General features: G+C 37.8%; 2 protein-coding genes and 1 non-coding gene across 10 annotated transcripts; all 3 read left to right on the plus strand.

Moving 5' to 3' along the window:
- Positions 1-18,339: 18,339 nt before the first annotated feature.
- Positions 18,340-119,638, plus strand: LRCH2 (leucine rich repeats and calponin homology domain containing 2). Of its 4 annotated transcripts, XM_081567854.1 has the most exons (22): positions 18,345-18,771; positions 50,514-50,658; positions 54,296-54,422; positions 59,051-59,156; positions 59,239-59,375; positions 72,751-72,884; positions 78,893-78,980; positions 79,311-79,422; positions 79,866-79,963; positions 80,060-80,118; positions 81,898-82,005; positions 85,697-85,774; positions 87,542-87,607; positions 93,490-93,538; positions 93,617-93,733; positions 102,812-102,856; positions 104,882-104,932; positions 107,172-107,229; positions 107,994-108,106; positions 108,279-108,416; positions 108,569-108,646; positions 116,904-119,638. In XM_081567854.1, the coding sequence occupies exons 1-22, from the start codon at positions 18,348-18,350 to the stop codon at positions 117,021-117,023; spliced, it is 2,451 nt and encodes an 816-aa protein (XP_081423980.1). In that variant the 5' UTR covers positions 18,345-18,347; the 3' UTR covers positions 117,024-119,638. The 4 variants fall into 4 exon arrangements, with proteins under 4 accessions (XP_081423982.1, XP_081423980.1, XP_081423981.1 ...); XM_081567856.1 differs by lacking the exon at positions 85,697-85,774 and having other exon boundaries at positions 18,340-18,771; XM_081567855.1 differs by lacking the exon at positions 104,882-104,932.
- Positions 105,261-105,389, plus strand: LOC145537302 (small nucleolar RNA SNORA35). Its single transcript, XR_014076325.1, has one exon. It is a non-coding gene; the product is annotated as a small nucleolar RNA SNORA35 (small nucleolar RNA).
- Positions 119,639-130,501: 10,863 nt separating the features above from the next.
- IL13RA2 (interleukin 13 receptor subunit alpha 2) lies at positions 130,502-230,015 on the plus strand. 5 transcript variants are annotated; one of them, XM_081567865.1, is made up of 12 exons: positions 130,502-131,801; positions 133,918-133,993; positions 160,567-160,618; positions 213,806-213,932; positions 216,548-216,699; positions 217,737-217,890; positions 218,475-218,595; positions 221,978-222,162; positions 223,570-223,712; positions 224,847-224,991; positions 229,023-229,138; positions 229,870-230,015. In XM_081567865.1, the coding sequence occupies exons 4-12, from the start codon at positions 213,839-213,841 to the stop codon at positions 229,918-229,920; spliced, it is 1,161 nt and encodes a 386-aa protein (XP_081423991.1). In that variant the 5' UTR covers positions 130,502-131,801; positions 133,918-133,993; positions 160,567-160,618; positions 213,806-213,838; the 3' UTR covers positions 229,921-230,015. The 5 variants fall into 5 exon arrangements, with proteins under 5 accessions (XP_081423991.1, XP_081423992.1, XP_081423993.1 ...); XM_081567866.1 differs by having other exon boundaries at positions 131,275-131,336; XM_081567867.1 differs by lacking the exons at positions 130,502-131,801; positions 133,918-133,993 and adding an exon at positions 157,843-157,900.
- The last annotated feature ends 58,343 nt before the right edge of the window (positions 230,016-288,358 follow it).

Genomic DNA, 288,358 nt, shown 5'->3' on the forward strand with positions numbered 1-288,358 from the left:
AAAAGGGAGTGACTACTAATGGGTACAGGTATCTTTTCTTCTTTATTTAAACTTTTTATTTTGTACTGGGGCATAGCCAATTAACAAACGATGCTGTGATAGTTTCAGGTGAACACTGAAGGGACTCATACATTAAATGACATTTTTATTAATCTTTCTGGTTTGGGTGAAATCAGAATCACAATTACAGAAATAGAGAGAATGTAGAAATTATCACCAAGTATTGAGGCAACCGGCAATCTCATGCAAAGGAGGTGAAAAGTCAGGGTCACTGGTATCCAGCCACAGCTGTAAATTATGATAGAGTAGGGAGATAAAGTGGTGCTCTAGAGCCAAGAGCAGGCATCATGATAACAATGACAGCCCTATTTGTGGACCGTCACTATGTTCCAGGCATTATACTCATCATGTAGCTATCACTTTTAATACTAACCACAACTGTGGGGTAAGTATGTGCCAGAGTCCCCATTTTGTGGATTCATTGTTCAGTCAACAAATATTAACTAAGTAATAAAGATGTCCCAGCTTCTAGGGATAGCATAGTGAACCAGACTTTTGTCCTCATGGAGCTTATGATCTTGTGGTGATGAACCACTTCCCAAGTCTTAGAAAGGTCGTATACCTAGCTTAAGATCAGTTAGTGTGGATCCACAACCACATATTTACTTTCTACTTTATATTATGATGGGTGTGAAGTAGCACTCAGAAAGCAGGCGGTAGTCACAGGAAACTGTGTAAGAGATCAAAGCTAGCTGGATCCTACATAAGCGGGTAAGTTCCCAGAACACTGGTGCTGAAAGACAGAGCAAGAGACTATTCTGTGTACTAAGGAATGCGTTTCTTGTATACTGAATATTTGTTCATATTATTTCTTGTATTAGAACCCTTCAATGGTTCCACATTGCCTTTGGGGTAAAAGCAAAACTTTTATGATAATCTATGTGGCCCAGAGAGTGTGAACACTGTATGTACCATTTCAGTCATTTTGTATCTTGTGGTACTTCTGCTCTGAAGCACAAGTCACTTAGTCGTGTCTGACTCTTTGCGACCCCAGGGACTATACAGTCCATGGAATTCTCCAGGCCAGAATACTGGAGTGGGTAGCTTTTCCCTTCTCCGGGGGATCTTCCAAACCCAGGGATCGAACCCAGGTCTCCCGCATGGCAGGCGGATTCTTTACCAACTGAGCCACAAGGGAAGCCCTGCTCTAGCCATTCTGAATTGCCTTCATTTTCTTGATTGAGCATGCGCTTACCTCCAGCCCTTTGCACAAGTTCTTCCCTCCCTTGCCTTGCTGCTGCTGCTGCTAAGTCACCTCAGTCGTGTCCGACTCTCTATGCGACCCCATAGACGGCAGCCCAGCAGGCTCCCCCGTCCCTGGGATTCTCCAGGCAAGAACACTGTAACTCCTGCTAATGGCTGAATTCTCAGCTTAGATAGTATTTCCTCCAGAAAGCTTTCCCTGACTCCCAAGTTCAGTTAGGTGCCCTTTTTCTATGTCCCCTTAGTACCTTACATTTCCTCCACCACACCACTTATTATTCTATAACTGTGCGTGCGTGCTCAGTTGCTTCAGTTGTGTCTGACTCTTTGTGACCCCATGGACTGTAGCCCACCAGGTTTCTCTGTCCATGGAATTTTCCAGGCAAGAATACTGGAACATATTGCCATTTTCTCCTCCAGGGGATCTTCCCTACCCAGGGATCAAACCCATGTCTCCTGCATCTCTGGCACTGGGAGGCAGGTTCTTTACCACTGAGTCACTCTATAACTGTACTTTTACCCTTTACTCAGGACACTATAAATTCCACAAAGACAGGAATGCTACTGCCTGTTGCCCATTGTATGTCTATAACATAGCACAATGTTTAGCACATAGCAGTTGCTTATAAATGAATGCTAAATGAAGGAAAGATCAAAGAGACCAGGAATATCAGCTTTGGAGGCCCTGAAATAATTTTAATGATTCAAAGCATTTTGTATAAATTTATCAAACATGTAAACTAGAAGAGACTCAAGAAGTCAGTTTGCTCAACTTCCTACTCAATGTAAGAATTCCTACTATACTGTCCCTTAAAGAGAACTCTCTATCCTCTATATAATGAACACTTCCAGGGGTAAAAGTTCAGTGTTTTGCAAGACAGTTGCTACTTCTATTGATGGTTATGCCTAATTTCTTTAAAAATATCTTCCTTATATTTGAACTTTCCTGCTACAGTCTTCATCCATATTTTAAGTTCTACCTTCTTAAACAACACAAAACTATGCTTTTCCTTTCTTGAGCAATTCAGATTTAATCTTTTCTTTTTCCATATAAGAACCCTTACAGACAGTTGAAAGCCATTATGGTGTACTTTGTAAATCATTAGTTGTCAAGCTTTAATATGCAAAATAATTGTTTAGAGAGCATGTTAAGAATCTAGATCACCTAGTCCATTTCCCAGAGACGCTGATTGGGCAGGTCTGGGATGGATCTTAGGAATATGAAAATTTAACAAGCATCCCAGATAATTTTGATGCAGATAAACTACTCATCAAGAAACACTGCCCAGGAAAATAAAGTTAAAATTTTTCACAATAAATGATATTTGTAACACTTGATCTTCGAACTCCCTGGATATTTGTTTATTCTCTTTAAGTGTAGCTCTCATGCTGGAACCAAATATCCAGTTGTATTTTGATGAACAAAAAGTGAAGTGAAGACAGTATCTCCTTTAACCTGATTCATGTACTTCTATTGAGATTGTACACAATTGTGTCACCAATTTTCAGTAGAGGTGTCACAGTATTGACTGTGTTTCTGTTGTTAACTAAAACCTGATAGAGCAGGAATGAATTACAGGGAATGGATTACCCAAAGTCACAGAAAAAAGGAAAGAGGGAATGGGATGAGATGACAGTAGATGAAAGTATATCTTGAAGAGGGTAGCAATGTATAGTATTTCCACTAAAGGGGGCACACAGACTCCTCAAAGACTGAAGTTTCTTTCTACCACTGCCCATGAGATTTCCTACTGCCAGCCATGTATATGAGCTGGTGCTCACTATTACCTACTGATTCTCTCTCTGAAGTCAGCAGATATGCAATCTGTTTAACTCCTTATTAGAAAGCTAGTAGACCTACTTAACCTACAATAAGAATCAGCATCCTATAATCAGTCCTGCCACATCAGAAGAAGTTGGACCTTGGCACACATCTTTGGAAATATTTTTGATCTCTAATAGACTACTGAGGGTACCTTGGCATATTTGTGGAAGATGATCTAAAACTCTAAAAATAGCTATGAGCACAATTCTCCCACATGTATACTATTTGAATAGATCTGGCAAGATGCTTTTAACCTCATAAAAGTGTCATAGACTGTTACAAATTGGCTTTACATGCTTCGATACACCCCATGTACAGATTAGCACTTTCTGTTATGACACCCAGGCTCTGTGCCCTCTACTCCAAACAGCAGGAAAAATTTATGAGCCAGAAAACCTTTCTTAGATTTGGCCTTAAGGCAGTAAGCAGTGGAATTTAGTTGCTCACAAGCCTGGAGTCTGAGGCTCCCAGAAATTGCCAGGGACAGGGGCAATCACACTGAGGAAAATTGGTTGTTAGTGCTTATGGAGAATCCCAGGGACGGAGGAGCCTGGTGGGCTGCCGTCTATGGGGTCGCACAGAGTCGGACATGACTGACGCGACTTAGCAGCAGCAGCAGCCTTATAAGTCTAACAAGGGAACCAGGCTTTCAAATGACAAAGCTTTGGCAAATGGCAACTTTGTGCTAAATACAAGAATAGAGAGTTGATCCCAACTATGACGTGGAGAGAGGCAAGCTTTGAACATGAGTCTGAGAAAAAAAATCATTCTATTGTGGATGTTAGGATTAAATGCCTTTGATTCTCATATACATATATGTGTGCCTCAAAAGGGGTTGGGAGCAAAATATAAGGTGTTTATGCTAAGACTTATTTTGCATTTTTCTGTTCTGGAACAAATATTTTTGAGTTATTACTATGTTCCAGAACACAAATATGAATTTGACACAGTCCCTGCCTTTTAGGAGTTCACATCTGAGAGAAAGGAAACAAGATCAAAAGTGATAATGTGTAATAACTAATATGATAGAGATACACACAGAGTGTTTCGAGAATGCAGTGAACTGGAGGGAAGTCAACTGATGAGAAGGTGAAGAAAGGCTTTTTGGAAAAGTGATGCCTAAACTGAATCCTGAAGGATGAGTAGGAGTTACTCAGAGGAAAGAGTTTGGGGAGGTCATTTACGTCAAGAGGAACAGTATGGTGTGTGGCAGGAAATATAAATGATTTAGTATGGCTAGATCAGAGCATAAAGTAAAAAGCATCTGAATGGTGAGGTGAGACTGGAGAAATAGGCAGGAACGAAAACATGAAAGGCCCTATATGCCATACTAAAGGCACTGGACCTTCTTTTATAGGAAATAAGGAAAGTAGCAAGTGACTATTTTTGATAAGTCACTCTGGCAGCAATGTGGAAATAGGAAGGACCAGAGGAAAAACATCTATTTCTGCTTTGTTGACTATGCCAAAGCCTTTGACTGTGTGGATCACAATAACTGTGGAAAATTCTGAAGGAGATGGGAATACCAGACCACCTGACCTGCCTCTTGAGAAACCTGTATGCAGGTCAGGAAGCAACAGTTAGAACTGGACATGGAACAACAAACTGGTTCCAAATAGGAAAAGAGGTACGTCAAGGCTATATATTGTCACCCTGCTTATTTAACTTATATGCAGAGTACATCATGAGAAATGCTGGGCTGGATGAAGCACAAGCTGGAATCAAGATTGCCGGGAGAAATATCAATAACCTCAGATATGCAGGTGGCACCACTCTTATGGCAGAAAGTGAAGAAGAACTAAAGGGCCTCTTGATGAAAGTGAAAGACAAGAATGAAAAAGTTGGCTTAAAGCTCAACATTCAGAAAACGAAGATCATGGCATCCAGTCCCATCACATCATGGCAAATAGATGGGAAAACAGTGGAAACAGTTGCAGACTTTATTTTTGGGGGCTCCGAAACCACTACAGATGGTGACTGCAGCCATGAAATCAAAAGACGCTTGCTCCTTGGAAGAAAAGTTATGACCAACCTAGACAGCATATTAAAAAGCAGAGACATTACATTGCCAACAAAGGTCTGTTTAGTTAAAGCTGTGGTTTTTCAAGCAGTCTTGTATGGATGTGAGATTTGGACTATAAAGAAAGCTGAGCGCCAAAGAATTGATGCTTTTGAAGTATGGTGTTGGAGAAGACTCTTGAGAGTCCCTTGGACATCAAGGAGAGCCAACCAGTCCATCCCAAAGGAGATCAGTCCCGAATGTTCATTGGAAGGACTGATGCTGAAGCTGAAACTCCAATACTTTGGCCACCTGATGGGAAGAGCTGACTCATTTGAAAAGACCCTGATGCTGGGAAAGATTGAAGGTGGGAGGTGAAGGGGATGACAGAGGATGAGATGGTTGGATGGCATCACCGACTCAATGGACATGAGTTTGGGTAAACTCCGGGAGTTGGTGGTGGACAGGGAAGCCTGGCGTGCTGCAGTCCATGGGGTTGCAAAGAGTTGGACACGACTGAGCAACTGAACTGAACTGAGAGGCAAGACCAGAAGCAGGGACACTAGTTAGGAAGCTGGTGTAATAGTCCAAGAAAGAGATGACTAGGGTCTATTGAGGATGGCAGGAAGGGGATGGATTTGAGTTTGAGACTATTTAATAAGAATTTTGCTGTTGTTGCTATTTTGTTTTGATCCAAGACTGAGTTTGACCTTGAGGTCAAAAGGGTTAATGTGGTGGCAATAGAAAAAGAGTAATGGGATGGTGTGATGCAGCATCAAAAAAGATTATTTCAGAGAAGATATTTGTTGAAAATTTCTTCTGAAAGTGTTATTTTCAAAAAATGTTCTGTTCAGCTTTCGAGGTAACCATTTACTGGAGATTGTTGCTTAGTCTGTTGAGGGTTAATAACTCACGTGTTTTAGCCTGCTCTAGGCTAAATTGTACAGTGGGAATAAAGAAAGTTAGGGTTAGTTTGAGGGAGACAGGCTCTGCCAGCTGTCTCTTTTTCCTCTCTCTCAAGGCACAAATATCCTGTAGGCAATCTCACACACACACAAAAAAAGGAGCTTTCTGTGCCAGAAATGTTTATTTTGCAAAGGAAGAGTCCAGAAGACCATATGGAATGCAATTGATAATGATATCAGTTCAGAATGTACAAGAACAGTAAGAAGTAACTAGAATAAAAAGGTAAATTGTTAGTGATTTACAATGAATCACAAAGAATTAAGTTTAAAATATTAACTTTTTTTAAGATAAAGTTTGATATATATATTGGAAAATGAATCTTGTGTAAGAAAAAAATCAGAATAAACAGTGTATCAGATTATGAAATAAGGTTATAATAGAACATAATTATACAAAGCACATCAATGCAAATGAACTCAGAATTCTTAATACTGAATAAATTAATCAGGAAGTATTAGATGATATATTATGCTTGGATAAGAAGAGAAAAGATCCCAGGCTTAGATTATATAAATGTGACTATGTAATTACTCTTGAATATAGATGTGAAAGGAGATGTAAATGTTAAATTAACATTAAATATCAATTAAATGTCAAGGAAACAAGGAATAGAACTAGGGGATAAATGTCTAATCCATCTCCAAATCCTGTTGAGTCTTCCTATAAAACCTCTCTTAAATTTGTCTCCTAAACATTTCTCTAACACCACTACCTTAGTCTAACATCACAATTAATTTCACCACTCCAGTTTCCTTCTGCTTAAACTCGTCGAGCATAATGATGCCAGATACTCTGAGAAATTTATCTAATGAATCCAATCTAATCACCTCTTTCTGACTTCAAGACCAACCATAATCCAGTTCCATCTTACTTATGTAAGCTTATTTTCCATTCTCCCCAATATGCCCCCTTTGCTCTGGTCAGGCCATGTTGAATACTGTTCCTAAAACACCACATGCCTATTTCTGTGTTTGTCCTTTCCTGAGGTGTCATATCCCTTCTGCTCTGTCTAGGCCATCACTCTTCAAGATTCAGATCAAGTTCCTCCATAAAGATTTCCTTAACTCTATTCTCTGATTTCCTAGTACCATTATAAATGGACTCACATACTTTATCATTTAATTATTATTTAATTATTTATTACATGCAAGTCTTCCTTCTACAACTACATTGCGAACTCATCAGGGGATATAATTGATGATTGCCTCAATTATCTCAATTAGAGCTAAACCATTTTTATTCCAATATTTTGGGCCATTTTGATACAGTAGATATTTGGACTCTAAGGACATATTCATTTCCTAATTATATACAAACACTTAATTCAGAATTACATTTCATTATTTTTGTCAAGAAAGCATATTAAGAGTAAACTCACGTTGTTGTATGGCATAAACCAATACAGCACTGTAAAGCAATTATCTTCCAATTAAAAATAAAAATTAAAAAAAGAATAAACTCAACTCATCCAATTTAATTCTTTGGTCAATTTATATTAAATGCTATTAAAACATTTAAATATTTTTTGTATTAACTTTAATTTTATTGAAATTTTAACCTTTAAAAAATCTTTTCCATGTTCATTTTGCAATGAATAATTTCTCAATTTTAACATTTTTCTAGAGGTATAATTGACATCAAATAAATTGCACATATGGAAAGTGTAAATTTGATAATTTTTGGCATATATACACACCCATGCAACCATTACCATGATTAAGATGTGAATATTCCTATTACCCCCAAGAATTTTTTGATGCTCCTTTTAATGCTCCTTTGTGATTTCTCCCATGCTCCCAACCTCTATATGCCTCCAGAAAACCACTAGTCTGCTTTCTGTCCATAGACATTAGTTAGCATTTTTTGAGTTTTATGTAAAGGGAATCATACATTATGTACTCTTTTTTTTCTGGCTTTTTTCATTCAGCATATTTATTTTGAAATTCATTCACATTGTTATATTGTATCAATAGTTCATTTCTGTCTATTACTGAAAGGTATTCCATTGTATGGAAATAATCCAATTTGTTTGTCCATTCTTCTATTAATATACATTTAAGTTGTCTTCAGTTTTTGACTACTTGACTAACAGTTTTTGACTATTCCAGACAAATACTCTGTTAACGTTCATGTGTAAATCTTTGTATGTATGTGAGCTTTCATTTCTCTTGAGTAAATACCTGGGAGTGGACCACCTGAACCACAGGGTGGATGTTTGTTAAACATTTTAAAAAACTGCCATACTGTTTTCAAAGTGGTTTTACCCTTCTACATTTCCAACAGCAGAGTATGAGGGTTCCAGTTTCTCCACCTCCTTGTTAACATTTGGTATGGTTAATGTTTTTAATATTAGTAATTCTAATAGAGGTATAGTAGTATTTCATAGCTTTATTTTTCATTCAGTAATGAGTAATGATGTTGAGCACCTTTTCATGTGCTTGTTTGCCATCCAGATATTTTCTGTGGTGAAGTGTTCAAATCTTTGGCTCATTTTTTTATTGGGTTGTTTGTTTTCTTAATATTACTTATGATTCTCATTACTCTGGAGAGTTATGTACATAGTGTAATTACGAGTCTTTATCTTATGTATGGTTTGAAAATATTTTCTCTCATTCTGTGTGTTTTTTTTTATTCTTTGAACATTGTCTTTCAAAGAACAGAGGTTTATAATGTTGATGAAGTCCAATTTATCAATCGTTTCTTTTATGGATTGTGCTATTGGTGTTATATTTGAGAAGTCTTTGTCTAAATCAAGGCCGGAAATATTTTCTCCTTTGTTTTAACTTTTAGATTTTGCATAAGTCTATGATGGATTACTGGTAAATTTTTAGATGTGATGTGAAGTATGGATCTAACTATGTCTTTTTTGCAAAAGAATTGTGCTAGCAGTATTTGCTGAAACTGTCTTTTTCCTACTGACTTGTCTTTACACCTTTGTCAAAAGTCATTTGCCCATAAACAAGAGATTATTTTTGGGCTTTCTATTCTGTGCAATTGATTTATTTATCTATACTTATATCAGTACAACACTATCTTAGTGTAGCTTTGTAGTAAGTCTTGCATTTTCATAGTCTTAGCCTTCCAACTTTGTTTTCTTTTTCCAAACTGTTTCCACTATTCTAGATTTTTTGCACTTTCATATGAATTTTAAAATTAGCTTGTCAGCTTCTTCTAAAAAAGGCCTGCTGAGACTTTGGAGAGAACTGGCATCATAGCAATATTGTCTTTTAATCCATGAAGATGATGTAGCTCTCTATTTATTTATTTATGTCTTATTTAATTTCCTTTAGCCATAATCTGTAGTATTCAGTGTGCAGGTCTTTCACATCTTTGTCAGAGTTTCTGTCCTTTACCTTTGCCAAACTCACTTATTTGTTCTTTTAGCCTTATTATAGATTTCATGTATTTTCTGAATAGATGATCATATTATCTGTGAATAAAGACTCCTTTCCAATCTGGATGCCTGCCTCCTTCCCTTCCTTCTTTCTTTTCCCACTTCCCTTCCATCCTCTTACCCTTCCTTTCCTCTCTTCTCTACCTTCTTCATTTCTTTCTCTATTGCTTTCTTACTCCATCTGGAAACTTTAGTACAATATTCATGAATTGGACACCCTTGAACACCCTTGTCTTGTTCCTGATCTTAGAGAGAAAGCATTCAGTCTTTCACAGTCACAGCTCAGTGGTCAACAATCTGCCTGCCAATGCAGGAGAAATAAGAGAGGCAGGTCGATCTCTGGGTTGGGAAGATCCCTTGGAGAAGGGAATGGCAACCCACTCCAGTATTCTTGCCTGGAGAATCGCATGGACTGCAAAGCACGGCAGGCTACAGTCCAGGGGGTTGCAAAGAGTCTGACACAACTGAGCACACCTTCACGCACATTCCCACCATTAGATTTATTGTTAGCTGTAGGTTTTTCATAGATCCCCTTTTTTCCAGCTGAAGAAGTTTCTGGAAACTCACTCAAAACAATAAGATTGGGCATTTGCAGGCTTTACTTCTTTTGTGTCTCATACCAGTATTACTGTTTTTGTTGACTGATATTCAGTATTTTGAAAGTCATCATTCTATATACATTGTCCAAATTTTTGATGGTTTCAGGTGAGAGGCTAAGTTTTTTTGCCCTTAAAGCAGAAGAACTAACATTTTTTTTTCTGTGTCATATATAATATAGTAAAGATATTTAAAAACTGAACATTCCCAATATTGGCAAAGATATTCTTACTTAGAAAATTCCCTGGTGGTCTAATGGTTAGGACTCTGTACTTTCACTACTGAGGACACGAGTTCAGTCCTCAGTCTGGGAACTAAGATCCCACAAGCCATGTGGTGCAGCCAAAAAATTTTTTTTTCTTGCTTATATTGCTATTGACAATGTAAATTGGTACAAGCCTCTTGGAAATAACTTGGCAATGTTTATTCAGAGGATTAAAGTACTTCTACTCTATGATTGAATAACTGAATTCTTAGACTCTAACATAAAGGAATAATAAGAAAAATTCTTTATTAATAATAATATTAATAGAAAGCTTATATATAATAAAGGAATATTGGTAAGAACCTAGATATCCCATAGCAGATGTACATATCCAGTGGTATGTGGTTATATAATATAGAGTACTATACAATATATAGTATATAGTTATAATATCTGTAAAGAATGTGTAATAATAAAAGTACTTAAATAATTTCATAAAATAAGTAAGTTTTATAAATATTTATAAATAAAATAAAGGTTTGTGCTAATAGGAAAGCCTGGAATCAAATACGTAAAAAGCTTATCACTAAATGTATCCCTTTGGCTGTCTTTATGAATTAGGATTATGAGTATTTTCATAATGAGAGAAAAACCTTTAAAAAGGCTGTTATAATAATTTGGTTTGTGGTATTTTGAAAAAGAATCCAGTCAATGCAAGCCCATATAGAAAAGTAAATTGGCCATCATCAAAAAGTCTACAAATAGTAAATGCTGGAGAGGGTGTTGAGAAAAGGGAAACTTTCTACACTGTTTGGTGGGAATGTAAATAGGTGTAGCCACTATAGAAAACAGTATGGAGGTTTCCTAAAAAACTAAAATAGAGTTAGTTACCATATGATCTAGTAATCCAATTCCTGGGCAAAACTATAATTCAAAAAGATACATGTACCCCAATGTTCATAGCAGCACTGTTTACTATAGCCAAGACATGGAAGCAATGTAAATATCCATTGACAGATGAATGAGCAAAGAAGAAGTGGTGTGTGTGTGTGTGTGTGTGTGTGTGTGTGTGTGTGTGTATGCATGTGTGTGTGTATAATGGAATCTTAGTCTTTTAAAAGTATGAAATAATGCCATGTGCAGCAACATGGATGGACCTAGAGATTATCATACTAAGTGAAGTAAGTTGGAGAAAGACAAATATCATATGATATCACTTGTATATGGAAGCTAAAAAAAATGATGCAAACAAACTTATTTTAAAAACAGAAATAGATTCACAGAAAAAAACTTTATGGTTACCAAAGGGGAGAGGTGGGGGGAGGGATAAATTAGGAGTTTTGAATTAACATATACACACTAATATATATAAAATAATTAAACAACATGGACCTACTGTATAGCACAAGGAACTATATTCAATATCTTGTAATAACCCATAGTGGATAAGAATCTGACAGAGGAGCCTAATGGGCTATAGTCCATGTGGTTGCAAAGAGTTGGACACGACTGAAGCGACTTAGCATGTGTGTGTGTATAAATATATATATATCTCAGTCACTTTGTTGTACAGTTGAAACAAATTATATTTCAATTAAAAAAAAGAAAGGTTGATTTGAAACTTGATGAAAGTTGTTAATGAATAAACTTAATGATTTTATATAAGTTAACCAGGCAGCACTTAGCAACTGTTTTATGGAGATAGTTTGGAAGGAGTTAAACAGCTAAGAATTTTTGGACTGAGAAAAGATACAAGACAAATATCAACAGATTACTGCCAGAAGTTACAGTGGTTAAGAGCCTCAGTTTAGCAGTCAGGTATGTTTCTATTCAAATTTTGCTGTGCCACTTCTCAACTGAGACCTTGAACTAGTTACTTAATTTCTCTGGAGTGTAGTTTCCTCACATGTAAAATGGGGATAATAATAATGTCCAATGCACAAGACTCTTGTGCAATTAAGAGAGATAATTTACCTTTCACTGCTAGATATTATTAGTCTATGGAATATTTTAATGATAACATAATGATAATGATACTAGCTAAAGTTCTTATCATATGCTAGACACATATTAAGTAATTCTAATCCTCATAATATTCCTATAAGGTAGGTAGTATTATCATTCCTGTTTTTCAGATGAAAATGGAGGCATGAAGAAACTAAGGTTCTTGTCCAAGGCTACACAATTATTAAGTGGTAGAAGGGTAGAAGCAGAAAAGTCAATTAGGAGGCAACTGTAGTAGTCCAGAGAAAATAGTGACTTGAGTTAAGGTTGTGAAAGTGGAGATGATGCTAGTAGTCAAACAGTACGGTGCATTTATATCTTTGCTTTTGCCAGCTTATCAAAAGTCTATTGTCTATGACCAGTAGGAGAAATCACAACCCGCTAAGGAAATTTTAAAGTCCTCTGAAACTTTAAGTATGTGCCCTGGAAAAAAGAGAATGTATTCTAAGTAGAGGTATTTAAGATGAAGATTTTATTAAGGAGTGTTTAAGAAATACAAAATGGAAGAAGAGGATGAAGTCATCAAGGATAACCTAACACTTTACTAATTAGTACCTTAGAATTATCTACTCCATTATTTAATGACTATGGCTAGTTGTTTTAAAAAAGAGATTTTAAAACCACAAAAGAGTGGCAAAGTATGTTAGTTTCCTACATTAATACACCTATTAGAGCCTGGAAGTGTGAAACATGAGGTCATCAGAACCAATATATTTTCTCCTACTTTGTAGAATCATACCATAAATGTAGACAAAGTACTTAAGCAGAAGTAAGTATCTTCTTAAGGGTCAGCATTGCCAACCTGAACTTATAAGTGAAGGCTGAAATTTCTGACTGCCACACCAAAACAAAACACATCTAAAATATTCTGCAGTATTTCATAACACACTCTCTTATTGAGGGAACAGAGCTTTGACCCTTCTTTCTGACAACCCACCAATAGGCTAACTGGGGTCACGATCATGATCATGGTTCAGAAGAAATAGTCTTGTTGCCACATAGAGAGAAGCACTGGATTTTAGGGTCATGTGTGACCCAGTTATCACTTGAGAGCTTCAGGTTAACAGATTCAGCCTTTTAAAGAAATTGCATCATAAATTAAAAAAAAAAACTTATAATTTAGGCATACTGCCACCAGGCCTGGAGTCACTTCAGTCACAGTCCCACAGAGATTTATTTCATATGTTTATTTGATTTAGAGAAAGAAACAAAACCCCATAAACCTCTAACAGACACACTTTGCCATATATAGTGATGAAGTTTTGAAGCAAAATTTAAGGTAAACAAATATAATTAGACTTTGGTAGATGCCCAACTTGATTCTTCATTTCATTCAAACCTTCATTTTATACACAGATTTTGGTCCAATATTTCTATTTCATTCTGTTTAAGGAAATACAGAATCTAAACCTTTTTGGGATTTATCTTTTCTCCTGGGGTTTTAACCTATCTTGGTACTGTAATTCTTTTAATGTTTTTGTTGTTCAGCCGCTAAGTTGTGTCCGACTCTTTGTGACCCCATTGACTGTAGCCTCCTCTGTCTCTGGGGTTCTCCAGGCAAGAATATTGGGGTGAGTTGCCCTTTCCTTCTCCAGGGTATCTTCCTGAACTAGTGGTCAAACCCAAGTCTTCTGCATTGGCAGGTGGATTCTTTACCATCTGAACCACCTGGGAAGCCCAATTCCTTTAATGGGCTTTACTGAAATGTCATTAACATCTTTTATTTTTTCCCTTACACATGTATAGCCTGCTTAGAGGTATCATGACAGTTGCCTACGTCTTCCTTTTAGGAATTTAGATTTTGCTTGAAAAGGCCCTATTTCATTGTTTTCTCTCACATACTGCCAGCAGAGGAAGATAATTATACAAGATTTCCCAAAAGGCATATGGCTTGTTTCCATGTTTACCTATAAAGAGAAGACTTTCGAATGTAATACCAAAGAAGACTAAAAAATCTTTCTCAACTTTATATTTTCTAATTGGACATAACGGTCTGAATAATTTAATGTGATATTTTATTTACTTTCTTTTGGCCAAGCTAAACTAAGCAAAAATTAAGCAATCTGTATTTTATACACTAGTAAGAAACTCTTCAGGATTTTTTAATAGACCTTTGTTGCTTCAGTTCAGTTCATTCGCTCAGTCATGTCCGACTCTGCGACCCCATGGACTGTGGCATGCCAGGCTTCCCTGTCCATCACCAACTCCCAGAACTTACTCAAAATCATGTCCATCAAGTCGGTGATGCCATCCAACCATCTCATCCTCTGTCATTCCCTTCTCCTCCTGCCTTCAATCTTTCCCAGCATCAGGGTCTTTTCCAATAAGTCAGTTCTTCATTACCTCCACCATAGTTTGGCCTCAGGTCAAATAACAGGGAGGGAACACAGTCCCACCCATCAACAGAAAATTAGATTAAAGATTTACTGAGCACTGCCCCGCCCATCAAAACAAGACCCAGTTTCCCCCACAGTCAGTCTCTCCCATCAGGAAGCTTCCAGAAGCCTCTTATCCTTATTCATCAGAGGGCAGACAGAACGAAAACCCACAATCACAGAAAACTAACCAAACTGATTACATGGACCACAGCCTTGTCTAACTCAATGAATGAGCCATGCCATGTATGGCCACCCAAGACAGACAGGTCATGGTGGAGAGTTCTGACAAAACGTGGTCCACTGGAGAAGGGAATGGAAAACCACTTCAGTATTCTTGCCTTGAGAACCCCTGTGTTGTTTACATAAAGCAAAAACATTTAAGATATATTTTAAAGGAGGATTTGGAACAGATACTTAAATGGATTTCATGATATCAGTTTAACATACTAGGAACACAGAAGTCAAAAACCTGGGATTGCATTAGAGACAGTAAGCAAGAATTGGAATCAAGTTACTGGATCATATAGTGAAAACACAAAAGTTAGGAGAGGCAGAAACCTGGGGTAAATCAGTAAGGATGTAACTTCAAGAGCAACACAGAGGAAAAAGGTCTATTAATGCTGGTAGCACAGTCGTACAGAGGAATTTAAGAACTGCTGTGCTGATAATTCATCATTCACTTTGCTCAGTGTTCTACTGGCAAAGTAAACATAGAAAAGAGATAACAACCGTTATAATATATGTACTTCGTGTAAATATCTCATGTAATCCTCACTACAGTCTTCTGAGATAGCTAATAATGTTATGATCCTTAGTTTATAGACAAGAAATCTGAGACTTTGACAGCTTAAATGACTTGTCTATTTTGCATCTTATAAGCATCATAGCAGGGATTCTAACCAAGATAGAATATAATAGTGCTTATTGACATCACCATTAAAGGTTAGTTATATAATAGTCTCTTTTAACTAATAGTAATTTCTCCAAATCCCTTTTGAGTTAAGAAATATTAACTTTGGGATTAATGAATTTGTGAGGATTGGTTAAAGCGGTGCAAAGGGGGAATTACCTGGTGGTCCAGTAGTTTGGACTCAGTGCTTTCACTGCCAGGGAACCTGGGTTTGATCCCTGATGGGGGAACTAAGATCCCATCTAGAAAGCTGCGTGGCTAGGCCTAAGAAACAAACAAAAAGATGTCAGGGAAAGGAGTATCAGGGATGTCGTATATAGTGTTTTATAGATTATGCTAAAATAAGTTAATGTATACTCACTCCTCTGAAGGTTCCATGCTAGAACAGGGATTTTGGAAGGGACTGAAGATCAGGTTACCAGAGAGATGAAGGCCAAGTAAATTTCTCCTTCTCTCATTTCTCTAATTATTTTAGGTGTACTTCTTAGGGCTTTCTCTAGTTTAGGACTTATGCTGAGAGTGGAGTGAGCAGAACTTCACATCACATTCCAGCAGCAGCTGTAGAATAGTTCAGTATGATGTAAATTATTATTTTCAGGGTTTCTAATATGTCTTTTTAAAAATTTTTTTTAAAATCTTAACTGGAGTAGGTTGCCATACCCTCCTCCAGGCGATCTTCCCAACCCAGGGATAGAACCCAGGTCTCCGGCATTGCAGGCAGATTCTTTACTGCTGAGACACCAGGGAAGCCCCTCTGATATGTCTTGATGATACTCAACATTTCACTGTTTCTTCTCCCCTGAGTTTAGTATTTAGCCGATGTTAAATACTAATGTTTTCAGGAAACAAACTGCAGAGACTCCCTTGGCTTTTTCCTGCATCTTGATCAGAATTTTAACAAAAATTCATATTATAGTTCTGTCTAGTTCATCCCCAAGTTCATTGCCTTGTTCTAGATCCCTGAGATAAAACATCTCACTTTTGATTTATTTATAGGCTTGTAAAAACATCCTGTAGTCTATCCCAATAATCTTGATCTCTAATAGAAGAACTTGGAGCTTTGGACTCTGCCTCTTCTTTTCTATATTATTTATAAATGTTGAGTAACTATCAATTTGCTTGGTTCTCTTGAATATAAATCACATTTGTAGTTGGCCAGTGCTTTATTCAATAGACTGCATATTTTGTTCAAAACTCTGTCAAAGAGCTTCAGAATGTGTTATTTTGACTGATTTTCATGTAAATCTAGCCTACCTTGTAGGCTTCTTGTTTTTTCTACTTAGACTATCTTTTAAATTCTTTGAAAGATAACTTTTCTTCTTAAATTTGGTTGTACAAGGCCTTCTTCTCTCAACAGGTATTCTGAGGATATACTTTTCCTGGAGTCCAATACATTGTTTTAAATAATCACTAATTTTTTTATTGCCTAGTTATTAAATGTTCCTTTCCTAATCTTATCTCTATCTAATGAATTTAGTTTCCCTTTCCACCCTTCTTGATTCTGGGAATTCTCAATTAATACCTAATTTGATTTGCGATGTAAGAAAGATGAGATATAAGGTAGAACGTTCTTGTTTGACATCAGTGAGTTTAAATAATTTGATTTCACTTCCTAATTTGTTGTGGAGGTCTGATTCTCAGTACTGTTCCTTCTGTGGGTCATACATCTGGCAAATGTAATTTCTTGCACCATAGTTATCTTAGTTAACCTATATGGCCACAAAGCAATTTAGACAAGTTGTAATTCTTTCCTGTATTTTTTTTCCCCAAAGTAGTGATTTTTGTGGAGATTTCTCCAAGAAAATGAGACTGTTGATAGATTGCTTAAACTGAAGTGGATGTAAAAGAGATGCACAAGATATTCAAATATTAATGATAACTGAATATGACCAACTATTCTGACAGTTTTCTTGTGTAACTTTTCTATGAGTGAAAAAGATTTGAATTACTCTGAGTGGGAGTGGAGGGATGACAGTAACCTGAATGGTTGGCTTCAGGTTCCAAGAATGAACTCCTAAAATCCAAAATTGATTAGCTTCCTATCCACAGCGTTAAATCTTCAGAATTCTACCTAAAACTAAAACTAAAGCCTGCATATCAAAAATAAACTTTAAGGCTGTTTGATGATCAGAGTTTTCCATCAGCCATACTGACATGATGAGAAGAAACTCGAGATATTTTGGAGACCTTGGCAGCACTTCAAAGAGTTATAGAACAGAATGTAGAGAACTTTTCCAAGTTTTGGAAGGCAGCAGTTTGGCTGAGACCCACATACACTGAAACGAGAGGCTTCCTTGAAAACATTTAAAAAGGCTTTTCTTATTTTGGAATTCTAAATTATGGCAAAATTCATGTAGGCTTAAAACACAATTCTGCACCCATATTCCTCCCCAAAGTTTCTCTCCGTGTTAACACTGCTAAAGGATTCCTGAGGCATTTGCGGTAAGCGTTTCAATCAGGTAGCTGATAGTCCTAAATGCCGCTTCAAAATATTCTGAAACGAATCCCTTTCATCTCTAATATATTTACTTTTGTTTTGCAGATCTCAAACGGTGAAGCAACTTAGAGATCTGGGGTCATATCCCTGACGACCTAGAGTTAAGCTGGTGTCGCTTAGCAAGATTTTGGTACCCAAAGCAGCGGAACCGGGATTTAGCATCCTTCCTCTGATAGCACATTTCTTAAAGCAAGCATTCTGAACGTTTGAACAGCGTCTCTTCCACACCCAACACCTCCTCCCAGCCCGCCCCCTGGTTCCTTCCCACCCTCTACCTCGCACCCCCCACCTCCCGCCCCCAGCCTGCGCATGCGTCCTAAGAACCCCCTACACTCGCGGCACAGGCTCCGAGTATTGTCGGGGGCTATTCTCTCTCCCAGGAACATGGCGGCGAGTCAGGGAGGTGGTGGTAACAGCGGGGGCGGCGGTTGTGGTGGAGGTGGAAGTAGCGGTGGCGGTGGTGGGGCCGGAGGGGGAGGTGGCGGAGCCGGAGTGGGAGGCGGCGGCGGCGGCGGGACCCTGGTGGTGCCCATCCCGGTACCGACTCTTTTCGGTCAGCCGTTCCCCAACGGGCCGCAGTGGCACCCGGGGAGCCTGCAGCCTCAACACACCGTGAGGAGCCTGGACCGGGCCCTGGAGGAGGCGGGCAACTCCGGCATCCTGAGCCTCAGCGGTAGGAAACTCCGAGACTTCCCGGGCAGCGGCTACGACCTGACGGATACCACCCAAGCAGGTGACACGACGGGGAGGGGGAGGGGCAGCTGGGCGAGGAGGCGGTGGGGGCGGTGGGTTTCTGGGTGGCTGCGTGGCTGCGTTGTTGGACTCTGCTGGTCTGGGCGGGTGCGCGGGGGCGGCGAGATTGAGTCGGAGCAGCCAGTTCTGAATGTGAGGGGCAGAGCAGGGAAGTGGCGGGGGCGGGGTAGGGGGAGTGAGGGGGTGGGGGGACGAGGGGGCGGGGGTGGGGGGGAATGCTGACTGTAGGGTCTGTGGAAACCGGGTGGGATGTGAGGAGTGAAAGAGCATTATTGTTAAAGCGAGTTTCCCCACTAAAGGGGTGGGGAGGGAGGCATTGACACCTTCCTGAATGCACTTCTTCCAACTCTTCGTGGATGTTCCGGTCTTTCCTGGAGGAAAAAAAGACAATACATAAGACCATAAGCTATACATTTTCTTTAAAGCCATGCGTGCCTGTTAGAATGGTATATCCCATTTCCTAGTGCAGCAGCAGTATTGCCACGGTTTTTTTCTGTGTTCTTATTTTGTGTGTGTTTTAATCATCCTAGAATACTCTTGCCTTCTTGTCACGTATGCCTTTAAATACTGAGATTTGTCATTTTCCTGGTGTTGAGGTAGTGGTGATTAAATTAGTATTTGCTGCAATGGCAAATTAAATCATCAATCACTTATGTGTCTGCTTTACTAAGGGAAAGAATCCTTGTTTTGAGTTGTGATGGAGTCTTAATTTTCATTATAGATGTAACCAAAAATTGTAAGGGCATTTTTGAGAATCAAAATTAACTGCATTCTTTTTGGAGTTGTGGGTTAATGGCTTATCACGTTGGATGAGAAATTGGCTATTGTAATGTTCTTCATATACTCTCTGGTACTCTTTGTTGTGGATGGCATTTTTTGTTATGAACAGTCTCCCCTCTGCCTTATAAGCCAATGCTGATTATTTTAGGTGTGTTGTGATTTGATGAAGGACTTTTCACTTTTCATAATCTTCAAATTTGTTATTTGTGTGTCTGTTTTCATCTGCTTTGCTGAAAGAAATCGTGGACAAAATGATCTTAATAAATTTAGTGATTTTGAAGCAAGTAAGTAAGTAAGTAAATTCACTCATAATGGGAGGTAATAAAAGACCTCTTATTTTCAGAATAACACTATTTCATTGTATTGTGTTTCTAGATATTAAATCAAGATGTGTGTTTGGATTAGGGTGGGGAGGAAGAGAACCTAAAATTGAAGCCTTCTATCCAGTTATTCTCTTAGGAGTTATCCTAAGAACCATCAATGATTTTGTATGTTGAAAAGCATATTTGAGTATTTACTCTTTCACTCTGAACAGATTTCCTAAACAGTATGTTCACATATTCATGATATATTGGCAGGACATTTTACTACTTGGTATGTTCTTCAAAGGCTTCAAGCAAAATGGTTTCAGACTGCATCATTATAGGGATTTGTTGTTTTGTTTGTTGTTAGCTATAAAAGATTTATCTATCTATAGTGCAAAGTTGAAGCATCCTAGGTTGGCATTCTGGCCTTTCACTGTCTGGCTCCAGTTTATTCTTGCAACCTTAAATCCTCAAATGCTCCTACATAGAACCCTCTGTTCCAACTAGGTCAGCTCCCAGTTCCTCAAACATAGTTTATGAATTTCTGCCTCATCTTTGTAGAAGATCCATATTCATGAGATTTCCTTGTCTCCACCTATTTAATTTTGTTCAAGCCCCAGCTTTTCCAAGATGCTGTCTCCAGCTCCCTTAGTCCAGGGCAGTCTTGTTTCTTTGAGTTCCATGGTACTTAATGTCTTTACCACTTACTTGCTAGTGCTGGCTTTATTTTCTTTTTTATGTTTTGCTTTCCCTGGGAAGATGGAAAGCTGCTTAAGGGCAGGGAATAAGTAATACACTTCTTTAGTTTTCTCATTATATACTGCTTATATTGTACTTAATAATATTTTTCATAAATATGAGTATCATCTTATGTGATTATAACCATTGGCTTTTAAGGCTTCAGTTTGTTTTCTGAGGCAAGTTTTAACACAAACCAGAACAATATTTGTTCTTGGTAAAAATTCATTCATCATAAACTTTATCAGTGTCTACAGTAATAGAGAACTTTTTGAGATAATTCCACCTTATTTTATTTTTTTAAAAAAATTGAGTGTTCCTTGTGGGAAAACTTGAGAATTTAAATTAGAAATCTGTGGATGATTCATTTGCCATTCATTTTTGACCAAATTCAACCACAACTAGTTAGGGGCAATAATCTTGTATGTAAAGAGACTAGTATCCATGATATATAAATGGAATTGAAGAAAAATAGAGCATGTTTGAGATTATACATGCATACCTGTATATATACAAGTGTATAAATATATATATGCAATATAGTCTCTGCTCAATGAAAACAGTTCTGTTTGTTATTGTTATACTTAAAATGACTCTCAGTGGAATAATGTTTCAGTACCAATGGTTTATTGAGTTGGGAAGAGACTGGAAGAAGGGAAAATAGGTAGGAAGCTATTTGTTAATCTAGGTGTGAGGTGGTGAGAATCTAGGTTAAAGCAAAATTGGATTAGAAGGGGAAATTGATAAATTTAAAGGAAGGGAGATGGCTCTTCACATTGTTTGCTGTTCCTTACCATGTACATAAAAGATGAAATAGACCTGTGGTTTTCCACCTTGCCTGCATTTTAAGATAGCAAGGGAGGTTTTTTTTTTTTTTTAATCTATGCCCAGGCCCTACCCCAGACCAATTAAATCAGAGTCTCAGGGGCAAAGAGAGGGGTGTGTGTGTGTGTGTGTGTGTGTGTGTGTGTGTGTGTGTGTAAGAGTCTCAGGGGCAAAGAGAGGGTGTGTGTGTGTGAGAGGGTGTGTGTGTGTGTGTGTGTGTGTGTGTGTGTGTGTGTGTGTAAGTATTCCCAGGGGCAAAGAGAGGGTGTGTGTGTGTGTGTGTGTGTGTGTGTGTGTGTGTGTGTGTGTGTGTGTGTAAGTATTCCCAGGTGATTCTTCTGTGTAGTCAGGGGCAAAGAGAGGGTGTGTGTGTGTGTGTGTGTGTGTGTGTGTGTGTGTGTGTGTGTGTGTGTGTGTGTGTGTGTGTGTGTGTGTGTGTGTGTGTGTGTGTGTGTGTGTGTGTGTGTGTGTGTGTGTGTGTGTAAGTATTCCCAGGTGTTTCTTCTGTGTAGTCAGGGTTGGGAAACTCTAGAATTTTTTAGAATGAGAATATTGATTAAAGTTTGGTGAGTAACCTAAAGTTAATTGTCAAGAAAGTCAAAACCAAAGCTAGGAAGGAGCTAAATGTTCAAGTTCTAGTACAGAGATCAGAACCAAATGTTCACGTTATAGTTCAGTACTCTTTTTGATAGACTTGTGTGAAGCAGACTCATTTTTTTCCTCATATTATGTCTGTAGTGACTAGGAACTTACCAGGAAACTATAGTTTCACCAGTTCCCTTGAATAACTATTTAACATTGTTGGATAAATTTGTGTTAAAATACTGACTCTAAAATATGTAGCAGCAAAATCTTATTTTCTCTATTAATAGTTTTCCTGTGAGGGAATGTGGATTATAGGTAGCTGATGGCAGAGTTTAACTTTGGTATCTTTTTTATTTCTCTTTGCATTTCTGGTGTCTGTTCTTCTTCACCTGTCCCCTCCCTCCTGCTGCCCTCCTTATTTCTTTTCCCCTCTTCAGCCTCACTCCCCTTTCTTTGCTGGGATGGAGCTCAACTGCTAATAACTAATTATGGCAGCCTTTCCAGGCGATTAACATTTAAAAGGGAGAGTTTGCCAATTTACTTGATTCTCCATTTGGTGGTTTGAATTGATATGCCTTCCAGATACTTCTTAATTAAAATCCTCACCCATATAAAAACATGAAATCAGGGATCAGAAAGTTTCAGGAAAGTAGCTAAATCTGGTTGTAATGTCTTATCTTTGCTGGTCTGTGGGTAGACTTGGCGAGACAAAGGGAAATTGCCTAGAACTTTTTAGTCTATCTGGATACTCTGATACTTGTTGACTTAAAAATGATAATGGATAATAGCAATGCTAACAAATTTGGAAACTTTTCATATTTGACTGTCACCAGTACTGCAAATAAGTCTCAGTCTATTTGCAGCTGCCCCCTCTGCTTCTTCATACTTCTTTATGTCCATAAACAATAGGTCTGTGAAACAGATTTAGGAATTCTTCACATACATCAGATTGTGCTGTGTCCTGGTGAATCACATGTTTTCCTGTAAACCTGGAGTCAACCCTAGTATTTCCTACATGTGCTGGTTCACCTCTTCAACTGTGGAGCATGGTGCATTGTATCTGCTTGTAAAATGAAGCCAGTTAAACTTTGCAGCCTCTGATTTTGTTACATAGGTGAAGGCCATCTTAGTGCATTCAGTGGAATAAGCTTGTGATTTTGTGGCCAGAGTCAAATATCTGCCTTGCTTTATGTAATAAATATCTTGCTGAAAAATTGAATATGAAGGACATTTTTGTTGGTTGACTCATATTTTAATTGGTTCAGAATTGAATTTGAGTTGCTAAACCTAGCAGTGTTTTATTCAGTGATGAATTCTTCTAGAACATAAATAGTTGCCCCTTAATTTCTTTCTTTTGCAAGTTCACATTTTAAAATGTTAAAAAAAAACCCAAAACCCATGGTAAATAAAAAACACAAATTAAAAAAAACAAAATGTTATCTTAAATCAGAGTGTATGTTTGTCATTAAAATCATACCATTTATACAGCTCCTTGTAAATTCTAAGCACTTTCATATATATTACCCTTTTGTATCCTAATAATAACCCTGTGGGCTTTGCAGAGTGCATAGTAATTACCCTTTGTTGTTGAGAGAGGTTAAGTGATTTGCCCAAAGTTAAATGGCTAGTATATGGCAGAGTGTGGGTCAGAGGCTAGATTTTCCAAATCTAACACTATTCCAGTGTTATTTCTATTACAACACTTTCTCTTCTTATAACAAAGCTATTAATAAACACTGCTAATAAATAGGTGATTTAATCTGAAAGATGAATGCTTATTTAGCTTCATAGATTATATAGTTTCTGTTTATGGTGCAGTGTGTTTTGTTTTGTGCATGGTATTTGCATAGCTTGTCTTCAGGGTATTGGTTTTACAATAGGTACATTAAGCAAGCTTTTATTAAACTCTAACTCTGGAAACATGATCCTCTAAAGGTTTATAAAATAGGTGCACGTGTACAGTAATATATGTAATTATTAGAAAAGAGAGTAGCAATATTAAAAATATATATTTTAATAAACTATACAAATAAGTTATATGGAACTGTGGCATAAGGCTTAATTTTATTGGGAGTTAAGTTAGTTTAAGAGAATTTCCTATAAAGTTAACTCTTGCTGAATCTTGAGTTAAATGATCACTATGGGATCAGCTTCAGTTCAGTTCAGTTGCTAACTCGTGTCCAACTGTTTGCGACCCCATGCATGCCCGGTTTGTTAGGATTAAGCGGAAAGGGACAATTGCAGACTTTCAGGGGAGAAATTAACACCCATATGGAGTTGAGAATGGCATTGCATATTAAGGGCAGAAAGTTTACTCTGTATTTTCTCAAACACACTTGGAGGCTGAGAGGAGGGAATTGGTGGAAAGTTCAGTGTTAAAATACAAGACCGGAAGGGAGGATCTTCATGGACTGGGTGGAGAGTCGTTAGCAATGGAAGGGAGGGGTTACCTAGTTCCCTGACTTTTGCTAAGGTGGACGGGAATGTAGATCCCTGGGGACAATAGTGTCTTAAATTTTAATGTTAATCGATGCAGTGTCATCTGGGAAAACAAGTTTACAAGCATAGGAATAGGTACTCAATAGAGCAAAATGCTTGAAGGAGTCATTATGGAGAATAAGCCACAGTTTAGAATTAGGACTGTGTGATAAGCAGCTAGATTAGTTGCATTTGCAAAATATGAGCTTACCATGTTTTCTGAAAAAAAATTACCATATATACTGCATGACATTGAAAGAACAGAAGTGGTTGATTGGAATATTTTAGAATTGGGATTATAGAGACACTGGCTTAAAGTTTAAAATTTAATATTTTGGTTTAGATTGTTTGTAACATAAACTCTGAAGTATTTATTTATCATCAAAAGCATAAAGATATACAAGATCCAGAACCTCATTGAAAGCATGAGAAGTGATGTTCAGGACACTTTTCACAAATAAAAGTAATTGAATACTTAGAGCATATTGATTTCCTGGGAGGTGGTATTTAAGTTCCAAGGCATACAGTCACACTTGCAAAAGGGTATATCATTCTCCTAGCCCATCCCAACAGTACACTCTAAGGGATACTTAAACTGTATGGTGCCCACCCCCATTGTACAGAGATTGTTCATCATCATCAACAATTTAGAAGGGGAAACCTTTTACTTTTCTCTATACTTTGTGTATATTTAGGTAGTTCTTGAAGCACTGTAATATTCTTAAAATCAGTTCTCTGAAAAGTTTCAGAAAGTTTTCTCTGCTTCCCTTTTTTCCCCCCATTTCCCTTTTATAGAAAAAAAAATACCTTATACTCCAGGGAACCATTTAATGTAATAAAATAAAACTGTACAAGTGAGTTTTATAACAATAATTTAAGTTTGTGTTTAGTTTCATTTTAAACTAGTGTATTCAGTCTGCTAAAGGTCTAACTTTTAATCTTTACATTTCTACTGTTTCAAATAAATTATAAATTGATAACATTCCACTTATAGAGTACCAGTCAGTAGACTGTAATGGATAGTTAAACAATAGATATTGCCTAATATATATTTTGATAAAATTTTTTTTCAGTTTTTTTTTCCAAATAGGAAAGTAAGGTCTTACCTATTTGTGGACATTGTTTATCTGTGTACTGTTATAATTTGAGGCATGGATTGGTGTTTAAATTAATTATGCTTCTTTCGGTGAAATTTTATGCTTAATATTAGGGATTTAAGGGGACAAGACAGAAATAAAATGACTGTGCATAAACTTTTATTTGAACTGTATGGAGACTAACCAATTCTAGAACATTTGTGAATTTGGATTTGATTCAAAAATGACTTCGTTAAATGATTATGTCCCTAAAAGACTCCAGAATGTGCAGCATAGAAATTTTCCCCTCTTAAAAAAAAATCCAATATATAAATCCTAGTGCTTTAGCTAATTGGTTGGAGATGCCTGTGTCAATGGGAAATCAATTACTTTTAAAGATATTTATAAATTAAAAATAGTAAAACATAGATAACTATCTCCTTAATCTACCTTGATGAGTATGTAAGAATACATTTGTCATATCTATTTTATATAAATGGACATAATGGTAAAGTTGCTGCCAACTTAGGGAATTTATGATTTAAAGTGGTGCTATAAATTAAGTATTCATGTGTCTATTATATAGGCTAGATCACGGTTTTAAGAAATGGGGAATTTGCCTCCAGGAGATATTTGGTAATGTTGGGGCTTCCCTGGTAGCTCAGACGGTAAAGCGTCTGCCTGCAATGAGGGAGATCTGGGTTCGATCCCTGGGTTGAGAAGATCCCCTGGAGAAGGAAATGGCAGCCCACTCCAGTACTCTTGCCTGGAAAATTCTGTGGATGGAGGAGCCTGGTAGGCTACAGTCTATGGGATCACAGAGTCAGACACGACTAAGCAACTTTACTGGTTTTTGGAAACAGTTTTGATTGTCATAACTTGGGGATGCTACTGACATCTAGTGGGTAGAAGCCAGGGATGCTGCTAAGCATCCTAAAAGGAACAGGACTGCACACACAACAAAGACTTCCAGGTCCAAAATGTCAATGGTGCCAAGACTGAGCACTGCTTGGCTAGAGTAAGATGAATGTCATAAGCAAAAACAAAGCAGTGTGCAAATTTGAAGAGGGAGTGGTGACATTGATTATAGGATAGGCTTTAAAGGGGAAAGGGTCAGATTTTATACTTAATCATAAAAAGAGGATACTACATGAATATTCACATCCCAGAGTCTCTTGAAACTCAAAATGTCAAAAAAAATCAGCTTTTGTATTGACCCTAGGCCCCCTGGTCTCGCAGACTAGAAACTTGGGAATTATTCTTGATTCTTCACCTTCCCTCACCCTCTATATATGGTTGGGACTTAAGGGCTCTTGATCATAACTCTTTGAATAGCTTTTAATTCTGTTTCATTCCTGTCTAATCTCAGTGTCAGTTGTTGTTGCTGTTCATGTCCTCCTCTCCTCACCTTTAACTGACCCTATCAGCAGTTTTTCCCAAATGATTTCTCTGCTTCACTTTCGGTTTGCTTCAAGTCCAATTAGTTCTTCATACTGTAGCCTGAGCACTCTTTCTCATATGCAAAGCTGCTTGTCACTTGTTGCTACTAAGACAGCTTCCAGCCAGTAAGCTAGCTCCTTAATAATACATTGCTTAGTTCTTGTTTTGAACTTTTAAAAAATGTAATACATAACTCTGCTTTATCTAACTGGTAATTTTAATATTATATTACTTACTATTGAGTTGCGAAGATACAAATTTTTGTATGAAACTGTAGTTCATTCTTTTTGATGGCTGAATTATCTTTCATTGTGCAACTATAGCATACTTTATCCACCTTCTCACTGGTGGCCATAATATTGTTAGCATATTTTTACTCTTGTGAACAGTACTACTATAAGCATTATTATTCATGTCTCCTGTTGTACATACGCAAGAATTGCTTGTGTATATACTTGTGAATGAAATAGCTGGGTTATATAATAATATTTGTTGTTGTTCATTCGCCAAGTCATGTCTGACTCTTTTTGACCCCATGGACTGCAGCATGCCAGGCTTCCCTGTCCTTCACCATTTCCTGGAATTTGCTCAAACTCCTGTCCATTCAGTTGTTGATGCCATCCAACCATCTCATCCTCTGTTGTCCCCTTCTCCTCCTGGCTTCAATCTTGCCCAGCATCAGGATCTTTTCCAATGAATCAGCCTAACTCATGAGGTGGCCAAAGTATTAGAGCTTCAGCTTCAGCATCAGTCCTTCCAATGAATATTCAGGGTTGATTTTCTTTAGGATTGACTGGTTTAATCTTCTTGCAGTTGAAGGGACTCTCAAGAGTCTTCCCTAGCACTGCAGTTTGAAAGCGTCAATTCTTCAGCACTCAGCCTTATTTATGGTCCAACTCTCACATCCATACACGACTACTGGAAAAACCATAGCTATGACTATACAGACCTTTGTTGGCAAGATGATATCTCTGCTTCTTAAAAACACTGGCTAGGTTTGACATAGCTATTCTTCCAAGGAGCAAGCATCTTTTAATTTCGCAGTCACCGTCCGCATTGATTTTGTAGCCCAAGAAATGAAATCTGACAGTTTCCACATTTCCCCCATCTATTTGCCATGAAGTGATGGGACCGGATGCCATGATCTTAGTTTTTTGAATGTTGAGTTTTAAGCCAGCTTTTTCCCTTCCTCTTTCACCTTCATCAAAAGGCTCTTAAGCTCCTCTTCACTTTCTGCCATTAAAGTGGTATCATCTGCATATCTGAGGTTGCTGATGTTACTCTTGGTAGTTTTGATTCCAGCTTGTGCTTCATCCAGCCCAGCATTTCTCATGATGTACTCTGCATATAAGTTAAATAAGCAGGGTGACAATATATAGCCTTAACATACTCCTTTCCCAATTTTGTTCCATGTCCAGTTCTAACTATTGCTTCTTGACCTGCATACCTACCTCAGGAGGCAGGTAAGGTGCTTGGTATTCCCATCTCTTTAAGAATATTCCACAATTTGTTGTGATCCACACAGTCAAGGGCTTTAGCATAGTGAATGAAGCAGAAGTAGATGTTTTTTTTTTTTTAAATTTTAATTGGAGGCTAATTACTTTACAATATTGTGGTGGTTTTTGCCATACATTCACATGAATCAGCCATGGGTGTACATGTGTTCCCCATCCTGACCCTCTCTCCCACCTCCCTCCCCATCCCATCCCTCAGGGTCATCCCAGTGCACCAGCCCTGAGCACCCTGCCTCATGCATCGAACCTGGACTGGCGATCTATTTCACATATGATAATATACATGTTTCAATGCTATTCTCTCAAATCATCCCACCCTCGCCTTCTCCCACAGAGTCCAACAGTCTGTTCTTTACATCTGTTTCTGTTTTGCTGTCTCTCATATAGGGTCATCGTTACCATCTTTCTAAATTCCATATATATGCCCTAATATACTATATTGGTGTTTTTCTTTCTCACTTCGCTCTCTATAATAGGCTCCAGTTTCATCCACCTCATTAGAGCTGATTCAAATGCATTCTTTTTAATGGCTGAGTAATATTCCATTGTGTATATGTACCACCACTTTCTTATCCATTCGTCTGCTGATAGACATCTAGGTTGCTTCCATGTCCTGGCTGTTGTAAACGGTGCTGTGATGAACAATGGGGTACACGTTTCTTTTTCAATTCTGGTTTCCTTGGTGTGTACACCCAGCAGTGGGATTGCTGGGTCATATGGCAGTTCTATTTCCAGTTTTTTGAGGAATCTCCACACTGTTCTCCATAGTGGCTGTACTAGTTTTCATTCCCACCAACAGTGTAATAGGGTTCCCTTTTCTCCACACCCTCTCCAGCATTTATTGCTTGTAGACTTGAATAGCAGCCATTCTGACCAGCGTGAGATGCTACTTCATTGTGGTTTTGATTTGCATTTCTCTGATAATGAGTGATGTTGAGCATTTTTTCATGTGTTTGTTAGCCATCTGTATGTCTGCTTTGGAGAAATGTCTGGTTAGTTTTTTGGCCCATTTTTTGATTGGGTCGCTTATTTTTCTGGAATTGAGCTGCAGGACTTGCTTGTATATTTTGGAGATTGATTCTTTGTCAGTAGCTTCATTTGCTATTATTTTCCCCCATTCTGAAGGCTGTCTTTTCGCCTTGCTTATAGTTTTCTTTGTTGTGCAAGAGCTTTTAAGTTTAATTAGCTCCCATTTGTTTTTAAGGCATTCTTTACTTTTTCTATGATCAGCGTATATTGGCAATTTGATATCTGGTTCCTCTGCCTTTCTAAGTCCAGCTTGTACATCTGGACATTCTTCAGTCACGTACTGCTGAAGCCTAGCTTGAAGGGTTTTTAGCATAATCTTGCTGGCATGTTAAATGAGTGCAATTGTACAGTAATTTGTACATTCTTTGGCATTGTCCTTCTTTGGGATTGAAATGAAAACTGATGTTTTGCAGTCTTGTGGCCACTGCTGAGTTTTCCAAATTTGCTGGCATAATGAATGCAGCAATCTAACAGCATCATATTTTAAGATTTGAAATAGCTCAGTGGAATTCCATCACCTTCACTAGCTTTGTTCGTTGTTCAGTTCAGTCCAGTTGCTCAGTTGTGTCCGACTCTTTGGGACTCCATGGACTGCAGCACGCCAGACTTCCCTGTCTATCACCAACTCCCAGAGTTTTCTCAAACTCATGTCCATTGAGTCAGTGATGCCATCTGACCATCTCATACTCTGTTGTCCCCTTCTCCTCCTACTTCAGTCTTTCCCAGCATTAGGGTCTTTTCCAATGAGTCATTTCTTCGCATCAGTTGGCCAAAGTATTGGAACTTCAGCTTCAGCATCAGTCCTTTGTAATGAATTGAATTACATCACTTTTGTTATAATGCTTCTCAAGACCCACTTGACTTTACATTCCAGGATATCTGGCTGTAGGTGACTGACCACATTATCGTGGTTAACTGAGTCATTAAGACCTTTTTTGTACAGTTCTGTGTATTCTTGCCACCTTTTCTTAATTTCTTCTACTTCTATTCCATCATTGCTGTTTTATTCCTTTATTGTGCCTATCCTTGTATGAAATGTTCCCTTGGTAACTCCAGTTTTCTTAAAGAGATCTCTAGTTTTTCCTATTCTCTGGAACTCTGCATTTAGTTGGATATATCTTTCCCTTTCTTCTTTGCCTTTCACTTCTCTTCCTTTCTCAGCTATTTGTAAGGCCTCCTCAGACAACCACTTTGCCTTTTTGCATTTCTTTTTCTTGGGGATGGTTTTGGTCATCACCTCCTGTGAAATGCTATGACCCTCCATCCATGATTCTTTAGGCACTCTGTGTACCAGATCTAGTCCCTTGAATCTATTTGTCACCTCCACTCTATAACCATAAGGGATTTGATTTAGGTCATAATGAGTGACTTAGTGGTTTTCCCTACATTCTTCAATTTGAGCCTGAATTTTCCAATAAGGAGCTGATAATCTGAGTGACAGTCAGCTCCAGGTCTTGTTTTGGCTCCCTGTATATGTCTTCTCTGTCTTCACCTGCAAAGAATATAATTGGTTGATTTTGATACTGACCATCTGGTGATGTCCCTGTGTAGAGTTGTCTCTTGTATTGTTGGAAGAGGGTGTTTGCTATGACCAGTGTGTTCTCTTGGCAAAACTCTGTTATCCTTTGCCCTGCTTCATTCTGAACTCCAAGGCCAAACTTGCCTCTTATTCCAGGTATCTCTTGACTTCCTGCTTTTGCATTCCAGTCCCCTATGATGAAAAGGGCATCTTTTTTTTGTATTAGTTCTAGAAGGTCTTGTAGGTCTTCATAGAACCATTTAACTTCAGCTTCTTCGGCATTAGTGGTTGGGGCATAGACTTGGATTACTGTGATATTGAATGGTTTGGCTTGGAAACGAACAGAGATCATTCTGTCGTTTTTGAGACTGCATCCAAGTACTGCATTTCGGACCCTTTTGTTGACTATGAGGGCTACGCCATTTCTTCTAAGGTATTGTTTCACACAGTAGTAGATATAATGGTCATCTGAGTTAAATTTGCCCATTCCAGTGCATTTTAGTTCACTGATTGCTAAAATGTCGATGTTCACTTTTGCGACTTCCGTTTTGACCACTTCCGATTTACCTTGATTCATGGACCTAACATTCTAGGTTCCTATGCAGTATTGTTCTTTCTAGTATTGTTCTGAAAGGAAAACATCGGATTTTACTTCCATCACCAGTCACATCCACAACTGGGTGGGTGTTGTTTTTGCTTTGACTCCATCTCTTCATTCTTTCTGGAGTTATTTCTCCACTCTTCTCCAGTGACATATTGGGCACCTACCGACCTGGGGAGATCATCTTTCAGTGTCATATCTTTTTGCCTTTTCGTACTGTTCATGGCAAGAATACTGAAGTGATTTGCCATTCCTTTCTCCAGTGGACCACATTTTGTCAGAACTCTCCACCATGACCCATCCGTCTTGAGTGGCCCTACACGGCATGGCTCATAGTTTCATTGAGTTAGACAAGGCTGTGGTCCATGTGATCAGTGTGGTTAGTTTCTGTGATTGTGGTTTTCAGTCTGTCTGAATCCCAGGGACGGGGGAGCCTGGTGGGCTGCCGTCTATGGGGTTGCACAGAGTCGGACACGACTGAAGCGACTTAGCAGCAGCAGCAGCCCTCTGATGAATAAGGATGAGAGACTTATGGAAGCTTCCTGATGGGAGAGACTGACTGTGGGGGAAACTGGATCTTGTTCTGATGGGGGGGGCCATGCTCAGTAAATGTTTAACCTGATTTTCTGTTGATGGGTGGGGCTGTGTTACCTCCCTGTTGTTTGGCCTGAGGCCAAACTCTTGACCCATGCCTCCACCGGAGACTCCTGGACACTCACAAGCAAGTCTGACTCAGTCTCTTGTGGGGACACTGCTCCATTCTCCTGGCTCCTAGTGCACACAGGTTTGGTTTGTGTCCTCCAAGAATCTGTTTCCCCAGTCCTGTGGAAGTTCTGTGATCAAATTCTACTGGCCTCCAAACTCAAATTCCGTGAGGGTTCTCAGTCCCTTTGCCAGATCCCCAGTTTGGTAAATCTGTTGTCAGTCCTAGAACTTTCTTAACAGTGCAAGAATTTCTTTGATGTAATTGTTCTGCAGTTTGTTGGTCATCTACCTGGCGGCTCTATGGTGAAGCTAATGGTGACCTCCTCCAAGAGGGCTTATGCCACACGCTGCATGATCCAAGTCTGCTGCAGTCAGAGCCCCTGTCCCCATGGCAGGCCACTGCTAACCGGCCTCTGCAGGAGACACTCAAACACTCAAAGGCAGGTCTGGCTCAGTCTCTGTGGGGTCCCTGGGTCCCAGTGTGCACAAGGTTTTTTTTGAGCCCTCCGAGCGTCTCTGGAGGGTATGGGGTTTGATTCTAAACACTATTTTGCCCCTCATACCATCTTTTGGGGGCTTCTCCTTTGCCTTTGGACATGAGGTATCTTTTTGGCAGAATCCAACATTCTCCTGTCAATGGTTGTTCAGCATCAAGTTGCAGTTTTGGAGTTCTCACAGGAGAACATGAGTGCACGTCCTTCTACTCTTTGATTGATTCCTGTGCTCATTTACACATCTGAAGGTTGTCAGGAGGCCAGCAGATTCTACACACTAGGGGGACCAGCAGCTTTTAGACACATTCCCTAAGCTTGGATCACACACTTGTCATCAGTTACTTAAGTCAGACTGGTTCCTTCTCACCCTGCAGATCTTGGCGGCCACCACTCGGGATTCTGGCTGTGACAGCTCTACCAACCCAGCTGGGGTTTGGAGTGGGTAGCCTATCCTTTCTCCAGGGGATCTTCCTGACCCAGCAATAGAACTGGGGTCTCCTGCATTTCAGACAGATTCTTTACCAGCTGAGCTACTAGGGAAGCCTCTGTAATATCTTTGAGAACCTTTAAAATGATGGGCAAATCATAATGTCTTATTCTTTACTCTTCTTTTGATTAACAGTGAGGTTGAATGTATTTTCACATACATCTTGGTCACTGATAATTTTTATTTTTGAATCGATTATGTCCTTGGCCCAGGCTTTATGTATGAACTGTTAGTATCATTTTGCTTAATTTTTTTTTTTTTTTTAATTTTGCTGCACCGGGTCTTACTTGCAGCACTCTGAATCTTCCAATTTTCGTTGGCGGCATGGGGGATCTTTAATTGCAGCATATGAACTGTTAGTTTCAGCATGCGAGATTTTTGTTGTGGCTTGTGAACTCGCAGTTGGTGCATGTGGGATCTAGTTTCCTCACTGGGTATTGAACACAGGCCCCTGCATTGGGAGCACAGAGTCTTAGCCACTGGACCACCAGAGAAGTCCCTCATTTTGCTCTTTGATAGACTGTAGTTTTCTTTATGTAAAACTTATATAGCTAAATCTAGAAATCTTTTCATTTGTGAATTATTTCTTCATTTGATGCTTTGAAAGAACTTCCCCAATTCTAGAATTGAGTGACTGTTCACTAAAATGTTTTTCTAGTTTCTTATGATTCATTTTTATGTTTATCTTTTTCTTCCATCTGAAACTTATTTTAGTAAAAGTTATGTGATGAGGCTATAACATTTGTCTTTTGAAAATAAAAATTTTTCGAGAACCACTTAATAAATAATACAACATGAGTTCAAAATGCCAAATTTATAGTATAATAAATTTTATAGGGGCTGAAGTAGAGTGCCATTTTCAAACATCACTTTGATGTTTGAATGTCATTATACTGCATTATTTTTTTGTGAAATTGAAACAATATGTAGAATTTTCTGCAGACAGCTGTGCATAGAGCTTCCCCTTCCCCCCTTAAAAAATAAAGTCTTGTCTTTCCACGTGGCTTAGTAGTTGTATGACTCAAAGTCCTTTTCTCACCGAGCATGCATGTAATCTGTCCTCTGGTTAGCAGCTGTGGTTTCTCCTTGCAGCATCTGTTTTTGTTTGCACCAAAGTGTCTGTGCTCAAAAGGAGTCTTCCATTATTGGTTGCTGCAGGTCACTGAGGTCTGCTTGTTATTGTTTCTCATAACTGTTGGCTTTAAAGCATTTTTATTCACTTTTTTGAATATTTATGTCACTTTTTTCTCTGCACTGTACTTATGGTTAATACTTTAACTCATCATGAAGTAGCTTAGAAATTCTTGAGCTATGCATCTTATTCAATAAGGCTTCAGTGCTATAGACTGATTTTTCATTATCTTGTTCTGAACAACAGCACAATACCCTTTTAGGGAATACTGCATCAAGAAATCACCTGTCTTTGCTGAGGTCATCTGTTGAAAGCAGATGCCAGAGCCATGGGGTTGTCATTTCCCATCAGGTTCCAACATCAGGGTCTAATACTTCAAAGATATTCTCCATTCTTTTATCGACAGACAGCTGTGGTGCCTCCTGTTTTCTTGTTGCTTTTGTTTCTGCTCCTGACACTTCTTTTAGATGAGAAAATAGATAAGGAAGCATTAGTATTTTAGAGCATATTAATCAGATTTTAATTGGCGTCAATTACTGAAAAGCACAGAAAATTTAATTTTTTCATTTTCATGTTGGGAAATAAGTATTTAAGTTAGTTGATTTTATGCACTTTCCTAAAGACATATAATTCTAGCATATATTTTTCATGTAAATAAGAACTGAATATAATAGTCAGTTTTCAGCATTTTATTTTGTACCTTTATGAACATTATGCATCATTGGGTGCAAACTGATAATTTTCCTTTTGTTTCTTTTGCTTATTTCCTCTAGGGATTTAAGAATGTTTACTCATTTCCAATAGCTCTGAGGTAGTGAGGAGCAGTAATTAAGTGATTTGGGCAATCTTTTATAGGTAGTCATGAGTAGAATTAGAATATAGTTCAGATACAGTCTAGTGCTCATCTACTAAATGACAGTTATACCTCATTTTTCAGTCTATAGGACTTCTGTAAACTGTGAGATAAACCCCAAGGATGATGAAGTATTGGTCCCATCACAACATGTTTGTACAAATCACAATTTTAGTCAAACTAAGTGGGGGTAATTTTTTTTTTTTTTTTGCATAGCTCCTTTCACCAAAGTGTTATAATCTGAACTGATAATATTTGGTGCTAGGAGGGAGCAATAATTAGAATTTCTTAGAGGTGGTATCGGATTGGCTTTTAACCTACTCTAACATGTAGTACCTGATTCATGGTCCTTATGGAATTTTGAATGAGTGATACAGGTTATGATTCAAGTTAGGATGCTGCCTGGGAAATAATGAGACTTGGAAGGTGAGAATGAGGATTTGCCTGCCTCTGTCTCAGACTCTTAAGTGCAGAACTACAGAGAATTTGGTGCTTATGATATTTATTTTACCTTGTATATTTTCTGTGGTGAGGCTGCAACTTCTAATCTCTGGTCAATAAGGAATGTACATGGTAGAGTTGGGAAATAATATTCCATGGGTCTCATGTTTCTACACATCTTGCCAGTGAAGCACTAACAGCCCTTTGTTCAGGACCATCTTTTGGAAGAATGAGATAATTTCTGTCTCCAGAGCAAAGGACAGTTGTGCTTATTATCAAGAAAAATAATGTTTCTTTTTGAACACAGTGCAGGCATATATACTGTCTATTATAAAAGATTTGAGTTCCCTTAGTTCGGAGTTCCTCGTCTGTAATGTGGTGTATTGTATGTGCAGGTATCCATCTATACCCATGTATGTTGCCCCAGTGATATTTGGGGAGCAAGAGGAACTGCTACAGATATGCTGGTCATGCCACTTGCTGTGCTGTGAGTAATTAAGTCCTTTGACTCACACAGGGATTTCATGCCTTCTGCCAGCACCCATTAAAGTGTGTTAGGCTGGCTTGTTGGCTGACAAGTCGGTTGAAATTTCAGATCCTTTAGAGTTCTTGACAAGTACTCAACAGAATGGTTTTGCCTATAAGATGTTACAAACCTTTTGAAGAAACTTGTTTAATTTTCTTTAATCCTTGTTAATTGAGTTGGTTATAATATTGAAAAATTAATAAGGGTCCTGTCTTTTAAGGAGCCAAGAAAGCTGTGTGTTGGCTCAGACTAAGCAGTTCCGAAATGCTAAATTGGGAACAGCTGAAAGTTTATAATGTGCATTATTTTCTTAACTAAATATTGGGGCTTGAAGTAAGATTTTTGTTCTGCTTCCTATTGCATGAAGAAACCTAGGATATGAATGTAGTTAGAGATTTAGAATTTCTTTGACTCTACTTTGGGGTTCCAATGGAACAGAATATTTGAAATCTGGGACAGGAAGTCACAATGCATAATGTGTTGGAGGAATGGACGAGCACACATAGAACATGGACTTTGAAGTCACATCTGAGTTGGGAACCTCTGTGCTGTCAATTATTACTAGTTGTTTTTTAACATTAGACATGCCATTCAATATGTCTTTGATTCATGTGTATAATGAGGGGTAGTGGCTACCTCATAAGGTTGTTTTGAAGATTAGAAATAATTGTGCGAAGCCTATAGCTTTCAGATCTAGCATATATGGAAGATGCGTGTTTGTGTTCATGCACGCAAGTGTGTGTATGAGGTATTTGCTTTAGTTCCACTTAGGTTATTGTTGATGTGAATTTACAATTCTGATTTCAAATTATTTCTCTATTTAACTGTCATATTTCTTTAAGCAGAAAATTCTCCATCTCTGTTAATTATGAGCCTGTGTTCTAACAACACCCATCATTTGTTAGACATTTTTCCATAGGTGAAAATGTGACAGTTTTTCAAAGATGATCTAGGATTTTTTTTAAATAAGAGGAACTATAGCAGTCTGTACTATTAAATATCACCCAGAGAAGAGTCATGTATCTTAGTTCATTTTAACAATTTGTGACAAAAGTCATACAGCCTTTTGTACAGTGAATAAGACAAAACTGAAATTAGTATAGTATAATAGTATACTTTCTGAAAATAATTTTCTATACCTCGGCAGAAATAATAGCCAATGGGCCAAGAATTGTATTTGGTGACAGATGGAACCATCTGTGGCTCTTGTGGCTGCAGCTTGGGAGGCAGCAAACAGATTTCCATTCCATCTGACTCCTTTTCTCCCTTCTCTAGCTTTTTTGACCTCTGAAACTTGAGTGATACAGAACATAATTTAGATCAGATTATTTAAAATGATCTATTAACGTCTCTAACAGGCTCCCAGCAGTTTTACAAGGAGCAGTTTGAAGGAAGGCAGGAAACAGTACACAGCAGTCTGTCTACTGTTGAGTTATTGCCAATACTGCTTGATATGATTTATAATAAAAACTAAGATGAAACCTAGTTCACTGGTGATACAGGTTTTTATCCTCAAGGATACTTATTAATTGAGTTATCACCTTACTACTTAAGAAAAAAAATGTACAACTCTTTAATAATATTTTTGCAGGCATTTTCTCATTAATTCTGATAAACTATTTTTGAGAAATGTGTTTGTTTCCTGTGGCTGCTGTAACAAATGACCCATAAACTTGGTGATTTGAAACAACAGATATTTACTCTCTTATAGTTCTTGAGACCAGAAGTCCAAAATAAGTCTTGAAGCTAAAATCAAGGTTTCAGCAAGGCTATAAACCCTCTGGAGACTCTCAGAGAGAATCCACTCCTCACCTCTTCCAGCGTCTGGTAACTGCTGGCATAACGTGACCTCATCACTCCAGTGTCTGCCTCCATCTTCACATGGCCTTTTCCTCAATGTGTCTCTCGTTTCCCTCTGTTGTCCTCCTATAAAGATATGTGCGATGGCATTTAGCACCCACCTGGATGATGCAGGATAATCTCCACTGCAAGACAATTGTATCTGCCAAAAAGTTTTACCATATAAGCTAACATTGACAGGTTCCAGGAACTAGGACCTGATATCTTTGAGGGCCACCATTCAGCTCACTACAGGAAGATAAAGAGCAGAATTTAATTTCTTTTCTTGTGTGTATGTGGGAAAGGTGAAACATTTTTACAATTGTCTTTTCCCAAGTCTTACTTGTCCCCTAAGAAGGTAGACTTTAAAGCTGTTGTGAAATGAATCTCACCATCAGGAAGGAATTAAAAGTTTGTTTTCCATCTTTAGATGGAACCATATTAAATAAAATACCAATTTTGCATGTATTTCTTGAGTATAATATGTTCTTTCTTTATATTATTCTAGTTGCCTTAGTGCATGTGTTCATTAAATGATTTTTAATGTTATAAAATCTTATTTAATTGTACATCACAAGATAAAAAAATTAAATCAGAGGTTAAATTTTATCCATTATATCTATGCAAATTTTAATTTTTACTTTTTTGAAGGAAAATACGAGATGCTGTTAGTGTGAGATAGATCAAGAAATTAAAATATAGATTGTTTTGTGTTATTGCCTACCTTTGCCTCTATGGTTGTATTTTTCTTTTGGCACTGTTATTCTGTTTACCCCATTCTTAGAAAAGATGTTTATACAGATTTAAAATATTGGAAAAGCCTAAATCAACTATACTCCAATTAACAAGTAAACAAATAAACAATGAAACGAGCCCCCTAAAATAAAACAAAACGAAAAAGAAAAAAATATCTGAAAAAGCCTAGAACAAGATTTTCTTAGAGGCTTTATAATGGCTTGAGTTTTAATTTTGACTTTATTATGCTTTTTTGCTTTACTCAATTATACTAGAAAAATAATTGTAATTTTAAGTGATGTTTACTGAATAAATGTATTAGCTCATTCAGAAAATAGTTTATGAATGAAAATTTATTTAAATTCCCTAAGGGAACTCATAATATTACTTTGTAATTTAACTGAGTCTTGTTTTTGGAGGGGAAGGAAGATAAAGCATTACACAATAATAAATATATAAATTATTAAAATAATACTTTGATATTATTTGAATTATTAAAACCATTGGTTATTAATACTGATATTTTTTCTTTTTCTCCAATTGCTTCTTTGAATGTTCTCTTTTTTATGGTTCTTGTATTTTCTCTTGACTATTTCTTTTTAGTTTCCTCTGCTTGCTCTTTTTTTTTTCTCTGCTCAACTTATAAACATTGGTCTTCTGGGTGACCCAGTATTGAATTTCTTTTTGACTTAGTACTCTGATTTTAGGTAATGTCTTCCATTTCTATGATTTTATACTACTAACCATATTCCCACAACTTTCAATTTTATGTATCCATCCCAGACCTCATGTATGAGATCCAGAATGATCTGATTAACTGGCCATTTGACAATCCCTTATTGGATATCTTTCAGATATTGCAGTTTGTACAAATGTAAAATTGAACCCTTGATTCTATCCTGTGCTTCAAAAAGCAAAACAAAGCCGTATAGCAAAAATAAGAATAAAAATCCTGTTCCACCTCTCACTTTTCTGTTAAGTAGCATCATTTAGTTGCCTAAGCCAGAATTCTGGATTCCATTCTTTTTTTTTTTTAATTATTTATTTTTTAATTGAAGAATAATTGCTTTACAAAATGTTGTTGTTTTCTGTTAAACTCAACATGAATCAGCCATAGGTAAACATATGTCCCCTCCCTCTTGAACCTCCCTCCCATCTCCTTCCCCTTCCCACCCCTCTAGGTTAATACAGAGCCCCTGTTTGAGTTTCCTGAGACATATAGCAAATTCCCATTGGCTATCTATTTTACATATGGTAATGTAAGTACTCTCTCCATACATCTCATCCTCTCCTCCCCTCTGCCCGTGTCCATAAGTCTGTTCTCTATGTCTGTTTCTCTATTGCTGCCCTGCAAATAAATTCTTCAGTACCATCTTTCTAGATTCTGTATATATGCGTTAGTATACAATATTTATCTTTCGCTTTCTGACTTATTTCACTCTGTATAACAGATCTACCTATTTTGAAAAATACTCCTTTATATTGTGGTGAATGCATATCATGAGATCTATCCTTTTAAGATAGATGGGTTCATCTACCTCATTAGAACTGACTCAAACGCGTTCCTTTTTATGGCTGAGTAATATTCCATTGTGTAAATGTACCACAACTTCTTTATCCATGTATCTGTCAATGGACATCTAGGTTGCTTCCATGTTCTAGCTATTGTAAATATTGTAAATAGTGCTGCAGTGAACATTGGGGTACATGTGTCTTTTTCAATTTTGATTTCCTCAGGGTATATGCCTAGGAGTGAGATTGCTGGGTCATATGGTGGTTTTATTCTTAGTTTTTTAAGGAATCTCCATACCATTTTCCATAGTGGTTCTATCAATTTGCATTCCTGCCAACAGTGCAAGAGGGTTCCCTTTTCTCCACACCTTCTCCAGCATTTATTGTTTGTAGACTTTTTGATGATGGCCATTCTGACCCGTGTGAGGTGATACTTCGTAGTTTTGATTTGCATTTCTCTAATGATGAGAGATACTGAGCATCTTTTCATGTGTTTGTTAGCCATCTGTATGTCTTCTTTGGAGAAATGTCTGTTTAGGTCTTTTTCCCACTTTTTGATTGGGTTGTTTGTTTTTCTGGTATTGAGTTGTATGAGCTGCTTGTATATTTTGGAAATTAATTGTCAGTTGTTTCATTTGCTGTTATTTTCTCCCATTCTGAGCATTGTCTTTTCATCTGGCTTATAGTTTCCTTTGCTGTGCAAAAGCTTTTAAGTTTAATCAGATTCTACTTGTTTACTTTTGTTTTTATTTACATTCTCTAGGAGGTGGGTCATAGAGGATCTTGCTTTGATTTATGTCATCAAGTGTTCTGCCTATGTTTTCCTCTAAGAATTTTATAGTTTCTGGTCTTACATTTAGGTCTTTAATCCATTTTGAGTTTATCTTTGTGTATGGTGTTAGTGTTCTAATTTCGTTTTTTGCATGTAGCTGTCCAATTTTCCCAGCACCACTTAATGAAGAGGCTAACTTTGCCCCATTGTATATTCTTGCCTCCTCTGTCAAAAGTAAGGTACCCATAGGTTTGTGGGTTTATTTCTGGGCTTTCTATCTTGTTCCATTGATCTATATTTCTGTTTTTGTGCTAGTACCTTACTGTCTTGATGACTGTAGCTTTGTAGTATAGTCTGACATCAGGAAGGTTGATTCCTCCAACTCCATTCTTCTTTTTCAAGACTGCTTTGGCTATTCGGGGTCTTTTGTGTTTCCATATGAATTGTGAAATTTTTTGTTCTGGTTCTTGGTAATTTGATAGGGATCTCATTGAATCTGTAGATTGCATTTGGTAGTTATAGTCATTTTCACAATGTTAATTCTTCCTACCCAGGAACATGGAATATCTCTCCATCTGTTTATGTCATTTTTGATTTCTTTCATTAGTGTTTTATAATTTTTTGTATGCAGTTCTTTTGTCTCCTTAGGTAGGTTTATTCCTAGATATTTTATTACTTTTGTTGCAGTGGTGAATGGGATTGATTCCTTAATTTCTCTTTCTGATTTTTCATTGTTAGTATATAGAAATACAAGTGATTTCTGTGTATTGATTTTGTATCCTGTGACTTTGCTAAATTCACTGATTAGTTCTAGTAATTTTCTGATAGTTTCTGTAGGGTTTTCTATGTATAGTATCATGTCATCTGCGAACAGTGAGAACTTTACTTCTTCTTTTCTGATCTGGATCCCTTTTATTTCTTTTTCTTCTTTGATTGTTGTAGCTAGGGCATCCAAAATTATGTTGAATAATAGTGGTGAGAGTGGACACCCTTGTCTTGTTCCTGATCTTAGGGGGAATGCTTTCTGCTTTGCACCATTAAGAATAATGTTTCCTTTGGGCTTATCATATATGGCCTTTACTCTGTTGAGGTAGGTTCCTTCTGTGCCCATTTTTTTAAGAGTTTTAGTCATAAGTGGGTACTGAATTTTGTCAAAGGCTTTTTCTGCATCTATTGAGATTATCATATGGTTTTTATCTTTCAATTTGTTAATTTGGTGTATCACATTGATTGATTTGTATATATCGAAGAATCCTTGCAACTCTGGGATAAACCCAACTTGATCATGGTGTATGAGCTTTTTAATGTGTTGTTGAATTCTGTTTGCTAGAATTTTGTTGAGGATTTTTGCATCTATGTTCATTGGTGATATTGGCCTGCAGATTTCTCTTTTTGTGTTGTCCTTGTCTGGTTTTGGAATCAGGGTGATGGTGGCTTTGTAGAATGAGTTTAGAAGTGTTCCTTCCTCTGCAGTTTTTTGAAAGAGTTTTAGAAGGATAGGCATTAGCTTTTCTCTAAATGTTTGATAGAACTCACCTGTGAAGCCATTTAGTCCTGGGCTTTTGTTCTTTTGGGAGATTTTTGATCAAAGTTTCGATTTCAGTGCTTGTAATTGGGTTGTTCATAATTCCTATTTCTTGCTGGTTCAGTCTAGGAAGATTGAGCTTTTCTACAAATCTGTCTATTTCTTCCAGGTTATCCATTTTGTTGCCACATAGTTGTTCATGGTAGTCTCTTACAATCCTTTGTATTTCTGCATTGTCTGTTGTAACCTCTCCTTTTTTATTTCTAATTTTGCTGATTTGATTTTTCTCTCTTTTTTTCTTGATGAGTCTGGCTAAAGGTTTGTCAATTTTGTTTATCTTCTCAAAGAACCAGCTTTTAGTTTTATTAATCTTCACTAATTAATAATTAGTAAATCTTTACTAATTAATAATCTTTACTAATTTTTCCTTTATTTCTTTTTCATTTATTTCTGCTCAGATATTTATGATTTCTTTCCTTCTGCTAATCTTGGGGTTTTTTGGTTCTTCTTTTTCCAGTTGTTTTAGGTATAAAGTTAGGTTGTCTATTCGATGTTTTTCTTGTTTCTTGAGGTAGGGTTGTATTGCTATAAACTCCCCTCGTAGAACTGTTTTTGCTGCATACCATAGGTTTTGAGCTGTCATGTTTTCATTGTCATTTGTTTCCAGAATATTTTTGATTTCCCTTTTGATTTCCTCAGTAACCTGTTCATTATTTAGAAATGTATTATTTAGTCTCCATGCGTTTGTGTTTTACAGTTTTTTTTTCTGGTAATTGATATCTAGTCTCATAGCATTGTGGTTGGAAAAGATGCTTGATACAATTTCAGTTTTCTTAAATTTACTGAGGTTTGATTTGTGACCCAAGATGTAGTCTATCCTGGAGAATGTTCCAGGTGCACTTGAGAAGAAGGTGTATTCTTCTGCATTTGGATGGAATGTCCTGAAGATGTCAGTGAAATCCATCTCATCTAATGTATCATTTAAGATGTGTTTCCTTATTAATTTTCTGTTTTGGTGAACTGTCCATTGGTAAGTGGGGTGTTCAAAGTCTCCTACTATTATTGTGTTACTGTCAATTTCTCCTTTTATGTCTGTTAGTGTTTGTCTTATGTAGTGAGCTACTCTTATGTTGGGTGCATAGATATTCACAATTGTTATGTCTTCCTCTTGGATTGATCCCTTGATCATTATGTAGCGTCCTTCCTTATCTTTTGTAGTATTCTTTATTTTGAGATCTACTTTTTCTGATATGAGGATTACTACTCCAGCTTTCTTTTGCTTTCCATTTGCATGGAATATATTTTTCCATCCTCTCACTTTCAGTCTATATGTGTCTTTAGGTCTGAAGTGGGTTTCTTGTAGACAGCATGTATATGAGTCTTGTTTTTGTATCCATGCAACCAATCTGTGTCTTTTGGTTGGAGCATTTAATCCATTTACATTTAATTATTGATATATATCTTCCTATTGCCATTTTTTTTAAATTGTTATGGGTTTGTTTTTGTAGATCTTCTCTTGTGTTTCCTGACTATATAAGTCCCTTTATCATTTGTTATAAAGTTGATTTGGTGGTACTGAATTCTCTTAACTTTTGCTTATCTGAAAAGCTTTTAATTTCTCCATCAGTTTTGCATGAGATCCTTGCTGACTAGAGTAATCTTCGTTGTAGAATTTTCCCTTTCAGTACTTTAACTATATCCTGCCATTCCCTTCTGGGCTGTAGAGTTTCTGCAGAAAGATCAGTATAACCTGTTCAAAAATTTTGTCATACCCTTTCTATTTCTCTTTTTTTTCTGGGACCCCTGTAATTCAAATGTTGGCGTGTTTAATATTGTCCCAGTGGTCTCTGAGTCTTATCTTCAGTTCTTTTCTTTCTTTTTACTTTATTCTGCTCTTTAGCAGTTATTTCCACCATTTTATCTTACAGCTCACTGATCTGTTCTTCTGCTTCAGATATTCTATTGATTCCTGCTAGAGTTTTTTTAATTTCAATAATTGTGTTCTTTTTCTCAGTACGTTTACTCTTTAATTCTTCTAGGTCTTTGTTAATTGATTCTTGCATTTTCTTCATTCTATTTTCTAGGATTTTGATCATCTTTACTATCATTATTCTGAATTCTTTTTCAGATAGTTTGCCTATTTCCTCTTCATTTATTTGGACTTCTGTGTTTCTAGTTTGTTCCTTCATTTGTGCAGCATTTCTCTGCCTTTTCATTATTTTTTTAAAAACTTACTGTGTTTGAGGTCTCCTTTTCCCAGCCTTCAAGGTTAAATTCTTTCTTCCTTTTGGTTCCTGCCTGTCTAAGGTTTGTTCAGTGGTTTGTGTAGGCTTCGTGTAGCATGAGATTTGTGCTGAGTTTATTATTTTTTTTTTGATGGGCAGGGCTGAGTGAGGTGGTAATCCTGGCTGCTGCTGATTGGGTTTGTATTTTTATCTTGTTTGTTGTTTGGATGAGTAGTAGCACAGGGTGCTACTGGTAGTTGGGTGATATTGGGTCTTGTATTCAACTGGTTTCCTTTGTGGGAGTTCTCACTATTTGATATTCCCTTGGGTTAGGAGTTCTCTGGTAGTCTAGGGTCTTGGAATCAGTTCTACCACTCTGAAGGCTCAGGACTTGATCTCTGGCGAGGAACAGAGATTCCACAGGTGGTTTGTTATGGCATTAAGTGAGATTAAAACAGATACCCCAAAATGAGAAACGCAAGATGATCCCCAGACAAATGTCAGTTACAAAATCATGAAAATAATAATCAAAATAGTGGAATATGCACATATACATATACACACATAAGCAAAATCAAAATAGTCCAACAAAAATAAGGTATAATAGATTGACCCAGTGAACAATGGAAACCAAAAGTGATATCCACCAGTTAAGAACAAAATTAACTGAAACACAAACTAGAAAACAAAGCTAAAGCAAGGTGCCAACTGGGGAATAAAGCAATGAAAACAAAACTAACAAATATGGTGAGAAAAAAGAAAGGAAATAAAGGAAAGAAAGAGTAGATATGCAAATTAAATTAGATAAAGAAAATTTATTTTATTAAAAATTAACTGCAAGGGGGAGAGGAACAGTAGAAAAAGCAAACAAAGGAATAAATGTAGAAAAAATAATAGGTTTAAGAAATTTAAAAATTAAAATTAAAAAAAAGAGAGAGAAAAAAAGAAAACTCCACAGAACTGCAAAAGGCCAACATAGAGGTAGAGGTTTATAACAGGAATAAAAAGTGTGATTGAAAAAAAAAACTCAAAAACTTAATTATATTTCATAGTGCTAATAAAATCAACAACTACAATAGAGGGAAAAAAAGGAAAGAAAAAAAAACCCAAAGAAACTACAGAACAAGTCAAAATATAAGAAGAATAAATGTTTTTCTTGAGTCACTGCTGTCAGAGTCCTTTCCTTCTCTGGGAGTCACAGTCCACCTCGCCTCCCTATAATGCCCTCCAGCACTGTGCTGGTCTCTGGATCTGCAATGGGGGCAGCTCAGACTGTAATCTGGTCCTACTCCTGTGCGTTCTTGCCTCCAATGTCCACAGCTATCAGAACTAGTGCATTTTCTCTTGTGGGAACTCGCAATGTCCTTTTATGTATTCCATAGACACAGGCTGCCTAGTTGATCATGTGGATTTAATCTGTAGCTTGTACCACTGGTGGGAAGGTTTTGGGTCTTCTTCCTTAGCCACACTGCCTCTGGGTTTCAATTGTGGTTTTATTTCTACCTGTGTATGTGGGTCGTTCACTGGGGTTTGCTCCTGAGGCTGCCCTGAAGACTTTGTGTCTGCGCCATTGAGGGTTAAGCATGAAGGTGGCACAGCTTCTTGGGTTGCAGGGACCCTGGCCGTGCCAAGTGTACAGGGACACAGACTGCCTCAGCCACAGGATTTATGGCCCTATCAGAGTCTTTTTTTTTTTCAAGCCTCTGGTAGTTGGTGATCAGAAGGCCTCTTTGGCTAGTCTTTCTCCATAGCTCCACCTGTTCAGGCACTTAGAGGGCTCCCTTGTCTGGGGTCCTTCTCTGTTGTTTGGTGCATCAGGTGCTTGATGGGCCAGCCTGTCTGTTGTTCAGTTACTGATGCTGGCCTGTGGGGAGAGAGAGGCTGTGGTGATGGCTCCACCCCCTATGCATGACTCAGCAGTATTGCCTTGCTTCCATGGCTGTCTGGCTTTCCTCCACAGGCATTTCCCACCACAGTCTCCTCCTTCAGGTCCCCTTGGTCCGTCTCTCTGCAGTCAACAGCAGCCCTCACCCTGGGATTTCTCTACAATCCCTATGCTCCAGCTCCCGGCTGCTGCGCCTTCTAGGGGGCCTGCATCCCTTTCCGGAGTACGTATGGCTGCAGCAAGGACTGTCTGATTCTCATTCCATTTAGGCTACCACAGATAGCTGCTTCACTCTCAGCCTTAAATGTTTCTCCTGTGACCCAGACAATTGCCTTGATGTGGGAATTGGACCCCTGTTTCATTTCCCCCACCCACTGAGGGCAGGTCCAGTCCTACTAACACTCTTGTTTTTCCCCCTAGTTCCTTCATCCTACTGAGCTTTGCTTGGTTCTATATATTCTTTTCTGGTGGTCAGGTACTCCTGTTAGCTCTCAGCTGGTGTTTTGCAAGCACTTCTATCCTACTTCTCTGCCATCTTGTTCTCCCCCTAGTCTTCTCTGGGTTCCTTTCTTGATTACTGTCTCTTATTTATCCCACATAGACAATTACTTGCCCAATTCCTGTAAGTACTAATATCAAAATATATTTCAAATTCTATTTTTTATCTTTATTCTTGCCATCTCCATGCAAGCTACCGTCATCTAATTCTAGGGCCACTGTATTATTTGAGTACTTACTAAATATTACACAGAATAACAAACTGGGCAGAATTGTTTTTAGGATTTCAAATTAACTGTAAGCGGTAATTTTCAACTCCTAGAGTTCTGAAGTTACAAGGATAAGAGGTAAAAGTCAAATGTAAAAGAAATATTCTAAACTAAAAAAAAAGAAGTCTTAATTTTTCCCCCTCAATAGAACTGCATGATGCCTGGGTATCTAGAGGAGGTGAGCCAGTAAATTGAAAACTTCTATTTCAGATTCAGATTTTGATTTCTAATAATTCTGTCTATCCTTTTATTTAGTTATTCAGAGTCTTTTGGTGAGAAGAAAAAGAATCCAAATTAACTTTTATATTATATAATCATAACTAATGTTTTCTTTAGCCAGTTACAAAATTTTGCATTAGGTGAATGAGTGTGTGCATGTATACATACATACATAAAAACATACATGTATATTAATTTTCTGAATAGCAAATTATTATACTGCTAAATAAATAGGTCTCATCCCTCAGAGTGAGGAATTTTAGTGTTGGTAGGAAGCTGTTCTTATGTGGGCAGACCAGATGCTAAATGAGGTACAGTGGCCTAAGATACACCATAGATGTTCTTCTTTTAACTTTTTATTTTATATTGGAGTATAGCCAGTTAACAATGTTATGATAGTTTCAGGTGGACAGTAAAGAGACTCAGCTGTACATATACATGTATCCATTCTTCCCCAAACTCCTCTCCTATCCAGGCTGCTACGTAACATTGAGCAAAGTTCTCTGTGCTATACAGTAGGTCCTTGTTGGTTAACCATTTAAAATATAGGAGAGTGTACATGTTGATTCCAAACTCCCTAACTGCATAGATGTTCTTCTTGATAAAGGTAAATGATAGTCTTATGTTTTTAACCAAATAAGTATAATGAAGTAGTGTTAGCAAAGTAAGTATGTGTGCATGCGTGCTAAGTTGCTTCAGTCATGTCTGACTCTTTGTGACCCTATGGACTGTAGCCCTCCAGGCTCCTCTGTCCATGGGATTCTCCAGGCAAGAACACTGCAGTGGGTTGCCATTTCCTTCTCCAGGGAATCTTTCCCACCCGGGGATCAAACTTGCATCTCTTAAGTCTCCTGCATTGCAGATGGGTTCTTTACCACTAGCAGCACCTGGGAAGCCCTTAGCAAAGTATATTCCTATGATAAGATAGCTGATTTGATAATTGTTTGGGCAGAAGTTCTCAACAAGGGTGGGAGGGTTTATATTCCATGGGACGTTTTTTGACTACCATGACTAGAGGGTGTTAACTGGCATCTAGTAGATAGATGTTAGGGATGTTGCTTAATATCCTACAATGCCCATGATAGCCCCATACAACAAATTGCTGTATAACGCAAAAAGTCAATAATACTTTGGTTGAGTTTTTTCCAACCTGCCACATGATATCCTAAGTATTTTTCAAAATTTCATTTAACAAAGTGTCAGTAGATGTATAACAGTTATAATAATTCCGTTTTTGTGTGTGTGCGTGTGAAAACTTAAGTGAATAGAATTATTTGTTTGTACTTGGGATAGTTTAGGAGAGGAAGGAATCAAGTGTAAATGCCAAGTTTCTGGCTTGAGCAGCTCATGAGGAGAATGTTGGTGACATTATCTAAAGTGAGAGAAACAGATATGTGGAAGAAGATCTTCAGTTAAGATTTTGCATTTGCAGAATTTGAGGTACCTGAGAGATACGAAGAGGAAGTCCTAAAGATTAGCACATAAGTGTTCAAACATGTATTTAATTTGAAATTGTCAGTATATGAATAGTAACCCTAGTTTTGGATTAAATCATCTAATAGAGTATGTCTTAATGAAAGAGTACCTTATATCAGAGTCCTTAGGAATAAAAACATTCACAGAGTGGGTAGAGGAGAATCTAGCAAGAGACTTAGTAGCAAGCCAGGGAGATAATAGGAAATGATCCAGAAGTGTAGTTTTCCAGGCCAAGAGAAGAGAAATATTTCCAAATCGATGAGTGGTGGTTGATATGGAGGCTGTTGGTGACCTTGGTGGATGTAAAAATGAATAGAAGGCAGATTATACTGGGTTGAAAAGCCCATGTTAAGTATGAAATAAAGTTATGCTGTAGATTTATTTAAGTTTTGCTGTAAAGGAGGATGAGGTGGATGGAGGGGGATGTGGGATCAGGGAAGGTTTTATTCATGTTTCTAAATATCAGAGAGAACTCTTCATTGGTATTTTTTTTTTTTTATTTTTTATATGTGTTAATATATGCCATTTGTTTTTTTTTTTTTTAATAAATTTATTTATTTTAGTTGGGGGCTAATTACTTTACAATATTGTAATAGTTTTTGCCATACATTGACATGAATCAGCCATGGGTTTACATGTGGTCCCCTTCATGGACCCCCCACCCACCTCCCTCCCCATCCCATCCCTCTGGGTCATCCCATTGCCCCAGCCCTGAGCCCTTGTCTCATGCATCGAACATGGAATGGTGTTCTGTTTCACATATGATAATATACATGTTTCAATGCTATTCTCCCAGAACATCCCACCCTCACCTTCTCCCTCAGAGTCCATAAAATTGTTCTATGCATCTGTGTCTCTTATTCTGTCTCGCATATAGGGTTATTGTTACCATCTTTCAAATTCCATATATATGCATTAGTATACTGTATTGGTGTTTTTCTTTCTGGCTTACTTCACTCATATAATGGGCTCCAGTTTCATCCATCTCAATAGAACGGTATTTTAAAAGATAATGTTTAAAGATATTGAAGTATATCAAGTGCAGTTTGTTAATGAACAGACTTTCTATGAGTATATTTCTATGTATTTTTTGCCTTCAAGATGAAGGCAAAAGGTCAAGGTCAGTATTTTGAATAGTTGGTTGGATTCTCAGTGATTTAGCAAGTATGTTAATAGTTCTGTTAATTACCACAAATGTAGATGTATGTTTGACATGCAGACATTACTTTTATTTTTCAGATCTTTCAAGAAATCGTTTTACAGAAATTCCTTCTGAGGTCTGGTTATTTGCACCTCTTGAAACATTAAATTTATATCATAATTGCATCAAAACCATTCCTGAAGCCATTAAAAACCTGCAGATGTTAACATACCTTAACATTAGGTAAGGAAACAATTTTGGGGGGAATAAATTTTGTTGTTTTAATACAGTTCTAATTCTTTTTAGTTGCAAAGGAATGTAATTGGTTTGGCTATGTAACCTATGTCTCAACAGTATTTCATTTGTATTTTCTATTTGTCCACATTACTTTATAGGCTTTTGGTCTTGTTCTTGAGAGCAGTGCTTCTCAAACTTCAATGCCCACAGGAACCAGATGCAGATTCTGATTTCATAGGCCAGCATTTCTAACAACTCTCTGGTAATGCCCATGCCTGCTGGTCCTTAGGTCGCTTTGAGTACCAAGGCTTTAGACCAGAAATATTTTGCTGAAATCATAGCACCACAACACAGGTTTATTTATCAGCATCCCCAATTAAAGTGGAACATTATAAAGAAACAGTTCTTGAGTTATATTTTTCACTCTTGTGACTTCTTGTTGTTACCTCAAGGATGGATAGATTGGATTGGGATTATTGGAAGGTTAGGAAGTGGATAATAGTTGATGTTGATAATAAGTTCTTACTGTGTGCCAAGCAGTGTTAGAAATACTTTACCCATATTGCCTCATCTCATCTTCACAACATTTTCAGATATGTGGTTATTATCCCTGCACTGCAGATGAGGAAACTGAAAGCACAGAGGTTAACTGTTTGCTCAAAATTACACATACTGCAACTGGTAGAGCCAAGATTCTAATCAAAGCAGCAGTATGGCTGTAGAACTCTCAATCTTAGCTTTATGCTGTTTTTATAATAGACTGAACATTGAATAAGTATAGGAAAAAAATTGACTTACTGAATGAATGACAGTGAAGGGAAACTGGTATATTGTGACTTAATTTTAGAATCTTATTTTTATGTTTTGAATTATATGGGAAAACTTCTTCCTTAATGAAGTTACTTGTCTAAATTCTCAAATAGGGAAGTAGTAAAGATAATTAATATACATAAATGATAATGTTCCTTTCTCTGTGATATTTATTATGTATATCTCCTTCAGTGGTGTCACCTGGCAGTACATATTACTTTAACTGAAACCATTTTAACCTTAAAATGTGTGGAGAAATTTCCTTCCATAGATATTGGTCATTTGGGTTTCTCCTTTCTCTAACTGGGTACATAATCTCCTTGGCCTGGCTTGGGAAAGGTTTGAGGAAAGTGAGGTATTTTTAAATTTTTTGTCTTTATTATAATTTTATTTTGTTCTTTTATGGAAAAAGCAATTTGTCAAAAATTGAATTGCATTTATATATTAACATTTATGGTACGTCTTAGAATAGTTTTACTAAAACTTTTTGTGATTCTTTCCCATTTTGATCTCTAAAAGTTGACTTGTAATTTTTGTTTACAGACACAAAAAGTTTTAAATGCACTGTATTAAAATAACACTTGTTCTAATGACTGGCTTCCTTTGGCTATCTCTAAAGCATGTGGCAAAAGTGAAGATTTATGACTATTAACTCTGTATAAAATAGAGAGCTGACTGCTAACTCAATAAACCTGCTTCTTAAGGGAAGAAAAGAAACCAGTTTTTAAACTTTCTTGGTATGAGGGAGGTTAGATTCAGTTTGTATGTGCCATTCTTTTTCCTATTTTTTTTTATTTTGATGAAAAGATTTTGAGAAACTTGTAAAATAATGTTTAGCTTATTCTTTCTTCCTGTATACTATGCTTCTTTTTAGTAGAATCCTCAGGAAAACCCTGTGTGCTCCAGACAGACCACTTTCCGAAGGATTGTACTTGATCCTTAAAGTGCAAGAGTTGTGACAAACACCTAGCATATTTGACATCCCAACAGTCTGGCTAGAATTTCTGGTCTTGGGGCATTAGCCCTTTTTATTAAAGTCTGTGCCATATGATTAAACCAGTCTAGTGTTTCTGGACATCCTCTGCAGGCATAAAATGGTGCAAAAGGGCTTGAAGTCCCTCTCTTGGGGTAACACTGGAGTTCTATGTTATACAAAATGTTATGTACAAGCCTATAAATATCACTTTGAAAAGCTGGGGAAATAATAGCAAATTGCTAATGAATGCTTGATATACTATCAAATGTAGTGGTACTATGTAAATGTAGTGGTACACTTTATATATATTTTGGTAGTAGGATTGTCTTAGTCCATTCATGGCACTATAACAGAATACCATAGACTGGGTGGTTATAAACAACAGAAATTTATTTTTCATAGTTTTGAGGGCTGGAAAGTTCAAGATCAAAGTGCCAACTGATTCAGTGTCTGGTGAAGACCAGTTTCCTGATTTATATAGATGACTGTCTTCTAGCTGAGTCCTTACATGGAGTAAAGAGCAAGGGAGCTCTCTGGGGTCTCTTTTTAAGGCCACTAATTACCTCCCAAAAGCCCCACCTCCATGTACCATCACACTGGGGATTAGGCTTCAACATTATAGTTTAGAGTGGGAAGAACACAAACATTTAGTCTACAGCAGGGATAGTTCGGGTTGGTCTACATTGGCATGCAAATTTGGCCAAAATTAGTTTGAGGGTAAGAGACCCAAAGCCAAATTGACTGAATTTGAATCCTGGTTCTCTCACTTACCAGCTCTGTGACTTTGAGCAGTTTACTAATCTCTTTTAGACTTTTTTTTTTCATCTGTAAAATGGGCATTATGGTAGTATCTATCTTCCTAAAGTAGATTGTTGTGAGGATTAGTCAAGTTAATTCATGTGAGGTACTGTGAACATGGCCTGCTACGTAGTAACAAATGTTAGATGTCCTTATATTTAAATATATCTGCAGAGACCACTCCAGTACTCTTGCCTGGGAAGCTCCATGGACGGAGGAGCCTGGTAGGCTGCAGCCCATGGGGTCGCAAAGAATCGCACACGACTTCACTTTCACTTTCACTTTTCACTTTCATGCGCTGGAGAAGGAAATGGCAAGCCACTCCAGTATTCTTGCCTGGAGAATCCCAGGGATAGAGGAGCCTGGTGGGCTGCCGTCTATGGGGTCGCACAGAGTCGGACACGACTGATGTGACTTAGCAGCAGCAGCAGCAGCAGAGACAGGAATGTTGTATCAACTATGAGCTGAAACAAGGTGCTAGTAGACTGTTCTACCATAAACCTGCAACAAAAGAGAATGGGTTAAGGTTACTACATATTTTTAAAGGTATAATTCTATTCAATCTTTCGTAAATTTGAACACAGTGCATGCAAATTTATCCTTGGAGCCTTCCCCTAGTTAGAGGTGTAGAGGTATTGAATATAGTGAAATTATACCAGAGAGCAAGGTTCTGAGAGTTCTTTAGCTCGGAAGAATTCTGAGAAGACTTCTGAGTTAGAATTTTCTCTAGCTCAGAAAAATTCTGAGTTTTAAGAGCTGGTGATGTGTAGGACAATATTACAGGTCACAGCGCAGGCTTGTGCCTGGGCAAGTGACTTAACCAAATTTAACCTTTAATTTTATTTGTATAATGCAGATAATACCACCTGTCTTGTGAGGTTAATATGAGGATTTAATGAGACAGTGCATGTAAAGATATTAGCCTGTTACAAAGTAAGCATTAATTAAATAATAATTGTTATCTGGTGAAAAATTCTTACTTTTGAAGTGATTTGTTCTTTTTCAACATACTTCATTTCAGACTTATTTCTCATAATGAGACTTTCTTATTCTTTTCAGTCGAAATCTTTTATCAACATTGCCAAAATACCTATTCGATCTTCCCCTTAAAGTTTTGGTCCTCAGTAATAATAAACTCGTATCCATTCCAGAAGAAATCGGGAAGTTAAAAGATTTAATGGAATTGGTGAGTAAAATAGTTGTATTGATTGTATATAATGTGCATAACACATATCTTTATATTTCAGGAGATTAATTCCTTTATGGAATTTGACTCTAATTAAAAGAAGAAAGCTTGGTATATGCCTAAGTTCTCTTTAATGATGTTTTGAGATATCCTTGCTTATATCTGATTTTAGCTCACAACTACAATAAAAACCTTGGTTGTTCCTTAGTCCTAGTGAGATCAGAAGACTTGCTTACAAATTTTAAAAAATATTTTCAAACAAATAAGCAATTGTCTATCCTTTTTGTGGACAGTAAAGTTCTTAGATCAGGAAAAGGTAAGGTTATTTTTTTAAGGTTTTACAGGACTTCAGTGAAGGCTTCAGAGAGAGGAGATAAGAGAGTACAATGCCTACATGCAGCAGAATTAATAAAATGACCTATATCCTCATGTAATTTTTCAACACTTTTGGAATGAAGATAAATGGAAGGAGGCCTTTATATATAATTGATTGTAGAAATATAGGAATAATTTAAAGTAATTACTTTGAACATATCATTTTAGGTATTACAGGACAATGAACTCAGAGAAACATAGTCAAATCTTCAAAACAGTGAGCTATTTTCACATCTTTCTGTTACTTCTACCTTACACAATATACCATGCTGTTTATTTTTTATTTTCTATTTTATCTTGAGTAATGCTTTTCCAATACATAGATTTTTTTCAAGTGTTCATAAATACGATTTTTTATGTGTGGAGGGTGAAAAGTTTTCTTGAGGAATTTATGTACTAGTTTATAATGGGAAATTAATGTACAAATAGAATGTAATGAACAGAAATTTCAGGAATGCCTTTTGTAAAATTCATAAGCATATGCAGTTGTAATGCAAGGAAACTTTCTTGAGTTTAGTCTTGTTATGTTGTAGAACTACAGAATTTTAATATTATAAGAAATCTTGTAAGTAATCAGATAAAATGACTTCCTAACGCAGGAATCCCTGACACATCTAGTTGTATATTTTCAATGATGGACAAATCTTTGTGTTTGTGTATCTGAGGCAGCCCTAATTCTCTTTTGAAAAATTTTGTTAACTTTCTTATTTTGAACTAAGATACATGCTCCATCACTTTTATCCATTGGTCTTGAGACTATCATGTGAAGAAGTATAGATAATGATAACTTTTCCTCCCTTCAGATATTTATAATTTGTTGTGTGTGTGCTCTCCCATTTTGCCAAACTCTAAGACCTGTTTTTCTGTGGCTTAAATATTTTTATTACCTTTATTCTTTTTTATAGTTTCTATATTTCTATTCTTTATTGCCTTTTATTTTTAGCTATTTCTATCCTGAAAACGCTCTGTTTTATTAAAGTGTCTTTTAATGTAACACTCAGAAATGAACAGAAGATGCCAGATGTGATCTAACAAATTCATAATACAAGGGATTCATTACTTTCTTTGACGTGCACACTGTTAACGTTTTTAAAGATTTTATGTACGTTCTCCTTTAAGATTCTGTGACTCTGGGACTTCCCTGATGGTCCAGTGGTTAAGAATTCACCTTGCAATGCAAGGGATGCAGGTTCCATCCTTGATTAGGGAACTAAGATCCCACATGCCATCGAGCAACTAAGCTCATTTGCCACTAGAGAGCTGGAGCGCTGCAAGGGAAGATCCTGCATGATGCAACAAAGATCCTATATCTGCAAATAAGACTGGATGCAGCCAAATAAATAAATATTTTTTAAAAAAGGTTCTATGGCTCTGTAATTTCTTTTTTCTTTCTTTTTCATTCAGTTTTTGACCCTATGTTTTAAATTATATTACATGAGATAGTTTTTGGATAAATGAAATTTCAAAAATATTTAGGATTTTGAGATTTAGTGTAGTATTTTTATTTAAACATAATATTAAAACATATTAATCAATATTTTACTAGCACTGTAAAATTAGTGCACTTCTAACTTTCAAAATCAGTAACAGTGGATAGGTTGGATTAGCATTGCTAATTGATAATTTTATTTTTTATTTTTTTAATTGATAATTTACATCACAGAATTAATTTGTGGATATTACCTGTCATTGGAATGTTTTCCCAGGACAGTATATCCTAGGAATGTCATAGCCAGCTATAGTGAAGTCTGCTATTAGATCTAGGAAATACTCTCAGGCCTTCAAATCCCAGCTGAGTATTTGGTAGAGTACCCATTGGTGAGTAGTTCAGTATCCTGTGCTGGGTTTGTTTCTTCTGTGAAGTGGCAGCTGCCTGTCAAATTTTTATCAATTTTTTGTATGGACATCTTCAGTATTAGGCACGTTTGGGAGGGAGCCATAGTATCTGCTTTAATGGATGTTTTTCCGAAGTTTTTTTTATCCATCACTTGGACTATCCTCAAAGACAATAGCTAAGGTGATCTTTTGTCAAAACATAAGTTAGATTGTATCATACCTCTGTTTAAAAGTTTCTGGTACCTGGCCACATTTCTGAGTAAAAGCCAAAACTTTTCCCTCCATCCTAGTCTTTCCCCTTGCCCATTTTTCTCTAGCTACACTGGATTCATTGCTGTTCTTCGTACATGTTACATACGCTTTGCTTAAGAGCCTTTACATTTATTGTTCCTTCTGTCTGGAATATTCCTTTCTTATGTATTGGCATGGCTCATACTCTCACTTCTGATAGTGGTTCTCAAATATTAACTACTTCATGAAACAATCTAAATTCCTATCCTTCCCCAATATTATTAGCACTACCATTTTCCTTTATCCTGCTCTGTTTTTTGCCTCCATAGCACTTCTAGTATATTGTGTAATCTACTCCCTTTGCTATAATGCAGTATCCATAAAGAGCTATGAGGGTAGGAATTTCTGTTTGTTTTATTCACTGATACGTCCCCAGCACCTAGAACAGTGCCTAGCAAATAGTTCGTATTTGATAAGTAGTTGTTGAATGAAGATGGCATGTAGATACATTTGAAAGAGGCATGTAGATACATTTTTAAATCTATAGGTTAGATGATTAGATATCATTTAATATTCTTTAGTGGAGAAGGCAATGGCAGCCCGCTCCAGTACTCTTGCCTGGAAAATCTCATGGACGGAGGAGCCTGGTAGGCTGCAGTCCATGGGGTCACGAAGAGTCGGACATGACTGAGAGACTTCACTTTCACTTTTCACTTTCATGCGTTGGAGAAGGAAATGGCAACCCACTCCATTGTTCTTGCCTGGAGAATCCCAGGGATGGGGGAGCCGGGTGGGCTGCCATCTATGGGGTCGCACAGAGTCGGACACGACTGAAGCGACTTAACAGCAGCAGCAGCAGCAGCAATATTCTTCAGGGGCTTACCCGATGACTCAGTGGTAAAGAATCCACTTGCCAATGAAGGAGATGAGGGTTTGATCTCTGGGTTGGAAAGATCCCCTGAAGAAGGGAATGGCTAGCCATTCCAGTATTCTTGTCTGGGAAATCCCATGGACAGGAGAACCTGGCAGGCTACAGTCCATGGGGTCGTAAAAAAGTCAGACACGACTCAGTGACTAAAGAACAACAATATTCTTCTTCTGAATTTACCCTCCTGCCTTTTTTACTTTTGATAAAACAATACATGTATGTGCCACACCTTTCCTTCCAAGCTAAATGTCATTTCCAGTCAAAGTTGGAAATTGGGGGCAGTTGCAATAGAATATGAATTTCACTTGCAGTGTGTCTAGAATGACTTCTGCCTGAGATCTTGCAGATTCTTCTTCCCTTTCTGTTGATGTGATAATAAGAAAGGGGGAGAGGACTGCACAGTTTAATAACTTAAGCTGTTCCTTCCTTCTATTATTATGGAAACGTGGTATTGTTTACCTTTAAATTGAGGTTTGTATTTTAACGTAACCATGAGGCAGTTCTGACCAGATCTCTTAGAATGTCTTAGGGTTATGATGTGAGCCACCAAATTTTGAGCCTGTAATCCCTCATAGAAACAGGTTTTGTTAAATTGATTCTGACCATGGTCTTTGATTCTCCAGCTCACATTTGTAAATCCTTGACTTTCTCACCTCCTGCCCAACCAGGTATCTCAAAACGACTACTTTTTGTGCTTAGTCGCTCAGTCATGTCTGACTCTTTGAGACCTCATGGACTGTAGCCCACCAGCCTCCTCTGTCCATGGGGATTCTCCAGGCAAGAATACTGGAGTGGGTTGCCATGCGTTCCTCCAGGGGGTCTTCCCAACCCAGGGATCAAACCCAGATCTCCCGCATTGCAGGCAGATTCTTTACCATCTGAATCACCAGGGAAGCCCAAACAACTACTATAATTGACAAATTATCCCAGTGATTGATAGTTCTCTTTCATTTTACCTATGAATCAAAACACCTTCTGGTTTTAGTTGGTAAGTGTGGTCTTCAGCTGAGATTTTCAAAATGCTGACTTATGTATTACTAAGTTATAACCTCACACTTTTACACAGAAAAATTTATGTTAATTGTGCTGGATTGATTTCAAGATGTAATACAAATATAAATCTGCCTGATAATCCATATTTAGAGAAATGACATTGGAGATGACTTGCTAGCTATTAGCCATGTGCTTTAATTAAAAAGTAGAAATGTATCTCTATTTCTCCATTAGTTTGTTATAATTTTTTTTCTTTTTTCCTTAGGATATTAGCTGCAATGAGATTCAGGTTCTTCCTCAACAAATGGGAAAATTACAATCACTTAGAGAGCTAAATATAAGAAGAAATAATCTTCATGTGTTACCAGATGGTAAGATGCTCACTGTTCTTACCCACATGAATAAGAGAATAACTATACAGAATTTAATTAAATTATTTTTGTTTCTGAACAGAATTAGGAGATCTTCCCTTAGTCAAGCTGGATTTCTCTTGTAACAAAGTGACCGAAATTCCAGTTTGTTACAGGAAGCTGCATCATTTGCAAGTAATAATTTTGGATAACAATCCTTTGCAAGTACCACCAGCACAGGTTTGTAATTTAAAATGATGATACTTGCTTCTTTTATTTTTATTCAAAATTATATGTTTCTGGTAAATACAAAAGCATCAGAGTTAGGAGTCAGTTTGTTTTTGAGGTATTACTGTCAAAAGTGTTTTTTCTGGGAAGTGGCTTTTTCACTTTTGTAGGAAGTTTAGCTTCATTTCTAGAGAATAGGATTGGGATAACCCAGATACCACCTTTCTGCTTGTGAACGGATAATTCTGCTTGTTTGTGTTATTTTAAAAGGATAGACTAAGGATTCTCTCTACCTCTGTCCTACTCAGGTTTATATTTACTTGAGATTAGTTGTGTGATGGATTGGAATACATTTTTAGCACCAATAGGTGGGAAAATGGCTGTCTGAGGAGGCCTTACAAATAGCTGTGAAAAGAAGAGAAGCAAAAAGCAAAGGAGAAAAGGAAAGATATACCCATTTGAATGCAGAGTTCCAAAGAATAGCAAGGAGAGATAAGAAAGCCTTTCTCAGCGATCAGTGCAAAGAAACAGAGGAAAACAATAGAATGGGAAAGACTAGAGATCTCTTCAAGAAAATTAGAGATACCAAGGGAGTATTTCATGCAAAGATGGGCTCGATAAAGGACAGAAATGCTATGGACCTGACAGGAGCAGAAGATATTAAGAAGAGGTGGCAAGAATACACAGAAGAACTGTACAAAAAAGATCTTCATGACCCAGATAATCACGATGGTGTGACCACTCACCTAGAGCCAGACATCCTGGAATGTGAAGTTAAGTGGGCCTTAGGAAGCATCACTATGAACAAAGCTAGTGGAGGTGATGGAATTCCAGCTGAGCTATTTCAAATCCTAAAAGATGATGCTGTGAAAGTGCTATACTCAATATCAAATTTGGAAAACTCAGCAGTGGCCACAGGACTGGAATAGGTCAGTTTTCATTCCAATCCCAAAGAAAGACAATGCCAAAGAATGCTCAAATTACCACACAATTGCACTCATCTCACACATTAGTAAAGTGATGCTCAAAGTTCTCCAAGCCAGGCTTCAGCAATATGTGAAGCGTGAACTTCCAGATTTTGAAGCTGGTTTTAGAAAAGGCAGAGGAACCAGAGATCAAATTGCCAACATCCGCTGGATCATTGAAAAAGCAAGAGAGTTCCAGAAAAACATCTATTTCTTCTTTATTGACTATGCCAAAGCCTTTGACTGTGTGGATCACAATAAACTGTGGAAAATTCTGAAAGAGATGTGAATACGAGACCATCTGACCTGTCTCTTGAGAAACCTGTATGCAGGTCAGGAAGCAACAGTTAGAACTGGACATGGAACAACAGACTGGTTCCAAATAGGAAAAGGAGTACGTCAAGGCTGTATATTGTCACCCTGCTTATTTAACTTATATGCAGAGTACATATGAGAAACGCTGGGCTGGAGGAAGCACAAGCTGGAATCAAGATTGCTGGGAGAAATATCAATAACCTCAGATATGCAGATGACACCACCCTTATGGCAGAAAGCAAAGAAGCACTAAAGAGCCTCTTGATGAAAGTGAAAGAGGAGAGTGAAAAAGTTGGCTTAAACCTCAACATTCAGAAAACTAAGATCATGGCATCTAGTCCCGTCACTTCATGGCAAATAGATGAGGAAGCAGTGGAAACAGTGAGAGGCTTTTATTTTTTTGGGCTCCAAAATCACTGCTGATGGTGATTGCAGCCATGAAATTAAAAGACGGTTACTCCTGGGAAGGAAAGTTATGACCAACCTAGACAGCATATTAAAAAGCAGAGACATTACTTTGCTGACAGAGGTCCGTCTAGTCAAGGCTCTGGTTTTTTCTGTGGTCATGTATGGATGTGAGAGTTGGACTATAAAGAAACCTGAGCACTGAAGAATTGATGCTTTTGAACTGTGGTGTTGGAGAAGACTCTTGAGAGTCCCTTGGACAGCAAGGAGATCCAACCAGTCCATCCTAAAGGAGATCAGTCCTGGGTGTTCATTGGAAGGTCTGATGTTGAAGCTGAAACTCCAATACTTTGGCCACCTGATGCAAAGAGCTGACTCATTTGAAATGACCCTGATCCTGGGAAAGATTGGGGGCAGGAGGAGAAGGGGATGACAGAGGATGAGATGGTTGGATGGCATCACCGACTCAATGGACATGAGTTTGGGTGGACTCCGGGAGTTGGTGATGGACAGGGAGGCCTGGCGTGCTGCAGCTCATGGGGTCGCAAAGAGTCGGACACGACTGAGTTACTGAACTGAACTGAACTGAGGTGGAATCATAACAGAAAGAAAGATTCAAGTTGAAAAGTATTAATCCTACTTTTTTGTTTAGTCGCTCAGTCATGTCTGACTCTTTGCAACCCCATGGTCTGTAGCATGCCAGGCTTCCCTGTCCCTTACTGTCTCCCAGAGTTTGCTTACTCATGTCCACTGAGTCGGTGATGCCATCCAACCATCTCATTTTTTGGTGCCCCCTTCTCCTCCTGCCTTCAATCTTTCCCAGCCTCAGAGTCTTTTCCAATGGGTTGGCTCTTCGCATCAGGTGGCCAGAGTTTTGGAGCTTCAGCTTCAACATCAGTCCTTCTGGTGAATATTTAGGGATGATTTCCTTTGGGACTGACTGGTTTGACTTTTAGTTTGAGAATTAAATTCATGTGGAATCCACTAAAATGATAGTAAAGGAGTACTGCTGCTGCTGCTGCTAAGTCGCTTCTGTTGTGTCTGACTCTGTGCGACCCCATAGACGGCAGCCCACCAGGCTCCGCCATCCCTGGGATTCTCCAGGCAAGAACACTGGAGTGGGTTGCCATTGCCTTCTCTGAGTAAAGGAGTACACTAAACTATAAACCCATGAAGACAAAGATTGAGAGAAAAGAGGACAGCAGGGGAGAGATGGCAACAGAATTTTGGAAAATAGGTGAAACAGTGGTAACTAGGATCTCCACTTACACTGCACAAGAGTATATGATTGAGGAGGCACATGGTAGTGAAATGCCAGCCTGGACTCTATTTCCAAGCTATGTACCCTGGCACTGGTCTTGTATACATCCAGAAGAGTTGCCTTTTTTTCTCTTTTCCTACAAAGGTGCATTCCACTCATTGCAAACGAGTGACTTTTTTGTCAATTCAAATACTAAAAGCTGGCTGGAGTCCTGGTAGTAGCTACCATAGCAGGATGGGGAAACCCGAAACCTATGTCTGATATGGGAGAAGACAACAAGAAGCGAGTTGATTTTACTGTGTTAAATCTGGGAATGGCTCAAGTGTTTCTTTGGTGATTATTGAATGAAACATGTAACTAAATACAGGGATGAAAGACTGAAAACAGGAAGGTTTGTAGAATACCTAAGACTCTGCTATTGAATAGAACTTTCTAAATAATGGAAATGTTGTATCATCTGTGATGTCCAATACTATCGTTGTTCATTTGTTCAGTCATGTTGGACTCTTTGTGACCCCATGGACTGCAGCATGCCAGCCTTCACTGTCTTTCACTATCTCCCAGAGCTTGCTCAAACTCATGTCCATTGAGTCCGTAATGCCATCCAAACATCTCATCCTCTGTTGTCCACTTCTTCTCCTGCCTTCAGTCTTTCCAAGCATCAGGGTCTTTTCCAATGAGTTCACTCTTCACATCAGGTAGCCATGTATAGGAGCTTCAGCTGCAGCATCAGTCCTTCCAATGAATATTCAGGGTTGATTTCATTTAGGATTGATTGGTTTGATCTCCTTGCTGTGCAAGGGACTCTCAAGAGTCTTCTCCAAACCACAGTTGAAAAGCATCAATTCTTTGGCGCTCAGCCTTCTTTATGCAGTGAACTTCCAGTTGTTCAAGCTGGATTTAGAAAAGGTAGAGGAACCAGAGATCAAATTGCCAACATCCATTGGATCATCGAACAAGCAAGAGAGTTCCAGAAAAACATCCACTTCTGCTTTATTGACTATGCCAAAGGCTTTGACTATGTGGATCAAAACAAACTGTGGAAAATTCTTAAAGAGTTGGGAATACCAGACCACCTTATCTGCCTCCTGAGAAATCTGTATGCAGGTCAGGAAGCAACAGTTAGAACTGGACATGGAACAACAGACTGATTCCAGATCGGGAAAGGAGTATGTCAAGGCTATATATTGTCACCCTGCTTATTTAACTTATATGCAGAGTACATATGGGCTGGATGAAGCACAAGCTGGAATCAAGATTGCTGGGAGAAATATCAATAACCTCAGATATGCAGATATGCAGATGACACGAACCTTACAGCAGAAAGTGAAGACCTAAAGGGCCTCTTGATGAAAGTGAAAGAGGAGAGTGAAAAAGTTGGCTTAAAGCTCAACATTCAGAAAACTAAGATCATGGCATCTGGTCCCATCACTTCATGGCAAATAGATGGGGAAACAGTGACAGACTTTATTTTCTTGGGCTCCAAAATCACTGCAGATGGTGACTGCAGCCATGAAATGAAAAGACGCTTGCTTGTTGGAAGAAAAGTTATGACCAACCTAGACAGCATATTGAAAAGCAGAGACATTACTTTGTCAACAAAGGTCCATCTAGTCAAGGCTATGTTTTTTCCAGTAGTCATGTATGGATGTGAGAATTGGACTGTGAAGAAAGCTGAGCGCCGAAGAATTGATGCTTTTGAACTATGGTGTTGTAGAATACTCTTGGGAATCCCTTGGACTGCAAGGCGATCCAACTAGTTCATCCTAAAGGAGATCAGTGCTGAATATTCATTGGAAGGACTGATGTTGAAGCTGAAACTCCAATACTTTGGCCACCTGATGCGAAGAACTGACTTACTTGAAAAGACTGTGATGCTGGGAAAGATTGAAGGCAGGAGGAGAAGGAGCCGACAGAGGATGACATAGTTAGATGGCATCATCGACTCAATGGACATGAGTTTGAGCAAGCTCTAGGAGTTGGTGATGGACAGGGAAGCCTGGCGTGCTGCAATCCATGGGGTCACAAAAAGTTGGACTTGACTGACTGAACTGACCTGAACCGAACTTCTTTACAGTCCAACTCTCACATTTACACATGATTACTAGAAAAACCGTAGCTTTGACTAGATGGACCTTTGTCAGTAAAGTAATGTGTCTCCTTTTCAATATGCTGTCTAGGTTTGTCATAGCTTTTTTTCCAAGGAGCAAGTGTCTTTTAATTTCATGGCTGCAGTCACCATCTGCAGTGATTTTGGAGCCCATGAAATTAAAGTCTGTCACTGTTTCCATTGTTTCCCCATCTATGTGCCGTGAAGTGATGGGACCGGATGCCATAATTTTAGTCTTTTGCATGTTGAGTTTGAAGCCAGCTTTTTCACTCTCCTCTTTCACTTTCATCAAGAGGCTCTTCAGTTCCTTTTCGCTTTCTGCCATAATGGTGGTGTCTTCTGCGTATTTGAGGCTATTGATATTTCTCCTAGCAATCTTGATTCCAGCTTGTGCTTCATCCAGCCTGGCATTTTGCATGATGCACTCTATATATAAATGGAATATGCAGGGTGACAATATACAGCCTTGATGTACTCCTTTCTCTATTTGGAACCAGTTTGCTGTTTCATGTCCGTTTCTAACTGTTGCTTTTTGACCTGCATAGAAGTTTGTCAGGAGGCAGGTCAGGTGATCTGGTATTCCCATCTCTTTAAGAATGTTCCACAGTTTGCACAAAAAAGGAAAACTACAGGCCAATATCACTGATGAACATAGATGCAAAAATCCTTAATAAAATTCTAGCAAACAGAATCCAACATCATATTAAAAAGATCATACATCATGACCAAGTGGGCTTTATCCAAGGAATGCAAGGTTTTTTTAATATCCGCAAATCAATCAATGTAATACACCACATTAACAAATTGAAAGAAAAAAACCATATGGTTATCTCAATAGATGCAGAAAAAGCCTTTGACAAAATTCAGCATCCATTTATGATAAAACCCTCCAGAAAGCAGGAATAGAAGGAACATATCTCAACATAATAAAAGCTATATATGACAAACCCACAGCAAACATTATCCTCAATGGTGAAAAATTGAAAGCATTTTCCCTAAAGTCAGGAACAAGGCAAGGATGCCCACTTTCACCACTACTATTCAACATAGTTTTGGAAGTTTTGGCCATAGCAATCAGAGCTGAAAAAGAAATAAAAGGAATACAGATAGGAAAAGAAGAAGTAAAACTCTCACTGTTTGCAGATGACATGATCCTCTACATAGAAAACCCTAAAGACTCTACTAGAAAATTACTAGAGTTAATCAATGAATATAGTAAAGTTGCAGGATATAAAATTAACACACAGAAATCCCTTGCATTCCTATACTCCAATAATGAGAAAACAGAAAGAGAAATTAAGGAAACAATACCATTCACCATTGCAACAAAAAGAATAAAATACTTAGGAATATATCTACCTAAAGAAACAAAAGACATATATAGAAAACTATAAAACACTGATGAAAGAAATCAAAGAGGACACAAACAGATGGAGAAATATACCGTGTTCATGGATTGGAAGAATTAATATAGTGAAAATGAGTATACTACCCAAAGCAATCTATAGAGTCAATGCAATCCCTATCAAGCTACCAATGGTATTTTTCACAGAACTAGAACAAATCATCTCACAATTTGTATGGAAATATAAGAAACCTTGAATAGCCAAAGCAATCTTGAGGAAGAAGAATGGAACTGGAGGAATCAACCTGCCTGACTTCAGGCTCTACTACAAAGCCACAGTCATCAAGACAGTATGGTACTGGCACAAAGATAGAAATATAGATCAATGGAACAAAATAGAAAGCCCAGAGATAAACCCACGCACCTATGGACACCTTATCTTCGACAAAGGAGGCAAGAATATACAATGGAGAAAAGACAATCTCTTTAACAAGTGGTGCTGGGAAAACTGGTCAACCACTTGTAAAAGAATGAAACTAGAACACTTCCTAACACCATACACAAAAATAAACTCAAAATGGATTAAAGATCTAAACGTAAGACCAGAAACTATAAAACTCCTAGAGGAAAACATAGGCAAAACACTCTCCGACATAAATCACAGCAGGATCCTCCATGACCCACCTCCCAGAATATTGGAAATAAAAGCAAAAATAAACAAATGGGACCTAATTAAAATTAAAAGCTTTTGCACAACAAAGGAAACTATAAGCCAGGTGAAAAGACAGCCTTCAGAATGGGAGAAAATAATAGCAAACGAAGCAACAGACAAACAATTAATCTCAAAAATATACAAGCAACTTCTGCAGCTGAATTCCAGAAAAATAAACGACCCAATCAAAAAATGGGCCAAAGAACTAAACAGACATTTCTCCAAAGAAGACATACAGATGGCTAACAAACACATGAAAAGATGCTCAACATCACTCATTATTAGAGAAATGCAAATCAAAACCACAATGAGGTATCATTTCACACCAGTCAGAATGGCTGCTATCCAAAAGTCTACAAGCAATAAATGCTGGAGAGGGTGTGGAGAAAAGGGAACCCTCTTACACTGTTGGTGGGAATGCAAACTAGTACAGCCACTATGGAGAACAGTGTGGAGATTCCTTAAAAAACTGGGAATAGAACTGCCATATGACCCAGCAATCCCACTGCTGGGCATATACACCGAGGAAACCAGAATTGAAAGAGACACATGTACCCCAATGTTCATCGCAGCACTGTTTACAATAGCCAGGACACGGAAGGAACCTAGATGTCCATCAGCAGACGAATGGATAAGGAAGCTGTGGTACATATACACAATGGAATATTACTCAGCCATTAAAAAAAATATATTTGAATCAGTTCTATTGAGATGGATGAAACTGGAGCCTATTATACAGAGTGAAGTAAGCCAGAAAGAAAAACAACAATACAGTATACTAATGCATATATATGGAATTTGAAAGATGGTAACGATAACCCTGTATGCGAGACAGAATAAGAGACACAGATGCATAGAACAATTTTATGGACTCTGAGGGAGAAGGTGAGGGTGGGACGTTCTGGGAGAATAGCATTGAAACATGTATATTATCATATGTGAAACAGAACACCATTCCATGTTCGATGCATGAGTCAAGGGCTCAGGGCCGGGGCAATGGGATGACCCAGAGGGATGGGATGGGGAGGGAGGTGGGTGGGGGGTCCATGAAGGGGACCACATGTAAACCCATGGCTGATTCATGTCAATGTATGGCAAAAACTATTACAATATTTTAAAGTAATTAGCCCCCAACTAAAATAAATAAATTTATTAAAAAAAAAAAAGAATGTTCCACAGTTTGTTGTGATCCACACAGTCAAAGGCTTTAGCATAGTCAGTGAAGCAGAAGTAGATGTTTTTCTGGAATTCTCTTGCTTTTTCTATGATCCAGCGGATGTTGGCAATTTGATATCTGGTTCCTCTGCCTTTTCTAAACGCTGCTTTGAACATCTGGAAGTTCTTGGTTCATGTACTGTTGAAGCCTGGCTTGGAGAGTTTTGAGCATTACTTTGCTAGCATGTGAAATGAGTGCAATTGTGCCATAGTTTGAACATTCTTTGGCATTGACTTTCTTTGGGATGAGAATGAAAACTGACCTTTTCCAGTCCCGTGGCCACTGCTGAGTTTTCCAAATTTGCTGGCATATTGAGTGCAGCACTTTCACAGCATCATCTTTTAAGATTTGAAATGGCTTAGTTGGAATCCCATCACCTTCTCTAGCTTTGTTTGTAGTGATACTTCCTAAGGCCCACTTGACTTTGCACAGCAGGATGTCTGGCTGTAGGTGAGTGATCACACCATCGTGGTTATCTGGGCCATTAAGATCTTTTTTTGTATAGTTCTGTGTATTCTTGCCACCTTTTCTTAATATCTTCTCCTTCTGTTAGGTCCTTAACATTTCTGTCCTTTATTGTGCCCATCTTTGCATGAAATGTTCCCTTGGTATCTCTAATTTTCTTGAAGAGAGCTCTAGTCTTTCCCATTCTATTGTTTTCCTCTATTGCTATTGAGTACTTGATATATGGCTAGTGTGACTAAGGAACAAAGTTTTCTATTCAATTTTATTTTGATTAATTGAAATTTCAACTGTTTTACATGACTGGTTGTTAATATATTCAACAATGCAGGTCTAAGTTTGCACTGATTTTTGCCTAAGTCTGCAGCTACATGACTTCCCCTCCCTTGCCTTAGCAGAACCCTAGGCTTTACCCTGAGGAGTAGGTGGATTCTCTCAGAGTCTCTTCCTCAACTCATCAGCGAAATGAGAATCTTTCCTTCCCTCAGCATAAGCCCAGAGTTTACTCTTTAGAGCAGCACTGTCTATTAGAACTTTCTGTAATGATGGAAATGTTCTATATTTGTACTGTCCTATATGGTAGCCACAAGTGGGTATTGAGCATTTGAAAGTATATAGTGTGACTGAAGAATTGCATTTTTAGTTTTATTTAGATTAAATAACCACACGTGCCTAGTGACTGCTATATTGGAAAGTGCAGCTGTAGAGAGATTCAACCAGAGTTAGGGGCTGCAGGTACAGCTATGGGCACGAATGAGATTCCATACTGACAACAGTGAATGCATACATACTGAATGTTGGCATTGTCAGTAGACTCCTCTTGCTTGGCTCCCAGAATGCTTGCAGCCTCTCTTATGTGACTTAGGATGGATGATTTCTCTCTTGGTTGACTGACTGAACTAGGAGAAAAGACCTGTAGTTATACTGATCATTGGCAGTCCCCTGAAGCACTGTACAGTCACGATCTGTTCTCTAGACATGGGCTGACCATTGATAAACTTCTCCTTCTTGCATAGAGCTTCCATTTGACTTCTTATCATTTTTCTTTTGAAAATGAACAGACAGCCATAGATCACTAGACATTGTAGAAATAATTTCTAACATGGAAGACAGAGACTGAAAGGCTTCCATGAAGACAAAATGGGTCACATTCATAGTGGTGGTAATCAGAATGACTTCTCAGCAGCAGCATGGGGAACCAGAAGATGTTAGAATGATGCCTTTAGTGACTGAAGGAATATTCCCAAATTTGTAAGGTCAAACTATCAGTCAATTGTAAGATAAAAAAAAAAAAAACAGTTTCAAACATGCAAGATCTCAGAAATTTTAGCTGTTGTGCACATTTTACTAGAAAGTCAGTAGAGGGTGTACTATATCAAAATGAAGGAGCAAATTAAGAAGAATTCTTCATGTCTAAGATAGACTGGTATGCATGGAGCTGGAGTCTAGCAACCAATCAATTTGGTGGGGGAAGGGTTGTCTCCCAAAAGAAAATAGAAAAAGAATAAAGAAGTTGATAGCTGACTTGATGTATTTGTCAGTATGGAGAGACATTTTACAGTTCTGTCAGAGTCAGGAATGAATTAGTAATAGGCATACAGGAAATTATCAGTTCAGTTCAGTTGCTCAGTCGTGTCTGACTCTTTGCGACCCCATGGGCTGCAGCACACCAGGCTTTCTTGTCCATCACCAACTCCCGGAGCTTACTCAAAGTCATGTGCATTTAGTCGGTGATGCCATCCAGCCATTTCATCCTCTGTCGTCCCCTTCTCCTCCCTTCTTCAATCTTTCTCAGCATCAGGGTCTTTTCCAATGAGTCAGTTCTTCACATCAGAAAATTATACAAAGGCGATCAATGGGGCAAGTAGTCACTTTAGGAAAAACAAAAACTTACAAGAGAAGGGAAGTGAATCTAACTAACCTCAGTGGTTCAACTGTGACTACTTTCTTGATCATATTGTTGTAAATACTAGATTTTGATTTAATGAAAAATTGTGACATAGATGTAATAATAGCAAAGATTTATATGGCACTTACCATGCTCCAAGCACTGTATTGAAAATGCTTTACATGCATTCACTCATTTCTTATAGCAACTCTATAAAATAGGTACTGTCATTATACTTCATTTTATATAAGAGAAAACAGAGCTGTAGCTGTTTCCTGTCTTTTCCAAGGTCACATGACTAGCATGTGGTAGAGCCTGATTTCAAACCAAGTCAATCTTAACTCCAGAGTTCATGTTCCAACCGCTATGTTATGCTTCTAAAGAGTGAGGAAGTATGTTTATATGAGTTGATAGGGATTGGTGATGGGAGAATGGTGGTTTGATGATATGTGATAGTGGTGGTGATCTCATGCAGATGGCAGTGAGAGTGGCTTGAAGCAAGATCTTAGTTCCCTGTCTAGGAATTGAACCTGTGCCTAGAGGCTAGAAGCAAAATTTCCCTGGCTCTTGCCCCTGTTTGAAAGTAAGAATGTTTCAAGGAGACAAAAACTGGAAAAACAGGTACATAGTTTATTATTAGAGACACAGCACTTCCCTGGTGGCTCAGACGATAAAGAATCTGCCTGCAATGCAGGAGACCCAGGATCGATTCCTGGGTTGGGAAGATCCCCTGGAGAAGGGTATGGCAACCCACTCCAGTATTCTTGCCTGGACAAGCCCACGGACAGATGAGCCCGGTGGGGTACAGTCCATGGGGTCGCAAAGAGTTGGACACAACTCAGCGACTAACATATACAAGTCGGAGAGCATATAGAGAAACAGTTTGTTTAAGACAGAAGCAAGGCAGAGATACATACCTGGAGAGAAAGTGTATGTGGCTGACCCCGAGCACTCCTCCCACCCCACCCCCCCGCCCACCAATGAGGAGGAGCACACCAGCCCTAAATCACTCATATAGGGCACTTTTTCCGAGCCTCCTCTGGCCAGTCATCTTGCTTTTGCCTGGCTCTGAATCCCTATTTCGTTTAACTCAGGGTCCTCCCCTGTGCATCTCTTAGCCAAGTTGGATTCCAAAGGCAAGGGCTTCTAGGAAGAAGAGCATATTATGGTCTGGTGCCCCCTCCCTTCTCTGACCTACTGAGGAACCTTTCTGCACATGTGTAGTCAGAGAGGCCTCTTTGACCTTAAGAATGAGAAATATGTGGTCCCTTTATCTTTTATCCAAGTTCAAGCAGGACTCAGTTCCTCCTTGTTCCTGCCATTATCTTTATCTTGAAGTATCTGTCCACAGGGGACAGATTTCAGGTGCCCAGCCTGGGGCTCATCTATCTGGTACGTCAGTGGTAGCGATAACACAAGAAATCTTGAGTCCCCATCTTCCTTAGTAAGACCTCTATAAATCTATAATTGAAAGATAAAAAATACCACTAGAACCATGTTATTTATAAATATGAAGGTAAAAAGCAAAAACCAACTGAAAGAGTTAAATGTGGGGACTGGGTCTTAGAAATTAAAAGGAGTGGAACAGGGGATTAATTTTTTGTTAACTGTTTTATAATTCTCTTTGATTTTAAAACTGTATATGAATTATGATATAAATTAAATTTACAAAAGAGTAATTTATCACCATTTAATTTGGAAATAGATAATTTTTACAAATTTGGATAGATAATAGGATACATTTTAATTGGTAATATATTTATATTCTAAAGCACAAACGGTTTACATTTTCCTTTTAAATGAAATTTTTCAGTGGTCAGGTCAGATCTGGTATCTATTAGATTTATCTAAGAACCGTTTTTCCTTTCTACTTGAAATGATAATTACGTTTTAATGTGCTCTTTCTATTGTTTTCTTTATTGATTGTTTTTGTGTGTTGCTAGGTTATGTGCATCCATAAAACAACATTTTCTATTCTAAATTTTGAGAAATACTTATTTGATAACATTTATGGTGACTGCAGTTATCCTTTGTAAAGCCAACTTATTGTTTCCCTACTGCTCACTGTCTATCTTTTTTATATAAAATACTTTCTTTCACACAGTATCTTCCCCCTCATTATTCTTTTTCTTTATTGCCAATGAAAATAACTTTCCTGAATATTATATTAGTTGAATTGACCATTTAAAATTTTGTTTTGTTTTATTTTAAGTGGCTTACCATCATACCTTTCAACAAATTTATCCTGTATTTGCATTCTTTTGATTAACTTTCTTCCAGTGTTTAGACTTAGTGGTTCTGATGAGGTTACCTTAAAAAATTACATGGGTTATTTTTTTCCCTCTGTTCTTACCACTACAATGAATATATTTCTTTTCTTTTTTTCTAGTGAAGGCAACTTTTATGAATTATAAATTCTATATTGTTTAGTGGTTTGTACATTGTGTTTTTAACAAAATAGTTCAGGGAAATACATAAAAATTAACTTAGTTTTTTCTAATAAGAACAGAGACCACAGTAGTTTTAGTTATTGTCAGTGCTGTCAGATTTTTTTCACCTAGTGTCAGAATTACAAAGTATTTAAATATGTAAAGTATCTATCATGATTGTTATAACTCAGAGTAATTTGAAGTTATTAAAATTTATTACTAATCTGGTAAATGACTTTATACTTGGAACTATAATCTTACTCTATTATTTATTGACAGATATGTTTAAAAGGTAAAGTACACATATTTAAATACTTAAATATCCAAGCGTGTTGCAGAATGGATAAGAAACCAGATTCTCTGGATCTTCCATCATTGAGTAAAAGAATCCCCTCCCAACCTCTCACAGACAGGTAATGTAATATTCTGATTTCATGACAATGATGTCTTCTCTCTATATATAGATGATATTTGTTTATCTTGAGTGAACTGAATATACTTAGGATGATTGGTCCAGTGTTAAAATCAATAATTAGCTGAAGTGAAATATCACCATCATAGAGTGAACCTCTGATAGTAGAATAAATTTGGAGTTTTCTCAAAAAATTTATTATTAAAGCTTTTAGTAGTAAAATGTAAAGTAAAATGTACTTCTGACATTCTAGTACAGAAGAACTAATTTCTCAGCACTTGACATCTGTTAATGTTCTCCTGTGATCACTGTGGTGTACATTTGTAATAAGTAGAATTTGACTTGGATCTGAGGTTAGTGGAAGAGTCAGACATTTGTGGTTACCTTTCACCTCCATTTTCTTGATGCATTTCTATATGGATATTGTTTGATTCATTCCTATATGGATCAGAGATAATTTATCATTGATATTCTGTTTGATATTGGTATTTTTTCCTCAAAAGGTTTTGAAATGTTAGGTTTGATATTTTGTTTTTAATTCATCCTTTTGAGACATAGATTGGTCTGAAAGATTTTATGAAAACACAACTCCATCCAATAGTATGGAAAATAATTTGGAGTGGGATGAGACTATACAAAGGGAGACTGTCCCTGACTAAAATATTTAAAGATTTGTTATTGTATTTGTGGCATAGTTTAGACTACATGGAATACCAGCATAGTAAGTATTATTGTTAACAGTGCAAGTTCTTGAATCCAAAATAGGATTTTTCTTAAATATTTTTGTTGCCTTAGAATGATTAAGTATCTGAGCCTTAAATTTAGTTGCCAAAGATTAGTTTGCTTAATATTACAAATGATAGTAGACCAAACAATTCTACAAAAATTAGAATTAATTCATATACTAATCTCTATTAGTATGGTTTTATATTTATTTCAAAATTACTTTAGTAATGACATTCATTATATTAGTCATTTATTTATTTAAGTTGAGTGCCTACCAGTAGATTCAAGGTTTGTTGAATTACATATTGGCCTTGGCCCTCATGGAGTTCACATTCTAGTGGAGGAGTTGGTTGGTAAATAAAACAAGAACACAGACACACACATATAATTTCAAATTGTGGTGTGTGCTTTGAAGGGAAGAAACATGTTTCAGGAGTGTGGTTGGGGAGTGTCTCTTTGGGAAGGTGAGGTTTTAAGTCAAGACCTGAAAGGAGAGAAGCTAGCTGTGGAAAGAGTGAGGGAAAGAGCATTTCAGGCAGAAATAATGGCATGTGCAAAGGTCTTAATTTAGGAAGAAACTTGGTATGTTAAAAAAACGGAGAGGAGGCCAGCATTGTGGTACAAGTTGCCTTTGGAAAGATAGTCAGGGCTGAAGTTATATGGGGGCTTTGGAGGCTGTGGTAAGAAGTTTGAATTTTATTTAAAGTACAGTGGGAAGTCATTGGACAATTATCAGTTCAATTCAGTCGCTGAGTCGTGTCCGACTCTTTGCGACCCCATGAACTGCAGCACTTCAGGCCTTCCTGTCCATCACCAACTCCCAGAGTCCAACCAAACCCATGTCCGTCGAGTCAATTATGCCATCCAGCCATCTCAACCTCTGTTGTCTCCTTCTCCTCCTGCCCTGAATCTTTCCCAGCATCAGGGTCTTTTCAAATGAGTCATCTCTTCACATCAGGTGGCCAAAGTATTGGAGTTTCAGCTTCAACATCAGTCCTTCCAATGAACACCCAGGACTGATCTCCTTTAGGATGGACTGGTTGGATCTCCTTGCTGTCCAAGGGACTCTCAAGAGTCTTCTCCAACACCACAGTTCAAAAGCATCAATTCTTCGGTGCTCAGGTTTCTTTATAGTCCAACTCGCACATCCATACATAACCACTAGGAAAACCAGAGCCTTGACTATACAGACCTTTGTTGGCAAAGTAGTGTCTCTGCTTTTTAATATGCTGTCTAGGTTGGTCATAACTTTCCTTCCAAGGAGTAAGCATCTTTTAATTTCATGGCTGCAATCACCATCTGCAGTGATTTTGGAGCCCAGAAAAATAAACTCAGCCACTGTTTCCACTGTTTCCCCATCTATCTGCCATGAAGTGATGAGACCGGATGCCATCATCTTAGTTTTCTGAGTGTTGAGCTTTAAGCCAACTTTTTCACTCTCCTCTTTCAGTTTCATCAAGAGGCTCTTTAGGTCTTCTTCACTTTCTGCCATAAGGGTGGTGTCATCTGCATATCTGAGGTTATTGGTATTTCTCCTGGCAATCTTGATTCCAGCTTGTGCTTCATCCAACCCGGTGTTTCTCATGATGTACTCTGCATATAAATTAAATAAGCAGGGTGACAATATACAACCTTGATGTACTCCTTTTCCTATTTGGAACCAGTCTGTTGTTCCATGTCCAGTTCTAACTGTTGCTTCCTGACCTGTATACAGGTTTCTCAAGAGGCAGGTCAGGTGGTCTGGTAAGCCCATCTCTTTAAGAATTTTCCACAGTTTATTGTGATCCACACAGTCAAAGGCTTTGGCGTAGTCAATAAAGTAGAAATAGATGTTTTTCTGGAACTCTCATGCTTTTTCGATGATCCATTGGATGTTGCCAATTTGATCTCTGGTTCCTCTGCTTTTTCTAAATCCAGCTTTGAACATCTGGAAGTTCTTGGTTCATGTACTTTTGAAGCTTGGCTTGGAGAATTTTGAGCATTACCTTGCCAGCATGTGAGATGCTTGCAATTGTGCCATAGTTTGAACATTCTTTGGCATTGCCTTTCTTTGTGATTGGAATGAAAACTGACCTTTTCCAGTCCTGTGGCCACTGCTGAGTTTTCCAAATTTGCTGGCATATTGAGTGCAGCACTTTCACAGCATCATGTTTTAGGATTTGACATGGCTTAGCTGGAATCCCATCACCTTCACTATCTTTGTTTGTAGTGATGCTTCCTAAGGCCCACTTGACTTTGCACAGCAGCATGTCTGGCTGTAGGTGAGTGATCACACCATCATGGTTATCTGGTTCATTAAGATCTTTTTTGTATAGTTCTTTTGTGTATTCTTGCCACCTTTTCTTAATATCTTCTGCTTCTGTTAGGTCCTTAACATTTGTGTCCTTTATTGTGTCCATCTTTGCATGAAATGTTCCCTTGTTATCTCTAATTTTCTTGAAGAGATCTGTATTCTTTCCCATTCTATTGTTTTCCTCTATTTCTTTGCATCGATCACTGAGGAAGGTTTTCTTACCTCTCCTTGCTATTTGTTGGAACTTTGCATTCAGATGTGTATATCTTTCCTTTTCTCCTTTGCCTTTAGCTTTTCTTCTTTTCTCAGCTATTTGTAAGGCTTCCTCAGACAACCATTTTGCCTTTTTTCATTTTTTTTTTCTTGGGGATGGTCTTGATCATTGCCTCCTGTGCTGTGTCTTGAACCTCCATCCACAGTTCTTCTGGCACTCGATCAGATCTAATCCCTTGAATCTATTTGTCACTTCCACTGTATAATCGTAAGGGATTTGATTTAGATCACACCTGAATGGTCTAGTGGTTTTCCTTACTTTCTTCAATTTCAGTCTGAATTTGCCAATAAAGAGTTCATGATCTGAGCCACAGTCAGCTCCTGGTCTTGTTTTTGCTGACTGTATAAAGCTTCTATATAATTGAAATTTCAATATATAATTACATGTTAAAAACTAGTGAGTTATTTCACTTTATTTTAAATCTTTGAAATCTAGTGTGTATTTTACATTTATAGCATGTCTCATTTTGGACTCGTTACATTTCAAATGCTCAGTTGCCAAGGATGACTGTTCGCTACTGTATTGGACAGGGCAGGTCAGTAGAGTTTATTTGTGGCTCTTGGATGTGCTTGTCTCTCACACAGAGCTGGTATTGAATTACTTAGAAAGTTCTCGTATGTACTTTCTATTTTCTCACTCATGTTCTTGGCTATATGGTTCTTACTACTTAGAATACCTTTCCTTGATATTTTGTAAACTCTTTATTCTATATAGGCATTGCAGTAGTTATACTTATCTTCAGCTTTTGAAGTCAGACATAATATCCTCGTGAAGCTCTTCTCCAGCTCTTAATAACTGTATGTCCTTGTGTCGTATTATCTCTGGTTTTTAGCTTTCTTGTATGTGAAAAGGAAAATAAACATAGGGATGATGTTGGGATTGAATGAAATAATGCATATAGAGTATTTATCACAATGTCTTATTAATTCCTCAACAAATAGTTTGTTATTATCATTGTCATCTGTTTCAAACATACCAATGTATGTTAGTATAGTATAGTATATGGATGTATCATTGGGCGGTGGAGTCAGATAGATTTCAGTTCTAATCATGGTTTAACGTCTTAATTCCTCCTTGGCCTGTGTAAGTTATTTAATCTCTCTGAGCCTGTTTCTTTATTTAAAATGTTAACAATACATACTTCATAAGCTTTTTGTGAGAATTAAATGTGTGCTTGGCAACTAGTTCAGTAAATGATACTCAGTAAATGTCATAATATTTCCCCTTGGAAAGTTAACTTTTATTAGCTTTATTTCTTCATTTGTAAGAAGAAATAATAAGGCATAAATTGTACAATTTCATTATAAATAAAATATGAGTTGCACCTGGTATAGTATCTAACACAATGTAGACACTCGGCAAATGCTAGCAATTGTTGTCTTTCATCCTTCAAAGTTAATCTCAAATGCTGCTTTCTTAGGTGAGGCCTTTCCTCACCTTCCCAAGGAGAATTAATCTCTATTTTCTCACAGCGATTTGTATTTAACTTTGTTGTTGTTGTTTATTTGGTAAGTTGTGTCTGACTCTTTTGCGACCCCATGGACTGTAGCCTGCCAGGCTCCTCTGACTGTGATTTCCCAGGCAAGAATACTGGAGTGGGTTACCATTCCCTTCTCTAGGGGATCTTCCCGACCCAGAGATCAAACCCTCGTCTCCTGCTTGGCAGGTGGATTCTTTACCACTGAACCATCTGGGAAGCCCCATTTACCTTTGTCGTATCCTTCAGAACAGATAAGCATACTCCCTCTCTGGGCTGAGAATGCTTTGAAAGCAAACATATTAAAATTCATCTCGTCTCAGGTGTTCAGCATAGTGCCTGAACCCTTGGTAATTGCTTCCCTAAGTTTGTTGATATACTCCTGAAAAGTATAAAATCAGTATTTGGGGAAGAAATGTAGCATATCAGGGACTTCAGTGTTGGATAATCTTGGGATAAAACTTAGACTGCCATTTGCAAGTTGTATGTCATTGGGTCATTTTTTCAACCCTTCCTGGCCTCAGTTTCCTTTTCTGTAAAATGAGAAAGCACCAATAACCTGCTAGAGTTTTCACAAGGAATGTGAAGTATTATCTTTAAAATACTTAAAAAAAAAACTTAGCCCAATTCTTGGCATATAATCAGTGGTCAATGTAGAGTATATGGTAAATTTGCAAATTAAAGTGAAAACTATTTTGCAGCCTGGGTGGCATACTGTATGTAATTCAGAAATTTGCAAAGACAGCTCTTTCCTCACACCAAAACAATTGCTTATTCAATGCTTTACAGGCATTTTTTGGCCTTTTTTCTTTTAATTACTTAATGGTCTTTATTTATGAAGCTAAATATATTTTTAGAGATAATGAAGAAGAAATGGTTGTATTAAGGTTAAAAAACATTTCAGCATTATATGGTGAAATTTGACAAACTCATAAAAATAGGTCTTTATCAAGATGATTTTCTAGCAGAACTATCTGCTTTTCTGAATCTCTCAGGAGAAATGATAGGCTATTGTTAAGGCTATTGTTAACCTATTTTACAACAGAGCATGTGAAAATATTACATGAGGGACATGAATAAAGTGTTTTATATGATCTGATATTTTTCTCCTCATGTTTTTTAAGAATCTTACATATCAAAAATATATATTCTATATTATCTAATGAAATTTTAGGTCAATTATGTATTATCTATTTAAGAAGAAAACCCTAACTGCCCTTAGAATTTGTATTTCCACAGTATGGAAGATTTTTATCCAAATAAAAATCATGGTCCTGACTCTGGAATCGGAAGTGATAATGGAGAGAAACGATTGTCTACAACAGAAGTGAGTCTTTTCTATTACTGAACTATTTTATTTTAAAATTTTATTAGAAAAACAAAAAAATTTTCCTAGAGCTTTGAAGTAGAAAGGCACTTGCACACATTTCATTTATTTTGCTTAAAAATGTGATCAGCATTGCATTTTATGACCTCAAGTTAAAAAAAAAGACACGCACAGTTTTAAAAGCAAAACAGTAAACCTCATATTAATTTTTGGTTTTAAAACTGGATATTTAAATCAGGTGTTCTGTACTTCATATATGGAATTAAAGCAACTTAATCCTTATCATATGTTTAAAATGCCTCATTTTTACTTTTTACTTATTGCATTCAGCCATCAGATGATGACACAGTCAGCCTTCATTCTCAAGTCTCAGAATCAAATAGAGAGCAGACATCAAGAAATGACAGTCACTCAGTGGGAAGTAAACCTGATTCTCAGAAAGGTAATTCATAAGGTGTCTGCTGTTTTTATGTCATGTATATAGCCCTTTTTAAAAATGAATATTTTTTTTAAAGTGGGCTTTAAAAATAATAGTGTGTGCATGCTTGCTAAGTTGCTTCAGTCGTGTCCGACTCTGTGCAACCCATGGACCATAGCCTGTAAAGCTCCTCTCTCTATGGGATTCTCCAGATAAGAGTACTGGAGTGGGTTGCCATGCCCTCCTCCAGGGGACCTTCCTGACCCAGGGATCGAACCAACATCTCTTGCATCTCCTGCATTGGCAGGTGGGTTCTTTACCACTAGCGCCACCTGGGAAGCCCCCAAATTATAGTATCTTTGGTCAACTCTTTTATTGAGAAAAATACACTTTTTTTCTAAGCACTGCAGTGTCAGAGCACACTGTTTACTATTCATATTTTCTAATAAGTATTAATCTATACTCAGATCAGGAGGTGTATGATTTTACTGACGCCAACACAGATGATGTAGTAGTTCCTGAACAAGGAGATGCACATATTGGATCATTTGTTGCTTTCCTTAAGGTAAAGAAAACTTTGAACAAGTATCAATAACACGTTCTCCTTAATCTCACAAAAGTGAACCATACAATTTAAAATGATAACTTTCTTTTATATAAGGGAAAAGAAAAAGGTCCTGAAAAATCTCAGAAAAATGAAGAATTGGGAGATGAAAAAAGGTAAACACACATAAATTTCCAAATTGAAGTACTGCTTATTAAATACTTGAAATATCATTAGATATTTCTGCTTGAATGAATAAATTCTTTGTTCGTTTACCTGTTAAGTTCAGATAGGTAATTTGTGAATATTTCATCTGTCTGCTTTCCTCAATGAAGCTGAAAATTATAGTAAACATATAAGTTGAATGCAGTATATACACTGTTTTTCTCCATAAGTGTAATTATAATGTCCCCTATCATTATTATTGAAGAAAATTATACTTTCCCATACATTGCCTTATTTGAGCTATTTAGCTATTCTTTAAAACCGATGGTATTGGTATAATTTGACCAATTAGGAAACCGAGACCTGGAGTTTCAAATGTCTCAGACTGAGATGTTCTGACTCTTGGTTTAATAAACTACATTTCATGAGACTGGTTATGGTAATTTTAAGGGTATTTACTTCTCTATTTTATTAATTAAAATAATTTACTTTGGATCTTTTCTGTATCCTTTATCTTATGAAACGATAGAAATTGACCTAACACATTTTTTCAGAAAGGAAAGAGTATTTGTTGAATACCTACCATCTATCAGGATCTGTGCTGCGTGCTTTCCTATGTTTCTTACTTAATCTTCACTAAATCCTACAGGGTGGATATTGTCCACATTTTTACAGATAAGGAAGGTGAAGCTGGGAGACTATTAAGTTTCTTGTCTAAAACCACTTAGCTAGTGTCCACTAGAACCTCAGGTGTGAGTCTAGCTCTCTGATCCCCAAGTTTTTCTCTTTTCTCTATATTGTGCTTCCCTCCAATGACCTCATTGGTAACTTTTTAATAGTCATTAATTAATCATCTCTGGTGCCCTATAAGGAGATACAGTGCTTTGTTTTACTCTCTGTTTCATTTTTCTCTTACTTTCTCATGTTATCGCATGAGGACAGTTGTCTTACCTTGAGAGACTCCAGTAGCATGCAAGATATGGTAAAGATACAGAGTCTTAGGTTTGATACCATTGTTTATTTATTTACTTACTTGCCTGTTTACCGTGCCATGCAGCATGCATGATCTAGTTTCTTTCCCCACCAGGGATTGAATCTGTGTCCTCTTCAGTGAAAATGCAGAGTTTTAACCACTGGACTGCCAGGGAAGTCCCTGACACCATTTTTTTAAAATGAAATGCCTTTGGGATAAAATTACTAGAGTTTAGAGAACAATTTTAAAATTTCTTTGTTCTTTTTAAATGACAAAAAATATACATATATGTTAATGAATTTTTTTTGCAAATCTGCCAATCTTATCTGAATCTATTTTGCATTTCCACTACTTAAACATTTTACACAGAGATTTTAAAAATCACAATAAATGAACTGATAAAAGCAGAGTGATTTGATAAAATGAAAAATTTTCATAACATTTTCTATTTATTTCTAAAGATAGGCCAAATAGAGCTCTGTGGTCCTTATTACACTCAAGATCGAGAATATGCATTGTTAAATTACTATGGCCATTTCACATTTCAGAAATTACAAAATGGTAATGCAGTTTACTTTGTTAGCCATTAATTATATTAATATAACCAGTATGTGTGACATTTTCTATTGAGTAGAGAAGATAGATATTAACATGTTTGTATATTGCTTCAATATTCTTTATTTCTTATTTTAACATTTTAAATACAAGAAAATTTCACATGCTATTAAAAATAAAAAATGGTTTCTACATCTGAAAGCTGGCATAAAATATCATCTGCCTTACTTTTTGGATAAATCATGTTTATGTTACCTTTCAGACTTGGGAAAGAACAATTACTTGCTGAGGAAGAGGATGATGGTTTGAAGGAAGTAACTGATTTGAGGAAAATAGCTGTTCAGTTATTGCAGCAAGAGCAGAAGAACAGGTATTTTTTTCAGTAATGAGGTTTAAATGGGCAAATTTTGTAATCATTAAATCTAATATTTAAAGATTGTCAAATAAACAGTAAATAAGAAGACCATCTAGTAAAAGACAATAGGAAATACTTAGGAAAGAAGTATAAAATTACATATATAATTAACAGAATACTTTATACCCATATAGTCATTCTATTTATTGCTTCAGTATCTTTTTTATTCCTTTGTGCTAAATAATAATAATTGATATTCATCTTAGCTCACAATAGCATGATATAAGCATTTTTTCCAAGTACATGTCACAAGTATATAGTGTGCTTTTTATCTGATTTTGAGTTACTTGGGATATGTGTAAATTCCTTAAAATTGAATTATATAATCACTGATTAAATCAGTGTGACAGTTTGAGAGTCAGAGGTTCACTTCAGTCTGTGTCTTGGTCAAGGAGCATTTCTCCCTCTGGCTAGGCTTTCTCCAAATGCATGTTATTGGCAATGAGGAGGACATTGTGTTAATGAGTATAAAATCAGTGCAAGTCCATTTTTTATACAGAGAAGGTTCTGTGTGCTGCTGAGGGTGGGCTGTTATTGCCATCTTCATGTACTAAGAGTGCTACATTTATATTAATACTTTCGAAATAATAAAGCAGAACTGAGTTTTTGTTTGTTTTGAGAAAATTAAAAGAATAATTTTGGTGCATTTAACTTGGATAACTACTATGTTTTTTACATATTCAAAGCAACAAATGTTTATGGATCATGGGACCATGTTTTAGGATGTTTAAAAAAGTATGTTGGCATTTGCTTAAAGATGTTTTGAAAAATAATTACAATTAAAACTTATTCAATGACTGATGTGTGTTATTAGGGGCCACTATAATATTTTTTAAAATAGCCACTAAGTATCTCTTTGTGCACTGCTACTACATTTATAGAATTAAAAACCATACTAGAAAATATCTTTACCCCTTCTATATCTAATGTATCCTCATTCCCAATTGACATTTTTCTTCTGTCATAACTTTCTGTCATCCTTTTTGAAGCTTATCTTCTAATCTTTTCTGTGATTCATTTCTAATGTGCCTTTTTTAAAATTGACCACTTATGAGGTTGTATGTGTTTTCCCCCCTTCAGTATAAAGTATTGATGGCCCCATTGGTTTAAGAGGCTTGATGAAGCAAGCCACCACCTGCTCTATGTAGCTTAAAAAATAGTTAAGTTTCTACCTCCCCTACTTGGCAGGTGAAAAAATTGCATTTATCATTATGAACAGAGAATATTGATTTTATAAGAACCCACAAAAATGTGTATTTCCCTCATGTCCAGAATTGCATTTGAGTGTATAATTTTAAATTTTAATATAGCCATATCTATCATTTCTATATTTTCAGTTTTCTCCTATTGTTGTATCAGTTTTATATCTATCCCTCTGACTTAAATTACTCTTTCAACCTAAATACATCAAATGATGTTTCATAGGTCTTGCTTTTTGTAATAAGTACAAAGCAGTACCTAGCTCTGCCTTGTACATAGTAGGTATTCGTTAATACTGTTACTGGTTAATTACTTGAAAATGAGATCAAATTTAAAGCTAGTAGGAACCATTAATTTAGTTAATATGTTCTCTCTACATAATTGTTATTTTTGAAATTTATGCAAAATTAATTTCTTTCTCTGAGCTGTTTTGCCATTCTCCTTTTCAGATGTTAGTGCATATAAATATAAGAGCTTTTTGGATTAATAATCAGTGACATTAATATTATAATAACTATGTCTAATTTTTGAAGGCATTAAAATTTTATGATATCTGGTCATAAAGTAAGGAGTGCATTTTACTTTTAAAATGTGTAATCTATAGACAATTTAGATCCCTAGCCAATTCTGCTCATGGCTAAACTTAAACTGGGCTCAGAATTTTCTTATGCTGAATCTAGTATTTTTTCCATTAAATAATATCAATCCTTCCTTCTAAAATATCCTGCTATTGCTTATATCTCTTAGATTTAGATAATTAAAATTGTTGTTTGCTGTTACAACACATAAATTTGGGTGAGTCTAAAAGTCAAAAGTAATCTTGTAAAAAAATATATTCCTTAGAGGATTTGAGTTTTTATACCTTCTCTGGTTGTAGATTTCCCCTTTCACAATGTATTGTTTTAGATTCTAGCTTTATTAAATGAAGAATCTGAAATGCTATTTAAAATTGCAAATCAACCAGAACTTGTAACATTTCTTTTTAAGTTTTAATATAATCATTGCCATGTTTTTGTCTATTTAATGTTAGTCTTGATTTAAAATATTTTATCTGGGGTAAGATTATTCTTGTATAGCAAGAAGTACCACTTAGGATTTCTACTTTGACTGTATGCTTACTCTTTAGCTGTTCTTTAGCTAGCTATTAGTGGAAAGTAAATGCAGTGTTAACTCTCAGCTAAATCTAAAAGAAGCCAGACATTGTACTTCAAAATTAGAGGGAATTTAAAAACAGCTTATGTTGAGTTCAGTGATGGTTTTCTTAAAGCAGCTTTGCCACTTTAGTTCACACTATTTTTAGAAAAACTATATGTAATTCTTTAATAAGATTTATACTAGTACTTGGTGGATGAAACTATCCTAGGAAAATAACAAGAGAATATTGCACAGAATTAATAATCAAAAAGGGTGGGAAAAGAGATCACCAAGTAAACTGTCAAGTAGATAAATCATAAGTGTTCAAAGTCTGAAGCCTAGTTATTTAGAAAACTGCCCTTCTTTGTCTAATTGAGATGCATATATTAAACTACTTTGTATTGACAGTTTATTTATTTTTAAAAGCTAATATTTATCCTCCTTCTTAAAAGATTGGATTATTTTTACTTATATTTGAGTGTATTGAAGTCCCCTTGAGTCAGTAACGTTGTCTATATTAAAATAGCTGTTCCACAAATCATAATTTTATTTTTACTATAATTTTGGAAGTTAAATAAAAAACTATTATCTTAAAATAATATTGCTCTGTAAATTATTTAACCAATTCTTCAAATTTCCACCAACTCTACTTATGTATCTTAGTATTAGAGAAGTGGCTACTGCTCTTTCTTATACTGATTTTCTTACTATGTGGCTTAATAAGTAAATGTTTAGCTGGCTTTTTAAAATTTGATTTTCATGCTAAAGAAAAGATCATATGAAGACTTTTGCAATGAATAGCTTCAGTTGATTGGTTCGCATAGCATGTTCATTCCTGTTAGCTTATTCTGTAGTATTTTCTAATACATATTTACTTTTAATAATTATTTGATGTGCTTTTACGTGTGTCCTGAGAGTTTTTACTTACTGTGGAAAGATGTACTTCTGAGTACTATGTAATACAGCTAAATTTTAAAAGTAATTATGAAAGTTATATTGAAATATAATTAAGGAACACATAAGGCAAAATCAGATTTTGAGCAGTTTATTATTTTATTTTTGAATTATAGAAATTATGTACATTACTTTTTCATGTGATTTTTTTCTTTTTCTGATCATATGAACTCTTAATTTGAGGAGCATCATGTTAACTTCTAGCTTGTTATAACTAATTAGGTAGTTCTCTCAACCCTTAAAATCTATCCATTCTTTCTTTTCTGCTTGCTTTACTAATGACTTCCCTATCCTCTCCCAAAACATCTTACTTCTTCCATCTTTTGGTTTGGTTGATGTACGTGAAATATGAATACAGACGGAGGCCTTTATGTTATAGAGCATCATTCAGTGAAAAATTCTTCCAGAGGACCAGAACAGCAGGACGTGCATCAAGGTATCTAGAGCTTGTGGACACCTTAAGTATTAAGTGGCCAGGTTGATGCAGCTGAATTATATATATACTCTTTTACCTAAAACTCAGTACTGGTACCTGGATTAGGGCAGTGTGTTAATAATATAGAATAGATATTTAGATAAAACAGACATTTATTTTGACTCTGGTAATCACACAGTAAAACATTAAATATCAATGTACACAGTAAAATTTTTCAGAGAATTTTCAAGTATATAAAATATATTTTATCAGTAAGTAGAACTCAACATTTTTCTTCTCTAATGTGACTCATGCACATCAATAGTCACAACACTAGTGAGTGTGGTGTGGGAAGAATTCCGAATTTACTGCAGTGGAGGGCATTGTAGTTGGATGCCCCCTTCCAAGGGAATAATTCTGACCTTCCCCCTCCTCCAGGATACTTTGCAGTGCTACATCTCCTTTTTAAATCAATTTTTACTCTTTCAGTTTTATCGAGATATCATTAACATACAGCCTTGTATAAGGTGTTCAGTATTATGATTTGACTTCCGTAAATCATGAAGCCATTATCATAAGCAGTTTAGTGAACATCCATCATTTCATACACAGAACTGAAGAAACAGAAAAAATATTTTCCCATGTGAAGAGAATTCTTAGGATTCACTTCCTTTTTTAAAAAATTACTCTTTAATGATGTATTTTTTCCTGATGTTCTTAGATACTTTATTATCTAAATTCCTCTGCCTTTGGGGATTCAGTATGATTTTAGTGCCTGTCCACACAAAGAAGAATAAAGGTGTCAGTAATCTAGAAATCACTTGGTGCAAAGCTACACTGCTTTGTGTGTGATACTTGTCATTTGCCTCTCACTGTAGCTTCCTCCTGTTGAGGCTCTACTAGATCTTAGCTAGTGAGAAAAACTGGGGTAATGGAAATTGGTTTCTTTATGAAACCATCTTTCTGGAATTACCAACATATTTATTTCATTATATATTTTAATAGTCAATATGTATCTTTAATTTGAAATTCTCTTCTTCTGTGTATTCTTTTGGTAGTTGACATCTGATTATATTATTTTGAATAAAAGGCAGATATTCTACTCCTTATAAAACTAAACTTTAAAATTGAAAACTAACATTTATATCTGTAGTAAATAGATAAATATTAAGAACTCAAATATATTAGTTACTTATATTAAAGATAGTTTATTATTCATTGCTTTTGACTTTGAGGTCAATACTTGGAATTATATAAAATTATGAACAAATGGTTCTCTCATGTAGTGGTTTATCACTCTTTATTTTTCTTTCTTTTTTTGATTTTCTTCAAGTATATTGTTTCATTCCGTTATTAAAAGTTTTATAGACTTGTGGATTTTTTTTTAAAGAATTGAACTTTAGCACTGGCTTTGCATTTGGAATTAAGGTTTATTATTTGACAAAATGATTGTTTATTACATCGACGTGGCCCTATCATTTGCTATGCTGGGAAAAATGAAATCAGTTATGATGGTACTTAAACAATCTGCATCTCTTTATCTTCTGTCTCAGCTAATGGCTGGAAAATATCCAAGCCTCGAGAAAGGGTTATGGAAGAATTGGTGAGCTTCATTCCTTCATAATAGCCAGTGAGCTTATGAGCATCTGATCTAAATAATATTTAAATATTGTTTTCTAGCAAAGATCTTCATGGACCAGATGCAGTTTATTATCGACATTTTTATATCATGTATATACATTATTCTCTTTAATATATTATGAAATTAATGTGCTGATTTACTTCTAGGATTCTTAATCATTCAACTTATGTCATAAGAAACAAGCCAAAACAAACTATGGAATGCGAAAAGAGGTATAAAAATATCTTAGTTCTTATGGTTAATATTATATAATGAGAGTTGATCCTTGGACAGTAATGTTCCTATATGTAGGCTTTAATAGAATAATTGATATCAATTTAATATAATGAGATAATTTAAAGAAGAAATATGGCTTTTTAAATGTTTTTTTAATGTATTATACAACACAAGTTAAATTGACTTTTGATGTAAACAAAGCCGATTTAAAATTTTTGTGCTCATACCTGCATTTTGTTTTGATGACAGAATCATTTATCCATTTGTTGTTGTTTTTCAGTCACTAAGTCATGTCCTGCTCTTTGCAATGCTATGAACTGCACAGTACACCAGGCTTTCTTTCCTTCACTGTCTCCCTGAGTTTGCTCAGATTCGTGTCCATTGTGTTGATGATGCTATCCAACCATCTCATCCTCTCACCTCCTTCTCCTCTTGCTCTCAATATTTATCCATTTAGCAAACATTTATTGTATTACTATTATGGTCAGAAATAATATATTTATCATTGATTATATTTGTTCTCTATATTATAGTTCACTTTTTACTTTCTTTTTAATTAGGTATTACTCAATTCTTCTATATGAATACATAGTCTAAATCCAGGTATATGAATTCCAGAGAACTAGAAGACCTTGAAAGTTTCTATTTATTCTTTTTGGTGGTTTGAAAATTTGCACCAAACTCAACTTCTGAGTTATTCCTGTGGGAATATAAAAGTTAAAGGCTAGGGTGTGGGTACAGAATAACACACAGAGAGAATTAACATTTGTTGAATGGTTGTTGTATGTGTACTATTCTTAGTGCTTTAGCTGTATGATCTCATTTAATCCTCATAATAACTTAACGAAGTTGTTGCTATTGTCATCCCCATTTTATAGGTGAGAAACTGAGGCTCAGAAATTGCCATAGCTTTTCAGGGTCACATAGCTAGTAAATAGTATGCTGCTGCTAAGTCGCTTCAGTCGTGTCTGGCTCTGTGCGACCCCATAGATGGCAGCCCACCAGGCTCCGCCGTCCCTGGGATTCTCCAGGCAAGAACACTGGAGTGGGCTGCCATTTTTTTCTCCAGTGCATGAAAGGGAAAAGTGAAAGTGAAGTCGCTCAGTCGTGTCCGACTCTTAGCGACACCATGGGTTGCAGCCTACCAGGCACCTCTGTCCATGGGATTTTCCAGGCAAGAGTACTGGAATGGGGTGCCATTGCCTTCTCCAGTAAATAGTATAGTGAGAATTGAAACCCAGGATATCTGGCTTCAGAACCCCAACTATTAATATATGGAAACAAGAACAGCTCGCTTTCTCCAGATGCATACATTTCATTGATGTCTTTTCCAAACTACCTTACAATCCAAACTGGACTTACTTCTCCCATATCTATTTATTCTCCTGTATAGTGCACCTTGAGTGGATGTGCCACTGTTTATATAGTCAACTTTGGAATCATTGGAAATTGCTTTCTCTTACACATTCTTCCCAATCCAGTCAGTCACAGAAAACTTTAACTTCTTAACATTATTTACATCTTAGCTTCTTAACATTATTTGCATCTGTCTCAACCTCTCCATTCCTGTTGCAGTTATGTTGGCTCAGGCCCTGTCTTTTCTACCTGGACTACTGCAACAGTTCGCAGCCATACCTCATTTCTCAAGTTTGGCCTACCTTTAAATCTGTTTTCTGTGCTAATGTTGTAAGAGTGATGGTTCTAAAGCACAGGCCTGACTATGTGTTTCAAACTAATTAATCTTCTTTTTCTAACTTTTAGGATAAAGCTTAAAATGTTTGGCTTAACCCACAAGACTGAAGTGAGTTTCTGCCTAGCTTGAAAGCCTCAGCCCGTATACTCTTGCACTGGGACCTTTTACAGCTAGGAACCGTAGTACTCCTTCCTTTATTCCAACATGGTTTTTTCACATCTCTGTGTTCTATGTCCTGGTGTTTCTGCTTGGATTGCCCCTTCTTCTTCCATTTTTTACTTAGGCTTTTAGAATTCAGCTCAGGCATAAGATAACTTCTTATACCCAAGTGTAAAAACATTCATCTGTCTCAAATTTCATTTGTGTGCATGTGTGTGCTCAGTCACTCAGTTGTGTCCAACTCTTTGTGACCCCATGGATTGTAGCCCACCAGGCTCCTCTGTCCATGGACTTCTCCAGGCAAGAATACTGGAGTGGGTTGCCATTTCCTCTTCCTGGGGATCCTCCTGACCCAGGGATTGAACACTCATCTCCTACATCTCCTGCATTAAACTGGATTTAACCCACTCTCTCACTTTTTGAATACTGATTTTTTATCTTACATGTTTTTTGTCCTTGAAGTTTCTGTTATTACCTTCTTTATCAGTTTCTTTCTTTTTTATTTAATTGGAGGCTAATTGCTTTACAATATTGTAGTGGTTTTTGCCATACATTGTCAGTTTCTTTCATTTCTATCTTAAGCTTCCTCACCAGGTTCCTAACATTGTCTTGAGAAAGCCCCAATTACCCAAACTTCAAAATGGTGATATTCAATCTTGGCCTTTTCTTTACAGAACTTAGTTTCACTTTTCTCATTTTCAGAACAGTCACCTAATTTTTTCTTTAAAAACAAAACAAAATTTTAGTTTTTTTCCTGTTTATTAGAATAATGTAGCTTTATTGTTTGAAAATAGGAAAATTTTATCAAAAAAGAAAAAAAAAAACATCTATTATCCTACTCCCCAGAGATGACAAGTCTTAATATTTTGGTATTTTCCCCTTTAAGCCAGTTTTCTATATATATGCATGAACATTTGCATGTGCATGTGTATTTCTGTGTACATTATGTATGTATATACATACACACACACAGCAGAGTTGTATTGCCTGTTACCTACTCAACAGCTCCGCTAGGATGTATGATGCATATGAGACTTAACCTTCCCAAATAGCACTTTTAATCATTCTCTTTGTCCCTCAAAACTTAACTCTTCTTGCATTTTCCCCCATTTCACAAAATGTCAACTCCATCCTCCTATTAATAGTTGCTCAGCTCAAAGACCTCAGCGTCATCTGTAACTTGTCACTTTCTTTCACATCCCAAAACTAATCCTTAGCAAATCCTGTTGACTCTACCTTCAAAATATGCCCAGAATCTGATCATGTCTTACCACCTCGACACCTACCACCCTAGCCCTAGAAATCTCTTACTTCAGTTGTAACAGCCTTCTACCAAGTCTCCTTTCCATCCTTGCTTTTCTCTACTCTGTTTTCAATGAAAAAAAAAAAAAGAAGAGGAAGGTTGGTATTTTTAAAATGTAAGTTACATCATGTTGTTCTTCAGAATTTTCTAATGATCTCCCATTTCATTCAGAATAAAAACTAGGGTCCTTTAAGGACTTGTGAACCTCTGCATTATTTGGCTCCCTACCGCATTCCTCTTGCTTTGTTCTTCCTGCTTGTTAGTTCTTCTCTAGTTATACTGGCCTCCTTGTTGACCCCCATTACACCAAGTTTCCCACCCTGTCAAAGCTTTTGCCTCGATTGGAATCATTTCCTCTCAGAAAACCATATGGCTTATTCCCTTGTCTTTACGTTTCTGCTCAACTTTCATTTCTTCAGCAAGAGATTCCCTGGACAACTTAGATAAAAGAGCATCCCTTTTCCATTCCTTCTTCCCTTTTTGCATACCCTGCTTTACTTTTATCCACAGAACTTAGTACTGTCTGACAATTGTAAATGTATACTATTTTACCATCTGACATTCTCAGTACTTTATTATTTATATCTCAGACTTCTTTATTTGTTCATTGTCTTCACCACCCCACCACCACCTGGGTGCATTACAGTGCTGTTTTTATCAATTAGTAAGAGGAGACTATTTGAAATTTCCAACACTGTGGATTTGTCTTTCTCTTTAAAGTTCTTTCATATATTCTAAAGCTGTTATTAAATACATAAATGTTGAGGATTATAATGTCCTTTTGGTGAATTTACATCTTTGTCATTATAAAATGACTTTTTAAAATATTCCTGGTTAGGGTGGCTTTGTGTGTGTGTGTGTGTGTGTGTGTGTGTGTGTGTGTGTGGTGTACGAGGTCTTAGTTCCTCAATCAGGAATCAAACCCATGCCCCCTTCAAGGGATGCCCAGACTTTTAACCATTGGACCGCCAGAGAAGTCCCCTGGTTATATTCTTTGCTCTGCAGTATACTTCCCTGATATTATATAGTCACCTCAGCTTTCTTCTAGTTTAGTTTCTTTCTTAGTGTTTACATGATATATCTTTCTTCTTCCTTTTATATTTAACCTATTTGTGTCTTTATGGAGAAAGGCAGTTTCTTGTTGTTAGCATATGGTAGTATCTTCCTTTTCTATCAAATCTGACAATCTGACTTTTAATTGCAATGTTAAGATTTTTAATATTTAATTGAAACTACTGGTATTAATAGATTTAAGTCTACTGTATTATTAGGTGTTTAATTTTTGTCTTATGCGTTATTTTTAGATATCTTTCCTCTTTTTTGCCTATCCTTTGAATTATATTTTAAAATTCCTATTTATCTCCTTTGTGGGCTTATTAGACATAACTAGTTGTTAGTGATTGTTTTAGGGTTTAAAGTATATTTAATTTATCACAGTCTACCTTTAAGTGCTATTATGCCATTATATATATTGGATAAGAACAAGAGTATACTTTTATTTCTTGCCTCCTGGCCTTTGCAGTATTGTTGCCATACGTTTTACATCTGTGTTAACATAATACATATTACATTGTTATTATTCTTGCTTTAAATAGTCAGTTGTTTCTTTAAAGAGATTTAAATAATCAGAATAACGTCTTCTATCTTTACGCCTTTAGTTACCATCTCCAGTGGCCTTAGTTCCTTTGTGTAGCTCTGTATTTCCATGTATATCATTTTCCTTCTATCTGAAAGAGCTATTTTCACATTACTTTTACTGCTGGTCTGCTGATGTTGAGTCCTTCAGTTTCTGTAATGCTTAAAAAAGTCTTGGCAATTCCCTGGTGGTCCAGTGGTTAGAACTTGGCGCTTTCACTGCTGTGGTACTGGGTTCAACCCCTGGTCAAGGAACTAAGATCCCATAAGCCACGTGGTGTGGCCAAAAAAAAGTATTTCACTTTCATTTTTGAAAGATACCTTTGCTAGTATAAAATTCTCATTTGATAATTTTGTTTTCTTTTGGTACCTTAAAGAGGTTTTTCTCCTGTCTTCTGGATTGCACTGTTTCCTGTGCAACTCTCTTGTTGCACAGGAAGAACTCTCTTGTCAGTTCACTGGACCTAATGTGTATTTTTTTCTCTGGCTGCTTTTTACATTTTATCTTTATCATTTGCTTTTAATTTAATTGTGATGTATCTTATTGTAGTATTCTTCATTTTTTTTTTTTTTGCTTGGAGTTCATTGTGCTTCTCAAATTTGTGTGTTTATTGTTTTCATGAAATTTGAAAATTTGAAGTCTTTATATATCTAACTATCTTTCCTATCACATAGCATATATTATTTTGGAACTCCAAGGTCACTTGAAGTTTCATGCAGATTGTCTAAAGAAATTGTATTTTTTTTAGTTTTTGGTAATGAATTAATATAATAAATATCCTATAATATTTTTTTACTATGTCTCTAGATACTACATTTCTTTTGGGCTCAAAAGTCCTTTAGAGTAGCTCTATGCATAGGGTGTCAGTAAATAATAAACGCATTTTGATGTTTTTTAAAGGAGCATAAGTTATTTGGAATTGAATACATTTTGTAAAAGTTTTATGTTATTAGTTTAAAGCATGGGCATGGGTAAATTCTTTAGATTTCTGGTAAAAAGAAAAAAATGATAACTTTATAATGTTAATAATGTATACCTAAGAGTAATTCTGAATATTTTAAATATTAAGGCAATTTTAATTTTTTAGTGTCTCAACAGATGAAGTTAATTCACCATTATCACCCCTCATATGGCAGGTAAGAGGAAATTAAATTGCTGTTATATCTAATATTTTTTTCTCATTTATTTCGTTAAAAGAAATTATCTTGTTACAGCCCTTAGAAAATCAAAAGGATCAAACAGATGAGCAGCAATGGCCAGAATCTCACCCTATAATCTGGCAGAGTGAAGAAAGGAGGCGGAGCAAACAGATTAGGAAAGAATATTTCAAGGTACTTTATTCAGTTATAAAATGTACTTTGTAATTATTAGTTTTGATTTTATCCATTTTTTTACATTAATATGACAGAATATAACTCTCTAGTTAAATACAGTAGATGTGTTATTTTATCTTGATTTCCTACATGTATGTGGTATAATTATATGATCCAATTATTTCCATAAAATTTCAGCAATTCAAAATAATTAAGAGTAGATAAGTGTGAATTGTGATTTGCCAGATACTTTACAAGAAATATGAATGTTTACTACACTGCTTGTTGTAGCAATATGTAATAATGTTTTAAAAGAATTGCCCAAAAAAGGTCTTTCATTGAGTTTGTTTCAATAAAGAGTTGACACATTTTCACAATTAGCATTTAATTGTTTCAGTGTAAATAAATGCTGTTTATATAATTCTAAAAAGCCTCTCCCCCATTTTCTTATTACCTTAATACATTTCTTAGGATGGTGTTTTGTCTTGGCTCAATTAAAGGCTCAGGCCATTTGAATTATCTCAAATTTCTAGTTAGCAGCATTTTAATGGAATTTCATTGTCTACACCTTTGTAAACATTGTAATATTTTTTGTCTATTTGTGATTCAGGTCTGCAGTATTTGTAGTGACCAGTCATTAGAATTGGAGTACTCTTGAATTTGTTATTGGAATTTCTGATTCAAATGAACAGTGAAAAGAAGTTCCTGCTCTATTCAGCAAATTTTGTTGTCTTTGTGGACTTTTTCAGTTTCCCCAAACCTAATTTTGTCTAATAATAAATATATATATATATAAGTACATAGTTCTAAGTTAAATTAAAGGTAATTTGAAGTTTTTATGACTAATAAATAGGATTATATTTCATGCTGTTATCAGTTTGATAAAAGTGGATCTCTATGCACATTGATCAGTTTTCTTTTTATGGATGTGAAAGAGATGGGCATACCAGACCACCTGACCTGCCTCTTGAGAAACCTGTATGCAGGTCAGGAAGCAACAGTTAGAACTGGACATGGAACAACAGACTGATTCCAAATAGGAAAAGGAGTAAATCAAGGCTGTATATTGTCACCCTGCTTATTTAACTTATATGCAGAGTACATCATGAGAAACGCTAGGTTGGAGGAAGCACAAGCTGGAATCAAGATTGCCGGGAGAAATATCAATAACCTCAGATATGCAGATGACACCACCCTTATGGCAGAAAGTGAAGAAGACCTAAAGAGCCTCTTGATGAAACTGAAAGAGGAGAGTGAAAAAGTTGGCTTAAACCTCAACATTCAGAAAACTTAAGATCATGGCATCTGGTCCCATCACTTCATGGGAAATAGATGGGGAAACAGTGGAAACAATGGCTGAGTTTATTTTTCTGGGCTCCAAAATCACTGCAGATGGTGATTGCAGCCATGAAATTAAAAGATGCTTACTCCTTGGAAGGAAAGTTATGACCAACCTAGACAGCATATTAAAAAGCAGAGACGTTACTTTGCCAACAAAGGTCCATCTAGTCAAGGCTCTGGTTTTTCCAGTGGTCATGTATGGATGTGAGAGTTGGACTATAAAGAAAGCTGAGCACTGAAGAATTGATGCTTTTAAACTGTGGTGTTGGAGAAGACTCTTGAGAGTCCCTTGGACTGCAGGGAGATCCAGCCAATCCATCCTAAAGGAGATCAGTCCTGGATGTTCATTGGAAGGACTGATGTTGAAGCTGAAACTCCAATACTTTGGCCACCTGATGCAAAGAACTGACTCATTTGAAAAGACGCTGATGCTGGGAAAGATTGGGGGCAGGAGGGGAAGGGGACGACCAGGATGAGATGGTTGGATGGCATCACCGACTCAATGGACATGAGTTTGGGTGGACTCCGGGAGTTGATGATGGACAGGGAGGCCTGGTGTGCTGCAGCTCACGGGGTCGCAAAGAGTTGGATGTGACTAAGCGACTGAACTGAACTGAACTGAACATATATTTGGAAGTAGTATCATATGCCCAAAACAAAAATGTTATATGTCTTAGTCTGTGTAAGTTTATGCCATCATCAATTCCTGGATCCTTTTAATGAGCCTCACGTTACCTGGTAAATATGAGAGATAATGAAGAAATAAAAGACACAAGGAAAAAGGGAAGGACATTCTAGGTAGAACCCTGGTCAATACCCTTTACAAATCTGCAGTTATATTTACATTCTGGCATTTATTAAAGTCCCCTCTTTTTGTTTATGGAACTTGAACAAAGGCACTAAAGGAAATTTGTTAACAGATAAAACTTGATGAATAACTGATGATGTGGTATAAATTTTAATATTTTTAACTAATAAAAGAGATTTGATACTTATTTGAGCCATTAGTGTAGTAAAAACATACAGATTCTGTTTGTCAAAATACTTACATTTGGCAGTTAGTAAGTGCCAGGCACTTTTTAAATACTTACTTTACAAATAGCAACTTATTTAATCTTTATAACCCTATGAGTAGGTACATTTATTACCATTTTTACTTTATAGATGGGCAAATTAAGGCACAGAGAGGCTAAGTAATATGCTCCAGGTTGCTTAGGGTAATAAATATCTGAGTTTATTGAATGCAGAGCCTATGCTATGCTGCCTGTTGATCTACTGTTGATAGCCTAATACCAAATGAACACTTCTGTTTTTTTAATTTATTGTAACTCAAGTAAAACTCTCAATAAAAGTCTTAATAGAAGCCTCAGTGAATCTTAAAAAATAGTTATTTAAGTAGAATAATTTGTTGTTTAATATTTTGTTTTCTATGGCTTAAGTATACCTTCCATAATATTACCATTTTATAAATTGCTAAGGGATCAAATGAGATATTTGAAGAGTTCATAATCATCATTCAACAAATGTGAATTTCTACTATAGTTAATAAAGTAGGTGCAAAGATAAGCTGGGAATTACTGGGAAATGTTTTAAGCAGATATGCAGTTCTCCTCAACAGTCAGAAGATGTCAGTGTTAGGACACTAAAAAATTGAATGTCAACAATTTTTTTCCTAAGATGTTAAAAAAACTGTAAAATTGAGATACTACTAAATGAAGTCAAAAGTGTCATTCAGATTTGCCAATATTTTCATGATTAAAATATCATCAATTTCTGTGAAGTATCTTTCTTTCAAAAAGAAAATTTCTTTTAATCACTTATCCCTCAGGAATCAAAAGGCTTACTCATAAGATATAATATTGAACTTAATTTGGATATATAGTTAATGTATACTACTCTAGAGATACATATCAAATTATCACTAAACTCACTCAGTGATGGCTCCTTTAACTTTGCTTTGTTATGAAACATAGAGCTTTTGTGCAACTTTACCCCAGCACATTTAAATGACAGAACCACAGGATTTCTATGTTTGTGTCCCATGGTAAATTAATCATGATGCTGTTATTTAGGAGATTTATTGAAAATGTGTGTGTGTGTAAACTCTAGCTCTCTGGTTTCTTAGTTGCTGGGGCTGGTTTGGGGAGGTATGTTTTTCAGGTAAGCCCCTGAAACGAAATTAAAAAATGTTTCGACATAATTGGCCAGATGGTGTGAGTAAGAAGATAATTTAGGTCAAACTATATGAGTAAGTATATCATTGTAGGAGAGTTATATTAACTCTTTTAGACTCTTGGCCACCCTTGTTTAGATTACTATTCTAGTAAATAAAATTTAATGTCATTGTTGCTGAAATAAAATCACCGCATTTCTCAAAGTAAAGGTATTCCAGAAAATACATTACTTTAAAAAAAAACTTAGAGAAATTTGTTAGTATATAAGCAAAGTATGAAAATCTAACCTTTTGTTGATAATGTTCAATGTAAATTAGTAGCTTTCATTTCTTGTAGGAATGACAATACAAATTTCTAAATGCATTTGATGATTCTTTTCTAAATAAAGTTAAAAACACTAGATAATTATACTAAATTAGTTTTAAGGATTATTTGATTTATTTAAATGCCATATATATTTGTCTTCAAATGTATCTCTTTACTTTTGTGATAAAGCATTATGACTCTTAGAATACCTATGTAATTTAGTAAATATAGTACGATATTTTAATTAGGCTTAACCTGAAGGAAAATATTTTCGTGTATTTTCTCTGACCATGTTTAATTGTATACCAGAATAGGGAAGCCAACTGGGCTTGTGAAGTGGATTGATTTGTTCTGAGTCAGTTTGTGCACAAGTACTATCTTTCCTGTGAACTTAATATGAGCTTCAGATAGGAACGAACTGATCTTTGTGTTTCTTAGATAGTCCTTTGTTGTATAGTATTTGAATTTAGAATTAATGAAACTTCAGTTTTTCAAGCTAATATTAATTGAGGACAGCTGAGGTGAATTAGTAAGAATTTGGACCTACAGAATATTTTAAATCTATGTATATATTCAGATTTGGGTTTTAGGATCTTTAAATATGTACAGTAATGCAAAACAAGTATCATTCTAAGTTTTTGTGTATAATGGATATTTTAAATTAGCATAGTAATTGAGTAACAATAATACAAGTCTCATCGAGTTTTTGACTGCATCATCCTCTGTTTCTTTCCTTTATCAATTATCTGCTCACTCTTCTATGTCCTGTCTCTTTACCTTCCATCTTATAAATGTGCTCAGACCTCAACCATTATCGCTGATTCCCTTTTCAGCTGTTGCCTTGTTTCTTTGCCTTCTTCTGGGACCAAACTTGCCTTTTCTAGATCTGCAGTTTTTGATCACTCCTTAATTCACTGTGGGCTTCCCTGGTAGCTCAGCTGGTAAAGAATCTGCCTGCAATGCAGGAGACCCCGGTTTGATCCCTGGGTCGGGAAGATCCCCTGGAGAAAGGATAGGCTACCCCCTCCAATATTTTTGGACTTCCCTGGTGGCTCAGACGGTAAAGAATCTGCCTGCAATTCGGGAGACCTGGGTTCGATCCCTAGGTTGGGAAGATCCCTAGAAAAGGGAATGGCAACCCACTTCAGTATTCTTGCCTGGAGAATTCCATGGACAGAGCAGCCTGGCAGGCTACAGTCCATGGGGTCGCAAAGAGTCGGACACGACTGAGCAACTTTCACTTCACTTAACTCACTGCAGTCCAGCTTTTACTTTCATTTCTCCATTAAAATAGCCTCACTGGAGTGTAACATACCTACTAACAGCAAAATTCAGTGCAGCGTTTGACAGTGATGAGACATCTTTCTTCTCAAAACCCCTTGCTTGGTTTCTTCCTCGTTTTCCTTCCCTGATTCTTTTTTCTTTTTGATACTCCTGGCTAACTTTTCTTCTGATTTTTCTCCTGCTTGCTCTTAGGGTCTCATCCTCTTTCCTTACTCTCTCTGAAGCTTTTATGATTTCAGATGTCTCATATTCTCCTGGGTCTAAATTTACATCTGGTAACTTTTTTTCACTTGTCTCTGTACCTGTGTTTCTAATTGTCTGGATACCATGTGTTTCAAATTCATCGTGTCTCCCTGTCCCATCCCACCACCATGGAACTTGCTCCTCCTCTCTATTCTTTATTGTATTTAATAGCAGTATTACCCACCCAGTTTTCTAAGCTCTGTACCTCAGTCCTCCTTGATCTTGCTCTCTTTCTTTCTCCTCACCTACTTGTTCACCAGAATGCTAACTATACATCTTTCTCCAGTTTATTACCTCTTCTCCATATCTACTGTGCTTGCTTGTGTTGGAACCCATATTCTTTCTTTTCTGGGCAGTTGTGTTAATAATAACTTCTTAATGGTTGCACTTTCTCTAGTTTCACATTTTGTAGAGAAATCCCTGGCTTAAAATTCTTTATTGGCTCCCCATTATCAATAACATAAAATTTGGACTTTTAAAAAGCATCATGTCCATCTTTACCTAAGTTCTATTGCCTGACACAGTCTCATTAGCAACTCTTTGACTTTTTCCTAGGCTGAACTTTTTTTCCTTTGTCCTCTCCTTCTTCTGAGCATGCTCATTCTCTTATTCCTGAAAAATCCCTACTAATCATTTAGGATTCAGGGATGAGAGTATAGCATAGTGGTTAAGAGCCTTGTCCTCAGAAATCAAACCTCTTTGGTTCCAGTTCTCACTTAGATATCTTACTAATTGAGTGACTTTGGTAAATTACCTAATCTTGCTGAGCTTATTATTTTTTTTTATCTTCAAATGACTCTATTGGTATCTTCCTTCACAGGATTATTATAACTACTGAATTATTTAATGAATAATGTAAAGTGCTTAAAACAGTACTTGCCACAGTGTGTATACTTAATTAGCTTATGTGTGTGTGTTGGTGTGTGTGTGTTATTTGCTCAGTCTTGTCTGACTCTTTGCGACCCCATGGACTATAGCCCACCAGACTCCTCTGTCCATGGGATTCTCCGGGCAAGAACTGGAGTGGATTGCCATACCCTTCTCTAGACTTCAGTTCAGTTCAGTTCAGTCGCTCAGTCGTGTCCAACTCTTTGTGACTCCATGAACCGCAGCTCGCCAGGCTTCCATGTCCATCACCAACTCCTGGAGCTTACTCAAACTCATGTCCATCAAGTCAGTGATGCCATCCAACCATCTCATCCTCTGTTGTCCCCTTCGCCTTCTGCCTTCAATCTTTCCCAGCATCAGGGTCTTTTCCATTGAGTCAGTTCTTCGCATGAGGTGGCCCAAGTTTTGGAGTTTCAGCTTCAGTGTCAGTCCTTCCGATGAATATTCAGCACTGATTTACTTTAGGATTGACTGGTTTGATCTCCTTGCAGTCCAAGGGACTCTCCAACACCACAGTTCAAAAGCATCAATTCTTCAGCGCTCAGCTTTCTTTATGATCCAACTCTCACATCCGTACATGACTACTGGAAAAACCATAGCTTTGACTAGACAGACCTTTCTTGGCAAAGTAATGTCTCTGCTTTTTAATATTCTGTCTAGGTTGGTCATAGCTTTTCTTCCAAGGAACAAGCGTCTTTTAATTTCACAGCTGCAGTCACCATCTGCAGTGATTTTGGAGCCCAGAAAAATAAACTCAGCCACTGTTTCCACTGTTTCCCCATCTATCTGCCATGAAGTGATGGGACTGGATGCCATGATCTTAGTTTTCTGAATGTTGAAGTTTAAGCCAGCCTTTTCACTCTCCTCTTTCAGTTTCATCAAGAGGCTCTTTAGTTCTTCTTCACTTTCTGCCATAAGGGTGGTGTCATCTGCATATCTGAGGTTATTGATATTTCTCCCGGCAATCTTGATTCCAACTTGTGCTTCATCCAGCCTGGCATTTTGCATGATGTACTCTGCATAGAAGGTAAATAAGCAGGGTGACAATATACAGCCTTGACATACTCTTTTTCCTATTTGGAACCAGTCTGTTGTTCCATGTCCAGTTCTAACTGTTGCTTCTTGACCTGCATACAGATTTCTGTATGTATTTCTCCAGACTTAATTAGCTTATTATTTGCTTAAATGTCGTTCTTTTGTTTTTGGTTTGTTTTTCTACTGGTCATCTTTTATCAGGTGTTAATTCTCAATTAAAATATGAAAGGAATCAGCAAAGATCAGGGCTGTTGGGCAAAGATAGTCCTGGTCAGGAATGCAGACTGTGTCCTCTTCAGTGGGTACTTGCATAACTGCTCATGTTTGATTTCCTTGTAAGAAAGGCAGTAGTTGAAAAGCACGTAAGCATAGAAACTCCAGTGACATGCTTGTAATACTTGTAGTAACCTGTTTGAAACTCTTCAACAGTGCCTTTAGAGGTGAAATCCTGCAGCAGTAACAAGCTTGGGCAGTTCCCCTGTTTTGACGTCCATGAGTTTCTTCTTCTTCAATAGTGTGACTGATGCTATCTTGGGGTCCTGGTGTTCACTCTCCAAGTGTCACTCTTTTATTGAACTAGAACAAGTGCCATCAGTGACATCATGCTTAAGGGTCAAACATAGGTTTCTTCACACATGCCAGCTCTGTTCAATGGCTATCTGCAACATTGGGTTGAAAGTGTATTGAGGCTTTGTCTGGGATTGGCTGCAAAGAGCACCTTGGTAGATTACTGATAGTTTTTGTAAGCCACAGGAGAGACAGTAGAGGAATTTAGGTCTTATATTTATAATCCCTGATGCTGTTCATCCTCCAGTTTGTGGTTGAGTTATCTGGTAGGTTATCTGTTTTTCCATGAGTTATGGAAGATAATGCTGCATAAGTAAAGGGGGGCATTAAATAGAACCTTGATTGCCAGCAGAGAAATTTGGACATAATTGGAAAGTTAGTTTTTTTTCAACAGAAGAGTTAGTGTTTTGAAAAAGGTCAATCTGCCACTGATTTGCAGGAAAATTTCTGTGATGGAGGAATCAGAAGAACTTTAGTGATTGTCAAAACTGTATTTCTTTGATTATTGATCCTAATAAAAGCACTTTTTTACATTCCAGCTTTTGTGATATTAAGCATATTACCTCTGTTCCTCGTATAAAATGGAGATAATAGTATTTACCTCAGAGTTATTAAGATTAAGTGGGTCCATACATATAACACACTTCAGTCAGTGCCAAGTATATACTAATAGTAAGCACTAGTATGAGTGTTAGCTATTATCACTATTACTATTATTGTATAGTCAATATATACATGTAATGTAGTATTTCTTAAAATCAGTAGGTTTCTTAGAAATGAATGACATTTTGGAATGGTGAGATTGCAGACTAAGCATGAGGTAATAAGGCCTAGAATAGACTAATAGTTTAATAGTTGAGAGAATTCAGAAGTCTGAGAGACTTTTCAGAAAGAACTGACCTGATGTTTTGTATATAGTGGATTAAAAAAAAGGAGGATTTAACACAAGACTCAGCAAACCTGAATGAATGGGAAATGGATTGGTTTAGGAAATAAATGTTACTGCATGTATGTACTTAGAACAATGCCTTTCATGTAGAAAGTACTATTTGTGTTAGCTATTAGTAAGTAGTAGGACTGTTTAAACTGGTTATGAAATTAAACAATTTAATCTAAAGATATTTACATACAATTTACATTTTACATATAATTTAGAAAATTTAAAAATATCAAATGTGAATAAACCTCATATATAATTTACTAGTTAGAGAATTCATGTCCAAGGAAAAATAAAGTATGTGCTTTAAATATTTTTCAGTATAAATCATCAAGGAAGAGTTCAAGTGGCAATGAAAACGATGAGGTGAGAAAAGAGGGTAATATTAAGAATTATTTAAAACATTTATTTTCATATGTAATTGGCTCAATCAGTAAAATATAATCCATCTTGTTATTGATTTAATGCATGGGTTTTCTCCAATAATAAAAAATTAGCATGATTAGACTGTTATTAATTTGGTTATGTAATTTCCACATGTTCTTAGTAGTTTGGTCTTAGAATTTTATTAATATTCATATTAAAACTGATTAAAATTCTTGCATATTTTATCTTCTTAAGTCAGCATGGTGGTCAATTGAGATTTTTCCCTTGAAACTTATTAATCTCTTTTCACAACTCTGTATACTATTTTAACATTTAAAATTAGATTTCTACATTTTGAGCATTACTGTAAATTTTTCTACCTCATCATTTTAACTTGTACAACAGCCTGGCATTTTTGAAATGATACAGTCTCATCACCATAAATACTTAAGTAACTCTATGTATTTTTGTTTGGACAGATTGGTAATTAATTTGATGTTGAATACTTGGCAGGACTTCTGAAAACTCCTTTAATTTTAAGATATGGAATCACCCAAAAAGTGTGTGTTGTACTGTAGGTTAGAGGTTCAGCTTAGATGTTTTCTTTGTTCCTTTTTATGTTTAATCCACTTTGGTCCTGCGTGCTTCAATATCTAATCAGTTACCAAAACCTACTCTTTTTTTTTTTTTTGGATACTGAAATATTTTGAATACATTCCCCACCTGCATTTCTGCTCTGGCACAAGCCCTTATCATTTCTGGCCTGTACTACTGCAATAGCATACTTGATCTTCTCCCTTTCTCCAGTCCATTTTCCTCTCCGCTGCCAATGATTGTTTCAAAGATTGCAAATATGATCAGGCCATTCCCTTGCTTAGAAACCTTCTCTGTCTCCTCATCACTTAGAAGATAAATTCAGGGTTCTTCTTGATCAAGCTGCGACTTCCCACATCAGCCTCAATTCACGATTTACCCTCCTTTCACCAAACTCTTAAAAAATACAGAGCTACAAGGTTTTTTACTAAGCACAGCACAGCACAAGGTTTTCTGCACTCATCTTTACATTTATTGTTTCTGTGCCTTTGTCCTTATTGTCCTCTTATCTTGGAATATTGTTAAACATCTACTCAGTTTTTTAGTTTCTCAGGAAACTTACCTTTACCTATCAGCCCCACCATTTCCCCAAGTGTCCCTTATCTGTGCCTAGTAGTATGTCATGCATAGCTCTATTATTGTACTGAGAAGTTTGTATTGCTTCTGTAAATGAATCTGTTTTCCCCCTAGACTGAGAGATCCTTGAGTGGATGATATTTTACTAAGTTTCAATATTCCCAGGGTCTAGCACCAGTGTCTGACATATAGTAGACAGTCAGTAATCATTTGTTGATGATGAATATATACTGTATGTTGTATGTATATTCAAGGTTAAACGTTAAGATTTTTGTATTTGTTTAGTAGTAGTCATTGAGAAAAAACATGAACCATTTAGTAGTATTTTATGCAGTTCAATTCTTTGTCATTATTTCTAAGCTTATGTTAGATAAACGTAATTTTCCAGGTAAATGTTATTATTTGGGGTGATGGAATTTTTGCATGCATCCATGTATCTGTCTCACATTATAACATATTGCTGCCATTTCCTATCAGGAATTAATCTTAAAACATGGCTATTTTCTAAGAAATATAGAATTTCATTTGTGATATTTAAAGGAAATAAACTTGTAAGAAAATATTTGATGTAAGTAGATACTACTTATAAAACTTTAAATTGCTTATGAATCACCTGGGGATCTTACTGAAATACAGATTCTGATTCAGTAGGTCTTGGGTGAGGCCTGAGATTCTGCATTTCTAACAAGCTCCCAGAGGATGCTGATGCTACTGGTCTACAGACCACACTTTGGCAAGGTGGTGGATGGTATTTTCCAGATCCTTCCTTTAGTAGTTTCAGTTTTCCTTTTATATGTCTGAATCATCATTCATATTTTAATTTCATGTTTCATGTTTTTATTTTTTATATTTTAGCAAGACAGTGATAATGCTAATATGTCACCACAATCGCCAGTATCATCTGAGGTACAAGTTCTGTTTTTAAATGTGTTTACATAGGTTTTCTTTGTCGCTTCTCTCTAACCTCATCTTTCTTTTTTAAATGTAGTTTATTCACCCATATTTAAAAATCCATAGTAGGTTAATTTGTACAAAACTAGCCTACAAAAACTTCTAAGAACACCATATTTTGGTACAAATATTCATAATGAATATCACTTAAATTACTTATTGAAAAATGCCTATAGATCACATGAAATAATTTACTTTATAAATTTTTTATGTTTTATAATTCATCCATATTTTGAAATAAATGATGAGTAGCTTTCAGATTTTAAATTTGAAAAAAATACTTCAGCATTGTGCAATGGCCTTTGGTTTTTCTCATAACCAATTAGGTCTGAAAGCAATGCAAGAAAAACTTCCTTTTTCCACGGGAAACATCCCTGTAGTGGGTTGTTCCTATCGACAAGAGGGTACACTTTTCCTAGCATCTTAGACCTAAGGAGTGGGCATGGGGAGAGGGGGTAGATGAAAGTTAAGAGTTTCTGAGATCTCAACCAAATGTTCTTTTGGTTTGAATGGTTGACTGTTCTAATTTAGTTAAACCTGCTTTTAATATGTTATGAGATAAATTTTAAAAATTCTAAACAATAGCTCTTCTACTTCAGATGACTTAGTATTCTAAAAGTGTACTGGCTTTAGTAAATTAATGATTTTTTATTTATTTGGTGAATTCAGGACTTTGCCTAAATGTTTGGATGATCCAAAATCACCATATAATTTTGGTTAATTAGACAGTATTTCATTTTATATGGGTGGTGTTAGTTTTTTTAAAAGCCAGAATTGTTTGTTTATTGTTTTGGCTGAGTTGCATTATAAAACTTTAAGATGGACTTGGACATTAGTTTTATAAACAGGTTTCTAAATTATTTATATGGCAGGTAAACTGGTTTACATTCTTTTTTCAAAACAGTTTAAATTAGGATATTCTAAAATTAGTCTTTGTCACATGCTTTTGTAAATCCTTTCTTTTACATTCAGTTATAACAAATGTAGGTGATGACTTATTTACTTAGATTTTTTATGATTTTATGATCTATGCTGAATAAGAAGAGGATCAGTGCCAATTTTCTCAAATAAATTATATTGCTTTTATAACACATTTTCCTTACATTTAGATAAATTAAATTTTTGTCTGGAAATTCATAATACTTTAACTGAAATTATCAAAGACAAACAGGCTTGTGGATGGATAGGTGGTGACCATGTATTTTGGTAGCTCAACTGACGTTCAACTTGAACTGCTTATCCCATGTTAATCAGAAAATTAATAGAGTCACCAGAATGCTGATTGTTTCAGTTTCATTTGTGAAAGGAAAACGGTAAAAACAATTAGTATAGTGCTTTACTATTAACAAAGTGCTTGCCTATACATTTAAACCTAAGAGCAGTCTCATGAGGTGGGTATTATCCTCATCCTTTTACAGCTCAAGAGTGATAAGTTTTCCTAAAGACTTCAGTCAATAAATGGTAGAGGAGTGACTGAAGCCCAAACTCTAACTCACAGTTGTTGTACAGATTAAATAAGATGCTATTAAAATTGCATTATCTTTCCAGTTTATAATTTACAAAGTGCTTTCTTTTAGTTATCTCAGTTAATTCTTACAGCATCCTATTTTAAAGGTGAAGGAATAGTTACAGAAAAATTAAATGTTTTGCTCAAAACTTAGTCTAAACTTTCTGACTCTAAGTTCAGATTTTTTAAATATACCACATTTCTTTTCACAATACACTGCTGTTTGAAAGCACTTTGAAATAATATGAATTCAGATAGAAGAAATAATACTTTATTATCTATCACTCTGCAGCCACTGTTAGTTTGAATGTATATATTTGCCTCAGATTATCCACTAAGGGTCAAGTCCATAGTAGATAGTAAGTGTCACTAATTTCACTTATTTTTTCATTGAAACTTTTTTCCAGTTTGCAGGAAACTTTAATCTGGTTCTTCATTCAAAAAAAGAGTATATGTTTATTTGATTCACTTCAATAACTTTTATTTCCCTTATACTGAGAGAGAAGTTAATTAGCAAATATTTGTAGACCTTTTAAAAATGAAACATTATCTATTTGAATTGGACTGCAATTTACCTTTCTCTACTCCACTAATTATGGAAAAAAATAAATAACTTCTCAAAATTGGAATGGATATAACTACTTTGATTTTGAAAGAAAAAAGGTTTTATTTGTTTTTTGTTTTTAGGAGTATGATAGAACTGATGTTTTTTCACATGGTCCCTTTGGCTTGAAGCCTAGATCAGGTAAATATATATTCTGCAAATACAATCTATTGGTTATATACAAAACTAGAGTTTCTCAGCTTAAATGGGATTGACTCCTTAGTTTTAAGTACACGTAGATTCTTTCCCCTCTCCTAAAAGTAATTTTCTCTTAACCTTATTTGTCTTTCCAATTCCCATTCCCCATTTCTTTCTTCCTCTTTACCTTCAAGCTCCTGAAACCTCAGCTTTTTGCCTTAGATATACTGCAGTCTTATTTCTACTCTACTGTGACTGCTATTAGAATGACCACTCTGCCAGCAGACCAAACACTGTTTGAAATTATAGCACTCCATTATATTGTGGTTTTAAAAAGGGATCTTTTCGCATTTGGCAAGCCCAAAAGAAAATGGATCCATGTTACTTGGCAAGGTATTGAATTATAGTTTTTATTCCTGAATAACTGTATTGACCTTCAAGAGTAATTTCCTTTTTCTTTAAAGATAATAAAGGCTGATTTGTGTTCAATAATAATTCTTAACCTGGATCATGTTTCTAATAACATATGTTTAAGTAAGAAGATGTATAGGTGGTAGCAGTTGTTACACTTGTCTTCCCTGTTGCTTTCAATTATGCAGATAAGTAAATTTCAATTATATTCTGTAAAAACTATTTAGAATTCATTAATAATGAAAGTGTTTTATGTCATTTTGTTCTAGTTCTTTGTATCATGTGCCTCTTTCCCCACCGATGGTTGATCCTTCCAATTAGCTTTGTAATAAGCTAGGAAATTTCTGTTTTTATAGCTTTCAGCCGCTCATCTCGCCAGGAATATGGGGCAGCAGATCCAGGTTTTACAATGAGAAGAAAGATGGAACATCTACGGGAAGAGCGAGAACAAATACGACAGCTTCGCAATGTAAGTCACATTGACCTTTCAGGTCTGCTTTATAGAAATGGGTTTAACTTGGAAAATTAAAAAAGAATATTTTATTTTCAGTACTCTTTAAAATTTTAGATTATGTAATGATTAGTTATATACATATATATTTAAATAGAATGTCTGTGATTTATACCCATTTCTTTTATAGAATCTTGAATCCAGGTTAAAAGTAATTTTGCCTGATGACATAGGAGCTGCACTGATGGATGGGGTTGTTCTTTGCCATTTAGCCAATCATATAAGGCCACGCTCTGTAGCTAGTATTCATGTGCCATCACCAGCAGTGGTAAGTTTTGGCTACAGTTTGTTAGTTCTCTAAAGGAAGATAGAGCTGCTTGAAACAATCTTTAAATAATATATTTCAATAAATATAATTTTCAGTTTTTAAAAGTTTTGTACAAATATACCTGAAAATATACTATTTTTCTTACTTTACAGCCTAAACTTAGCATGGCGAAATGTCGAAGAAATGTAGAAAATTTTCTTGATGCTTGTAAAAAGTTGGGTGTCTCACAGGTAATTATTTTTCTAACAAAATGATCATTTAAATATGAATTTATTACATGCAAACTGGCTTCTTCAAGTAGGCATGAATAATGCTTTCTGAACATGAATACCTTCCTTTTCACCTTCTACTGAATTCCAGCTTTAAATGTAACAGCTGTCTAATGAATGATTTTTAAGCTGCTTTTAAAGTAATTATAAAATGGCTACATATATAGAAAAATTTACTAATCATGCACATCATCGAATAAACATAACTTACTGGTCATATGACAGGTTGATTGTGATGCTGTTGCTACTCTTACTTTTCCTGATAGAGGATATTTGGATTCCTTTAATTTAGGAATAGACTCTGATTGGAAGATTTGCATTCAGTGTGAAAAACATTTAAAACTTTATTTAAAATGTCATTTGGAAATCTTAGTAAAATATTATGATAATACCTCGCTGGATAAACTTTTTCTGACATTTGTAGGAATTAGCTTGTTTCATGTAATAATTGTAATAGTATTAAATTAACAAGGCAATATTATATAAATATATAATCAATTCAGTTCAGTTCAGTCGCTCAGTCGTGTCCGACTCTTTGCGACCCCATGAATGGCAGCACGCCACCAACTCCCGGAGTCTACCCAAACCCATGTCCATCGAGTTGGTGATGCCATCCAGCCATCTCATCTTCTGTCGTCCCCTTCTCCTCCTGCCCCCAATCCTTCCCAGCATTAGGGTCTTTTTCAGTGAGTCAACCCTTCGCATGAGGTGGCCAAAGTATTGGAATTTCAGCTTCAACATCAGTCCTTCCACTGAACACGCAGGACTGATTTCCTTTAGGATAGACTGGTTGGATCTCCTTGCAGTCCAAGGGAGTCTCAAGAGTCTTCTCCAACACCACGGTTTAAAAGCATCAATTCTTCGGCACTCAACTTTCTTCACCATCCAACTCTCACATCCATACATGACCACTGGAAAAACCACAGCCTTGACTAGATGGACATTTGTTGGCAGAGTAATGTCTCTGCTTTTCAATATGCTATCTAGGTTGGTCATAACCTTCCTTCCAAGGAGTAAGTGTCTTTTAATTTCATGGCTGCAATCACCATCAGCAGTGATTTTTGGAGCCCCGCAAAAATAAAGTCTGACACTGTTTGCACTGTTTCCCCATATATTTCCCATGAAGTGATGGGACCAGATGCCATAATCTTAGTTTTCTGAATGTTGAGCTTTAAGCCAACTTTTTCACTCTCCTCTTTCACTTTCATCAAGAGACTCTTTAGTTCTTCACTTTCTGCCATAAGGGTGGTGTCATCTGCATATCTGAGGTTATTGATATTTCTCCCGGCAATCTTGATTCCAGCTTGTGCTTCTTCCAGCCCAGCATTTCTCATGATGTTCTCTGCATATAAGTTAAATAAGCAGGGTGACAATATACAGCCTTGACGTACTCCTTTTCCTATTTGGAACCAGTCTGTTGTTCCATGTCCAGTTCTAACTGTTGCTTCCTGACCTGCATACAGGTTTCTCAAGAGACAGGTCAGATGGTCTGGTATTCCCATCTCTTTCAGAATTTTCCACAGTTTATTGTGATCCACACAGTCAAAGGCTTTGGCATAGTCAATAAAGCAGAAATAGATGTTTTTCTGGAACTCTCTTGCTTTTTCGATGATCCAGCGGATGTTGGAAATTTGATCTCTGGTTCCTCTGCCTTTTCTAAAACCAGCTTGAACATCTAGAAGTTCACGGTTCACGTATTGTTGAAGCCTGGCTTGGAGAATTTTGAGCATTACTTTACTAGCGTGTGAGATGAGTGCAATTGTGCGGTAGTTTGAGCATTCTTTGGCATTGCCTTTCTTTGGGATTGGAATGAAAACTGACCTTTTCCAGTCCTGTGGCCACTGCTGAGTTTTCCAGATTTGCTGGCATATTGAATGCAGCACTTTCACAGCATCATCTTTCAGGATTTGAAATAGCTCAACTGGAATTCCATCACTTCCACTAGCTTTATTCGTAGTGATGCTTTCTAAGGCCCACTTGACTTCACATTCCAGGATGTCTGACTCTAGATGAGTGATCACACCGTCGTGATTATCTGGGTCATGAAGATCTTTTTTGTACAGTTCTTCTGTGTATTCTTGAAACCTCTTCTTAATATCTTCTGCTTCTGTTAGGTCCATACCATTTCTGTCCTTTATCGAGCCCATCTTTGCATGAAATGTTCCCTTGGTATATCTGATTTTCTTGAGGAGATCTCTAGTCTTTCCCATTCTGTTGTTTTTCTCTGTTTCTTTGCAATGGAAAATCAAAATATTGCTTTTTTGATAACATTATGAACTTAACAACATGATGGACTGTTGAGAGGACTTGGAATTGTTAGCAGATCACAATGTAGTTTTACTTTTTTTCCTTTTATTTTTTCAAGTATATTTTATTGAGATATCATTGACATAACATTTTGTAAGTTTAAGGTGTACCATGTGTTGTTTGGTACACTTACCTACTGTAATTATTAAGGTCTCTTTTCAATAGTGTCATAATAATCTGGTTTACAAATTCTACTGTAACCTCTTTCTACAAGTAAATAAATATAATTTATATAGAGAGAATCAGTTGAATTACTGTTTAATTTGGAAGCTATATGCCGTTCTCCTCTAGTTATTTCTTGTCTATGCTTGACATGATGTTTTGAAATTTTAATTCCTAAACATTTTTATATTAGTTCTTTCTTTTTATACTCTTAATCTCCCAGTGAGAAAGTAGAAAAATTAGGAAGGTTATTTTTCAAGTTTGTTATTGCATTGTGTATATGTTCCTGTTTTGTCAGTTTTTGTTTTAAGAGTTTTTTGATGAGGGGTTCTCAGTCAACATTTATTAAATGAATGCACATTTTACAGATGAGGAAACTGAGGCACAGAGAGGTTAGGAAACTTGTCTAAGTTTGCTAAACTTTACTTTTACTAAAACTTTACCTTTAGTAAACAGTGGAGGCAAACTATGAACCCCAGTGATCTAATTCCAGAACCCACCCTCTAACTTGGATATTCTCTATTTCTGTTCTTTTACATGAAATAAAAGACAATCCAACTTACTACTGACACTTTCTTTATACATTAGGCAAGGAGAATGACAGGAAAGGTCTTATGAAAACTATTCTACTTAGCATGCTCTCATCTTCTTTCTCTAGCTTGTTCTATGGCAAAGTTAGTGACTCGCCCATCCTCACCATAAGAGTGGCTCATCAGCTTTCATTTTCAAAACTTTCTAGGTATTGGTAATGAAAGAAGAGATTTTATTTTCAGCTTCAATTTGTTTTTCCCTGACTTGGAAGTGGTAATACATAGTCAGTTTTTAAATTTAACTTTTTAGGATATTTTTGTATTTTTAACAGTTTTATTGAAGTATAATTGACATACAGTAAATTCATATAAGTGAAGTGTACAGTTTGATGAATTTTGACATATGCATATACCATGAAATCATTACCATAGTCAGGATAATGAATATGCCCATTACCCCCAAAAGTTTCCTTGTATCCCTTTGCAATCCTTCTGGTCAACCATTAAAAGCTGTTTTCTGTTATTACACTTTAGTTTGCATTTTCCATCTGGAGTTATATATAACTGGAATGATAAAATATGTATGATTTTTTTCTGGCTTCTTTTGCTCAGTGTAGCTATTCTAAGACTCATCATTGTTGCTTGTATAAATAGGTCATTCCTTTTTATTGTTGTGTAGTATTTTATTATATGAATATATCACAGTTTGTCAGTCCATTGACCTGTTTGTTGATGGCCATTTGGATTGTTTACAGTTTCAGGGACTACTCTAAATAAGGCTGCTATGAACATTTATGTACCAGTCTTTGGATATATACATTCTTTAATTTTGGGTAGGCACATGAAAGTGGAATGGCTAGAATATATGGGAGGTGTATGTATGCTTAACATTAAGAGTATAAAACTTTTCCAAAGTGGTTATATCATTTTACATTCCTGTCAGCAGCATAGGAGAGTTCCAGTTCCTCCACATCCTCAGTAATATTCAATATGGTCAGTGTTTTTTTTTAATTTATTCATTTTAATAGGTATGTACGGTTTATCAGTGTGGTTTTAGTTTCCATCTGCCTGAAGACTAATAATGATGATCATTTTTTCAAGGTCTTATTTTCCATTTGTATGACTTTTATGAAGTGTCTGTTCCAATCTTTTGTCTATCTTTTGCATTGTTTTCTTATTGAGTTTGAGATTTCTTTATAAATTATAGATAAAGTCCTTTACCAGATGTGTGGATCAAGTCCTTTATCAGATACAATATATGATTTACAAATACTGTATCCCAGTCTTTGCCTTGTCTTTTCATTCTCATTATAGTATCTTTCAAAGAGAATAAATTTTAAATTTTTTGTAATAAAATTTGTCATTTAAAAAAATTGATTGTACTTTTGGTGTCAGACCAGAGAAATCTTTGCATAACTTAAGGTCACAAAGATTTTCTCCTATATTTATTTTTAGAATTTTTACGGTCTTAAGTTTTACATTTAGGTCTATAATCAAATTTTAGTTAATTTTTATATATGTCAAAAGGTTTGGATTGAAGTTATCTTTTTTTAGGCCTGGGATTGGGCACACACATTGTTTTTTATTTAAAAAAATATTTAATATATCATAAAATTCACCCATTGAAAGTGTATAATTCAATGGTTTTTAGTATAGTCACAGAGTTGGATAGCAAACTATTAATAAGGGTAGAATATTTTTATCACCCCAAAAGAAACCTCTTAGCTGTTAGCAGTCCCTCCCCTTTTTTATCTGTATGAATTTGCCTAGTCTTGACATTACATATTAATAATGTCATATGATATGGGGTCTTTTGTGTGTGGCTTCTTTCATTTAGTGTAATGCTCTCAAGGTTTATCCATGTTGTAGCATAAAGCAGTACAGACATACTCAGGTTTATTGCACTTCACTTTATTGTGCATCACAAATACAGCATTTTTTATGAATTCAAGGTTTGTGACAACCCTGCACTGTCAGATGAGGATTAGTATTTTTTAGTAATAACACATTTTTAATTAAGTTTTTAAAAAAGATGTAGTGTTATTACACACTAAGAGACTACAGTATAGTGTAAATATAACTTATATACATTAGGAAACAAAAACTCATATGACTTACTTTATTGCAATATTTGCTTTATTTTGGTGGTCTAGAACTGGAGTCTAAATGTCTCTGAGGCATGACTGTACTTCATTGTTTTGGGCTGAGTAATAGTCCATTGTATATACATACCACATTTTGTTCACCATTCATCAGTTGATGGATATTTGGGCTGTTTCCACTCATTGTTTATTATGAATAATGCTACTGTGAACATTCATGAACATGTTTTTGTTTGAATCCTCGTTTTAATTCTCTTAATTAACAAGGTTATATGGTAGGTTAAATGGTTGCTCTATGCTGGGTTACATGGTAACTCTCTGTTTATCTTTTTGAGGAACTGCTAAATTATTTTCCAGCTTACATTCACAGCAGCAATGTATGTGGGTTCTAATTTCTCTACATCCTCACCAATTATTATTGTCTGCTTTTTATTCTAGTCATCCTAGTAGGCCTGGAGTGGTCTCATTATGGTTTTGATTAGCTTTTCCTTAATGGCTAATGATGTTGGTCATCTTTTTGTCTGCCTGTTAACTATTTGTATATATTCTTTGGAGAAATATGTTTTCAAATCCTGTGCTCATTTGTTAATTGAATTAGTCACCTTTTATTATTTCTTTATATATTCCAGATACAAGTTCCTTATGAGATACATGATTCTAGTTTGCTGAGAGTTCTTACCAGGACTGAATGTTGAATTTTGTCAAGGGATTTTTCTACATCTACTGAGTTAACACTTTTTTCTTTCACAGCATTGTTAATTACATTGGTCGATTTTCAGATATTAACTCAAACCTGGACTCCTGGGATAAACCCCACCTGGTCATGATGGATTTTGTTGTTGCTGCTATTTTTATGTTGTTGGGTTCAATTTGCTAAAATTTTGTTTAGCCCTTTTGCATCTATATCAATAGGGTTATTGTTTGTTAGTTTTCTTTCTTTTAAAGTTTTTGTCTGGTTTTGGTGTCAAGGTAATGCTGACCTCATGGAACATGTTAGGAAGTATTCCCTGCTCTTCACTTTTATTGAATATTATGGATAGAATTAATATTATTTATTCATTAAATATTTAGTAACATTCATTATTGAACCTTGAACCCCTCTAGGCAGGGGATTTTCTTTGTAGGAAAATTTTTAACTATGATTTCAATTTCTTTAATAAATATAGGGCTATTCTATTTGTCTATTCTTCTTGTATGAGCTTTGATATATGGTGTCTTTCAGAGAATTTGTCCTTTTCATCTAGTTTGTCAAACTTGTTGCTATAATGTTGTTTATAAAGTCCCCCTTGTTATCATTTTAGTATTTGTAGACTCTCTTGTGGCATCACTTCTTTTATTCCTGATATTGGTAATTTGTGTATTTTTCTTTCTTTTTCCTGATTAATCTAGCTAGGGATTTTGTGAATTAAAAAAAATTCTCAGTGAACTAATGTTTGGTTTTATTATTTTTTTTCACTATTATTTTCTGTTTTTTTAATTTTATTGGTTTCCTCTCTCATCTTTATTATTTCCTTCTTTCTGCTTACCACTCTAATTTGCTCTTCTTTTTCTAGTTTCTAAGGTGGGAGCTGATGCCATTGATTTGAAATGTTTTTTATTTTCTGATATATGTTGGTAATTTTTTGAGTAAACAAGCGAAATATTAGGAGGGCAATAAATGTTGCAGTGAAAATGGAATGAGAAGATAGTTTTGATAAATGGGATAGTATCAGTAGTATTTGATGACTGAGTTACGGGAATAAGGAAGAAAGACAATTATGATTCCCAGAGACTGAATAGTGTATTACTGACTGAGGTATAGAATACAGACAGAAAAGTTAATTTAGTAAGGAAGTAGGTCTGTTGTGGACATATTGATTTTGATATGTCTGTTGGACATCCATTTGGCTGTATCAAGTTGACATTTGTATCTGGAGCTCAACAGAGAGATCTTGGCAGGAAATAAAGATTTGAAAATTATCAGGCTGGAAGATAAGTTGTTACTCTTTGGGGTTAGGGGCTTTATCTTGCCAAAGTTTCCAATGTTTCAAGAAACACTGGATTAAAAAAAAAGTAATGGTTCCAGATTTGTAAAACACTATGCTAGCCAACTAAAACAAATCATGGACCATATGGGACCTATAAATGGTCTGTTTGCCACCTACTCTATCCACTACTAGCTTATTTTCCTGAGATGAGTGAGTGTTCCAACTGAAGCAGTAGACTGTATCATTTCTTTAAAAAATGCTACCAAATTTATTTGATGCTGTACACAATCATGCAAATCTTTAATTAAAATCCTTGTGATTTTGATGAGGCTTTAAGAATACCAAGGAGAGGATACAGTACAGAAAGAGAAGAGGGTGAAGACAGAACCCTTGGAAACATTAAGAATGTTAAAAGAGGATCACTGAAGGCTAATGAAACCTAATGCAAAGTTGTTTCTAAACCATCTTTCTCATAGAATTGTGAAGAAATGACATATATAATAACTTAGAAGAGAAGGCAGTTGTTACTTATCAAATTCTAGACTATTTGAACTAAGAAGCAACACAACATCACTAGAAGCTGGAGGGAAGTCACCTTACGACAAAAAAAGTACTGAAGTGCTATATACATCACAGACCATGGAACCTAAGACCTGGTAGAAGGAACCAGAGTGGCTAGTTTTGTATAGGACTGAACAGGTTACAAAATGCCTAAAATGCTTCCATATATAGATTCTTCTATTTGTTTTTCACACAGTTCCATTTTCAGGATGAAAAAAATAGTATCTCAGGGAATTTTAGTATCTTTAGTACTCCATATGGCCCTTAGATCTCTTGGCTGGAAACATAGTGCTCTTTCTGCTCTAGCATGAGGGCTTAGGGAACATCTAGCACCACTGGCTCACTTTAAAATATTTTCTTATTGTGTAGATCAGATCACCCTCAGATCAAAATACAGCCCATAAAATAGAATTCCATACCATAAAAATCTATTGAAACAGACATCTTAGAGTTTATTTCATTAGAATTGTATAATTTTTACCTGGAGTTTTATAAAAAGCATGATTAAGAAACCCAGTTCTGACTTACTGAGGTTTTGCTGTACTATTAAAAAGCAAATGTTTAGATATCATTTGTTTTGTTTTTTCAGGAAAGACTCTGTTTGCCTCATCATATTTTGGAAGAAAGAGGTCTTGTGAAAGTTGGTGTCACAGTTCAAGCTCTTCTTGAATTACCTACAACCAAGGCATCTCAGCTTTCTACGGCTTGACATAACATTTAAAAATCCTAAATGTCTAGTTTCATTTATTTGAAGTGATTTCAAATATCTCAAATTTATGAATAAGGATGTCTAGTCAGAAATAATTTTATTAGATCAAGCCTTAGATTTAAGAAAAATCATGTTAAAACATCAAAATTCAATTTTGAATTGCCCAAACTTCTTTTTAGGGAAAACTAGATCAATTTAATAAGAGTTTTTGATAAATTAAAATTCTCTTTTTACTAAGTTAGCTAATAATCTTGATTATTTTTCAATAATCAGATTAATACTAAGTTTAAAATGTGATTTCAATTTAATAATCACATTAGGTTTAATTTTTTTATCATAGTATACTGGTAAACATCTGGACAAGGTAATCATTTTTTTACCAATTTAAAACTAATTCTATATTTGAGTTATTTAATATACTTGTGATTCTAGTTTATACATAATTTCTTCAGTCTTTGGTCTTAGTTTTATAGAAAAAAAGTGAGTAGAAGTTACAGAACTCTGGCTTTATATTGAATTCTTTTAGTATTATAGGTTGGTGCCAAAATATTTTCAGTTGTACTGTAGATTGTTTACCTGTGAAGTGCCTGTGTAATTGATGACTCTCATATAGTCTTAAGATTTTTGCAGTTTTTTTATGTATTAATGGAATTTTAAAATATTTTAGTAGATTTTGTAAGTTCAGTAATGTGTGAGGATAAAATGTGCCTCACATTGTGACATTTGTGTTTTTTTATTTAGTCCATTGCAGTTTTCTTAAACTGGTTATTTCATGTTGTCAGAAAAACGATGTTAATATGCTTAATTTATGCTATTTAATTTTGCAAAACTTAATCATCTTTTGAAATGTATTATTTGAAGAGTATTTTATTTCTGTATTGAAAATGTTACACAAAGCAGCAAGGTTTTTGAGAACTAGCAGAGTATTTAGTTATCAAGGACATTTTGATAAAACTGCCAAAGTTTGGGTTTATGTCTTGACTTTTAGGAATGTTACTACATCAGTATGCTGCCTTTGGTTATATTCAGATTCAGAGAGCAGCAGTTGAGGAATAGGTTTTTATTAGAAAATATGTCCATTTGTGGATCCTGTAAATCTTAACTGATCCTCAATTAACATGATGAAATAAATACAGACCACTCTATAAATCTTTTCATAAGCATACTATTATATAAAGTCCTTGTTTAATTTAAGGATGGATAAATTTACATTGGTAGTAGTGCAGGAATTTTTCAAAAACATTACTGTAATGAATAACTCAGTTTCCTATAGAAAAAATTAAGTATAATTACTTTTGTAGTCAAGCAAGTATCATATCTTAAGTATGTGATTATTTGCACTTGTTACCTCTTAATATGGATGCAACTTATTAGAAATGTTGGCCTGGGTGTTTCAAAGATATATATAATAGGTAAAAACTATTGTGCCAAATGATATAATAAGGATTGGTTTAAGAGCAACTCTACTTTTTTTGATCAGTTGGCATGAAGCCATATAATTAAGTTTTGGCTTTAGGATACAGATGTGTTCTTTACATTCCCGAAGGGTCAAATTGGAGCTTTTAAAGAATTAAAGCTTTTTATGACTAAAAGTTTTAAAAATTAAGTTATTGGTAATTTATTACTTTAAATATTTGAACTAATTAGTTATTTTTCAGTTGGATCTCAAAAAAGTTGTTGACAAAAATCTCTCTCTCAAAAAAAAAAAAAACTCTCTAGTGAGAACTTGGGTAATAAAGTAAAAAATTATAAATATGTACCTTAGTTATTAGTTTTTAATGTAAAAATTTGACAGTGTTACAAATAAAGTGATCATTAAAAAGCTACAGCAATCATTCATATTGCTTTCATAGTTATCATGCTGTAGAATTCCTCTTGTTAGTTAATCTAGATGTTAATTATTTTACAAGTATTTTTGTGTTTCGTATCATTGAAATATTAGTGGAATTATAGGCCATTTCCTTATTGCATTTCACTTACTTGTCAATTAATTATTACTTTAAAGAGAAAATACACCAGAACCTCTGTAACATTCTTTATTGCAAAGCAAAGTTCCATTTAAGATGGGTCTATCTGAGGTCCATACCATGGCAGTTTTATTTACTGAGTGACAAAAAGGAACACTTCTCTGGCAGTTTCACAGCATAGTCCCCAAGCAAACATTATACCAAGTCTCTGATGTATTTCTTTTAGTAGTTTTTGAGTAAGTGTAAAATTTATTCAAAATAGTTTTTATGGTTATTATATATTTACTTCACCAGTTATTGAATAAGGAATGATTATCATTATTTGAATTGGATTTGTGATTTGAAGAATGTTAAGTAATCAAACTAAAATATTTTATTAGGCCCTAAAACATACAGTAGATAGCTTACTTCCTGATAAATTTCATTCCTATATGGCACAAGAAAGAAATTATGTTGGATATGTTAGAACTGAAATAAGGAGTAAAAATACATTACCATTTGTTTAATAATTATCTTTACAGAAGTGCTAGTTTATTGACTTTTTTCTAAATGAATTTTTGAATTCAGAAATGTTTGTATTGGTCACAGATCTATCATGATTGATTTTCTGATGCATTTAAAAATAAATGGAACACTAAATGTATATTACCGATGGAAACTGTGTATAAAGTTGAACAAAAAAATTAAAGTCTGAGATTTCTTTTTTCCCTTTCTGCCTCTTCTCTTAACATCACAGCATCCATTTTCTGTAGGTATTTGATAACTTGTGTCTATGTTCTCTAGTATGGAAAAATAGACTTTGAGAGGATATTCGAAGTAAGTTTAGTCTAGATTTTCTGTACATCATGGTATTTTTAGTAGGCAATGTTTTCTTTAAAAAAAAAAAGATTTCTTTGGATATCTTTACAAAATGATGTCATCTTTATCCTGTACGGGACTCTCTGCACTTCCTGTCACTCAAAGTTAGAAATAAATTTATTTTTACTGTGCTCCATTAGTATGCATCAAGTAGCTACCTAAATAAATAAGAAATGTATTATGTACATGTGTAAATACATGGAAAAAAATATTTTTCAGTTAGCAAGTTGAATTTTCTAGAACTTTGTTTAGATATCTCAGTCACTTCTAATGCAGAGAAATACAAAGTAATGTTGCATAATTTATAAAGTAGTAATTGAAATTATACCCTAGGGCTATGATTCTTTTCTATTATATAAGTTTTAGGTATATAGCATTATAATTCAACATGTATACATACACTACGAAGTGATCACCACCACAAAGCTAATTACCATCCATCACTATACAGTTTACCCACTTCAGCTATATTGCCTTTCCCTCACCCCCTTACCCTCTGATAAACCACTAATCTGATCTTGAAAGCTATCAGTTTGTTTTTGTTTTATTTTCTTTTAGATTTCACTTGGCATAATACCTTCAAGGTCCATCCTTGTTGTGTAAATGGCAGAATTTCATTCTTTTTTATGGCTGAGTAGATTTTGTTGTGCATATAAACTATATTTTTATTCCTCCATCAATGGATGCTTAGTTTATTTCCATATCTTGATTATTATAAATAATGCTGCAGTTAACATAGGGGTGCATATATTTTTTAAACTAGTGTTTTGTGTTCTTTAGATAAATACCCAGAAGTGGAATAGCTGGTTCATATGGTAGTTCTAGTCTTAATTTTTTGAGGAATTTCTCTGCTGTTTTCCATATTGGCTCTATCACTACCCCACCAACAGTGTACAAGGGTTCCCTTTTCTCCACATCCTTGCCAACACTTATTATTTCTTGTCTTTTAAATAATAGCCATTCTTACAGGCAGGTGATGTCTCATTTTGGTTTTGATATGCATTTCCCTAATAATTAGTGATGTTGAACATCTTTTAATGTACTTGTTGGTTATTTGTATGTCTTCTTTGGAAAAATGTCTATTTAGATCCTCTTCACATTTTTTTTTTCCTCTTCACATTTTTAATCAGTTTTTCTTTTGTTATTATTGAGTTGTATGAGTTCTTTATTTATTTTAAATATTAACCCCTTATCAGATATGTGATTTGCAAACATCTTCCCCTGTCAGTAGGTTGCCATTTTATTTTGATTATGATTTCCTTTGTTGTGTGGAAGCTTTTTAGTTTGATATAGTCTCATTTGTTTATTTTTGCTTTTGTTTCCTTTGAGTCAGATCTGCAAAAACATTGCTAAGACTGATGTCAATGAGGTTACTACCTATTAAAATTTAATTGTTTTTCATGCTCATATTTTGCAAGTTTAATTTTTGAAATTTACCTCTCAGTACTACATTTGTCATTGATTATTCATTTCTGCTAGTTGGTTCTGACAGTCATATTTCTTTAAAAAATAATTATATTTATTTTGAATGATCATATGCTACATTTTCATGGAGAAAATTGATATATCCATTCCATAGATTTGTAAAATATTCTATGTAAAAAACAATGTATTTCATTAAATTTTATATTTTTTTAAAATAATTTATTTCTAAAGCAGTTAACTCTGAAATCGTTCTCTGTGTTAAGTTTTAGAATATTTCACATTAGCTAAAATATAATGCTTTTATGTTTGTGGTTCTGTTGCAGATAAATCATTAATATTACTCAGACGCTCTGGTAATTTTGGCCTATGAAAATGTTAATCAAAAGTATTTTTTAAAACAAATTATAAAGTACCAGGAAAATTTTCAGTATTTTCTGTACTTGTTTCTAGGTTCTTTTGATATTATTTGAAAATTAGTTGGTAAGATTTATATCAGTTGCTGTTTAGTTGCTAAGTCATGTCTGACACTTTGCAACCCCATGTACTATTATAGCCTGCCAGGTTCCTCTATCCATGGAATTTTCTAGGCGAAATTACTGAAGTGGGTTGCCATTTCCTTCTCCAGGGGATCTTTCCAAACCAGGATCAAACCCATGTCTCCTGTGTTGTCAGGCGAATTTTTTTACAACAGAACCACCGGGGACGCCCCATGCGTAGATCATTGATGGCTCCAATCTATATATTCACAGTCAAAAGTTTTTCATTATTTTATGTAAAATTCTCATGTAGTTATTAAGTCTCCAATTTTGTGAAAATAGAGAGTTAAGTAATAGTTAAAAGGAAGCCATTTCTGTTTTTTATTTTTTATTTATAATTTTTTAAATATAAATTTATTTATATTTATTGGAGGCTTATTAATTTACAATATTGTATTGGTTTTGCTATACATTGACATGAATCCACCACGGGTGTACATGTGTTCTCCATCCTGAACACCCCTCCCACCTCCCTCCCCATCCCATCCCTCTGGGTCATCCCAGTGCACCAGCCCTGAGCACGGTGCATCGAACCTGGACTGGCGATTTGTTTCACATGTGATACTATACATGTTTCAATGCCATTATCCCAAACCATCCCACCCTCGCCCTCTCCCATAGAGTCCAAAAGACGGTTCTATACATTTCTGTCTCTTTTATTGTCCCGCATACAGGGTTATCGTTACCAATCATTCTAAATTCCATATATATGCATTAGTATACTGTATTGGTGTTGTTCTTTCTGGCTTACTTCACTCTGTATAATAGGCTCCAGCTTCATCTGCCTCATTAGAACTGATTCAAATGTATTCTTTTTAATGGCTGAGTAATACTCCCTTGTGTATATGTACCACAGCATTCTTATCCATTCATTTGCTGATGGACATCTAGGTTGCTTCCATGTCCTGGCTATTATAAACAGTGCTGAGATGAACATTGGGGTACACATGTCTCTTTCAATTCTGGTTTCCTTGATGTGTATGCCCAGCAGTGGGATTGCTGGGTCATATGGCAGTTCTATTTCTGTTTTTTTAAGGAATCTCCACACTGTTCTCCATAATGGCTGTACTAGTTTTCATTCCCACCAACAGTGTAAGAGGGTTCCCTCTTCTCCACACTCTCTCCAGCATTTATTACTTGTAGACTTTTGGATAGCAGCCATTCTGACTGGCGTGAGATGGTACCTCATTGTGGTTTTGATCTGCATTTCTATAATAATGAGTGAAGTTGAGCATCTTTTCATGTGTTTGTTAGCCATCTGTATGTCTTCTTTGGAGAAATGTCTGTTCTTTGGCACATTTTTTGATTAGGTCATTTATTTTTCTGGAATTGAGCTGCAGGAGTTGCTTATTTTTGAGATTAATTCTTTGTCAGTTGTTTCTTTTGCTACTATTTTCTCCCATTCTGAAGGCTGTCTTTTCACCTTGCTTATAGTTTCCTTTGTTGTGCAGAAGCTTTTAATTTTAATTAGATCCCATTTGTTTATTTTGGCTTTTATTTCCAATACTCTGGGAGGTGGGTCATAGAGGATCCTGCTGTGATTTATGTCAGAGAGAGTTTTGCCTGTGTATTCCTCTGGGAGTTTTATACTTACTGGTTTTACGTTTAGATCTTTCCTCCATTTTGAGTTTATTTTTGTGTATGGTGTTAAAAGTGTTCTAGTTTAATTCTTTTACAAGTGATTGACCAGTTTTCCCAGCACCACTTGTTAGCGATTGTCTTTTCTCCATTGTATATTCTTGCCTCCTTTGTCGAAGATAAGGTGTCCATAGGTGCGTGGATGTATCACTGGGCTTTCTATTTTGTTCCATTGATCTATATTTCTGTCTTTGTGCCAGTACCATACTGTCTTGATGACTGTGGCTTTGTAGTAGAGCCTGAAGTCAGGCAGGTTGATTCCTCCAGTTCCATTCTTCTTTCTAAAGATTGCTTTGGCTCTTCGAGGTTTTTTGTATTTCCATACCAATTGTGAAATTATTTGTTCTAGTTCTGTGAAAAATACCGTTTGGTAGCTTGATAGGGATTGCATTGAATCTGTAGATTGCTTTGGGTAGTATACTCATTTTCGCTATATTGATTCTTCTGATCCATGAACATGGTATATTTCACCATCTATTTGTGTCCTCTTTGATTTCTTTCATCAGTGTTTTATAGTTTTCTATATATAGGTCTTTTGTTTCTTTAGGTAGATATATTCCTAAGTATTTTATTCTTTTCGTTGCAATGATGAATGGAACTGTTTCCTTAATTTCTCTTTCTGTTTTCTCATTGTTAGTGTATAGGAATGCAAGAGATTTCTGTGTGTTAATTTTATATCCTGCAACTTTGATGTATTCATTGATTAGCTCTAGTAATTTTCTGGTGGAGTCTTAAGGGTTTTCTATGTAGAGGATCATGTCATCTGCAAACACTGAGAGTTTTATTCCTTCTTTTCCAATCTGGATTCCTTTTATTTCTTTTTCTGCTCTGATTGCTGTGGCCAAAACTTCCAAAACTATGTTGAATAGTAGTGGTGAGAGTGGGCACCCTTGTCTTGTTCCTGACTTTAGGGGAAATGCTTTCAACTTTTCACCATTGAGGATAATGTTTGCTGTGGGTTTGTCATATATAGCTTTTATTATGTTGAGGTATGTTCTTTGTCGGAGAAGGCAATGGCACCCCACTCCAGTACTCTTGCCTGGAAAATCCCATGGATGGAGGAGCCTGGTAGGCTACAGTCCATGGGGTCGCCAAGAGTCGGACACGACTGAGCGACTTCACTTTCACTTTTCACTCATGCATTGGAGAAGGAAATGGCAACCCACTCCAGTATTCTTGCCTGGAGAATCTTAGGGACAGCGGAGTCTGGTGAGCTGCCGTCTATGGGGTCGCACAGATTCGGACACAACTGAAGCGACTTAGCATAGCATAGCATAGCATATGTTCTTTGTATGCCTGCTTTCTGGAGGGTTTTTTTTTTTTTTAATCCTAAATGGATGTTGAACTTTGTCAGAGGCTTTCTCTGCATCTATTGACATAATCATGAGGTTTCTATTTTTCAATTTGTTTATGTGGTGCATTACATTGATTTGCAGATATTGAAGAATCCTTGCATCCATGGGTTAAAGCCCACTTGCTCATGATGTATGATCTTTTTAATATGTTGTTGGATTCTGTCTGCTAGACTTTTGTTAAGGATTTTTACATCTGTTTATCAGTGATATTGGCCTGTAGTTTTGTTTTTTGTGGCATCTTAGTCAGCTTTTGATGTGAGGGTGATGGTGGCCTCATAGAATGAGTTTGGAAGTTTACCTTACTCTGCAGTTTTCTGGAAGAGTTTGAGTAGGATAGCTGTTAGCTCTTCTCTAAATTTTTGGTAGAATTCAGCTGTGAAGCTTTCCAATCCTGGACTTTTGTTTGCTGGAAGATTTCTGATTACAGTTTCAATTTCCGTGCTTGTGATGGGTCTGTTAAGATTTTCTATTTCTTCCTGGTTCAGTTTTGAAAAGTTGTACTTTTCTAACAATTTGTCCATTTCTTCCAAGTTGTCCATTTTATTTGCATATAATTGCTGTCAGTAGTCTCTTATGATCCTTTGTATTTCTGGGCTGTCTGTTGTGATTTCTCCATTTTCATTTCTAATTTTGTTGATTTGATTTTTCTCCCTTTGTTTTTTGATGAGTCTGGCTAACGGTTTGTCAATTTTCTTTATCTTCTCAAAGAACCAGCTTTTAGCTTTGTAGATTTTTGCTATAGTCCCTTGTTTCTTTTGCATTTATTTTTGCCCTAATTTTTAAGATTTCTTTCCTTCTATTAACCCTGGGGTTCTTCATTTTTTCCTTTTCTAGTTGCTTTAGGTGTAGAGTTACGTTATTTATTTGACTTTTTTCTTGTTTCTTGAGGTGAACCTGTATTGCTATAAACCTTCCCCTTAGCACTGCTTTTACAGTGTCCCATAAATTTTGGTTCACATCAGTCACTCAATCGTGTCTGACTCTTTGTGATGCCATGAACTGCCGCACGCCAGGCCTCCCTGTCCAAACCAACTCCCGGAGTGTACCCAAACCCATGTCCATCGAGTCGGTGATGCTATCTAGCCATCTCATCCTCTGTCCTCCACTTCTCCTCCTGCCCCCAATCCTTCCCAGCATTAGGGTCTTTTCCAATGAGTCAACCCTTCGCATGAGGTGGCCAAAGTATTGGAGTTTCAGCTTCAACATCAGTCCTTCCAATGAACACCCAGGACTGATCTCCTTTAGGATGGACTGGATGGATCTTCTTGCAGTCCAATGGAATCTCAAGAGTCTTCTCCAACACCACAGTTCAAAAGCATCAATTCTTCGGCGCTCAGCATTCTTCACCGTCCAACTCTCACATCCATGCATGACTACTGGGAAAACCATAGCCTTGACTAGACAGACCTTTGTTGGCAAAGTAATGTCTCTGCTTTTAAATATGCTATCTAGGTTGGTCATAACCTTCCTTCCAAGGAGTAAGCGTCTTTTAATTTCATGGCTGCAGTCACCATCAGCAGTGATTTTGGAGCCCCCAAAAATAAAGCGTGACACTGTTTCCACTGTTTGCCCATCTATTTCCCATGAAGTGATGGGACCAGATGCCATGGCTTAGTTTTCTGAATGTTGAGCTTTAAGCCAACTTTTTCACTCTCCTTTTTCACCTTCATCAAGAGGCTCTTTAGTTCTTCTTCGCTTTCTGCCATAAGGGTGGTGTCATCTGCATATCTGAGGTTATTGATATTTCTCCCGGCAATCTTGATTCCAGCTTGTGTTTCTTCCAGCCTAGCGTTTCTCATGATGTACTCTGCATATAAGTTAAATAAGCCGGGTGACAATATACAGCCTTGACGTACTCCTTTTCCTATTTGGAACCAGTCTGTTGTTCCATGTCCAGTTCTAACTGTTGCTTCCTGACCTGCATACAGGTTTCTCAAGAGGCAGGTCAGATGGTCTCATATTCCCATCTCTTTCAGAATTTTCCACAGTTTATTGTGATCCACACAGTCAAAGGCTTTGGCATAGTCAATAAAGCAGAAATAGATGTTTTTCTGGAACTCTCTTCCTTTTTCAATGATCCAGCCGATACTGGCAATTTGATCTCTGGTTCCTCTGTCTTTTCTAAAACCAGCTTGAACATCTGGAAGTTCACAGTTCACGTACGGCTGAAGCCTGGCTTGGAGAATTTTGAGCATTACTTTACTAGCATGTGAGATGAGTGCAATTGTGCGGTAGTTTGAGCATTCTTTGGCATTGCCTTTCTTTGGGATTGGAATGAAAACTGACCTTTTCCAGTCCTGTGGCCAGTGTTGAGTTTTCCAAATTTGCTGGCATATTGAGTGCAGCACTTTCACAGCATCATCTTTCAGGATTTGAATTAGCTCAAATGGAATTCCATCACTTCCACTAGCTTTGTTCATAGTTATGCATTCTAAAGCCCACTTGACTTCACATTCCAGGATGTCTGGCTCTAGGTGAGGGATCACACCATTGTGATTATCTGGGTCATGAAGATCTTTTTGTACAGTTCTTCTGTGTATTCTTGAAACCTCTTCTTAATATCTTCTGCTTCTGTTAGGTCCATACCATTTCTGTCCTTTATTGTGCCCATCTTTGCATGAAATGTTCCCTTGGTATCTCTAATTTTCTTGAAGAGATCTCTAGTCTTTCCCATTCTGTTGTTTTCTTCTATTTCTTTTTTTTTTATTTGTCCAAGGTAAACTTTATTTTCCAGTGACTTTATTTTTTTAAGAAAAATTAATTAAAAAAAATAAATTTATTTATTTTAGTTGGGGGCTAATTACTTTACAATATTGTCGTGGTTTTTGCCATACATCCTCTATTTCTTTGCAGTGATTGCTGAGGAAGGCTTTCTTATCTCTCTTTGTATTCTTTGGAACTCTGCATTCAGATGGGAATGTATTTCCTTTTCTCCTTTTCTTTTCACTTCTCTTCTTTTCACAGCTATTTATAAGGTCTCCTCAGACAGCCATTTTGCGTTTTTACATTTCTTTTCCATGGGGATGGTCTTGATCCCTGTCTCTTATACAATGTCACGAACCTCTGTCCATAGTTCATCAGGCAATCTGTCTATCAGATCTAGTCCCTTAAATCTATTTCTCACTTCCACTGTATAATCATAAGGGATTTGATTTAGGTCATACCTGAATAGTCTAGCAGTTTTCCCTACTTTCTTCAATTTCAGTCTGAATTTGGCAATAAGGAGTTCATGATCTGAGCCACAGTCCTCTCCCAGTCTTGTTTTTGCTGACTGTATAGAGTTTCTCCATCTTTGGCTGCAAAGAATATAATCAATCTGATTTCGGTGTTGACCATCTGGTGATGACCATGTGTAGAGTCTCGTCTTGTGTTGTTGGAAGAGGGTGTTTGCTATGACCAGTGCGTTCTCTTGGCAAAACTCTATTAGCCTTTGCCCTGCTTCATTCTGTACTCCAAGGCCAAATTTACCTGTTATGCCAGGTGTTTTCTGACTTCCTACTTTTGCATTCCAGTCCCCTATAATGCAAAGGACAACTTTTTTGGGTGTTAATTCTAAAAGGTCTTGTATGTCTTCATAGAAAAGTTCAAGTTCAGATTCTTTAGCGTTACTGGTCGGGACATAGACCTGGATTACCATGGTATTGAATGGTTTTCCTTGGAAACGAACAGAGATCATTCTGTCGTTTTTGAGATTGCATCCAAATACTGCATTTTGGACTCTTTGTTGACCCTGATGGCTACTCCATTTCTTCTAAGGGATTCTTGCCCACAGCAGTAGATATAATAGTCATCTGAGATAAATTCACTCGTTCCATTCTTTCTTAGTACGCTAATTCCTAAAATGTTGATGTTCACTCTTGCCATCTCCTGTTTGACCACTTCCAATTTGCCTTGATTCATGGACCTATCTTTCCAGGTTGCTATGCAATATTGCTCTTTACAGCATCAGACTTTGCTTCTATCACCAGTCACATCCACAACTGGGTATTGTTTTTGCTTTGGCTCCATCCTATCATTATTTCTGGAGTTATTTCTCCACTGATCTCCAGTAGCATGTTGGTTACCTACCGAACTGGGGAGTTCCTCTTTCAGTGTCCTATGTTTTTGCCTTTTCATACTGTTCATGGGGTTCTCAATGCATGAAGACTGAAGTGGCTTGCCATGCCCTTCTCCAGTGGACCACATTCCATCAGACCTCTCCACCATGACCCATCCATCTTGGGTGGCCCCACACAGCATGGCTTAGTTTCATTGATTTAGACAAGGTTGTGGTCCATGTGATCAGATTGGCTAGTTTTCTGTGATTACAGTTTCAGTGTGTCTGCCCTCTGATGCCCTCTCACAACACCTACTGTCTTACTTGGGTTTCTCTTACCTTGGACGTGGGTTATCTCTTCACAGCTGCTCCAGCAAAGTGCAGCCACTGCTCTTTACCTTGGACAAGGCATATCTACTCACAGCAGCCCCTCCTGACCTTGAATGTGGAGTAACTCCTCTCGGCCCTCCTGTGCCCACGCAGCCGCCACTCCTTGGATGGGGAGTTGTTGTGTTTTCATTTTCATTCGTTTCTATGCATATTTTGATTTCTTTTTTTGATTTCTTCTGTGATTTGTTGGTTATTCAGCAGTGTTTTTTTCAGCCTTCATACGTGGGAATTTTTAATAGTTTTTCTCCTGTAATTGACATCTAATCTTACTGCATTGTGGTCAGAAAAGCTGCTTGAGATGATTTCAGTTTTTTTGAATATATCAAGGAGGTAGAGGTGACCAGCAGGAGAAGAGGAGGAATCAAAAGGGGAGAGAGTAAGCTAGCCAGTTATCACTTCCCTATGTGCTCTCCACACTCTGGATCCCTCAAAGATGTTCACGGAGTTACACAGAGAAGAGAAGAAGGATTAAGGAGATCGAGGTGGCCAGGAGGATAAAATGGGGAATCAAAAAGAGAGAGACTGATCTAGCCAGTAATCAGTTCTCTAAGTGTTCTCCACAGCCTGAAACACACAAAGAGAGTTGGGTAGGGAAGAGAATGGGGAGGGAGGAGATTGAGGCAACCTGGTGGAGAAAAAGGAGAGTCTAAAGGAGGAGAGAGCAATACAGCCAGTAATCTCGCTCCCAAGTAAAAATGGGTACTGAAGATTGGGGTCTTAAAGATACAAAATTGATAACAAATACCAAAAAGCAAAGATTAAAAATCTAGAGTAGAGGTTAGATTCTCAAAAATACAATATTAAAGAAAAAAGCAAAGTCAAAAAAATTTTAAAATACATGTATATGACATTTGCTTAAAAAATAGTCTTTTTTTGCAAAGTAATAGTAGGTTATAAAAATGAAATTTAAAGGAGTAATAGAGGACTTAAATTTTTTTAAAAAATTAAAAAAAATGATAATAGTAAAAATATATCTAGGACTTTCTCTGGTGTTGTTGTGGACAGTGTGGGGTCAGTTCATTTTCAGATAGTTTCTTGATCCAGCTTAAACTTCTCAAGCTCTATAGCCCCTTCCTATGTAGTTGGTGCTAACTACAGGGTTTTAATCTATTGCACCTGTCACTTCCAAAGCAGTTCCCTCTATTTTAGCTTCTTTTGTTTGCTGGCCTCTTCAGTGTCTAATTTCCTCCCTGACACAAGGGGGCGGTAGAGGTCACTTTTTTAGGCTTACTTGTTCAGTCATGCTGTGGGGAGGCAGGAACAGTGCAAACAAATATCACTGGCATGTGCGGGGAGTGCTTGCAGTGTCTTGGCCACACTGGGTTTGTCCCCACTCACGGTGTGTGTGCTTTCCCAGTCTACACTGTTCAGGTTCTAGGTTGCTCTGCCGGGAACTGTCTGAGGCGGGCCCTGGGTTGCATGCACTTTCCGGGTCTAAGCCGCTCAGGCTCAGGTTCTTGGGTACTCCACAAAGGTGCAGACTTTGTTGGGCCTGCGTTTTGTGCCCTTCCCAGATCCGAGCAGCTCAGGTGACTAGGTACTTGGCAAGCTCAGTTGCCCCCAGTTGGGGGCTGTGACTTATCACCTCCCCCATCCCTGCCACTCGGTTTTCTGGGTGTACAATGGGTGCACCTTCTCAGGTGTGCCATGTGTCTCTTCTGGGGAGCTGATCTCTGGCTGCAACCCTCCCAGCGGATGTTGACTATCCAGAATCCCAAGAAGTCTTGGTTAGCAACAAAGCCTGCTTTCAGTTTGGTAGATGATGCCTCTCTGGGGCTGCGATTGCCCACTTCCAGCTCTGGCTGCCTTCGCCTGCCTGTCTCCAGTGGGGGATGGGCCGGTCCGCAGCCAGCTAGCTCTGCTCAGTCCTTTGTTCTGTGAGCTGGCCTGGCAGTGTTTTAGGTTGGTGCTTTTTGCGGGATAGCTATCCCACAATCTGGGTTGCTATCTCAAGCTAGTTCCCTCAGATTGCCCTCTGGGCATTCAGGCCCAGTCCTTACCCAAAGCAATGCAGCCCGCCGGTCTCTGTTCAGCCCCCCGCTTCCTAGTGGGGGATGTGCGCGTCTGGGCTGCTGCTCCGCTGGGAGTTGCTGTTAGGCACGTAATCTGTGAGTTTTAATTATTTATTTATTTTTCCTCCCAGTTATTTTGCCCTCTGAGATTCCAGGGCTCACCACAGATCCACCAGAGAGAGTGTTTCCTGGTGTTTGGAAACTTCTTTTTTAAGACTCCCTTCCCGGGCCGGATCCCCGTCCCTACCTCCTTTGTCTCTCTTTTTATCTTTTACATTTTGTCCTACCTCCTTTTGAAGACAATGGGCTACCTTTCTGTGTGCCTGATGTCCTCAGCCAGCATTCAGAAGTTGTTTTGTGGAATTTGCTCAGTGTTCAAATGTTCTTTCGATGAATTCATAGGGGAGAAAGTGGTGTCCCCGTCCTATTCCTCCACCATCTTAGGACCACGCCATTTCTGTTTTTTAAAGAGCATTTTTGAGAGGTGGAGAGAGAGAAGAGAGAAGAAGAAAGGACAATTTGGAGATATTTAGAAAATTGATAAATTGTAATCTTGGAGAGGTAAGGCTTTAAGAAATGGGATAAACTGTACTTTGTTCTGTATTTGTTGCAAAAAGATCAGTTTTTTTAAAAAGTAAAAATGTTATTATGGCTCTTCATCTTTCTTAAGGTTGGCATAGCAATTTGTGGGTTTTTATTACACTGTGTAAATTTTTATTACGTTTATTTACTTTCTCTAAAAATCAGCTGAAATTTTGGCTGAGATTACATTGAATTTAAATATTAACGTGGAGACAATTGATATATTTATAAGTCTTCCCATTCAAGGGCATGGAATTTATCTCTATTCAGCTCAACTGTTTCCTATTTTAGAGTTAATAATTTTCTCCATAGAGGTATTGGGCCTTCCTGATTAAGTTAATGCCTAAGATATTTTTTAATTTTGATACAATTGTGAATTGTATATTTTAAATTCTATTAATTGGTTTTTGCTGGCATGAGAAAATGCTATTGATTTTGTATCTGGAAGTCTTGCTTAACTCTTCATAGTTTTAATGATTTGCTAATTCTACACATTCTTCTATGCAAACGATCATATAATTTTCAAATAATGATAGTTTCAAGGTCTTCCTTCTAATCCCTAAACTTCTTTATATTTTATGTATTTTTTATAACATTGGCCAGGACCTGCAATACTATGTTAAACTGTGGTGATAGCTGGCTGCTTTGTACTCATTTTGGTTTTAATGGAAATATAGCTAATGTTATTCCATTAAGTATAATATTTCTATAAGTTTTTGAACATTTATCAAGTACCCAGCTTTCATGACTTTTAAACATAATCATAAATAGATGTTGAACCTTACCAAATATATTTCTGCATCAATTGTAATTTAATCCAATAGTCTGTTATACAAAGATTTATATTAACAGATTTTCTGATGTTGACTCAACTTTGTATTCATAGGATAAATATTTCTTTATAATGATTTTTTAAACCTCATATTTTATTTGGCTAGCCCTATGGTTATGTGCACCTGCTCTCATTACTGTAGTGTAATGCATATTTCAAGGAAATGCAGACTAGAGACAAAACTAAAACATACACCTCTACTTTTCCTAACCATTCCCCTCATTGCTGCCTCCAACTAACCTTTGCACCAGACTTCAGCCCCCTGTCACACCTTCACAGGGGGTTTTCAGGGATTTCTTAAAATTAGTTATTTGGGTCTATGTTTACCTGTATAGTTTCTTGAAAATTAATGGGAAAGTAATCTTGCTAGTTTTCCATCACTGACAGGACCTTTGGAAGTCTTGTTTAGGTATTTTGTATATGAACTACTATTAAACCAGAGTCCCCTCTTTTGTATTTGTACAGTTTAGTTTTTGAACCTTTATATTTCTTCTCAATACATTTTATCTTGTTAGTTGTCAGACCTTTCCAGAATATTTTTTGAGTTTTGATTCTGCAGTCCAAAATTTTATAATCACACCATTTATGTCTTCATCTGTCTTTATACATTGTGATGTTCAGCATTTTATGAATATGGTAGTCTGGTTGAGATCTTATTCACTATTGATAGCAATCAACACTGTGAGTGTAATTTGTCAACCAGTTATGAACCTACAAGAGTCACCTAGGTCAGTGCTTCTCAAACTTTAATGTGCACATAAATTACCTGGAAATCTTGTTAAAATGAACCGATCAAGTAGGTCTGGGGAAGACTCTGAGATTTTGCATTTATAACAAGCTTTTATGAGAGGTTGTTGCTGATGGTCTGTGGAACAGACTTTGAGTAGCAAGGACCTAGGCACAATTCTTAATCACAAATAAAGTAATCATGAGCAGCTTTGTAAATAACTTCCTCAGGAATAAGATACATTAAAAATAAGACTTTCCCAGACTTGCCTGCCAGGAAAAACCATAAAAAGAAATTAAATTTGCTCTATAAACTGCCACAGGAAGCTGCCTACTAATCTCTCTGTACATTGCCCAGGATCCTGAAAACACTGAAGATGCAATTTTTGGTAACAGTATTATTAGTAATGAGCCCTATATTGGACCAGCTTAGTTTCTGCCAAGTCTTCAACAAACTCAGACAGACTAACAAATTAGACCAAAATACTTTGAAATTCTCATTCACTTAATTCCATCTATTTACCTGCATGTTTCTAGGCTCCTGGTTATGATGAAAATGTGGAGGAATGCCTGATATACAGATATGATTGATTTAAAAATCATCTAGATAATGGTAAGTAGGTGTTTCTAAAGTTTCAGGGTGCCTGTAATTAGTTTCCACATATTTTAGACATGCCATGAAAAGCTACTTTTGCTTAGCTTAATTCATTTCAATCATTTATGAAAAATATTTATTAAGCAAAAATAGAAGAGTTAAAATTATGTCTGTAATATTGATACCAGTGCAATTCACATATTTTAATGAGATGTAGATGTTTAGAACAGTACTTCAAGATAGTCTGTTTCCTATGTTATTATAAGTGAAATAACATGAGAAACATCCACCTCCTTAAAAGTGCTTGATTATTTATATACTACAAAAATAAAATAAATATATTGCTGAAGACATTGCTGAGCTGATAATAAGGCACCATAGCTGCAGATCAGCCTGACATTTTCTGAAAAAATTCTGTTTTGACAGTTGCATGGGACTTGAGGATAGGAGATAAAATCTGAGATTTTTCAAAGTTGGCATTCCAAAAGAAGAATGTAACATGCAGCTTAAACTTCAAAAGGTTGTGTAATAAGGAATAAAATGAAACTTGCTTTGTTTGACTTTGACATTAAGTGGAAAAGAAAAAAAATCTCTCATAAGTATTTAAAACCTCAAATTAACCATCTCTAGCATGGGCTTGTAACTTATTGCACATTTTTTGTGTGTATATTTCTCTTTTTTTAAAATAAATTTACTTATTTTAGTTGAGGGCTAATTACTTTACAATATTGTAGTAGTTTTTGCCATACATTGACATTTCAAAAGCCTCACACATAGAGTTTAATTGAAGTGTACTCAGATTGGTAATGTTTCCAGGTAACTGAACAAAGCAAAAGAGTATCTCTTCTGGAGGAGTGAATCTTCAATGGCAAATTCTCAGAGTTCTATAGAATATAAACTCACAGTCAAATTTCAAAAATAAACCACAAGAAAACAAGGGTTCAGCAGAGATAATAGAAAATAGACTAAGAAGTGAAAAGACTTTAGATGTTGAAATTACTGAGAACAGAATATAAAAGATTTTTGAAACTGTTTGGAGATATTAAATGTGGAAATTGACAGTATGAACAAAGGACCAAAGACTATAAAAAAGACCAAGCAGATGTTTTTAAAACTATCAAAATGATCTATAAATAAAGTTATAATCACTAAATTTAAAAAATTCAGTGAACAGATTTTGGAGCACAGAGGTAGCTGAAGAGAGAATGAACCAGAAATTACCTGGAATTCATCAAAGTGAGGAAAAAAGAAATTTAGACATGGAAGATAAAAGGGGGAAGGTCTAATCTCTATAATGCGATTTCCAAAAGAAGAGGTGAAAGAAAATGGGTGAGAGGAATATTTGAATAGAAGAAAACTGAAATTTACCAAAATGGAATAAAAAATAACAATTCTTAAAGAGACCAACAAATCTCAAGCAAAATAAATAGATATCCAAACTTAGAAACAAATATAGAATGCCAGAGGAAAAGCAAAAGACACAGCACTAAGAGTGAAATGAGGTACAAACCATTAGTGATTACGCTGATTACTTATTTCTCTAAAACAACAATGAAAGCTAGAAGACAGTAGAATAATATCCTCAGTATCTATTAGAAAGTCATTATCAACCTAGAATTGTATAGTCAGACTGGTTTTTAAAAACTAGGACAAAATACTTATAAAGGAAATCAACCTTGAATGTTCACTGGAAGGACTGATGCTGAAGCTGAAGCTCCAATACTTTGGCCACCTGATGTGAAGAGCTGATTCATTGGAAAAGACCCTGATGCTGGGAAAGATTGAAGGCAGGAGGAGAAGGGGATTACAGAGGATGCGATGGTTGGATGTTATCACCAACTCAATGGACATGAGTTTGAGCAAATTCTGGGAGATGGTGAAGGACAGGAAAGTCTGCGTTCTGCAGTCCATGGGATCCCAAAGAGTCAGAAATGACTGAGTGACTCAACGACAGCAACAACTAAGATTGTTTACCACTCATAGAATCACATTAATGAAAAATTTAAAGGAAGCACTTTAGGCAGAGGGAAATGATGTAAGATCATCTGAGATTCAAGAACAAATGATAAATAAGAGTAAAGCTAAACATATGGGTAAATCAGAATAAACATTGACTCTATTAAATTATAACAGTGATGACTAAAAAGACTATATATGATAAAATACCAGATCATATTAAAATACCTTGAGAGGAAAGTGTAAGTTGAGTTAATGTTCTGTGATGCTTATCTTTTCAGGAGAAGGTAAGATTTTTTTTTAACTTTTGACTTTAAGCATGTATAAGAAAATACCTACAGTAACAACTAAAAGATTAAAGAAAAAATATTCTAAAATAAGAGGAGGAATGGTTTGAGAAAAAGAGTCAATCAAAGTAGAAAGATGATGAGAGAAGCACTTCCACATTGGTAGTGTATGGACCTCTGGAAATCAGTTCCTTCATAGAAGAAATGAGAACAGCAAAATTTGTCGAAATTAACTCTTTCACAACTCTGAAAATTTAACAAAGCCTTGTGACAATCCAAGGAGCATTTATTTAAGAGAAATGTCTGAATCTCAGTAAAATAGTAAGCATTATGAAATTTTGACTTGCCCTGTTTCCATTCTCCTTTCGTGAACTCTGGGGTAGCCTTGAAAACCAACAGTCTCAGGACCATGTGACCTATGAATAACTACAGCCTCACAGACCAAAAAAAAAAGGGACAGAATGGATTTGGAGCTCCCCAAAGAGCCTCATACCCAGAACATTTGACCTTTTGGTATTTCTCTAGGAAATCCTCATTATCAGAACTGGCTTTTGTTTGACCTGACTCTGGGCTTGCTTGATGAGGAAAGCCTATCCTTAGGACACTTTTCATTAAAAAAAAAAATAGAGGCAGTTGTTTAACATCGCAGTCTCTTCAGGGGGCATCAATAGATGGGACAAACAGGCAGCAGGCCAAAAACTTAGAAATCTGGGGAATGAAATGTCCATAGGGATCTTTCAAAAGTTCTGATGTATCCCTGGGGATCTAGATGGCCATGAACATGTGCGCATCTGAGCAAATACCCAAGAAAGAACTGAGAAGACCTAATCTCTTATCTGGCTGACCTTGAAGTTCTGCAAAAGCAGGAAATAAAGGCTAAGATGGGATTGTAAACTGCCAATATTGAAGGCATTTGTCAACAAACCTCCTACCTCAGTAAAAGGTAGGAGGCTTACTAGTCTGAGGTGGTTGAGGTAACTGCTGTTCAGTCATTAGCTGACCACTCAGCTATCTGAACAGAGGCTTCAGTGGCCACAAAATGGAAAGAATATAATCTCTGAAGAATTAGTTAAGGGAAGTCACTAAACAAATATCAACAACACACCCTGGGGAAGGAAAATCTGATTTCCAGAGTTGCCACATTATATCATTTAAAACATCCAATTTTCAACAACAAAAAATTACAAGACACACAAAGAAATGGGAAAGTATGGTACATACACATAAAAAATGTAGTCAGTAGAAACTATCCCTGAGGAAGCCCTGAATTTTGATATACCAGTACTATTCAATGAATACAAATAAGCAATTATAAATATGTTCAAAAAATTAAAGGAACCATGTATCAAGAGTTAAAAGAGGTATGAAAATGATGTTAACCAAATAGAGAATATCAATAAAGAGAATTTTTAAGGTAGAACCAAATAGAAATTTTACAGTTGAAAAGTGCAGTTCATTAGAGTCAGTCTCAAAAGCAGATTTGAGCTAGTAGAAGAAATAATCACACGTGTTTAAGATAGGACAGTTGAGATTATCCAGTGTGAGGAACAGGAAAAAAAAGATGAAAAAAAAATGAATAGAAACCTGTGGGACACCATCAAACATACTTACACATAAAACTTCTCAAATTTGATGAAAACATTAATCTACACATCCAAGAAGCTCAACAAATCCCAAGTAGGATAAACTCAAAGAGATACACTCCAAGACAAATCATGATCACAAGTGTCAAAAGAAAATGAGAGAAACTTGAAAACAGCAAGTAAAAAATGACTGATTATGTACAAAGGAACCTTAATAAGATTTATAGCTGATTTCTCATCAGAAAGAATGGAAGCCAGAAGGCAGTGGGAGTTTGGTGCCACAAAACGTGGGAGTTGAAGATAACTGACAACAGAAGGTTGAAGTGTTAGAACATGAAATCTAAATTTTATAGGGAAGAAAAGCAAAGACAAAAGGTTTATATGGATTAAGTAGATGGGTCTGTGAGATGGTTGAAGAACTGATGTCTTGATATTGGCAGGGTGAGAATCCTGAAAATATTTTCAAATGATATACTGACAAATTTATTTCAGAAATAATTAGTTCTGGCTGACTGACTGCAAAGTCCAGAGGGTTGTCATGGAAGTGCACAGCTGAAATGGGGTAGAAGTTATGGAAGACAGAGATTAAGGTCCCATCACTTACCCAGGGATGGGGGAGCCTGGTGGGCTTCCGTCTATGGGGTCGCACAGAGTCGGACACGACTGAAGCGACTTAGCAGCAGCAGCAGCAACTTACCCAGAGGTAAATTGAATATGGGAGAAAGAGCAGCCTCTAGCTGACAGTATAACAGGAGAAATATTATCCAGAGATAAACCTGTTCAAATCAAAGTTAGAGAAGGAAATTGCAGTCAATGAAGATGCTTCAGTTGTAGCACAGTTAAAATATTCTGAAGCTTTTGAAGGAGATGTAAGAGATAAAGAGATCAGTGGTAGATTCAGCCAGCTGAAAAGAATAGGTAGAAGGTGAATAGAGAGCTGAGTGAACTTAGGTTCATACAGAAATGACAGATGTGTGAATTAAGCTGCTTGACAGTTATAAGAAATCCTGGCTTTTCCGTTAGTCGATGTTGACAAACAGCTGTAGGTCCATTGCAATTCTAAGAGGATTTGAGTCTTGGATTCAAGGGAGGGAGATAATTTCTGGCTTGAATTTCTAAGGGGTCTGGCTCATAGCTCTAAAGATTCAGAGTTAGATGTGAAGCTTCCATTACCTCTTTTTCATTTCACTAATTCTTTTGAAGAGTCCAGGGTAGACGTTCTGCAGAATGTCTTATATTCTGGATGTGTTTTAAGTTTTCCTTATAATTACTTTCAGGTGAAACATCTCTAGAGAGAAGATGATGTGTGTTAGTCGCTCAGTCTTGTCTGACTCTTTATAACGCTATGGACTATAGCCTGCCAGGCTCCTCTGTCCAGGGAATTCTCCAGGCAAGAATACTGGAGTAGGTAGCCATTCCCTTCTCCAGGGGATCTTCCTTTACCGTCTGAGCCACTGGTGAAACATATCTAGTGAGAAGATAACATGAGCAGTGTGTATAATTCTCACAGCATCACATTAGGATGCATATCACGTCAAGCCATTCCATTATTATTGAGGTCAAGCTTGACCACTAGGTTAATGTGGTGACCACCAGATCTGTCTATTGTAAGGCACTATTTCCCCTTTGGTCTAATCAGCCACAGCTTGCGGGTGAACAGGGTCATTTGGTATAGACTATGGTGATGTATACCCAGCAGGGATGTGAAAAACAGGCAATAAGACATCACTGGTATATACGAATAATCCAAAGATGATAATCAATTGATAAGAACTGTAAGAGAATTGCTTATAGAAACACACATGAGGGAGCAATCATTTATGTGTACCTAGAGTGGAGATGGAGGCTGTGGAGGAAATAAAGTAAAGCTGTGGAGCAAAGGTGATATTTGAAAATTAAGTCTTCCAAGATGAGTCAGGGTTTATTAGTGGTTGAAAGTGATGGGGGGGAGCATGAAGGGAAAAAAGGTAGAGGCCTGAAATTATATGGTTTAGCTGTGAGAAAAAAAAGTCCTGAGTGCTAGCATATAAGATGCATGTAAATAAGTGACTGGGAGATAAGGCTGGAAAGGTAGACTAGGATAGGTAGTGAAAAACCCTGAATTCCATGCTAAGGAATTTAGCCATGATTCTGTAAGAAATGCTAAGGAAGGTTTCTAAGCAAAGGAATATTCATATTGGGCTTTTGGAGACAAGATTGACAAGAAGTCTGAGACAGATTTTTGAGAAATGTTGAGGACACAGATTAGGTCAGTGGCAGTGGGTAGGAGAGGAAGGGACTAATATGAGAGAGATTTTAGGATGAAATCAACAAAAGTTGATGAGTGGTTACATGTAGGCATTGGAGGGAAAGTCAAGTGTATTCTAGGCTTTCTGACTTGAATCATATTAATGGTGATGCCCTTACCAATATAAGGAAGGGAGTAGGAAAAGCCAATCTGGAACAGGGCAGTTAAGTTGCACCTATATTGAATTTGAGTTACTTATAGTTTCCTATTGTAATTTCTGTTGATTTTTTCCTCTTTCTAAGCTTTTTTCCTCCATTTTATTCCATATTCATATTTGGATCACAGGGAGCAAATTGGAGTGATGTGAACAACAGAAGTTCCAAGTAGGCTTGCAAGATATGCCCTTTGACTTAAAAGATAACCAGGAAGGAATCAATCAATTGTTCCCTGGGGCTATACATTGGCATATTTGAACAAACTTGAATTAAAATTCTAGGGAAGACCTGTTCTTAAAAGATTTGTGTACCTACTCATTGATTTGCTTTATGAAGTGACTAGAACCATTTAATTTCCCAGTCAAATGAGAAAATCAACCCACAGATTGAACCTTAAGTAGCAGATAAAATGTTTCTCGTTCTTTAGAAGCTAAGGGTTTGCTATAGCAGCCCCAATCAAGACAAATCAAGTGTTTCCTTTTTCTTGAATTTCTTTGTTTTTCTGACAAAGCTGTTTTTATTTATTATATCCAATTCCACTGAACTCTCTGATTTCAATAGACACTAAAAATAAATTCCCTAGAGAAGAAAAAGCTAATGAACAAAGAAAATAAGCCAACATTGTGACATGGAACTGCATGCACAGCTGGCTACATACTAATAAACAACATCCAGAAAGGCTTGTGTTCTGAAGAACATTTCCTTAATTATGGTCATGATCTGTGCCTTCCAAGAATAATATAGTGTATGTAGTATTTTAACAAGGGTAGAAAATACGTTAGTAACAAGATCTCTATTTTATTAGAATTTTTTAGGTCAAGACACATATAAAAATGGCTATCATATATTTCTAGGAAAGTAGGATAAGAAATATTTAAGCTGTCAAAGGTTGATAATTTTGAAAATATTTTAAAATGGGAATGGTAGATTTATGAAACTTTAAATAAAACCTCATCCGATGGATCATCGAAAAAGCAAGAGAATACCAGAAAAACATCTATTTCTGCTTCATTGACTATGCCAAAGCCTTTGACTGTGTGGATCACAATAAACTGTGGAAAATTTTTCAAGAGATGGGAATACCAGACCACCTGACCTGCCTCTTGAGAAACCTGGATGCAGGTCAAGAAGCAACAGTTAGAACTGGACATGGAACAACAAACTGGTTCCAAATAGGAAAAGGAGTACATCAAGGCTGTATATTGTCACCCTGCTTCTTTAACTTATATGCAGAGTACATCATGAAAAATGCTGGGCTGGAGGAAGCACAAGCTGGAATCAAGATTGCTGGGAGAAATATCAATAACCTCAGATATGCAGATGACACCACCCTTATGGCAGAAAGCAAAGAAGACCTAAAGAGCCTCTTGATGAAAGTGAAAGAGGAGAGTGAAAAAGTTGGCTTAAACCTCAACATTCAGAAAACTAAGATCATGGCATCTGGTCCCATCACTTCATGGCAGATAGATGGGCAAACAGTGGAAACAGTGGATGACTTTATTTTTCTGAGCTCCAAAATCACTGCAGATGGTGATTGCAGCCATGAAATTAAAAGATGCTTGCTCCTTGGAAGGAAAATTATGACCAACGTAGATAGCATATTAAAAAGCAGAGATTACTTTGCCAACAAAGGTCCGTCTAGTCAAGGCTATGGTTTTTCCAGTGGTCATGTATGGATGTGAGAGTTGGACTATAAAGAAACCTGAGTGCCGAGGAATTGATGCTTTTGAACTGTAGTGTTGGAGAAGACTCTTGAGAGTCCCTTGGACTGCAAGGAGAACCAACCAGTCCATCCTAAAGGAGATCAGTCCTAGATGTTCATTAGAAGGACTGATGTTGAAGCTGAAACTCCAACACTTTGGCCACCTGATGCGAAGAGCTGACTCATTTGAAAAGACCCTGATGCTGGGAAAGATTGAGGGCAGAAGGAGAAGGGGACGACAGAGGATGAGATGGCTGGATGGCATCACCGACTCGATGGACATGGATTTGGGTGGACTCAGGGAGTTAGTGATGGACAGGAAGGCCTGGTGTGCTGCGATTCATGGGGTGGCAAAGAGTCAGACACGACTGAGCGACTTAACTGAACTGAACTGAAATAAAACCTCAAGATTTCTAGAATGCTCAGGAGTTTCAAGGCATGGATGTTGCCCCCCACCCCCCATTAAAGCAAGTTCCTTCTTTGGAAGTTTCACTGCCAGTTTCCTTTTTGTTTAATTTAGGATATATTGGGATATATTGTGTAATGGGCAGGGTTTATAATTCAGTCTTCCCAGATATATTTTAATTTAATGTTCTTTCTCTGGACTATGTCCTAGTTTTTTCTAGTCTAACGATTGTCTAATATAACTTTGACTGTAAATGTTACTTGAGGTGTGAAAACAAACTGTGATTAAAGCATTCTAATGGGAAAAAAGAGCCATAATACATGTTTGCCCGTACTTCATATTTTCCTGTTTATTACTTGGCTTTCATTTTGTATACTTCCTCTATTTGTGCCCAGAAATTTTACGCTGATTCTGTATCTTCCAATCTACTGGATTGATCCTGTCTGGATTAGGAATAAAGAACAGTGATTATGAAATGAAGTATAGAATGAGAAATCTGCAGGAAAAGGGGAAACTTGAAGATCTGGAGATGGACCCAATCAAATTTATGAAGCAGACAAACATGTTTCTTTCATATCTTCTGTTCTCCTTGTTCAGCCTCTCTCCCCACCTCCATTATTTTACTTTTGCTCTTTCATCCCCTTCCTGTCTAGCTTGATTTTACTCTCTATAGGGCCTTGCCCTTTGCTAGCTTGACAGCTGTTTCCTCTATAATAATAATGGATGCATCTAAAAGTATCCTTAGTACAAGTATTTGCATTTTGCTAAAAGGAAATCAGTCCTGAATATTCATTGGAAGACTGATGCTGAACCTGAAGCTCCAATACTTTGGCCACCTGATGTGAAGAACTGACTCATTAGGAAAGACCCTGATGTTGGAAAAAACTGAAGGCAGGAGGAGAAGGGGATGACAGAGGATGAGATGTTTGGGTGATATCGCCGACTTGATGGACATGAGTCTGAGCAAGTTCTGGGAGTTGGTGCTGGACAGGGAAGCCTGGTGTGCTGCAGTCTATAGGGTTGTAAAGAGTTGGACACTACTGAGCCACTGAACTGAACTGAAAAGTCTCTTACAGAATGGAATTCTCTCTAGGTTCAGTAATGCGTTCCTATGTCTTAATGGGATTTGCTTCACCATTTGTATATGGGTGTACTTTGTGCTCCTAATTTTCATACTTCTCACTTTCACATCTGGTTCCCTCTCAAACTTCAGTCTTCCAGCTACCTCAGTCTGACCAGGCTTTGTACATGTTCAGTTCCCAGAAGATATTGCTACTCTCACCAGGAGAGTCAAAGTGAAGTGTTATGAATATGTGTATGAGGGGAGCGAACTATACCTAAACGTATACACACACACACAGGGACAGGTTTGCAGGCTTTACTGAGAACTATAATTCCAGTCTGTAAGGAATGAAGACTCTTCCAATCAATATATAATAAATAACAATATAAGAACCTCTTTCACAGGGGACATCTGCTTGACTACTGCATTCAGGGAAGGAGGACTTTATCTATTTCAGGAAATCTTTTACCTGTCATTATTATTATTATTTTTGAATTGTTTTCCAGTGAATTATGATTGTCAGATCTGTGATATAGGCTTAAAAATGATCTTTTTTATTAGTTACTCTGAAACTACTTAGTAAGTGTCTCTCTTTACCTCTCTCTCTCTCTCTGTACACCCTTTGAATTAGCTTTTCTCTCCTTTTCCATGGGAATAGTATGTATTTTCAGGGATCAAAATTATTCCCTGGTGCTATAGGGAACATAGGACATAGCTAAGATGGCCTTGGAAAATATGGGATGGAAGAGAGAATACATAAAGGCTTTATTCTTTTGAAGGCCACTCTGGTCATAAAGATAGACTAGGAAAAAAAGGAAAAAAATTCTAAACCTTGCCAGGCTATGAGGAAATCATCTCTTTTAGTATGATGTTCTACAATTCCTGTGGAAAACAGTTTGAATGAACAAAGGTACAGATGGGACTATAGACATACCTGTTTTTTGTGCTTTGCAGATACTGTGTTTTTTTTAAATTAATTAATTTATTTAAATTGGAGGCTAATTACTTTACAATATTGTGGTGGTTTTTGCCATGCATTCACATGAGTCAGCCATGGGTTTACATGTGTTCCCCATCCTGAACCCATTCCTCCTCCCTCCCCATCCCATCCTTCAGGGTGTTTTCTTTACAAACTTTTTTTGTTTGTGGCAACTCAGCTTCAAGCAAGTCAATTGGTGCCATTTTTCAAACAGCATTTGCTCGCTTTCTGTTTCTGTCACATTATGCTAATTCTCACAATATTTTAAACTTTTTCATCATTATTACATCTGTTATGCTGGTTTGTGATCAGTGATCTTTAATGTTACTATTGTAGTTGTTTTTGAGTGCCATGAACCCCACTCATATAAGATGGTGAACTTAGTTGATAATCATTGTGTGTGTGCTGACTATTTCATTGGCCAGCCATTCCCATATTACTCCCCCTCTCCTCAGGCCTCCCTGTTCCTCCCTATAACAATATTGAAAATAGGCTAATTAATAATCCTACAGTGGCCTCTGAGTGGTTAAGTGAAAGAAAGAATCACATTTCTCTCACTTTATTTACTTATTTTGTTAGTTATTTCCCCTACCAGGAATGGAATCTAGGCCCTGGACAGTGGAAGTTCAGAGTTCTAATCACTGGACCACATTTCTCACACTTTAAATCAAAAGCTAGAAATGATTAACCTTAGTGAGGAAGATGTGTTTTGAAAACTGAGACAAGGCTAAAAGCTAGGCCTCTTGTGCCAGTACAGTTGTGCATGCAAATGAAAAGTTTGTGAAGGAGATTGAAAGTGCTACTCCAGTGAACATATGAGTGATAAGAAAGCAAAACAACTGTGTTGCTATGCAGACGTTTTAGTGACTGGATAGATGGTCAAACCAGCCACAATATTCCTTTAAGCCAAAGCCTAATCCAGAGCAAGGCTCTAACTCTATTCAATCTATGATGGCTGAGAGAGTTGAGGAAGCTGCAAAAGAAAAGTTTGAGTTAGCAGAGATTGGTTTATGAGGCTTAAGGAAAGAAGCCATATCTGTAACAAGTGCTGCAGCAAGTTATCCAGACCATCTAGCTAAGATGCTTAATGAAGATGGCTCAACTAAACAATAGATTTTCAGTGTAGATGAAACAGCGTTCCATTGGAAGACAATACCATCTTGAACTTTCATAGCTAGAGAAAAGTCAGTTCTTGCCTTCAAAGGACAAGGTGACTGTCTTGTTAAGGGCTAATGCAGCTGGTGACTTTAAATTGAAGCCAATGTTCATTTACCATTCTGAAAATCCCATGTATGTTATATCTACTCTGCCTGTGCTCTGTAAATGGAACAGCAAAACCTGGATGACAGCACATCATGTTTAAACATGGTTTACTGAATATTTTAAGCCCACTGTTGAAACCTACTACTCAGGAAAAAAGATTCTTTTCAAAATATTCCAGCTCATTGAAAATGCACTGGGTCACCCAGAAACTCTGATGGAGACATACAATAAGACTAATGTGTTTTCATGTCTGCTAACATATCAATTCTGCAACCCATGGAGCATGGAGATATTTAGACTTTCAAGTCTTATGATTTAAAAATTTTGTAAACCTACAGTTACCATAGTGATTCCTCTGTTGGATCTGGGCAAAGTCAACTTAAAACCTTCTGGAAAGAATTCACCATTCTAGGTTCCATTAAGAACATTCCTGTCATGGGAAGGGCAAAATATCAACATAAACAGGAGTTTAGGTAAAGTTGATTCCAACCCTTATGGATGACTTTGAAGGGTTCAAGACTTCAGTAGAGGAAGTCACTACATATGTGGTGAAAATAGCAAGAGACCTTGGATTAGACATAGAACCTGAAGATGTGAGTGAATTGCTCTAATCTCATGATAAAACTTTAATAAATGAGGAGTTGTTTCTTATGGATGAGCAAAGAAAGCTGTTTCTTGAGATGAACTCTACTCCTGGTGAAGATGCTGTGAAGATTGTTGAAGTGACAGGAAAGAATTTAGAATATTACATAAATTTAGTTGATAAAGCAGTGTCAGGGTTTGAGAGGACTGACTCCAATTTTGAAAGTTCTACTGTGGGTAAAATGCTATCAGACAGCATTACATGTTACAGAGAAATTGTTCATGAAAGGAAGAATCACTTGATGTGGCAAACTTCATTGTTGTCTTATTTTAAGAAATTGCCACAGCCACCACACAGCAAACACCACATTGATCAGTCAGCAGCCATCAACATCAAGGCAAGATCCTCCACCAGCAAAAAGATTGTGACTTGCTGAAGGCTCAATTGATGGCTAACGTTTTAGCAAATAAAATATTTTTAAATTAAGATATATACATATTCGATATATATTTTTCAGACATAATGCTATCACACACTTGATAAACTACAATGTAAACATAACTTGTATATTCACTGGAAAATTTTTTAAAGTTTGTATGACTAGCTTTATAGCAATACTTGCTTTACTGTGGTTGTCTGGAACCAAACCTGCAATATCTCCAAGGTACGCTTATATAATAAATTGGAAGATACGTAAACACGGTGATTTGGTTGAGAATTTTTTTCTCCAATAGCAGTAGTGTATGTTCCCCCAGCCTTTCTATAAACTCTGATTCCCTATACACACTGTATAGACATTGTTGTCTTTTTTATGTTTGTTCAGAAATCAACTGAAGACTGGTAACTATCTATCAAAGTCTGTTCTACTCTCCTTCTTGGGCACCTAACTAGATTATATTTCCCAGGTTCCCTTGCAGTTAGGCTAGGCCATCTGACAAAGTTCTTTCCAGTGGAATGGGAGCAGAGGTTACAAACATCAGTTCCAGGACTTCCCCACAGAACCTTCATGTGTGCACTTCCAAATTTTATTTGCCTTTCCAAAATTTCCAAATTTTATTTCCAAATTTTATTTCCAAATTTTATTTTATTCCTTTCCATTGGAAACAATATGTTGAAAGTATTAATAGAAAAATTTCTTGGTGACCTGAATACACACTATGGATTGTTAAGTGAACAAGAATTAAGCTTTTGTTACATTTGAGCAGTTATATGTTTGTGTTTATTTGTTAATAGCAGCTTCAACTGCACTTTTATGTTGTAGTTCTTCCCTGGTGTAGTTCTTCCCAGGAAGTTGTAGGGCTTCCCTGATGGCTCAGTCAGTAAAGAATCTGCCTGTAATGCAGGAGACCTGGGTTCAATCCCTGGGTTGGGAAGATACCCTGGAGGAGGGCATGGCAACCCACTCCAGTATTCTTGCCTGGAGAATCCCCATGGACAGATGAGCCTAGCAGGCTGCAGTTCATGGGGTCGCAAAGGGTCAGACATGACTGAGCGACAAAGCACACACTATGTTGTAATAGGAGAGGGCTGTATTCCCCATAAAATGTGGCACAGTGCTGAGCATGGAGTTAGTATTCAATAAGTATTAGTTGAATGAATGAGTTAGTTGTTGTTGTTCAGTCACTCAGTCATATCCAGCTCTTTGCTACCCCATGGATTGCAGCACACCAGGCTTCCCTGAAGTGAAGTGAAAGTCACTCAGTCGTGTCCGACTCTTTGCGACCCCTTGGGCTGTACTGTCCATGGAATTCTCCAGGCCAGAATACTGAAGTGGGTTGCCTTTCCCTTTTCCAGGGAATCTTCCCAACCCAGATATCGAACCCAGACTTCCCTGTCCTTCACCATCTCCCAGAGTTTCCTCAAACTCATGTCCATTGAGTTAGTGATGCCATCCAACCATCTCGTCCTCTGTCGTCCCCTTCTCCTCTGGCCTTTAATCTTTCCCAGCATCAAGGTCTTTTCTAATGAGTCAGCTCTTCACATCAGGTGGCCAAAGCATTGGAGCTTCAGCTTCAGCATCAGTCCTTCCAATGCATATTCAGGATTGATTTCCTTATGGATTGACTGGTTTAATCTCCTTGCAGTCTAAGGGACTCTCCAGAGTCTTCTTGAACCACAGTTCAAAAGCATCAATTCTTTGGCGCTCAGCCTTCTTTATGGTCTAACTCTAATATCCATGCATGACTACTGGAAAAACCATAGCCTTGACTAGATGGGCCTTTGTTGGCAAAGTACTGTCTCTGCTTTTTAATATGCTCTCCAGGTTTGTCATAGTTTTTCTAATAGCCAGTACATTAGCAAATTCGTGAAAGCTCTTCCAGAAAGTATAATTACCAAGAACCCAAGGCTAAAAATTTTGCCCCATTTGCACATAATTTTATTTATTTTAAGTGATAATTGATATTAAGTTATTGAGTACTTACTGAATGACATGTTTTACTCATGAAAATTCCTAAAAAAAAAAAAAGAAAAGTCCTGATGCAGGGGGATGATACTACTTCCACTTAACACTTGAAGAAGTAGGTTCAGAGAATTAAGCTACTTTGCCAAGGCCACATAAATCCTAAATGGCTAAGCTGGGATTTAAATTCAAGCCTATCTGACTTCAAAATTCTTTCCATTACATCATGCTTCCTTAAGTATATTTGGCTTAATACACCATGTTCGTTGTTTAGATTTATAATCTTGAGAGTGTTAATGATTCAAAGCAAAGTATAGTCACTTGGAACTTAGTAAGCCCACAGATAAAGTAATAACCCATGAGATATGTAATCTTAGCCTGTTAATGTTGTTGTTTAGTAACTCAGTGGTGTCAGACTCTTTGTCACCCCATGGACTGTAGCCTGCCAGGTTCCTCTGTCCATGGGATTCTCCAGGCAAGAATACTGGAGTAGGTTGCTGTTTCCTTCTCTAGGGGATCTTCCCGACCCAAGGATTGAACCTGGGTCTGCTGAAATACCCATTCCAGTATTCTGGCCTGGAGAATTCCAGTATAGTCCATGGAGTTGCAAAGAGTCAGACATGATGGAGCAACTTTCACTTTCACTCCTACAATATTGGAAGGCAGATTCTTTACCACTGAGTCACTAGGAAAGCCTTAGCCTGTTAATAGAACCATTTAATTCGTATGGTAGCCAGTTTTTGACCATCTCTTACACTCATTCTTCCTAAATGATCTTTAAAATTATAGAGTAAATATAGTAAAAGGTCAGCTAGAAAGCATAGGGATTGAATTTGAGATACTATGGCTAGACAATTTTCTAGTCAGGGATTATAAAGCAACAGAAAACATTTTTTAGTCCTTTTTGGATAATGTTTGAAAATTTTGAAATTCCTTTTCTGACTGTTGCATGGACCGGTACAGTGTTATCTCAAGTTAGAGAAATATACTCTAGGGGTTGTTTTAAGTGGACATTGGTGTTGAGTATACATATAAGAATGTCTGTATTTATTTTAATCAAAAATAATGAATCTGTTTTATTGTATATAATAACAAAATACTATTATAATTACCTATATATAGTGTCATCACTTGGTCTGTTTGATAACAGAGGGTCACATGTGATGTCGTGTAATATCTCTGAGGTATCCCAGAGTAAAAGTATAGAGGATAGCATCAAAACAGTTACTTACTAGTTTAATTTCACAGTAATACAAGATGCTGCACTTTACACGTTCACAGTTAGATTTCTTAATCATGTTATTTAAATTTTAAGCAAACTAACCCGCACAAAATTACTCTAAAAGATACCTGCAAAGAATATTGATGATATTGCTAATAATGTAAACATGACGAAGAAATTGACAGTATTCTTTGTCAACTGTATTATTAGTTTAAATACAAAAGAAATCCAAAAAACATGATGATCTAATAAGTCCAGCTGAAATGTTTGCTTACAGCAATCAAAGTTAACAAGATTCTGATATATGAATATATTAATATATCCTGTTTAGTAATAGTGAACTTCACCTTCAAAATGTTTTTTGTCTTAAGAGATTAGCTAATTATGACACTATGTGTATAACTTATAATTGAACATACATGTACTGAGAAGACTATATTCAAAATAAGAAAACATAGTGGATTTTATTATTTACGAGCTTGGAGACCACCATCTTAATACAACCTCTTACCATATTAGCAATTTTTATTAACATGTCTGCTCTCTGTTCAGTTCAGTCGATCAGTCATGCCTGACTCTTTGCGACTCCATGCACTGCTGCACGCCAGGCCTCCATGTCCATCACCAACTCCCGGAGTCTACTCAAACTCATGTCCATTGAGTCGGTGATGCCATCCAACCATCTCATCCTCTGTCGTCCCCTTCTTCTCCCCGCTTCAATCTTTCCTAGCTTCAAGGTCTTTTCAAATGAGTCAGCTCTTCCCATCAGGTGGCCAAAGTATTGGAGTTTCAACTTCAACATCAGTCCTGCCAATGAATATTCAGGACTGATTTCCTTTCGGATGGACTGATTGGATCTCCTTGCAATCCAAGGATTTCTCAAGAGTCTTCTCCAACACCACAGTTCAAAAGCATCAATTCTTCAGCATTCAACTTTCTTTATAGTCCAACTCTCACATCCATACATGACTACTGGAAAAACCATAGCCTTGACTAGACGGACCTTGGTGACAAAGTAATGTCTCTGCTTCTTAATATGCTGTCTATGTTGGTCATACATTTCCTTTCAAGGAGTAAGCATCTTTTAATTTCATGCCTGCAATCACCATCTGCAGTGATTTTAGAGCTCAAAAAAAAAAATACAGTCTGTCACTGTTTCCACTGCTTCCCCATCTATTTCCCATTAAGTGATGGGACCAGATGCCATGATCTTAGTTTTCTGAATGTTGAGGTTTAAGCCAACTTTTTCACTCTCCTCTTTCACTTGCATCAAGAGGCTCTTTAGTTCTTCTTTGCTTTCTGCCATAAAGGTGGTGTCATCTGCATATCTGGGGTTTTTGATATTTCTCCCGGCAATCTTGATTCCAGCTTGTGCTGCATCCAACCCAGCGTTTCTCATGATGTACTCTGCATATAAGTTAAATAAGCAGGGTGACAATATACAGCCTTGACATACTCCTTTCCCGATTTGGAACCAGTCTGTTGTTCCATGTCCAGTTTTAATCGTTGTTTCCTAACCTGCATCCAGGTTTCTCAAGAGGCAGGTCAGGTGGTCTGGTATTCCCATCGCTTTAAGAATTTTCCACAGTTTATTGTGATCCACACAGTCAAAGGCTTTGGCATAGCCAATAAAGCAGAAATAGATGTTTTTCTGGAACTCTCTTCCTTTTTCGATAATCCAGCGGATGTTAGCAATTTGATCTCTGGTTCCTCTGCCTTTTCTAAAACCAGCTTGAACATCTGGAAGTTCACGGTTCACGTACAGTTGAAGCCTGTCTTGGAGAATTTTGAGCATTACTTTACTTGCGTGTGAGATGAGTGCAATTATGCAGTAGTTTGTGCATTCTTTGGCATTGCCTTTCTTTGGGATTGGAATGAAAACTGACTTTTCCAGTTCTGTGGCCACGGCTGAGTTTTCCAAATTTGCTGACATACTGACTGCAGCACTTTCACAGCATCAGCTTTTAAGATTTGAAATAGCTCAACTGGAATTCTGTCACCTCCACTAGCTTTGTTCGTAGTGATGCGTCCTAAGGCCCACATGAATTCACATTCCAGAATGTCTGCTTCTAGGTGAGTGATCATACCATTGTGATTATCTGGGTCGTGAAGTCTTTTTTGTATAGTTCTTCTGTGTATTCCTGCCACCTCTTCTTAATATCTTCTTTTCTGTCCTTTATTGAGTCCATCTTTGCATGAAATGTTCCCTTGGTATCTCTAATTTTGTTGAAGAGATCTCTAGTCTTTCCCATTCTATTGTTTTCCTCTATTTCTATACATTGGTCACTGAGGAAGGTTTTCTTATCTCTCCTTGCTATTGATTGGAACTCTGGATTCAAACGGGTATATCTTTTCTTCTCTCCTTTGCTTTTCGCTTCTCTTTTCAAAGCTATTTGTAAGGCCTCCTCAGACAGCCATTTTGCTTTTTTGCATTTCTTTTTGTTGGGGATTGTCTTAATCCCTGTCTCCTGCACAATGTCATGAACCTCCATCCATAGTTCATCAGGTACTCTGTCTATCAGATCTAATCCCTTGAATCTATTTGTCATTTCCACTGTATAACCAAAAGGGATTTGATTTAGGTCTTACATGAATGGTCTAGAGGTTTTCCCCACTTTCTTCAATTTAACTCCGAATTTGGCAATAAGGGGTTCATGATCTGAGTCACAGTCAGCTCCCAGTCTTTTTTTTGCTGACTATATAGAGCTTCTCCATCTTTGGCTGAAAAGAATATAATCAACCTGATTTCGGTGTTGACCATCTGGTGATGTCCATGTGTAGAGTCTTCTCTTGTTTTGTTGGAAGAGGGTGTTTGCTATGACCAGTACTTTCTCTTTGCACAACTCAGTTAGCCTTTGCTCTGCTTCATTCTGTACTCCAAGGCCACATTTGCCTGTTACTCCAGGTGTTTCTTCACTTCCTACTTTTGCATTCCAGTCTCCTATAATGAAAAGGACATCTTTTTTGGGCGTTAGTTATAGAAGATCTTGTAGGTCTTCATAGAGCTGTTCAACTTCAGCTTCTTCAGCATTACTAGTCAGGCCATAGACTTAGATTACTGTGATATTGAATGGTTTGCCTTGGAAACGAACAGAGATCATTCTTTCGTTTTTGAGATTGCATCCAAGTACTGCATTTCGGACTCTTTTGTTGACTATGATGGCTACTCCATTTCCTCTAAGGGATTCTTGCCCACAGTAGTAGATATAATGGTGATCTGAGTTAAATTCATCTATTCCAGTCCATTTTAGTTCGCTGATTCCTAAAATGTTGATGTTCACTCTTGCCATCTCCTGTTTGAACACTTCCAATTTGCCTTGATTCATGGACCAAACATTCCAGGTTCCTATGCAATATTGCTTTTTACAGCATCAGACTTTGCTTCTATCACCAGTCACATCGACAACTGGCTGTTGTTTTTGCTTTGGCTCTGTCTCTTCATTCTTTCTGGAGTTATTTCTTCACTGATCTCCAGTAGCATACTCGGTACCTACCAACCTGGGGAGTTCATCTTTCAGTGTCCTATCTTTTTGCCTTTTCATACTGTTCATGTGGTTCTCAAGGCAACAATACTGAAGTGATTTGCCATTCCCCTCTCCAGTGGACCACGTTTTGTCAGAACTCTCCACCATGACCCGTCCACCTTTGGTGGCCCTACAAGGCATGGCTCGTACTTTCATTGAATTAGACAAGGCTGTGGCCCATGTAATCAGATTGGTTAGTTTTCTGTGATTGCGATTTTCAGCCTGTCTGCCCTCTAATGGAGAAGGAAAAGAGGCTTGTGGAAGCTTCCTGATGTGATAGACTGCCTGAGGGGGAAACTGGGTCTTGTTCAGATGGTCAGGGATATGCTCAGTAAATCTTTAATCCAATTATCTGTTGATGGGTGGAGCAGTGTTCCCTCCCTGCTATTTACCTGGGGCCAAACTGTGGTGGAGGTAATGAAGATAATGGTGACCTCCTTCAAAAGATCCCATGCATGTACTGCTATACTCCTTGCCCCCAACCCTGCCGCAGGCCACCACCGACCCATGCCTCTGCTGGAGACTTCTGGACACTCCTGGGCAAGTCCGGGTCAGTCTCTTGTGGGGTACTGCTCCTTTCTCCTGGGTCCTGGTTCTCACAAGTTTCTATTTTCTGTACTGAATACTAATTTCCTTTAGGAGAGAGAGACTATATCTTATGTTAGTATCAAATATTTACTATTGTGGGCAGGAATCCCTTAGAAGAAATGGAGTAGCCATCATAGTCAACAAAAGAGTCCAAAATGCATTACTTGGATACAGTCTCAAAAACGACAGAATGATCTCTGTTCGTTTCCAAGGCAAACCATTCAATATCACAGTAATCCAAGTCTATGCCCCGACCAGTATGCTGAAGAAGCTGAAGTTGAACAGTTCTATGAAGACCTAGAAGACCTTCTAGAACTAACACCCAAAAAAGATGTCCTTTTCATTATAGGAGACTGGAATGCAAAAGTAGGAAGTCAAGAAACACCTGGAATAACAGGTAAATGTGGCCTTGGAGTACAGAATAAAGCAGGGCAAAGGCTAATAGAGTTCTGCCAAGAAAAAGCACTGGTCATAGCAAACACCCTCTTCAACAACACAAGAGAAGACTCTACACATGGACATCACCAGATGGTCAACACCGAAAACAGATTATTATATTCTTTTCAGCCAAAGATGGAGAAGCTCTATACAGTCAGAAAAAAAAAAAAAGACTGGGAGCTGACTGTGATTCAGATCATGAACCTCTTATTACCAAATTCAGAGTTAAATTGAAGACAATGGGGAAAACCACTAGACCATTCATGTAAGACCTAAATCAAAACTCTTATGATTATACAGTGGAAGTGAAAAATAGATTCAAGGGACTAGATCTGATAGACAGAGTACCTGATGAACTATGGACGGATGTTCATGACATTGTACATGAAGCAGGGATCAAGACCATCCCCACGAAAAGGAAATGCAAAAAAGCAAAATGACTGTCTGAGGAGGCCTTACAAATAGCTGTGAAAAGAAGAGAAGCGAAAAGCAAAGGAGAAAAGGAAAGATATTCCCATCTTAATGCAGAGTTCCAAAGAATAGCAAGGAAAGATAAGAAAGCCTTCCTCAGGGATCAATGCAAAGAAATAGAGGAAAACAATAGAATGGGAAAGATTAGAGATCTCTTCAACAAAATTAGAGATTCCAAGGGAACACTTCATGCAAAGATGTGCTCCATAAAGGACAGAAATGGTATGGACCTAAGAGAAGCAGAAAATATTAAGAAGAAGTGGCAAGAATACACAGAACTATACAAAAAAGATCTTCACGACCCAGATAATCACGATGATGTGATCACTCACCTAGGGCCAGACATCCTGGAATGTGAAGTCAAGTGGGCCTTAGGAAGCATCACTACGAACAACAGTAGTGGAGGTGACAGAATTCCAGTTGAGTTATTTCAAAGCCTAAAAGCTGATGTTGTGAAAGTGTTGCACTCAATATGTCAGCAAATTTGGAAAACTCAGCAGTGGCCACAGGACTGGAAAAGGTCAGTTTTCATTCCAATCCCAAAGAAAGGCAATGCCAAAGAATGCTCAAAGTACCTCACAATTGCACTCATCTCGCACGTTAGCAAAGTAATGCTCAAAATTCTCCAAGACAGGCTTCAGCAATATGTGAACCGTGAATTTCCAGATGTTCAAGCTGGTTTTAGAAAAGGCAGAGAAACCAGAGATCAAATTGCCAACATCTGCTGGATCATTGAAAAAGCAAGAGAGTTCCAGAAAAACATCTACTTCTGCTTTATTGACTATGCCAAAGCCTTTGACTGTGTGGATCACAATAAACTGTGGAAAATTTTTCAAGAGATGGGAATACCAGACCACCTGACCTGCCTCTTGAGAAACCTGTATGCAGGTCAGGAAGCAACAGTTAGGACTGGACATGGAACAACAGACTGGTTCCAAATCGGGAAAGGAGTATGTCAAGGCTGTATATTGTCACCCTGCTTATTTAACTTATATGCAGAGTACATCATGAGAAACCCTGGGCTGGAAGAAGCACAAGCTGGAATCAAGATTGCCAGGAGAAATATCAATAACTTCAGATATGCAGATGACACCACCCTTTGACAGAAAGCAAAAAAGAACTAAAGGTCCTCTTGATGAAAGTGAAAGAGGAGAGTGAAAAAGTTGGCTTAAACCTCAACATTCAGAAAACTAAGATCATGGCTCTGGTCCCATCACTTCATGGTAAGTAGATGGGGAAACAGTGGAAACAGTGGCTGACTTTATTTTTTTGAGCTCCAAAATCACTGCAGATGGTGATTGCAGCCATGAAATTAAAAGATGCTTACTCCTTGGAACGAAAGTTTTGATCAACGTAGACAGCATATTAAAAAGCATAGACATCACTTTGTTAACAAAGGTCCGTCTAGTCAACGCTATTATTTTTCCAGTAGTCATTTATGGATTTGAGAGTTGGACTATAAAGAAAGTTGAATGCTGAAGAATTGATGCTTTTGAACTGTGGTGTTGGAGAAGACTCTTGAGAAATCCTTGGATTGCAAGGAGATCCAATCAGTCCATCCGAAAGGAAATCAGTCCTGAATATTCATTGGCAGGACTGATGTTGAAGTTGAAACTCCAATACTTTGGCCACCTGATGGGAAAAGTTGACTCGTTTGAAAAACCGTGATGCTGGGAAAGATTGAAGCGGGGAGGAGAAGGGGATGTCAGAGGATGAGATGGTTGGATGGCATCACCGACTTAATGGACATGGGTTTGGGCGGACTCCGGGAGTTGGTGATGGACAGGGAAGCCTGGCCTTCTGCGGTTCATGGGGTCGCAAAGAGTTGGACGTGACTGAGTGACTGAACTGAACTGACTTAGCTCTTGGTTTTTCAGTGGTAGGTGCTCAACTAATATTTGCTAAATGGAAATAGAAGAATATAGGAATATAGACAACATTAAAAGGCAGCCTGACTTCTATTACCAAATAGAAAATTTTTTGTCGTGTGATCTTGGAAAATGAACTTTTTATTTTCCTCTTCTAGAAAATTGAGTGAATACTTCCTGTTCTTCCTGTCTCAGTGTCTTCTTATGAAACTCACATGTAAAAATAAATATAAAATTTAAAGCTATGTATTGCTCTGGTGTGTTCATCTTGTTTTTCAAATATAAACTACTTTGGAAGCTTAATATAAAACTATAAAAGGAAAATGACAGAGGATAAAACGGTAACTGTGTCCTGAAATGTAAAATAAATGCCTTTTAATGTGTTTTGCCTTTAGAATGCTGACACTTTCCTTCAGCTGTTCAAACAAATTGTTTAAATGTACATGTTGTAAATGTTACAGGGGTTTTTCTGAAAAGAGAAAGAAGGAAATGTAGACATTGCTCCCATTTCCAAATGCTTCCTGTAGTCCAAGTGGTGTCAGCATTCCTTTTGTTCTTGTTTTAGTCAATTCTACTTAAAAAGAAATCATTTAGAGATAAGTGGAAAGCACAAAAGGGAAATCATTGGGACAACTTCCCCCATTTAGTTTCAGACTCATTGCCAGAGAATGTGAAGGCTTATATTCACATGAGAAGGTAAGTCTAGAACTTACCTTTCTAATACTTAACTTTGTATAAATGTTCATTTTCCAAGATCACATGACAAAAATTTTTCTATTTAGTAATAGTAATCAGGCTGCTTTTTAATGTTGTCTATATTCCTATATTCTTCTATTTCCATTCAGCAGATATTAATTGAGCACCTACCACTGAAAAACCAAGAGCTAAATACTTATCATTTCTATTTTGTTAACTAAGGTAACTAAATACCTTTGGGTGTTTTTTTTTTTTTTTCTTTGAATGTGAGGAAACAAACTACAGGAGTTTAATGAAACCAGGGAGATGTAGCACCTTGGGAGAAAGGAATTGGTATTAAAATCTCAGGTTTTTAATAGGTAGAGCTCCCAGGAACATGAAAAAAGTGAGATTTATGTGGAGTGAGGCTGACCAAGTGTACCTGATCAAAGTTAAGTTTCATGAGCAATCCAGGTGAGATATTTTCTGATTATGCTTTAATCATATTTTTTTTCTGGAACATTTTAATACTCTTCTCAGCTACCCCCAAACCACTTACTATTCTCCCACTTCTCAAATCAACCCATGATTGCCTCCATTTTATTTTCACTTTTCTTGTGTTATTCTCCTTTACTCCTTTTGCTTCTTCATGTGTGCCCTAAGTGTTTACAGATAATAGATATGTGACTGTGTATATGAATATATTTATCTATATAAATGATGAAGTGCAACTTGTAACCACTGAATAAATGTTTTGAAATAAATAAATGAAAGTAACATCCAATAATATTTTGCAATTGGATGAATAATACTTGTCATTTCTGTTTTCAACTTCATGATTTACATTTTTACAAATTAATAATTTATTCATTCATCCATAAAGTATTAACAAATTACCTACTCTGACCCAGATGCTGGGAATATACTGCTGATCTCACAAAGCTTGCACATTTTACACAAGTATATATATATAAATAAACCAATAATATAACCTCAGGTAGTGGCGAGTATGGCCAAAAAGTTTATTTGTTTTTTTTCATAAGATGTTACAATATAATAAAGGAACTAAAACAGTGACTGGCACTGTGATAGTGACTGGCAATCACTTTCTCAGGCTGTGTTGGTGTCTAATTGACATCAGGTGGTGAGGGAAGGACTTTCAGAGGTGGTGACACTTTAGTTATGAATAATGAGCTGGTGTGACAGAAGAGCATTCCTGACAGAGAAAATAGCACAGTTAGTACTGAGGTGGGATGATTGTGAGCTTTCAACTTAATGAGTTAACTGATGTTTGATGCCTTCAATAATATATCAAAATAGAGCATGTCATAGTGCCAATCTGTATACTCACTATCCCTCAGGGATTATTCAACTCATTTATTCATTTAGGACATATTTATTGAGCACATAATGTATGTCAGGTACTAGTTATAGGCACTTGGTCATCATCAGGAACAAAATAGACAAAAATACCTGCTGCATAGAGCTTACAGTCTAGAGGAGGGAAACAAGCAATAAACGACAATTCACTAAATAATAGTGTATATTAAGAGGAAATGCATGCTTTGAAATATAGAAATAGTAGGTGTGGTGTGTGTGTGCGCATGAGTGTGTGAGTGAGTGATTGGTACAGGTTGCAATTCTAAATAGAGTGGACATAGTGTAGGTCTTATTGAGAAGGAGGTGTTTGAGAACCCAAGAGAGTAAGTTAGGCACTGAACCAGACCTTAGAGAGGCATTAGTTAATGTGTAATATATAGGAAGACAGCAATATCTTCATACTTTCTAAAAGTTCAAATTCCAAATATATAACATATGGCAATTAGATCATAAAAATGCATGGGATGCACTATACAATTCTCTAACTTCACAAAATGAAATGGTCTGGAAATGAGGACGAGTATTCAGTGCTCAGCCAAAATATTTCTCTGGTGACATAAGAATTAGGGAGCCAAAAACCACATCACTCACTCCAGATTTCTGGCTTCCTCCCAAGAGTCTAAACATTTGTTTCCTGAGAAATACCACTTGAATAATTTCTTGGCCTCTGGACAGGATATCACAAAGCTAAAACTGTATTGCCTTATTTTGTGAGGTTAAATTCAGACTTTTACATTTTTTTTTAATTTATGTTTTTTGCAGTGTGGTTATACAGCTGTATTTTGGCAATTGCTTAATATTATTCTGAGAGATAAAATCTTATGTAAGGAGCAGATACTATAGACTCCATTTAAATTCAAGAGTTTTAGAGTGTAAAACATAAAAAGAGAAACTCAAATCCAGGCAGGCCTTACCAAAATTCTGAAGCAAGGCATTTACCTAGAGTAACAGAAAATAGGTCATGGGACATAAGAGACGTGTTCTGAGGGGAATGTTGAAGGAACAGTGTTCATCAACTCAGAGAAGAGAGGCCTGAGGGATAACTTAATAATTATCTTAAAATATCAGTTACTTAGATGCAGAGGATAGTCAATGGTCTCTTTATTCTTAGATGATTAAATAAACTTAAGAAAGCATGGAAGATTTCTGTTAGACCCTTAAGGAGAAAACTTGATTGTGAAATATTGGAAATGGATCCTTACTGAAAGTTGTGGAATCTTCTCTCTGAAGAGTTTTATAAATAGGAGAAAGTCTCATCTATCTATGATGGTTTGAGTGTAGCAGCAAGACCTAGTGACTCCAAGGATTCTTCTGTAGTACTACATTTGGTGCACTAGCTCTTTTGGAATCATGTTGTCTTCAAATAATGTTGGAGTGTACTGGCATAATTTGCATTTAAACTATTGGTTAAGTGATTTTTTAAAAAAAATCTTCTGTAAGCAAGTTGAGATCTTTAATAGTTTCCTCTCATTTCAAAACATAATGATGGTCTGAATAATATTTCAGTATGTTTCTTTACAGTGTCAGGAATAATTATCTCATTGGTGGTGATTAGTATTAATATCACTAATTAGAAGGAGGGAAAATAATGTGAACTATGCCAGTCCACACAAATTCTGTTACCTTAAGCATTTTGTAAAAGCAAACAGTATTTATTTGAATAATTTCCTTTCCACAGATAGCATCAAGAGGTTACCACATTTAATATCTTTTGTCTATAAGTTCATTTGCTTTTAACTCATAGTACTCTTCTTTCATAGGCCTTGTGGAGACAATTCACAAAAAGTGACTGGATCTCACACATTTGAAAAGGTAAGTTTTAATTTTATTAAAATTTATAGTAAAATTGTATAAAGTAAATGCATTTGTAACAAAGCAAATTTTAGTTTAAAGAATTTTTGGAGAATAATTAGAGCTGAATATGACTTGTAGGCCATCAAGCTTATTTTACTGTTGAAGAAATGGAGGTCCTGAGAAAATAAATTTGTATCCAATGTAACAATAGTAGAATTAGGGCCAAAATTCAGGCTCCCTAACTCACAGTCTAGTGCTCTTAATACACATCATTGAATCTTTCTCTATTTTGGTGGTTGTTTGGGGAGGTTCCATGAGTGTGTGTATGTCTGTGAGTGATAAGAACCTGTAGGTCCACAGAAGTGTGACAGGCTTATGAGAGAGAGAGGATTTAGAAGAACGTGTTCTTTAAAAATGAAGGACACAGGAAGAGTACCATGGCAGAGGGAGACTCATATAGAATATATTTCTTATGACTTTAGAAATGACCTTTTTCTTTTGGGAATCATAATGGGCTAAGGAGGAGATGGGAGAGATACTGATTTACCATGCATGGAAATAAAAGAAAGTTGATATCATAGGAATTTGACTCATTAAATATCACAGATGATAGTTAAGAAATTAAATGTGGCATATATTGGCCACAACAAATCTCACCAAACCTTATGAAAAAGAATGTTCACAGCTATTGAATTTTTTTCTAAGGTGTCCATAGTAAGGGAGCATCTATGTAGCTTGGAATTAGAATCTGTGTCATTAAATATTTGGATAACATAGCAGATGAAATTTGTCAAATAATGTGTCATTCTAAAAGGCTCATGGTAATGTGGAAGGCCAATGTTAAAATGAAAGAAAAAGCATATGGCCCAAATTTACACACAGTCAAGCTACCTTGTTCTAAATAAAAACTATGTTTGCTGGACCCATCTCAAGTTCTCCCTCCCTAGACAACTCAAGTCCTCCTTCATATTTTTCTTGTGTGCCAGAGAGGGTGTGTCAGAGGGAAGATAGGGAATACTTCCAATAATCCAAGGAGAAAATAGTGAGACTTTCTGTTTATCATTTATCCCCTATTTCTCATTTAAAACTCCACACAGACATCATCCCTTCACTGTAACTCACTGCCTGGATTTCCATAGACCCATATGGAAAAAAATACTTCTATCAGTTAGTATTTAGTGGACCGCATTCCATTTGTCTTGTCATCTCTCTACCTTTCCTGGACTAGACTATCAGCTTCTTGAGGGAAGGAAATATATCTTTATGCTTTTCTCCTAATTTAGGTTTTTCAACCTTTAGGAAGAAGTGGAAATGATAGCTGCTTTTTTACACTGGCTTCCTTACAATCTTTTATTCTATCTTTTGGGTCTCAGAGATTCTGCAGCCCACTCTGGCATATGGAATTGATAAACTAAGGAAGGAACCTGGTTATTGTTATTTAATGTTTGGGAACTTATAATTATCTATGAATGTTATATTTTGAAACACTCTTTGCTACGTTTTCTCCAAAGGAGGGGCCTCTTTTGTATCACTAGTGGAACTTAAAGGATTTCTATTAAGCATTTACAGAAAATTGTTCCTCTTACTTTAAAAAAAAAATACAGACAGCTTAGACATAGTTGCCAAGTGTGGGAATGAGGTCTTTGATGGTTTAGCAACTCTTGCTCTCCAATCTCCTTCCCTTTTCATATTTTCTCATTATGTTTATCTTCCCTCTTAGGATTTTTTTTTAATTTTGTTCATAAGTGCATCCATGTATTTATACCTTCATTCCTTACAAATCACTAAAATTAGTAGTCCTAGTCTGTACTTTGCAAAATACTCAATACAAGAATCAGTCATACTGTGCAAATGTGAAATATTTAACATATATCTGCTTCTTTCCCATACATATTTCTTGAGTACTTTATGTGAATATCAATGGATGATTTAGAGAAAATAATTCCTGCTTTGTCAGCTTATCACAAAGGTGTGATGTTAAATTGGGACTTGTAACCCCAATAGGTGGCAAGGGGTAAATCTTGACAAGTAAATGGACAGATGGAGCTTTGTTTTATTCAACCCCTGCCCAACCTTCTGATCAAAATCTTCTATCACCTAATTCACACATAGGCTTACTGTGTGCCAAGCACATAGCAGATGCTTTATACGTATTCATTTAATTCTTGCTACAATTCTGTGAAGGGCTTCCCTGATAGCTCAGTTGGTAAAGAATCCATCTGCAATGCAGGAGACCCCAGTTTGATTCCTGGGTCAGGAAGATCCCCTGGAGAAGGGATAGCCTACCCACTCCAGTATTCTTGGGCTTCCATTGTAGCTCAGCTGGTAAAGAATCCGCCTGCAATGTGGGAGACCTGGATTCTATACCTGGGTTGGGAAGATCCCCTGGAGAAGGGAAAGGCTACCCACTCCAGTATTCTGGCCTGGAGAATTCCATCGACTACAGTCTATGGGATTGCAAAGAGTTGGACACAACTGAGTGACTTTCACTTTCACAGTTCTGTGAAGTGAGACATATTCCTATCTCCATTTTAAAGATGAGGAAAGTGAGACATGAAGATGTTTAGTACATTCTCTAGAGTTACACAACTAGTAAATAATGTTGCTGAAATTCAAACCTAGGCAGTAGGACTCCAGAATTAATGTTCTTAGACACTATACGAAGATCTCAAGCTGTTGTGATTAATTTTCTAGGTATATCTGCATTTCTCTTAGCTATTCTATGTCTTCTTCTAAATGTGTGTCACATATATATGCTAGAGAGCAGCTCAGAACCAAGGAAGTTGGTATATAATTTGCTCTCAACATTTGAATACACAAGGATTAATGGGAACCTACAAGGGAGATTTATTGGGGGGGGATGTTAGTTCTAAAAGGTCTTGTAGGTCTTCATAGAACCGTTCAACTTCAGCTTCTTCAGCATTACTGGCCGGGGCATAGACTTGGATCACCGTGATATTGAATGGTTTGCCTTGGAAATGAACAGAGATCATTCTGTCATTTTTGAGATTGCATCCAAGTACTGCATTTTGGACTCTTTTGTTGACCATGATGGCTACTCCATTTCTTCTAAGGGATTCCTGCTCAAAGTAGTAGATATAATGGTCATCAGAGTTAAATTCACCCATTCCAGTCCATCTTAGTTTGCTGATTCCTAGAATGTTGACGTTCACTCTTTCCATCTCCTGTTTGACCACTTCCAATTTGCCTTGACTCATGGACCTAACATTCCAGGTTCCTATGCAATATTGCTCTTTACAGCATCGGACTTTGCTTCTATCACCAGTCACATCCACAGCTGGGTATTGTTTTTGCTTTGGCTCCATCCCATCATTCTTTCTGGAGTTATTTCTCCACTGATCTCCAGTAGCATATTGGGCACTTACCGACCCAGGGAGTTGCTCTTTCAGTGTCCTATCTTTTTGCCTTTTCATATTGTTCATGGGGTTCTCAAGGCAAGAATACTGAAGTGGTTTTCCATGCCCTTCTCCAGTGGACCACATTCCGCCAGACCTCTCCACCATGACCCATCCGTCTTGGGTGGCCCCACACGGCATGGCTTAGTTTCACTGAATTAGACAAGGCTGTGGTCCGTGTGATCAGATTGGCTAGTTTTCTGTGATTATACTTTCAGTGTGTCTGCCCGCTGATGCCCTCTCGCAACACCTACTGTCTTACTTGGGTTTCTCTTACCTTGGATGTGGGGTGTCTCTTCACGGCTGCTCCAGCAAAAGCTCCAGCAAAAGGAATGCAAAAGTATGAAGTCAGGAAACACCTGGAGTAACAGGCAAATTTGGCCTTGGAGTACAGAATGAAGCAGGGCAAAGGCTAATAGAGTTTTGCCAAGAGAACGCACTGGTCATAGCAAACACCCTCTTCCAACAATACAAGAGAAGACTCTACACATGGACATCACCAGATGGTCAACACCAAAATCAGATTGGTTATATTCTTTGCAGCCAAAGATGGAGAAGCTCTATACAGTCAGCAAAAACAAGACTGGGAGCGGACAGTGGCTCAAATCATGAACTCCTTATTGCCAAGTTCAGACTGAAATTGAAGAAAGTAGGGAAAAACACTAGGACCATTCAGGTATGACCTAAATCAAATCCCTTATGATTATACAGTGGAATTGAGAAATAGATTTGAGGGACTAGATCTGATAGACAGAGTGCCTGAAGAACTATGGACAGAGGTTCGTGACATTGTACAGGAGAAGGGATCAAGACCATCTCCATGGAAAAGAAATGCAAAAAAGCAAAATGGCTGTCTGAGGAGGCCTCACAAATACCTGTGAAAAGAAGAGAAGTGAAAAGCAAAGGAGAAAAAGAAAGATATTCCCATCTGAATGCAGAGTTCCAAAGAATAGCAAAGAGAGATAAGAAAGCCTTCCTCAGCAATCAATGCAAAGAAATAGAGGAAAACAACAGAATGGGAAAGACTAGAGATCTCTTCAAGAAAATTAGAGATACCAAGGGAACATTTCATGCAAAGATGGACTCGATAAAAGAAAGAAATTGTATGGACCTAACAGAAGCAGAAGATATTAAGAAGAGGTGGCAAGAATACAGAGAAGAACTGTACAAAAAAGGTCTTCACAACCAGATAATCACGATGGTGTGATCACTCACCTAGAGCCAGACATCCTGGAATGTGAAGTCAAGTAGGTCTTAGAAAGCATCACTATGAACAAAGGTAGTGGAGGTGACGGAATTCCAGTTGAGCGATTTCAAATCCTGAGAGATGATGCTGTGAAAGTGCTGCACTCAATATGCCAGCAAATCTGGAAAACTCAGCAGTGGCCACAGGACTGGAAAAGGTCAGTTTTCATTCCAATCTCAAAGAAAGGCAATGCCAAAGAATGCTCAAACTGCCACACAATTACACTCATGTCACGCTAGTAAAGTAATGCTCAAAATTCTCCAAGCCAGGCTTCAGCAATACGTGAACCGTGAACTTCCAGATGTTCAAGCTGGTTTTAGAAAAGGCAGAGGAACCAGAGATCAAATTGCCAACATCTTCTGGATCATCCAAAAAGCAAGAGAGTTCCAGGAAAACATCTATTTCTGCTTTATTGACTATGCCAAAGCCTTTGACTGTGTGGATCACAATAAACTGTGGAAAATTGTTCAAGAGATGGGAATACGAGACCATCTGACCTGCCTCTTGAGAAACCTGTATGCAGGTCAGGAAGCAACAGTTAGAACTGGACATGGGACAACAGACTGGTTCCAAATAGGAAAAGGAGTACGTCAAGGCTGTATATTGTCACCCTGCTTATTTAACTTATATGCAGAGTACATTATGAGAAACGCTGGGCTGGAAGAAATACAAATTGGAATCAAGATTGCTGGGAGAAATATCAATAACCTCAGATATGCAGATGACACCATCCTTATGGCAGAAAGTGAAGAAGAACTAAAGAGCCTCTTGATGAAAGTGAAAGCAGAGAGTGAAAAATTTGGCTTAAAGCTCAACATTCTGAAAACTATGATCATGGCATCTGGTCCCATCACTTCATGGGAAATAGATGGGGGAACAATGGAAACAGTGGCTGACTTTATTTTGGGGGCCTCTAAAATCACTGCAGATGGTGATTGCAGCCATGAAATTAAAAGACGCTTACTCCTTGGAAGGAAAGTTATGACCAACCTAGATAGCATATTAAAAAGCAGAGACATTACTTTGCCAACAAAGGGCCATCTAGTCAAGGCTATGGTTTTTTACAGTAGTCATGTATGCATGTGAGAGTTGGACTATAAAGAAAGTTTAGCGCCGAAGAATTGATGCTTTTGAACTGTGGTGTTGGAGAAGACTCTTGCGAGTCCCTTAGAATGCAAGAAGATCCAACCAGTCCATCCTAAAGCAGATCATCCTGGATGTTCATTGGAGGGACTGATGTTGAAGCTGAAACTCCAATACTTTGGCCACCTGATGTGAAGAACTGACTCATTTGAAAAGACCCTGATGCTGGGAAAGATTGAGGGCAGGAGGAGAAATGGATGACAGAGGATGAGATGGCTGGATGGCCTCACCGACTCAATGGACATGGGTTTGGGTGGATTCCGGGAGTTGGCGATGGACAGGGAGGCTTGGCGTGCTGCGGTTCATCGGGTCGCAAAGAGTTGGACATGACTGAGTGACTGAACTGATCTGAACTTGTGACTCATAAAGAAATGGTTATAAAGACAGTTGACTTGTTTGTAGTGCTTTCTAACATGAACCAATTATTCAGTCTCAGATTCTCTGACACCGACTGATATCCCACCATTCAATTCAATGCTGATGCTATCTGTAGTTAGCAAAGACCCCACAGGTTAAGAGGTCAATCCCTCAAGAATGTCCCCACTTCAGATGCTAGTCAAAAGTCCCAGTACTTCTGACCAACCAGCTGTAAATTCAGGAAATCCTAATGACTCATTTTAGGTTTGATAGTTCATTAGAATGACTCAAGGAACTTGGGAAAACACTTTACTGCCTATTAATGGTTTATTATAAGAGCAGCCAAGTGGGAGAGATGTAAAAGGGCAAGGTATTGGTGGGGGTAGGGGTACTTCAGTTCATGGAGCTTTTATTCTCTCTCCAAGCATGTCAACTTCCTGGTATCTTGATGTGCTCACCAAACTTGAAACTCTCCACACCAAGTTGTTTAGGAGTTTTTTTATCAAAGTCTCATTAGATAGGCATAACTAACTAAATCTTTGGTGATGCAACTCAACTTCCTGCCCCCTCTCGTCTCCCAGGAGCTCAGGTTGTGGGGATGATAGTTCCAATCTCTAATCTCAAGGTTGGTTCCTCTGACAACCAACCCTCATCCTGAGCTAAGTGGGGGCTCACTAATCATCACCTCATTAGCATAAGCTCAAGTTTGGCTGAAAGGAGATCATTAAAAATACAGAAGACCCTCCTTTCACTCAGGAAATTCCAAGAGTCTGAGGAACTTTGTGCCAGGAACTGGAGACAAAGAGCAAATATATCAGGAGCATCAGTCTCCTACCTACTCGCTAACCCCTCTATTCCCTGCCCCCAAACCATCTCTTCCTAAAGATACTCACTTTTTCCACAACACACATAGAATGAGTTGTTCTTTCCTCTTAGCTTCCTTAGCTGCCAATGATTCTGTCATAGTGTACAGTTCTTATCACATAGAACTATAATTATCAATAGTTTCTAGTTTCTATCCCTCTAATTAGAATGTGAACTACATGAGATAGTATCTAACTCACATTTGTACCCTAAACATCTAGAGCAGTGCTTGGCACATCATTGCTCTATGAACCATTGAATAAAGGTGAGTAATAGAAAACAGAATCTGGTGCTACTGATCTTTGGCAGTCTATGTGTCTGTATTTAAGTGTGTTTGGTGTTAATCTGGGGACTGCATCAGGATGTTGCTAATTGTATTTCCCAGCTTTTATGGGTTTCCTGAGACTCTTAGCTCTGGTATCTTGCTGTTGAATCTGTGGTAGTCTGTAGAGGAATTCGGAGTTCATAAATTATTAATAATAGCTGGTTTTAGAGTATTAAAAACTGGATTTAGGGGAATGCAGGCAGTCTAGATGGCGTCTGTCTCACAGAGTATGTTCTTTATCACACACTGCTTTTCTGTAGACATGTTAACTCTACCAAATAACTTTTCAAGTCAGTTTTCTGGGGTGTTATGATTAAAAAAAAAAAGAATCCCCACAGAACCTGAGAAGCTTGACATTTGCCTGAAAGTTTAAAAACTGTTCTCAAATTCAAAGAATTTTTTTTAGAATAGTGTGTGTGTTTGTACATATAAACTAAATACTCAATGGCTATTTTAATTATCTTTTAAATACTTATTTTTCTTGTTCATGCTTATTTAATGTCTTTTAGCATTACAAAGAAAATAATACTGTGGCACATTAAATAATGTCTTTGCTAATTGCCTCGTTTTATCAACAGTTCAAGAATTCCAATTTCCTGTTTTGGTAGGAGTTGCAGAACTTTATACAATGAAAGAGATATCATGACCCCTGCCAGTCAGCTATTTTAGCTGCTGAGGTATCAGGAAGAATCCCAGCAGTAGTTTTACAGGAATAGCACTGGACTAGTTGTGAGGTCTACCCAAGTTTTATTTTTCTTGAATATTTGATTTCTGAAAGTAATTTAACCTATTGAAACTTGAGTGATATTCATTTTTAAAACTGAAATATTATCTACTTAACTATCTCAGGGTGCTAATGGATAAAATAAGGTAATAAATATGTTAAAGGAAATCAGCCCTGAATATTCATTGGAAGGACTGATGCTGAAGCTGAAGTTCCAATATTTTGGCCACCTGATGCAAAGAGCCCACTCATTGGAAAAGACCCTGATGCTGAGAAAGATTGAAGGCAGGATGAGAAGGGGATGACAGAGGATGAGATGATTGGATGGCATCACTGACTCAATGGACATGAGTTTGAGCAAACTCTGGGAGATAGTGAAAGACAGGGAAGCCTGGCATGCTGCAGTCCATAGGGTTGCAAAGAGTTGAACTCAACTTAGTGACTGAACAACAACAAAAAATACGTTCCTGCTAAACAGCTTATGGATAGTACTTGTCTATCCTAGTGATTTCAGCCTATGAAGTCTCAGTTCTGACATACTCTTTACCCAATAAAAACCATTCCGTTTTAGCAGGTGGAGGTTTGGAAAAAGCCTAGTGTGTGCTATGCCTCTGAAATTGATCTGGGCCCCTGGGACACTTTGTAAGCTCAGGCTTTAGATTTTCTCTCTTACCCCACCATCTGTTACTGGCTGTTTAATTGGACTTTGGTTCCAATCTGAAGTTCAATTCTTTTTCTGTGTCTCTGTTGAGATTGGGATCCAGGCCTAAATCTTTGGCCTAGTTTCTGCTGACCACTTTTCAAGGATTGACTGTTGACTGCTTGCAGAATCATTTGTATCATCTTGCCCAGTTCTTTCAGAAGAATGACCTTATTCCAACTGTTCTTAGAAACTTCCCTGCTCTGAGGCTTTGATGTACTTCTTCATTTCATGTCCCTTGGGTTACACTGATCTTGGCCTTCATCAAATGTGGGTTTATACCCTCTTTTGGTTTTGGTATAGACTAACTTTCAGCTAGTGGGGGACTGCTCCAACTAGTTTTGTCCCACTTCCTTTCTCTACACCAATTAGACTTATTCTCAAATTCTCTCTCTCTTTTTTTTTTAGAAATTGCAACATGCTTTGTATCTGGGTCAGAGTAATGAGTGCTAAAGTATAAGCATACAGAGTATCACTGGAAGCTTTTATTGATGTCGCTAGAAAGCCATCAAGTAAGACTTTTAGTATATTAAAATGAGTTGTCTTTTTAGTGTCTTTCCCTTCACACCAAGGAACAAAGCTAAGCCTATGCTTTCATTGACTAAGCTATCAAATCAAAGTAGAAGTTCAAATCTAATCAACTTTAATTTCCGAGGCATGGTGCATTATTGTTTCCAACTTCATTTTATCAACTATACAGTCAGCCCTCCAGATATGGGTATTCTGCATCCACAGATAAGGAGGGCCAGTTGTACTATACCATTTTATATAAGGGACTTAAACATCCATGGATTTTTGGTATCCATGTGGGGATCATGGGACTAATCCCCTATGGGCACCAAGGTATGACATTTAATTTATGGTTTTGTCAACAAAAACACACAGTGTGAGAGTTGTGTGTCAAGTTTTATTTCAGGCAAAATGAGGGCTATAGCCTGAGAGACAGCACTTCAGATAGCTCTGAGAAACTGCTCCAAAGAGGTAGAGGGAAATGTCTAAAATATGTGATTTTGATGAAGGGGAAGCACATGCAATCAAGCACATATTTTTTGCAAAAGTTTCTGCTAGTCTCTTGTAGGTGACTGCTAGTCACAAGAAACAGGTGTCACCATGAAGGATTTTAGTGCTTTTCTAGATATGAGGAGATACAAGAATTGGGCTCATAAAATCAGCTCCAAAAAATATCTATCTGAAGACCTTTCCTGCCAATTTTTCCCAGAACACAGGGTGCCTCATTTCTGCTCTCCGCCCTGAGCTCCTTTCAGATGTTGTTGAAAGTCAGCAGCTGTAGCAGCACATGATTTAATCCTTGTAGAGGTAGACGGCAAGTGCCAATTTGTAGTTGACAGTTTGCCTGTCTATAAATAAATGTGCTGTGTTATTCCAAGATATTATTATACTTCTATTTCTTTAATTGTACCTCTCCATTATACTACATAGTATAATAAAATATTTGCAATGGCCAGAAGATTTGGGGGAAACAGGAAGCCTGAAAACTTCCTAGAGAGTGTTTTTAAAAGTAGAAGATAAATTAATTAATTGGAATTGTGATCACAGGAAAAGGAAAGAAGATTTTGAATCTAGGTCTCTATTTCCTTATCATCTTGTCAGCAAATTCTGATTATAAAATTCCTCATGTAGGCCTGATAAATAATTCTGACAAAAATGAATGTGGAAGAGCCAAACTAGTTGACATCTGAAAAGCAAATACCAAACTCCCTGAACAATTCTGTTTCTTTCCACTTTCAACTTCAATTTAAGGGGAAGCATTAACTATGCAAATGAATAAAGAAGAAAAAAACTTAGGTAAAACAAAGTTAGTAATGGAGTGAAGACTGTAATCCATGGTCCCCTCTTCAGTCAGACTCTTTGCTTTTTATTTGTTCATTCATATATTTAATGTAAAATATATCTTTGTTATCTGAGAGAAGTAATCAAGTCTGAACCTGTGTTCCAAAACAAGAAAGATACTTTTTATCCATTGGAATATTAGATGATATATAGACTGAATCCAATCTCAGTTCATTCCTATTTTGGAATAAATCACTGTCATCACTTCATCTACTTTAGAAAAACATCAAAAGTATCCAAGCTTCTTATAGTTTTGCATAGTTCCTGGTCATGGAGATAAGATCAAAAGTGGATTAAAAACTCTGTGGAGACTTGAAAGATGAGGGACAACTTGATGGTGATCTGAGTTTCTCAATTTTATCTGGGCTAACATAAAATCTTGTTTGGTTATGTAAAGGGCTATTTGATAAACTTTCAATGGGAAAAATATACATGAAACTTACTCAGTTTTAATTACAACACCAGGAATTTTAGAAATCAGGGAAAACATTAGTCATCATCTAGTTCTAACTGCTAATTTTACATATGAGAAACTGACTGTTTCTTAGGGGAAATGCAGAGGCAACTTTTGCTTGGAATTGAAAGTTAGACTAGATGAGTTTTGAGGTTCCATTCAATAAATATTTTTTTGAAACTGAAGCCAAATAAGTTAAAGAAATTGCCCAAGGTCACCTAGCGGACTGTGGGAAGGAGAGTCTAGAGTTGAATCCAGGTTTCCTGACTCCTTGTTTGCTTATGACTCTTTTCATACTTAAAGATATTTGAAACTCAGCACAGTAAAGTACTTTATAGATAGTGCACTCTGAGGAAACAACATAGTCCTGGCAATCACATACTTACCTTTGGATTATCTTTTAATTACCAATGTGGTGAGTCACATAGTAAAATAACATTGGCATACTGCAACGCCATATCAGGAACTAATTAAGAGGGGAAAAAAATCATTCAGATGAACTTTGTGATTTCCTCTGAATCTTTTGACAAATAGAACCTTGAATGCTGATCTGTTAGAATTCACACATTCTCATGACAGTACATTTGGTGGATAAGGCAGAACTCCTCCTCCATAAAGACTTCAGTTCTAAGGTCATTTAAAATCTGTTAAGCTAAGAAACTGTTCATTGAGACAGATTTCAGCGACATTGCAGAAGAATTCAATTATAACTGGACACATTATTCAGTTGTAGTAAATCTGGAACTTAAATTTGAAGGAGGGAGTGTGGGGATTAGAGGTAAGCTATTTTGAATAATTTTTTGTTTCACTTTCTTCACTTCTTTTAAAAGGGGCTCATAATTCTTTTTTGTGGAAAAAATTGACTTGACAATATTAATATGGGGAAATATTGTAATATTTTCCATGAAGTTAACTAATAGATGATAGATAATCAGAGTAAATAACACTTGATTTTAATTTTTATTATTTTCATCTTATTAGCTTTTATTTTCTATAAAAAATCATATCTTTTATAAGCAAACCTGGTCCATTAAAAATGGTAAAGATAGTTGCATTTTAGAGTTAAGAGGTTTTCTAAGATTTCTATGTGATTCCAGTTTGCTGTAACTTTTCTCTCTTAAGCTTAGAAATAAGCATAGAGTTCCTCCAAAATGAATGATTTATCTTTATATGACAGTTTGATTTAATGTATGGAGCATGCATACCTCTATATATGATGATTTCATTTATTTGAATATTATGGTTACATATATAGTAAGTTATTAAAATAAAATTTCTGATTTTCACTGTTTTTGCTCTGAAGTCAACTAGCATTTTATACATTTGATGCTGTCTTCCTTTGAAAGGATATATAGTTAACACTTAAATGTGACTCACTTTTATATATTGCACTCATTTTGGGTGCTTCCAGATTATCTTTCTTTTTTGAATATGTAAAAAGATATATAAAGTTAGGACATGAATACAGGGTGTCTATCAGCTGTCTTTGGTCAAAATTTCATTGATACACAGCATTTTTAGAGTGTTCAAGACAATCTCATAGATGATTTCTTATTGTTATTAAATAATAAACAAAGGACTAAGAGATCTGGTTTTCAGTTCTAGATCCTCCCATATAGTCCTGTGACCTTGGGATGGACATCCTACCACCTCTCCATCTTTATTTCTTCGTCTGTAAAATGAACCAGATGTCCTGACTCTGCCTAATGTTGTGAAAGGCAGTAGAAATGTTCGAAATGATTATTCAAACAATAAGATTAAACAAAAGAGAGACAGAACAACTATTGGATTCTTTTTAATTTTTTTGATGCTATGATGTTACCTGTAAATGAAAAACTTGCCTCCAGGGTAATTTTTTTGACAATCGGAGAAATATCACCTGTACTTTTTTACAACTTGGGGAAGTGGGCGTGAGATAGATTGCTTGTTCCCTTTGATGTATTTTTCAGAGTGTCTCCAAAGAATTGATAGGAGGTGGCTCCTAGATATGGGAGAAGCTGAAGATAACTAATAGCAATTGAGTTTTTATGCCCAATATGCTGGGCTTCCCTGGTGGCTCAGACAGTAAAGAATCCACTTGCAATGCGAGATATTGGGTTCGATCCCTGAGTTGGGAAGATCCTCTGGATAAGGGAAAGGCAACCCACTCCAATATTCTTGCCTGGAGAATTCCATGGACAGAGAAGCCTGGCAGGCTACAGTCCATGGGGTCACAAAGAGTAAGACATGACTGAGTGACTTTCACTTTCACTCTACTTTCATCCCATTTAAGTATTTCCTAAACCCCGAGTATTACTGCCTTCATGTTATAGGTAAAAAAAAATTTAGGTACAGAAAGCTGAAGTGTGTTGTTTAGATCTGTGTGGCTGCAATGTCTGAGCTCTTCCCATTATTCCATGCTTCTTCTATATTCTCATGGAGACAATACTGAGAAGATTTGGAATTACGTCTTTCATTCTGTCTGTGGGATCAAGATTTATACTGGGGAGATGGATAACATAGAGTCACGGAGTAGGTGGGCAGGTGCCTACATGATATGATTTGCAAAGCAGTTGACAGGTACCTGTCCACAAATATCATCTTCATTGACGTGTCACGTTCACTTTCCCTGAGATTTTACCACTAAAATGATTACTTTGCTTGTTTTGTTTATCTTTGCCAGTGGAGATGTTTGGAGGACTTCCAAATGCACATACCCCTGGGAGAGTTCATGTATTAAGTCTTTCATCATTTAATATCTTAGCAGCAGTGTAAAATTACAGAAAGAACTCAGATTTAGGAGCCAGGAAGACCTGGAACTGAATTCTGATTGTGCATGCTAATTAGCTGTTTAACTTTCATGGGATAGTTAATCTCTCAAAACTTCACTTTCTTCTTGAGTAAAACAAAAATAATAATATATATGCATATATACTAATTCTAACCTATTAAACATTTGGTGTGGGTAGTTGTGGTAGAGTGGGAAGAGCACTGGGATGGAAGTCAGGAGATTTGGTGTCCTGCCATATTGGTTTTACTTGTCTAGGCAAATATTTATTGAGCACCCACTGTCATGCACTGTGCTAGGTACTGAGGATACAACAGGGAACAATTTGAAGTTCCTGCTTTCTTATATCTGAAATTCTAGTTTGGTGCTAATCTAACTATATCCATATCATACACATGTAGAAAAGGATTAATGTTCTTCATGTTTTAGAGATGGAAAACTAAGAGTTAAATGGTATCATAGTGAGCAAAGTAAACATACTCCCTAATCCTCATTGACTTTATTGTCTAATGAAGTAGAAGTTAATCAGAAAAATATTAGGTTAAAACCATTATAAGTCTTTAAAGGAAAAGTAGTCAGTACTCTAAAAGCATGTAACAGAGGCTGCACATCAGCTTCTCTAAGTGACATCTGAGCTGAGATCTGAAAAATGAATAGGAGCTAACCAGGTCATTCTTCTACATGCCATTATTCAGATGGATTTCCTTCAGCCCTTTCATGTCCTCTTTGTTGGCTGTTGCAAACGGTCACTTCTCTTAAGTCTCCTACTCAGCTACATTTATTCTCAAGAGGTGGATTTGGGTCCTATTTAACATAGAAAATAAGAGCCACCAGGTGTGTCTGAACCTCTCCTCCACCTACCTCGTCGTCTTTTATACATACATTGATTTGCATCTTCATCCATGCTTTTGTCTGAGGAAAAACTAGCTCTCTATCAATCCAAGTTCAATCTCTCTGCCTTTGTTTTAGATTCCATACCTTCCTCTTGCTATTTCAGGGATCTTTTTATATAATTATCACCTTTCTCTTCTGTATTTTTAAGCTTTTCTTCTCTGTGAGTTCTTTTCTTAGCAAGAGGGGAAAAAGACCATTTCTTGACCCTTCTTTGTACAACCAAACTTCAATAAAGGGTCCACACATATAACTGTCTTTACCATGGTCACTAATTACTTCTTATTTCCAAGTACAGCAGGCACATTTCAGTGCTTGTCTTGCTTCCCCCGTGCCTTTCCTTCATTGACACATGAGGCTCTTGGCTATTGAATGCTTTTTCCTTGGAATCTTTTGCTTCACTAATGTCAATGATTATCAGTTTCTCCTGTCAGTACCATTTATTACCATCAGATTAAGTCCAAAGTCTTAACAAGACTCAGAAGGCATGCCTATGTACCACTTGTTTGTGTGTGCTCAGTTGTGTCTGACTCTTTGCGAACCCATGGACTGCAGCCTGCCAGGCTCCTCTGTTCATGGAATTTCCCAGGCAAGAATACTGGAGTGGGTTGCCATTTCCTGCTCCAGGGATCTTCCCAACCCAGGGATTGAACCCTCGTCTCTTGCATCTCCTGCATTGGAAGGCAGATTCTTTACCACTGTACCACTTGGGAATGTACTAGTACACTTCAGCCAAAGCAAACCACTTGTGTAATAGATCCATGAATTCATTAAGATTTCTCACTTCCTTGCTTTTGCTTCATCAATTACCATTGAGGAGAAATCCTTTCCTCAAATTCCCCAGGCACACACCTACTCCTTATCTAGGAGGATGTTTAAATACATATTCCTCTAAGGACACTTACTTGACTCCACCACTCCCAAGAGTAGATTATGTGCCAGTCCTCTGTGCTTCGAAGTGCTTGCCTCTCTCTTGAAACTTACCACACCTTATTATAATTGGGGCTTCTCTGGTAGCTTAGTTGGTAAAGAATTCACCTGCAATGCAGGAGACTTAGGTTTGATCCCTGGGCTGGGAAGATCCCCTGGAGAAGGGAATAGCTACCCACTCCAATATTTTGGCCTGGAGAATCCCATGGACAGAAGAGCCTGGCAGGCTACAGTCCATGGGGTCGCAAAGAGTCAGACACGACTGAGTGACTTTAAATTCATTTCATTATAATTGAAGTTGAGTTTAGTTCAGTTCAGTCGCTCAGTCGTGTCCGAATCTTTGTGACCCCATGGCCACGGCAGACCTTCCTCTCCATCACCAGCTCCCAGAGTCTGCTCAAACTCATGTCCATTGAGCCAGTGATGCTATCCAACCATCTCATCCTCTGTCGTCCCCTTCTCCTCCCGCCTTCAATCTTTCCCGGCATCTGGGTCTTTTCTAATGAGTCAGTTCTTCCCATCAGGTGGCCAAAGTATTGAAGTTTCAGCTTCAACATCAGTCCTTCCAATGAATATTCAGGACTGATTTCCTTTCAGATGAACTGGTTGGATCTCCTTGCAGTCTAAGGGACTCTCAAGAGTCTTCTCCAACACCACAGTTCAAAAGCATCAATTCTTTGGTGCTCAGCTTCCTTTACAGTCCAAATCTCACAACCATGTATGACTACTGGAAAAACCGTAGCCTTGACTAGATGGACTTTGTTGGCAAAGTAATGTCTCTACTTTTTAATATGCTGTCTAGGTTGGTCATAACTTTTCTTCCAAGGAGCAAGCGTCTTTTAATTTCATGGCTGCAGTCACCATCTGCAGTGATTTTGGAGCCCCCCACAAAATAAAGTCAGCCACTGTTTCCACTGTTTCCCCATCTATTTGCCATGAAGTGATGGGACCAGATGCCATGATCTTAGTTTTCTGAATGTTGAGTTTTAAGCCAACTTCTTCACTCTCCTCTTTCACTTTCATCAAGAGGCTCTTTAGTTCTTCTTCACTTTCTGCCATAAGGGTGATGTCATCTGTATTCTTGCCTGGAAAATCCCATGGACGGAGGAGCCTGGTAGGCTGCAGTCCATGGGGTCGCTAAGAGTCAGACACGACTGAGCAACTTCACTTTTGCTTTTCACTTTCATGCATTGGAGAAGGAAATGGCAACCCACTCCAGTGTTCTTGCCTGGAGAATCCCAGGGACCAGGGAGCCTTGTGGCCACCATCTGTGGGGTCGCACAGAGTCAGACACGACTGAAGCGACTTAGCAGCAGCAGCAGCATCTGTATATTTGAGGTTATTGATATTTCCCCTGGCAATCTTGATTCCAGCTTGTGCTTCATCAAGCCCAGCATTTCTCATGATGTACTCTACATATAAGTTAAAGAAGCAGGGTGACAATATACAGCCTTGACGTACTCTTTTCCAGATTATGAACCAGTATGTTGTTCCATGTCCAGTCCTAACTGTTGCTTCCTGACCTGCATGCAGATTTCTCAGCAGGCAGGTAAGGTGGTCTGGTATTCCCATCTCTTGAAGAATTTTCCACAGTTTGTTGTGATCCACACAGTCAAAGGCTTTGGCATAGTCAATAAAGCAGAAGTTGATGTTTGTCTGGAACTCTCTTGCTTTTTTGATGATCCAATGGATGTTGGCAATTTGATCTTTGGTTCTCTGCCTTTTCTAAAACCAGCTTGAACATCTAGAGGTTCATGGTTCACATACTGTTGCAGCCTGGCTTAGAGAATTTTGAGGATTACTTTGCTAGCGTGTGAGATGAGTGCAATTTTCTGGTCGTTTGAGCATTCTTTGGCATTGCCTTTCTTTGGGATTGGAATGAAAACTGACCTTTTCCAGTCCTGTGGTCACTGCTGAGTTTTCCAAATTTGCTGACATATTGAGTGCAGCACTTTCACAGCATCATCTTTTAGGATTTGAAATAGCTTAACTGGAATTCCATCACCTTCTTTAACTTTGTTCGTAGTGATGGTTCCTAAGGCTCAGTTGACTTCGCATTCCAGGATGTCTGGCTCTAGGTGAGTGATCACACCATCGTGGTTATCTGGGTCATGGAGATCTTTTCTGCATAGTTCTTCTGTGTGTTCTTACTACCTCTTCTTAATATCTTCTGCTTCTGTTAGGTCCCTACTATTTCTGTCCTTTATAATGTGCCCATCTTTGCATGAAAATTTCCCTTGGTATCTCTAATTTCTTGAAGAGATCTCTAGTCTTTCCCATTCTATTGTTTTCCTCTATTTCTTTGCATTGATCACTGAGAAATGCTTTTTAGTCTCTCCTTGCTATTCTTTGGAACTCTGCATTCAAATGGATATATCTTTATTTTTAATTGAAGTTAGCATCATGAAATAGTCCACAAACGTGGATATATAAGAAATTTCACATTTAAATATGTTCAGTTCCTTTGTATTCAACATTCTGCCAGAAAAATAAAATATGCAGTTTCAGTCAATACTTGAAACTCCTACTGGCTCAAGCAAATATGCTGAAACCTTAGGCAACACACACTACCAGGGAAGCCCTTTTGGTCACTTATCATTAATTTTCTGTCAACGCTATGATATAGTCCCTGACATACCATTTTGTCTCTGTCAGGGATGGTCCTTTTTGGTTTACTGCTGCTTCTTCTGTATCATGCTTAGGGGACTGTATGATTGTTGGGATTGAGTCCCCTGTGTCTAGAGCCCAGCACACTCATTACAATTTCTCTGAACTTTTGCCCTTCCTTGGCTGCCACTATCGAATGTTGAGTTGTTCTCCCGTTCTCCTTGCCACCTCTAACCTACCAGAGCCCTGACTTCTTTTTGTCTAAAGTGTATGTCCCTTTCTATCTTGGATATCCTAAAAAAAATTATCTGTCTTCCAGAGACCTGCATTGGTACCCCCAAGCATGATCTCCCCAGTGAGCTTGGGTTTTGGGAATACAGAAGCCAGGAAGGAAAGTCTGTGTGGAAAACTTTGACTTTCAGTCCTGGCAACAGGAGAGTAGGGATCTCCTTGGGTGAGGTAAGGAACAATAAAAAGGCCCAACTATCTTCTTGAAATGGTAGGGAGAAGTGAAAAAACTTAGGCCAAAATACAAATAATTATCCCAAAATATATTGGCAATACTTGTCTGTTTATGAGATTCTCCCTTCACTAAATTGTGAGTGCCTTTTAACATACTGCAAAATTTCATTCCCTAATATTTCAATAGAGAGTACAGAGGAGACTTACAAAATTCAGTCTGGGGAGAGGGAGTACAGAAAGCTTATAGAAGTTAAGTGCTATGCATGCCTGTGTGTTCAGTTACTTCAGTCATGTCCGATTCTTTGCGACCCTATAGACCCTATGGAGCCCACCAGGCTCTTCTGTCCCATTGTGTTCTCCAGGCAAGAATACTGGGTGGGTTGCCATACTCTCCTCCAGGGGATCTTTCTGACCCAGGGATCAAACCTGTATCTCCTACATTGCTGGCAGATTCTTAAACAACTGAGCCACCTGGGAAGCCCAGAAGTCATGTTACTTGAGCTAAATCTCAGTGACTAGGGGTAATCAATGATTAGGCTAGGTAAAACAGGATTGGTATCAGGGGACCTGCATAACCAATGGCTTAAAGATACAAGACTTTAATTTTCAAGATCTATAGGTAGGAGGTGAGACTGAAAGTGTTAATAAGATCCGGATAGTAAGAAGTACTGATTAATATGTTAAAGAGTTTATACGTTATTTTATGAGAGGCAATGCTGCATAGAGATTAAGGCACAAACTCTGGAACGATACTTGGTTGCCTTTGAATCTGTCTCCATTCATTACTACCTTTAGGACCTTGGGATAATCCTTTAGCTTTTCTGTGCCTCAGTTTCCTTATTGGTAAAATGGGATGACATCACTACCTATTTCATAATGCCATGGTCAGGATTAAATGAATTAATACAGTGAAGTGCTTATAAAAGCACTTAGCACACTGTAAGCAGCATTGAATTGTGAGCTATTATAAACTGACCTGTAGAGCAATGGAAAGCCAGTGAAGGAGTTTGAATGGATGTATTTGTGTTTTGAAAAGGTCACACTGGCTACAGCATTGAAGATTGCTTGAATCTGACTTATTGTATGGGGTAAAATGTATCAGGATGTAATTGCACTTCATCAGTCAAGGAATGGTGATGGTTAGGATTAGGGTCACGACAGTGAAGATGGAGTGATATGGATGGGTCACAAAGGTATAATAATTAGAGAAGGAGATCTGTGGGTGTGAAATGATGGTTGAAGATAAATGAAAGAAAGGAATCTAGGATGATTCTTATGTTTCCAGTTTAGGACACTGCTTGGGAAGTCATACTGTCATTTGGTACTGGAAATAGAGGAAAGAAAATTGATGATAACTTGCATTAGTGTTTTGAATATTTATAATCCCTATGTGTATTCATGTTCTTTGAAACAGAGACAACTGAATTACATCATCTATCTGTGTTTTGAAATCATGTACTGAAGGATTATTTGGATATTTTAAGAAAATCTTCATAAGTGGAATTTATCACTGTTCTAGGGAAGATATACTTTCTTCTCTATGCCTTTTTTTGATAAATACAGGTTTGTTATTTACAAAAGTTAAAAATGTTATTGGTGACTGATGTTGTAGAAGTATCAAGGCACTATGATAGAGCATGGTAACTTTGTTTTGGATTAGGAATCTGTCAGTTTTCCAAAATCAGAGGGTCTCTGAAAATAACTAGTTCATAGTCAAAGTCATATCAGTTCATTCACTCATTCAGCAGACATTTATTGCCTACTATGTGACAGGCCCCATACTAATACAAAAGCAGAAGCAGTTTCTGCTCTCGTGGACTTTACAATAACCAGAATTGATGGACCCTACTCAAACAGTCACAATGATAAATGTATAATTTTAAATTCTAACTACTTTGAAGGAAAGTTTCCAGTGTTGGTGTTTCGTGAATTAAAAGCACTGTAATTAAAAGCACTGTTTCTAGAATCAGACTGGTTAGGCTGGAATACTGCTTCTTCCTACTTAAGTAAGTTTTAGTCGCTCAGTCGTGCCTGACTCTTTGCGACTTCATGGACTGCAGCCCACCAGGCTCCTCTGTCCATGAGATTTTCCAGGCAATGATACTGGAGTGGGTTGCCATTTCCTTCTCCAGGGGATCTTCAATGCAGGGGATTGAAACCGGGTCTCCTGCACTGCAGGCATATTCTTTACCGACTTATCTATAAGGGAAGCTTCCCTTGTACTTACTATCTTCCTGCTTACTATCTATGTAATCTTGGATCAGTAATTTACCCTTCTGTGTCTCATTTTCTCATGTAAAATGGAGAAAATAATATGAGTAGAAGTGAACTAGTCCAAGGGGGATAGGAAGAGATATGAATATTCCAGGAAAATGGAATAACAAGTGCACAGGCCCTGTAGTGAGAGCCCAGAGCACAATATAGAAGAATATATAAAAGGCATCTGTAAAAGTAGTCAGATGTCACAATACTTAGGACCTTGAGAATCAAGTCAAACATTTTTATCTTTATTCCAAAAGGAAGCTGTGAAGAATTTTTAGTAAGGAATTTGCCTAATCATACTTACATTTGGAAAACAGAAGAAAGGCACTTAGCCTACAGTGTGGAAATAGGGTGGTGCCACAGTAAGTTCAGGGACATGTATTAAGAAGTTATTGTAAGAGTCCAGGCAAATTATGATGATGATTTGAACTAGTATGGGAGGGAGACAGATTCAAGTAATTTCACAGGATGTTCCAAAAATGGATTAAATGATTATGGATTACACATGAGATATAGATATTAGGTGTCTATTCTTTGATTAGGTGTCTATTCTTTGATTTCTGGTTTATACTGTTGAATAGATTCCACTGCCAGTCAGTGATATGGGACCACTACACCTTGACACCTTGAAACTACTGCACCTCTGGCAAAAGGACCTCTTTTCAGTTGGAAGATTGAGATTTTGATATTTTGCATTTGTGTTGTGTTTGAGACTTCTTTTTTGTGTGTGTGTGTTTGAGACTTCTAAGTGTACAATTTTGAGAAAACAATTAGATATACAGGTCTGGAGCTCAGAACAGGAACAGTAGCTTGAGTGAGAGATAAATGTTTAAAAGTCACTGGCATATAGATGGTAATGGAATCTAGGGATTGGATAAATTTTCCTAGGAAGAACATAGAGTCAAAAGAGATGAGGGCTTCAAAGAACTTCACTTAATTTTAAGATAAGTAAAGTGTGAACCTTTATGAAATGAAAAGTGTAGCCAGAGAGGTAGAAGGAAAACTGGGACACTGCTGTGAGAAAAGCCAAGGGAACACCGTTTCAAGAAGGATGGTGGTTAACAGGTGAATTCCACTAAGATTGGGCTAAAAAAGATTGATTGGATTCATTCCCATGGAGGCCACTAGTTAATCTTAGGGGGACCTGTTTCAGGAAGGTCATGGATTGGTGGAAGAAGCCAGAAGGAAATGGAGTGGTGAAGAGTGAGTGGGAGGTGTGAAAATAGCAAAGATAAACTCTTCCTAGAAATTTGACTGTGAAGAAGATGGGAGAATTGGAGCAGTAGGTGGAGACAAATATATGGGCAAGATAGTTTTTTTTTTTAAGTTTGGGAAGAATAGAGGATATTGAAATGCTAATGGATATACCCAACTGATATTTATGTATCTGTACACACATTTCATGTATATTGAAGATATATGTAGTTGTTGTTCAGTTGCTAAGTCATGTCCGGCTCTTGCGACACCATGGACTGCAACACACCAGGCTCCTCTGTCCTCCGCTATCTCCTGGAATTTGCTCAAACTCATGTCCATTGAGTTGATGATGCCATCCAACCTCTGTCACCCCCTACTCCTCCTGCCTGCAATCTTTCCCAGCATAAGAGTCTTTTCCAGTGAGTTAGATCTTCACGTCACGTGGCCAAAATACTGGAGCTTCAGCTTCAGCATCCGTCTTTCCAATGAATATTCAGGGTTGACTATTTTAGGATTGACTGGCTGGATCACCTTCCCTTGTGGCTCAGCTGGTAAAGAATCTGCCTGCAATGGGGGAGACCTGGATCCGATACCTGGGTTAGGAAGATCCCCTAGAGAAGGGAAAGGCTACCCACTCCAGTATTTTGGTCTAGAGAATTCCATGGACTGTATAGTATATGAGGTCGCAAAGAATCAGACATGACTCCTGCTGTCCAAGGGACTCTCAAGAGTCTTCTCCAGCACCACAGTTCGAAAACATTAATTCTTCAGCACTCGCACTCAGTCTTCTTTATGGTCCAAAATCACACCCGTACAAGACTACTGGAAAAAACATAGTTTTAACTATATGGAATTTTGTTGCCAAAGTGATGTCTCTGCTTTTTAATGTGCTGTCTAGTTTTGTCATAGCTTTTGTTCTAAGGAGCAAGCGTCTTTTATTTTTGTGGCTGCATCAAGCGTCTACAGTGATTTTGGAGCCCAGGAAAATAAAATCTGCCACTGTTTCCCTTTATTCCCCATCCATTTGCCAGGAAATGATGGGACTGGCTGCCATGTTCTTAGTTTTTTGAATGCTGAATTTTAAGGCAGCTTTCTCACTCCCCTCATTCACCTTCATCAAGAGGCTCTTTAGTTCCTCTTCACTTTGTGCCATTAGAGTGGTGTCATCTGCATATCTGAAGTTGTTGATATTTCTCCCAACAATCTTGATTCTAGCTAGTGATTCATCCAGCCTGGCATTTTCCATGATGACCTCTGCATACAAGTTAAATAAGAAGGGTGACAATATACAGCCTTGACGTATTTCTTCCCCAATTATGAACCAGTTCATTATTCTATGTCCGGTTCTTACTGTTGCTTCTTGTCCTGCATACAGGTTTCTCAGCAGACAGGTCAGGTGGTCTGGTGTTCCCATTTCTTTAAGAATTTTCCACAATTTGTTGTGAGCCACACAGTAAAAGGCTTTAGAGTTGTCAACAAAGTAGAAGAAGATGTTTGTCTGGAATTCCCTTGCTTTTTTGATGATCCAGCAGATGTTGGCAATTTGATCTCTGGTTCCTCTGCCTTTTCTAAATCCATCTTGAACATCTGAAAGTTCTCAGGTCACTGTTGAAGCCTAGCTTGAAGGATTTTTGAGCATTACCTTGCTAGCGTGTGAAATGAGCTCAACCATACAGTAGTTTGAACATTCTTTGGCATTGCTTTTCTTTGGGATTTGAATGACCTTTTCCAGTACTCTGGCCACTGCTGAGTCTTCCAAATTTGCTGGCATATTGAGTGTAGCACTTTCACAGCATCATCTTTTAGGATTTGAAATAGCTCAGCTGGAATTCCATCACTTCCACTAGCTTTGTCCATAGTGATGCTTCCTAAGACCCACTTGACTTTGCACTCCAGGATATCTGGCTCTAGGTGACTAACCAACCTATCATGGTTAACTGGGTCATTAAGACTTTTTTTGTACAGTTCTTCTGTGTATTCTTGTCACCTCTTCTTAATCTCTTTTTTTGTTGTTGTTAGGCCCATACCATTTCTGTCCTTATTATGCCCATCTTTGCATGAAATGTTCCCTTGGTATCTAATTTTCTTGAAGAGATCTCTAGTCTTTCCCATTCTTTTGTTTTCCTCTATTTCTTTGCATTATTCACTAAAGAAGACTTTCTTATCTCTCACTGATAGTCTCTGGAACTCTGGATTCAGTTGGGTTTGAGTTTATCTTTCCCTTTCTCCTTTGCCTTTCACTTCTCTTCTTTTCTCAGCTATTTGTAAGGCCTCCACAGACAAACATTTTGCCTTCTTGCATTTCTTTTTCTTGGGGATAGTTTTGGTCATTGCCTCCTGTACAATGTCATGAACCTCTGTCCATAGTTCTTCAATCACTCTGTCTACCAGATATAATAATCTTGAATTGGTTTGTCACCTCCACTGTGTAATCGTAAAGGATTTGACACCTCAATGGTCTAGTGGTTTTCTCTACTTTCTTCATTTTAAGCTTGAATTTTGCAATAAGGAGCTGGTGATATGAGCCACAGTCAGCTCCAAGTCTTGTTTTTGCTGTATAGAGCTTCTCCATCTTTGACTGCAAAGAATATAATCCATTTGATTTTGGTATTGACCATCTCGTGATGTCCATGTGTAGAGTGGTCTCTTGTGTTGTTGGAAGAGGGTGTTTACTATGACCAGTGTGTTCTCGTGGCAAAACTCTTAGCCTTTGCCCTGCTTCATTTTCTACTCCAAGGCCAAACTTGCCTGTTACTCCAGGTATCTCTTGACTTCCTACTTTTGCATTCCAATCCCCTTTGATGAAAAGGACATCTTTATTTGGTGTTAGTTCTAGAAAGTCTTGTAGATCTTCATAGAACTGCTCGACTTCAGCTTCTTTGGTATTAATGGTTACGACATAGACTTGGATTGTTGTGATGTTGACTGATTTGCCTTGGAAACTAACTGAGATCATTCTGTCTTTTTTCAGATTACCCAAGTACTGCATTTTGTACTCTGTTGTTGACTATGAGGACTATTCCATTTCTTCCAAGGGATTCTTGCCCACAGTCATAGATATAATAATCATCTTATTTAAATTCACCCACCCATCTATTTTAGTTCACTGATTCCTAAAATGTCTATATTCACACTTGCCATCTCCTGCTTGACCACATCCAATTTCTCTTGATTCATGCACCTAACATTTTAGGTTACAATGCAATATTCTTATTTGCAGCATCAGACTTTACTTTCACCACCAGTTCAGTTCAGTCACTGAGTCATATGCGACACTTTGTGACCCCATGGACTGCAGCATGGCAGGCTTCCCTGTCCTTCGCCGACTCCTGGTGCTTGTTCAAATTCATGTCTGTTGAGTCTGTGATGCCATCCAACCATCTCATCCCCTGTCGTCCCCTTCTCCTCCTGCCTTCAATCGTTCCCAGCAGGAGGGTCTTTTCCAGTGAGTCAGTTCTTTGCATCAAGTGGCAAAGTATTGGGGTTTCAGCTTCAGCATCAGTCCTTCCAATGAATATTCAGGACTGATTTCCTTTAGGATGGACTGGTTGGATCTCCTTGCTAACCAAGAGACTCTCAAGAGTCTTCTGCAACACCACAGTTCAAAAGCATCAATTCTTCAGTGCTCAGCCTTCTTTATGGTTCAACTCTCACACTCATGCATGACTACTAGAAAAACCATAGCTTTTAACTATACAGACATTTGTCGGCAAAATAATGTCTCTGCTTTTTAATATGCTGTCTAGGTTGGTCATAACTTTTTCCCAAGGAGCAAGAGTCTTTTAATTTCATGGTTGCAGTTACCATCTGCAGTGACTTTGGAGCCCCCCAAAATAAAGTCTCTCTCTGTTTCCATTGTTCCCCCTCTATTTGCCATGAAGTGATGGGACCAGATGCCATGATCTTAGTTTTCCGAATGCTGAGTTTTAAGCCAACTTTTTCACTCTCCTCTTTCACTTTCATCAAGAGGCTCTTTAGTTCTTCTTCACTTTCTTCCATAAGGGTGGTGTCATCTGTGTACCTGAGGTTATTGATATTTCTCCAGACAATCTTGATTCCAGCTTGTGCTTCATCCAGCTGGGCATTTTGCATGATATACTCTGCATATAAGTTAAATAAGCAGGGTGACAATATACAGCCTTAACATATTTCTTCTCCAATTATGAACCAGTCTGTTGTTCCATGTCCAGTTCTAACTGTTGCTTCTTGACATGCATACAGATTTTTCAAGAGGCAGGTAAGGTGGTCTGGTATTCCCATCTCTTTAAGAATTTTCCACAGTTTGTTGTGACCCACACAGTTAAAGACTTTGGCATAGTCAATAAAGCAGAAGTAGATGTTTTTCTGGAATTCCCTTGCTTTTTCTATGAGCCAACAGATGTTGGCAATTTGATCTCTGGTTCCTCTGCCTTTTCTAAATCCAGCTTCAATATTTGGACGTTCATGATTCACATACTGTTGAACTCTGGCTTGGAGAATTTTGAGCATTACTTTGCTAGCGTGTGAGACAAGTGCAGTTGTGTGGTAGGTTGAATATTCTTTGACATTGCCTTTCTTTGGGATTGGAATGAAAACTGACCTTTTCCAGTACTGTGGCCACTGCTGAGTGTTCCAAATTTGCTAACATATTGAGTGCAGTACTTTCACAGCATCATCTTTTAGGATTTGAAATAGCTCATCTGCAGTTCCATCACATCCACTAGGTTTGTTTGTAATGATGCTTCCTAAGGCCCCCTTGAGTTTGCATTCCAGTATGTCTGGCTCTAGGTGAGTGATCACACCATCATTGTTATCTGGGTCATGAAGATCTTTTTTATATAGTTCTTCTGTGTATTCTTGTCACCTCTTCTTAATATCTTCTGCTTCTGTTAGGTCCATACCATTTCTGTCCTTTATTGTGCCTGTCTTTGCATCAAGTGTTCACCGCCAGGCACATTCACAGCTGAGCATTATTTCTGCTTTTGCCCAGCCTCTTCATTATTTCTGGAGCTATTTCTCTGCTCTTCCCCAATGGCTTATTGGACACATAACCACGTACAGGGCTCATCTTCTGGTGTCATATCCTTTTGCCTTTTCATACTGTTCATGGAATTCTCAGGTCAAGAATAGTGAAGTTGTTTGCCATCCCATCTCTGAAGATATAGAAGAAAAGAAAATATTAAATTATAAGGACCCTGATAATGTGATCAAATTTGGAGTCCAAAACACACATGAAGAGTTTTGCCTTAGTAGGGAATATACTCTTTTTTTAATAACAGTAGGGAAGGAAGAGAGGATATGGGGAAAATGTGAAATCAAGAAAATGAGGGAATCTACATATAATAGCTTCAATTTTGTTTTTATTTATTTGTTAAAATTTTTATTATCATATAGTTGATCAGCAATATTGTGTTGGTTTCAGGTGTACAGAAAAGTGTATCAGTTATACATATACATATATTTACTTTTTAAGATTCTTTTCCCATATAGATCATTATAGAGCATTGAGAAGGGTTCCCTGTGCTATACAATAGGTCCTTATTCAATTTTGCTTTTAAAGAGATAAAGTCATGTCCTGAGACCAAGGGAGGGGAAATGAGAGGATGGAAGATACTGGAAGATGTTTATAATTATTGTCGAGCATGGAATAAAGCTAAACAGAGGCATATAATAGTGTTTCTGAGCAGTATTGTGGGTTCCTTTAAAATTGAATATTATAACTTTATCATGGAACTAATCTATTGTGTTACTTATTCCTTCAGCACTCACCTTCTCGGGTACAGGCCCAGAGAAAGTCTGAAAGTTGGACCCATTTTATTGGTTGGGGTTTTCTTAGGAAGTTAGGACAAACAGGCAGAGGGGCAGTTTTAGTTTGGGAGTATGGGAGCTAATCTAGATTTAACAAAGAAAGGAAGAAGGCAATGTCTACCAGATGGATGTGGAGAAAACAATCAAATCGTTGCAAAGCTGAAAAATCATCACAGTGACAGTACTTAAAATGCAAGCTAGAGTGAAAGGGAATTATGGGAAAATCAGTTAACTTCTCTGGCCTGTTCTCTCATCTTCATATAAGCCATGTTGATAGATGGTGGAAGCCAAGTATGTTTTTTTTTGTGTGTGAATATATATATATATATATATATATATATATATATATATATATATATATATATAATTCTTTTGTTAGTAAATATCGAGAGAATTGGGGCTTCCCTGGTGGTTCACTGGTAAAGAATCTGGCTGCCAGTGCAAGAGACCTGGGTTCACTCCATTGGTCAGGAAGATCCCCTGGAGTAGGAAATGACAACCCACTCCAGTATTCTTGCCTGGAGAATTCCATAGAAAGAGGAGCCTAGTGGGCTACAGTCCATGGAGTCGCAAAGCATCAGATATGACTGAGTGACTAAAAAACAACAGCAACAACCAAGAGAATCAAGAGGGCCTAGGGATTCCTGAATAGCAAACTGCCCACTTCTAAGGAATGAAACAGGGTTGGAGGGTAGAAGGAGTTGGTCATTCTAACTCTCCCATGGATGGTCCATCAAATGAAGGCAAAGCTGTGTTTTTCTAGGTGTGATTCTACTACAAATAGTTTTTTTCTCTAGGTATGTTTGACCTTACTCATCCAGCAGTGATTACTCTCTGTCTTTGGAATCAGCCACTTTATTTATCTGGCACTTTTGCAGGAAGAACAGTGTACATTATTATTGGAATTAGTACTGATTCATTGAGAATTTGAATTCCAGGGCATTTTGCAAGTAAACAAAGCATATGGATGAGCTGTCAACATATGAAAAAGGTGAAACAGCATTGGACTAAAAATATGTGCATACACCATCAGAACATCATTCAGAAAACTGTGGCAACAGCAGCTCATGGTGGTGGGGAAAGGGCTGTGTTACCTGCAAGTTTCTCATATTAGCAGAAACTCCAGATGGCCAGAGAGCATTCTCTGGCACTTATTTAGGACAATAAGGATTTTGAAGGCCTCAAGGAAGAATACTGAAGTGTTGTCACATTGTATTTTGTCACTGTGAAAAGTTTCTATTTCAGCATTTTGTGATTACAATATTTATGGGTGGGATGGATCAGTATGATGTTTTCCCCAGATATCTGGTTGGAGACTCCAGCCAAGGGAAGTGCTACATCATTTAAATGTTGCCCTTTGCGTGAATGAACTGAGTGACATCTTGGTTGCTTCCAAGTTTTTGCAATTGTGAATAAAGCTGCTATAAATGTTTGTATGCAGGTTTTTGTGTGCACATAAATTTTCACCTCCTTTTGGTAAATAACCAAGGAGCATGACTGCTGGATCATATGGTAATAATTTGTTTAGTTTTGTGAGAAATCGCCAAATTATCTTCCAAAGTGGCTGTACCATTTTGCATTCCTGCCAGCAATAAATGAGGGTTGTTGTTACTCCACAGCCTTATCAGCATTTATTATTGTTAACAGTGTCCTGAATTTTGGCCATTCTGTTAAGTGTGTTTTGAGTTACTGTGTTGTTTGTTTTGTTTTTCTTTTTTGCTCTCCTTCAGTAAACTTGATGGCAAGGAACTCTGTATCTAGGTCATTTTCATATCTGTAGCCTTGAGTGCAAAGATGAATGCTCAGGAAATGTCTGTGAAATGAAGATCTGGATGGATGCCTATGACCATGTCAGCACCAATACAGCAATCAAAGGCATAGGCCATAAAAATAGACACTCTGAGGCTCTATTTTGATGAGAAGACTCTGAAGTCATTTAGGAAACATTGTCTATCCCATGCTCAAAAGCAGCTATCAAAAACAGTGAGAAAGTGGGTGAGTAGGCAGACTTACCACTTAAAATTATGAAGTGGATTTAGAGCTTTTAAGCAGATAAAGAACCAGTCCTCTTAAAGCAGGAAATTCATTTTTATGAAGGGCAGTCAGCCCAGTGAAAAACAATAAAGGTCTGCCCACATACAAGTAAGAAAGAACTTTTTTGGTCATAAACACTTTTAAAAAGTAAACTTACAAGGTTACAAAACTGCCTAATCTTCAAGTAATGCTTGGAAAATATTCTGAAGCCAAAGAATTAAGGAAAATATATTGAGAAAAGAGAATGTACTGTGCTTAGTCGCTTAGTCTGACTCTTTGCAACCAAATGGACTGTAGCCTGCCAGGCACCTCTGTCGATGGGGATTCTCCAGGCAGGAATTCTGGAGTGGGTTGCCATGCCCTCCTCCAGGGGATCTTGCCAACTCAGAGATCAAACCCAAGTCTCCTGCACTGCAGGTGGATTCTTTAACATCTGAGCCACCATGGAAGCCCAGGAATTTTTGAGTGAGTAGCTTATCCCTTCTCCAGGGGATCTTCCTGACCCAGGAATTGAACCGGGGTCTCCTGCATTGCAGGCGGATTCTTTATCAGCTGAGCTACCAGGGAAGCCCCAAAGAGAATGCTCTAGTGTTTTTAAAATAAGGACAGCCAGAAATAAAAAAATATATTTATTTCCACCTAAGGGAAAGGAAAAAACATCAATAAGAAAGAGGAAAAGAGGGAGAAAGTAGAAAAAGAAGAATATAAGGAAAGAAGATGAGAGGTCTGTGGGAGAAGAAACAAAGAGCAAGAGCGTGAATGATAAAATAGGACCCTCTGTGCTCTGAGTTTCAAATAGACTGACAATCTAAGCCAGAATACAAATCCTCTTGCTTAAAGACACGCACTTACTGGAACCCTTTCGGAGTTTATATAATTATATTATTCGATCCCTTTGTTTCAAAGTTGTCAAAATACAATATAGGTTTTATGTTCCCTAGAACCAGAATTTCTGATATTTCTTCATTCTGATCTTCAGTCATATTTCTAGACCAATAGCCAAATTTTTAAAGTGTCTTATAAAAATATAAATTTGTTTCTTTTGTTGTTACTTTTGCTGCAGAAGACAAATTTAGAAGAAAAAGAATGAAATCTCAGATTGCACATAGGTGGAAAGTAAAGATGTTCAATAGTCTGGAGAAATTATAGGCTTTTTAAAATAATATTTCATTGGAAATGTGAGAAGATGTAGATACCTTTGTAAAACAATTTGAGCAGATGGGAAGTATTTGTTAAAATAATCACTGGTGACACTAAAGTATGATCATTTCTAATTGTCTCAGAAAAATGTTCTACCTTGGTATGGTATGCTTTGATAAGGATCAATACAATCCTAAAATACTCTGGCCTGCATCCTTCAAATAAGAACATTCACTGTTACTAAGCAGATATGACCAAAGTCTAAGTAACGACAGGATCAAGCCTTTATGTAAGATGTTCTCCATTCATGTCTTCAAAGGGAAGAAATGAGTGACTTCCTCCTAGCAAGGAAGTTATGTTCCTTCATTGCAAAAGTCTCAAGACAATTATCCGTACTCATTGTCTCTAATTTTTACCTTTCCATTTTTTTCCTGAACCCACTTTAATCTGTTTTGCTCCAGACATTCCACTTATTCCCTTATCAACGTCACCAGTTATCTTCAGTTTGCCAACTTTATTAGACCATTCTCAGGCCTCATCTTACTTGGCCTATCGACAGCTTTTTTTTTAAATTTAAATTATTTTTAATTGAAGGATAATTGCTTTGCAATATTGTGTTGGTTTTTGCCATACATCAACATGAATCAGCCTTAGGTATACATATGTCTCCTTCCTCTTGAACCTCTCTCGCACCTCCCACCCAATCCCACCCCTCTAGGTTGTCACAGAGCATCAGATTTGAGCTCCTTGCATCATAGAGCAAATTCCCACCAGCTATCTATTTTATGTATGGTAATGTATGTTTCCACACTACTCTCTCAATTCGTCCCACCCTCTCCTTCCCCAGCTGTGTCCACAAGTCAGACTTATTGACAGCTTTTGACATTATCTATCACTTTATCCGTGAAGCATTTTCCTTACTTGGTTTCTGAGACACCACAAGTTTTGGGTTTCCTTCTCTTTTCATTGACCGCCCCTTAGTGCCCGTTGTTGGAACCTTCTCATCGCTTTGGCTTCTATATATTTGAGGGTCCCATATATCTTAGTCCTTGTTCCTCTTCTCTTTATCTTATCTACACTCTATCCTGTGTGGGTGTGTGTGCTCAGTGGCTCAGTTGTGTCAGATTCTTTGCTACCTAAGGGCTGTAGCCTGCCAGACTCCTTTGTCCATGGGATTTTTTTGCAGCAAGAATACTGGAATAGGTTGCCATTTTCTTCTCCAGGGAATCTTCCTAACCCAGGGACTGAACCTGCATCTCCTACATTGGCAGGCAGATCTTTACCACTGAGCAACCAGGGAAGCCACACACTATACCTTAGGTAACTTTAATTAATCCTATGGCTTTAGATACTACATATATACTGATGACTAGAGATCTCAAGAAAATTAGAGATACCAAGGGAAAATTTCATGCAAAGATGGGCACAATAAAGGACAGAAATGGTATGGATCTAACTGAAGCAAGATATATTAAGAAGAGGTGGCAAGATTACACAGAATTTTACAAAATGATCTTAATGACCCAGATAACCATGATGGTATAATCACTCACCTAGAGCCAGACATCCTGGAGTGCAAGTCAAGTGGGCCTTAGGAAGCATCACTACGAACAAAGCTAGTGGAGGTGATATGAACAAAGCTGGTGCAGGTGTTGGAACTCCAGCTGAGCTATTTCAAATCCTAAAAGATGATACTGTGAAAGTGCTGCACTCAATATGCTAGCAGATTTGGAAAGCTCAGCAGTGGCCACAGGACTAGAAAAGGTCAGTTTTCATTCTAACCCCAAAGAAAGGCAATGCCAAAGAATGTTCAAACTACTGCACAATTGCACTCATCTCACATGCTAGCAAAGTAATGCTCAAAATTCTTCAAGCCAGGCTCCAACAGTACCTGAACCGAGAACTTCCAGATGTTCAAGCTGGATTTAGAAAAGGCAGAGGAACCAGAGATCAAATTGCCAACATCTGTTGGATCATCGAAAAAAGCAAGAGAATTCCAGAAAAACATCTGCTTATGCTTCAATGACTAGTCTAAAGCCTTTGACTGTGTGGATCACAACAAACCGTGGAAAATTCTTAAAGAGATGGGAATACGAGACCACCTTACCTGCCTCCTGAGGAACCTGTATGCAAGTCAAGAAGCAACAGTTAGAACTGGACGTGGAACAACGGACTGGTTCCAAATTTGGAAAGGAGTACATCAAGACTGTGCGTTGTCACCCTGCTTATTTAACTTATATGCAGAGTACATAATGCAAAATACCAGGCTGGATGAAGCACAAGCTGGAATCAAGATCGCAGGGAGAAATATCAATAACCTCAGATATGCAGATGACACCAACCACCCTTATGGCAGAGAGTGAAGAGGAACTAAAGAACCTCTTGATGAAGGTGAAAGAGGAGAGTGAAAAAGCTGGCTTCAAACTCACCATTCAAAAAACGAAGATCATGGCAATCTGATCCCATCAATTCATGGCAAATGGATGAGGAAACAATGGAAACAGTGACAGACTTCGTTTTCTTGGGCTCCGAAATCACTGTAGATGGTGACTTCAGCCATGAAATTAGAAAATGCTTGCTCCTTGGAAGAAAAACTATGACAAACCTAGACAGCATATTAAAAAGCAGAGACATGACTTTGCTGACAAAGGTCCGTATAGTTAAAGCTATGGTTTTTCTAGTGGTCATGTATGAGTGTGAGAGTTGAACCATAAAGAAGGCTGAGCACTGAAGAATTGATGCTTTTGAACTGTGGTGTTGGAGAAGACTCTTGAGAGTCCCTTGGACTGAAAGGAGATCAAACCAGTCAATCCTATAGGAAATCAGTCCTGATTATTCTTTGGAAGAACTGATGCTGAAGCTGAAGCTCCAATAATTTGACCACTTGATGCGAAGAACTGACTCATTGGAAAAGACCCTGATGCTGGGAAAGATTAAATGCAGGAGGAAAAGGAGGCGACAGAGGACAAGGTGGTTGGATGGTATCACCAACTCAATGGACATGAGATTGAGCAAGCTCTGGGTGTTGGTGATGGACAACGAAGCCTGCAGTCCATGGGGTCATAAAGAGTTGGACACCACTGAGTGACTGAAGAACAGCAACAACATGTACTGATGACTCTCAAAAATATATCTATAGCTCCAATCTTTCCCCTAATTTCCAGAACCAAGTCCAACTGCCTACTCACCTTCCCCCTTTAGATGTTTAATCGATCTGGTGGCAGTGAAAGTTGCTCAGTTGTGTCCGACTCTTTGTGACTCCATGGACTGTACAGTCCATGAAATTCTCCAGGCCAGAATATTGAAGTGGGTAACCTTTCTCTTCTCCAGGAGATCTTCCCAACCCAGGGATTCAACCCAGGTCTCCTGCATTACAGGCAGATTCTTTACCAGCTGAGCCACAAGGGAAGCCCAAGAATACTGGATTGGGTAGCCTATCCCATCTCCAGAGGATCTTCCTGACCCAGGGATCAAATTAGGGTCTCCTGCATTGCTGGTGGATTCTTTACCAACTGAGCTATCAGGAAGCCATAAGATGTTTAGTTAGGCAGTGCAAACTGAACCATATAAAACTGAACCTTTGTCCATCATCCCCACACCCCATAAATAATTATCCAGTTTCCCATTACAAAAATAGAGGCATCATCCTCTGATACTCCACAGTCAATGGATCAGTAAAATCCTATCAGCTTCTCCACTGCTGCCAAGTTGGTGCAAGTCACTGTCAGCTCTAGCCTGGATTATTCCTTCTACCCTTCCCTTCCATATAGAGTAGACTTTTCAACTGTAACTGACATCATGTCACTCTACTCACAACTATCCATCTGCTTCCCATTTTACAAACTATAAATAGGAAATTCAGTACCATTGCCCACAGTCAGCCTATCTTTGTGAGACCGTCCAACTTTATCTACCAGTCTTGCTAGAACTACTAAGCTGATTCCCTCCCTAGGGCTTCTGAATGTGCTATTCCTTCAACATGGGTTCCATCCCTGGTCTGGGAAGATTCCCTGGAGTAGGAAATGGCAAACCACTCCAGTATTCTTGCCTGGAGAATCCCATGGACAGAGGAGCCGGGTGGGCTACAATCCATGGGGTCACAGTGTCAGACACGATTTAGTGACTAAACAACAACAACATTCCTTCTCCCTGGAAGTTTCTTTCCCTGTATTTTCACCTGGTTCATACCCTCACTTCACTGAGGTCCTTAATGTTATTTTTTTTCAGAGAGGCATTTCCTGATCACCCTATCTAAAATGAACTCTCTTTCATATTATCCTGCTTTATTTTTCTCTATGAAACTTATGATTATCTGATACGTTTATTGTCTGTCTCCCACTCCAGAAAGTTAGTTCTGAGAAATCAAGTTCTTTGTTTTGTGCACTGCTGTAACTCAAGCGGCTGGAACAGATCCTGGTATGTAGTAGGCTTCCAGAAATAGTTGATGAATAAGAATACATGATAGAAATATCTATGTGTTCTTAATTAACATTCTTTCTGTTACTGATGGCATGATATATTACATAACACCATATTTTCATACATTTACATGCTCATGAGAAGACATGTATTTTACTGTCATGGAAGAGTATACTGATAGAATAAGCCTGAAACAATATAAAATCTGTGATTTTACATTCTTTCTAGCATTTTTACTTAGAATGGAGCAGGTGGGGCTTACTCTATTATTGACCTTTTTTCCATCTTATAAAATTTATTTCAGATACCAAATGTATTTCTAATAGCTTTTAGACTACATTCAATTTAAATTCTTCCCCTTAAATATGTCATCCAAATTTAACCCTTTTGAAATTGTTGACACCTCATAATTTTGTTGAAGAGATGATAGTCATTTTTGCTTTATAATTATTAACACAAAATATTTTCATTTTCAGATTTAGAAATCTTAGGTAGAATGGTTAATATTTTTTGTTGTTATCTTTTTTAATTAAATAATTTTTATATTGAAGGATAATTGCTTTACAGAATTAGAATGGTTAATTTTTTTAAAATGTCTACACTTTTTAAAAATTTCAATTGGAGGCTAATTGCTTTACAATATTGTGGTGGTTTCTGCCATACATTCATGATTCAGCCATGGGTGTACATGTGTTCCCCATCCTGAACCTCCCTCCCACCTCCCTCCCCATCCCATATCTCAGGGTCATCCCAGGGCACTAGCCCTGAGGACCCTGTCTCATTCATCGAACCTGGACTGGTGATCTATTTCACATATAATATACATGTTTCAATGCTATTCTCTCAAATCATCCTACCCTGGCCTTCTCCCACAGAGTCCAACAGTCTGTTCTTTACATCTGTGTCTCTTTTGCTCTCTCACATATAGGGTCATCATTACCATCTTTCTAAATTCCGTATATATGTGCTAATATACTATATTGGTGTTTTTCTTTCTGACTTAGTTCGCTCTGTATAATAGGCTCCAGTTTCATCCACCTCATTAGAACTGATTCAAATGCATTCTTTTTAATGGCTGAGTAATATTCCATTGTGTATATGTACCACAGCTTCCTTATCCATTCATCTGCTGATGGACATCTAGGTTGCTTCCATGTCCTGGCTATTGTAAACAGTGTTGTGATGAACATTGGAGTTCATGTGTCTCTTTCAATTCTGGTTTCCTCAGTGTGTATTCCCAGCAGTGGGATTGATGGGTCATATGGCAGTTCTATTTCCAGTTTTTTAAGGAATCTCCACACTGTTCTCCATAGTGGCTGTACTGGATTGCATTCCCACCAACAGTGTAAGAGAGTTCCTTTTTTCCTCACCCTCTCCAGCATTTATTGCTTGTAGACTTTTTGATAGCAGCCACTCTGACCAGCGTGAGATGGTACCTCATTGTGGTTTGATTTGCATTTCTCTAATAATGAGTGATGTTGAGCATCTTTTCCTGTGTTTGTTAGCCATCTGTATGTCTCCTTTAGAGAAATGTCTGTTTAGTTCTTTGGCCCATTTTATGATTGGGTTGCTTATTTTTCTGGAATTGAGCTGCAGGAGCTGCTTGTATATTTTTGAGATTAATTGTTTGTCAGTTGCTTCAGTTGCTATTATTTTCTCCCGTTCTGAAGACTGTCTTTTCACCTTGCTTATAGTATCCTTTGTTGTGCAAAAGCTTTTAAGTTTAATTAGGTCCCATTTGCTTATTTTTGCTTTTATCTCCATTACTCTGGGACGTGGTCATAGAGGATCCTGCTATGATTTTACATCAGAGAGTGTTTTGCCTATGTTTTCCTCTAGGAATTTTATAGTTTCTGGTCTTACGTTTAGATCTTTAATCCATTTTGAGTTTATTTTTGTGTATGGTGTTAGAAAGTGTTCTAGTTTTAATCTTTTACAAGTGGTTGAACAGTTTTCTCAGCACCACTTGTTAAAGAGATTGTCTTTTCTCCATTGTATATGCTTGCCTCATTTGTCAAAGATAAGTTGTCCATAGGTGCGTGGATGTATCTCTGGGCTTTCTATTTTGTCCCATTGATCTATGTTTCTGTCTTTGTGCCAGTACCATACTGTCTTGATGACTGTAGCTTTGTAGTATAGCCTGAAGTCAGGCAGGTTGATTCCTCCAGTCCCATTCTTCTTTCTCAAGATAGATTTCGCTATTTGAGGTTTTTTGTATTTCCATACAAATTGTGAAATTATTTGTTCTAGTTCTGTGAAAAATACCATTGGTAGCTTGATAGGGATTGCATTGAATCTATAGATTGCTTTGGATAGTATACTCATTATCACTATATTGATTCTTCCGATCCATGAACATGGTATATTTCTCCATCTATTTGTGTCACGTTTGATTTCTTTCATCAATGTTTTTTAGTTTTCTATACATAGGTCTTTTGTTTCTTTAGGTAGATTTATTCCTAAGTATTTTATTCTTTTTGTTGCAATGGTAAATAGAATTGTGTCCTTAATTTCTCTTTCTGTTTTCTCATTGTTAGAGTATAGGAATGCAAGAGATTTCCGTGTGTTAATTTAATATTCTGCAACTTTACTATATTCATTGATTAGCTCTAGTAATTTTCTGGTGGAGTCTTTAGGGAATTCTATGTAGAGGATTATGACATCTGCAAACAGTGAGAGTTTTACTTCTTTTCCAATCTGGATTCTTTTTATTTCTTTTTCTTCTCTGATTGCTGTGGCTAAAACTTCCAAATCTATGTTGAATAGTAGTTGTGAGAGTGAGAATCCTTGTCTTCTTTCTGACTTGAGGGGAAAGGCTTTCAATTTTTCACTATTGAGGATAATGTTTACTGTGGGTTTATCATATATGGCTTTTATTATGTTGAGATATGTTCCTTGTATGCCTGCTTTCTGGAGGGATTTTTTTTTTTATCATATTTGGATGTTGAATTTTGTCAAAGACTTTCTGTGCATCTATTGAGATAATCATATGGTTTTTATCATTCAATTTGTTAATGTGATGTATCACATTGATTGATTTGCTTATATGAAGAATCCTTGCATCCCTGGAATAAAATCCCACTTGATCATGATGTATGATCTTTTAACTATGTTGTTGGGTTCTGTTTGCTAGAATTTTGTAAAGGATTTTTGCATCTATGTTCATCAGTGATATTGGCCTGTAGTTTTCTTTTTTTGTGGCATCTTTGTCTGGTTTTTGTATTAGGGTGATGTTGGCCTCATAGAATGAGTTTGGAAGTTTACCTTCCTCTGCAATTTTCTGAAAGAGTTTGAGTAGGATAGGTGTTAGCTATTCTCTAAATTTATGGTAGAATTCAGCTGTGAAGCCGTCTGGTCCTGGGCTTTTGTTTGTTGGAAGATTTCTGATTACAGTTTCAATTTCTGTGCTTGTGATGGGTCTGTTAAGATTTTCTATTTCTTCCTGGCTCAGTTTTGGACAGTTATACTTTTCTAAGAATTTGTCCATTTCTTCCAAGTTGTCTATTTTATTGGCATATAGTTGCTGATAGTAGTCTCTTATGATCCTTTGTGTTTCGGTGTTGTCTGTTGTGATTTCTCCATTTTCATTTCTAATTTTGTTGATTTTATTCTTCTCCCTTTGTTTCTTGATGAGTCTGGCTAATGGTTTGTCTATTTTATTTATCTTCTCAAAGAACCAGCTTTTAGGTTTGTTGATTTTTGCTATAGTCTCTTTTGTTTATTTGCATTTATTTCTGCCCTAATTTTTAAGATATCTTTTCTTCAGCTAACCCTGGGGTGCTTCATTTCTTCTTTTTCTAGTTGCTTTAGGTGTACAGTTAGATTATTTATTTGATTTTTCTCCTGTTTCTTGAGGTAGGCATGTATTACTATGAACCTTCCCCTTAGCACTGCTTTTACTGAATCCCATAGGTTTTGGGTTATCGTGTTTTCATTTTCATTCGTTTCTATGCATATTTTAATTTCTTCTGTGATTTGTTGGTTATTCAGAAGTGTGTTGTTTAGCATTCATATGTTTGTATTTTTAATAGATTTTTTTCCTGTAGTTGACATCTAATCTTAGCGCATTGTGATCAGAAAAGATGCTTGAGATGATTTCAATTTTTTTGAATTTACCAAGGCTAGATTTATGGCCCAGGATGTGATCTATCCTGGAGAAGGTTCCATGTGCACTTTAGAAAAAGGTGAAATTCATCGTTTTGGGGTGAAATGTCCTATACATATCAATTAGGTCTAACTGGTCCATTGTATCATTTAAAGTTTGTGTTTCCTTGCTTATTTTCTGTTTAGTTGATCTATCCATAGGTGTGAGTGGGCTATTAAAGTCTCCCACTATTACTGAGTTACTGTTAATTTCCCCTTTCATACTTGTTAGCATTTCCCTTACATATTGCAGTGCTCCTATGTTGGGTGCATATATATTTATAATTGTTATATCTTCTTCTTGGATTGATCCTTTGATCATTATGTAATGTCCTTCTTTGTCTCTTTTCACAGCCTTTACTTTAAAGTCCTTTTTATCTGATATGACTATTGCTACTCCTGCTTTCTTTTGGTCTCCATTTGCCTGAAATATTTTTTTCCAGCCCTTCACTTTCAGTCTTCATGTGTCCCTTGTTTGAGGTGGGTCTCTTGTAGACAAAGTATATAGGGGTCTTGTTTTTGTATCCATTCAGCCAGTCTTTGTCTTTTGGTTGGGGCACTCAACCCATTTACATTTAAGGTAATTATTGATATATGATCCCATTGACATTTACTTTGTGGTTTTGGGTTCGAGTTTATAAACCTTTTCTGTGTTTCCTCTCTAGAGAAGATCCTTTAGCATTTGTGAAGAGCTGGTTTAGTGGTGCTGAATTCTCTCAGCTTTTGCTTGTCTGTAAAGCTTTTGATTTCTCCTTCATATTTGAATGAAACCCTTGCTGGGTACAGTAATCTGGGTTGTAGGTTTTTCTCTTTCATCACTTTAAGTATGTCCTGCCATTCCCTTGTGGCCTGAAGAGTTTCTATTGAACGATCAGCTGTTATCCTTATGGGAATCCCCTTGTGTGTTATTTGTTGTTTTTCCCTTGCTGCTTTTAATGTTTGTTCTTTGTGTTTGTCTTCATTAATTTGATTAATATGTGTTTTGGGGTGTTTCACCTTGGGTTTATGCTATTTGGGAGTCTCTGGTTTTCTTGGACTTGGGTGGCTATTTCCTTCCCCATTTTAGGGAAGTTTTCAACTATTATCTCCTCAAGTAGTTTCCCATGGCCTTTCTTTTTGTCTTCTTTTTCTGGGAATCCTATGATTCGAATGTTGGGGCATTTAACATTTTCCAAGAGGTCTCTGAGGTTGTCCTCATTTCTTATAATTCTTTTTTCTTTTTTCCTCTCTGCTTCATTAGTTTCCACCATTCTATCTTCCACCTGACTTATCCTATCTTCTGCCTCAGTTATTCTACTGTTGGTTCCCTCCAGAGTGCTTTTGATCTCAGTTATTGCATTATTCATTATTGGTCGACTCTTTTTTTTAAATTTCTTCTAGGTCCTTGATAAACTTTTCTTGCATCTTCTTAATCCTTGTCTCCAGACTATTTATATGTAACTCCATTTTGTTTTCAAGATTTTGTATCATTTCTACTATCATTATTCTGAATTCTTTTTCAGGTAGACTCCTTATCCCCTCCTCTTTTGTTTGGTTTGGTGGGGATTTATCATGTTCCTTTACCTGCTGAATATTTCTCTGCCTTTTCATCTTGTTTAGGTTGCTGTGTTTGGGGTGGCCTTTCTGTATGCTGGAAGTTTGTGTTTCCTCTTTATTGTGGAGGTTGCTCCATATGGGTGGAGTTGGACGAGTGACTTGTGAAGGTTTCCTGGTTAGGGAAGCTTGCTTCAGTGTTCTGGTGGGTGGAGCTGCATCTCTTCTCTCTGGAGTGCAATGAAGTGTCCCATAGTGAGTTTTGAGGTGTGTGTTGGTTTGCCATGACTTTTGGCCACCTGTATTTTAATGCTCAGGGCTATGTTCCTGCGTTGTTGGAGAATTAGCTTGATATGTCTTGCTCTGAAACTTGTTGGTTCTTGGGTGGTGCTTGGTTTCAGTGTAAGTATGGAGGCTTTTGGATGAGCTCTTAACGATTAATGTTCCCTGGAGTCAGGAGTTTTCTGCTGTTCTCAAGTTTTGGATTTAAGCTTCCTGCCTCTGGCTGTCAGTCTTATTCTTACAGTAGCCTCAAGACTTCTCCATCCATACAGCACAGATGATAAAACATCTAGGTTAATGGTGAAAAGATTCTCCACAGTGAGTGACATCCAGAGAGGTTCACAGAGTTACATGGAGAAGAGAAAAAGGAGTAAGGAGATAGAGGTTACCAGGAGGAGAAGAGGGGGAATCAAAAGGGGCGAGAGCAATCTAGCCAGTAATCAATTCCCTATGTGCTCTCCACAGTCTGGAACACTCAGAGAGGTTCACAGAGTTCCATAGAGAAGAGAAGAGGGAGGAAGGAGATAGAGGTGACCAGGAGGAGAGAAGGGGGAGTCAAAAGAGGAGAGACTAGTCTAGCCAGTGATCAATTCCCTAAGTGTTCTTCGCAGCCTGGAACACCCAAAGAGACTCACAGAGTTAGGTGGAGAAGAGAAGGGGGAGGGAGGAGATAGAGGTGACCTGGGGGAGAAAAAGGAGAGTTAAAAGGGGAGAGACCAATCAAGCCAGTAACCACCCTGCTAAGTAAAAATGGGTACTGAAGATTGGATTCTTAAATGTACAAAATTGATAACAAATACCAAAAAGCAAAGATTAAAAATCTAGAGTAGAGGTTAGACTCTCAAAAATACAATATTAAAAAACAAAACAAAATCGCAAAAGTTATAAAAATATATATATGAAATGTGCTTTAAAGATAGGGTCTTTTTTTTTGCAAGATAATAGTAGGTTTTAAAAAGGAAAATTAAAGGAGGAATAAAGAACTTAAAAATTAAAAAAATTTTTAAATTAAAAAATCATAATAGTAAAATATATCTAGGAATTTCTCTGGAGCTGTTGAGGGCGGTGTTGGGTTAGTTCAGTTTCAGATAGTTCCTTGTTCCAGCTAATGTATCTTCTCAAGGTCTGTAGGTCCTTTCCAATGTAGTCAATGCTAACTACAGGGTTTTAATCTATTGCACTTGTCACTTCCAAAGTGGTTCCCTCTTCTTTGTTTATTTTGGCTTCCTCTGTTTGCAAGTCTCTTCAGCATCTAACTTCCACCCTGACACGAGGGGGCAAAGGTGGTCATTTATTCAGGCTCACTTGTTCAATTGTGGTGCAGGGAGGGAGGAACACTACAAGCAAATATCACTGGCATGTGTGGGGAGTGCTTGCAGTGCCTGGACCACACTGTGTTTGCCCCTGCTCACGGCGTGTGTGCTTTCCCAGTCTACACTGTTCAGGCTCCAGGTTGCTCTGCAGGGGAACTGTCTAAAGCGGACCCTGGGTTGCGTGCACTTCCCAGGTCTAAGCTGCTCAGGTTCAGGTTCTCGGGTACTCCACAAAGGCGCAGACTCAGTTGGGCCTTCGTTTTGTGCCCTTCCCAGGTTGGAGCAGCTCAGGCGACCAGGTGCTTGGTGAGTGCACTCTACCCAGATGGGGCGGTGCATCTTATCTCTTCCCCAGTCCTGGCCACTCGGTTTCCCAGGTGTGCAGCAGGAGCGCCTTCTCAGGTGTGCTGTGTGCCTCCTCTGGGGAGCTGATCTTTGGCTGCGACCCTCCTGGCATCCATCCAGGATCCCAGGAAGACTTGGTTAGCAACTGGGAGCCTGCTTGCAGTTTGGTAGAGGATGCCATCTCTGGGGCCGAGTTTGCCCCTTGCCTTCCAGCTCTGGATGTCACCCGTCTGCCTCCCTGCCTCTGGTGTGTGATGGGCCAGTCTGCTGCTGGCTAGCTCTCCTCTGGTGTTTGCTCAGTCTTTTGTTCTGTGAGTGGCCAGCAGTGCCTTAGGTTGGAGCTTTTTGTGGGAAAGTTCTCTCTCTCCCTCTCTTTCCTCTTTTTTTTTTTTTTTCTCTCTCTGGCTATCCCACAGTTTGGGTTGCTATCCCCAGTTATCTCCCTCAGATTGCCCTCAGGGAATTCAGGCCCAGTCCTTACCCTAAGCAATACAGCCTGTGCCTCCCTATTCAGCACCCACTTGCTGGTGGTGGACGCGAGCGTCTGGGCTACTTCTCCACTGGGAGTTGTGGTTAGGCGCATGATCTGTGGGTTTTATTTATTTGTTTTTTCCTCCCAGTTATGTTGCCCTCTGAGATTCCAAAACTCCCCACAGACCCACCGGTGAGAGGGTTTCCTGGTGTTTAGAGACTTCGCCTCTTTTACAACTCCCTCCCCAGGACGGGTCTCCATCCCTAACTCTTTTGTCCCTCTTTTTATCTTCTATATTCTGTCCTACCTCCTTTGGAAGACAATGGGCTGCCTTTCTGGTTGCCTGGTGTCCTTCACCAGCATTCAGAAGTTGTTTTGTGATATTTGCTCACAGTTCAAATGATCTTTCGATGAATTTGAGGGGGAGAAGTTGTCTCCCCATCCTATTCTTCCGTCATCTTAGGACTGCCCTAAATGTCTACATTTTTCATTTCTTTCCAGTCACATTTGTATCATGCCTTTCTGTAGTATTTGTCCACCTACAAACAGTATCATGTTTGGTGCACAAAACCAAGCAAATAAATAAATAAAAGAATAAAGAATATTGTCACACATTCTTTAGCAAATTGGGGTGATCAGTTCTTTGTCACAAAACACTGGAAGATGAATTGGGTTATGTTTTCATTTTGTGCTCAGAAATAGTTTGTTCATCCATCAATTCTGGACTTGAAAAAAGTTTGGGTGTAAGAGTTGACTTCTATATCAGGGAGAAATGCCCCACTTCCGATACCCCTGCCATGCTCTGTTGTTGCTGGCAACAGCCTGGGAGAATGTGTGGCCTTGATGTGACCACTTTAGTGGCTCTAAAGATGTGGCTAATGGATGTTGTTAGTCAGCTCTGTTCCCTATAGAATAAATATCCTAGATGGGAGAACTAGATGACCCAACTCCATGATCACCATGGAGAGGGGAACAGGATTATGATCACTTTTTTTTACATCCCTGATAACTTTTTATTGAATGCCACATACTGTTTATGAAAAATTTTGGTGATAAACTGAGGCTATGGGTAATATCTTCTTTCAAATATAATTTCTTTTTGTTTCTGAAGACCAAGTAGGATAAAGGTAGGGGCAAATAAACTTTTTTTTTCACTTACATAATTGCTTGTAGTTTATTCCTTTCCTTTCCTCTTTTCTCTGTGCATTTTTAAAAAATTAATTTGTTTATTTTAATTGGAGGGAGGCCAATTACTTTACAATATTGTGGTGGTTTTTGCCATACATTGACATGAATCAGCCATGGGTGTACATGTGTCCCACCCATCCTGAACCCCCAACCCTTCTCCCTCCCCACCCCATCCCACCAGCTTTGGGTGCCCTGCTTCACACAACAAATTCGCACTGGTCATCTATTTTGCATATGGCAATATGCACGTTTCAAAGCTGTTCTCTCATATCTTCCCACCCTTGCCTTCTCCCACATAGTCCAAAAGTCTTTTCTTTACATCTGTGTCTCTTTTGCTGCCTTGCATATAGGATCATTGTTACCATCTTTCTAAATTCCATATATATGCGTTAATATACTGTATTGGTGTTTCTCTTTCTGGCTTACTTCACTCTGTATAGTAGGCTCCAGTTTCATCCACCTCATTAAAACTGACTCAAATGCATTTTTTTTAATAGCTGAGTAATATTCCATTGTGTATATGTACCACAGCTTTCTTATCCATTCATCTGCCGATGGACATCTATGTTGCTTTTATGTCCTAGCTATTGTAAACAGTGCTGCAATGAACATTGGGGTACATGTGTCTCTTTCAATTCTGGTTTCCTCGGTGTATATGCCCAGCAGTGGGATTGCTGGGTTGAATGGGAGTTCTATTTCCAGTTTTTTAAGGAATGACTTTTAAAGTTGTTGTTCCAAAGTTGTTGCTTGAAGTGAATGTTTTGGGTACACAGTGTTTGTTCACTATCAAGTACTTGGGAGCATCTGGGGGTGAGAAGAAGGGTGTTAAACAAACAAAAGAGATTGTTTTGCTAGTTCCAGAGCAGTGATGCCTTTCAAGATACTGCATTGCTCTTCAGCTGTGACTTCATTTGAATAGAATGTAAGGTGTAGTTAATAAGAAGAATTTGACCTATTTTAAGAAATTGGTGACCTGGAAGATTTTTTTAAAGGGTTGTAAAAGCCTGTTGTTGGTTTATTGGATGGAATTATAAACTAAAATGCTCTGATCTTCCCAGATTAGTAACAGATTCTGAAATGTGTAAGCTGCTTCATGAATTAACACTATAAACCTGTCAGTTGCCATGGTGTAATAGCTTAAAACCTAATTCTGTAGCTTTGATAGTGCTTCAGGAAACTTGTCAGTTGGATGAACTCAAGATGTTATACAGGAAACCATCTATAAAAAGAATTAGGGAATAAGATGACTACTTAAATTTTACAAGATTTATTGAACATATCTCATAAATGTCAAGAAACAATGTTAGTATGTAATGCTGACAGGGACACAAATATAATCATGTTATGTATAACTGGATGCTAAAGTGGTATTTGTTAAAAAGAGATCTTACGTGTACTTCATTCATCTGCAGTGACTTTCATTATTCATCATGTGCCTAACTTTTTTCTGCATTTTTGTGGGAAATGACAGTTGACTAAAGGCAAACATGACAAATCTGTCTGATTCAAAGTCCTTTTATATTTGAAAGTACACAAAGTCATCTTCAGCATTATTTAAAAGCTACTCCACTGCAGGAAATAATAATTGCCACTTATTATCTAAATCAGATTTGACTCATCAACAGTTCGTAGACTGATTGTACTATTATTGAGCTATGTATTGATTTCAAAATGTTGTTGGGCCTCAGGATCTGGCAGGTTCCAGAGGTGCTGATTATGATGCTGAGTCATGGCCATACTCCAGAAACTATGAATAAGTATTTGTACATGTTGGATGGTCTCCTTGAAACAAGATTATTTATTCAGGAACCCAGCACTTTTGAGTCACATGTCTGGAAACCATGTCTGGATACATACCAGATTAACTGATGAAACAGAATGATGTCCCAGGGATAATTCCTATGAGAGGAAATTGAGTTTCACTAAAGTGAGATGGAAAGACACTATTATATGTTAAAAGAAGCATAGTCTTTAGAATTAGATTTGGACATACTTTTTGCTTAAATTGTATGACCTTGAATAATTTACTTAACCTTTCTAAGCCTCAAACAACTCATTTGTAATATTGAGATATTGTAATAATAATAGTAACTAGAAACATTTGTGAGACTTAAATGAGTTCAGTTCAGTTCAGTTCAGTTGCTCAGTCATGTCTGACTCTTTGCGACCCCATGAATTGCAGTACGCCAGGCCTCTCTGTCCATCACCAACTGCCGGAGTCTACCCAAACCCATGTCCATCGAGTCAGTGATGCCATCCAACCATCTCATCCCCTGTCGTCCCCTTCTCCTCTTGCCCCCAATCCTACTCAGCATTAGGGTCTTTTCCAATGAGTCAACTCTTCGCATGAGGTGGCCAAAGTATTGGAGTTTCAGCTTCAACATCAGTCCTTCCAATGAACACCCAGGATTGATCTCCTTTAGGATGGATTGATTGGATCTCCTTGCAGTCCAAGGGACTCTCAAGAGTCTTCTCCAACACTACAGTTCAAAAACATCAATTCTGCAGTGCTCAGCTTTCTTCACCGTCCAACTCTCACATCCATACATGACCACTGGAAAAACCATAGCCTTGACTAGACGGACTTCTGTTGGCAAAGTGTCTCTGCTTTTAAATATGCTATCTAGGTTGGCCATAACCTTCCTTCCAAGGAGTAAGCGTCTTTTAATTTTGTTAATCCATATCAAATATCTGTAACAGAGCTTGACACCTGGTAAGAGCTTAAGAAACTATAGTCCCTATTATTTTCACTTTCTAAATCACGTGCTAATATTGGTGCTAGAGCCCAGATCTTCTAGTCAATGCCTTCTCATGTAAGACCATATAAATTTATCATTTCGCCCAAAGACAACATTTAAGCCTTTGCAATCACCTTGAGGCAGGAAAGACAGGCCGGCACAAGGATGGGCTCCTCATGTATAGGCATTGGGCAGAAGGCAAAGCCACCTCCTTGTTTTGTACTTAATGAGACCATGATACAGAGAAGAATGACATCTAAAACAAACCCTTTGTAGCATCTGAGCAAGAAACTCTGACCTTGAAAACTATGGAGCATGTACAAATAAAAAAGCACAGGTTGCTGATGACCCTGTAGGAATTTTCACATGTGGTGCTCAACTAGTAAGGGAAAATTTAAGGAAAACAGCTCTTAGAGAGCACACACAGTGGCTTCAGGAGACAAATGCATAGGACTGGAAGCTGGTGCTACCTGCTACCTGGTGCAGTCTGGGCCAAACCTCAACCTTCCCTTCAATAAATATTCCACCCTCATCAAAAAGACCCCCACCCATTCACAGAGCTGAAAATGAGATTAAAAGGGGGGTATCAACACCCTGTGGGTATTCCTCACTCAGAAGGATGCCCACACCCTTTGCTTCTGCCCTGAATAAACTGCTTCTTTGTTCTCTTTGCTCCTCAGTGTCAGTGTGAGTTTGTGTGTGTGTGTGTGTGTGTTTATTTTTCCTTGGTGTCTTGTGTTACTTACCCAGATTCTTTTGGACAAGTTGAAAAAGAGCTTGGACTTTGGTAAAGCTTTTCCTGTATCAACCCTACTTTTCCATTTCTGTCTACCTGGTAACTCAGACGGTAAAGAATCTGCCTGTAATGCGGGAGATCCGAGTCCAATCCCTGGGTTGGGAAATTCCCTTGGAGAAGGAAATGGCAACCCACTCCAGTATTCTTACCTGGAGAATTCCATGGACAGAGGAGCCTGGTGAACTTCAGTCCATGGGGTCGAAAAGAGTTGTACACAACTGAGTGACTAACACATTCCTCAAGCATTAGTTCTCTTCTATTTTTCCCATTTTCTTATTCTCTTAACCCTATTCCAATTGCTTTGGCTGATATTTTTAGATATTTTAAATAATGTGAACAGAAAGTATCAAATTTCATAACACTGATTTTTTTTTTTTCTAAACGGAGATAGAAATAACAAGGCCATACTTCCCTTCGGGTGGTTTTTATAAGCCACATTAGTGACATTGCAAAACTTCATTCATCATTTCCAATAGATAACATCCACCTTTGTAACTTAGTAATTGCCTTTAAAAAGAACCTGTGGCCATTTCAGATACTTTGGAAGAATCTTTTTTTCTTCTTTGTCAAGGTAAAGAAGGATTTTTTCTACACAATCATATTATGTAAGTGACTGCATTATCAGCTTTACAACATAATTCTGTTCCTTGCTTCTTTTACCTTTCATTTCAGTGTGGATTTTACCAGCAGTGGGATCTTTTTCAAGTCACATCATTTCTCTAAACCCCAGTCTTAATGATTGTAAATATGTGATACCAACTTTTACACCTACAGATTTGTTAAAATAATTTGATAAATTCTTTGTAAACTATAAAACACTTAACAAATGCAATAAATTATTATTACTAAGACAAAGATCAATAAAGGTAGCTAATGAGTCAAAAAGGGTGGTAGAAGTTAGAGGTTAACAATAACTGCCTTTTTATCAACTGTGCACAAGTAGATTTTGCTGAAGTAGTAGGAGGAAACGTGTGGATTTGGAGCAAGTTGTTCTCAAGTTTTTGCTTAGTAATATGATGCTCAGAAGCAAACCCCTTGCAAGTATATAGAGAAATTTACTATTCTCTTTCACATACATTATCTCGTTTAATCTTAAACACAAAACTGCCAGGCTGGTGTCATTACCTCCACTTTATAGATGGAAATTGAGTTATAATTTGCCTCTAAGCACATTAGTGGTTGAGGCAGGGCTGAAATCCAGGTTGATATTTATACTATTGTGTTTGTATTATAACAAGTTCCTTGGCTATATATCTATTGGTTTATTCAAAGATTAGTCAGTCCTGTCAGCTTTTACAATACTGTGCTATGATTCTAAATTTGCTTTAGATGGCTTTTAGCCCCACCTATAAACTCCCCTATCTTGTGACTTATAGAATCTGTGTCCTGGCCCCCTGGCTGTTTCAGGAATACCTATTTTTATTCAGTGTGCTTGGTTATCAGACAGGAAGAAGAGTATTAGAGATTCAATAAATGTCTCTAAATTGGAAAGGGGGAAAAAGGGGGGCTTTGATAATTGCTTATGATAATCCGTTTCTTGAGAAACAATGTTTTTGGTAAGTACCTGGAGTTTCTCCAATAATGCAAGAATTGTCCCAGCCAACACTTAGAATGAAGGGTTTATCTAGCATGGCTTTCAAGAGGTGGGGAAGGGAGGCTGAAACCAGGAACTAGCTTTTAGGCTTGCCTTCCCAAAGATGATTCTTAGTGTAAAACTGTCTGAGCAACAGTGTTGTGGAAAACTGAGTGTACAGAAACAAGAAGTTGTTTGCCACATTGATCTTAGGTCTGTAAACTGCCTAGTGTAGTGGTTATCAAGGAGTCTGACACTAGGCTCTCTAGGTTCAAATCCAAGCTTCACCATTTATGGCCTGTAGTAACTTGTAGGAAGTTGTTTAATTTCTCCTCTTCTCAGTTTCTGGTCTTTAACATGGGAATAAAAATACTGCATACATCCAAGGCTGACAGTATTAAATGAGATTATGCATATAAAGAGCTTAGTACAGGCCAGTGCCTGAGATGCTGGGAATGCTGAATCAATAGTAGGAGATATTATTATCATTATTATAAATGTTATGATTCATCACTTGTACCTTGTGTCTTTAGACAAGATTTACCTTTAATAGTATTTGGCAAAAAAAAAAAAAAAAGATGCACAATCAAAGTTTGTTGAATTATTACTCTGCTAAAAATGTCATGGTGATAAAACTGTGTGGTGGGGTTGATGGTTTGGGTGGCGACTGTCGGTTGAGGAAAGTTTGCAGGGAGACTTCTGGAAAGATAGGTGCAGAATAGACTCCTTATAACAAGAAAACTTATTTAGTCAGTGGAAAGAGCTCAAGAGAGCTGTTTTTCAGTCCTAGCTCTGCTCCCAAAAAGTTGTGTAAGCTAGGATCACTCACTTTCCTCTTTGGTTATTTCCTCATTTTTAAAAATAAAATGACCAGATGAGTGGTTGTTAACTGTGGGCTGGGAGTGGGGAGTATATCTGAAACAGTTTCAAATTTCATATCTCTGCATTTCTATCCCCCATCTTTCATTTGCCTTCAGATCCCTTGTGAAAAAAATCTGTCCTTCTGCTAAATATACATATATATATATGTATATATATACATATATATACATACATACATACACATATATATATATATATATATATCACCTCATTGCACTAGTGACAGTCTTGTAACCCAGAAGCTGAGGAAAGAATTGTCTTCACGTTCACTTGGGTAAGAAAGTCTAGGTGGGACACTAAGTGTTATTCAGGAATTCCTTTTGTGGATTTCTAGATAATTGATTCAGGAAGCCAGCTATCCTATTTCCTACTTTTGCTTAAATGTGTTTAGCTGATCCAGGAAATGCTATTTGATGGCCTGAGTTTAATTTCAGTAGCCTATAAATAGAATAGAAGTAAGTTATTTTTAACTCTTTAGTTAGCTTTTATGCTGTACATGACCAGGGACTAATAAAATAGTTAAGGACAGATTGATAGGATGGAGAGAACTTTAAGCTCTCTCTGAGAGCATTTTAAGGCAAGCATGATTGTCTTCATCCTTATAGGTAATATGAAAGAATTTGTTTGTCAGACCTATTGCCTTGGATCCAAAAGGTAACCAGTCTTTTTATTTCAATCTGTAAGAGCATCTCTGTGGCAGAAATGTGCCCTTCTGTTCACCAAACCCACTTACTACTTACACATACCTTAGAAGGCAGCAATGGGCTGGTGATGTGGGAGGAAGGAATTGTGGAGAGAGATTCATTGGACCTCAGTAAGAGAAATGGCATCCCCTTATGACTGTATGAAACATAGAAAAAGAAATAGCATGGTGTTGCTTCAGCCTGGCTAGCTAACTTAAGGAAGACTTGAATGCTGGAGTCCCAAGGGAAAAGCTTTCATAATACTGAGCCAAACGTGGGATCCAGCATAGTAGGGTGGAAGGGCACTAGATTGGGAATCACATCTCTGTTCGACTTCCAGCTTTGTTACTAATGTACTAACTTACTGTGTAATCTTGGGCAAGTCTGAGTTTTACTTCCCAATATATAAAGAAGGATTGGACTAGCATTGCCTCCAATATACTTGCTGGCTCTAACAGTCTGATTCCAAGATTCCATTATGTAATAATTGAAGCCTAGAACATGAGAACATTACAACTGGAGCAGGTAAGATTAAGAGGGTGGGGCAGAGGAAAAGGGTCTGTCCTGCATAATTAACTTAAGTAGGAGAAAAGAAAGATAGTCTCTGACTGTTGGGGTAATGGACCTTTAATCCTTCCTGTGAAATTGTTGGTTTTAAGAATATAGACTCAAAGAGAAGTTTAAAACTGGAAGTAATGATTTTTCATGGAAAGGAGAGTATTTTTTGATTGAATAGATGTGTGGAGACATGAATCCTTTTAGTTTTGATCATAAAACCAGTATTTTTCAGTAATAAAAAGATGATTAAATTGTATTCTGTGGCAGTGAATTGCTGTTTTAAGAGAGGTGATAAATTCAGATTTGTCTTTACTGTATGTGGTGTAAAATAGTTTGGAGGCAAGAAAGACTGGATAAGGAGATCCCGATGATGAGATCCTCAGCTTAGGAAGGTGTAGTGATAATGGAGAAATTGGATGGGAGAGGGAGGGGTTCAGGAAGACTCAGGTTTCTGGTTTGGACAGCTGGGAAGATTATGGTGCCATTTACTGATATAAGAAATACAGGGAAGAGTAGAACACATAGGAGAGTAGATTATGAGGATTTAATGTTTATGAAGAAATGAAGCAAAGTTCTGAGTTATCCGAGGCTTTGGTGTATTTGGTATAGATTCTGAGCTTTTATCAGTATTCAGATAACTTTCAAATAATTTTTATCTCAGAAAAGAGTGTGTGTATGTATTAGTGTGTCTTCTTGGTGGCTAGTGGAGAATATCACTATGGAGACTAATGATACAATTCCCCCTGCAAATGGATAAGAACACTCAGATGGGTCTGGTTCAGTCTTCAGGCTGAAGGCTATTTGAGGTCATCATATCTTGGTCATAGCATGTGATGTATAAGTTGTGTGTGTGTGTGTGTGTGTGTGTGTCAAAGCCGGGGGTTGAAGGGGTATTTTTGTGTTGCCTTGTTTTTGCTTTCATAAGAAGAATGAGATGAAAATCCTACTTTCCAATTATTTTGGTTCCAAGCTTGATTTTTTTTTTCTGTTTAAATGGTTCAAAGGGGCATAGTTTTCCCAGTTCTTGGTGGAAAGCCCACAAAGAGTTCCCAAATGTCTTTTAATCACATTTAGTCCATATTGAAGTATGATAATGTTAAAATTTTATATTTTTCCTTCTTAGAGTGGAAATTTCAAGGTATTGAATCTTAGAGAAATGGCTTTCATTCATCTGGATATCAGATGTCTATATATCCTTCTTATTTGCACAGCTTTTGGCTCTACTTTGTCTTCAAATGCTGAGATAAAAGGTAAACCAAGAATGGAGTAGTTTTAAAATCAGGGATATTAACTGCCTTGTCAACCTACCAATATGAAAGTGCATAAATAGATGAATTATTATTGGAAATATTTCAGGGAGTCCATACACAAAAGATACGTTCTTACTAGTCAGTCTCATGTATAATGTAACTGATGATAACAAACAGTTTGTTGGATAAAAGCCAAACTAAAATATACTTTCTATACTTTTTCATATAATCTTTTCTAACAAAGAGGCTATTTACCCAAAACCTCATTGCCTGGTACCCAATTAACTGAAAACTTTCCTTAATTACTCAGTTCAGTTCAGTTCAGTTCAGTCGCTCAGTCATGTCTGATTCTTTGCGACCCCATGGACTGCAGCACACCAGGCTTCCCTGTCCTTCACCAACTCCTGGAGCTTGCTCAAGCTCATGTCCATCGAGTCGGTGATGCCATCCAACCATCTCATCCTCTGTCGTCCCCTTCTCCCACCTTCAATCTTTCCCAGCATCAGGGTCTTTTCCAATGAGTCAGTTCTTCGCATCAGGTGGCCAAAGTATTGGAGTTTCAGCTTCAGCATCACTCCTTCCAATGAATATTCAGGACCGATTTCCTTTAGGATGGACTGGTTGGATCTCCTTGCCACCCAAGGGACTCTTAAGAGTCTTCTTCAACACCACAGTTCAAAAGCATCAATTCTTTGGCACTCAGCTTTATTTATAGTCCAACTCTCACATCCATACATGACTACTGGAAAAACCATAGCTACCTTAACTTTTAAGACAATTAGATAAGTTTTAAAAATACGTAAGTTTAAAATGAACTTTAAAAATAATTACACAATTATTAAGTCATGTCTAATGAACTTTTCATTGCAGGAGGTAATTAGAAGAATGTATTTAACAAAAATTTCTAATCATTAGTTATTATAGGATTGCTGGGTTGAACGGGAGTTCTATTGACAATAGGATTGTCAATAGGATTGTCATTTCATCCTCAATAGAGACCTTCTTTATTTGGTTCATGGGGCTCTCATTTCAAATCATTATTTGTGGCACCATCTCTTTCTGTTGATTCTTTTACTTACCTCAACAAGTAATATGAAGTAAAGTATTAAAATGAACAGTAGAGCAGAAATGAGAAGAAATTATTAGCAGAAAGGCAACATGAGGGCAGTACTATGTACTAGACTTGCTAGCAGGTTTAGTAAGTTTATGGGACTTCCCTTGTAGTTCAGACAGTAAAGAATCTGCCTACAATATAGGAGGCCCAGGTTTGATCCCTGGGTCCAGAAGATCCCCTGGAGAAGGGCGTGGCTACCCACTCCAGTATTCTTGCCTGAAGAATTCCATGGACAGAGGAGCCTGGCGGACTTCAGTCTGTGGAGTTGTAAAGAGTTGGACATGACTGAGCGACTAACACTTAGTAAGTTTATAGAATAATCTGTTAATTTTTATTGCTTTCTAAATCACCAGATGAAGGAGCCATTGCCTCCCACTGCCCCCTCCCTTGAAATAAAAGAAGCTGTTTCCTGTCACTCAGCTGCCTGCCACTTTTTTTTTTTTTTGAGTCCTTCCAAAGGATGGCTCAGGTTTGCATGTTCTACAAATAGCTCTGAGCTTTAGTTAACCAGAGGATTCAATTATCTTGAATGGACCAACAAGATCTGCCTGTTCTCCTAATTCTAAAGGCACTTAGCCAGAGTAGTCATATTTTATATTTTCTATCCCTTTTTGTGTATGTGTGCCATGTATGTTATAATGTTATACATATAGTAAACACTAGATTAATATTGACTGATTCTTGCTATGAGAGAGATTTATGTAATAAAATGTTCCCACCCAAGACCGATTGTGGTCTATATGACTGCAGAGATAACTGCATGTTGAATTTGTTATTTCTATGAAAACAATACCTAGCTAGGCTAAGTCACATTTGCTGCTTCTAAGTCGCTTCAGTCGTGTCCGACTCTGTGCGACCCCATAGATGGCAGCCCACCAGGCTCCGCCGTCCCTGGGATTCTCCAGGCAAGAATACTGGAGTGGGTTGCCATTGCCTTCTCCCAAGTCACATTTACATACGAAATTTCTTAAAGAAGGGATAATTATGTAGTAGTAACCTAGATTTTTAAAAACAGCTTTTCTGAGATTTAATTCATGAGACATAAAACTTATTCTTTTAAAGTATACTGTACAGTGGTTTTTAGTATATTTACAAAGTTGTATAACAGCCACAATTATCAAATTCCAGAATAGCTACATCACCCCAAAAAGAAACTCCTTATCCATTCAGTAGTTACATCTCATTTGCCCCTCCCTCCAGCACCTGGCAACCACTAATTGATTTTCTGTCTCTACGAATTTGCCTATTTCAATATCTCACATAAATGAAATCATGCAATATGTGGGCTTCTTTCACTTAGCTTAAGGTTTTCAAGGTTCATTCATGTTCTAGTGTATATCAGTATTTCATTCTTTCTTATGGCTGGATAATATTTCATTTTATGAATGTATCATAGTTTTTTTATTCATCAGTTGATGGACATATGGAAGTAATCAGATTTAGAAATCTTTGTCATAAGATACAGTATAAAAATTAAAATATTTTATTGATTTTGTTTCAGTTAATCCTCCTCAGGATTTTGAAATAGTGGACCCTGGATATTTAGGTTATCTCTATTTGCAATGGCAACGTCCAGTGTCTCTGGATAATTTTAACAAATGCACAGTAGAATATGAGTTAAAATATCGAAATGTTGATAGTGAAAGCTGGAGGGTAAGTAAAGCATGCCCATAAGATACTAGAGTGCTTATTAGTTTTCTTGTGATTCCTGATGTCTGTGTCTGCTCTTATTTCTGTATCTCAATAGCTATTATTAAGATATAAGTTGCATGCCTGCTGCTGTCTCCTGTGCATCCTGCAATATCTGTTTTCACCCCACCCACTATTAAGACTACCATTGGAAGTACAGGAAAGGAAAATCTGATCTCATGGAATATGGACTTATAGAGTACTTGTACATTTTACCATATTTCAGAGTTACTTAATGCCTGTGTATGGGTCTTACATATGCTACTGGATGATGTGAGCTTTTTCTCTTTAGGAATTAAGCCTTATTTATCTTTGTACTTGCCCTACAGGACACAGCATGTTTCTTTGCATATATTGTAGTAAGTGCTCAGTGAAAGTTTATTGAATTATTAACTATTTCGATAGTCAACAAGCATGTTCTTTCAAAGATTTTGATTGTACAAGGAATTCTGTTATCTTCTTAATTCAGCTAGGTAGTTTCAAAGAACAATTAAAATAAAACGTTCATTGAGCAACTTTTTTCTGCCAGCTACTTCGCTAGCTAGGTATCAGGAATAGAAGGATAAATGATATATGATTTTAATCCTTCAGGTGGTCACACTTTGGCTTCCTCCAGTTACCACCAAGATTTTATATGAGTCCTATTTCATATGATATTCGAAAGGTGATAAATTGTCAAGTAATAGGCATATGGTACATGAAAATTATCCCTTGATTTGAAGTTGGTTATAGCTCAAGCTCCTGTCACAGAGCCTTTTTTGTCTTCCAGAATTTATTTTAAATGAGATGTTAAGATTCAAATGATTTCATCAAATTATATAATATGCAGAAGGTGAACTCTGCCAAAAATATATCTTGGACACTTTATCAGATAATCATCTGGAATTTCTTAGCTATTGAGGACTCTCCAGAGTATTAATGATGTTTTAACCTCATTAATGTGGCTCATGATACCATTGTTGTTTCTAAGCTTGACTTTGTCTCATCTTTTTATCAAACAGACAATTATCACTAAGAATCTACTTTACAAAGATGGGTTTGATCTTAACAAAGGTGTTGAAGCAAAGATACACACAATTCTGCCAAGGCAATGCACAAATGGATCAGAAGTTCAAAGTTCATGGTCAGAAGCTACTTACTGGATATCATCACAAGGTTAAAACAAAGCTCTCTTTTCATAGTTAATACTGTTAGAACAATCTATATGGGAAGTAAGTTCTTTAACACTTATACAGCAGATTATAAGTACAGTTAAGAATGTGGCACAAAATAGAATCCTTCTGAGGAGTGGGTGACTGGTGTTTTGAATTCTTTAAATCAGAAAACATATGTGGCAAAACCTACATCTTATTTCAGGCATGCATGCTCAGTCGTGTGCAACTCTTTGTGGCCCTATGGACTGTAGTCCTTATTAGGTTAATATAGATCCCAGTTTTGGGCTCATATCAGTGAATATGCATGCAACTATGCAGCTGCTCAGAGCATCCTAGAATTATTAATTTGGCACTTCTGCATATGTGTACACTAGTACCAATAAATGAGCCCTCAAAAGTTTTTGATTTTGCATGTTCCACTTAAAGTGAAGTGATTTACAACAACTTCCTTTTGGGATTTTCCTGACTGTGTTGATTGCTAAATGAAGTGGAGAGGTCAAAGGAAATGAAATAAAATTGCTTAGTGATTTCCCAAGTGATTCATTATCATGTCTTTCAAGCACTCACAGTTTATTCATTTCTTAGGAAATCTGGACACTAAAATTCAGGATATGGATTGTGTATATTACAACTGGCAACATTTACTCTGCTCTTGGAAACCTGGCATGGGTGTCCATTTGGATAGCAGTTACAGCTTATATTACTGGTAAGTATTTTTATAATAAGAATTCCATATCAGGAAGATATCTATCAAAATTAATCCACAGTATGAATACTATATTTTCATTAGGGCTTCCCAGGTAGCTCAGATGGTAAAGTATCTACCTGCAATGCAAGAGACCCTGGTTCAATCCCTGGGTTGGGAAGATCCCCTGGAGAAGGGAATGGCTACTCACTTCAGTATTCTGGCCTGGAAAAGTCCATGGACTGTATAGTCCATGCAGCCGCAAAGAGTTGAACACGACTGAGCGAATTTCATTTTCATTAAACTGAATTCGTTATACTTTTTCAGAGTTGGGTTTATGATGAAGTTTATTTACAATTATTTAGGGTTTTAAATGGGAATAAGTGGGTTTAGACTGTAGCTACTAGAAGACACTCTATGGGTGATATAAGGAATGCAATCATTGTTTCTGTACTGAATTAAATTTTGCATCTTCTAGATAGATGGAATTATAACCTAAAAAGTTTTGACATATTTCATATTCTTGCCTTTTAAAAAACCATGTAGCTATTAAAACCGGATCCTTTTTCTGACTTCCCTGCCTTTGTTAACTCTCACTAAGGGTTTAAAGTGTTGTCACTGCTTTTAATACACCATTTAGGTTTGTCGTAGCTTTTCTTCCAAGAAGCAAGCATCTTTTAATTTCATGGCCACTTTGCCGACAACCATATAGTCAAAGCTATGGTTTTTCCAGTAGTCATGTACAGATGTGAGAGTTGGACCATGAAGAAGGCTGAGTGCCAAAGAATTGACACTTTCAAACTGTGGTGCTGGAGAAGACTCTTGAGAGTCCCTTGAACAGCAAGGAGATCAAACCAGTCAATCCTAAAGGAAATCAACTCTGACTATTCATTGGAAGGACTGATGCAGAAGCTGAAGCCCCAATATTTTGGCTACCTGATATGAAGAGCCGACTCATTGGGAAAGACTCTGGTTCTGGGAAAGGTTGAGGACAGGAGAAGAAGGGCGCAACAGAGGATGAGTTAGCTGGATGGCATCATTGACTCAATGGACAAGAGTTTGAACAAATTCTGGGAGATAGTAAAGGACAGGGAAACCTTTCAGTCCATGGGTTTACAAAGAGTCAGACATGACTTAGCAAAATATTTGACATAAAGTGAATTCAGTAGAGTCCAGATATTTGTACCAGTACCATATCAGCTGCTAGGCTGAGATTTTGGCTGCTTTTATAGATAAAGTACATTTTGCATTACAGGTTACTTAGGAAAATAAATCTGGCATTTATTCCTTTGGAAATCATAGGGAAATCCCCTCTAATTCCCATTAGCTTTATTACTGGAAAGAGGTTAACTTTTAATGATATAGCAACATTTCTTATCTAGGAGGATGAAAAACTATATATTTACTTGCCAAACAGCTCCACTTTCTCTTTTTGAGCCCCTGTTGGCTTTCTTGAGATTTATCCTTATGTGTATTATGTCCTCAGAGGATTTTCATTCATTTTATCAAACATAACAATATTTTATGTCTGCTTTTATTTTTTAAATCTTTTAATTAAATTTTCTCTTCAATTTTTACATTTTATATACTTTGAAATTTAATTTTTATTTTATATTAGAATATAGTTGATGTACAATGTTGTTAGTTTCAAGTGTACAGCACAGTGATTCAGTTGTCCATATACATGTATCTATTCTTTTTCAGTTTCTTTTCTCACATAGGTTATTACAGAATATTGAGTAGTTTCCTGTGCTATACAATAGGTCCTTATTGATTACCTATTGTGTATATAATAGTGTGTATATTTTAATGCAAACTCTTAATTTACCCCACCACTACCTTTCCCCTTTAGTAACCATGTTTGTTTTTGAAGTCTGTGAGACTGTTTCTGTTTTGTAAATAAGTTTGTTTGTATCATGTTTTATATTTAGATATAAATGATATCATGTGATATTTTTATTTCTCTTTCTGATTTACTTCACTTCATATGATAATCTCTAGGTCCATCCATGTTGCTGCAGATAGCATGATCTCATTCATTTTTATGGCTAAGTAGTATTCCATTTTGTATATGTACCACATCTACTTTATCCATTCATCTATCAATGGACATCTAGATTGCTTCCATGTCTTGGCTACTGTTGGAGAAGAAAATGGCAACCCACTCCAGTGTTCTTGCCTGGAGAATCCCAGGGATGGAAGAGCCTGGTAGGCTGCTGTCTATGGGGTCACACAGAGTCGGACATGACTGAAGTGACTTAGCAGCAGCAGCAGCAGCTTGGCTACTGTAAACAGTGCCACTATGAATATTGGGATGCATGTATCTTTCCTAGTTAGTTTTCTCCAGCTATATGCCCAGGAGTGGGATTGCTGGATCATATGGTAGTTTTATTTTTAGTTTTTTAAGGAACCTCCATACTGTTCTTTATAGTGGTTATACCAATTTATATTCCCACCGACAGTGTAGGAGGCCTCCCTTTACTCTACACCTGCTCCAGCATTATTTTTCTTTCTTTTTTTTCCACTGAAGTGAGGTTGACTTACAGTGTTGCTCCAATCTCTGCTGTACAGCAAAATGACTCAGTTATATACATATATACATTCTTTTCCATTGTGGTTTATCACAGGATATTGAATATAGTTCCCTGTGCTATACATTAGAGCTTGCTGTTTATCCATTATAAATGTAATAGTTTGCATCTACCAACCCCATTTCCAGCATTGATTGTAGACTTGTTGATGAAGGCCATTCTGACTGGTGTGAGGTGACACCTCATTATAGTTTTGATTTGCATTTCTCTAATAATTAGTGATGTTGACCATCTTTTCCTGTGCTTCTTGGCCACCTTGTAAATCTGCTTTTAAATCTGCTTTCTTCTATTAAATTCTCTAGTACTGTATTTTAAAAAGCAGTACCATTCAGGATTATCAATATAAATCCCATGTTTTCTTAACAGGAATCTTATTCTTTGATTCACAATCCTGTTGGTGAATCAACATAACCTAAATATATGCGTAAGAATTCTTGCCTTATATCTGAGATTTTATTTTTTTATTTTTTATTATTTTTTATTATTTTTTTCCTTTTTTTTTTTTTTTTTATTTTAGTTGGGGGCCAATTACTTTACAATATTGTAGTAGTTTTTGCCATACATTGACATGAGATTTTATAAAGATTCCCACCAGATTGTAAGTTCTGTAAAATAATGGCCTATGTCTACTTTCCTTACTGTTGTACCCCTAGCACTTTTCATAGAATCTGGCACATAGTTAGTGTTCAGTAAATATTGTATGTTATTAAATGATTTTTTATTTACCTGGTATTTTAAAATAATTGAAAATTGAACACCATACTACTAGAAGATATTGATAAACACAATTCTTACCACACTTCTTTTTATAGGTATGAGGGCTTGGACCACGCGTTAGAGTGTATCGATTACATCCAGGCTAAAGGAAAAAATATTGGATGCAGGTTTCCCTACTTGGAGTCATCAGACTATAAAGATTTCTACATCTGTGTTAATGGATCATCAGAATCCCAGTTAATCAGACCCAGCTATTTCATTTTTCAGCTTCAAAATATAGGTGAGGTAAACAACTTCAAAATGTTTCTAGTTTATACCATTTACAACCGACCACGTGGAAGAGAAGAGATAGATAAATAGATATCTGCTGGAATGCAAAGCCAGAAAACTGGAGGCCAACAGAGTACAAGAAGGAACTAATTAAATACAAAAGTATGAAAGATAAGAAACTGAATGCATGTAAAGCAGCGTTTTCATTTAGAACTCATAATTTGTTTCCCAGCTTCAGAGTTTGTCTGCTCTAAAGTATTTTTGTCTAGTGTTAATAATGGAATAATTATGGAATCACTCATTCCCAACGCTCAATAGGCCCTGGGAATAGGTTGGCTATTGTTTGAGTCTGTGTTCTCATTTCTAACAGTTACAAGAATGACAGGTTCTAGAGCCAGCCATAAATTTTGAATTTACTATTTGACTTTGGGTGAGTTAATCTTAATAACTCAATTTCCTTATCAATAAAATGAGGATAATAGAGGACCACCTCATAGATTTATGGTGAGACATGAATAAGTTTACGATGTAGCATTCCTGGTTTACTGCCTGACACATCATAAGCTCTAAGAATTATCTATTAATAAAAATAAAAATACTAGTAGTAATTTGTTGTGGTAGTTGTTCCTAATGGAAAAGTGACTGTAATGATTTGGGACTTCTAGCTTTTCTCTCAGAGAAGGCAATGGCACCCCACTCCAGTACTCTTGCCTGGAAAATCCCATGAACGGAGGAGCCTGGTAGGCTGCAGTCTGTGGGGTCACAAAGAGTCGGACACGACTGAGCGACTTCACTTTCACTTTTCCCTTTCATGCATTGGAGAAGGAAATGGCAACCCACTCCAGTATTCTTGCCTGGAGAATTCCAGGGATGGTGGAGCCTGGTGGGCTGCCGTCTATGGGGTCGCACAGAGTCGGACACGACTGAAGCAACTTAGCAGCAGCAGCAGCTTTTCTCTTGGACTTAAGTATTTGTCAATATGTGGCTTAACAAAAAATCAGTTTCCCAAATAACCAAGTTTCTTAAACTGATGTTGGTTAGCAAATGGCTTTGATTTTAATTCACATTGGGGCTTCCTTTGTAGCTCAGTCAGTAAAGGATCTGCCTGCAGTGCATGAGACCCGGGTTCGATCCCTGGGTTGGGAAGATCTGCTGGAGAAGGAAATGGCAACCCACTCCAGTATCCTTGCCTGGAAAATCTCATGGACAGAGGAGCCTGGTGGGCTGCAGTCCATGGGGTCGCAAAGAGTCGGATACAACTGAGCGACTAACACTTATTTACTTACTTATAGAGAATAGTCTTGAGACACCTGATTTATCCTGGAGGCATCTGTTAATAGGTGCTCCTAGCTTTTGATAAAGGCTACTGCTAAACTTCAATAACTTTCATATTGAAATTGTTTCCTTTTGTTTTCAGTTAAACCTTTGCCACCAGACTACCTTAGTCTTACTATGAAGAATTCAGAAGTTAACCTGAAATGGAGCATTCCCAGAGGACCTATTCCAGCAAAATGTCTCATTTATGAAATTGAGTTCACAGAAGATGACATTGCCTGGGTGGTATGGACATTGCATTTATTTGGGAAAATCATAAACACAGCCTTTTAAATAAAATAGTAAACATAAGAACCAAAGTCAGTTGCTATTCACATGAGGATGGAAGATGACATGCACCTTAGTTTAGCTTCCAGAAAACCAAACAATCTTGTGGACAAAAGAAAGATGCTTGCAGTCTGAAAGTATAACCAGTTAATTATACCAACTTTAAAGCTACATAGGTCCTTAGAAACAATCTAGTCACTGGTTTCCAAAATTGTTATATATTAATTTTATTCATTGGTTTCCAGCTTAAGGAGTGGTAGAGACAAGTGGGTGAACCATTAGTTCTAATCAATTCACCTCACATACAGATGAAAAAACTGATTTTTCTACTTGAAAAAAATAGATTTACAAGTCCCAAGGAAGTAAATTGACTTACAATAAAATTACATAGCTAGAACTAGAATCCAGATCTTATTCCCAGTCTACTTTAACTTACATTACATTATGCTAGCTCCCAAGAGAAGTTACAACAAACGAAAAGCTGTTGTTTTGGATGAGAAACACTCTTCAGCTCTTTTAAATGCAAAATTGAAGTAATCACTTCAGTGATTTTTTTTTTTTTCTTTTGAGATCATCCAGCTGTGTGTATTCTCATATCGGAAGGGGTGGTTTCATGCCAGGGCCTGAGCACTGTTATACTGGTCTTATGATTAAACAAAATAAGAATAAGGGAAAAAAGAAGCTTTCTACAGTATCCATAGAAACAACCTTCGCATGATGACTCTTTTTGCTAACTCAGTATATGTAGCATTTTCTAATTTATGGAATCTGGACAATTTGAAACTAATCCAAAATGGGTGTTATAAGCACCAAAACTACCTAGGAATTTTGCCCTGTCATATATGCCCTTTACTAACAGTAATCCATTATCACTACAGGAAAAATTTTAAATATAAATAAGGAAGAAAGAATGAAAAGCAAAACACCATATAGAGAGATGGCCACTGTTAGGATTTTGGTATATACCTTTCTAGGCATTTGATGCATTTATTTCATGTAACAAAACTCACTTTAAAAATGACAAATCAAATGGAGTATGGCTAGCCGCAGTTATATCAAATAATGACATCTTATTTTTTTCTTGGCTTTCAGACTACCACAGTTGAAAATGAAATATACATCACAAGAACATCAAATGAAAGTCTCCAATTATGCTTTTTAGTAAGAAGCAAAATGAATATTTATTGTGCAGATGATGGAATATGGAGTGAGTGGAGTGGTGAACAGTGCTGGAAAGGTATGGGATAAAAGAACAATAGAGTATTTCTAGCACTGTTTGAGGAAGAAGATGCCTTATTGGATGTCATAGGTCACTACAATTCAGTGACACAGGTTATCAATATCATAGGGTCAACCCTTCTCCACCACATTTTTTTAGTGAAGTATAGTTCCTTGAGATATAAGTTACAGGTGTACAATATAGTGATTCACAATTTAAAAGGCTTTACTCTATTTAGTTATTATAAAATATTGGCTCTATTACCTATTTTTATAGATGTCTATAATATTAATTGAGCTGTATCTTTTCCACACTGCAAGGTTTAATAAATTCTGTTTGATTCTTCCTACTTTCATTTGACAAGCTAATTTTACCTGTTTTGCTTTGATTTTGCTAGTGGATTACCTTCCAATGGTAGTCTTAGCTCCAAAATTTGGTGGTACTACTCTTGAGTTTCTTATATACTTACTAGATGTTAATCAAATCTGTATTAATACTGATTGGAGTTGCAGTAGTACATTTACTCTGAAGTTTTACTTACAAGAATTTATGTATTTTATCAGACCCTTGACTTTATTATGTGTCTTCTTTATATGGTTTTGAAAAATTATATGCTCATTATTCAAGATTTTTATAGTCTATGCCTCTTCCCCATTGAAATTCAAATGAATCCATTTAAATGTTAGAAAGAGGGAACAATCATAAAATATGTTGATATGGTTATTGAAGAAAATATATTTTAAAAAGAACAGTAACTAAACTATTTGCTATTTGCTAGCAAAATTAATTTTCTCTCAGTGTATTTTGTATTTATGAAAATCTAAATGCTCTTGCAGATAGTCTATAAACAGAAAAGATAAATTAGCAAGCACCTCAATTGAACATAGATTTATAGGAGATCTAATGTTCGGTTTTAACTAGTTTAAATTGTTATAGCTCAGAGTCTTGTTATAGTTCAGTTATCAACATTCTTGTTTTTATGTCAGAAGAGAGAATGTGCTAGTTCTTTTGTGGGGAAGACTATTTTAACCAATATTTTCCTATGCTTTTGATTTTCAAGAGAACAGAAATCTTAAACGAGATACTTGTTTTTGAGTATCTGGTACCATGCCTAATGAATATTTTTCTAATTAATATGTTATCATTAGTAAAATATACATTCTGTTTACTTCCAACACTGATTTAAAGTGACTTATGGTAAAAGATATATTTCAATTAAACATGTTTGGTATTGACATGTACACACTGCTATATTTAAAATGGATAACCAACCAGGACCTACTATATAGCACAGGGAACTCTGCTGAACACTTTGTAATAACCTAAATGGGAAAAGAATTTGAAAAAGAACATATATATATATATGTATATAACTGAATCACTTTGCTGTACACCTGAAGCTAAAACAACATTGTTAACCAATTATACTCCAATATAAAATTAAAAAAGAAAAAAGAAAATAAACTTTCATGGAAGACAAAAATAGCAACATAAACAACATTGAGAAAGAGGCAAAATATTATTGTGCTTCACAGTATATTAGCTTTATCAATATAAATGTTAGTAATTATTTTAAATTGAAGGAAATTAACTCAGCATTGCTCTTTCACATGAAGGCATATAAATACATATGCAGATATAGATAAAAACATATAATGGCCTTTCTATCAATCATTCATCTCCTTTTATGTTGTTCCATTATAATAGAATCTGTGTTTGTTATCTCGCTATTAGTATACTGGCATCATTCTCTTTCATATATCAGATATTTGTTAAGCACCTACTATGTGTCAGAGTTTCAAGTGGTACAGTGGTAAAAAAAAAAAATCCTTGTCCTCATTGAATTTATATTTTATTCCCAAGTTACGTAGAGATAGACATAAGGAAAGAAGCCAAATATATCATATAATCACTAAGGGCTATGGAGGAAAAACAGGCAGAGAGAGAGAAAGAACTCAATTAACTAAAGATACATGGAATCAGAAAGAACACTTACTTGTACTGTGTTTTGTCATTTTTCTCACTAATACAAGAAATCTGAGACTATGTGGAACTGACACTGAGAAAGTCATGCCCTGAATTATATCTTGTTTCGATTCCTGGGTCGGGAAGATCCGCTGGAGAAGGGATAGGCTACCGACTCTAGTATTCTTGGGCTTTCCTTGTGGCTCAGCTGGTAAAGAATCCGTCTGCAATGCAGAAGACCTGGGTTTGATTCCTGGGTTGGGAAGATCCCCTGGAGAAGGGAAAGCTACCCACTCAAGTATTCTGGCCTTGAGAATTCCATGTATAGTCCATGGGGCTGCAAAGAGTCAGACACGACTGAGTGACTTTCACTTTCATTTTCATTAGTCAATGCAGTGTTTAAAGAAGACATGGTGAGATTTTAGCAACATCCTCAAAATAACATCCTTTTATATATTTTACATACAATCTTCTTTTTTAAAGTTGGAGTATAATTGATTTACAATGTTGTTTTTTTGTTGTTTTTATTTTTGAAACTTTTTGTATGTAATCTTAACCATGTTTTTGATGACAGATTTCTTCTGCCCTGATGGCTATCTCTTGGTAGAATCTTAATAAGTTTGAGATTAGAAACAAAGACTTTCCTGAGATGCATGTGGTCTTATTTCTTTTGCACATTTCTTATTGGATGTTTTAAGTTATACAAAAATAGCACAGTAATCTTTTGAAAATTACTATCTTATTCAGGCTTAACTCTGGAACTTCACAAAAGAAGCCTATTTCTCTCTGTTAATTTTGCATGCCAGAAGCTCATATCATTAGTCATTTCTCTGGATTATATCATCGCAATTCTTAACTGGGCCTATGAATTTGGTAATTTTCTAGTAGAAAATAAGATCTTAAATGAATAAGACACCAAGAAAAAGGTAGAGCTGGAGATAGTTTTGAGTATAGGTATAGGCCTAGGATTCAAGATGTTCCATAGTATTTCAAAAATGTGGGAGATATTGGTTTTGGAAGGACAAGCCTTGTATACATTTTCAACTTGTCTAGTGATTGCTCATTTCTTGCTATGCAGTGAAAGTGTCAGTTACTCAGTTGTGTCTGACTCTTTGTGACCCCACGGACTGTAGCCCACCAGGCTCCTCTGTCCATGGAATTCTTCAGGCAAGAATACTGGAGTGGGTTACCATTTCCTTCTCCAGAGGATCTTTCCAACCCAGGGATCGAACATGGCTCTCCCTCATTGCAAACAGATACTTGACTTTACTGACTGAGCCACCAGGGAAGACCTTGCTATGCAGAAGAACCATTAAAATTCCATCCCTAAAAAAAAAGAAAGAATGATAGGAAAAAGCTCGTTTCTTTAGTCTCCAGAATGAGAGACAACTTCAAAAACATGACTTTCAAAGACTAACTCCATTATTCGCACTGAGACTTATTGAAGACCAACTTTCACTCACTACTGCATTGTATGATATAAACATTTGACTTTTTGAGAGTTAAGAGATACATATGGTGTGTTTATCTAATCACTCTGTTAATATTTTACCACTGTGTTATTGTGAAAAATTCACAAGAACAAATTTGAAACAAAATCATGTAAGAAAATAAGAATAGGAGGGAGGAAATTCCCTGGTGGTCCAATGGCTAAGACTCCGTGCTCCAAATGCAGGGGGCCTGGGTTCTAACTCCGGTCAGGGAACTAGATCCCACATGCCTCAACTAAGAGTTTGAATGCCGAAACTAAAGATCTTGTATGCTGCAACAACGACCCGGCACAGCCAAATAAATAAATAAATAAATATTTTAAAAAGAAAATAGCATGGGACTTTAGGTAGTTATTTCTCTAAGCAAAATGAAGAGCTGTCACAGTCCAGTAAAGTAGCTGTTCTATAAAAAAAAAAAAAAGTGCACGAATGGAAGGAATACCATACTCAAACATCACTCACTGGGAGATATGGCAGAAGTTGCCAAGTTTAACTCACTTCTTCTCCATTTACGAGTTTATTTATAAAATAATTCCATTTTCAAAATAATTGTACACATCTAACCCTTCCCTTTTTTTGTGATTTGAATCCTAGGTGACATACGGAAGGAAATCTTACTATTTTTCTTGGTACCGTTTGTTCTTGTCTCATTATTTGTTTTGTTAGTTACTTGTCTACTTTTATATAAGCAAAGAAATTTATTGAAAATGGTAAGTTGTATAGCATTACCATGTTTAGTCTGAGGTAATAGATAAAAAATATTTTGCTTTAGAACTGATGAACCTAGTTTTTATAACTGCCTGTACACTATGAGTGTACAATGATGTTGTGTGGACTATGATTATGTCTTAAGAATGAACAGTAATTTAAAAAATTAACCCTAAAAAGATACACTTTGGGGTGGACTTACTTTTGAGGATATATAAGAATAATGCTTTAGAACATGAAACACTACCTTTAGATTAGGGAAAACATGAGAATTACAGGAGAAAAGCAAGATGGGGAAAAGGAAAGACTGACTTAAAATGTACGCAGCCTGATATATATTACTAGTGTGCCACAGGTGAAAGATCACAAAAATTTTTAAAAACTTGGTGCATAACCTCCAAGAGCTCACACTCCAGTTCTGCTAGCTGTATAGTAGAATCTATACAAAAAACATAACCTGCATTATGAGCTGATTTTAGCTATTTGAGTTATACAGATAATGCTATAGAGGGACCACTGTATCTTAGGTGAGCTTTAAGAAGGAAATGTGACTTAGAGGAAAAATACCATAATGCCAAGTCTTTTAAAGATAAAGAGAAATGTGAATGTGTATGAATTGTTTTACTTTATTTCCTGCTGAATGCTTTTTTTCTGTTTCTCTGAGTTATTAATCTAAGTGAAATAGTTTGTGTTATTAATGACTGTTAATAATGGAGCTCTTTCTTAATTTCAGGTTTTTCATACAAAAAAAGAAGCCCTTTCTAATGAAGATTCACTCTGTTGACTCAATAAATCCCAGTCTTATGGCCAAATGTTAGATATGAGTCTTATCAAACTGATTTTTTTCCTAAATATTGAATAAATTTTATTTTGAAAACATTGTTGTCTTTAAATAGGTGTTTGATTATTAAAATCTTCAATTAGTAGGGAATTTTATGGATTCTGTTAACATTTTATTTTCTTATTAAGACACAAAGTTCAGAGACTTCCCTGGCAATCAAGTGGTTATGACTCTGCTCTTCCACTGCGAGGTTCTATCCCTGGTCAGGGAACTAAGATCCCTCCCTCATGCTGGGCGGTGAGGTCAAAAACAGAAACAAAGTTCAACCAATTAAATTGAAAATCTAATTGCCTTTATTAGGTGATTCATGAATCAGACTGCATCTTACCTAGCAACTAGAAGGGCACTCTGAGGGGTTGTACAAAACAGGTTTTTATAGAAAGAAGGATAGGCCAAGGAAGCAATTAGCAAAAGAAAAAAAGGATTATTTTTAGGCCAACACATCTTCTTTTTTGAGTAGGGGAAGGGAAAGGAAGGGGTTTTAGCATGCAGATTGCCTCTTCTTCTCTGAGGGGATATAGAGGGCCCATGTGGCAGGTGACCTCATTGGTGCTGACTAGAAAATTCCAGGCTGGTTGATTAAGATTACATTACTGGTGAAGGTCAAAACTGCAATTAGGTTAGTTGTTTAATCTACATTTGCTATCATGGGCTTTAGCACAAGTTGTGCCATTTCAGGCCTGAGGCTTTCTCTTTAACATTCCTCAATCCAAGATGAGAGTGCTACATATAGAAAAGTCAAGGGATGGGTCAGAATCTAATCTGTGATGTATTTATAAAACAATGTGATTTTGAGAATGACACTGAGTCATAGAGATATTGTCAAATATGGAATATGAGATTCTAATTCTTTTATTAATTGCACTTGGGATGAAAGTATTCACCATGAATGAGGTTGCTTGGCTTTAAAATAAGCTGTGGAGAGGATTAGTAAGAAGCAAGAAATTTTAAATACATTCATAATCTAAATGTGTGCTTCCCATTTCATGAAAAGGTGGGAAGCATGCAATGCTTCAGGTCAGTTCAGTTCAGGCATTCAGTCATGTCTTACTGCGACCCTAGGGAAGACAGCACGCCAGGCTTCCCTGTCCATCACCAACTCCCTGAGCTTGCTCAAACTCATGTCCATTGAGTTGGTGATGCCGTACAGTCATCTCGTCCTCTGTGATCCCCTTCTCCTCCTGCCTTCAATCTTTCCCAGCATCAGGGTCTTTTCCAATAGTCACTTCTTTGCATCGAGTGACCAAAGTATTGGAGCTTCAGCTTCAGCATTAGTCCTTCCAATGAATATTCAAGACTGATCTCCTTTAGGATGGACTGGTTGGACCTCCTTGCTGTCCAAGGGACTCTCAAGTGTCTTCTCCAACACCACAGTGCAAAAGCATCAATTCTTTGGCACTCAGCTTTCTTTACGGTCCAACTCTCACATCCCTACATGACTACTGAAAAAACCATAGCTTTGACTAGATGGATCTTTGTCAGTAAAGTAATGTCTCTGCTTTTTAATACAGTGTACAGGTTTGTCATAGCTTTTCTTCCAAGGAGCAAGTGTCTTAATTTCATGGCAGCAGTCACCATCTGCAGTGATTTTGGAGCCCAAGAAAATAAAGTCTGTCACTGTTTCCATTGTTTTTCCATCTATTTGCCGTGAAGTGATGGGACCAGATGCCATGATCTTAGTTTTCTGAATTTTGAGTTTTAAGCCAACTTTTCCACTCTCCACTTTCACTTTCATCAAGAGGCTCTTTAGTTTTTCTTCACTTTCTGCCATAAGGGTAGTGTCATCTGCCTATATGAGGTTATTGATATTTCTCCCAGCAATCTTGATTCCAGCTTGTGCTTCATCCAGCCCAGCGTTTCTCATGATGTACTCTGCATATAAGTTAAATAAGCAGGGTGACAATATACAGCCTTGATGTACTCCTTTTCCTATTTGGAACCAGTTTGTTGTTCCATGTCCAGTTCTAACTGTTGCTTCCTGACCTGCATACAGGTTTCTCAAGAGGCAGGTCAGGTGGTCTGGTATTCCCATCTCTTTAAGAATGTTCCACAGTTTGTTGTGATCCACACAGTCAAAGGCTTTAGCGTAGTCAATGAAGCAGAAGTAGATATTTTTCTGAAATTCTTTTGCTCTTGCTATGATCCAATGGATGTTGGCAATTTGATCTCTGGTTCCTCTGCCTTTTCTAAATCCAGCTTAAACATCTGGAGGTTCTTGGTATATGTACTGTTGAAGCCTAACTTGCAGTGTTTAAATGGCTGAAAATAATGAAATGATGAGAGATCATATTTGAAATATTCAAATGTTATAAACTATGTAATACAAGTTGAGAGTTTCCTATGTTAGTTGGCAGGCAACATTTCCTATTTTCTGATGGTGTGATTATTTTTTAATTAGTTCAGAGACCAAAAAGCACAAGCCTCTGAAATCAGTAAGAAGCCTTTTAAAGGTACATGCCAACTTCAGACCAATTGAGAGTTAACTCCTAGTAGAAGTTGTGGCAACTGAGCTATAGACAGTTACTTTAAAATTTAGAGATTAATGACATACAGATTACAATCAAGTTTTATATCAATGCTTAATATTATTCAGAATAGTTCTGCTCTGTGGTCCACAGACCAATAGAGTGGGCATTTCCTGGGAACTTATTAGAAGAAATGCAGAATCTCAGACTCCAACCCAGAACTACTCAATTAGCAGTCTGCACATTAACAACACCCCCAAGTGATTCATTTGCACATTCAGTTTGAAAAACACTAATATATTGCAATATTCTAGAATGAAAAAGACTAAAATAATATAATGGATAGATTAGACCATGGACAGATTAACTGCAGCTTTGATTATCATTGTCACTGATCATCTGTCTCTAAAAGGAGAAAAAAAGACTTAAAACTGAGATGTAAACTAGAATACTATCCTCTACTACCACTTGTATTCAATGATAGGATGCACCACCATTTCCTTAAGTAGACCTATACTTGTGAAACATTAAAACCCCCATGGTAGGACTTCCCTGGTGGTCTAGTGTTTAAGACTGTGTTTCTACTTCAGGGGGCATGATCCCTGATCAGGGAACTAAGATCCTGCATGCCATGTGATGTAGCCAAATAATAATTACAAAATTTAAAATTAGAAAATGAAAAGCAGACTACAAAATTAAAAAAAAAACAACCCATAGTATTGCTGAGCCTATGAATTGATAAAATATGTTTGGCACATTACTCTCAAGTCAGAGCTTTATAAAGTTGTTCTTAGTGTATTGAGGGATTTGGGGTAGGAAGGAGAAATGAAGAGGGGAGAGATCAAGGCTAGACAGGGAAGTGGTAGGCAACCCCATCCTTGGAGGCTGAGTGGGTCGTGGGAACCTAGTGTTTCCATTCCCTGGTTCAGAACATGCATAATAAGCTCTTCTAAGCAAAGACTTACGGATTTACCTCAAAGATTTGCATCATAGTTTCTTTCAGGTTTTTGGAGTATCATTTATTTTAGATCTTTTCAGCTAATAGAACAAAGAAATATATGTATGTATACTCATGCGCCATCTATTTACTTGTTCAATTCAGGTACACATGTATAACAGTATCAGGATTGTTAACCTATACCTCTATAAGAAAGAACACTATCGACTAGATTACAGTGCCTTTTTCTTTTGCTTTTAGTCTTACAAACTCCATTCATTTCCCAAGTTAGTTAAGTCAGGGGATCTTAGTGAGGTGGTTTCATACATTTGTAATATAATTAGATTGTTTAGTCAAATTCTGCATTCCACTCTCGATGTCAACAAGTGTTGTTGTTTTTTTTTTTAATATAGATACGTTGATTCACTTTTTGTGCTGTAACGTTCTACTGGTTTTGACAAGTATGGTGTCATGTATTTACCATAACATCATACAGAAGAGTTTCACTGCCCTAAATAATCCTCTATGCCTGGAGAAGGAAATGGCAACCCAATCCAGTAGTCTTGCCTGGGAAATCTCAGGGACAGAGGAGCCTGGTGGGCCACAGTCCATGGGGTCTCAAAGAGTCAGACACAACTTAGTGACTGAGCACAGTCATTTTTTTTTCCTAATATCTAATGAAGTTTTAAAAATTTATTTACTTACTTTAATTGGAGGATAATTTCTTTACATTATTGTGGTGGTTTTTGCTATAGATCGACATGAATCACCCATGGTGCACATATGTTCCCCATTCTGAACACCCTCCCACCTACCTCCCCACCCCACCCCTCTGGGTTGTCCCAGAGCACTGGCTTTGACTGCCCTGCTTCATGCAAGGAACTTGAACTGATCATCTATTTTACCTGTGGTAATATACATGTTTCAATGCTATTCCCTCAAATCATCCCACCCTCGCCTTCTCCCACATAGTCCAAAAGTCTGCTCTTTACAGCTGTGTCTCTTTTGCTGCCTTGCATATAGGATCATTGTTACCTTCTTTCTAAATTCCATATATATGCGTTAATATACTGTGTTGGAGTTTCTCTTTCTGACTTACTGCACTCTGTATAATAGGCTCCAGTTTCATCCACCTCATTAGAACTGACTCAAATGTGTTCTTTTTTATAGCTGAGTAATAATCCATTGTGTATATGTACCACAACTTCCTTATCCATTCATCTGAGCACAGACATTCTTAGGAACAGTGTAGGCCACACAAAACACATCACTGGCTCCTAGTTTGTGACCTCTGGTTTAATGTCTTTCTTTCCCACTTGGCTCTCTGCTCCACAGGGGCACATGCCTGTCAGCTACTCTGCTCACCCAGTGTCTGGATTCAACAAATGGAAAAATAAAAATAGAAGATGGACCCACCCTCCCAGTAGAGCACCAGGTTCAGAAAGAAAACACTGGCAAGGAGATGGCATTCTGTCACTCCCCACCTCTTTTTTGATTGCCTGCTGGTAATGTCACCATGTCCCTTTAAGCCCTACTCCCAGTTAACCCCCGCAAGCTTCCTTATCCTCTGCCCTGAAGTCATCACAATGGCCACATGAGTTCTGGCCAGGGCGGGCCCTCTGCGACATCACGAAGAGCCCAGCCCTTCCTGGTCCTCAGTCTCCAGGTGCCAGGGCAGGCCAGCACACCAAGAGCCATTTCCTCTCTGCTCACCATGTGGTCCGTGAAATGGCTCCTGTTCTTATCTATGTGTCTCCTGTTTCTATGATTTAATGTTTTCTTCTTTGAGAGAGAAAGCCGAAGAGCTCCAGGGGAAGGTGCTCAGTGGAGGGCACTTTCTAATTCAGCAGAATCTACCAGAGCATGCCCAAGACTGGCTTGAGATCATGTCGCTCTGGCTTTTCTTCGTTGTTCTGATGTACATGATAGTGAAGGTAGCAGGAGAGAGTTGGTGAGAGTAATGTGCAGACTCCTCCTGCCCGTTAGGGCAGTTCATCTGGCTCTCTGGGAAAGAAAAAAAAGGGGGGGGCTTCCCTTGACAGGCTATACCTTTGATACGTTAATCTAGCTCAAGATGGACCTTGTGAAATTTGTGTCCAGGGTGACGAATCTGAAATTTGCCAGTGCGACCGGCGGTAACCTCAACCTCCCCAAATTTGAGATGCCTGCAGACGCACACAATAACATTAAAATATATGAGCTATGGGGTGACAAAGACCCCCAATCGAGTGGATTTGTGTGTCAAAGTAGGAGAGGAAAAGTTGAGTGTTGACAAACTACATCCAAACTAATAAAACTATTTTGAAGCAAAACAAAACAAAAAAAAACTCTGATATTTTTCATTCACTCTACAGTTTTACCTTTTCCAGAATGTCCTATAATTGGCATCATGCAGTGTATAACCTTTTCCAGACTAGCTTATTTTACTTAGCAATATCCATTCAGATTTCATCCATTTCTTTTTGTGATTTGATAGCTCATTTCTTTTTATTTTTGAATAGTATTCTGTCATGTTGATGTGCCATAGTTTGTTTATCCATTCATCAATTACAGAACACTTTGGTTGCTTCCAATTTGTGCGTGTGTGCGTGTGTGTGAGAGAATGAATTAAGCTGTTATAAAATTCATGTGCATGTTTTTGGGTGGGAATTAGCTTTCAAATCATTTGGTTAACTATCTAGGAGCATAATTGCTAAATGATATGGTATGACAATGTTGAGCTATGTAAGAAATTGCTTCCAAAGTGACTGTACCATTTTGAATTCCCACTGACAACGAATGAGAGTTCCTGTTGTTCCTCATCTTTGCCAGTAATTGACTTTGTCAGATTTTTGTATTTGACCATTCCAATAAGTATGTAGTGGTATCTCATTGTTTTCATTTCACCAGTCTACTTTAAAAAGTTATCTTATTTCCATCATGTTTTATTACCATAAATTCCTCAGGTGTTTTTATCTTTAATCTGAGGTTTAAATAGATCTTCTGCTCAGAAAAACTTCTGCTGCTGTGTATACCATCAGTTATTACTTTGCTTAATTAGTCCTCTAATAATTTTTTCATGAAGGACTGATGACTTGAAATCATGTATATTGGAAAATATTTATCTTTAATTGAACAACACGGACCACATTTTCTTTTCCTGAATATTGCTTTGTCCACGAATGTTGAGTGCCTCCACACAAAAGTTTAAGTTCAGCATGAACTTCTCCCCTTTTTGTTGGTTTGTTTTGATTTTCTTATATACTTATTAGATGTTTACCAAATCTGTATTAGTACCAGTTGCAGTTGTACATTTACCCTGAAGTTTTACTTAGAAGCATATATGTATTTTATCAGAATCTTGAATTTATTATGTCTTCTTCATATGGTTTTGAAAAACTATATGCTCATTATTCAGGTTTTTTATAGTCTGTGCCTCTTCTCCTTTGAGATTCAAATGAATCCATTTATATACTGTTAGAAACAGAGAACAATCATAAAATATGTTGTTATAGTTATTGAAGAAAATATATTTTCTAAAGAACAGTAACTAAACTATTTGCTATTTGCTAGCAAAATTAATTTTCTCTCAGTGTATTTTGTATTTATGAAAGTCCAAATGTTCTTGCATATAGTCTGTAAACAGAGAAGATAAATTAGCAAGCAGCTCAATTAAACATAGATTTATAGGAAATCTAATGTTCGGTTTTAATTTGTTTAACAGAGTCTTGTTATAGTTCAGGTATCAACATTCTTGTTTTACTGTCAGTAAAAAGAATGTGCTAGTTCTCTTGGGGGGAAGACTATTTTAATTGGTATTTTCCTATGCTTCTGATTTTCAAGAGAACAGAAATCTTAAACAAGACACTTGTTTTTGAGTGTCTAGTACCATGCCTAATGAATATTTCTCTAATTAATATGTTATCATTAGTAAAATGTACCTTCTGTTTACTTCCAACACTGATTTAAAGTGACTTATGGTAAAAGATATATTTCAATTAAATATGTTTAGGATTGACATGTACACGCTGCTCTATTTAAAATGGATAACCAACAAAGACCTACTGTATAGCACAGGGAACTCTGCTGAACACTTTGTAATAACCTAAATGGGAAATGAATTTGAAAAAGAATATATATATAACTGAATCATTTTGCTGTACACCTGAAGCTAACACAACATTGTTAACCAATAATATGCCAATATAAAATAAAGAATTAAAAAAGAAAATAAACTTTCATGGAAGACAAAAATAGCAATATAAACTAAACAACATCAAAAAAGAGGCAAAATATCATTGTGCTTCACAGTATACTAGCTTTGTCAATATGAAGTCATTATTTGAAATGGAAGGAAATTAACTCATAATTGCTGTTTCACATGAAGTCATATAAATACATATACAGATATAGATACAAACGTATAATGGTATTTCTATCAATCATTCATCTCCTTTATGTTGTTCCATTATAATAGAATCTGTGTTTGTTATCTCTCTATTAATATAATGGTATCATTCACTTTCATACGTCAGATGCTTGTTAAGCACCTACTATGTGTCACAGTGTTTCAGCCTCTGGAGGTACAGAGGTTAAAAAAAAATCCTTGTCCTCATTGAATTTATATTTTATTCCCAAGTTAAGTAGAGATAGACAATAAGCAAAGAAGCCAAATATATCATACAATCACTCAGGGCTATGGAGAAAACACAGGCAGAGGGATAAAGAATTCAATTAACTAAAGATGCATTAAATCATAAAGAACATTTACCAGTTCTATGTTTTTCATTTTTGTCTCTTATATAAGAAATCTGAGATTCTGTGAAACTGACATTGAGAAAGTCATGCCCTGAATTATATCTGTCATAGTCAATGCAGGGTTTAAAGTAGACATGGTGAGTTTTTAGCCACATCCTCAAAATATACAAGCTTTTATGCATTTTAAATACCGTCTTCTTTTTTCTTTTTCTTTATTTAAAAATTTTTTAATTTATTTTAATTGGAGGCTAATTACTTTACAATAGTGTGGTGGTTTTTGCCATACATTCATGTGAATCAGCCATAGAAGTACAGTCCATGGGGTCGCAAAGAGTCAAACATGACTGAGCAACTAAACAGAGCACACAGTTGGTTGACAACGTTGTTTTTTGTTTTTGCTTTTTTAGCTTTTTATATGCAATCTTAACTGTGTTATTGTGTTATTGAATGGCTATCTCTTGGTAGAATCTTAATAAGTTTGAGATTAGAAACAAAGACTTTCCTGAGATGCATGTGGTCTATAGATGTACACAATAACATTATAATGTATGAACTATGGGGCTACAAAGACTCTGATTGAGTGGATTTGTGTGTCAAAGTAGGAGAGGAAAAACTGAGCATTAACATACCATATCCAAATTAATAAAACTATTCTGAAGCAAAAGAAAAAACTGATATTTTTTATTTGCTATACAGTTTTACCTTTTCCAGAATGTCCTTTAATTGGCATCATGCAGTGTATAACCTTTTCCAGACTAGCTTGTTTTACTTAATAACATCCATTCAGGTTTCATTCATTTCTTTTAGTGATTTGATAGCTCATTTCTTTTTATTCTTGAATAATATTCTATTATGTTGATGTACCATAGTTTGTTTATCCATTCATCAATTAAAGGACACTTTGGTTGCTTCCAATTTGTGTGTGTGTGTGTGTGTGTGTGTATGTGTCTGAGAGAGAGAGAGAATGAATTAAGCTGTTATAAAATTCACGTGCATGTTTTTGTGTGGGCATTAGCTTTCAAATCATTTGGTTAACTATCTAAGAGCATAATTGCTAGATCATATGGTATGACAATGTTGAGCTATGTAAGAAATTGCTTCCAAAGTGACTGAACCATTTTACATTCCCACTAATGATGAATGAGAGTTCCTGTTGTTCCTCATCTTTGCCAGTAATTGACTTTGTCAGATTTTTGTATTTGAATATTCTAGTAAGTGTGTACTGATATCTCATTGTTTTCATTTCACCAGTCTACTTTAAAATGTTATCTTATTTCCATTGTGTTTTATTACCGTAAATTCCTCAGGTGTTTTATCTTTAATCTGAGGTTTAAATAGATCTTCTGCTCAGCTAAACGTCTGCTACTATTTATGCCATCAGTTATTATTTTGCTAAATTAGTCCTCTAATAATTGTTTCATGAAGGACTCATAATTTGAGATCATGTATATTGGAAAATATTTATTTTTAATTGAACAACACAGGTCACATTTTCTTTTCCTGAGTATTGCTTTGTCCACGAATGTTGAGTGCCTCCACACCAAAGTTTAAGTTCAGCATGAATTCTGCTCCCACCTTTTTTTGTTTGTTTTGATTTTTGCCTGAGTCTTCCTATTTCTGAAATCCAGGAGCTTTACTAGGATAATGTCTTGAAGTCCATTATTCTTGGAATGTCATCTGTTCTTTAATATATAAATTAAAATATTTCTTTGCTTTTAAGGAAATTTCCTTCTATAAAGCTCTTGAACATTTTTTTCTCTTCTAATTTGTTCTCTTTTTCTTGGAAACCAACTATGTATGTGTTAGATCTCCCATTTATGTCTTAAAAAGTCAACAGTTTCTAATTCTTTTAAGTGCTTTTACGTTTTTAAAAATCACTTTTCTCAAGTCAGTCTTCCTATTTATTTCAGTGATTTTAATGATGTCTTTTCCCCTTATTGCTGCTTTGAAAATGGTCTTAATTTCTGTAATAGTGTAACAGGAGGGAAAGGGGCAGGGCACAACTTTTGAAAGAATGACATAGCCCAAGAACACAGCATAAAGAGATTAGTATCAAATTGGCCAAGATGGCAGACAAGTTGACTTTGATTACACCTTAATCCTCAATCGGCAAGCTTAACGACAAACCCAGAGCTGCCATGACAGTTTCAAGGCGCTGTCAAAAGACCAAGGAGTGGACAGTGGCCCAATTCCTGGAAATCTCCATCCTTTCCCAAATACAGTTGGAATAATCCTCCCTTTCTATAGCATGTGAAATTACCCAGCCTAAAAAAACTAACCAGGCCACACTTCAAGGCTGCACTCTGTCTGTGAAGTGTGCTTCTCTCTGAATCTGAATAAATCCACTTCTTCAGTTTAGGTCAGTCACTCAGTTATGTCCAACTCTTTGCCACCCCATGGACAACAGGCTTCCCTGCCCATCACCATCTCCTGGAGCTTGCTCAAACTCATGTCCATCGAGTTGGTGATGTCTTCCAACTATCTCATCCTATGTTCTCCCCCTTCTCCTCCTGCCTTCATTCTTTCCCAGCATCTGGGTCTTTTCCAATGAGTCACTTCTTCACATCAGGTGGCCAAAGTATCGGAACTTCAGCTTCAGCATCAGTCCTTTCAGTGAATATTCAGGACTGATTTCCTTGAGGATTGACTGGTTGGATCTCCTTGCTGCCCAAGGGACTCTCAAGCGTCTTCTCCAGCACCACAGTTCAAGAGCATCAATTCTTCAGTGCTCAGCTTTCTTTATGGTCCAACTCTCACATCCATACATGAATACTGGAGAAACCATAGCTTTGACTAGACAGACCTTTGTTGGCAAAGTAATGTCTCTGCTTTTTTATATGCTGTCTAGGTTTGCTGTAGCTTTTCTTCAAGGAGCAAGCATCTTTTAACTTCATGGCTGCAATCACCATCTGCAGTGATTTTGGAGCCCAAGAAAATAAAGTCTGTCACTGTCTCCATTGTTTCCCCTTTTATTTGCCATGAAGTGATGGGACTGGATACCATGATCTTAGTTTTTAGAATGTTGAGTTTTAAGCCAGCTTTTTTTGCTCTCCTCTTTCACTTTCATCAAGAGGTTCTTTAGTTCCTCTTTGCTTTATGCCATAATGGTGTTGTCATCTGAATATTTGAGGTTCTTGAAATTTCTCCCAGAAATCTTGATTCCGGCTTGTGCTTCATCCAGTCTGGCATTTCGCATGATGTACTCTGCATATAAATTGAACAAGCAGGGTGACAATATACAGCCTTGATGTACTCTTTTCCCAGTTTGGAGCCAGTCTGTTGTTCCAAGTCCAGTTCTAACTGTTACTTCTTGACCTGCATACAGATTTCTCAGGAGGCAGGTCAGGTGGTCTGATATTCCCATCTCTTTCAGAACTTTCCACAGTTTGTTGTTATCCACACAGTCAAAGGCTTTAGAGTAGTCAATGAAGCAGAAGTAGATGTTCTTCGGGAATTCTATTGCTTTTTCTATGATCCAACAGATGTTCACAATTTAATCTCTGGTTCCTCTGCCTTTTCTAAATCCAGCTTGAACAACTGGCATTTCTCGGTTCACGTTCTGTTGAAGCCTAGCTTGGAAAATTTTGAGCATTACTTTGCAAGCATATGAGATGAACGCCATTGTGTGGTAGTTTGAACATTCTTTGGTATTGCCTTTCTTTGGAATTAGAATGGAAAGTGACATTTTCCAGTCCTGTGTTCACTGCTGAGTTTTCCAAATTTGCTGGCGTATTGAGTGCAGCACTGTAACATCAATATCTTTTAAGATTTGAAATAGCTCACCTGGAATTCCATCACCTCCACTAGCTTTGTTCGTAGTGATGCTTCCTAAGGCACACTTGACTTCACACTCCAGGATGTCTGGCTCTAGGGGAGTGATCATACCATCGTGGTTATCTGGGTCATGAAGATCTTTTTTGTATAGTTCTTCTGTGTATTCTTACACCTCTTCTTAATATCTTCTGCTTCTATTAGGTCTATACTGTTTCTGTCCTTTATTATGCCCATCTTTGCATGAAATGTTCCCTTGGTATCTCTAATTTTCTTGAAGTGATCTCTAGTCTTTCCTATTCTATTGTTTTCCTCTATTTCTTTGCAGTGATTACTTAGGAAGGCTTTCTTATCTCTCCTTGCTATTCTTTGGAATTCTGCATTTAGATGGATATCTCTTTCCTTTTCTCCTTTGCCTTTCACTTCTCTTTTTTTTCTCAGCTATTTGTAAGGCCTCCTCAGACAGCCATTTTGCTTGTTTGCATTTCTTCTTTTTGGGAATGATTTTGATTACTGCCTCCTGTACAATGTCACGAACCTCTGTCTATAGTTTATCAGGCACTCTGTCTATCAGATCTAATCCCTTGAATCTATTTGTCACTTCCACTGTGTAATTTTGTAAATCCACTTCTTACCTATCACTTTGTCTCTCACTGAATTCTTTTTGGGTTGAGACATCAAGAACCTGAGCTTCATTAGGTCCCGAAACCAGGTACCATGTGTTTTGGCTGAGTTTGAGTCCCAGCCATTTGGGTTCAAGTCCCAAGCAGGGTTTTGGCTGGGCCCAATTCCTGATCACATGGGTTCGAGTCCCAAACTGGTTTTTGACTGGGTTTCATTCCCAGTCACGAAGGGTTTTGGCTGGGTTCGAGTCCCAGCACTTGGGTTCGTGTCCCAAACTGAGGTAAACGGTTTCAACAGTGTTACTTTTTTGTTCTACTTTCCTGAAATTTTCCAACTCCTTTCAATCTTCTGTCATCTTCATGTTTCTTTCTTGAGAACTTTATTTGGTGTTCCTTCTTTTTTAAAAGACAGGGTATTTTTCCCATTCACTTCCTTGAATTCTTCACTATACGTTTGGTCATACTTTGCCCCTTTTTAATGGACATATGTTTTAGTGAGTGCTCTTCATCTACTGTTTGTTTACTTTTTTCTTCTTTTTTTCTTGTAACATATTTGCTCCATATAGGGTTCCTTTAAAATTATTTGCTTCCTTTTGAATTCTTCTTTTTAAATAAAGTAATTCTTGGACCATCTATTTGTGAGAATATAAAAGGCACAGGGACCAGGGAAGAGTTGTAAGTCAGCATTCTTCCAGATTCAGAAGAAGACTTGTGAGGTACATGATTTTGTGGTCACAGTGTGGTTTTCTTTTTTTTCTTTGAGCACTAAACACGATTCTTGCCCTATTCGAAAACTTCTTCTATATTGCAGGAACTGGAAGCTTGGGAACAGCTTTTACCACCTGCTTAATATTTTGCAATAAGAGGCACTCACAAGAGATGGACAAGATGAAAAGGAAGTGTTATTCCTTCTTGGTAGTGGTTATAATATTTTGGCCTTTGTGAGAAGTATGGTTTAAATTCTCACCCAAATCATCCACCTTGATGATGCAGCCAACTGGGACTAGTGGTAATGTTCTCTACAGTTTCTCATGTGAATTATATTAGCAACTTCTGATTTCCTGAGAAATAGTGGTAAACTGGAAGCTAGCACTGCCTTCCTTGGCCTTTGCTTCTCTGGTTCTCTCCTATAGTTTTAATCACCTAACTATAAGTGTGTTTTCTCCTTTCTTAACCAAACTATATGCATGTTGTGATCCAACTAAAACTTTGTTTACCTTTATCACTGAGATCAGCATTTTAAATGCTGATTTCTTATCACTCCCAGAATTTACTTCACCCTGCATTACAATTGTAAATGTCATGTGTTTTCATGTTTTCTTATTTAGTCTTGTCTTTTTTGCTACTTTCCAATGTTTGTATAATTTAAGGAAGGCTCCACTTACTGCACAGCCTACATATTCCAGTCTGATTATAAGCAAGGTATAGATGGTTTTGTCTTTCAGTGTATGCCACTGACTTTGGAGACCTACTTATTCTATTGTCTCTGCATGTGATCTGTAGCACAAATATGCTCTGAGCACTTTTTCCATCACCATGGTCAAATGCTCAGTGCTCAGGGAAACATTTCCTTAGATTAATTGTGTGTATATAATGTGTCCTACAACTTTACTCAGGTCTTTACTTTTCAAAATGTTTTATGATTTTCCTTATTTGCTTGCTTGTTATTCATATGTTTAAGAATCTTTTTGGACTGCAAGGAGATCAAACCAGTCATTCTTCAAGGAAATCAGTCCTGAATATTCATTGGAAGGACTGATGCTGAAGCTGAAGCTCCAATATTTGGCCACCTGATGCAAAGAACCAATTCCTTAGAAAAGACGCTAATGCTGGGAAAGATTGAAGGCAGGAGGAGAAGGTGATGACAGAAGATGAAATGGTTGGATGGCATCACTGACTTGATGGACATGAGTTTGAGCAAGCTCCAGGAGTTGGTGATGGACAGGGAAGCCTAGTGTGCTGCAGTCCATGACATTGCAAACACTCAGACATTACTGAGTGACTGAATTTATCTGAAGAATCATTTTGATTTTCCAAAATATTTTAAACAATCTTATTTCATATTTTGCATCTTATACTTCCAATGTATGATGTTCTACTATTTCTATTGTTTTTGCTATCTTTTGAGCATGGTGCTTTATTGCCAAAATTATTTAATATTTTTTGCATGCATGATCAGCTTGTTTCCCTCAGAAATTTTTTCTGTGGAAAATTTTTGAGAACTGAGATGAAGGGGATTTCTCCAAAAAAAAAAAAATTGAATTTTCTTTTGTCAGGCTGAAACTACTGTAAACTAAATTATTGGTTTGGAGTTCTGAGAGACAAATCAGTTAATGTGAACTGAAGCTATTGACCCATATGAGGGCTGGCCATGGTTGTGAATTTTTAGGGAGTTTTCTCCTTATACTCATTGTCAAAATTCAAGATAGGTAATCTAATTTGTAGTCCTCCTTCTCATCTTTCTGGGTATTGAGGGGTTGGGGTGAGTTTAATTCTAGTTTACCCTTACAATGGGGTAAACTTTGTTCTCCCAGTTTTATATGGGGTCTTCTATTGGATTTTTAGCACTTGAATTTTGCTTCATTTGAGATTCCCATGATTTTGGAAATAAACACGATCTCATTAAATTCCCTTGAGAGTAAAGCAAGCTTTAGTGCTCTGGGTTTCTACCCTCACTCATTTCTTGGCCTGAATATTCTTTCATTTTCGGTAAGCTTGTGACACTTATTTGGTAATACTTATTAACACTTAATTTTATTTCGGTAATTTTACTTGTTTTTATTTGCAGCTTTAGTCAGGTCATCTAATTCCTTGTGCCCATGAACTCCTCTTCTCTGAATTCCCTCATTCTCTCTTTTTACTTACATACAGTGAAATCCATATATTTTGAGTGTACAGTTTGCATTAATCTTTGAAAATATAAATACCTTTAAGAAAATTTCCTGGACATCTTGCCTTTATCAGTCTTTGATATCTTAGTATTAACTAATAACCATTTATTAATTTTCTTCTTTCCTGAGCTGAGGAAAAGGGAAATTCAACTGGTGGATGTTAAGTGTAGGCTATAGTAGGGCACCAAATTGAGTATTTCTGAATATTTAGAAGGTAGTGTGTGGATCTTAATGCTTGTAGAGGTAGTGATTAGAAAGAGGAATTAGGATTCCTTGACTCTATATTTTGTTTGCTGAGTGACTTTGAAAAAAAACTTCACTTCTTAACAAATTGGAGCTTCCCCTGGTGGCTCAGATGGTAAAAGAATCTGCCTGCAATGCAGGGGAGCTGGATTTGATCCCTCAGTCAGGAAGATCCCCTGGAGAAGGGAATGACAACCCACTCTATTATTCTTCCCTAGAGAATTCCATGGACAGAGAAGCCTGGCAGGCTACAGTCCATTGGGTCGCAAAGAGTTGGACACAATTGAGCAACTAACACTTTCACATTTTTCTTAACAAAGAAAAAAGATCAGGTGACTGGTGGCAGCTTAAAGGATATATTCACTAACACCTTCATTCAACTACACAAAAGTAGAAATCAATAGTTCCAATCCCTAAATCTTCCCAGACAGACTGCACAGCAGGCCATAGGAATTGCTTGTTCTCATGGAAACCCAGGGCCAGAGAGTCAAGAAATGGGGCGATTGTCATTGTTTTCTATTATAATGATAACCAATAATGATAATACAAGCTGGACAATTAAGTGATTTCTATTATCTAAAAGCAATAGGGACTACTGGTTTTTATATGCTCAAGATATTTTGAGGTGATGTCATACATATTAGATTTAGACCATTACTGTCCCTTCTAATTCATAAGAGCATTTACTTCATGAAAAGTAAGGTCATCTTACCAAAAGTCTCTTTCCCACAAATACATCAAAATCTTTTCTTTTCTTCACGGGAAAGTCCTCTTTGAAGAGACATGTATTTTCATTGTGTTAACCCATTCTGTTCACTGGCAAGAGTAACACAATAATTTGCTGCATATTGATGAGAATTGATTTATCTGAGGAATAACCTAGTATCAGATATTAGTACATGGCGGAGAAAAGGGTCATATTGGAATAAAACATAACAAACTTCTTCTAGAGTCATACATATGCACAAATATTAGATTTCAAAGTCTTTTTAGTGCTTCAATTCCAACCCTATTCTTGCATATTACAGATGGGAAAACTGAGCCTCTAATATTGAAAAGAAATCAGTCAAAGTTTACCTGGTCAGTGAAAATATTGGGACTAGACTCAGATTTCTGGGTTCCTACTCCATTATTCTTTCAGTTCAGTTCAGTTCAGTCGCTCAGTCTTGTCCGACTCTTTGCGACCCCATGAACTGCAGCATGCCAGGCCTCCCTGTCCAACACCAACTCCCAGAGCCCACCCAAACTCATGTCCATTGAGTCGGTGATGCTATCCAACCATTTCATCCTCTGTCATCTCCTTCTCCTCCCTGCTTCAATCTTTCCCAGCATCAGGGTCTTTTCAAATGAGTCAGCTCTTCTCATCAGGTGGCCAAAGTATTGGAGTTTCAGCTTCAACATCAGTCCTTCCAATGAACACCCAGGACTGATCTCCTTTAGGATGGACTGGTTGGATCTCCTTGCAGTCTAAGGGACTCTCAAGTGTCTTCTCCAATACCACAGTTAAAAACATCAATTCTTTGGTGCTCAGCTTTCTTTATAGTCCAACTCTCACATCCATACATGACTACTGGAAAAACCATAGCCTTGACAAGATGGACCTTTGTCAGCAAAGTAATGTCTCTGCTTTTTAATATGCCGTCTAGGTTGGACATAACTTTCCTTCCAAGGAGTAAGCATCTTTTAATTTATTTCAGAAGGATAGAGAAAGTTTGAGACATCACTGGACACAATTTGGGATCACAATCAGCCAGAAAGTAGCATGAGAAAACAGTTTCTGAGAGTTATAAGTGGAGGTGGGGGGACATAACAATAAGAAATTGAAAGTCATGTGAATTGCAAATCAAGTCTCAATCCTTGGGATAACAATATCATAGGCTTGCTATAGGAACATGCTTGGCTGTCTCTTTGAAAGCCTATTAAAAGAAAATACTAAATGTTATTTTTTTCTGGGCTGTGGCCTTGAAACAATGTGGCTTCTCTCCATGATTTAGTGTTTAATTATAAAATTTGCTTCAAATAATAAAGACTCCAGGTCTGTTTGTTCACTAAATAGTTCCCTGCGCACCAGGGATCCTTGTAATATGTGATGGCTGATTGGCATTTGTGTATATTTGGCATAAAGTTTTAGAGCTCCCATAAAGTTGACTATGTCAGACTGTGTATTGACCCCCCCTACCCCAAAAAAACAACACCCTGTGATAGCAATCATGGTGGTGCTGCTGGGCACTGTTGTGGGTTTTTTATGCATTTCACAGTATGTTCATAAACATGCCTCTAATTGTTTCTTACAACAAACCTATAAGGTATGTGTATGTGTGTTCAGTCATGTCCGACTTTTTGCAACCCCATGGACTATAGCCTGCCAGACTCCTCTGTCTATAGGATTCTCCAGGCAAGAATACTGGAGAATTTCCTCCTCCAGGGGATCTTCCCCACTTAGGGATCAAACGCACGTCTCCTGCATTGGTAGGTGGATTCTTTACCATAGGGCCACCTGGGAAGCCCCATAAGATATGTTAGGATTAATCATAATGAGATTAAAAGACACACAAAAAATTAAAACTTGGCTGGGATTTTGTATCCCCAAATATGGTAGGTTCTTGAGAGCACAAAGACACTCTGTGTAAAGGAGAACAGTGTATTTGTAAATTAGGCTTTGTGCATCCCTAGCACCAAGTTAAACTGGTGAAATTTGTACATTCACTTTTTCAACAACATTTAACGAGTGCCTTCAATGTGTTAATTTCTGGGGATATGAAGTGACTAAAAATAAACAGGACCTTACTCCATGGAACTTGAAGTCTAGTGAGACAGAGAAACATGAATAATTGAACAAATAACATATAAATTGTGAGGAGTATTTTGAAGGAAATAGTGTGCTATGAAATTGTATACGTGGTTGTGTTTAATAGTATTTTGGATAAAGTGCTCAACAAAGATCTCCCTGATGAAATCTGAAAAATGAGAAGGAGTAAGCCACGGAAGGAATGGTGGAAAAAATGTACATTCCACAATTGAATGACTGGATTATCTGCACTTTGTTTTCTGCTCAGGAAGCTATGACAAGACCAAGTCTCTACCTTCGTTTGGCACTCCACAACTAGCCTCACTTTGTCCGCTGTGATGCCACAATCATTTGAGCAGTGCACTCTCCTCAGAGTTCTGAGACCTGAGCTGGGCCTCTGTGTTGCCTCAGTGTTCCCTTTTTGCTTTTACTGCTTATTTAACTAATTCCTTGTATTAGACTCTGTTGAAATACCTAATATAGTTTCTATTTTTCTATGGAAGTATTTTTTATTCAGTCTCTTGATTGACTCAGTCAGCAGATTTTTTGCATTTCCCATAATTTTCAAGATTTTTGACATTGACCCAAATTCTATGCAACAAAAGAGGCCAAAAGAAGGCTAAAAGGGCAAAAAAAAATTTTTAAGTCCTTCAAGCCTTCATTTAATTTAATCTCCTGCAATTGGTCTTTTTTTAAATTAATTTATTTATTTTAATTGGAGGCTAATTACAGTATTGTAGTGGTTTTTGCCATACATTGACATGAATCAGCCATGGGTGTACATGTTTTCAAGAAAGAGAAATACACGAAAGTCATTTGTGGGTGTGTTTTGGTCTGTTTCACAGCTTCCATGAACTCTACATATCAGAGGATATGTATTAGAGGATTACAGAAGTGTTGAGATAATAATCCTCTCAAATGCCTGACTCCCTGGGCAGTTCTTTCTGGCTACAAGGAACCTCAGCTACTTACTTTTTGTGTCACAAAAATATTAACAATTTCTTCCTAAGTGTGCATTTACAGGAAGTGATTGGGAAGTATTGGTCTATTGCATTTCATGCAAATCCTCCTAGAACCTTTACATTTGGTGTTCCCTGAAGTATATTCTGTGGAATAATGGTCTCTCATGAGGTTAGCAGGTGTTACAAGGAGGAAAAAAAATATTCTTTGGAGAGATAAATTTGGAAAGTTCTAGGTTAGCAAACTAACCATAGGTCCTGACTTGCCCAGGACATTTCCAGTATGTGCTTTTGACTCTGTGTAATTATTAGCAAATCCCCTTTGGCTCTCAGAAGTGGCCTAGTTTATATGATTAATTACAGGTCATCCTATTTTGGGGTCACAGAGCTTATGTAACATTTCCAACACTTATTTGACTCTGGACCTTTTTTTCAATAAGTGTTTTATGGACTCCATGGAGAATACTTAGGAAAGAAACTTTGTATTTGGATCTATTCAATCTCTATGACTGTAATTTTCTTTTGGCAAAGTAAGAAGTATTTAATTTCATGAGGCCCATCCCCCTGCTTCTGGGCAGAAGAGAGGGAATGTGACCTTATAATCCATAAGGCTGGTCCAGGACAGGCTTTCATGGCTTGGAGTCTGAAGCTGACTGATATGGGGGAACTTGATAATACTACTGTTAGTTTTAGGATAACATTCCCTTCTTTCTGTATTCTTGGAATCAGAGACTGGAACCATCAAAGGAGGAGAAAGAGAAGAAAAAGATGCTTCACATACAATCCCCATTCCCAGAATTTTCCTCCTGGATTCTCTCTGTGTGTGTGTGTGTGTGTGTGTTTACTTGTGTCCAACTCTTTGCCACCCCATAGACTATAGCCCACCAGGCTCCTCTCTCTATGGAGTTCTCCAGACAAGAATACTGGAGTGGGTTGCCATTTCCTACTCAGGGGATCTTCCCAATCCAGGGATCAAACCCATGTCTCTTGCATCTCCTGCGGATTCTTTACCACTGTGCCACCTGGGAAACCCTGGAGTCTATACTGAGTCTTTAATTGAAGTATAGTTGATACACAATACTGTGTATCATAAGTGTACAATATAGTAATTCACAGATTTAATGGTTATGCTCCATTTAAACTTATTATAAAAATATTAGCTATATTCCCTGTGTTGTACAATAAATCTTTGTAGCTTATCTTATACACAGTAATTTGTACCTTTTAATTCCCTACCCTATCTTGCCTCGCCTCTCTTACCTCACCCCACTGGTAACCACTAGTTTGCTCTTTGTATCTGTGAGTCTGTTTCTTCTTTATTATACAACTAGTTTGTTGTATTATTTATTTATTTATTTTTTGTTGTTGTTGTATTTTTTAGATTCCACATATAAGAGATATCATATAGTATTTGCCCTTCTCTGTCTGATTAAATTCACTTAGCATACCCTCCAAGTACATCCATGTTGTTGCAAATGGCAAAATTTCATCCTTTTATGGCTGAATAATATCCTGTTCTATATGTATACGCCACATCTTCTTTTCCATTCATCTGTTGATGGACACTTGGGTTGTTTCTATATGTTGTCTATTGTAAATAATGTGTCTATGAACATTGGGGTGCATGTGTCTTTTCAATTAGTGTTTTTGTCTTTTGGCTATTTACCCAGGCATGGAATTGTTGGTCATACGGTAGTTCTATTTTTAGTCTTTTATGAAACCTCCATATTATTTTCCACAGTAGCTATACCAAGTTACATTCCCACCAACAGTGTACAAGGGTGCCCTTTTCTCCATATCCTCACCAACATTTATTGTTTGTATTCTTTTTGATGATAGCCATTCTGGCAGGTGTGAGATGATAACTCATTGTGATTTTGATTTGCTTTTCCTGGTGATTAGCGATATGAAGCATCTTTTCGTGTGCTTTTCGGCCATCTGTATGTCGACCATCTGTTCTTCTTTGGAGAAATGTTTATTCAGGTTTTCTGCCCATTTTTAAATTGGGTTGTTTGTTTGTTTTTGATGTTGAATTGTATGAGCTGTATATATATTGGGGATATTTACCCCTTATGAGCCATAGTGTTGAAAGTGAAAGTGTTAGTCACTCAGTTGTGTCTGACTTTTTGCGACCCCATGGACTGTAGCCCACCAGGCTCCTCCATCCATGGAATTTTCCAGGCAAGAGTACTGGAGTGGGTTGCCATTTCTTTCTCCAAGGGATCTTCCAGACCCAGGAATTGAACCTGGGTCTCCCGCATTGCGGGCAAATGCTTTACTGTCTGAGCCACCAGGGAGCTTCCTTCTCCAGGGGATCTTCCCAACCCAGGGATTGAACCTGGGTCTCCTGCATTGCAGGCAGATTCTTTACCTTCTGAGGCACCAGGGAAGCCCAGTACTTACTTATGAGATATATCATTTGCAAATATACAGAAAAAGCCTTTAACAAAACTCAGTATTTATGATAAGACTTTCCAAAAAGTGGGCATAGTGGGAATATACCTCTCAGCCTCCCTTCTGCTCCTTTTGCCAAATCCTTCTACCACTCATAGTGAACCTTGATCCACATACTCAAAGCCATGGAGCTCTATGTGGAATAGAGAACTACTAGCTTATGTACTCATACTCTGAAGTGAAGTGAAGTGAAAGTTGCTCAGTTGTGTCCAACTTTTTGTGATCCCATTGACTGTAGCCTGCAAGGCTCTTCTGTCCATGGGATTCTCCAGGCAAGAGTACTGGAGTGAGTTGCCATTCCCTTCTCCAGGGGATCCTCCCAACCCAGGGATCGAACCCAGGTCTCCTACATTGCAGGCAGATTCTTTACTGTCTGAGCCACCAGGGAAGGTATAGATTGTAGTTAAACACACAAAATTAGGATCAGACAAATGTAGATCTGAATTTTCCCTTTGCTTCTTTCTACCTGTTTGCATGCATACTAAGTTGCTTCAGTTGTGTGCATCTCTTTGTGACCCTTTGGACTGTAGCCCACCAGGCTCCTCTGTCCATGTGATTCTCCTGGCAAGAATACTGAAGTGGGTTGCCATGCTTTCCTCCAAGGGATCCCAACCCAAGGATCGAACCCTCATCTCTGGTCTCCTGCATTAGGAGGCAGGTTCTTTACCACTAGCGCCACCTGCGAAGCCCTTCTACCTGTATAACTAATAGCAATTTAAATAAATGTTTTGAGCATTGGTTTCTTCATCTATAAAATATGGGAAGGAGTACCTTTTGGTAGGTTAGTATGCAGGTTAAATTACATTGTGCTTTTAAATTGACTGGCCTAATTCCAAGCAAGTACTGTATGACAGGTAACTAAAAATATTAGAAAGAAGTATAAGGTGAAGAGCTAGGTTTTGCAGTCATACAACATGGATTTGAATTCTGATTTTGATCACAAGCTGTATGACTCTGGGAAATTTACTTAATCTCTTTAGGGAACGCTTTCCTCATCTGTCAAGTTAGAATATTAATTGTTATAGGATTTTGTACATGTATGAGATAAAGCCTGTCTAGCACAGTGCATGGAGAAGGCAATGGCAACCCACTCCAGTACTCTTGCCTGGAAAATCCCATGGACGGAAGAGTCTGGTAGGCTACAGTCCATGGGGTCGCGAAGAGTCGGACACGACTGAGAGACTTCACTTTCATTTTTCACTTTAATGCATTGGAGAAGGAAATGTCAACCCACTCCAGTGTTCTTGCCTGGAGAATCCCAGGGAGGGAGGAGCCTGGTGGGCTGCTGTCTATGGGGTCGCACAGAGTCAGAAACGACTGATGCGACTTAGCAGCAGCAGCAGCAGCAGCACAGTGCATAGGATTTAGAAAGTACTGCATTATTAGTATTATTTTTGTTTCTATTATTATTTATGCTTCTGATATAATTAATATTTGTGCTTTTACAGGGATTTGAAGTTGACAGAGAATTTAAGACACCAAAGAATGGTTGTATAGCATTGGAGTTATGTAGGTCCCATGACAGGTAAATGGGATAAGAGGTCCTAACATAATTGAGCACTTTCATTGAAATAATTCCTTGTAAAATGAATGCTGTACAGGTGCATTGGTCATGAGGATCACCACAATGCAGTTGTGGTCAAAAATGTGGAACAAATTTCTTCAGTCTAAGTCCTGGGGTAGTGTTGGACAACTGACTTCAAGAAAATAATGAATTAGAGTAATTTATGAAAGAAAATTCAAAATTTTTATTTTTTAATTAGAATATTAAAATTATTAAGATATTAAAAAAAAATATTAAAAACAAAAGTTAACAAATGGGACCTAATTAAACTTAAAAGCTTTTTCACAATGAAAGAAACTACAAGCAAGATGAAAGGAAGCCTTCAAAATGGGAGAAAATAATAGCAAACAAAGTAATTGACAAAGAATTAATCTCAAAAATATACAAGCAGCTCAATACCAGAAAAATAAACAACCTAATCAAAAATAAGCCAAAGAACTGAACAGACATTTCTCCAAAGAAGATATACAGATGGCTAAAAAACACATGAAGAGATGCTTAACATTATCATTATCACTTCAGTTCAGTTCAGTTCAGTTCAGTCGCTCAGTCATGTCCAACTCTTTGCGATCCCATGAATTGCAGCATGCCAGGGCTCCCTGTCCATCACCAACTCCCGGAGTTTACCCAAACTCATGTCCATCGAGTCAGTGATGCCATCCAGCCATCTCATCCTTTGTCATCCCCTTCTCCTTCTGCCCCCAGTCGTCCCCAGCATCAGGGTCTTTTCCAATGAGTCAACTCTTCGCATGAGGTGGCCAAAGTATTGGAGTTTCAGCTTCAACATCAGTCCTTCCAATGAACACCCAGGGCTGATCTCCTTTAGAATGGACTGGATGGATCTCCTTGCAGTTAAAGGGACTCTCAAGAGTCTTCTCCAACACCACACTTCAAAAACATCAATTCTTCAGCACTCAGCTTTCTTCACAGTCCAACTCTCACATCTATACATGACATCTATACATGACTACTGGAAAAACCATAGACTTGACTAGACAGACCTTTGTTGGCAAAGTCAACTTTGTTTTTTTATGCTATCTCTGCTTTTTAATATGCTATCTAGGTTGGTCATAACTTTCCTTCCAAGGAGTAAGCATCTTTTAATTTCATAGCTGCAATCATCATCTGCAGTGATTTTGGAGCCCCCCAAAATACAGACTGACACTGTTTCCACTGTTTCCCCATCTATTTCCCATGAAGTGATGGGACCAGATGCCATGATCTTAGTTTTCTGAATGTTGAGCTTTAAGCCAACTTTTTCACTCTCCTCTTTCACTTTCAAGAAGCTCTTTAGTTCTTCACTTTCTGCCATGAGGGTGGTATCATCTGCATATCTGAGGTTATTGATATTTCTCCCAGCAATCTTGATTCCAGCATGTGCTTCATCCAGCCCAGCGTTTCTCATGATGTACTCTGCATATAAGTTAAATAAGCAGGGTGACAATATGCAGCCTTGATGTATTCCTTTTCCTATTTGGAGCCAGTCAGTTGTTCCATGTCCAGTTCTAACTGCTGCTTCCTGACTTGCATCCAGGTTTCTCAAGAGACAGGTCAGGTGGTCTGGTATTCCCATCTCTTTCAGAATTTCCCACAGTTTATTGTGATCCACACAGTAAAAGGCTTTGGCATAGTCAGTAAAGCAGAAATAGATGTTTTTCTGGAACTCTTTTGCTTTTTCAATGATCCAGAGGATGTTGGCAATTTGATCTCTGGTTCCTCTACCTTTTCTAAAACCAGCTTGAACATCTGGAAGTTCATGGTTCACATATTGCTGAAACCTGGCTTGGAGAATTTTGAGCAGTACTTTACTAGCCTGTGAGATGAGTGCAATTGTTCGGTAGTTTGAGCATTCTTTGGAACTGCTTTTCTTTGGGATTGGGATGAAAACTGACCTTTTCCAGTCCTGTGGCCACTGCTGAGTTTTCCAAATTTTCTGGCATATTGAGTGCAGCACTTTCACAGCATCATCTTTCAGGATTTGAAATAGCTCAACTGGAATTCCATCACCTCCACTAGCTTTGTTCATAGTGATGCTTCCTAAAGCCCACTTGACTTTACATTCCAGGATTTCTGGCTCTAGGTGAGTGATCACACCATCGTGATTATCTGAGTCGTGAGGATCTTTTTTTGTACAGTTCTTCTGTGTATTCTTGCCACATCTTCTTTTTTTTTTTTTTTTTGCCACATCTTCTTTATATCCTCTGCTTCTGTTAGGTCCATATCATTTCTGTCCTTTATCGAGCCCATCTTTGCATGAAATGTTCCCTTGGTAGCTCTAATTTTCTTGAAGAGATCTCTAGTCTTTCCCATTCTATTGTTTTCCTCTATTTCTTTGCATTGATCGCTGAGGAAGGCTTTCTTATCTCTCCTTGCTATTCTTTGGAACTCTGCATTCAAATGGGAATATCTTTCCTTTAGAAATGCAAATCAAAACCACAATGAGGTAACATCTCTTGCTGGTCAGAATGGCTGCCATCAAAAAGTCTACAAACAATATATGCTGGAGAGGGTATGGAGAAAAGGGGACCCTCCTACACTGTTGGTGGGAATGCAAACTAGTACAGCCACTATGGAGAATAATGTGGAGATTCCTTAAAAAACTGGAAATAGAACTGCCATACGACCCAGCAATCCCACTGCTGGGTATACACACTGAGGAAACCAGAATTGAAATGGACATATGTACATATGTACCACAATGTTCATTGCAGCACTGTTTACAATAGCTAGGAATGGATAAGGAAGTAGTGATACATATACACAATGGAATATTACTCAGCTATAAAAAAGAACATGTTTGAGTCAGTTCTAATGAGGTGGATGAAATTTGAGCCTATTATAGAGAGTGAAGTAAGCCAGAAAGAGAAACACCAATACAGTATATTAATGAATATATATGGAATTTAGCAGAGAAGGCAATGGCACCCCACTCCAGTACTCTTGCCTGGAAAATCCCATGGACAGAGGAGCCTGGTAGGCTACAGTCCATGGGGTCGCTAATAGTCAGACACAACTGAGGGACTTCACTTTCCCTTTTCCCTTTCATGCACTGGAGAAAGAAATGGCAACCCACTCCAGTATTCTTGCCTGGAGAATCCAAGAGACTGCGGAGCCTGGTGGGCTGTCGTCTATGGGGTCGCACAGAGTTGGACACGCTGAAGCGACTTAGCAGCAGCAGCAGCAGCAGCAGCATGGAATTTAGAAAGATGGCACCACGACCCTATATGCAAGGCACCAAAAGAGACAGAGATGTAAAGAACAGACTTTTGGACTATGTGGGAGAAGGCGAGGGTGGGACGATAAGAGAGAATAACATTAAAACATGTATATTACCATATGTAAAATAGATGACCAGGGCACGTTCGATGCATGAAGCAGGGCACTCAAAGCTGGTGCTCTGGAATGACACAGGGATGGATGGGGTAGGGAGGGAAATGGAAGGGCATTCAGGATGATGGGACACACGTGCACCTGTCAGGGGAGTTTGTAATTTCCTTGGTTCTGTCTCATCGCAACAAAAATTTGAAATGACGGACCAGCGTTACAGCCCTCAGATGGAGCAGTGTTACAGCCCTGGAACAGACCAGTGGTACAGTACCATGTTACAGTTCAGCTTTATTTAGAAAGTAAAGGAAAATTCGTCCTTGAGGCGTGAGGGCATGAAGACCCAAAAGACGTGAAGAGAAGAGAGGTCCCAGCCCAATTTTGGCTCTTTTTATATGTTTTTTCCTCCTCCCCCTGGGCCTTCCCTATGTAAATTGTGCTAGCCAGGAGTGCTGTTTCTTTTACCTGAGGTTCTCACTCCAGTCCTCGGACCTTCCTTTGTTGTATTTTGGTGGGCTTTTCCCTTCCTTGCCTTTTAGCCACTGCCATTCTGGACTCCTTTTTCCTATTATAACTACCTAACATTCCCCGCTCAAGAGATAGGAGGTCCAGTTCTTTGAGAATAGCGGCATTGAGGTCTGTCTGGCTACTTCCTGCTGAACTAGGATGGTGAGGGGCATTGGGCCTCCCCCTCTTGCTAGTCTCAGGCCGCAGAGTCTTTGTAACAGTGTCCATGTAATGGTGTGTGATATTTTCTGTGGTTGGCTGTAGTTTTATATATCCTTGATGAACTGGCACTGCATGTTGTAGCTTGTTGACCTGGGCAGAGACAAAACGGGTTAGACAATTGATAATACATGGAGCAATCATAAGCAGCATCAATATGGTGATAACAGGGATTAGTAGGGGCATTAGCCAACTCCAAATTTCCCATCACCAGAAGGATCACCCAAACAGTGATTATAGCTACCCCGAGAACTCTCCAGCTCATTCTTTGAGATCCTGTAAGGTCTGAACGTTTTTCTTGAGGACTGTGAGACTTTCTTTAACTTAGCTTGAGTTATTTACCCAGAAACAACATGTCTCATTCAAAATGGCTCAAGTCCCTCCTTGTTCAGGCATCAGGAGTTCTATCTCCTGTCTGTTTTGGAGTACAACACCTGCCAAGCTGTGTTGGCTCTTTAGAGCAGTCCTAAGAAATCTTATCCCAAGAAGCTTAATTTTGGGGCTGTTCATTAGAATGACACCCATTTGTAGTTCTGAATAGGCATCTGAGATCTCCCAGGGGCTCACAGGTGTATTAAGTGTCCGTTTTTGTTTTCTTCCATGGCTTTACTCATGAGTAGTGAATCCAGGAGTCATGTTCTGGTACTTTGATTGCTGTGGCGGTAGAAAGTATTACAAGGTAGGGGCCCTTCCATGTGGGCTGAACTTGAGCCTTTGGGGACCCATCTTTCCAGACTTTAATTAGGACTGAGTCCCTGGGACATATTGTGGTGACTCTTTAGAATCTTTTGGGACCTGGTTGACACCCCACAAGCATATATCCTGTTGGAATTGCCCAATGGCCATGATATAAGACCAGAGGGTCTGAGCCTCTGGATCTAGGAAGAGGTCATTGACATAAACAAAAGGTCTCCCATATTTTAATCTCATAAGGATTAAAACTGACCTGTTCCTTAGGAGCAATATGGGTGTGGAGAGCTATTGGTAAAGCCTCCTTCCATCCCAGAGAGGTCTCCTGGGTGATCTTTTTTATCGCTGATTTTAAGAATTGGTTGGCTCTTTCTGCTTTTCCTGAAGACTGAGGCCTTCAGATCCAATGGAGATAATAAGTAATGTCCAATGCTTTAGAGACCCCTTGAGTGACCTTAGAAGTAAATGATGTCCAATTGTCACTTTGTAATGACCTGGCCAGACCAAATCTTGGAATGATTTCATGGAGCAGTTTTTTTTACCACCTCCTCAGCCTTCTTAGTCCAGGTGTAAAAGCCTTCAATCCATCCTGTGAATGTATCTATCATGACTAATAGGTATTTATACCCTTGAGAAACTGGCATCTGGGTGAAGTCCATCTGCCAGTCCTCTCCTGGGTAGGTCCCACATCATTGGACAGGCTGGGCCAGCTGCGGTCTTTGAGCTCCTAGGGGGTTGTTTAATTAGCAAGTGGGACAAGAGGAGACTACTTGCCTTATAGTTGTTTGGAGGCCTGTTCCTCTGAAAGATCTTTCTAGTAATCTTTGGAGGGCTTTTTCCCCTAAATGAGTGGTGGCATGTAAAGAGTTAACAAACTTCCATTGGAGGTTCCCAGGCAGAAGAAAAGAGTCTCTCCTTTTGGAACCAACCCATATGATCTTCTTGAAAGCCCTCACTCTTAGCTTTAAGAGTCTCACCTTCGGTATATGAAGGAATTTCTGGCAAGTTAGTCTGTGGAACTAAGGTGGCAACCCCTATTAGGTCATTGTTCTGTAATGCTGCTCTCTTGGCTGCCTGATCAGCTGCTTGGTTCCCTCATGCCACTTCCGTGTTCCCTTTTTGGTGTCATTTACAGTGGGAGACTGAAACCTCAGCGGACAGATGAACTGCCTCCAAGAACCTAAGGATTTGGTCGCCATATTTGATTGGGGAACCTCGGGTGGTCACGTGGCCCCTTTCTTTCCAAATAGCAGCATGTGCATGTAGCACCAGAAAGGCACACTTGGAGTTAGTGTAAATAGCACAAAAGAATTTTAAGTGACTTCTCCTTAGAGTTAGAGGATTGAACAACTTCCAGTTATCAAGGATGCATCTCAAGGGCGTCTGTTGGGAAGTGGATTGTTTATTTCCTATCTGAAAGATGGTGATGACAGGGAGGAAAAGAAAAAAGAAAATCTAATAGGCCTCCTTCAATTTCTGTGGGTGGACTTCCTTAGGGATGAGTCTTTTTGAAGCTTATCCTACCTAGTACTGTTGCAACCTGAGAGTCAGACATCCCCAGGTCAGGGTGCAGATCCCCAGGCAAGCTGAGGTGTGATAGCCTCCTGGAGATCAAATCCCCGGGCAGGTCGAGGCATGTCAGCCTCCTGAGAGTTGGGTCCCTGGGCAGGTTGAGGCATGTCAACCTCCTGGGACCCCCGGACTGGAGTTGGCTGTCCCCAAGGTCTCCAGCGTGATCAGTGCTGGGTAGGATTAAGCGGTTGTAATCTTAACTCACTGCTGGTTTTTTCACCACAGATGGGAATAGATATCATGATGTAAAGCAATCCAACCCTGTGCCCCGAGACTGGGAACCTGGTGAAGCAGCCGTAAGCCTTATCTTCTTACTGCTCTAAGGGAATGTAATTCACTGATTTCCTCCCCTAGTCCTCCATAAGAGCAGGTTAGGGTGTCTCCAATGGTAAACATTTCATTGTCATAGACCCACTTTAGGTAATAGCAGAAGTAATGACAAAGAAGTGGCTTATCTGGTCCTGTTAGGGGCATTAAGAGTATTTTAATAATTGGAGTGGAGCAATGTTGCTTACAAGGGGGCAGGGTCCTGGTTGTAGGAGTTAGTAAGTGGCTTAAGAACAAATTTATAAGAAGCAATAGACCAGATGTTTCATAAAAGTGGAGCGGACATTTGATCCAAAGGTATGTTTGTAACTTTAGGAGAATGGTGGCAAGGATTTGGGCCCAAATGGCTTACAGGGCTAACTCCCAAAGTGGCAAACATTATCCCTGAAAGCCCAATTTCCCTTGAAGGGATGCCAACAGATGAACTTCTAGCAGGCATTGTGTGCCTGTCACCTGCCTTAGCCAGTTCACTGAGAGATACTGTTGTTGCACATGTTGTAGGAAACATGGAAGATGAAGGGCTGAATACCTAGAGGGATTGAATATCATCCAGTATTTCCCTCCCAAGGGCCAGCTATTTTCTGGTTGTCCCTCCAGAAGATTGTAGAGGCAACGTTGTGGGTCCATATGGGGCTCAGGAAAAGAGCATGAAACAGGAGGGAAGGGGGCAGGGCACAACTTTTGAAAGGATGACATAGCACAAGGACATAACATAAACTGATTAAAATCAAATGGGTTCAAGATGACAAGTCAAATTCAACTAAACCTTGATCCCCAATCTGTAAGCTAAATGACACACCCAGAGGTGGCAGGACAGTTCCAAGGCATTGTCAAAAGACAGAGGAGTGGGTGGTTCCCCAATGGCTGGGATGATCCTCCCACTTATTAGCATATGAATTCACCCAGCTCACAAAAACTAGCCACACCATATTCCATGGCTGAAGCACTTGCCCTCTGTGATGGCCCACAACCTGTGGAGTGTGCTTCTCTCTGAATCCAAACAAATCCACCTCCTACCTACCACTGTGTCTCTAACTGAATTTTTGCAATGAGACATCAGAGCCTGAGCTTCCTTAGGTCCTGAAGCCAGGCACCATGTGTTTTGGCCAGGCTCAAGTCCCAGGAGAGAGGAGCTGAAGGACCGGAGGAAAAAGTAGTGGAAAAAACGTACTGAGGAATTTCCTTCATAATCTGCTGGAAAATCTGCTAAATACCTGACCTGTGCACACAGTTTTCATTGGCCTGATCCTTGGCACAAAGAAGATTAAGGACAGAAGAACCCCTACTGGCTTGGGTAACAGCTACTCGAGCGCAGAGGATAGTGGAGCCTTCAGGACACACTGAGGAGTAGCCTCTCAGGAGTCCCTCAGTTGCACTCTCTGCCACCTGCCTATTCACAGGGGATTCAAGGAAACAAGAAATGAGAGATTGTGAAGGAATTAAGATTTTATTAGCTTTATGTGCTTCAAGTCATAGAAACAAGGACCTCCTACCTTAACCAGAGGTTTTCTGGAATCTGAGACTGAGCTGCGTGAGCTTTCTGCTGAGTTTGTTTTTCGCTGTCCCAGTTTCCAGTACGCTGGGCTTCTTGTCACTTCCCCTGTGCTGGGTTTTCTTCATGTTCGGCTTCCACCATGGGAGCTTTCGCCGAGTTGGGCTCCTGCTGTGCTTGGCCTCCTCCTTGCGAGGGCCGATCCGAGGTTCTTTCAGCCAGGTTAAATCCGAGTCACAGCACCATAGATGTCGGGGGAGTTTGTAATTTCCTCGGTTCTGTTTTGTTGCAACAAAAATTTGAAGTGACAGACCAGTGTTACAGCCCTTGAATGGACCAGTGTTATAGCTCCCTGTTACAGCTCAGTTTTATTTAGAAAGTAAAGGAAAATATGTCCTCGAGGCATGAGGGCATGACGACCCAAAAGATGGGAAGAGAGGCCCCAGCCAAATTTTGGCTCCTTTTTTTATATGTTTTTTCTCCTCCACTTGGGCCTTCCCTATGTAAACTGGGCTAGCCGGAGTGCTGTTTGTTTTACCCGAGGTTCTAACTCCAGTCCTTGGACCTTCCTTTGTTCTATTTTCATGGGCTTTTCCCTTCTTTGTCTTTTAGCCACCACCATTCTGGACTCCTTTTTCCTATTCTAACTGATTCATGTTGATGGATGGCAACAATCACCACAATATTGTAAAGTAATTAGCCTCTAGTTAAAATAAATTAATTAATTAAAAAATAATATGCAAGGCCTGAGGCTAGCTGCAACTGACAGTTTATTATCTCTGAACATTTTTTAGTTTCACTAATAACACAAATAAACACTAATAACACTATAGACAGTAATAGAACCTCACTGGAAAAAACAAGTGGAACAATCTTCTTCAATCTAAGTCCTGGGGTGAGGGTGGACAGTTGATTCCAAGACAATAATGAATTATAGTAATTTATCAAAGAAAATTCAAAATTTTGTTTTCTCAATTAAAATATTAAAAATTATGACACAAAAACAAAGTGTTTCCATTGAATTCACTATCTTCTGTAAATAGCAAGTGTGAGTTTCCTTGTGAACTATACTCTTGGTGACCCCAACTGAAATACTTACTGACTTGGACAATTTATGTTACTGCTTATGAGCCAATTGTGCCCTTTTGGTGAACTGACTCTTGCACCTCAATTCCTGAGTGATTTAAGCTGTTAGAATCTCTCCTTAGCCCCTGTAAGTTAATCATTCAGCACAAAGGCAACACTGGTTAAGAAAATGGAAATTAACTGCCAGAGAAATTTGATGACACTGAAAACTTCCTTCCCTGAGAAATTGTGGACTTTTCCCCTGAGTAATTTTGCTGTAATTTAATCTGATTATGTAACTCTCCTGCTTAAACTCTTTAATGTGTTACTATTGCTGTCATGATAGAGATCAGTTCCCTTGCATGAGGTACAAGGCACTTAATGATCTGGCCTCTCATTAGTTCTTTACTATGTTGCTTATCTCTAAGTACATACCTTTTTTCACCCCACCCCACCCTCCCATTCCTCTGGTTCTTCTTCCTCCAACAACAGCCTTCTCTCTTTGTCTTTCAACCACGCTAAACTATTTGTAGTTTCTTAATCATGGCATGATCTCTCTTGCCTCTAGTCCTTAAAATTTACTATCCTCTCTGCCTGCCACACCCTTCGATTACTCCTGGCTTGGCTGGACTGGCTGATTACTATTTGTTCTTTGTGAGACTAAATGTCATTTCCTACAAAAAGCCTTATATAAGGAAAGAAAATATCCTTTTTTTTCCCCCAAATAAAAAAGTATACTGTAACATTTAATATGCTTTCAGAAACACTTCTCTTGCCCTACAGATTCTGTTACCACTTCTTCCCGGTTTCTCGGTTTCTCTTAGCGTTACCCATCTGGTTGCAAATCACTGGTATAGGTAATACAATTTTTCTTAAAGAAGAAATGAAGGAGAGAGCCAAGAAACCAATTTGTGGTTAAATGTCATCCTTCACTAGGGATTTAGAGAGACTAAAGGCAGAAGAGAAGAATGCTCCACACTTACAAGCTGTCATGATGCCTGAGTTGCATTCCTGGCTCTGCAAATAAGTAGTTTTGCTGATTTAGGCATTTCAGAAACTTTTCTGGGTCTTTCTTCCTTCATTTTTAAAATGGGAAGATTCAACTAGGTTAGCATTTGTTGGTGTGTATTGTAGTAATATTTTGCTAGTTGTTACAAAACAAGGTTGGTTGCAGCTAGATATATCTGGGATGCTCTAAGCAAAGTTAAATAGGTTTCTATGGATTATCAAATCCTATAACATGTTAATGTCCTCTAGGGTTCTCTGGAGAAGACTTTAGTATGAACTGTTTTGTTTTACATATATTATGCAAGAAATCCATTTGATTTAAAATCTGTTGTAGAACTCATATTTATGTATAATACAGCTGGACTAAATGATCCCTCAGAGGCCTTTTCTATTCTTATATATTTTGATTCTTTGAATGAAATTGACCCTTGCTCTGTATGTCTTGTTTATACTCTTTTCCAAAGCAGCCTTAAGCATTCATCTCTGATTCATTGATAATCTGACTATTCACACACCCTATGAAGCTGGTGGTGTATGATTGTGATTCAATTTCTTTTGCCTTTTCAAATGACTCTATATTGCTGGAATGTACAATTTAGAGGATGGTGACTAGCTTCAACTAGTTGTTTTTCTATGTAAAACAGTCTTTGGGGCATTCTGTGTTTGTCATTAGTTATGCAATCTAGGGGGTCATGTTGAAAAACTTTCGGGAGAAAATATCTTGGGAAAACACCTACAGAAATACGGAAATTTTGACAATGCTCCTATTACCGCAGGGCTGTGTGTTCCTTTTTCTGGAATTAGAATGATTAGTTAGGACAAAACAAAATGGGACAGACTTTCCTCTCAAACAGTGGACTTCTTGTCAACATCAGTGCTCCGTTTGAAGGATTAAAGCCGAGGTAGCTCTTGAAATGTCAAGAATGTGAAAGAAGACATTCTCATGTTTGAAGGGGAATTAGACCTTGGGCCGGTCTCTTACAGATCTGAGATGGATCCGCAGTGATGTAGTCTGCTCATTCTGAATTTTAATTGCACCTTTAGAATCTCTTTTCTGAACATTCTCCCAGCAATGGATGAAGGTTTCATTCTTTTTACATTCTCACCAACAATTGTTGGTCTTTTTGATTCTAACAATCTTTCTTTCTGATTCTAACTATCTTAGTGGTTGTGGAGTGGTTTGCTTCCAAGTGTTTTACATATTAAAATGTCACATAACATGTATCAAGTGATAAATGCAAAATATTTTAAGTTGAAGTGATTCAGAGTACATTATTACTTTGGTTTCTGGGCAATGAAACTTGTACAGTGATATAAGCAAACAAGGGGAAAAACCTACCTAAATAAAGTCTGGTAAATGCGTATTTTTAACCCCCCCCTCATTTTCTGTCTGAAGTGACATCACCCAACATTTTGTACTTTAAGCAGTCATGGTTCTCTTTTTTTATGAGTTATTTGAGCATGTTTTTCACTGCTGTCTGAAGATTCTGTAATTGAGTAGCAGTGAGCAATGGCACCCCACTCCAGTACATTTGCCTGGAAAAATCCCGTGGACGGAGGAGCCTGGTAGGCTGCAGCCCATGGGGTCGCTAAGGGTCGGACACGACTGAGCAACTTCACTTTCATTTTTCCCTTTCATGCACTGGAGAAGGAAATGGTAACCCACTCCAGTATTCTTTCCTGGAGAATCCCAGGGACGGCGGAGCCTGGTGGGCTGCCGTCTGTGGGGTCGCATAGAGTCGGACACGACTGAAGCGACTTAGCAGCAGAAAATATACAATATGCACAATGTTTTAACTGCAAACTGTGAACAGTTGATTATGTAAAAGCTGCTTAATAAAACTTGTTTTTCAAATACAAAAAAAAGACATTTCCCTGATGTCTAATGATGTTGAACATGTCTTCAAGTCTTGCTGGCCATTTGTATGTCTTTTTGGAGAAATGTCTATATTAGTATTTTGCTCAAGTTTTGATTTAATTATTTATTTTACAGGAAGTGTAAGTGTTCTTTACATATTATCCTATATACTGATAAGTATGTAACCAAGAGAGTTAAAAATAGGTGTTAAAAAACCATCTATTAGTGTCATCTTTGATTTCTTTCATCAGTGTTTTATAGTTTTCTATATATAGGTCTTTTGTTTCTTTAGTTAAGATTATTCCTAAGTATTATATTGTTTTCGTTGCAATGGTGAATGGAATTGTTTCCTTAATTTCTCTTTGCTCATTGTTAGTGCATAGAAATGCAAGATGACACAAATAGATGGAGAAATACACCATGTTCACGGATCAGAAGAATCCATATAGTGAAAATGTATACTACCCAAAACAATCTATAGATTCAATGCAATTTCTATCAAGCTACCAACAGTATTTTTCAGAGAACTAGAACAAATAATTTCACAATTTGTATAGAAATACAAAAAATCTCGATTAGCCAAAGCAATCTTGAGAAAGAAGAATGGAACAGGAGGAATCAACCTGCCTGACTTCAGGCTATACTACAAAGCTACAGTCATCAAGACAATATGGTACTGAGAGAGTCATTTCCTAGGCAGGTTGATAGGAAGTCTAGGGGTCCCCAAGGAGAGAGGGGTCTGGAATTCTCAAGGAGGAAGAAAGGACAAACTTTTTTTCCCCTCTACATTCCTTAGGATTATATAACAATAATGTATCCTGCTTGAGGAAAGTCTCTGGAAAAAACCTTCTGGCTAATTCTATTATCTTAAAATGTAAATTATGGGAGTAGGTCTGGTGAGGTCTTTACAACCTCCAGACATTCTTTTGATTCACTGTAATAACTAATTTGAGAGTATATAACTCCATTGCTAATGCTAGCAAGGGGGTACTCTCTCTGCCCCCTTCTGATGTCTATGTCAGAAGCTTTCTCTATCCCTTTTATACTTTAATAAACTCTATTGCACAAAAGCTCCGAGCGATCAAGCCTTGTCTCTGGCCCCGGATTGAATTCTCCTCCACCGGAGGCCAAGAATCCCGGTGTCTTTTCGTGGGTTCAGTAACAACCTTTCATCTTGGGGGCTCGTCCGGGATTCTTCAGGACAAGGTAAGGATGCTTGGAGCTCTAGTTCTTTGTTGTCCTAGAGAACACGTTTTCTGCTGTACCTTACTAACTCTACGGTGTGCTTGCGTGAATGAATGACACGCCCTGTGTGAAGCAAGCTCTGTTCTGGGGTTCCACGGCGACCTCATATGGCTATGGCAGAAAACTGTCGGGGGTTTATACCAACCTGCCAATGCGAAGAGGCACCCAATGTTTCGTTTGGGAACCGACCAGAAATGGACAAAGAGTGTGGACTGAACTCTCTTTTCTTGGTCAAACTTTTCAATCTCTTTGACCATTTCATAACTCCTTAGAAATTAGAAGTACTAACCATCTATCAGATCATAGACTTTCAAGGGACATGAGATCTATGCTGTTACTGTGTACTGTTACTTAGATCCCAAACTTGGATTGGTAGTCAGGAAGCGCCTAGCCTTTCTAGGAATGGAAAGTTCAGAAATTAGATGGAGCTCTAGCTACAAGAGCATTTCTGTTGTTAAAGGTTACTCAGATTGAAACTACAATGGTTTTTTTTTTTTTTCCCCCTTTGGTAACGCTGGCTCTTAGTGGACCAGAGGAGACTCTTATACTGGTGTGGTGACGCTTGGAAGGAACATCTCAGTTTTATGTTTGTATTGGTCTTATTGTGGTCAAGAATATACTCAGAGTCGTGCACAGGCACTCAGGTGACGAACAGTGCCCCCAGTGGTCTTAGTCTGGGAGGCATTCCGGAAGGTTACTCTGATTGCACCCCGGGTGGCATCAGAGGCAAGCAAGGTTTTGATGGTGAGGAGCTGGACATCAGTCAGGGATGCCATCAGGTCTACCCCTGGTGCATCTCCACCCCATCTTGATGGTAGAACCGGGAGGGACAAGTATGTCGCCTGCGTTGGTAAGGGACAGACTAAGTCCGACATGGAAAGAAAAGCTTTGGTGTAAAGTCTGTCTACACCCCCATCTAGAGCAGGGAGGGACGCCTCTGGTAGAAAGATGGCGCTGGTCATTTTTTTTCTCTCTTACAGATGGGAGTTAACAATTCCAGCCTCACTCCTTTGAACTGTATCCTGAAAAACTGGGATAGATTTGATCCCCAGGGCTTACACACCTGGTCTTCCTATGTGATACTATACGGCTGCGGTACCCACTGGAGAAGGGCAGCCAGTTGGAGGATCTCTTAAATATAATACTGTTTTACAATTAGACCGGTTCTGTAGAATATAAGGGAAATGGGTACAAGTAGCATATGTGTTGCCCTTTTTCTCTCTGTGAAATATGCCAGACTTATGTCCTAAGGGTGTATATTTGGGTGTGACTCCTTTAGCTCCCTCCTGTCCTCCTACTTTGCTAAGAGATGGAGGACAGGAGACAAAGAGATAAAGAAAAGCAGGTTTCTCCAATCTATCCCTGGGATCTTCTGCACAGAGCAGCCAGAGACTGAGGAACAGCCACACAAGCTGTTGCCTCTTCATGAAGCACCCACCGGGAGAAATAATCAGTCTATGAGAGTGAATAAGTCTTTTTCTTATCAAGAAATACAAAGAATCAAGGAGGATCTGGGAGACTATTTAGAGGACCCAGAAAAATACATTAGAGCTTTTAAAGGTGTTACTCTGCTTTATGACCGTACTTGGAAGGATGTGATGTATATCTTGGGACAAACGCTGACTCCCGACTCAAAAACTCAAGTTTTGGGAAAAACAGTTGCTTATGGAGATGAATGGCTTGGTAATGAGTCAGTAGGGAAGAGGGAGGGCGAGATAACCACCCTCCCCACTGGGAATCAGGCGGTCCCAATTACAGAACCAGACTGGGACTACAACACAGTTAAAGGAAGGTGGGATCAGAGTCATTTTGTCAGATGTATTCTTGAAGGACTCAGGCAGGTGCGTGCTAAGCCTTCAAACTATGGCAAATTGACAAACATAGAACAGGAGGAGAAGGAAGCTCCTGATCAATTCCTAGATAGACTGAGAGAAGCCCTTCACAGATTCACTGAGACTGATCCCAAAAGTGAAGAGGGAAAAGTGATCTTAAAGGATGGATTTCTCACTCTGTCGGCTCCAGATATCTGCCGTAAGCTATTAAAATGGGCATATGGACCTAACCAGTCTTTAGATGATCTGTTACAAATGGCTCAGACAGTCTATTTTGGTAGGGAATATGAAGAAAAGAAAGACAGGCAGAAAAAGACAAAGGAACAGGCAGAAGCCTTCGCAATGGCTATGAAAACCGTTCTTAAACAGCCTAAGAAAAATGCCCAGAGGGACCCAGGTGAAAAGGGATGGGTTTGCTATCACTGTGGAAAGGAGGGACACCTCAAGTGGGATTGCCCTCAGGCATTTAAGCCGCCCCCGGCTCCAGGTCCGGTCTGCAAAGGACCACATTGGAAGAGAGACTGCCCCAAGAGGCGTAGGTTTCAGGGGTCGGGCTCTCAAGACAATCAGGTCTGAAGATGCCCAGGGGTCCTCACACAAGCTCCCACCCTAATTACACCTGAGGAACCCCGGGTATTAATAACTATGGGAGGCCAGTCCGTCGATTTCCTTTTAGACACTGGGGCAACTTACTCTGTGCTTACTGAAGCCCCTGGCCCACTTTCTCCCAATCCGCTTCCGTAATGGGACTGTCTGGATGAGCCAAAAGGTATTACTTCAATTGTTCTTTAAGCTATAACTGAGACTCTGTGCTATTTCACAGGAGTTTCTGATTGTGCCAGAATCTCCCTGACCCCTTTGGGGAAGGATATACTGAGCAAGGTCCGTGCCTCTGTTTTCATGAATATGGAGCCTTCCCTTTCTCTCCCTTTAATTGAGCAAAATGTAAATCCTAGAGTATGGGCTGATGGAAAATCTGTGGGTCGAGCACAAAATGCTATTTCTGTAGTTGTCAAGCTCAGAGACCCACACTTATTTCCGCATAAGAAGCAGTATTCACTGAAACCTGAGGTTAAGGAAGGGTTAAGACCCATCATTGAGAATTTAAAGGAGCAGGGGCTATCAATTCCCTGTAACAGTCCATGCAACACTCCTATTTTGGGATATAAAGAAATCAAATGGCAAATGGAGACTAGTTCAAGGTTTACGAATAATAAATGAGGCTGTAGTTCCTTTACACCCCATGGTGCCTAATCTTTATATTCTATTGTCTGAAATTCCTGAACGAGCCAAATATTTCTCAGTAATTGATTTTGTCAGGCAAGTGTATGCTCCTTGGTTCTGTCTCATCACAACAAAGATTTGGAGTGATGGACATTAAAGCCCTCGGCGGGTCACGGCTCTCGGGTCTTGGACAGACTGTTATAGCTCTCAAGTCTCGAAAAGACAGTGTTACAGCTCTTAGACGAACCAGTGTCACAGCTCAGTGTTACAGCTCTTTTATTTAGATAATAGCAGGGAAATCCATCCTCGAAGCATGAGGGCATGCCGACTGTCGACTCAAAGACATGAAGAGAAGAATTCCCCAGCGCATGGGGGAGAGAGAGAAAGAGCGCGCGAATGATTTGGCTCCTCTTTTTATATACATTTTTTCTTCCCCTTGGGCCTGCCCTATGCAAATTGGGCTTAGCCAGGAGTGCTGTTCTACCTGAAGTTCTCACTCAGGTCCTCGGACCTTCCTTTGACCTTCCGTTGTTCTATTTTCGCGGGCTTTCCCCTTCCTTGTCTTTTAGCCACTGCCATTTTGGACTCCTGTTTCCTATCCTAACTACCTAACATCCCTCCCTCAAGAGACGGGAAGCCCAATTCTTTGGGGATAGGGATGTAGAGGTCTTTCTGGTTACTTCCTGCTGAATTGGGATGGCGAGGGGTATTGGGCCTCCCCTTCTTGCTAGTCTCAGGCCTCAGAGTCCTCATAGCGGTGTCCATCTAAGGGTGAGTGATATTTTCCACGGTTGGCTGTAGTTTTATATCTTAGTTGAACTGGCACTGCATGTTGTAGCTTGTTGACCTGAGCAGAGACAAAACAAGATAGACAATGGATAATACATGGAACAATCATAAACAGGTATAACAAGGACTAGTAGGGGCATTAGCCAATTCCAAATTCACATCGCCAGGATGGCTCAAGTCCCTCCTTGTTCAGGGATCAGAAGATCTATCTCCTGTCTGTTTTGGAGTACAAGCTCTGTCAAGCTGTGTTGGCTCTTTAGAGCTGTCCTGAGAAATCTTATCCCAAAAACCAGATTTTGGGGGTGTTCATTAGAATGGCACTCATTAGAAGTTCTCAATAGGTATCTGAGATCTCCCAGGGGCTCACAGGTGTATTGAGTGTCCTCTTCTGTTTTCTTCCACAGCTTGACTCATGAGTAGTGAATCCAGGAGTCGTGCCCTGGTACCTTGACTGCTGTGGGGGTAGAAAGTATTTCAGGGTAGGGGCCCTTCTATGTGGGCTCGAGTTGAGCCTTTGGGGACCCATTTTTCCAGATTTTAATTAGGACTTGAGTCCCTGGAGCATATAGTGGTGACTCCTTAGAATCTTCTGGGTCTTGGTTCATACTCCACAAGTGCATATCTTGTTGGAATTGTCCAATGGCCATGGTATAAGACTGGAGGGTCTGAACCTCTGGATCTAGGAAGAGGTCATTGACATAAACAAAAGGTCTCCCATATAGCATCTCATAAGGATGAAAACCGACCTGTTCCTTAGGAGCAATATGGGTGTGGAGGAGAGCTATTGGTAAAGCCTCCTTCCATCCCAGGGAGGTCTCCTGGGTGATCTTTTTTATCGCTGATTTTAAGAATTGGTTGGCTCTTTCTACTTTTCCTGAAGACTGAGGCCTCCAAGCACAATGGAGATAATAAGTAATGTCCAATGCTTTAGCGACCCCTTGGGTGAACTTAGAAGTAAATGATGCCCGAATGTCACTTTGTAATGACCTGGGCAGACCAAATCTTGGAATGATTTCATGGAGCAGTTTTTTTACTACCTCCTCAGCCTTCTCAGTCCGGGTGGGAAAGCCTTCAATCCATCCTGTGAATGTATCTATCATGACTTATACCCTTGAGAAACTGGCATCTGGGTGAAGTCTATCTGCCAGTCCTCTCCTGGGTAGGTCCCACGTCGTTGGATGGGATGGGCCAGCTGGGGTCTTCGAGCTCCTTGGGGGTTGTTTGACTGGCAAGTGGGACAAGAGGAGACCATTTGCCTTACAGTTGTTTGGAGGCCTGTTCCTCTGAAGGACCTTTCTAGTAATCTCTGGAGGGCCTTTTCTCCTAAATGAGTGGTGGCATGTAAGGAGTTAACCAACTTCCATTGGAGGTTTTCAGGCAGAAAAACGAGTCCCTCCTTTTGTAACCACCCTGTATGATCTTCTTGAAAGCCCTCACTCTTAGCTTTAAGAGTCTCACCTTCAGTATATGAAGGAGTTTCTGGCATATTAGTCTGTGGAACTAAGGTGGCAACCCCTATTAGGTCATTGTTCTGTAATGCTGCTCTCTTGGCTGCCTGATCAGCTGCTTGGTTCCCTCATGCCACTTCCGTGTTCCCTTTTTGGTGTCATTTACAGTGGGAGACTGAAACCTCAGTGGGCAGATGGACTGCCTCTAAGAGTCTAAGAATATGATCACCATATTTGATTGGGGACCCTCGGGTGGTCAAGTGGCCCCTTTCTTTCCAAATAGCAGCATGTGCATGTAGCACCAGAAAGGCATACTTGGAGTCAGTGTAAATGGCTATTCTTTTTCCTTTTCCCAGCTCTAAAGCTCGAGTCAGCACTATGGGCTCAGCTAATTGGGCTGAAGTACCTGGTGGCAGAGGCTTAGCCTCTATGATCTCAAAATTGGAGACTACTGCATACCCGGCTCTTCTTTTTCCATCTAAGACAAAGCTGCTTCCATCAGTGTACCAGATTTCCTCAGGATTGGTCAGAGGATCTTCTGACAATCCCTCTCGGGGTTTTGTCCAGCGGTCTAAGGTCTCTAGACAAGAGTGAAAGGGGAGAGAGCCCTCGGAGGTAGGCAGGAGGGTGGCTGGGTTAAGAACCTCACAAGGGGATATAGTGAGGCCTGGATTTTCCATCAGCATTACTTGATATCTGAGAATTTTTTGATCAGACATCCATAAATGGCCTCTCCCATTTAGGAGTTATTTTACTTGGTGGCTGGTAAAAATAGTTAGTTTGCCCCCAAAGGAGAGTTTTAAAGCATCTTCTATCATGATTGCAATAGCTGGAAGATTTCGAAGGTGGGGGGCCAGCCTTGGGCGGTTGGATCGAGTCTCTTGGATAAGTAAGCTACAGGCTGGGCTCAGACCCTAGCCTTTGAGTTAAGGCTATTCCCTCTCTTTCATGGACATAAAGTTGGAATGCTTTTTCCGGGTCTGGCAACCTCAAGGCAGGTGCTTGAGTTAAGGTTTGTTTTAGTGTAGCCTCTGCCTTCTTTTGAGGAGTTCCCCACATCAGTGGGATTGAATCATCCCGTTCCTTTAAGCTTTCGTATAAGGGCTGGGCAATTAGACCACAGTTGGGTATCCAGATTCTACAATACCCAGTTAGCCCCAGGAAAGCTCACAATTGTTTTCTAGTCGTGGGGGAGGGCAACTGGAGGATTCCTTGTACCCGATCAGAGGACAGCCTCCTAGACCCGTGTGTAATCTGAACTCCCAGGTAAGTGACTTTTGTCTCGACTATTTGTACCTTAGCATGGGAGACTTTATATCCCCTCTCTGCCAAAAAGTTTAGAACCTGAATTGCAGGTTGTTGGGGATTTTTCTCATCTGGAGAGCAGATTAGTAGGTCATCTACGTATTGTAATATTTTCCCATTAGGTCCCAGACCCAAATCTAGGAGATCCTGGCTAAGGGCCTGTCCAAGCAAGTAGGGGCTATCTCTGAACCCCTGAGGTAATACTGTCCAAATCATCTGTTGGTGTTTTTCTCCTGGGGCCTCCCACTCAAAGGCAAAAAGATATTGGGATTCTTTAGCCAGTGGTATGCAAAAAAAATGCATCTTTGAGATCCAAGACTGTAAACCACTTGGCACTGGCTGGGATTTCTTCCAGGGTTACATAGGGATTGGGTACTGTAGGATGGAGGGGGACTACAGCTTCATTTATGATCCAGAGATCTTGAACCATTCACCAGGTTCCGTCCTTTTTCTTTACTGAGAGGATTGGGGTGTTACATGGTGAATTGGTGGGGATCAACAGCCCAGAAGCAAGGAAGGGCTGTAGTCCCTCCTGATCCTCTCTTTTGAGGGGATATTGTTTTCGGTTAGGAAACCGAGTGGGATTTTGGAGGACAATGATGACCAGTTCAGCTTGGTGGGCTCGTCCAGGAATCCCCTGGTCCCACATCTGGGGGTTAATTTTGTCCTCCCATAGTTTTATGTCCCTCTCTTTTGGAGAAGGTGTAATGGGTTCTTCTGTAGTAACCAGGAGCTGTAGAGCTCTAGGGGCTGAAAAACTTCCCATCACAAGGGTGGTCCCCAGTTTAGTGAATATATCTATTCCCAATAAAGGAGTAGGACACTCAGGGACCACCAGAAACTGGTGGGAAAATATTTGCCTGTCTCAGCAACAAAGAAGTGTTTGGGTCAATCTTTTAGTAGTTGGTTTTACTGTAGCACCCAAAATGGTACAGGTTTGGGAGGAGAAGGCTCTGGAGTAGGAGATCAAGGCAGAGTAGGTAGCCCCTGTGTCAACCAAGAAATTCTCGGACCTACCTGCCACATCCAGTTGCACCCTTGGCTTCAGCCCCGTGATGGTTATCTGTGACAGGTGGGCTGGCTGGAGTGGGCCACTTTAGTCCTGTTGAACCATTGTGAGGGAAGGCTTGGCACTTGACTTTGAGGCTCTTGGGTCCTGAGGGCAGAGTGCCACCCAGTGTCCCAGTTGATGGCATTTGTGGCAAGCCGTTCTAGGAGACTTTTCATGGTTGGACACTCTTTGGCCCAATGCCCCACCTGTCTACAGATTAGGCATTTGCCTCGTGCCTTGTCCTTCAAGGACTCGGAGTTTGCCATAGGGCTTCCCTGGAGGGCGGCCAGCATCTGGGCATGCCTTGTCTCTTTCCTTCTCTCCCTCTCCTGGACCTCCTTTTCCTGTTCTCTCTTATAAAAGGTATTAGTGGCTGTCTGGACCATCTCATCTAAAGAGGAAGCAGGGTCCTGCTGCTGTAGCTGTTGTAAGGTAATTCTGATATCTGATGCACATTGGGACAGGAATTTGTCCTTTAAAATCACCTGTCCCTCGTAAGAGTCTAAGTCCAGATTGGTAAACTTTTGGAGGACCTCTTTTAGCCTTTCCAGAAAGGCAATGGGGTTCTCGTTGGGCTCCTGAGTTATTGCTGAGACTGGGCACAGTCCCACAAGTAATAGACTTCCTTTTATTTCCAAGGGTGGGCTTTCTTAGGGGTGAGTCTTTCTGAAGCTTATCCTACCCAGTACTGTTGCAACCTGAGAGCCAGGCGTCCCCGGGTCAGGGTGCAGATCTCCAGGCAGGCTGAGGTGTGACAGTCTCCTAGAGATCGAATCCCTGGGCAGCTCGAGGCATGACGGCCTCCCGAGAATTGAGTCCCTAGGCAGGTCGAGGTGTGATGACCTCCTGGGATCCCCGGGACTAGCAGATCCTCTAGCAGGTTGAGGTGTGACAACATTTCGAGGACCAGATCCCTAGGCAGGTAAAGGTGTGATGACCTCCTGGGACCCCCGGGCTGGAGTTGGGTGTCCCCAAGATCTCCAGCGTGACCAGTGCTAGGTAGGATTAGGGGGATTGGGCCCAAACGGCCTGCAGGGCTAACTCCCAAAGTGGCAAACATACCTGGAAGCCCAATTGCCTTTGAAGGGATGCCAGCTGATGGACTTCTAGCAGGCATTGTGTGCCTGTCACCCGCCCTAGCGGGTTCACTGAGAGATGCTGATGTTGCACATGTTGTAGGAAACATGGAAGATGAAAGCCTGAATATCTAGAGGGGTTGGATATTATACAGTATTTCTCTCCCAAAGCCAGCTATTTTCGGTTGTCCCTCCAGAAGATTGTAGAGGCAACATTGTGGGCCCGGATGGGGCTGAGGAAAGGAGAATTAAACAGGAGGGAAGGAGGCAGAGCACAACCTTTGAAAGAATGACACAGCACAGGGGCATAATGTAAACTACTTAAAATCAATTGGGCCCAAGATGACAAGTCAAGTTTAAGTAAACCTTAATCCCCAATCTATAAGCCAACAGACACACCCAGATGTGGCAGGACAGCTCCAAGGCACTGTCAAAAAAGGGAGGAGTGGGTGGTTCCCCAATGGTTGGGATGATCCTCCCACTCATTAGCATATGAATGCACCCTGCTAACAAAACCTAACCAGGCCACATTCCATGGTCCTAGCCCTTGCCCTGGGCAATCGCCCACACCCTCAAGAGTGGGCTTCTCTCTGAATCCTAACAGATTCCACCTCTTACATATCGCTTTGTCTCTCAATGAATTTTTGCAAGGAGACATCAGAGCCTGAGCTTCATGGGTTTTGCCCGGGCTTGAGTCCTGGGAGAGAGCTGAAGGACAGGAGGAAAAAGCAGTGGGAAAAAACGTGCCAAGGGATCCCCTTCACAGCCTGCTGGAAAATCTAAGTACCTGACCTGAGCTCAGTTTTCATTGGCCTGATCCTTGGTGCAGAGAAGAATAAGGACAGAAGAACCCCCACCAACTTGGGTAACATCTACTGGGGCCCAGCAGATAGTGCCTTTGGAACATACCAAAGAGTAGCCTCTCCAGAGTCCCTCCTTCGCACCCACTGCCACCCATCTGTTCACGAGGGGTTCGAGGAAACAAGAAATGAGAGGTTGTCACTTGTAAAAGAATGAAACTAGAACACTTCCTAACAACATACACAAAAATAAACTCAAAATGGATTAAAGATCTAAACGTAAGGCCAGAAACTATAAAACTCCTAGAGGAAAACATAGGCAAAACACTCTCTGACATAAATCACAGCAGGATCCTCCATGAACCACCTCCCAGAATATTGGAAATAAAAGCAAAAATAAACAAATGGGACCTAATTAAAATTAAAAGCTTTTGCACAACAAAGGAAACTATAAGCAAGGTGAAAAGACAGCCTTCAGAATGGGAGAAAATAATAGCAAATGAAGCAACTGACAAAGAATTAATCTCAAAAATATACAAGCAACTCCTGCAGCTGAATTCCAGAAAAATAAACGACCCAATCAAAAAATGGGCCAAAGAACTAAACAGACATTTCTCCAAAGAAGACATACAGATGGCTAACAAACACATGAAAAGATGCTCAACATCACTCATTATTAGAGAAATGCAAATCAAAACCACAATGAGGTATCATTTCACACCAGTCAGAATGGCTGCTATCCAAAAGTCTACAAGCAATAAATGCTGGAGAGGGTGTGGAGAAAAGGGAACCCTCTTACACTGTTGGTGGGAATGCAAACTAGTACAGCCACTATGGAGAACAGTGTGGAGATTCCTTTAAAAACTGGGAATAGAACTGCCATATGACCCAGCAATCCCACTGCTGGGCATACACACCAAGGAAACCAGAATTGAAAGAGACACGTGTACTCCAATGTTCATCGCAGCACTGTTTACAATAGCCAGGACATGGAAGGAACCTAGACGTCCATCAGCAGACGAATGGATAAGGAAGCTGTGGTACATATACACAATGGAATATTACTCAGCCATTAAAAAAAATATATTTGAATCGGTTCTACTGAGATGGATGAAACTGGAGCCCATTATACAGAGTGAAGTAAGCCAGAAAGAAAAACAACAATACAGTATACTAATGCATATATATGGAATTTGAAAGATGGTAACGATAACCCTATATGCGAGACAGAATAAGAGACACAGATGCATAGAACAATTTTATGGACTCTGAGGGAGAAGGTGAGGGTGGGACGTTCTGGGAGAATAGCATTGAAACATGTATATTATCATATGTGAAACAGAACACCATTCCATGTTTGATGCATGAGACAAATGCTCAGGGCCGGGGCAATGGGATGACCTGGAGGGATGGGATGGGGAGGGAGGTGGGTGGGGGGTCCAGGAAGGGGAACACATGTAAGCCCATGGCTGATTCATGTCGATGTATGGCAAAAACTATTACAATATTGTAAAGTAATTAGCCCCCAACTAAAATAAATAAATTTATATAAAAAAAAAAAAGAAATGAGAGGTTGTAAAGGAATTAAGATTTTGTTAGGCATGTCCCTCCAGTCATAGGAGCGAGGACCTCCTACCTTAACTGGAGGTCTTCTGGAATCTGAGAATGAGCTGCGTGAACTTTCTGCTGAGTTCATTTTTCAGTGTCCTGGTTTCCAGCATGATGGGCCTCTTGTCACTTCCCTTGCGCTGGATTTTCTTCACGGAGGTTGTTTCAGCCAGGTTAAATCCGAGTCACGGCACCGTAGATGTCAGGCGAGTGTATGCTCCTCGGTTCTGTCTCGTCACAACAAAGATTTGGAGTGAAGGACATCAGAGCCCTCGGCGGGTCACAGCTATTGGGTCTTGGACAGACCGTTATAGCTCTCAGGTCTTGAAAAGACAGTGTTATAGCTCTTAGACGAATCAGTGTTACAGCTCTTTTATTTAGATAATAGTAGGGAAATCCATCCTCGAAGCATGAGGGCATGCTGACCGTCGACCCAAAGACATGAAGCGAACACCCCAGTGGATGGGAGAGAGAGAGAGCGAATGCTTTGGCTCCTCTTTTTATATGTTTTTTTCTTCCCCCTGGGCCTGCCCTGTGCAAATTGGGCTTAGCCAGGAGTGCTGTTCTACCTGAAGTTCTCACTCACGTCCTCAGATCTTCCTTTGACCTTCCTTTGTTCTATTTTCGCGGGCTTTACCCTTCCTTGTCTTTTAGCCACTGCCATTTTGGACTCCTGTTTCCTATTCTAACTACCTAAGAATTTGAAAGATGCCTTCTATTCAGTGCCCTTGGAGGAGGAAAGTCAATTTCTATTTGCCTTTGAAGACTCTACGAAGCCAGCTTCTCAGTTAACCCGGACAGTTTTGCCCCAGGGATTTCGTGACAATCCTCACTTATTTGGACAAAGTTTGTCATGAGATCTACAAAACTTTAATAGCTCTGAAGCAGTAGTGTTACAATATGTAGATTATATTTTGCTCTGTGCTGAGACTGAGGAAGCTTGTTCATGAGCCTCAGAAGATTTCTTAAACTTTCTGGCTGGCTGCGGGTTACAAGGCATCAAGAGAAAAGGCTCAGCTTTGTCAACAATCTGTTAGATATCTGGGCCTAATCATATCCGAAGGGACTAGGGCCATAGGCCCCGAGAGAATTAAACCTATACTAAATCATCCCCTACCTATGACTTTAAGACAATTGAGAGTATTTTGGGGAATCACAGGCTACTGTTGCATTTGGATTCCGGGTTATGGGGAACTTGCCCGGCCTCTATATAAACTTATAGCTGAAACTCAGCAGGCCCAAACCGACAAACTGGTTTGGACTCCAGATACTCAAAAGGCTTTTAAGGTTCTTCAGACTGCTGTTCTGCAAGCTCCCGCTTTGAGCTTGCCCACAGGGTCAGAATTTAATTTGTTTGTCACTGAAAGAAAAGGTATGGCCTTGGGAGTTTTGACACAATCCCGAGGGACTCACCAGCAACCAATTGCTTATCTAATCAGAGAATTATATATGGTTTCATGTGGGTGGCCTAAGAGTAATTGGGGCAGCGGCTTTATTAGCACCTGAAGCTTTAAAGATAATTAATGGACTAAACCTTACTGTACTGACTTCTCATGATGTGAGTGGAATCTTAAATTCCAAGGTCAATATTTAGATGATTGACAGTAGGCTTCTTAAATATAAGCCATTGTTGTTGGAAGGACCAGTAACTAAACTAAGTTTGTGGAAATTTAAATCCTGCCACTTTCCTTCCTGAGAAGGAAAATGAAATACCTGATCACGATTGTTCCCAATTCCTAACTTTAAACTATGCAGCTCGGGAAGATCTAATGGATACCCCATTAGACAATCCTGACATGGAAATATTTACAGATGGCAGTTCTTTTGTTCGGGATGGAAAGTGTAAAGCAGGTTACCCCGTGGTGACTGCTGAATAGGTTTTAGAAGCAAAATCTCTCCCCCAGGGAACCAGTGCTCAGTTAGCAGAGCTTGTGGCTCTGACTCAAGCTCTAGAGTTAAACAAAGGGCAGCGGGTAAATATCTACACTGATTCTAAGTATGCTTATTTGACTTTACATACTCATGCTACAATATGAAAAGAAAGACAGTTTAAAACAGCAACAGGAGAACTTATTAAGCATTTCAGAGAGATTGAGAGACTTTTAACTGCTATATATTGTCCTAAAGAGGTAGCTGTTATGCATTGCACAGGACACAGTGGGGATGGGAGTTAAGTAGCCGAAGGTAATCAGCTGGCTGACTGTCAAGCCAGAAAAGCGGCACTTTAGGAAACCCCTTCACTACAGACGCCTTTGATCTGGACAGGTCCTATGCAGCAGGAAAAACTACAATATACTGAGGAAGAATTATAAAGATATGAGAAAAGAGGAGCAAAGATTACTGATAAAGGATGGTTACAGTCCAACGATGGACGATTAATAATTCCTGAAAATGCTCAATGGAAAATTCTTAAGGGTTTACACCAGAGTTTTCATTTGGGTGCAGAGAATACTTACCAGATGGCTTCTCGTTTGTTTGAAGGTAAAGATGTAATGAAAACTTTAAAGAACATTATCGAAAGGTGTGAGGTTTGCCAGAAAAATAACCCAAAGACTGAAAAGCTAGCAAAATCTGGATTACCACGAAGTGGAAAGTATCCTGGAGAGGACTGGGAAATTGATTTTACACATATCCCAAAAGCTAATGGGTATTCTTGCTTACAAGTTTGGGTGGATACTTTTACTGGATGGATTGAGGCTTTTCCCTGTCTTAGTGAACAGGCTAAGGAGGTCATAAAGATTCTAATCCATGAAATTATCCCCAGGTTTGGGCTGCCACGGAGCCTTTAGAGTGGCAATGACTCCACCTTTAAAGCTGCTGTAACTCAAGGGCTGTCTAAAGCTCTAGGAATAGAATATCACTTACATTGTTCCTGGAGACCGCAATCCTCAGGAAAGGTTGAAAAAGCTAATGACATTGTCAAAAGACATCTGCGAAAATTAACTCAAGAGATGCAAGACAATTGGATTAAAGTCCTACCCATAGTTTTAATGAGGGCTCAAACTGCCCCCAAAAAGGAGGGACTGTCCCCCTTTGAATGTATTTATAGAAGGCCTTTCTTAGGCACAGACATTGTTATAGACCCTGAAGCCTTGGAATTAACTAATTATGTAACTCAGCTCTCAGCTTTTCAACAGGCATTAACAGAACTCTGGGAGAGGACTCCTGACCCAGCCTCTGAGTCAAGCAAGCCTCTATTTGAGCCAGGAACTGAGGTCCTCATACAAACATTGGGTCTGGTGGCCAATCCCTCGAGCCCCTCTGGGAAGGCCCTTACCAGGTTATTCTTTCTTCTCCCATGGCTGTCAAAGTGCCAGGAATTGATTCGTGGGTACATCACACTCGAGTTAAGAGGTGGCACCCTGACCAGAACTAAGTGACTTCATTTTACGTCTTTACTTTCTATGCTCTGACTTTGTACTTTTCAGATGGGCCTGATAATCTATGTGAGCCTACTTCTGCTGACTCCAAAAATCCTGAGTCTGCCGTTTGATCCTCAAGACAATACCTTCCTGTCCTGGGCTCACTCCTATGCAGCATTTCGCAATCAGTCTAACTGCTGGGTCTGTGGAGCACTCCCCTCTTCATCAGTGGAAGGCTTTCCGTGATGGAAATCTCCACTTCGAGAAAAAGACTTTCTCCAAGTCTACAAATACCTTCAGCAACAATTGCATGTGATGCCTCTTCTTAAACTGATGACATCTAATAATCCTAAGATGGACTGATGTAACTATGGACATAATATGACTTTTAATTTTGATTTTAACTTATTTTAATGACTATTTTGCCTTACATCTGTAACTGTGTAAGTGGATTTGTTTCTAGTCACATGAAGGCTTTTAAATTACAAATGGTTGTCCAAGCTTCTACTAGTGCCACCTCCAACTATTACTTTGGGCCCCTGGATCAGAGACCCTCAACATGAGGGTAGGAGAATATGTTGCCTCAACAATTTAGGGACCATGCCCCTAAACAGCAGGAAGTAGTTATGGAATGAAAACAACGCCCCTTTCCCTTGGCAACATAATTCTCCTAAAAGAAAAGGAGGGAATGAGAGAGTCATTTCCTAGGCAGGTTGATAGGAAGTCTAGGGGTCCCCAAGGAGAGAGGGGTCTGGAATTCTCAAGGAGGAAGAAAGGACAAATTTTTTTTCCCCTCTACATTCCTTAGGATAATATAAGAATAATGTATCTTGCTTGAGGACAGTCTCTGGAAAAAAACCTTCTGGCTAATTCTATTATCTTAAAATGTAAATTATGGGAGTAGGTCTGGTGAGGTCTTTATAACCTCCAGACATTCTTTTGATTCACTGTAATAACTAATTTGAGAGTATATAACTCCATTGCTAATGCTAGCAAGGGGGTACTCTTTCTGCCCCCTTCTGATGTCTATGTCAGAAGCTTTCTCTATCCCTTTTATACTTTTCTTTAAATTAGTTTATTTATCTATTTTTTAACTTTACAATATTGTATTTGTTTTGCCATACATTGACATGAATCCACCATGGGTGTACATGTTTTCCCCTTCCAGAACCCCCCTTCCACCTCCCTTCCCATCCCATCCCTCCAGGTCATTCCGGTGCACCAGCCCCAAGCACCCTGTATCATGCATCAAACCCGGACTGGCAATTTGTTTCACATATGATAATTTACATGCTTCAATGCCATTCTCCCATATAATTCCACCCTCGCCCTCTCCCATAGAGTCCATAATACTGTTCTATTTATCTGTGTCTCTTTTGATGTCTCGCATACAGGGTTATCTTTACCAATTAACTAAGTACCATATATATATGTGTTAGTATACTGTATTGGTGTTTTTCTTTCTGGCTTACTTCACTCTGTATAATAGGCTCCAGTTTCATCCACCTCATTAGAACTGATTTGAATATATTCTTTTTAATGGCTGAGTAATATTCCATTGTGTATATGTACCACAGCTTCCTTATCCATTCGACTGCTGATGGGCATCTAGGCTGCTTCCATGTCCTGGCTATTATAAACAGTGCTGCTATGAACATTGGGGTACACGTGTCTCTTTCCTTTTATACTTTAATAAACTCTATTGCACAAAAGCTCTGAGCGATCAAGCCTCGTCTCTGGCCCCGGATTTAATTCTTCTCCTCCGGAGGCCAAGAATCCCAGCGTCTTTTCGTGGGTTCAGCAACAACCTTTCAGTACCGGCTCAAAAACAGAAATATAGATCAATGGAACAAAATAGAAAGCCCAGAGATAAATCCATGCACCTATGGACACCTTATCTTTGACAAAGGAGGCAAGAATATATAATGGAGAAAAGACAATCTCTTTAACAAGCGGTGCTGGGAAAATTGGTCAGCCACTTATAAAAGAATGAAACTAGAACACTGTCTAACACCATACACAAAAATAAACTCAAAATGGATTAAAGATCTAAACGTAAGACCAGAAACTACAAAATTCCTAGAGGAAAACATAGGCAAAACATTCTCTGATGTAAATCATAGCAGGATCATCTATGACCCACCTTCCAGAGTAATGGAAATAAAAGCAAAAATAAACAAATGGGATCTAATTACACTTAAAAGCTTTTGCACAAAGAAGGAAATTATAAGCAAGGTGAAAAGACAGCCTTCAGAATGGGAGAAAATAATAGCAAATGAAGCAACTGACAAAGAATTAATCTCAAAAATATACAAGCAGCTCCTGCAGATCAATACCAGAAAAATAAATGACCCAATCAAAAAAATGGGCCAAAGAACTAAACAGACATTTCTCCAAAGAAGACATACAGATGGCTAACAAACACATGAAAAGATGCTCAACATCGCTCATTATCAGAGAAATGCAAGTCAAAACCACAATGAGGTACCATTTCACGCCTGTCAGAATGGCTTCCATCAAAAAGTCTACAAACAATAAATGCTGGAGAGAGTGTGGAAAAAAGGGAACCCTCTTACACTGTTGGTGGGAATGCAAACTAGTACAGCCACTATGGAGAACAGTGTAAGATTCCTTAAAAAACTGGAAATAGAACTGCCATGCTACCCAGCAATCCCACTGCTGGGCATACACACTGAGGAAACCAAAATTGAATGAGACACGTGTACTCCAATGTTCATTGCAGCACTGTTTACAATAGCTAGTACATGGAAACAACCTAGATATCCATCGGCAGATAAATGGATAAGAAAGCTGTGGTACCTATACACAATGGAATATTACTCAGCTATCAAAAAGAATGCATTTGAATCAGTTCTAATGAGGTGGATAAAACTGGAGCCTGTTATACAGAGTGAAGTAAGTCAGAAAGAAAAACACCAATATTGTATATTAACACATCTTTATGGAATTTAGAAAGATGGTAACGATGACCCTATATGAGAGACAAGAAAAGAGACACAGATGTGAAGAAGGGACTTTTGGACTCTGAGGGAGAAGGTGAGGGTGGGATGATTTGAGAGAATAGCATTGAAACATGTATATTACCATATGTGAAATAGATCGCCAGTCCAGGTTCGATGCATGAGGCAGGGTGCTCAGGGCCAGTGCACTGTGGTGACCCTGAGGGATGAGATGGGGAGGGAGGTGAGAGGAGGGTCAGGATGAGGAACACATGTACACCCATGGCTGATTCACATGAATGTATGGCAAAAAGCCACTACAATACTGTAAAATAATTAACCTCCAATTAAAATAAATACATTTAAATAATGCCTATAAAAAAGCACTTATAAGTTATATGATTTGTAATAATTTCTTCCTATTCTATAGGTTGTCTTTTCACTGTCTTGACAGTCCTTTGAAGCAGAAATGATTTTAATGTTAATGAAGTCAAATTATCAATCACATAACACTTGTGACTTTGGTGTCATATCTAAGCTCATGAGGATTCACTCCAGTGTTTTATTCTAAGAAACTGGAAACTTTTTATTAGAAAGGGCATCTAGGTGGCTCAGTCATAAAAGAATCTGCCAATTCAGGAGATGCAGGTTCTATCCCTGGGTTGGGAAGATCCCCTGGAGAAGGAAATGGCAACCCACTCTAGTATTCTTGCCTGGGAAACCCCATCAACAGAGGAGCCTGGTGGGCTATAGCCCATGGGGGTAACAAAAGAGTTGGACTTGACTTAGCAACTAAACAACAATAACTACTTTTGTAATATTAATTTTACTATAGCAATTTTCTTTTTATTAATGTGTTTACCTGCTATATCTTTTTCCATATTTTTACTTTTACTTACCTATATCTTTAAAATGGTTTTCAAAAAAGCAACATGTAGGTGTTGGAAATACTTATCTTTTAATTGTAGCTTTTACTCCATTTTTGTGGAATGTATTTACTGATATATTTTAGCTTGAATTTGATACCTTGGTATTTGCTTTCTTTTTGTGCCACTGTTTATGTCTCCTTTTCTTTCTTTTTTGCCTTATTTTGTATTGATTACTTTTATTATATCATATTTTCCCATATTAACTTTATGCTTAAATATTCTTGTAATATTCAGAGTGATTACCATAGGTGTTGTAAGGTATATCTCTGATATCAATATGCTATATAAATTAGTACTATTACCTCTTATTGGACAGTTCAATGACCATACAATTTTTTTAACTCCATTTTACCATCTCTCTGTTTTATATGTTATTTTTGTCATGAATATTAATCTCTGCATTTTTAAACTACTCAATGCATTATTAATAATAATCAGTACTAATTTTGATGTGGCCACATATTTTCCCTTTTGTTATGCTGTGTTCTTTTGTTCATCTTCAAATTTCATCTTTTTTTTTTTCCTACCTGAATATCTTCCTTTAGTAGTTTTTCAACTCTATGTCTGCTGTTGACAGACTTTCTTAGTTTTGTTTCTTTTGCTCTAAAAATGTGTCTCCTTCTAAACGAATATTTTTGTTAAGGTATAGTGCTATAATCTTCTCATTTTCTTTTTTGGTAGTTAGAAGTTATTTCACTGTTTTCTAGCTTTCACTTTTAATTTAAGAAGTCATTTTTGAATCTTGTTTTTGTTGCCTTGTGAAAAATTAAATCTTTTTTTTTTCTAGCTGCTTTTAAATTTTTCTTCATCTTTGTTTTTTAGGCATTTTACTATGATGTACCTAGGAGAGATACCTAGTACCTAGAAGTGGTGATGTTATTACTTATCCTGACTGAAGTTTGTAGGTTATGAATCTGTAGCTTGATGTTTTTCTTAAGTTTTGGGAAATTATCTGCCATTATCTCTACCAATAGTGTATTTTTTCTATTCTCTCTCTTAGCCTCTTTGGAGATTCCAATAATATGTATAGTCTTTTCACTGCATCCTTAATGGGCATTTAGAATACAGAGTTGTCTTATACTAAATTCCTCTGAACTACTTTAATTGACAGTCAATTTCTAAGACTACATTATCACTCTTACGGTTAATGTAGAAGATGGCCATGAAGCACAGAGTGGAGATAAAGAGTATAGTTATAAAACTATAACCAATCCTATTTTTGATGATTTTTATGGTCAGAATTTTTTGAAAATTATTTTTGTAATTTATTCTTTTCCTGACTTCCTTTTCTCCTCTCACTTTATAAATGTGGGTATTCCCCAAAGTTCTATTTTTATCTTTCTTATCTTCTTTTCCTCTTATACTTTTATAGATTCAAGTTACCTCTGCATAGTTGTCCATGAGATATGTGTGTGTGAGTGCTAAGTCACTTGAGTTGTGTCTGACTCTTTGCGACCCTATGGCCTGTGGCCCTCCAGGCTCATCTGTCCATGGGATTCTCCAGGCAAGAATACTGGAGTGGGTTGCCATACCCTCCTCCAGGGGATCTTCCTGACCCAGGGATCAAACCCACATCTGGTAAGTCTCCTGCATTGGCAGGCAAGTTCTTTATCAATGGCGCCACCTGGGAAGCCCATGGATGAGATATATATTTCTCCAATTTTCATTCCCTTTTCCGAGAATCAGTGCTGTATTTAAAACTTCTCATTGTATATTTACCTACACATAACACAAAGGACATTAAAACAACTTTTTCTGCCAAATTTTACTTCCATGCTCTGATTTATAGTTTCTGTTAATGGCATGATTGTATATTCAGCCACTTGGGCTCATAGCTCTCATCTTTGGCTCCTTCGTCTTTCTTTTTTTTTAAATTTTTTTTTTTTATTGAAGTATAGTTGAATTGCAATATTGTGTTTCTTTCCTCTCTCTTGAGTCCAGTGTTCCATAAGTTACAAGACCTCTAGCATTTTCATCCACATTATTTCCTCCATCCTTCTCTATTATCAAGACCCAACATCAGCTCTCATCTCCTGTAATATTTGAAGTTTTCTAGCTAGTCACTCTCTATTCAGTCTCTTTCAACTCTGTGCACGTGTGCTCAGTCACTCAGTTGTGTGCGACTCTTTGCAACCCCATGAACTGTAGCCCGCCAGGCTCCTCTGTCCATGGGGATTCTCCAGGCAAGAATACTGGAGTGGATTGCCATTTCCTCCTCCAGGGTATCTTCCTGACCTGGGGATCAAATCCACGTCTCCTGAATCCTCTGCATTGGTAGGTGGATTCTTTATGACTGAGCCACCTGGGATGCCCCTTCTAGCTAATAAAAAGTTTCCAGGTTAAGTTTCTTGAAGACTCACTGTAGGTTATTTGCCTGCTCAAAGCATTCAGTGGGCCTTCACTGCTTACTGAATAAAATAGAATTCTTCAGCCTAGCTTACAGCCCTCCACAATAAGATCCCAACCCAATCTCCATATTTATCTCCCATTATATTTCAATAGAGACATTTGCTTTAGTCAAACTGGACTAATTGTCATTCTCTACACGAGTCCTGTGCATTCATTCCTTGGTGTCTTTGTTTGGGACTTTCACCTTTGTCACAAAAACATATAACAGTGAATTGCGTCTCTTTCATTAGTAGAATGGCAGCTATCCTTAGAGACATGCAAGACAGTCTGTCCTTAAGGCAGATCACATCATGTACTCTTTTTACTTTCATCCACCAAATGGCTTATTTTTAAAATCAGGTCAAAATGTTGAATCAAAAATCATCTAATAATGATTCGAAATTCGGCAGAGAAATGTAACAAAGAAGAGGGATGATTATGCTTAGAGTCAAACAAATTTTTTATAATCTCAAAGTAGAAAACTTTGTCCTCTGAGCTGGAAAAATGGCCAAAAACAATTTGCAGCCAAGTCTGGATTAAAAGTGAGTGTTCAGATTGGTTAACAGCAAAATTGAATTGTGGTTCCCAGGCAATTTAAAGAATTTGTGTCTTTTGTTAACAAGCTCTGAAGACAATTCTAAAAGAGTTCAGTTTATTCGCTCAGTCGTGTCTGACTCTTTGCGACCCCATTAAATGCAGCACGCCAAGCCTCTCTGTCCATCACCAACTCCCGGAGTCTACCCAAACCCATGTCCATCGAGTCGGTGATGCCATCCAACCATCTCATCCTCTGTCGTCCCCTTCTTCCCCCGCCCCCAATCCGACCCAGCATTAGGGTCTTTTCCAATGAGTCAACTCTTCGCATGAGGT

Source organism: Giraffa tippelskirchi, chromosome X (assembly GCF_054371585.1).
Source record: "Giraffa tippelskirchi isolate mGirTip1 chromosome X, T2T-mGirTip1v1.2.pri, whole genome shotgun sequence".
In the NCBI taxonomy this organism is placed as follows: Eukaryota; Metazoa; Chordata; class Mammalia; order Artiodactyla; family Giraffidae; genus Giraffa; species Giraffa tippelskirchi.

Bases quoted from the DNA above. Each gene is read 5' to 3' on its own strand.
- LRCH2 (XM_081567854.1), top strand. From the start codon at position 18,348: ATGCGTCCTAAGAACCCCCTACACTCGCGGCACAGGCTCCGAGTATTG. The intron at 102,857-104,881 runs GTGAGAAAAGAG...TTTATATTTTAG, and splicing joins GTGGCAATGAAAACGATGAG to CAAGACAGTGATAATGCTAA. The intron at 108,417-108,568 runs GTAAGTTTTGGC...CTTACTTTACAG, and splicing joins ATGTGCCATCACCAGCAGTG to CCTAAACTTAGCATGGCGAA.
- IL13RA2 (XM_081567863.1), top strand. From the start codon at position 212,626: ATGAGAACATTACAACTGGAGCAG. The intron at 216,700-217,736 runs GTAAGTAAAGCA...TTTATCAAACAG, and splicing joins TTGATAGTGAAAGCTGGAGG to ACAATTATCACTAAGAATCT. The intron at 217,891-218,474 runs GTTAAAACAAAG...TTCATTTCTTAG, and splicing joins TTACTGGATATCATCACAAG to GAAATCTGGACACTAAAATT.